At 41.2% G+C, this 288358-nt stretch overlaps 5 protein-coding genes and 1 long non-coding RNA gene across 6 annotated transcripts in view; 3 read left to right on the plus strand and 3 right to left on the minus strand.

Moving 5' to 3' along the window:
* The first annotated feature begins 1047 nt into the window (after positions 1-1047).
* On the plus strand, positions 1048-136746 carry ANO4 (anoctamin 4). The gene is made up of 28 exons (XM_064450042.1): positions 1048-1411; positions 3642-3728; positions 15246-15356; positions 23238-23374; positions 30434-30592; positions 57586-57686; positions 57941-58042; positions 60981-61025; positions 66872-67003; positions 78981-79087; positions 81061-81116; positions 81652-81773; positions 90556-90690; positions 91429-91525; positions 92070-92130; positions 98775-98857; positions 104765-104905; positions 107568-107732; positions 111351-111387; positions 113962-114073; positions 115123-115180; positions 117865-117962; positions 121603-121745; positions 122773-122925; positions 124576-124723; positions 127171-127290; positions 129892-129997; positions 132777-136746. Exons 1-28 carry the CDS (start codon positions 1048-1050, stop codon positions 132966-132968), a joined length of 3372 nt encoding a protein of 1123 aa, XP_064306112.1. The 3' UTR covers positions 132969-136746.
* A 1084-nt stretch (positions 136747-137830) lies between these two features.
* On the plus strand, positions 137831-140669 carry LOC135313400 (uncharacterized). The gene is made up of 2 exons (XR_010373040.1): positions 137831-138029; positions 138891-140669. It is a non-coding gene; the product is annotated as an uncharacterized LOC135313400 (long non-coding RNA).
* SLC5A8 (solute carrier family 5 member 8) lies at positions 140193-166487 on the minus strand. Its single transcript, XM_064451922.1, has 15 exons — positions 166061-166487; positions 163891-163956; positions 159923-159974; positions 158290-158357; positions 157345-157499; positions 156163-156303; positions 151683-151812; positions 150039-150127; positions 148072-148184; positions 146664-146731; positions 146261-146347; positions 144992-145185; positions 143694-143797; positions 141888-141973; positions 140193-140399 (listed from the first exon to the last, which is right to left on the minus strand). Exons 1-15 carry the CDS (start codon positions 166391-166393, stop codon positions 140268-140270), a joined length of 1818 nt encoding a protein of 605 aa, XP_064307992.1. The 5' UTR covers positions 166394-166487; the 3' UTR covers positions 140193-140267.
* A 13697-nt stretch (positions 166488-180184) lies between these two features.
* UTP20 (UTP20 small subunit processome component) lies at positions 180185-246190 on the plus strand. The gene is made up of 62 exons (XM_064451942.1): positions 180185-180315; positions 180942-181022; positions 181843-181909; positions 182106-182238; positions 182731-182919; positions 184411-184492; positions 185590-185727; positions 187572-187727; positions 189260-189406; positions 189935-190069; positions 191515-191592; positions 192266-192444; positions 194457-194612; positions 195132-195220; positions 197688-197793; positions 199028-199178; positions 199604-199666; positions 199996-200154; positions 201161-201237; positions 202119-202198; positions 202881-203124; positions 204113-204313; positions 206117-206207; positions 207815-207900; positions 208452-208577; positions 209155-209321; positions 209849-210057; positions 213069-213212; positions 215638-215717; positions 216644-216870; positions 217849-217993; positions 218378-218465; positions 219814-219957; positions 220594-220644; positions 220736-220888; positions 221435-221590; positions 221988-222128; positions 223078-223215; positions 224493-224632; positions 225152-225231; positions 226075-226364; positions 226844-226983; positions 227462-227618; positions 228428-228526; positions 229119-229286; positions 230015-230181; positions 231128-231269; positions 231561-231677; positions 232502-232672; positions 233451-233579; positions 234084-234194; positions 234977-235056; positions 235735-235804; positions 236853-237035; positions 237977-238108; positions 239593-239725; positions 240897-241096; positions 241461-241532; positions 242262-242534; positions 243247-243373; positions 245345-245490; positions 245777-246190. Exons 1-62 carry the CDS (start codon positions 180271-180273, stop codon positions 245930-245932), a joined length of 8385 nt encoding a protein of 2794 aa, XP_064308012.1. The 5' UTR covers positions 180185-180270; the 3' UTR covers positions 245933-246190.
* Positions 246191-246633: 443 nt separating this feature from the next.
* On the minus strand, positions 246634-252779 carry ARL1 (ADP ribosylation factor like GTPase 1). Its single transcript, XM_064451955.1, has 6 exons — positions 252617-252779; positions 250704-250841; positions 249240-249321; positions 248116-248227; positions 247188-247366; positions 246634-246993 (listed from the first exon to the last, which is right to left on the minus strand). Exons 1-6 carry the CDS (start codon positions 252618-252620, stop codon positions 246963-246965), a joined length of 546 nt encoding a protein of 181 aa, XP_064308025.1. The 5' UTR covers positions 252621-252779; the 3' UTR covers positions 246634-246962.
* A 2585-nt stretch (positions 252780-255364) lies between these two features.
* NUP205 (nucleoporin 205) overlaps positions 255365-288358 on the minus strand; it is a 56316-nt gene continuing 23322 nt past the window's right edge. Inside the window, exons 16-43 of the mRNA XM_064451967.1 lie at positions 287960-288059; positions 286166-286303; positions 285722-285911; positions 284523-284643; positions 283954-284035; positions 283363-283527; positions 280005-280129; positions 278951-279065; positions 277773-277922; positions 276697-276771; positions 275807-275964; positions 271160-271240; positions 270127-270318; positions 268185-268455; positions 267668-267766; positions 266330-266478; positions 265410-265601; positions 265055-265176; positions 263802-263940; positions 263529-263655; positions 262597-262673; positions 260941-261069; positions 260259-260385; positions 259344-259510; positions 258801-258924; positions 257775-257903; positions 256978-257051; positions 255365-255727 (exon numbers count right to left, since the gene is read on the minus strand). Coding sequence (XP_064308037.1) covers positions 255575-255727; positions 256978-257051; positions 257775-257903; positions 258801-258924; positions 259344-259510; positions 260259-260385; positions 260941-261069; positions 262597-262673; positions 263529-263655; positions 263802-263940; positions 265055-265176; positions 265410-265601; positions 266330-266478; positions 267668-267766; positions 268185-268455; positions 270127-270318; positions 271160-271240; positions 275807-275964; positions 276697-276771; positions 277773-277922; positions 278951-279065; positions 280005-280129; positions 283363-283527; positions 283954-284035; positions 284523-284643; positions 285722-285911; positions 286166-286303; positions 287960-288059 — 3771 coding nt within the window. The 3' untranslated portion in view covers positions 255365-255574. The remainder of the gene's footprint in view (positions 255728-256977; positions 257052-257774; positions 257904-258800; positions 258925-259343; positions 259511-260258; positions 260386-260940; positions 261070-262596; positions 262674-263528; positions 263656-263801; positions 263941-265054; positions 265177-265409; positions 265602-266329; positions 266479-267667; positions 267767-268184; positions 268456-270126; positions 270319-271159; positions 271241-275806; positions 275965-276696; positions 276772-277772; positions 277923-278950; positions 279066-280004; positions 280130-283362; positions 283528-283953; positions 284036-284522; positions 284644-285721; positions 285912-286165; positions 286304-287959; positions 288060-288358) is intronic.

The following is a 288358-nucleotide window of genomic DNA, read 5'->3' on the forward strand; positions in this document are numbered from 1 at the left end:
GATTATTTTTGAAGCTACAGCTGTTAATTAGCCTAATACACTAGTTGACCAATATCAGTACCTTATCTAAAGCATTATAAACATAAATAGTTTCGTATTTTAGACAAAAAAATGTTCTGATGTATATTGATTACTCAGGTAGCAGATCTTACACCACCATTTCCAAGCTATCCTCCTGCTATTGCATACGGTAAATTCTTCAGGTTTGTGCTCAGTCTAATTTTAAATATTTCATACAATATGGGTTCTTCCTTCTGTTGGAGTGCTCTTATTGCAATCAAGTAGGTCTCACTGTTGGAGTAGTATACATTATATTCAGTCTGAAATTTTCTTTGTCCAGTTAACAAATGCTCCAAATATGAAGGCAGTCTAGCATAATAGATTGTACAGAAAGTTATTTTGAGGACTTAAAATGGCATCTCTAATTCTTATCAATCAGAGAGGCCAGAACCATGGAAAGAAAAGATCCTTGATAAATGACAGAGGTATAAATGCCTGTATTTTTTCCCCCTAACAGCATACCACCTCTGTTTTCTGCACACCACTTTGTTTCCTCTGGCCACTTTTCTTCTTTCCAGAATGACACCTTTTATTATTTATCATTACTTCTTTTTTAGTTTATAGCTGTTTCCTTTGACTGAAGTTCATAGGTACCTATGTGCTAAGAGGAACTACAGATACTGTTCAGTGTTACCGCACTCCTTTTCAGCTTGCTTCCCTGCCAGTTTTATTTGTAGCTGACAAGGAGCCTGAGGCTGACTTCTACTGTTACTCTGGGTGTTAGAGTAGCTAGGGAGCAGTAAGCTGTCTGTAATGTGCCTTATTAAAAAATAAATAAATAAAATTTTGTCTTGTGCCAACTGGCAAAGAAGTACTGCTCAGCCACAAGCAGAGAAACTTCTGAGCTTTGATTTTAAGCAGATCAGAAGATATCAAGTAACTGAAAACAAAACACAGAGGAAAATGGAGAAATGAGAGGAAGAAAATGGCTATTAATGGTGAAGACTCCCGATACCGGAGTATCTCTTCCTGGACAAGGGAAGCGCTATGGATGACATCTATCTGGACTTCTGTAACGCCTTTGACACGGTCCCCCACAGCATCCTTCTCTCTAAACTGGGAAGGTATGGATTTGGTGGGTGGACTGTTCGGTGGATAAGGAATTGGTTGGATGGTTGCATCCAGAGGGTAGTGGTCAATGGCTCGATGTCCAGATGGAGACCGGTGACAAGTAGTGTCCTTCAAGGGTCCATGCTGGGACCAGTAGTATTGAATATCTTCATCAATGACATAGTGGGATTGAGCATACCCTCAGCAAGTATGCAGATGACCAAGCTGGGTGGTGCAGTTGACATGCCAGAAGGATGGGATGTCATCCAAAGAGACCTAGACAAGCTGGAGAGGTGGGCCTGTGAGAACCTCATGAGGTTCAGCAAGGCCAAGTGCAAGGTCCTGCACCTGGGTCAGGGCAACCCCAGATATCAATAAAAGCTGGGGGATGAAGAGATTGAGAGCACCCCTGCAGAGAAGGATTTGGGGGTACTGGTGGACGAGAAGTTGGACAAGAGCCTACAATGTGCGCCTGCAGCCCAGAATGCCAACTGTATCTTAGGCTGCATCAAAAGCAGAATGGCCAGCAGGTCAAGAGAGGTGATTCTGCTCCTCTACTCTGCTCTGGTGAGACCCCACCTGGAGTACTGTGTCCAGCTCTGGAGCCCTCAGCACAAGGACATGGAACTGTTGGAAGAGGTCCAGAGGAGGGCCACAAAAATGATCAGAGGGCTGGAAAACCTTTCCTAGGAGGACAGGCTGAGTGCTGTAGCTGTTCAGCCTGGAGAAGAGAAGGCTGCAGGGAGACCTTATTGCAGCCTTATAGTACTTAAAGGGGGACTATAGAAAAGATGGGGGCAACCTCTTCAGCAAGGCCTGTTGTGACAGGACAAGGGGTAATGGTTTGAAACAAAAGGAAGGTAGATTTAGACTGTGTACAAGGAAAAAATAATTTAAAGTGAGGGTGGTGAAACACGGGAACATGTTGCCCAGAGAGGTGGTAGATGCCCCAACCCTGGAAACATTCAAGGTCAGGTTGGACGGGGCTCTGAGCAACCTGATCTAGTTGAAGATGTCCCTGCTCAATGCAGGGGGGTTGGACTAGCTGACCCCTAAAGGTCTCTTCCAACACAAACCATTCTATGATTGGCAGGCACACCTGTATGAGAGAAGTTCCTCTTAAAAAGGAGAAAAGCAAAGACATTAAAAACAATCAGATAAGTTTAGAAGCAATGATATTTAGACAAATGTGCATTCCTTCCCAAATCAGGGAGGGACACTATTTTTAGTTTTGAGAAACCTCTAGTTACCATCTCCCAGTTATGTGAACAGTTGTGGTATATTGTGGCTAAGAGGGTACAAGGCAACTGAAGTACGTGGTTCAAAGCACTTGGGGCAAACCTTTGGCTGCTGTAAATTGTTATAACTCTCCTGAAGATGGTTTGTGATCGATGACTCTGTGTTGTGCATAGGAGGCTTATTTTGAAATGGATGGTAATCAGCCTTTAGGTTGTCTGTAAGAGCAGCAGAACTAAGTGCTGAACAAGCCTTAACAAGGAGGTTAAACTGTCGTCCCAGTCTGTTCCCTCAATGTCAGGGTTAGGCAAGTCTGGGGACAAAAAAAATGCTTTCCTCACTTCTGATGGCATTACACCTTTGCTGTAGAGTAAGTAGGACTTTAGTTTCTGGGTTTCTGCCTGCTCTTTCCATTGATACACTTTATTCCAGGTCAGGACAATGTTACCTTACTTCTTCCTGTTGGTGACAAATTCCTTTATTCTCAGAGTCTGCAGAACTTATCAAACCTAGTTTCTCTAGCAGTCATTAAATTTGCTGGCTGTGGAAAAATTGCCTTATTTAATAAGTCTAAGCAGCAGTAAAGTGAATTCTTTCATTGTATGAAACTCTGGAATCTTCCTAGGTCTTTTCCACTTGCAATACTTGCTAACAATTGTTACTCATTCTGTAATAAAAGGGATTCAGAGGATCCCCAGCAAGATTTTCTTTCTCTATGACTCCTGTAAAGGCCTCTGGTTAAATTTTAATGTGGTTTGAGTTTTATATAGAAGTGTATATATAATAATGTAGAAATTCATTTATATCACTTTTACAAATAAGATCCGCAGGCAATCTGCATATCCAACAGGAAGGGTTGTCTCTGAAATAATTTATTTCCAGAATTTAGTAAATATGTAAAAAGTCTTCACTCCAGGAAACATAAAAATATTCCAGAAGTTTTTTCTTTCAAGAGTTTACTGTTTAAAAATGTCTCCTTCAAAGACAAAGAATGGTACATTTTGGAATGGAGATTCCTTACTACCTGAAATGATATAGGCATATCCATGATGTCTGGAAGAACTTTATGTTCAATGGCAAGGAAGTGCACCTACTAAAAAGGACTGGTTTCTGGCATTATGGTGGAAGTCTAGTGGGATTGGAATTCAGTGAGAATCTTTTTTTGGCAGTCTCTTGCCTTTTATGACAAATAGTATCTGATAGATATGCTAAAAATGTTAAAGGAAGATGTGTTTGCCTTAGGTATGCTTTTCTTTACTTTTGGATTCTCTTTTTTATTGCTCATCAAACTGTAGCATTTTTATTGATGCTTGTAGTTATTCGGCATGAAAATAAGAAAGAAGAGCTAATGGTGTTGGCCAACAGAACAACTGACTTAGGAGGTGAGGAAAAATGCATGGTTCTTGAAACTGTGGCAATCAAAACTAAAGGGAAAAAGGAAACGTATGTTTAATGAGCTTAGTCACAACTTAATGAACTTTGAATCATCAAGGAAGCTAGAACTGAGTCCTTCAAAAGTGATAATTTGCTGTGCGAAAGATCCTTTTCTCATCACAGAATGTGCACGTGCTTGTCAGCATTCACATTTGGTTGTGAATGGTCTTTAGGAGATCCGTGTTAGTTAGATGTGATTTGTTGGTTAAGTCACATTCTCTTTTTCTCTGCTGACTGGCAGGGCGTGTGGCATACATCTCTCTCAGATTAAAAGAATAAACTTCTGCACATAATCCTGCCAGAAAGCTCGGTCATGCAAATGTTTCTTGGCAGCAAACACATGCGTGGTGTGGGAATGGCTGATGTAAACTCACCTGAAAATTTGAATTCACACTGACAGTAATGCTGTTATCTTACTTGTTATTAAGGGAGGAGTCTTTTTCAATATGCCTTCTGCTGGACATAGAACTTCCATGTGGAATGAAGCATGGAGAAAGCGAGCAGATTTCAAAAAAGTGTAATATTTCCTTCATTATGCTAATTTTCATGTTACAAAAATATGTTTACAAGAAATGTCCCTGTGCAGAGGAGACACTAATGTCAAAGATACCAGCCTGCATACTTTATCTACAGCCTGTGTTCAATCCAATGCAAGTTTGATACACCAAACAAAATTTCTTCCTTGTCTGTATCTCAAGCGTGAGCTGAAAATACCTCCCTACTGAACAGACACAGTACATTCTCCTGACTGTTGGTGCTCTAGCGCCTCTGCAAAGCTCCTAAGATCACTTTACCTCAGTTACAATGAGGACCTTTTGTCACTGGGCTGAGTGACAGGTCGTCAGATGGTGATTATGCAGTACTTTGAACTTGAGAGCTGAACTAGCTAGCAGATGATGTAGAGCCTGAAATCCTCTATCATTTGCTTAGTCATTCAGCCCATTTCATTCATCGCTTTACTTTTCTAGGGCAAAAGACACTTCTTTGAAAATTTCTGTTCCTAAGCTATAGTCTCCTAAAATATTCATTCTAGCAGTTTGGAGAACAGTGTTGCAAACAGCATGTTTGTTTGTTTTTTTTTTTAAAAAAAGCTAGATGATAAAGCACTGTTTTTCAATGCTAACTATCTTGTTTAATTTTAAAATATTTAGGCAGAAGTTGCATCCCTCTGTATCAATTTGTGCTGCATGTGACATGCACAAGTACTGATCCTACCTGGGACCTGTGCACACCCTTAGTAAGGGGCTTCAAAATAATATTAATCTTAACTGGTGGCTTTGAGGGTGTTCTACTTCTCTGGGGAGTATGTATTTTTAAACTCATGTGTTTTCAAAGACTTCTTTTTTTCCTTCCTGCTTTGATCAGTCTCCTGTTTGCTGTTATAAAATGATCTTTCATTCACTCTTGCAATCAATTATGTATGGTTACTTTAAAATCAGTACAGTTCACCCTCAGATTTTGACTCCCATAGCTGCTGTTGTTAGTTTACAACATGTAGTCACCTCATGAAGGCTGCAAAGTGCTGCTTTCTGTGGATGTTCTCGATTGTTCCACCCTCAGAGAGTTTCCTTGGAAGGGGAAACCTGTCCAAAACAGAACAGGCAGCCGGATGTGGTTTGGCACCAAACATGGAGTATTGCTGATCCCAAGGCAAGGTTATAATGTTCTGAGACCAGTGTACCATAATTGTATTAAAGCAATTAAGAAAATTCTTGACCACTCTAGCTTTTGCTAAAGAAAATAGACAATATAAATAAAATTTTGCAATGTTTCTGAGAAAGGAATGACTCATTTTATTTAAAAAATATCCTTCAGAAGCAATGAGAAGGGCTTTGAATAATCAGTTATTATGTTCCCATAATGCTTGACTGAAAAATGTGACTTTTTCTTAGCTCTGTAGTTCTTGCTTAAAGACACTTAGTATTATGTAAGCTTCTATTTCAATGTAAAATATGTTTCATATGTTCTAAGGAAAGATTCTTGCAGGTAGACTGTCAAAAGATGGAACAAACTAGCTTCTACTTTGGCAGAGATGCTTTTAAGATCAGAAAAGGGATTTGACTGTAACAGGGCTGCATGGCATTACTCATTTCCACAAAAGGTTTGTTCCAGTCCAAAAGATAGCAAGACCTCTTTCCTAACACCAAGCCTGCTGGTTCATTCTGAAATCTCAAAATTAAGGCAGACCTTTCTTTATAATTAAAAAAAAAAATAAAAAAGGGGGGTGGAAGTTGCTCCTTCGGTGACACACGTACGTGCATCTAGGCATCAGAACCCACTAGCAATTCCAACCAATGCAATGTACTGTGGTGCCAAAAAAGCCCCCCAGAATTTCATAAAACTCAGTATCACAGCTTACAGCAGGCCGAAGGGCAGCAGCAAAGCAAAGGTGACATCAGTTTTGATCTCTTCCTTGTTCCAGAAGAGAACATCCTTTGGGTCATGCAGACCACTCCCCTCCCCTGTGCCATGAGTGGCTGGATGTCTCAGGAAAGCAGAGGTATTTTCTGTATGCTGGATAATGCCACAGAGGCACAATATTTGCTAGTCACATCCTTAGTGTATGCAGTTCTATACCATGCTGTGCTTCAGAGGTCCAATGGAGTACTAAACTAACGCATTTTTGAGGTCTTCATTACTGGCAGCATTTAGAGTATTTAAAATAGAAAAAGGTAGGTAACACTGTAGTTTAATACTTTATTTAGACCTTGTTTTAGGAACATGCCTAGCACAGGAAAGGAATTCAGCACCTGACAGCATAAAGCAATAACCTGCACTTTGATGACACCAGAAGGCTTTTAAAGGTCATCAAAACTGCACATCCTTTCGAGGCCCTTTGTGCTGTCAGAATGCCCCAAAATTATGACCCTTGCTATTCAGATGCTCTCCTATTGCTTGCAAAGGAGACTCTGCTTAATGACATTTGCTGAAAATAATGTACAGGAAGGCATATTTCATGGGTCAACATGATAGCTCTTGTCTGAGATTAAAGAAAGAGAGGCTTTGTGGTAACAGTGAATTTCTGGGCTTCATGGCCCTAGCCTGGATGTCAGGGCTTACAATGACACTGTAACTGAGCAGCAGACCTAACAAAGGCTGGAAACAAGGCAAGTAAAAGGCAGGAGGGAGGAATACGACAGCTACCTGTTAGCTCACAAGTGACAGTGAGTATAAAAGGAACAGATTTGTAGAGGAAAAAGGCGTTGGTAGCCGTGAATCATTATCATCTAGATGAAACCTTCCACTCCAGAAGTCTCTAAATCTCTGCAAGCTGGAAGGGACAGACGGAATGGACAGGATGTGCTTGCCCTGTTCATATTCCCTTTGCCTAAACATCTGCTGTCAGAAATAGGGTCCTGCACTGGGTAGACCTCTGTTTTGCTGTCCTGTCTTTAGGATAAGCATTTTCACATTCCTATGCTATGTTCATTCCTCAGTGGCCTCAGGACAGCTGAAGTTCCCAAAATGGTTTAGCTGCTGGTACTTTCTGCAGGAATGAATTACCAGGATGTGTTTAGACTGTGAAGGCAGCAATAGGCTATGGTATAATGTGAGTCTGTAGAATTGGTTGTTACATTAAAATCCCCCTGGAAGGGACATCTGGTATCTTGTAAAAGCTTTTCTTGATGTCCCATGTTATAATGAAGTAAATCTTTGGTGCCCTGAAGTTATTTGCTAGGTCATGCCTCTTACCGTCATGCAGCTAGTTTTTCTGCTTGTCTCATCAGTAAACTGCTGACTTGAGAAATGGGCAAGCTTTTTGCAATAAACAGTTTATTCAGCAAATGTTTTTTTCCTCTCCTCTTTATGAATTGCCTGGTAACAAATCCTGATATTGTTAAAGGTAGATGGTAACTAAGGGTTGTATCAATCACAAGTAGTTAGATTTTTCAAACATGGACAAATGTTTGAACATATGCAATAGCGGTCTTCGATAGCTGTGTTTTTATATGTGCACTCACAGTATAAGAGGAAAGAGGTAGAACTAAAAGGCAATAATTCCTCCTGTCATCTTTATATAAATAAAAGTAATAGGAAATGGGCTGAATTGTTCAGTCCATTTAGATCTCAGACTTCTTTCTAGATTCTCATTTGCAACATACAACTGTGCAGAAATGTCTCTGCTTAGCTACACACTGTGGCTTTGTGCCATTTTCAGACTGTCTACTGTGAATTCCTATCCCAGGCATTGTGGCACTTGAAAAGGATAGCTTTGGTCCCAGTAGGAGAGCACACACTTTGGTGCCCTGTCTCTTTGTATTATCAGTGAAAAGAAGTGCTTCTAGGGGGCAATGCCAAAGGCTCATTGTGCAACACTGTTCCTCTACTGATTGTGTAAGGATCTGCACAGGGGCCATGTAAAGCCAGGTAATTGGAAATATTAGGCAAACGAATATGTGACATACTATGCTTGGGGCTTCTGTGTGGACATTTGGGTCCTTTCAACTCTCAGAATATTGAGGCATTTTCTGAGTGTAGATGGAAAATAAAGAAGGAGTCTGTGTGTTTTTGCACAGCAGTCCAATGATTTGGGTACTTGTCCAGGTGGGAGACGTGGATTATCAGCTCTCCTCAGCTGTTGTCCTGCTTGAACTTGCTGCTTAAGAGATGCCTCCCTCTTGACGATAAGAGCACAGTGTTGGTGGGTTTGACTGTCCCCATGCCTGCAATTCATACTGGGCAGTGACTGAAATGCAGGAAATTAGAAATGCAAGAACTGAGGGCTAGCAGGACCCTGTCCCCATACTCTAGTGTTCAGGCTATTTTGGCAGTAGAGGAGACTTTCAAGGTATGGCTTTGTACCAAGGGCTATCCATCCATGTTGCCTGTGGAAAAGGCATACACAGCATGACAGTGGGATAGAACAAGTGCTGAACATAGGACCCGCCACTTCTCTGTAGTTAATTGGTTGAGTGGACTTCTCTGTGTCTGATGCCAGCCAGGGTTTAATGGAGGGGGGAATGAACACCATGTGTCTTCCAAATATCTTAGTCTGTGATAAGTTAGTAATATTAGGTGTTTAGAAATCTCCCTTTAGCTACTGCTGCTTCTGGAAGATAAGAAGAGATTTTGTATTAACATAATTAAACATATGTCATGTCTTACAGTGTATTGCAATACAAAGGGAAACTATTTTTAAATGGCCTTTCAAAAATAAATCCAGTATTGTTATTCCCATACCCTTGACATGACTATGCACAAAACCATCTATGGCATAGGTTCTTCATGCTAATCAGAATGATTTGGGTTTTGAATTTCTGGTTTGGTTTTTTTCCCCCTAACATTCATTGGACTTTCTTATGGAAAATGAAGTAGCCCTATGTATGTATTCCAATGACTTTCAAAACTACTAATAAGATATTTTTGTGCTTTTACACTCAGATTTTGGTTCTTGGACACTAACATGCAGACACATTATTTTGTCCATAATCAGTGAGACAACCATTAAAATAAATGGTGTTTTCTTTGTAGTGGAAAATTTGATTAGCTATGCTGAATAGTGACAGAGTATACACTTTTTTTTTTTAAGGTAACTGGTAAACCACTTCAGACTATCAAGAGTTATATCCAAGTCCTTATGTATTTATAGACATATATGGTAAACTACCAGGTCAGATGTTTTTCAAATGTCTGTAAATATTTTCACAGGACACCCAATCTTTTCAGTCTTGGAAGCACATCATATATTAATGCTGATATGAGGGAATGCTTTAGCTTAAATCAGAAGTCTCTAAAGGCCTCTCTTTCAATGTGTATTGTTACTTATTATTTATAATTTTTCCAAAACTGTGGAAGTGTTTTGTAGATAGATGGGGGCAAATCCTGTGACCTACACAGGTAAAAGTACCTTAACATAGGGAAAATTGGAGCCTTTAAGATACTCTCAATTTGTCACTGCAAGTATATATGTGCTGATACTGCCACGCCATACAGAAGCTACTGCAGGTGTGATAGACAGCTGGTCTTAACCATCATATGTTGCACTATTTTAAATATACAGATATGTCAACAAGTTCTTAGAAACAGAGAATTAAACACATGACTTTTTCTGTCCATATCCCCACTGCCATCTTCAAAAGGAACCTGAGACTGGAAACAAGCATCAATATGAAAGACAAAGGGAACTCGTCACCCCCCATGTCCCACCCTGCCTTGTAGAAATCTGAAATTGTGTTAAAGGTGTAAGGCAGAGGAAGCTTAGTGCTACTGGTAAGGAGCAAGGACAGAAAGAAAGCGTCTGGGTAATGATCTTGTTCCGGAAAGGAGTCAAGTGTTAGGCTGGTGGGCCAAGGAGTTGCAGGTTGAAAACGAAGCCTTTTCCTTCTGTGTGGGTAAGGGGCAGCTCAAGGTAGGACACAGGATATGTTCTGCATCATGTGTTGAGAAGATACTTGTGAAGAAGTCATGCAACCTTTGCACTGACTTAAGTGAGGCTTTTGATGGGAAACCATGCAGGTCTGAGGGAACTGTCCTCTTGTATGAGTGTATCTGCAGCCACCTTGCTGGTGTGCGGTGGTTCAGCTGGGAGCGAGGCCTCAAGAGTAGAGTTCATATGGGGAGCAAGGACCGCAGGAGAAAGGTAAGCATGACTCAGCAGTGTTACTGACCTGTGCACGGGTGGCTTGCAGATCATCAGTGTTAACCTGACCTCCCAAAAGACCTGCTGACATTTCCAGATATTCTTGTTCTTAAATCCCTGTGAGGACGGGAAAAATAGGTCTTGAAAAAATGCTGGTATTGCAACTTCGCATCTCTGTTCAAGAGTGAGAAGCCAGTAGAAAATGTACCTGCAGGGGTGATCCTTCACCCCATGTTGACCTGGGGTTGCCTTTAGTGAAAAGGGCACCATGCCCAGCAGCTTTCTGCTTGCTGTAAAGAAGAGGCTCTGGTGAGAAGGAGCAACTTATCTGTAGAAACTACAGGCAGTACTTAATGTAGCAAAACAAAACTGCTCATATCAGAATTATATTTGCTCTTGCTAAATATTGCCTTGTTAGAGATAGATGGCACTGTGATAGGAGCACCTACTCACATGGCATGCTAGTTATTTGCTACTTGTATTTAATGTCCATGCTGAAGCACAACCATCGTGAAAGTACATATTTGCTGCCAAAATTATTTAAAAAAAAAAAATACTAAATCGGTTTACTATACTGATAGAAGGTGCTGGCTACCTGCCTTTTCAGAAAGATCCTTTGAAGCTGTAAATTTTTCTCTGCAGAAGCTTCTAGAGCTGTAGACGAAACATTTGTTTTCACTTGTTGAGTTAACTGGAAACAAGGGAGGGCAAAGAAGAGGGAGGGCAAAGGAGAGTGACTGTGATTTCAGAAAGCAACTATGTCAAGTATTTCTATTCCAACCAACGAGCAGAATGTAAGTGCTAAAACTCTTGAGAAAGCCCTGGCTACCTCAGTGAATTACAAAGATCAGCTCTGTTCTGATATGTCCATTCAAAAATATGGAGTAAATATGAACACTTTACTGTGCCTTGAGAAATAGCAGCAATTGTTCCATCAGCTTAATTTTATATTCTTTATTTTTGTGCCAAATACTGAAACAATACACATTTTTCTGTGCACCCAAGTGCTCACGCTCTGTTTTAGACCACAACGTGAGGGTATCCAGCTACAAATACAATTCGCACATCACAGTGCATGTGTAAAAATGTGCAGGCTTTCAAAATCTAGCTCCAGGTGTTTACACTGCAAGAAAATAGGCTTTTGCTTGTAAAGTCTAAAGAGCTGATTGTGATTATTGGCTAGATACTAAATACACGTAACGAGTTCTCATCCAGCAAAGAACCTGAGTATGTTCTTAATTTTAAGCAGACTCAAAATCTCTCTCACTGCAGTGAGAATGACCTTGTTCAACATTAGTGCCTTATTAACTACCTTGCTACATAATTTGCTTATCTGAGACATGTGATCATTTTAATATTTAGAAGTATGTTAAAATTCTGGTTTAGATCAAGCCATCTCATTCAGCTTCTAAAAATGAAATGCCTTTTTGAAATCTCATTTGTGTTTCTAACATAATTAGTAAAGACCCTTCAAAACAAATAAAGGAAAAAGTATGCTGTTTTATGCACTACTTCACGCATTAATGAGTGAATCAGAGTGAATATCACAAGCTAGTTTAAAATATGAACTCAGTAGAACTAAAACGTCTCAGTAAGTTGAGAAAAATCTCAGACTGATCTTTTAATAAAATCAGATAACATTTGATAAATCTAATATTTACTTCACTTTTATTTGTGTTTATTTCTCATGTTTGTATGGAAAGAGGGTCTTTCCCTCCCAGCCTCCCAGGCAATATCGCTTAGAGTTTACTTAGTGGGACGTGTCACTGATAAAGCATAAATCAGCAGATGCTAAAGCAAGAAGGAAATGATAAAGCCAGGCTAGTGTTCCCTCAATAGCAACAGTGACACCAGATACCATCTTGGTTTGTTGTATTGGAGAACTGTGGTAAGATAAAGAAAATAAATCTCTTTTGAACATTGGATAGAGCTGCTGGACTGAAACCTCTGTCTGCCAACAAATCATCAAACATTAATTTGTCCAGTCCATGACCCAACACACAGGGGTTGTTTCAGCTAAAAAATGCAGTGCTCCCTCCTGCAGCGTGGGTGCTGAGGGAGAGGGAGGAGGGTAGAAGTAAATGTGCCCTGATTCAAGTCTCTCTATTTGATACCATGAAGATCATGGGAGAAGAAACTGTTCCTGCAACAACTTATTTAGAAGCTATGATGTTGGCAGATACATTTCTTTTTCACCTTGTGTTGTTGAAGGCAAGTTTGTGATTAACCGTGCATTAAATCACAGATGACTGGTAGAAGATTATGCCTACAATTTTGAGTGAAATCAAAGGACGATGTTGTTGGTGCAGTGAGGCCAGATATTAAGGTTACTGTGAATCAGAGAAGCATACGACACTGTCGTTTGTAGATTGCTGGAAGCTCCCTGTACTGCAAATGAGTCAAATGCAGGAGAGGAGATTTGAATGCAGCAAAACTTGTCTTGGCTTCGTAGGCTGTGTTAGGCTGAACAACAGTCAGGTCTAGGCTGGACATTTTCTGACCACTTTCTAGACAGTATTTTTCATTAATTAAAAACTAGCTTTGAAATTGAATATATATCAACACATGAAGCTCCAGCAGCTTCATTTTATTAAGACACCTGTGATTAGATAGTCCATCTGATATCAGCACCTCAGGACAGTCATTGCTGGCTGGCTGTCACTTCCTCTCTCCCTGGCCCAATTAGTTCAGATCTGTTGGAGATGCTGGAGGGATCCTGCTATCTTTGAGTGTCCTGAGGAGCAGTGATTTGGGTTTAACAAGGATGGAGGGCTTTGGGGAGGAGGGGGTATTTTATATTTGTTGGTATTGTCATTATTTTGCTCTAACAAGGGCTGAAATGGAGAAGAAAGGCTGGTGGATTTGAGAATGAAAATAAGTAATTGTATATGTTAGAAGTGGTAGTTGAGTATTTAACACGAAACTGAATTATATCACTTGCAAACCTGCTTTGCTGTCCTGGACAGCTGAATTGTTGTCCATTGCTTACTTCTCTACCTCCATCCTACTGTTGATATGTCTTTTCCAGCAGCTGCAGTGTTTTTCCTTTGTCTCCAGAATTCTCTTCTGGGGCAAATCCTAGCCTCCCACCTCTGAGGCCATCTGCGGATTTCCCTAGGCTGCTATTATATGAATAATCAGCTGTCTCACTTAAGAAATTCTCTTTGTTCTACATCATTAAATGCTGACTCCTGCTGCTGCTATGACATATCACTTTACAGGAATCTTCAAGGAGAGTTGTCTCTGATGTTAACAGTGGATCTTTGCTGTGGAACAAAAGAATACGCTGGGAAAAGCATGAGATGGTTTGAGTGTATAATATTTTAACATTGGGAAATAAAAAAGGCTGAAGCTGGTGTATGTATACCCATTTTGAGGTCTGTATTTCCAAAAAGTGAAGGAGGGTCTTTAAAATAGGATTGAGTGATTTGTGCCCAGGAATATAATGCATAGCTTTCATCAAGGTGGCGGTGAGATATTCAGTTGGCGAGGGGAGGGGGAAGATGCAGTGGACTAGGAAGGAACTCAAAACAAGACCAGCTTGTTATAGGCAGGCTGCAGAAGGAAAATGCTTCCGTCAAAAGCATGAATAATGGCCACTAGTGAAGGCATGGTAATGGACTAAATGACCTGAAGGTTTCTTCTTCTACTATGGCCTTTTTGTTGTGAAGTCCTTTCCTAGATATCTCTCTGACCACTGCAGCTCTCTGCTGACTGTGTATTAATTACACAGTCTCTGTGTTAGAAGAGCATCACTTCTAACAGATGCCCTTGTGAAAGGTCAGGTTTACCGCTACTCTTTAAAACCGGCCATATGCCTGGTAGCTCCCTCCTTGTGCCTGGCTGCATCAGAGCACCCTGTAGCCAGTAGCTTGAGCCTGTTTGCCCAGTACCGTTCCCTGTCAACTCTTGACATGCAGCTACCTTTGCATGGAAAGGGTGTGTTTTCAAAACTTCCTCCTTTCTTTGCTCATGTTGAAAGAACACTAAAATGGGCAAACCTTGTTCCTATTTACATGTGCAAATAGAATCATAGAATGGTTTAAGTTGGAAGGGACCTTTAGAGGTCATCTAGTCCAACCCCCCTGCATTGAGCAGGGTCATCTTCAACTAGATCAGGTTGCTCAGAGCCCCGTCCAACCTGACCTTGAATGTTTCCAGGGATGAGGCATCTACCACCTCTCTGGGCAACCTGTTCCAGCGTTTCACTACCCTCATAGTAAAAAATATGTTTGCAACTACCTTTAAAGCAGGTTTGCTGTGACCTTCTAGCTTATGTTTTTGTTCTGCTGGGCTTTTAAACAGCAACCATTGCATACCAGTGTGACCCCCTTCGAAACAGACTGCAGTACCAGAGTACTTCCTAGACCATGGCATGCCATCAGCTTGGCATGTGAGAATGTGTGGTGTCCTGTGGCTAAAATATGCTAACTGTGCTCTTTTTGTCCTAATGGTTGTTTTCTGTCTTGAGACTTAATTAATCCTTTGTGTGTTAGTGTGTTTTATTTTAGCCTGATTGGTCCTGTAGTGCTGTGTCATTTGTAACAATGCGTCTCGTCTGTTTCCACATTTTGGAGTTAGTTTGTAGATGGTATGGTGAGGGGATGCTCGTGGCATGGCAGCACGTATTCACTTGAATGAGGGACTCATCAGTGGTGACTCTGCATCATTCCTGATAGCAGAGAATGTTGTGGTTTCATTCTCTTCAGATTTAAATCAGTCTATGTTCTATCTAAAGCTGTTTGGTTTGAAATAAAATTGGTTCTTCTGGGGGAAAAAAATTAAATAGCTTTATTCCATGTGTATATTCCCTCACCTGAAAGCCCCTTGGCTGGATTTTCTACTGTACTGTCACAAACCCCATCAATTTCTTGAATTTCTTCAGAAGGAAGAGAGGATTTGCAGGTTAACCGGCTGGAAACGCAAATATGGATAAAACCAGACATACAGAAGACAGATGTGGACTTTTCAGAAATTCTTAATGCAATACAAGAAAGTAAGTTATCCCTTGGATGCAAAATTGTGTTTATGGTAGAAGAATCAAATTGAGATGCATTGAAATTATAACTGAAGGAACATACAAAGTGATGAACTGAATGATAAGTGAGTATGTATTACTAAAATCTCTGAGAAAGTTCAATGGGTTATTGAAGGCCAGTAAGAAATCTTTTACTATGAGAGAAGTCACAGTAAGATTTGAATTATTACGTGTCTAAGGATTCTAACAGTATATATTTCCTATGTAGAAATCATCAGAAATATTAAGATTCTTGTTGCTTTAATCCATTCTTTACATGCTTGAATGGCTGTGTGAACTAATAATGTCATGCTAATGCTGCAGTCTGGGATTCAAGACTGGATTTGAAGTTCCAACTGTTCCAAAGTGTTGGGGTACATTCACATTTTTGCAGCTGGTAATTTTTGGGGGCAGAAGTGATGAGCTTGTCACAACTGAAGGTTTGTGTATCTTAGGCACTGCATGAAACCATCTCTTTTCACATGTAATGTGCTGTGGACTAAGAATCAACTGGTCCACGCATCTTAAATGTAACTGTGGAATGATCTCAAGGCTTGTGCTAGAAGAAACACTACCCTTGTTAACAACAGCAGAGACACCCGTCCTACCCAAAACTGATGCAACTCTGGAATCCAAAAGAATTTGGAATTTCAGTGGGAATTTTCCATAATAGATTGAAAACTCTTATGCAGACTAAGAATCTAAATGCATGGCATTGCTTCCTGGTTTCCCTCTTTTCCGGTTTTATTTTAAACTGAGTGCTTTGTGTAGCAATTTTCTAAAGTGAGAAACAGCAACTTAAATTCTTGAATTATAAAAAATGTCTAAGAATGTGTAAAACCCTGTACTCTTCCTGAGTTTTGCAATATGAAAAAGGAACCATACATTGGTAGCATCAGGTCATTTGGTCGTGGTATTACTTTGGTGGTAGAAAGAAAACCGTCAGGTTAGTATGATGACAGCGGTAATAATTTGAAATTGAGTCACCTCGTTATGTAATCTATAAGTTTAGGGTGAACCCTATGTTTTGTAACTTAAAAAGCTTTTTACATCAGGAAATCTTAATATGAGATTTTTGGTTTCTCCCCTCTTCTCCACACCCACACAGCCCAGATATAGGCCTGGGGTAGCTGGGATGTAGACTGGAGAGGCTGAAAAGGCACTGTAGTCTTTCAGAGGCTGAATAGGCGAGGTAGATAAACAAAGACAAGCAAATTCAAGTTGGGAAGAGACCACATTTGAATACACGAAGCAGTTATCATCTTCTCAATTTCAAGCATATGGCTGAGGAGAATAAAAATGGATGATTTGTTTAAAACTATTAGACGTCAAAATTAGATTTATTAGCAGTGTTTGTCCACAGCAGCTTCTGTGTTTAATGTGTCTAAGACTCTACAATGACCTATAGTGCTTACGTGCAGAATTTAGCTCTGATGCAGTAGAAATTACTTTTAAGTCTTTTATAACAGTAGTATAGTCACATAAAAGTAAATAATGAGATAGTAAATCTTTATCTTCAGTTGCAGCCTGAGAGATTAAAAAAAAAAGGTAGTTTTAGAGCAAAATGTTTATTTTAAGTAACTAAAAAAATAATCTCTGCTGTTGAATGGTTACTCTTGGAAGTCTACCAAACAGAAAGATATACCAGTTAGCTGAAGTTGCACAAGGCACCTCCTGAATAAGGAAATGCTCAGGAAACTCATGTTAGCAAGAAAAAAAATATGTGATCTTTAAAAGCATCATTATGCTATACCTTTTCAAATTCCTATTAAATTCTAACAACAACTGAGAATAAAAGTAACAATGACTATTCAAGAGCAACCACCCTAGAAAGAATATTTAGGCATGTTTATCCTAATTATTTGATATTCACAACAGACTGCAGGTGACAAGGACTCAAAACAAGTCTTTGCAGAAAATTTCTTGGGTTTTCATACTTGAATTTTTCTGCTTTATGAGTCTCTGCAAAACAGGTGTTTTCTACTCAGGATTTTTATTAAGGGGTATTCTCCAGTATTGGTGCTTTTAAACCAAATAATTTTTTTCCACCCCCATTAACATGTGAAAATACTCTATAATTATTATAGACATTGCCAGTAAGAATTTTTAAGGAAATTCATTCCTTAGTGTTACTAACAGGCCTAAAAGCTTCCAAAGAGCAGTTTCTGGAATATTGATCTTCAGCTTGCATTATCTAAAGCTAGAGTATACTTGACGGCTTGGTGTGACAAGTGGTAATAAAATGACAATTAAGTAGCAGAAACATGATCTCTGAGCATGTGTCATGGTTTAACCCCAGGCGGCAACCAAGCCCCACACAGCCACTTGCTCACTCCCCCCCTGTGGGATGGGGAATAGAATCAGAAGAGTAAAAATGAGAAAACTCATGGGTTGAGACAAAGACAGTTTATAGGTAAAGCAAAAGCTGTACGCAATCAAGCAAAGCAAAATAAGGAATTCATTCACTACTTCCCATGGGCAGGCAGGTGTTCAGCCACCTCCAGGAAAGCAGGGCTCCATCATGTGTAATGGTTACTTGGGAAGACAAACGCCATCACTCCAAATGTTGCTCCCCTTCCTTCTTCTTCCATACACTTTATGTACTGAGTACAATGTCATATGGTATGGAATATCCCTTTGGTCAGTTGGGGTCAGCTGTGCCAGCTGCGTCCCTTCCCAGATTCTTGTGCACCTCCAGCCCACTCCCTGGTGGCATGGCCAGAGAGGCAGCGTGTAAGCACTGCTCAGCAGTAATGAAAAAAACCCTGTATTATCAACACTGTTTCCAGCACAAATCCAAAGCACAGCCCCATACTACATACTGTCAAGAAAATAAACTCTACCTCAGCCAAAACCAACACAGCATGCTTCCATGTTGCCACACAAAAACAGTCAGGTCCTATTTTTTAATGAAAATTCTTATTTTTAGGCACCTCAGTTTTTGAGGATCCATCTTCAGAAGGTTAAAGGAGTTATATTATCTTTGAGCCCTATCTAAATCAGCCTCTTGGTCCAAAGTGGCTTGTGGACCCACTGAGATTGTGCACAGATTCTTGCTCAGAATTTCCCAGCATTCAGTTTTGGGGATATTTGGGATAAAAATATTTGTATATCCATAATTTTTTAGCTTCTCAAGGGATTCTGAATTATCAAATCATTTGGGGTTTTCTTCCACAAAATGGAACATGAGGGGGAGAAAAGAGCTTGCATATTTAAGCTGATCTAAAACCAGAGGGGGTGTTCTTAGTATCTCCTGTAGCAACGTAGCAAAGTACTTGCTGCTCTGCATTGCTGTTAAATTTCACTGCTAAAAAGATATGACTATACACCAGCACCAGTCTGTCTCCCAAATAGCATATATATGATAAAACTATAATATAACATCCTGTTAAGGTAATTTGTGGATATGTGCATGTCATGATCCGAAGGTGAGAGAAAAGATGGAGCCGTTGTTATGCCTTTAGCAACATTTGGCAGGATAGGTGTTCATGTCCATTGGAGTGGAATGGTTGAGCTAGCTACAGGCAGCAGGAGAGTTGGCTTGTAAGTACCATCACCATTATTAAAGCAAAGCAAACGGGATTTGCTTTTAAAATTATTTATTTAGTTCTGTGGAATAGTTTTTTTTTTTTCTTAAGTATCCAATGAGACTTGGGCTAGAAGAATGTTCCTAGCAAATGTTAAGGCCCCATGTTTAATTTCAGTGACTGAAATACTAAGAGTGTATTTTCAAAAACATGCACAGCAAGGCAACTGCAGTGTAAAGAGCTCCATTTTCTCACCAGCAGCACACCTTTACTGCAACTGGAGGAAGGAAACAGACAACTGTAGTGCTGATGAGGTAGTTCATCACACCTCTTCACTGCTTATCCTATTTGCTGAAGCTACCAACTAGCATGCCAATTACCTGCATACTTCTGATATAAGCAATTTTTTACTACAGGTAATCTGGGCAGGTCCTGGTAGCTAATTTCACTAACCAGCTGAGATTCACTGCTTCCACAGCTTGTAGACACTGCTGAGATGGGCTGGATTTCAGTGACCTTGAAATAAGATTTTTTGCTTCTCACAAGTCCTCAGAATAATCCAGTAATTCTTTGCTTGAAACCCCCAAATACGTTCATTCTCTTACACACCAAGTTGTGGATCTCAAAACACCCACTTAAAACCATCTATTTTGCAACCCAAAGCATTACTGGCACTTCAGGAAGCAGCAATTCTAGTCTCTCAAAGGCCTCATCTTTTATGTGAAGGCAGTCTTAATGGCAGGAAAATGCAAGTTCAAATTCCCTTGAGCATAGCATACAGGCAAAGCTTTTGTTTTTACATCTTTCATTGCCTCTGTCTGGAAGAGATATAGATCTTGCATAATCTTCAGAAAGCTCCACTATTTAATTATTTTTATATTTTCCACAGTTGTTTTCAGACTATATTGAGGTGTTGGTCACATACAGGTTCATGCGTCACTCTCATGAAGGCACTGTGTTGGGTTTCAGTTCAGTGAAGTTCAAAGTCATTCAAAATGTTTTCTGTTTCAGTAGTTCTTTCTGTTGAGTATTCAGATGAATTCTTCTCATATGAACATGTATGCAAAAGCTGGTCATGATCTACATCGAGATTACTACCTGATGAGATGGAATGTTTACAGTCTTGCCCTTTGAAACAGTAACAACAGTGAAGGACAGGTGGTGCGACTGTGCTGTCTTGTGCAGTTCCCCTGTCTTTTATAGGCATCTCTAGTATGATTTCTGTAGACTGAAAAGAATCAAGGTGGCAAATAGTTTTTTAACATTGCTGCTTCATGTGGTACAAATTGGAGTCAGTTTTTTGCCTTCTGAGCCTCCTGGAACCTCTGTAGTTTGTCCTAGTTCAAATTGGATGCAGACACAGTGACATGGAGGAGCTGCAGGCTCTCCACATAAACAAAACACCAGGATGCTGTTCACACTCCACTCCTGTCAGTAAGCTCAACTATAACTGAGAACAGGATGGTGTGAAGCCAAGGCCAGTTTTAAAGTGGAAAACTCAATCCTGGACATTTGTCTCTAATGATATCCTGGCACTTTTCGCAAAAGAAGGGTAAGTAAAATAAATGGACTGATAGTAAAACAGCCTTAAAACAGCAAGAGAAACTTAGTATCTGCAAAAAAGAGGATTTCTATCTCTGATATATTCACAGACTATGATGATACGCACACTATAAAAGAAGGTGAAATGGGTGAAGCTATTACTCCCAGTATCTCTGTAAAAGCTGCTTGAGATCCTACAGAACAGAGGATGCTATCTAAAACTGATCAATTATGGTATGAAGTAAGGATTAAATATTGTGTGATTCTAATATTAGGATACAAAGAATAATAGATAGATTAGTCAGTATGCAACTCCAAAACTGCTAAACTTGGAGTAGTTTGTTACCCTAAAAACTGTAAGTCTGGCACAGAATTTCTTATCATTATACTGTCTGGATGGAAAAAATGCTGTTAAAAGTATTAAAAACTCTGAATTTCTATTAAAAATTATGTTGCTTAGCTTAGTTCATTAGCTTAGTATCTAGAGTGGATTCATTTGGATGTGAAGACTTTTCTGTTGTTTCTGAAATTTTTAGTGGCTTTATAAGCAAAAATATTGCAATTGAAAATTTAATGCATTTTATTAACCCTGTCCTTATTTTATGCATGAAAATGAAGGAGTCATCCTTGAATATTTTGATAGGGTTTTCTTTTTTACCTATGTACACCTGGGTAGATACTTCAAAAGGTATGTACAAAAAGGGAGTAATCTCTTCTCCATGTTCGTGACTGGTTGTTGGGAAAAGAATAATATATTTAAGTGCAACATAGGTGCATATTCAGGACAAATATTAAGAAGAAAACCTTCTTCAGCTTGTGATAGTGAAAAATAGGCCACCTGCAGAGATTGTGGAGCATCGGAGATTTTTTTAAAAAGGTTTCTTAAACTGGGCCATAGCCCCTGAAGAAGGGAAAGGTGAAAAGGAGGTCACAAAACGTTCGTGATGCCTGGGAACAAATAATGGACTTTACTTTCTGGCAGCTATTTGGTCTGTCCACAGTGGGGAAATGGATTTTTTACACCTACGCCAGGAGTTAGAAATGGAACTAAGTTGCCACCAGCAAGTAGAGATTTTTGGCTGTTCCCTGTTAATATAAATTCTTGTCAACAGGAATTATAACTGGCTGTCATGAAGTCAGGGGAGTTGCAGCGAAGCAAAAAGATCAGGAGGTTATTGCACAACAGAAAAATTATTCCAAAAGTCAGTCAAGTTTGAAAAAGCAGTGTGAAAAATAGTGGGTTAGACAGATTCCTGTCAAGAATGATAGATGTTTGATCCTGCTCTAGTCAGGGGAGGAGGCTCAGTAGCTGACCTCTGGGGGTCCCTTCTAACAGTTACGACTCTACTGTCATAATTCTGGATTTTGCCTTTGAAACATGAGATTGGAGAGTTGAAGTCTATCCCCAGTTGAAGTTTCATCCTTAGAAAAGGCATTTCCTTCCCCCCACCACACATCTCTTCATCACACTTCCACACCACACCTGCAGCATATGGAGCGCAAAGATGGACCTTGCTGGCCGCAGCCTGCCCAGTTCACATCTCCCATCCAACAGCCATTCAGTGACCCTTATGTGGGACTATAGACTTGGCACAGCTTCCCATTGCCTCCTTCCTCAGCAGAGCAGGGAATGCCACCTAAAGCTAACGCTGCTCTGATATTGAGTACAGTGCCAGCCTTTAACTCACTCCTCCTAGGGTTGTAGAGTTTTTTTCTAACTAGAATACGATTATCACGTGACATGGTATTGTGTGAAAGGTGGAGGAAATTCAACCCATTTACTCAAGCAGGTGTCTCCTGTCAGGGCACTGGTGGGGCCCGGGGTTGCCCGTGGCAGGGAGGCCGGGCAGGGCCTGGCAGCCTGGGCCTGTCCCACCATCCCAGCAGGGCGGGGAGGGTGGGGGAACAGGCCCAGGCTGCCAGGCCCTGTCAGGGGTGGGGGGCGGGCCAAGGCCAGTCTGGGATGTCAGCCCACGGGTTGACATCAGGATCAGGCCTGGTGAGGAGAACCAGGGTCAGACACAGCCCCAGGATGGCTGGGCAATGCTTCCCCCTGGTGCTGTCTGGGGGCCTCTCCCCACAGACACTGGAGGGATGGGGCTGCCCTTGACTGTACTGTCTCTGCCTTGGCCCTGAGCCCCACTGCCAGATCCCCAGGGGCGGATGTGCTCCAGGCCCTTAAATCTCTTCACTTTTTGTCAGGGTTAGGTTTACTACAGCATCCTGTAGATGTCTGCTATTGCTCTATGCATGACTAAGGGCTGTGCAGTAGGTAGATCTGAAAGTGCCAGCTTTATATGCATCAAAACATGCCAAACTGTGCAAAGACAAACTTCTGCCCACGTTCATTTATTCAATGCCTTTCAAGTGACAGTACTTGTTTGAAGTCTTCTGCCTTTGGCTGCCCCACAGGTTTGTACTTCTAACTTGATACTTTATGTACTAGGTTAAAAAACTGCTTCTTTATGATAAGAAATTTTCAGAGACTGTAGTAATCCAGAAAGCAAGTGTTTAAGCCACTTACCTCAAGAGAAGCCAAAGAAATAGCTAATGTATGATTTATTGTGACAGAAGATCACTTCTTAGTCATCAGAGAGGTATTGTGGTATCCTAATCTTTATGTGGCTCACCAGTGAAGAAAGCACTCCTCCAATCTGCAGGAGATTTTGAATTTAAGATAGTAGATACTTAAACCAGAACTAAAAAGTGGGATTGTTGTTAATGTGTTATACTCGGTATCTTCATTTGGCTCAAAGGTGATTTGAATGTATACTTTTATTTTTGTTTTTAGTAGCTAAGGATGTCAACATTTTTTTTGATGAGTTAGAAGGTGTGAACAGCCCTTCCAAAGACGATGACTCCCTGCTTCACCATGGTAATTTGACCAGTACTTCTGATGATGCCAGCAGGTTGGAAGTTGTAGGAGAGGTAAGAACACACAGAATTATTAATATACTAACTATTCATGCCCATTATAAAGAAGGAGTAAATGTAATTTGAATTCAAATCTCATTCTGTGCAAGACAACAGGTATCTGACATTTGTCATGGGGACTGTTTTCCCATTCCAAGATTATAGTGCTGAAATATAAAATATATCAAGTTAAAATGAGATTTTATTGATTTCATGCACCTCCATTTAAAAGTCTATACGGGTCTTTGTTGTCTGCTTCTGGAAATAATGGAGAAGTTTTCCCTATATTAATCCTTTGGAGGGAGGGAGGGATGGAGGGAGAGAGAGAGGAGAATTTATCCTAAATCTCTCTGAGAACTATTGGGTATCAGGTATGTGACACATCCCCTTCCAGCAAAGAATAAGTGACCTGAAGGTGCAAAATGGTGATTCAGAGAACATGCCAGGGAGAAATCATTCAGCACATAGTACATTTTAAATTATGTCTTAAGGCAGCAAAGCATCATGGACCCAAGTGTGAAAATTTGGGCCTAAATTGCTTTTTGTGCAGAAATGAACATGATACTCTCTAACTTTGCCTCCAACTGCCCTACAACCCATGGATGTTAGGGCTATGTCCTCAGCGAGTGAGGAGACCAGGGACATGTTTCCTTTCCCCCATCTCAGGAGTGTGTCTGCATCCACACTACTTGCTGGAGTGGTCTGATGTTACCTGCAAGCTGCGCCTGAGGATTTTTGGCAGAGGTCTGACTGGCACAGAGCAGAACTGGCAAGGAGCATACTAACAACTTTAAAACCATTGAAAACCACAGGATATCGCTGAAGCCTCTGCCCTGACCCTCTTTTGTTTACTAGTTTAGATAAAATTTAGAAGATATAATTAGAGACTATGTCTTTTTCAGGAGCTAGGGGGTTTTGTGGTGCAAATTCTTTTGTGAAACACTGCTGAGGAGAGATTTGGAGATTCTCCTTGTGCTAGAAATTCAGCCCATAGAGAGCTGCACTCCTGGAATGTTTAGACAGATAATTAAAGCAACAAAATTCAGGGCACCCAGAGATATGTTTGACCTTGCTCACAATTTCACCTTCCCCTTTAGTCATTGCTCTTCCCCAACTACCCATACAACTTGCAAAGGGCCCTCTTTGCCTGCTTGCACTGTAATAAGTTAACCTGACATGATATTCATGTGTTGCATTTTGGGTTCATGTACCATATAGTCACTAACAAAAGGACATGGGTGAAAGGCACATGATCTTTGCATGTTAAAGAGGAAAAGTGAACAGAAAATGGTCAGAAGGACAGAGGATGAGATAGAGCAACATATGCTGCTATTATGGCAAAACTTTTTTTTCCTCTTCAATGTATTCTTTGTTGTTTTTTAAAGGGAAGGGGAAAATGTTTGAGGTATAGTTTCCTAACTGAACAGATTATCTTTTTCTTTTTTTCACATAACCGTAACTGAGGAAAATAGCAATGTAGGTCATGTATATGTATAAAAGGAAAAAACCCAGAAAATTGAAAGTCTAATGGGAGCTGAGGGATGCTGTAGCCTAAAAAAAATCAAGGTACTTGGTCCCTGCTTAATTTCAGAAGGAAAAGATACATTGTTTAGATGTTGTATGGTTTTATGGATAAATATGGGAGCTCAACGATACAGTGAACTATAATCTGAAGCTTCAAGCTTCAGTTTAGTAGCTAAGAGAGCCTGTTGGTCCTGCTTAATGCCAGAAATTTTCCTAACATCCAATCTAAACCTCCCCTGGTGCAGCTTGAAGCCATTTCCTCTCATTCTATTGCTAGTGACCTGGGAGAAGAGACCAACACTCACCTCGCTACAACCTCCTTTCAGGTAGTTGTAGAGAGCGATAAGGTCTCCTATCAGCCTTCTCTTCTCCAGACTAAAGAACCCCAGTTCCCTCAACTTCTCTTCTTAAGACTTGCTCTCTAGACCCTTCATCAGCTTCACTGCCCTTCTTTGGACATGCTCCAGCAACTCGTTGTCCTTCTTGTACTGATGGGCCCAAAAATGAACACAATATTCAAGGGGCGGCCCAACCTTAATGATTCCATGTTTCTATGATCAGGACAGGGGATCTGGCCCCAATGGAAGTCTCTCTGAATGTATTGATGTTTGTTTGCAGTCAAATAATTTAATATGGTTTCTGTCTGAATTCATTAAAACAAATTTACAATCAAAAAAGTTTACAAGAACATAGCAAAGGTTTCTTATCACTTTTGTGGAGCTGACAAGTTAAAATATTGTTTCCTTCAACTGTTAGTTGTTCGTGCTCAACCAAAAGATCCAATGAAGACTTTATGGACGGAGCTTTATCAACAGTTCCTTAACAGATGCAGAGCCAGATTGGGATTCAGCTTGTCCTTTGGCTGGAGATGTTTTGGTTTGGTTTTTTTTCTTTTATTTATGTTTCATTCAAACATAGCTACAGTCTAAGCAAATTAAAAATGACATTTCCCTTTGTGTGCATTGATCAAAATACTTTTTACATATGCCAATATAACAAATAGGTATATACTTTACAGTTTAAATCCAGGGACATATTATCACTAAAATATTGTATTACTTCCACTGAAGTTTCATTCTCTGAGGACTGCAGAAACATCAGAAAGAAGGTAAAAATTAAAGGACTATGGTTTAGAAGCTGTACTATAGTTAGGCATCCATTCTGCCTTTCTTTCTGTGGAGTAATAAATTAGTCTTCTTTATCCAAACAAGGGAGAGTGATGGAGAAGGGACAAAACTTGGTGGCTTCTTAAATGAGCTTATATAGCCCATTCTTGACATTCCAACTAATGTAGGTAGTTTTGAAATTAAAATTGTAGGATTCATTCCTACAGTCCTCACTTTAAGCATCAAACTCTGTGGATATTTGGGGGCAGTGTAATTAACATTGCACTGAATAAAGTTTGTTCTAACAATTTCTTTTATAAATTGGAACTTGCACTGAAGATTATGGCAGAAAGAAAGGTATTCACATTGGAAAATAAGAATTCCGATGTTCTTTATGGTACTTATGGTAGCTTGTACAATTTCAGCTCAGTTTTCTTGTGTGTATTTACCAGAATACAAGCTAACTATGCAGCTTTTTTCCATCAAATACCGGTCTTCTTCAGTGATCAGGATGGATGTGGAAAAAGATTATCTAAGCTTTCAGAGAAAACTACCAATCTGTTACTTCCTAACTTCTGAGCACTTGATTTTGCATCCTAGATAATTTCATTATTAGAAAAGCTCCATGTCATTATATATATATTATGGTGTCAAGAAGAATATATCAACCAGTGAAGATATATGGAGAAATAAAGTTGCAGCTTCCACAAAATTATAATCTAAATGGGCAAAAGTATATTAAGTTAAAAGAACACACAGACAAAATATATTCATTCTTTGATTAGAACTGTGCTTTAAAAACTGGATGGTGCTGGGTTCCTCCTTTTCTGCATAAGTTATCACTTAGTGGTGCAGGTATTAACCCCCTCCACCAGCTCTGAAGTCGCATGAAGGGGACTCTTATTTCAAGTAGTCACAAACAACAGGAAAAGGCGATCTCTTTAGAATTCAAAGATCCTATCTTCATTGAGCATCCATACTGATAATAACCAGGTACAAAAATAACTAGGAATCAAGAAAGAATCTAATCTGTCATTAAATTAGTGAATATTGTAGTCCCTTCTGATCTATTTTTTTAAAGACCTGCAGGTAAAGTTTCAAATTTCCTTGATTTCCCTAACTGCACTTTCATTTAAATGTTCTATTTAAAGTCCCTATAGCTGTTAGGGTTACGAATCCTCTGATTTTGGATAGTGAAACATTTGGGGTAAGCCCTTGAGTCTAAAGCTCTCCTGGCAGGTATGTGTGTATGAGTCATATGTTTATGAACATTGATGGCTCCCAATTGTGGGTCTAAGAATATCAAAACTAGTGCATTCCTTGGGAAACAATTGCTGATTATAGAACTTGAGGTATGCATATTACAAATTAAGCTGCAAAGATAGCCAGAAATGCTAAACTTCTTGCTACAGTGAAGTCTTTCCTGTTCTTCCACTTTCTTCCGTCATCCTTTTTCAGCAGAAGGAATGGAGATTTGACATACATGACTAGACCACTTTCCCACCAAAAAGTCAGTCAGACCTGGTTCTAGATATTTTTTTGTAATCAGTTTAGGAAAATGGAATTTTGAAGTCATAACACAGGGGAAGGAGGTGCAGTGTCTGGAGACAGGTCAGCAAAGCTCAAGGGAGAAGAAAAGTCTGTCTAGAGACTGTCTAAACCTGGAATACTGTGGACAATACAAAAGCCCTTCATCTGCTATTTCCTGACACTGCTGGGCCAGCCTATCTCCATATGAAGTTAGATCCTCAGAGTTCTTGTAAGTCCAGGCTTAGTCTATAAAGCTGCCTTATAGGCTATAATACAGTTGGACATGATGATCTGGTGGGTCTTTTCCAACCTTATGATTCTATAACAGAGGGCAACAGAAGGGGTTACTTCTCAGAGGCCATAGCAGTCTAGTAGGGTTTATCAGTCTGGATTTGACATACTGTGTTCCTAAAATGAACAGGACCTCCAAGTACAGATAAAGAGAGTTCAAGCTGCCTTTCTGAGCAAAAAATGACAATACTGTTGTTGGGAGTGTCCAAGAGAAAGCAGTTGTCTCAGGAAGTCATATTTATAGGGGAAGAAGCCCTACAAGTCAAATAATTCAGCTAAATCTCATAGACACTCTTTAAAGTAAGGTTCTACATGCACTGGTGAGTCAGTGTAGGGCAAACCAATTTTCTTCAGAGAAAGATGAAGCATAGGAAGCATAAAGGGCAAATCTGTTTTTCCAGCAGAGTCACTACTGCACACAGAGAAAGGTACATGACTTGTGGTGCACTCTGGATGGGTCTGTGCTAACATTTTAGTTCAGATCAGGAGCACGCATTTGAAGTGAGTCTCTCAATTGCCCCTACCCATGCTTTGCATTCCAGAGCAGTGTTGGATTTCAAACCTGGATTCTTTCTGGATGCAAATAAGTTGTGAGATGTACTCCACTGAGTCTCCTGGACCAGACTAGAGTGGGCCCAAAATAAGCCCTCAAGCCTACATAGCATGAACAGCAGGTCCTTAGCACAGGTTGTTTTGCTCTACAGATTCTTTTCTATTCACTGCTTTGCTTGCTAAAATATATGTGGTGACTCTGGGACCCTCAGGACAGGAAGGATGGCTCAGCAGAAGGCTTAGAAATCAGAACAGGACCACCAAGCTGGCCCATAGCCTCTAAAACTCCTACTACACCCTTCCTTTATTTAAATAACCTTAAATACCCTTTTGGGGTTTTTTATATCTTCTCAACATAAATATTTTATGGAAAAAAATAAACTGTGCTTCCTGAGCTGTTTTGATATTTAATGCTCTGTGAAAAATACTTCTGATATCCTGATAATATAATTTGTCAGCATGATATGCAGTATAGATATAAATGGTTTTTTACTGTTATTTCCTTAGGGCTTAAATCTTTTTCCTCGCCTTCTTTTTCAGCTCAAAGAACTGTTCCACTATATCAAGTCTGCATTAAGCTGTGTCAGGAGTCAGGCACTGTAATAAAAGAATCTTAGAAAAATTCCCCGTTCTGCCTTCCGTAAACTGGATATGCCAAGGGGATGGGACATTTGGGATGCTTTCACTGGGGTGTGCATTTAATCAAAATGCCTGCTGAGAATCAGGAAGATAGCTTACCCTAAACTCTTTGAATGGGAATATTCTTTTTTTTTTTCTTCTGTAAGAATCATTTATCGTATTACTGTGTTCGCTTTTTGCAATTTATATTAAGATGCAGTTCTCCTGTGGAGAAAGTATTTGGAAAATTCCTGACTGTTCCCAGATGTGAAAGGCAAAATTTTTTTTTTTTTCCAGAGATTTGATCATGTATTATAGGGCATAGCTATTTCTGGCAAGGAATCATTGAGCAAATTCTGGAAAAACCAGAGAGGAATTAGCCTAACCCTCCCTTCAGCTTGGAGCTGGACTGATCTGGAGGTCCCTGAAGGGCCCTGCTCATTATACTGCCCTGACGGGGTGCTGTTTGTTCTCATATATCATTCACAGTGTACATTTCTTGTGCGAAACGCTCCAGCCCACAAACTGCCACACAATTTCAACTTGTTTGAAAGCAAAAGAAGCTTAACCCCTGGGCAGGACTTGCATTATGTGGAAGTAGCGTTATACTGTGAGGAGGATCTGTAGAGAGTTTCATCTCATGAATTTCTGAAAAAAGACTAGTATTTTAGTCTTTTAGATCTCAGGAGAGGGACCTGCCTGACCTCTTATTAACAGTGAAATCAAGTTGGTTGTTTCTGTCAGAGCAAACATTTGAACAGGCCTGTTCTTTGCAGGAAATAGCCAAGAACAGTATTGTGCTTACATAGTGCTAGACCAAAGACCAGGAATTATTTTCAAATAAATCCAGTGGGCTTCTTCAACTGTTCCTTAAGCCAATGATACTCTGTAGTTAGTGTGATGGGATATGATGAGGTAGGTACAGGACCTTCATATCCTTTCTGTGTCCTGTGAGGCAGAGGTACTATAGTCATCACAAAGCAATGAGAATCTCAGTGCCAGGACTTAGTGTTTCTCACCAGAGTAAATGTTCATACCATTGTTTATTCTTCTCACATGTACAAAAACATTCTACCAGGCTAAGTTCTGAATTTTAAATTTATGCTTCAGTAACACTATTCTCTGCTTTATTTTATATGTAAGAAGTTATTCTTAATTTTCTAGAGGATGGTGGGGGAGTAGGGTTGGCTTGCGTTCTCTGTTCTGTCCTATCCCGTGCCTATATGACCAAACATCTGCCTAAGAAGACTTCCTGGTTTCTAGATGCGGAAGTCTGTACTACTTTCAGATGACCTCAGAGGCACTATATGTGAAGCACCTAAACACTTGAACAGCTTGTTCTGATTCCTTATCTTTCCTGTTGAGTATTACTGAAAACTGCTGATGCGAACATCTGTGCAGCAATTACCAAAGCAAATGAATGTTACTGAAATGCTTAACTTTCTCTTTACAGGAAGTACCTGATAAGAACAAAGCCAATGGACTATATTTTAGAGATGGGAAATGTCGGATTGATTACATCCTGGTATATAGAAAATCTAATCCACAGACAGAAAAGAGGGAAGTATTTGAGAGAAATATCAGAGCAGAAGGTCTTCAAATGGAAAAAGAGGTAAGGCAGCTTTCTTGAAAAAAAATTCCAACAGTTAAATCTGTGTAGAATCTGAGGGCATGAGTTTTGTTTACTCCGAAACCCCTTCATTCTGTTGTAGCAGTGGAAAAATGCTTTTAAGCATGCATAAATATAGGCTATTTATTGCCAGAGCAGTTGGAAAGCATAGCCTAAAGGAAAATCAGATGCTTGAATTGAAGGCCAAAACAGACCATTACAGTCATCTTTTTCAACCTTATGCACAAGTAGGCCACAGAATTTCACCCACCGTGCTGTGCAATAGAGAAAACAAGTGCTGGGTTTGGATGGCCTAAATACTACTGAGTGCAATACACATTTCTGCATCTACTTTTCCTTTTGGCTGTCTGCTCCACTTGTTGCTGAGGCTTTTGGTAGTCTTTCCAGAGGCCTAACTAGATGCCTGCCTTCCATTTCCTATCAGTTTAGGCACAGGGACCTGAGCAGTATTTTGGTAGTTTGAAAACAGCCTGAAGTATTTCCTTCTGTCTTAATCCTAAACATGGAAATAATTGGACAGTACATATGAATCATTTATCTCAATGTTATTTCCACCACAATGTCCTAAAACAGTAAGTCTTTTCTGGACAAGAGTGTAAAAATGAATATAAAGTTTCTAAAAATTTATAGATGTGATAGATAGCATAAGCAAGGCTTAAAGAGACAATATCTCTTTTGCCCAGGCTATGTTCTTTCTTAAACTTTTGGAATTGTGCTTAAACAGGGCTTAAGTCTCACTTCCATGCAGAATAGATATTGCTGAATATTTAGCTTTTCTTGTGCTTGATCAGCTCACACACATGGTAATATGCATTGCTGCGCTGCCACTGATGGAAATGGAGTTTTCAGGTTACGGGTTTTGGTCAATTGTGTAGGTGTTGTGCATTATCTCCCTTTCTTTTGCTGAATTCCTGGTACACGTGTAAATATTCCACCTGTGTACTTGAAAGGCACAATTCTCTGGAGAACACAGAGGAGGAAAAAATAGAAGCTGTTCGTCTCCAGAATAATGAAAAATGTTTCCTTTCTTTGATTGTTTCTGCATGAACACAGTAACTGGTGGATATAAGTTTATAAGAGTATAACACTGGTTACGTTAATCAGTTACTGTAAACTATTCCTTCAAATAACCTAAAAGTTAGCATCTTTAGTGCTGCAGTAGTTGATAGATATTTTCAGTGGCAGCCATTGTTCATTTATTACATGTTTCTTGTAAACATACCACTGTCTGAACACGATAGGGTTGCTGCAGCTGTTCAGCTTCACATCCTAGAATTCTGCCCTGCTTCCACCAAGAGAGACACTGAAGAAGTCCCTACACGGGCAGTGTAGAAAATGAATGTGCAATGAATCCTCCCTATTGATACATCTGCCCAATGGTTTTGAACCAATATTTTCCTACTTTGTGATTTTTGCAGATTTATTACTATGCTACAGTCAGCACTGAAAGCTATGAAATCACTTTATATTTTAGGTATTTTAAAGCTTATTGCAACATTCTGCACAGAAAACATTTTCAAGTTAATGATTTAGGTGCCAACTATAGAGTTTTCTTGTGGCTTTCAAGCTGTTTACTTGGACTTTGCTGCCTGGGCTTCATGAGTGTTTCTGCCCATTTGAGTATTCATTTCAGTTTCTATTATGCTACTGACATGCAGTTTTATTTCATATTAATCTCATTTGGCCTTGGTGTGACTTCTTCCCAGCACCAGTAATTGTACATTTTCTAAACTCAGAATGATCAAAATGAGGTTGTGTTACATGACTCAGGCCAATGTTTTTAAAATCTAGGGTAGCGATCTTTTTTAACATATGACTCTGACCTAAAATTAAACCCTAGCATGTATATTTTATGATCACATCAGTTTCCATGTTGAGTTAAGTCCTTCAGGAAATAAGTACACTCTTGGTACAGTCCTTCCCTCTCCCTGCAGAGTAACAGCTGTGCTGCATAACACTTAGGTTTACACTAAGCAGTGTAATCACTTAATGCCTACATTATTTCTCATTATTTTTACTTTTCCTTTTGGTGAGGCTACACATCATTCTGAGTGTAATTTCTGGAAGATTTTAATAGCAGGCCTGTTTTCTAAGTGTTCGTACATAATATATTGCTTCCACTGGGAAAAGTTTGCTCCCAGATAAAACGAGAGAATTGCCTGTTGCTTTGGCCACAGAACTTATACAAAGGCAACAGCTGGACTGAAAGAAACTTTTTACCTTCCATGTATTTTTTGTGGTTGTTGGTTCATTCTCCTTTGACTACTGGCTGTTCATATATTGACATTGGATTTTGTTCTGTCTTTTTAATGTTAAATCAGTGACAGAAAGAAAAACACACAGGGCTGTTCACACTGCAATTTCAAAACTATATTCCTCAGTAACACTGCAGAGAGAGAAAAATGCACTGCAGTGGCTTGCTGACAAGTGCAGCACAGCAAAATGCCCAGGAAATGGTGGGTGCAGGGAGAAAAGTGTTCACTTAACAGCATGAAATGAAAAAGTGAATCTGAAATGAATTAATAAATGTTGAGATAACTTCAGGCACAATGTCAAGACCATGTAGCTGAGAAAGGTCTGAATAGGTAAATGTTTTTGAGTCTAGAAAAAGTTTATAACATTTTGCAGATATCCTCCAACGAATTCACATTCACATTCTTCAGTTATACCACAACACTATGCCATGCAAGTTCTGCCAGGTTTGGTGCTCTGTATATCCAGTAGTAAACAATGAGCGGATCCCAGACCAAGGAACAGATCGTTAAATTAGTGAAGGTATGGAAAACAGCTCTGAGAGTGAATGCTAACCGAGTGGATCAGCATAAATAATTTTCTGACCCTTGTCCCTGCTTTTCAGTGTATATTGGGTCTGGATAGGATGACATTGTTGTCCCAGTTCAGCAAAGCTCACATCCAACACATATGATCATGTGCATAGAAGCTGTTAATTGAAAATATAGGTCACTCCAGGAAAAGAGGCTGTATTTATCCTATATTGATTTATCCTTTTTTACAGTGTCTCACAAGTGAGATAAATATGATATCCTGACTCTGGGATTCTTGATGACCTTACTATTTTCATTTTTTAATACTCTTTGAAACAGACATATATTGGGTAAAATGGAGAGGGCGTTCTCCAAATGGAGCAAGTTCTCATCAGAGGTGAGGTGCCAATAGCTTTGCTCATTAGTAGGTACTGATAACCTTCTGTAAATATTACACAAGACTCATACCTTCCAGAGGTGACTGGCAAACGGTTAACAGGAGATGGCGTACTACTGTCCTCATTCCGAGGGTATGTTTGATATTTATCCAAAACCAAAATAAACATGAGACTAAGATCAGCCCATTGACAATCAGAAAAAAATAACTTGTGATCACTTTTATGTAAAGAGAAAGCATAGATAGCATCTGTCATTCCAAATATAGTGTTCATCCTTCTGGGACAAGAAAAACCCAGCATATTTTTTGAAAACCTATCTTTTCAAGAGAGAATGAAGCATCAGAACTACATTGGGACCATGGTATTTTTCGCTAGAATAAAGACCTCTTGGCCAAAATCCAGCTAAGTTCCTTTATCCCAAATCATTCCTGCAGCTTCAACTAATGTATTTTAATCCCTAACCTAAATGGTCAGGTAGAACTTAGTTGCTGTAAACAGCGATTACAGTGTGCTGGTACGTGGATACCATATTACAGACATCTTTCAATAAGGTACTTTAAATTATAGAATGCTAATACTATATACTACATAGTATGCTAATAGAGAATGCACAGAGGTAGCCAGCATAACTTGTTCACTTGCAACCTATTTAAGCTGGACTGTAATGCAATGCAAATCCAGGATAGATGTAAGGTAGGCCAAAGAAGTCTATGCTGGATGAACAAACACAGACCACCCTTGGATTTGTAATTTGTAAGAGAGAAGAAGGTCAACTTAGATTTAAGTAAATACTGTGTATCCAAAATGAGTCTAATGTTGGGTAGGATCTGGTCATGTAGCCCTAGGAATTCATTTAGTTTGAACCTGGCATGTTTTGGGTTGTTTGTTTTTTTTTTTTCTTCTCATGACTGCACTAAACTAATTTATACAGAGTAGTTCTACTACTAAATGTACTTAATAAATTTTACTTAATGATTGTGTCCAAAGTTTTTAGTTTATAATTTGTAAGTGGATTTTATACAGTTTATTTGAAAAAGCATTTGGGATGCCAGTAGAAATAGATAGATAGAAATGTAGTAAAGGGGAACTAACCACATAAGTAGTGAAAGTAGTATTCAGGCCCCTTATTTTTTATATTTTGCATATTTGTATATACTAATGTTTCAGTATAAAAGCAATGAACTGTTTTAAAGCAATAGGATTCCTTACTGCCTTAAAAAGGAGGTCTCCTCACAGCTACAGGATGGAATATGTTTCAGGAACTAGTTTCAGATATTTTACAAAAAGCAGTCAATCCATTTGGGCTTCTGCCCACACATTGATCTTTACATCTCCCAAATGAAGGATGTTAGTGTAGTGTACTGGTCCAGTTTTCAGGAACAATCCAAATTGTGTGTGTTTTGTGTTACATGCCCACTTTAAAATTTAAACATTGCCACCGTAAGTGTCAAGCTGTCACCGGGGTATCTTTAATTGCATTCACTCCCTGCCTCAAGCAGCAGCTGACATTTCTGGGGCAACATCTGGCAGATGATACGCAGCTGGTTTATACAATAGGCAGCAGAAATATACAATAGATGTTCTCTGGTGAAAACGCAACAAGAGGACAGTATAAGATTCATTTTTGTTGTATGAACAAATATCTACTAGCAGGTATAAATTACTCTGAAAGTTATGTTAATCTGAGTCTGAAAGTTATGTTTTGAGATCTTTTTCAGAGGTTGATGCAATATAGTTACAGGATGATATTATTTCATGACTTTTCAAGTTTGCAAGCAGATGTAGCTAGGTTCATGGTGAGGCGGCATGAAGCAGTTTCTCTTAATGTGGCTGTAATTTTGCACTAATGGGGCAGGACTTTAGAGGCTAGAAACATGTATTCAGTAAGAGACTTATATTTAGCAGCAACTTTGAGCCTGGTTTAAAATGATGAATGTTGAGAGAAATTACAGATGACAGAAGGAGCACACAATACAGTATCTCTGTGACTCTTGGCTCATCCCTGAGTGTAAAACCAAAATAGACTTTTGACTATGTCAAAGTGAGGTAGAAGTTAGAAATAAAGAATGACTATGAAAGAAAACAAGAGCTTCAAAGACTGAAACTTTAAATATAGTTGTGCTCAGAAAGTGATGATGTGAAAAAGAGACGTTATAATCAACAGCTATTCCTCCTGAGCGTAGTCAAATATTATCATCTATCTTTCTGGCAAAAATGACATCTACTACTTTTTGTTGTTGTTGTTGTTAGTACTGCAGAGCCAAAACAGTTATGTGACTGATCTGCTTTTTTCTGGTTTGTGCGTCATTGCTGCAATTGTTCATGAAAGTCCTGTTACATAAACGTTATTGCTGATTGTGATTCATGGGCAGAAAAGAATTAAGCTGACTTCCAGGCCCTAAGTGGCGTTTGCAGATCTGAGTGAGGAAAGGTGTTTTATAAACTTAGCTTATGTAATTTGTTTCTCTGAGAAGCAGTGCACAGTAAAATCTCCGTGCCTTTGGAATGACTCTAAGTTTCTTTTTGTTATAACTTCAGTTTATTCAGTTATTGAAAGAACAGTAACTTGTTTGTAACTTAGTGCTGCTATAGATGTTAATTTAATCAACCAGGTGTGCAGTTTATAACGGAGCACTCAGCCTATGGCCCAATAACTATGTGCAGCTTGCCAGGAGAGTTTCAGTGGTGGTCAGGAGCTGGCTGCAGGTCAGCTGGGGAATGTTTTCCTGGCTGCTGTTTTCTTTTGGTGCTCGTATCACTTCTCTGTGATGTTGACCTTTATCTGCACATACCAAACCCTCCTATCCACTAGAGAAAAAGGTGGCTAGGGAAAGCTTCCACCACCAAAACTGCATCTGCTGTCCTCCAAGGTTTTTTTTACAGAGAGGAATATATCTGTGTGTATGCACTGTGTGGCAATATATGTCCTGCTGCTAGGAAGCACCAGGACAACGGTGCATGTGATGATCATCTGTACTGTGCAGGCATTGTAGGTCCGGCCATGTGGGGGACGTCACGTATGGCTGAAAGGCTTCCCTTTAGGACAAACTATATAGCTGCCCACCTAGAAAAATTAGGGGTTGCTGACATAATGAGTTTCTTAATTCCAACACAGTTCACATCATCTTTTTCTGTTCTATAATAATGTGTGACTCCTTTAATTGCAGTGGGGCAGATTATTGGCTGTCACCTTATCATTTAAGTCAACAGCTCAATGGCAGTTTATGCTAGCTGAGGGATCTGTCTTTTACATGTTAATGCATTTTAAATTACATCATTCTGTATTTGTAACAATTTACACATCCTGTCTTTCCTTGCCGATTTAATTTTAAACCACACTCAAGGACAGTTTCAAGAAGAAAGGAAATCAAATTCTTTCCTGTTCTTTCTTTTTTAATAGTGATGGAGGACCCTCCAGTTACTGTCATCACATACTTAACCCATGTACATATACACGTATACACTCATGTATACACACAGCAGAAACAAGGATAGTCAATATCTTTCTCAAGGTAATGAAAAATACTATGTAGATGTTCCTTCCTTTGACATAAGGGAGAGAACTTTGCTTCCATGCTAGAGCTGCAATAAGTAAAATAGTAAGACATGAGTAACAGTGGCAAGCATCTCCCCTTGTCTGAGTAACTAGTGTTTGGACAAAACTAGGCCTTCTTGGTCATTGGAGAAGATCCCATGCAGTTCAATATTAATCTACTGCTGTAACTAATATAAAGCATTCAGTAGTTTCCATGTACTCTAGTAAGTTGTTTCAGTCTCTCACTTTTCTGATCCTATTATTCAATATGTAAATATCTACAGCTAATGAACTTACAGTACAAATTATGCGGCCTGCAGGAGCTGTGGTTTCACGAACAGCATAATATCCCATTATTAGCAGATGCAGTTTGTTATTTACTGTTTAAGCACTGTGTCTGATTGTATCCACAAATCGCAGATGGAGACATCAAAGTGACATAAACTATGCCTGCAAAAAGAGAACCAGACTCAAATGCAACCCCACCACATGCATTATAAGTGAAAGTGCTTCCAGCTATTTAATTTAAAACATTGAGCTGTTCATTTCATCCAAATTCAGCCCGAACAAGTTAAAAACAGACTGGTCTTCCAAGATTTATTGTTAGTTTATTATCTAATGCAAATAGCAAGTGGAGTCTCTTTTTGGCAGTGTTTTAGAGAAACATGTATAGGTATGAACGGAAAAATATCCTTTTCCAGAATGTGCTCTGTACCAAAAAGCATCATCACTAAACAGAAGAGGAGTTTCTAGCTACCTGAGCTTTGGAGGGAAAATGTTTTAGCTTTCAGATACTATGTCCACTGTACAGCACAGTGGCAATTCAGAAGAGAAATTTGAGAAATTTGAGAAGGTACATGGAAGTCTGGATGGATAGAGTCTGAACTTGAATTTCAGTGTGCATTTCTTAGAAGTAACCTTCTTGATTGTCTGAGGGAGCCAAGAAGTTAATATGTTTCTGAGTTAACAAATTCCAGCCTTTAACAGGACTTTGTAAAGCTAGTAGACTAAGAAACTGTTGCTGAAAAAATTATCTACATTTGAAAAAGGTATGGCTTTTTCATGGAGTATGGAGGTGATATAGAAAATACATAGACAATTAAAAAAGGATAAAAGGGGCCCTGAGATACTTCTTTTCCTTCAGGAACATTGAGTAGGAATTTTTTGTCAAAGAGTTTCCTGTCATCAGTCTTCACAAGTCAGAATGTCAAAAACCTTTTGAAGGACACCAGGTTCATGGAAAAAAACAGACAGATGAAAGATTAAAAAAAACAGTGAAGATTACATACAAGATGTCCTTTATATGTCAAAAGTCACCTTTCCCTTTACAATAATTGGTATTAAACTGCAGTTATTTTTGAGGTGTTGTTTGCCTGCCAGTGGCATCAGGAAGAAGCGTAACTCACAATGCTACAATCACTTAATGCACAGTGAGAGTTTTCATTGCCCAAAGGTGACGTGACTGGGTTGCCGCAGCACTCCCATATACTACTGGCTTAATAAGCATAAATCTAGAGCTATCTGTAGTGAACAGAAAGACAGAGTATATGGAAACACCAGCAGTACATTTTACATTCTCATTTCATGTTCATGATTTTGATGTTGAACTTGTTTTGAAAAGATGGCATTGTGTTTACAGCATTGCGATCTGAACAAATAGTATTGATTTCAAGTGGCCGCAGTACCTTCTTGGTCTAGGAGACATTTGCATCTTCCCTTGCAGCATGAAGTGGTATGGGGCTGCCATCCCTGGAAGTAGTCCCGGGAGAGAAGCGTGAATCTGGAAGGGACAATTCTGTTTTTCACCCGCTTTTGGCACTGGAGGTCCTCTCATCAGCCGATTACTTTCTTTGTTATACCAGGTTAATTTGGTCATGGAGTGAATGGAGCACTGGTGCTGTTTGCCTTGCATTAACTGTATTTTAACTGTGGTAAGAGCCTCACAAAATAGAGCTAGTCAAATCAGCTCAGTGCTCGGACTTCATTGAAAAAGATGTTTCAGTTTATGGCTCTCTGGGCCCAAATGAAATCCAGCATTATACACTGCATATTTAGGTATTTGTTTCTTGCTGCTTCAGAGTGATAATGAAGTGATGTTGTATATGAAGTTTAATAAAGCCTGACCTAAGGAAAAAATGTTCCTGAGATAGCCACATTGACTGAAACCTCTGAAAACCAATTAGTCATGTCCCCCTCTTTAAAGTTGTATCTGTTTTAAAAAACTCTCTTCTGTGCATAAATATCTTTCATATTCATATATGAAAGCTTATAAACAATCTCTAAAGGTGCCTTGTAGGCAAAGCAGTGTAAAGACCCATTTCTTTCCTCTTGGAGGTTTTCATGGTACAGTACTTACAACTTTTCTTAGATACAGCTTGTTGTTTTTCTTAATAGACTCAAATAGATCTTTCCATTTATAAGAAATAAGATTGACTCCCCTTTCTGACGTCTCCACTGTCAAGCACTAACACAAGAATTTTGTGCTTACTTTTTTTAACAACCATCTCCTAAACCTTTTTAAAATTCCAAACCTTCCATAAAGAAGAAAACCTTGACAGTGAGAATGTAGATAGGAGAACAACAAAATGGAGACATGTAAATCGGGGAACCATGACTCTATACTTCGTCTTGCAATATGCAAAATTCATATTTTTAATGACTGGTAGATTTGGAGACATTTGCTCTTTGTTTCCACTGTGGTTTTTTGACCTTCCCCTTTCAGGTTAGTTTATAAATGTCATGTTTTGAAAAACTGCCATTGTAGGCTAGTAATAATGGTAGAATATTGAGGGATTTTCACATTCACATACTTCTATACATAAGAACTAGAAGTATATAGTTTTCTTATATCTTTCTGTGTCTCTGTAATATCATATCTAACATTGAATATACATGATTTCCGTATATATAAAATTTAAGGGTTTGAATTTAGGTATAGACAGGTTTTAAAATGAAATTGTTTGGAAAATTATCTCCCATAATAAGCTGTTACAACTCATCCATCTAATTTTAGTGTATTTTTTCCACATTTTAGTTTATTTGGCTTAGATTCAGAAGCAGAAATTGTTTTTTGAAAGAAGTGTATCAACAAGTTTATTTGCTTGACTGGTAGTTGCTAAATTCCAATGAATATATTTTTCTACACTTTAAACATTCTTCTCTTTTCTTCTTTTTTTGCTGAGGAAAATTGCATGAAGATTTTTTAATCAATCTACTAAAACCTCTTTTATTCAGGTCATTCCCTTTAAAATGTCCATTTAAATGAGATACTGATAACATTCTCGAGATTCCACTAGTTGTACAAATCTGATATTCTCAACTACCAAATGTCAATAAAAATGAAGTTCTGTAATGTAATTTTTCATTTCTTTAAAATAGAAGCTATAAAGTTATCCACATCTAGAAGACATGTTTACATGTGTCACTTCTTCTGACTTGTTTGTAATGCAAGCATATAAAATAATTTTTGATATAGGCTTCACTTTGATGGTCTGAAGAGGATTTATCACCTCTGGAGTGTACAAATTAGGTCTGAAAGCCACTTCACCAGGTAACACCAAGCATGCTCCAGTTCAGGATCCTGCATATTACTAGGGAGTGAAAAGCAAAAGAAAGCTTTTCTTTTTTTCCTTTGTTGCAATTCATTTTGTTAAAAAGGAATGTATAAATTTTCTGTGGAGACCAGAAGAATCACATGGAAGATACTAGATTTGCTCATAATACTGAGCACTTGTCAACTGGCTCAAAGCCAAAAGGTGCTCTTTGTAAAGGCTTTTCTTAGAATTGTTTTCTTCACCAGGTCCATTTCTTTAGAATTTTTCCCCTTCCAGTGTATGCAGTGAAATCACCATCTCTTAAGTTTTTTAACAAATCAGAAAGTACTCTTGCCTAGTCCAGACGACTGGCTTTTACCCTGCCCTTTTATAGAATCATAGGATAATTTGGGTTGAAAAAGACCTCAAGAGGTCTGTAGTTCAACCTCTTGCTCAAAACAGGGTCAGCTATAAAATCAAGACTATGCTGTTCAGGACTTTCATGTGCCTTTTTCCAGGTGGATGCACCTATTCATTTTTTATGTCTGTTTCTGGGGTTTTTTTGGTCTTTCAATTCCATAAAGGAGGCCAGCTACTTTTTACATTTATCTTAAATGAAAGGCAGATGTTACACTCAGTTTTAATATGGGTTAGCCAAACCTCCAGTAATTCCAACAACTCAGAGTTCTACTGCACTGCTCTTTATATATTCTTTTCCACTCAGAAACTTGTCTTTCCATACCTAGACTTCTGTGCCTTTCATTGCCTTGTAAGTTAGTAATCTGAACTGTGACCTCATTTTCTGGAGAACCTGGAGAAGCTCAGGCATTCTTACTGTCATAGGAGTACCTATGGGAAGGTCATCTTCCTGAAGTAAAACTGTCACCAATGCTAGGTCAGGATGGCCATGGCTTTTTTCTTCTATGTCTGTAGTTCAGTGCAGGCTACAGCCTGGCCCTTCATCTTCAGAGTTCTTGAGTTTGTACTGTGAGCGCTATTGCTATTGGAAACCGTGGCTTTCTGAAACAGTATTGGATTAAACAATGTCCTGAAAGAGCAGTTGAGTGGATGGGAGCTGTAGTATGTAGAACATTCAGGGTCAACAGTCTTGTGCAGATTTATGGATTTTTATCAGTAGCTTCATAAATTCACAGGAAAGAAGAATACAAGTAATAAAATAAAGAAAGTACTGGCCAAAATCAAGAGGCCTTCTAAAGTGCGAAGGATGCTAGTGGGAGGCTTTGGTATTTGCAGGTCTGTACTTCCTTGTGTATTTTCTGTGGGCAGAATGAATAATGTGGGATGGGGGAAGTGGATGACAGCCAAGGCCTTGTCAAAAGTTCTGAATCACTTGCTTTCACTGTGGTGTCCCAGACAGCTAAGCAGTGAACTAGAACCACCTGTGAAGGTGCAGTTGTAGGAAGTAATGCGTCTGCACCGGTGCAGAAGTTGGGGTGGGTGGTGAGCACAGTTACAGGAGTCCAGGAAAAATAAGGGCTGTACCGCAGAGTCCCAAGAGGGAGAAGAACCATCTTATTGACCGTAGCTGTTTGCAATGCAGATACCTGGCTGGGGAGGAGCAAGCCTTTCTGGGCAGCAGTTCATCTCATTCTGCGGAAAACAGAACAAATGAATTGTACCCTGAAGGTGCTTGACCCTCTCCATTGCAGACATCTAAACATAGTTGCCCTGAATCACACCTGTGACATCTGCTCCTTGGTACTAAACCTTCAGGCAGCTTCTCAGGATCAGTGGGCTTAAAGCCATGATAGTGCCCGTGTTTTGATACAAATATAGCAGCCTGCCAGTGTCCAGCAGGGGAAACTAGGTCAGATATATGGCACACACCATATCTATAAACTACTAAAGATATGCTTTGTTGTTTGTCGTGTGCCCAAGTGATACTTATGGACTCACGGGAGTAGATCTGTAGATGGCAGGATCAGCCCCAATACTGGCAGAGTGTAAAGCAAACAGCTAACAGAATTATATGGCAATTGTAAAGTTTAATTCAAAAAACCCCAAGCTATGGAATAGATTAAGGCTTCTGCAGATTTTCCATTCTTTGACATCTTCTGTTCTTTGCTGTGAATTGATGAGTGCTTGCTATGTCAATTTACATTTTCATCTTGGCCTGAAGGTGAGCACACTGGAATTTTGGGAAAGGGGGAGAAAGATGGTGGGCAGAAAGCATTCAGAGGAAGCTAGTATCAAGATGTGGAGGCATATCCACGTTAAATCATGGCAGATAAGTAAGAAAAGAATCCTTCTCACTGTATAACTCCTCCTATAAAAACCTGAGTGTAAAATGTCTTTACAAATTCAACACAAGCCTCATCTTTTGTATGTATGGAGGATGACTTAACAGAAGGCAGGGGAAGAGAAAGGCAAGGAAATAATAGTCATTAATATAGATTAGACTCAGCAAACAGGGAAACATTTTGAAAATGTGAAAACATTTCATTTAAACAGAGTCCAAATTAAATGCCTAATATTAAATGCCATGCTATTTGATAAGATCTTAGCTTTACAAAAGAGAAAACAGAAAGGAAAAAAAAAGAGAAAATGTGTGATTATATAATCTAGTAATACACCAAAACATGCTATTTTGTGTGGACAATATTTAAACTTAAATACATTTGAAATGTTTCATGTGTTTACCTACAAATTTTAGAAATCTTGTTCAATTTGATTAATTTTTGTGTAATTTATTCAGTTTGATGTAGAAACAAAATGCATTTCTCTCTTAAACAACAGAGCTGATCACTGAAATGTTCATATAGGACTAACTATATCTCACTAACAAAAGTTTTTATTTGCGGATTCTTTTTAAATTTTATTTCATAGACTACATGTAAGGCATCAAGCATATTTTCCATCAGATACTGCGTAACATAAAACAAAACCTCATTTCCTAAACTTGTTACTAGATTCCTGATGCAGAAATGCTGGATGTGGCCTTTGCAGTCAGATTCACTGCACAGGTGTTTTACTTCCTGTGACTACAGAAAAGTAAAATTAGATTAATAGCCTAGGACATGGTGCCAGGCTCACGATTTGGTTCAGATCTCATCAGAACATACATGGAAGTGAATTAACTACTTGCACTCATATTTCTTATCCAACGTTCAGATATTTTCACAGTCAGATCCTAAAAATTTGCAGTGGGAACATTAATATGGTTCAGGTTTTCTTGAATTTGTATTTTCTAGGAAGTGCATATGCGTCTCCCTAAATGCCTGACAAACATTCTCCCTCATTCTATCAGTAAAGCCCCGGAGCACTGTCAACAAGCTATTACCAATATCCAAAAGCACTCATCTGTTTCATCCTGTTATTCTTGAGTATATACCCTCTTGTAAATTGAATTGTTCTGAGTTAAGAGTATGTCTTTAACAAAGGAAAGACATGTTTCTAATGCCCTTAACCATTTAATTTTGACCTTGAAGTCTATAGAACCTGAAGATCTCAGAAATTCATTTTAAGTAAAATAATGATATATTCCACACTAAGTGCTGCATATGAATACTGTTCAAAATATCCTAAAATTATCTCTGAAGGAAATTGGATGGGTTTGGAGAAATTTACTGTTTAAATACCATTTTTGCCTGAATCACCTTCAATTCTTATCAAATATCTCTTTATTTCTTAATTGATTTTAGTATGGTGAAAGCAAAACAAGGAGGGTGGGGCAGGTGGATGATGGTTTTAGTTTTCCCAAAGTCAGGAACCATATATTCATTGCTGCCTTCTTGCCAGAGATCATCACAGTATCATCCACATGGAGAGCATGATATAGGGCTTCTCTTTTTATTCCAGATTAGACACTGTCAGACCCTCATATCACCCTTACAGCCCCATATCCCAGCTCCTGGAAGTCCTAGGCTGGTGCTAGACTGGATCTGTGGACCCACTTTAGTTTCACCTGTTGTCTTTGAGATGGTGCTATGCCTTGGTCTTTTCAGATTCACCTGTGGTTCACATAAACAACAAAAAGGTTTAATGTGCAAACAAGTCTTATTTTAGGAAAAGATTAAGTACCAGAACTAAAGAACAAAACATGGCAAACACTTTTATCTTATACTTAATGCTTAAAGCTCTCCCTGCTCGAGCCACTGTCTCAGCCACACTGGAGGGACTAAGGAAGTTTTGTCTGTCTTGCTTCTCCTGCTCCAAGTCTCCCAAGACTGACTTGATCTGTGGAGCATTTTGAGATTGCTTCTTAACCCTGGCTTTTCCGCAGGGTCAAACGCCCCATCTTATTTCAAACATCTTCGCATCTCTCTTCTAGATCCTATCCCCTAGTAGGAATGCCAGAGATTTATGCCAAATATGCCAATAATGTCTCAGTACCCAGTCCTGCTTTTTAGTGTTCTGACCCCACTTTGGAAGTTTCTTTAAATTTCCCTTGCCAATGTAATCCCTAATTATTAAAGCAGTCCTAACACTGTTGGCCTTCTAGGCTTCTTATAGAAGCCAGATGCAAGGGGTAGTTGTGTTGAGCATAGGACTACTCTTCCAGATGTGTTGTTTAAAAAGAAGTGACACCATTATTTGCTCTCTGAATTGCCCCATTTTCTTTTTCTAATATTTGCTATGCTTATTTTTCATAGTGCGTTGTCTCTCAAGATGAAATGCTCTGTTTCCTTGATCTTGTATTATGACATCCTTCAGGGCAGAGTGAAGGTGAGCTGTGCCAAATAAGCAAGGTTTGATTTTATAATGTTTTACAACTACTTGATTAGCTTGCAAGTCCTAATAGAGGAGACTGGGAGGGTGTGGGGCCTCAAGAGGCTAAAGTACCTCCCACAGCTCCAAGGGCAGGCCAACTACATGCTGCCAACTGTTTATCCAGTTTTTTTCCTAAATGCCAGTAGCCTCCCTTGCCAGATCACTCTAATGTTTCAGTATTGTTCAGCTTGATTTTTTAACATATCTGACCTAAATCTCCTTTGCTACAATTTAATTCTGTTATTCCTTGCCTGATTCAGCAGCAACATGGAGAGCAGTTCATTCCCTTCTTATCCACAACTGCTTGTTACTTATTTTTAAGATGTTACTGTGTTATCTGCTTAGCATTTTCTTCTGCAATTTAAATCACCCTGGCTCTTTCATTTTCGTCTAGGTCAAATTTCCTAAAACCCTTGATCAATCTCATTGTCCTGCTCTGATCTTTCTTTAATTAATCCATATCTTTCTTACTTGGGCTGGACTTTACTCCCTGCTGAATAGCCATGCAAAATGAACGACCAGGGAAATTTGAGCCCTACACGCTCTTAATTTGATATTCTTTTCCCCTTCATATACTTTACCTTACTCTTGCTTCTGTTGCTATCTTCACTTCTTGATCCTAACAGTGACATTTTGTGTGTTCATCTTTTCTACGTTTTGTACCTTTCAGGCTCCTCACTATCTCTGCCTTCTGTGCTACAATAGCATGTTTGTCAGACCTAGAGAGTCATATGAGGGAAGCCATTTCCTTACGCACAAAGCATGATTCCCCCCTGCCCCCTCTTTTTCTTTGCTCTTCATTATATATAAAAAAATTTCATATGCTGATGTAAATTCATCACTTTAGGCTCTTCGTGACATTTCTAATATTAGACCTTCTATTTTCTTTCCAGTGTTACTGTCACTGCACTTTCCACCAACCACGTACAGTGGTGGTGATTGCTCAGTTGTTATCCAGAGCTCTTTCCTTATTAGTATTTTGATACTTTCCTGTTAACCTTTCATGTTCTAAAGGAGACATGGCATCTGTGCTGGATGGGCCCTTTAAGTAAATGCTGTCAGAAACAAAATCGTTGTCAAAACTTTCAATTTGCTCCCATTTTGTGCTTAAATGCCATCTGGGCAAATCACAAATTTCCACATTCTTCTTCCCATGGTAGTTTGTGGAATTTTGTATGCATTTATTTTATATAAGGTTCCTCTCTCTCAAACGTTAAGAGGACTTCCTTTTACTTCCTCAAATTGAAATTGTTAAAAATACAGATATGTGTAATTTGTTGTACTCCAGAGGTTGTCATTGGCAGAGGTCTGATGTTGGAAATACCTCCATCATAGGTCATACATAGTCAGAGAATGATGTGTAGGACTAGTTGCCTTCTGTGGTCGTGTGAGGGAACCTGGTGAGAGAAAAGTGACGTTGACTGATGTGGAGGAGACAAGCAAGCATGAGAAAGATGGGATTCTGGAAGAGGAAACAAATATATCAGTGGGAGATGTCTGCCAGTTGTGCGTTTGTTTGTGTAAGACAAAGGTGGAGAAGGACATTACACCTGAGGGTGCCTGTGTGTACAGCAGAACGAACTACAGTGACTCTATAAAGTTGCATCAAGTGGTGCAAAGCACGTTTTTACACTACATTTCTTGGACATGCTAGGTGTTATATTTTAAATATTTTGCAGGAACTACAGCCTGCAGTGTATGAACAATTATAATTCCCTAAGTGGTGGCTTGCTGAGAAAGCGTTCTACAGTTTGGATAATTTTTTCCTATTGTCTAGTGATGTAACACTAATAGAATATGTTTAGAATATGTTTTCCAATATTCATTGAGCCCAAACTGCTTTGTTTTTAATCAAATTCCTTTCAAGAAAATGATTGAATTATAAGTTATAGAGTCCTTGATGCATGAGCCATATTGATTTTTTTTTTCAGAAATCATCTAATGGAATTATAATTTTCCTGTCAGGAAATCTTTGTAATAGAAGAAAACGTCTATAATACTGCATCTACAAAGTGTATAGAAAAATTGGTATTGTTAAGTGCAGTGAGATTTTATCTTATTTTTCTTTTTGTGTTGCATTTTTACACTCCCCGTATAAGAGAAAGAAACAGACTGCTCTAATTATGCCAGCTATACTAGTTCCAGAGGTATGATAGGTGAGAATTTCAATTTTACTCCAGTTTTACAGTGAATAAAAGTATCTGAATAGTACTACAGAGCTAAAAAACACTCTGGTGACTTCTGTTCCATCTTTAGACTGTGAATTCTCTGCTGCAGCTCTTAGAGACACAGCCCCTCTATGGAAAGTGGGCAAAATAAGAAATTCTAGAAACGTTTACACCTAGTGTAATTTCTGTCAATAGATAACAAAGATGTTTGCACTTTCCTAAGCTGAAGAAATCTGCCTTTTGCTAACTTGGGGACTTCTTTAAAAGAATGAATATTTCTACATCTTTAGAGAAAGATAATATTGTCTGTTAAGAAAAGATCTTCATTGCAGTTGATTTCCATGGTGCAAGCAAATTTGGCAAGGGGGATTCTTGTTTCACAGCATCATACAGACCTCAAATGTCAATATTATCCAGCAAACAATTTTAGGATTAGTTCCATCACTTTGCAACATACACAATCAGATCAAAACTAACATTACCTTATTTGATAGTGATGTTGGCCTTGAAAGAAAAGAAGACTTGCTTGTTTTCTGTAACTCCTCTAATTTAAACTTCATGTAAGCTCTGAACTAGGAGAGCAAATCATCTTTGTCCTCTGACACATTTGTCCTATCCATTAAAATATTGAGCTCCATCTGGTGCTGCTTTGCTCTTCTGTGTCATACAGGAGGTGTTTTCATCCAACACCTTATGTCACTAGGCACACTGGGAACGGCAGTAATTGATCAATAGTGGAGCTTGTGTTTAGGTGTCTGCCTTGTCAGTGTGTTTGCCATGAATGGAAGTTGCTTTATAACAACAAATTAGAATAGTCCAAAGCAAAATCATAGTTTACCCTTGTCATACATGGACCTTGTTTCATTTAAAGCACATCTAGCACATGAAGGGATTTGTACAGAGATGCACAAAGGATCCAGCATTCTCCCTTCTTAGTTTAGAGATACTATTATGTAGTTCAATTTTATCTTGTCTCCAGTTAAATACTAATTATGCCACCTTTGCTTAAGAAACTTTTATTTTTCTTCTATTTCTGATATACATTTTTTAGCATCAGATGATCTAGTTATATACATAAGTCAAACTACTCTGAGCTTAGCTGAATAGAGACAGATGAAAAATCATGTAGACCATCAACTATCAGGAATTTCCTTTCTGCTCTAGACCATAACTTTTCTTTTCATGATCAGCCTGAAACTGTGACTTCATGAAGCCAGTACATTAAGATGGTTTTGCCTTTCTTTTGTTGTTATGGATATTTAAATTTTTTTGTGTGTGAAGTCTTACACAGTCTGACCATGGTTTGGGATTTGGAAAAAAGGTAAATCTACCTAATTATATTAATATGAATTGTGAGCTGAACAGTGGTAATCAAGCTTATTCTTGCCATCATACTTTGCTTTCGAAAGCACTTTCAAGTAGCAATGGTGTCATACCTGGAGAGATGGCTGCTCTACCATATGCTTTGGCAGATTTCCAAAACTTCCCTTTTAAAATTTTGTTTACATTTTTAAAATGCATCAGATCACTTGAGAATCTTTAGTAAGACTACACAGTGTAGGTGCCCAGAAATTCACTATGACCATCTTATTAAAGCAATATAACAACTCTTTGTGTAATGGAGAAGAGGAAAGGGAAAATGGCTCACTCACATCTGCCTACAAATAAGCCAGACAGAAGAGTTTTGCAGCAATGAGTTGAACAATGTGAAATGAATCATCAGAAGACAGCTCCTCAAACACTTTCCAGTTCTAATAATCCTAGCAGTAAGATAAATAAAGCACAGAAAACTCAGATGTGAGCCAAGGGAACAGGCATTTGAGTCGCCCAGACTCTCAGACTACATGGGGAACTATGGCTGGTAGAGCTGTGATTTACTTTCTTCACATGCATCTTTCCCCTTCGTCTAACTGGGTCTTGTGTTTTCTTTGGTGCCTTTCCTTTCCTGGAAAATGGGGACTTGCATTAAGTTTGAGAAGGTGCTGTGACAGTGGTCTTCTGTGACTTTCCTGCAAAGCAGAGCAAAATATGTGTCCTGCACAACCAGGTATGGTGCAGAGACCCCCCAGGTGTTGCCGAGTGAATTAGCTTGGGAATTGCAGGTATTATAGTCACATCAGCATGGGATAGCACCCAACATAATCAGCCATGCTAGCATGCACATGCACTAACCCTGCAGGTCCCTATGTAGCCAGGGCCAACACCTCTGCCTGTAATTCTTCACGTTGTGGATGTGTAGCTGACTTAAAGAACTCAGGGGTTCATTGTGCCATGTGGACTGAACTAAAGCCTCTCCCTGATAGTATCATTTGGAGTAGGCTCTTCTTCAGCTATGGTCATGTTGAGTTCACTAGCATCTCTCTTTAGAAAGAATTTTGCACTACACTGTCAAACATAGAGGTATACAGAGCTACAGGACAGTTCACTGCATCCTAGAAAGCGTTGACACTGAAAAGACTTTGAAGTCTAGGTTGATAGTCGTATTTCTTGTCTTCCTTGATTGTATGAGCTGAGAAACAAGACTCTGAAGAAGGAGTTGGACAGTCAAATAGCTTCATCTTGCTGGAGCATAGGCAGGTGCTCAGAACCTGGGCTGCTGCAAACATTTCTGTGTCCACATAGGAGGTTTGTGGTGGCCTTTCTGTCCAGAGATGCTGTGGTGCCCAGAGAGGTTGTGAGGTCTCCATCCATAGAGATATTCAAGATGCCACAAACCACTCTAGTTGTCCCTGCTTTTAGCAGGGGTTTGGACTAGATGACCTCTGGATGTCCCTTCCAACCTCTATTATTCTATGATGCTATGATAAGCAGCTTGTTCAGTTCCTCTAGATTATTTGTATGCAAAAGCTATAATGCCTGCCTGCATGTTTTGTGTGTTTGATTGATTATTAAGTTTTTGAAATTAACTGTTGGACAAAAAATAAATTGCCTTTTTCTTTGCCAGAGCAATGTTTCTCTAGCAAGCCTCTAAGAGCAAACATGAATATTTAATAGACAATTCATTAAATGTGAGTATTTTCTACTTCAAAAATTATTAATGAGACATAAATCTGTACTGGAAAAATATTGGTTTCATATTTTACACTTGGGATAAATCACAAAGGAAGTTGCCTTATAAAATGTAGTTCAATTGTATGATATATTTTTAAAGGTCTGTGATGCCAAAAGTAAAATATTGTACATAAAAGACCTTTTTTGGCCCATAGTACAGTCAAAAATGTTTGATGATCTCAAATATCATTGTATAAAACATTAACATTTTTAATCTAAAATTGCCTAATATCTGATGCCTCATGTAGAGAGACTTAATGTCAAATAATGTGTTCATAAGTAAAAATACATTTTCTGCTCAGAGGTTTTAGCTGTCTGCATTTTTAAATCTGGAAGTAATTAATTTCACATGTTTATACTATCTTCCAGTCCAGAGGAATTAAAAGATGAATCCTATCTGTTTGTCAGATGAAATTAATTTGATTAGCTATTTTAATTGTCACAGAAATCTAAACCAGGTGGGTCAAACCTGTATTCATTCAGTATTTACTAATGCGATTATCAAGAAACATTTTATCAATGCTTCACATTCCCATCAACCTCTTCCATTAAGATGGTCATGCTGCAGCCATTTCTAATGCTTTTCTCTAGGAAGTCGAGTCCAAGTCAGAGGATATTTTTTCCATGGTAGATTTAGTAAATCTAAGTTACCTTACTGTGAGATCCATCCTGTCCATCACAAGTGAATTCAGATGACTTAAGTTACAATTAAAGGCATCCTTTCTCATGTTGTTTCTATCTCAGAGGAATTTGTATCTCTCTATTGCAGACTGTAAGCTCATCATTGCACAGTAAACTTGAGCAATGAGGTAGTTTTTGCATTTTACTTACACTCAAATAACCTACCTTGTTCTTTAAGTTGCTCTCCCACTCTCACATTTTTGAGTACATGAAAGGACATTTGCAAACATTTCCCCTTGTTACTAACTCTGTTCTATTCCAGCATTGAGATCCCGTCAGCTGCTGCCAGAAATTAAGCACTGTAACAATGACACCTGCTCTGAGCTGGATTAGATGACACATTGCCTGAATGCTGGCAATAGCCAGACACCTGCCAGCATTACTAACTCCACTGGAGCTGAACCTTTGGAAGTGTTTTGCAAAGAAAGATAAAGTCTTACCCCATCATCAAATTTTGTCGTGAGATTTAATATAAAAATAATTTTCAATTGTAATCATGTGGCTCTGTCTTCTTTTATCAAGTTATTCTATATTTTAAATGACAGCATCCTCACGTCAAAACTGTTTGATTAGCAGCTTCCTATTTATTAGTTAGGGCTTTCTTTTTTTACTCTTATTTTCATCCTTACTGCTTTCGTTCTACAGTTTAAGTCAAAAGCTTCTTAAAATCCTAATTGAAATCTGAGCAGTATCTTCTCCTTTTTCACTAAACCTGTACTTTGATCTAAGGTACACATGTGGAAGATATTGGCTCTATTATTTACTAGATTTCTCTGACCCATGAACATGGAGGTTAATGCTTGTGAGTATGTAATATTTTCCCTGACACTGGACATATATTGACAGTATCTAAGTAATTACCCAGTGGTAGCGTATGCACTTCTGAAAAGTATTGGCAGTATATTACTGCTGCTTTTCCAGTTCTGTGGAAGTACCCTTGTGAATTTACATTTACTTCTGTTTCACAGAGGAAGAATGGTTTAATCAACTAAAATTTGCTGGAGTTTGTTTTTCCACTTAATTCACTCCACATGGAAAATCAATCTCTGAGGTTAATGTAACAGAGTAATTCTCAAAAACAGTGAAACCTGTAGCAGTTACTATTTACTACTCTGCACTCAGATGTCGCATGGAGCTTGATTATAGCAGGAATTGTAACTAGAGGAAGGATGTTGATTTTCTCTCCTTTTCTGGCTTTTCCTGCATTATGGCCTTCTCAAAAATAAGCTATGCTTGCCAGAAGTTAAAGCACTGTTCCCATTCTAGCTTTTTAACTTGCCTTGCAGTGTCTTGCTAAAGGAAGCAACTTTAATTCTGGTTCCTGGATCTGTTTCAAAATCTTATTTATGTCCTTTTATGAGGAAAGCTTTAAAAGATGAGGAGAGTCCCAGTCTTGAGTATTTTTCTCTTAAATGATGAAAGGAAAAACACTTTAATGGTAAATTCTGATTTCTTTTCCTTATTGATATACGCATACGTAAATGAGAGCATTGGGTTTTTGCAGTTGCCTGCCTAGTAGCCTCAAGGCAATTAAACAATTACACTATTCAGTTGGAGGCTCTGTAATTTTATCCTTCTTCAAGGTTATATGCTGTGAATCTATTTTTTCAACTTTCTTAACTTTTAGGCTCAATAAATGCTTGTATTGAGGTGAGCCCTACAGTTGTTTTTATCTTAAAATTACTTGACAATATTATTGATAAAGAACGAAAAAAAGTCTTTGTTGGAGGAGAATGTTCAAGAGGGTATTCAACAAAAGACAGTAATCTCCAGCCTTGATCCTGGAAGACAGCCTGCAAATAGAGCAAAAAGTAGGCTTTTCAAGAGACGTTCAATGTCAGCATAACTTTGCTTCCATTCAGACTGACAATGATAACTTCAGAAGGAGCAGAGTCAGGTCAGTAATGAATATATGTATTTAAATCCTGCCATCAAAAGGAGTTAGAATGCCTGCAGGAGTACATGTGAGATTAGTAGCCAGGACTTAAACAGCAGTTAACACCACTCTGTGTGCTTTCAGAAGAAGAAAAAGAACCTGCCCTTTACAAATTCTCCTTGGCCTAACTGATGACTGTAACTCACCAAAGCAGGTGCTTATGCTTTTGGAGTTATGTAAATGGCCCCTGCTTTACCCTCTTTCCTTATATAGTGATACTGGAGAAGAAGATGGTGCTTAGTTTTTAAGCATGTTTGTGGTTGACTTGTTTTCTTTGGAAATACCATGTCTGTATAAACTTAATGGTAAAAGAAAAAGGTGGTCTTGACAGAAGGGAAGGTCTATAATATGTGGGCCTATGGTACTGCCTGTGTTCTAGGATCGGCAGCAATGATATGGTACCAAAGTGATTTCTCAGTGAAGCCAGAAAGTTTGTTAATTAATGAATATCTCTGATACAGAGATAAGAGCTATAGATACTTGTGTTCATCAAATACTGATCTAATATTTTCAGGAATTACAGAATATGATTTCCAGCTGGAAAAGGGGGTTGGGGATGGAAAGAAGGAGGAGAGAAGAATTACAGCTTGTGAAAAATAGTAGATTAATGGCATTGAAGACTGAAACTCATTGTATGATTAGCTATCTGTAATCCAGACTCTGGTGATCTGACTTCTGCCATACCAACCTGTTTTGAAGATCAGAGTTCAGTTAAACTAAATACACCTTGCTAGTGCTTCTCAATCAGAATAATTTTGAAAAGGTTCTTGTAAGAAACAAGTTATTTTATAAAGAATTATGTCTTTGCACTGAACATTTTGAATTTTCATTAATTTTCATGTCTAGAAACTTGTAGTTTTAAATCAACATTTCTCTGGAGGAGAGTCAGTTCTTCCATAGGAAATATTCTTTTCTCCAACCAGTTCCAGAAAGTGGGTTGCCCAGAGGCTGTGAAATGTCTGCCTGTGGAGGTATTCAGGACTTAATGGGACAAGCCCCGAAACAACCTGATCTAAGTTGGCCCTCCTTTAGTTAGAGAGTTAGCCGAGATGACCCTGGAGGTCCCTTCCAACCTAAGTCAGTCTGCAATTCTCTGATTCTGATAAGTCTTTTGTCACACTGGGTTTGCCCTACTCTGAAGACCAAAAAGAATGTTATTACTGACCAGAAGAAAATCTGTTTTGCTACAGGTATTCCTCCTGAAGACATCAGTTTGAAACAACCAATGTATTTGAACATTGGTGGCCTGGCAATTATCGTATGGTGATAACTCTATAGGCTTCGGTGCTGCAGGTCGATTCCAGACACTTATTCCATTTTTGTGTTTGCAAAGTCTTTTATCCAATTTTCTGTCTCCTTGATTCCTCTGTTTTTCTTTCTTCATCATCTAGACATCACTTTCTCGCAGATTGCTTATGGCAGTAGCCATCTTATTTAAATTTCCAAGGGGAGTAATGTTACATTGATTTTTTGTTTGCATGTTCCCATAATGTGAAATTGAGTTTACTTTTCCAAACCATTTAATGAGCCAAGCTTCAGAAGTCAATTACAAAAGAAGAATGTTCCTCTCCTCTCAATGAAACATTTAGAAGCTGAAGGATTCTGTGTCTAAATACTAATCTAGCAAAGAGAGTTTAGCAGATTCCATTCACTAAAGTATTTTTGTAACTAAGATCGTGCTCTTGATATTTTTTTTCAGGTATTTTGATTAGCTATTTTCTCCTCAGATTAAGAGTGTGTGACATTTCATTCTATTACTCCTCCATCTGGATTTATTCTTCTCTTTCCAATCTTGTTTTTCTCAGGCTTTCTCAGTGTTTTCCTTTATGAACACTTAACATGAGCAAACCCAAGAGAAATGGATTTCCATATTAATAATTTAGCATTATTACCTCCTTCTTCTGAAAATAACTGAACCTCCCAAATGTATTTTGGTTAGATCTTCTGTTGACAAAGCTGGTAAAATAACATTAGAAGATAGAGTAAAATATATTCTTTAAAAATCTGTATTTATATTTGTGATAACTATTCAGAAGTTTTTTATGTTTCTGTGTGAAAACGTGTAACACATGAGAAGTCAAATTCAGATTAAGACAGTGGTCACTTGTGAAACAGCACGTCCACAAGTCATGTTACTGTGGCTGCCATATCTAGCATGGATTAAACTACAATGTGCTGGGAAATACCTATAAGCATCCTGTTTAACAGCCATCACTAAATTTACAGGCTGTTTTTAATACATTTCCTCAATTTCACAAATTTTATTGGTATGTCAGGACCATAATTTCCTTTTGTATATTGGGCTTGTTAGATGGTTCTTTTGAGTTTTGTTTTTAATCCAAGAGGTTTATGTCAAAATTGCCAGTCCACTGCTGACTTAACCTCATCTTTAAAAGAGTATTTTGCAGAAAATTTTTAGAGTAGCAGTACTTAATCTTGGCTTTGTGGTATCTAATTGCTGAAGTTTCATGGGAAAATAAAAGATGATTTGTGAAATATACCGATAAAGAAAAACATCATTAGAGGCCTCATTTAGAATCCATAAAAGTCAATGGAAAGAGTACAACTGAATCAACTGAATTAATTGTCTCTGAAGCAAGTCTCTTGGGGACATTTTGTTGCTGTTAGTATAATTTCATATTGAAATATTTTTCAAAAAGTCATCAACAAAAGAACAGCAAGATTTTTCTCCAAAGTTTTTAATACCAGAAAGTCATGCGTTGCATTATGTGATAAATCCGTTTTTTCATGCAGCCCAATAGTACTTTGGGTACTAATATTTCTCTGCGTCCATTTCTGAGGATTCTGACATTCTATTTGTTTAAAAAAATGTTAACTCTGTAGTGACTGTGTTGGGGCTTTTTTTTTTTTTTGCCTTTTTTTTTTTTCCTGTGCTAAAGGAAATTATATATATGTATCTTAGCTGTTGGAGCTTTCATTCCTACCACTTTACAAACTAGAAATAATGTCCTAGCTACTCTAAGGACATGAACATGCTATAGCAGTTTCAATAGTTTCAGCATCAGGATAGCAGAGGGAAGAATCAAATAGGCATCAAAAGTACAAATGTCAGCCTCCCACCTATATAGTCACTTTAGCTTCCAGGTAAACAATACTAGATTTAAGAGCTCCCAGTAAGTTGTATTAAACAAGAATTAATGTGAGAAACACTGAATATAGTGGAATGTCTAAAAAATTAGGAAATCATCCCTAAAGCCAACTAACAATTTTCTTGCCTGGTTTTCTGGGTCTCAATTTCCTTTTCTTGTACCCTGTACACCTTTACCCATTTTCTGGGTTGTCTCTGTTAATGTGATCCATTTAGTTTTCTAAAGCTGTATTGTATGCAATTTTATGAGAATTTAATTAATCTCCATTAGAATTTGAACAATTCATTTTCCAATATTAACATGTGGCTGTCTGCATTCTTACGTCGACTTCAGCTGACTCTGCTATAGCTTTCCTGTAAAGTATTATTTCTACTTCTGAGTACAAACAGAGCTAAAATTCTCCCCTTCTCCTCTTTACTGCATATTCTTTGTTCTTTGCCAGACAGCCTTCTCTTAGGTAATAGACATTCTGGTGCAAATACCCTATGTAAAGCTCTCTCCGTGCTACATACAACCCATAAAAAAGAAGATGGGAGCACTGCAAAGGGATCTTGCTAGCACAGTCATGGCCCTTGACCTTCCTGAATGTCAAATCTTGAGACCGCACTGTCATACAAACTTTTCTTGATTGCCAGATATGTCTCCACACACCTGCACTTCGGTGTGAGCGGTGAAAACCAGGTCAATTGGCAGAATCAGATCCTGTCTTGCCATTTTGCTTTTAGCTGAAGTTCAGGACCAAGCTTCCAGACCCAGATTTACCCACCAGCCTTATTCCCACCCCACACGTGGGTAAATAACAACAGCCTCCCTTCCACATCCTCCTTTCCATGTGAAGGAAACACATTTGCAAGCCAGAAGGGAGTCACTCACAGCATGGCTTTCAGAAAACCAGAAGGAAAGTAAGTTGACAAAATACTGATAGAACTACACGTGCTTGAGGAAGAATCAGGAAGAGGGAGGAGTGGCACAAGACCAGAAAAATAGATGTTGACCACTGACCACAGTTTCCTCCTTTTTTACTTGAAAAAGTAAGCCCTGGTGGCTGTTCTGTTTTTCTTTTGCAGTCATCTCTAACAAACAGCGACATCATCTTTGTGAAGTTGCATGCCCCTTGGGAGGTCCTGGGCAAATATGCTGAACTAATGAATGTAAGAATGCCTTTCAGGTAGGTGTAGTTGTATTTTGTCTCAACCTCCAAAGTCACACTATACTGTAAAGCTAATGTAATAATAACACCACAATGCACTGGGAAAAGCTCTTCTATAAAATACCACACATCTTTAGAAAATATAAATGGAGTACCTTAGATACCATATCCATTGCCGTTTTTGTTAATGCCTGCAATTTCAGTACAATGCTGGTTTGAAATTAAGGTGAGCTGTAGCAGTGCAGCTGTTTTCATGGGTATTCTATCCTTAGGCCCTTTAACCCCTTCAATGCTGGAGCCCCCTGCATACTTGTGCGCTGCTGTTTTTTAAATGGACATTTCATTGAAATCAATGGGAGGTCAAGAAGATCCAGGTACGTAAGGCAGCACAGAAAGTGCATGTCTGTTGGACGTATCTGGTATGTTCAGCACCTGTAAATTGCTTACATAGTGTGTAATTATGGAAATACAGATTATAAATAAGTATCCCACCTAATACAAGAAAAATTCAGACTATAAAATGTTTTTTTTCTGTGGAGAAAATATATTAAATGCTACTGATAACCAAATTAATTCCACATTGCCATTCATATTATTTTTATTATCTATTATTATTATTATCTATTATCTATTATTATTTTTATTATCTATTTAATATTATTTGCATGTCGGGCTATAAAATTTTCTATGTAAAATATTGATTTTACTCCACTGGTTATCAGAACTGTTAAAATAGTGTAAAGATTTCCACTGGAAACAACCAAAGCCAATGAACTGAGAGGTCTTGATTCTTCTTTCAGTTAGCAGGGTTTATAGATGCATAACTCCATTGATTTTAATGGAATTATTCCTGAGCAAGAAAAGGATCAGACCCAGAATATGCGACTAGTGAGTTGGTGTCCTTTGTAGGATTTCTATTCCTGTTTTCTTCTTACTTAAGGATGAAAAATGCCTCTGAATTGAGACAAGCTGTAGCAGTACAGAACTTGGTAGGAAAAAGGGATATGAATTAAGGACAAAATTGCAGGTTTATTCTGTATGTATATTGGTTTTCATTTTCATGACAAATCTTCAACTGTTGTTTCTTGTGCTTTTAGTGATAGAGAGAAAAATATAAAAGCTATCACAAGTCATTGCAAGATATGAATATTCTTTTAACAAAGTGTTCTAGCCATGGAAAAAAATGGGCTGGGCCAAAAGCATACCTCCTTTGACTTATGTGGCATTCCTTGAGATGAACCTGCCCCACTAGGGGAGGATAAGGTCTCATGATTAAGAAATACACCAGGAACTCAGATTTTAGTCACCGTAAGCAGCTTGTTCTTTCCTGATCTGAAGTCCCTTTTTCCCCTGAAATCTATCTTTCGGCAGACAGCAAAGTAGGTGCCATATGGATCATACAGAAAGCGTCAAAAATACTAAAGTTTTCTTGACTTGCTTCAGGACTATGGCTTCATTCTTTCCACATCCACACAGAGAGAATTATTACAGTATTGTTAAGAGGAAATCATGGTGATTTACTAATGTCTGCTGGGCAGGCTTTTAAAATTTATTTTAAAAGCAACAGTACTGTTTACCATTTAAAAACAAGGGAACCAACATTTTACAAAATGTCCACTAACCTAGACTGCCTGTTTCCAGGTGCCCTTGTCTGATGCCTTGTTTTAAGGGCTGCTGATTGCTTGCACCTCCCAATATTTTAGGTTGGAATTGTCCAAGCTCCACACATCAGCGAATAAAACCCTTGCTGTTTCAAAGCAGGGGTGCCGAAACAGTGGATACCTCTGAATATTTGAAGCAAAACCAAGAATTGGATGGCATCTTCAGAAACACTTATCTTTGACCCTTCTCTGCTCCTGCTGAGTAGAGCAAGATAACACTATCTTGTGGATGAGTTGGCCAAAGGAGGCTGGCCAACATGAAACTGTTTTGAAAATTTCACTTCACCAGCACAATATAGACACTGATAACAAAAATAATGTCAAAATATTACATGTTATTTAAATTCTAAGTTCTGAAAATTAACCTGGAATTCTAACCAGGTTTTTTTCTATAGTTTATAAAGCATTAGTGCTGTCTTATTTTAGAAAGGTCCCGATCATGCTTGCTTTTGGAACTTGCCTTGGGGCAAGTTCCTTCTAACCACATTTCTATGGTACATTTAATATACACAAATATTCAGAATGAAAAGTATGATATGAGCCCTTCATTTTCCAGAAGTGGTACGGTTCAGCGTTACACCATGGAACCTCTCAGAATATACAGAAACCACCTTGAGTTAATGATGACCTCCAGCGAATGACAAAGTCAGCCTCTGGAGGAGGAAACTGGAGTTCAGGCAGGCACCCAAATCTTCCAGTAAGGAGTATAAGCCCCAACCGTAGACCTGAAAGCCCTCAGATTTTCTTAACTCTCGTGAAGATGTGATCTTTCTGCTGAAGATGATTGGTTAGATCCTGGAAGCTGTGGTGTTATAGACATGTACGAGGAGAACAAGAGCTGCCAGCAGCAGGTGGGGCAGGAGGTAGACTCCCGTTCTGGATCTACACAGGATGGTTAGGGGACCACTCCACTTGCCCACCCCAGGCGATGTGAGCCCTACAGGGCTGGTCAAGAAGAAAGCCAAAAGTGTGGTCAGCAAGTGCCTGCTCATGCACCCTTGTCTGTTCACTGGTTCTCCACATGCACTCCCACACAGCTTATTGCACTGACAACAGAAATCAGCCGTGCCTGTATAAGGGGCAGAGGGAGTGGTTGCATATTTGGTGGGGGTTGCTGAGCACATGCGCAGTTGCTTGCCTAGCCTAGCCTGTTTCAAGGGCTGTTACCCCAACAGCAAGCACTGGTCCCGGTTGGTATTGCATGTGTTATGGCATATTGCAGCATCAGGCCCCACTGTCCTGGCTTTTCTAAGTGATTCCCCTGGTGTTTCACCAAATGCAGTTTTAATAATTAACTAGTGGATGTGACATAATTTATCCATATTTGGCCTATAAAATTCCTATGCAGGCCTATAAAATTCCTACAACGGTTTGTGGACTTCTCTGAAATAGAAACATCTTTGGGTCCCTGTCTTTCATGCATGACAAATAGCAGAAAAAGAGAAGACAATGGGAAAACCATGACCTTGCAATTCAAATGCCACCAGAGTCTGTGTGGCTTCCTGTGACAGTTCTGTTAATCTCTCTTTTAGTCTCTTCCTCCACCTCTTACAGGCTTCTGTCTTCAATCTCCTTTCCTTCCTTGCTAGTTCATACTGTAACTGACGATGGGTTTTCTTCTCGACTGGCTTCATTTTTGCTGTTCTTCCAGGAGAAAAATCTATTACCTGCACCGCCGATACAAGTTCATGAATAGGTGAGTACAGTTTTTATGCCAGTCCAGTTTATATTCATTTGGACCCAATAACAAAAATAATGGTTAAGGTCAAGCTGGAAGGAAAAATTTATTAGCTGTGTAGGTAGGAAGCATGGAAGGAATCGTTACAGACTAGGACATCTGCAAAAACACATACAGAAGTTATGTTTTTAAGGCATCTGCCATGTGAAAGAGGCAATTAATTTTATCAGTGTTGCCTTTTTTAGGAATAAGGAAATATTTTTCAACTGATGGAGTCTTTTAAAGAATAAGTGTGTTACTGCAAACACTGTATCTCTTTCTTTTCACGTAGCTCATTAGGGAGTGTTTTGGGGTTAAAATACCACAGTTATGGCTTTTTTGTGTTTGTTTCCATGCACCTTACTTACTTGTAGTAGTGATGGTATTATTGATTTATTGCTTCCTCTGTAGGGATGCTTAGTACTTTGTTGGTAGATAGGAAAGCAATGAACCAAGTTCATCTCTGGTGTAACATTATTGAGCTTGAGAGATGAGTATTTTTCAAGAAACTCTGAAGTGCTTTCACTCAATTATTAAATATCTTGAAGGTTATGCTCCATGCCTGTTTTATGCCTGACTTAATGCAATGAAAATGTTCCAATGCTGCAGTTTGCATTTTCTTTTTGATACATTGCACAATCAAATGCAAATGTCTCCAAAAAGCCTAAAAAATACACAGGCTTGGCAAAGACCAGATCGTGTGTTAGCGTTTAATGCCACAGTGCTGTTGATGGAGTTTTCAAAAGGGTCTAGCATTTGATTCACTGTCTCACTCTGAGGTCAGTGGAAAAACTCCCATGAACCTCTGAGAGAGAAGAATTAGCTTGGAAATACCTGCATTTTGGAGTAAAGAGCTGTATCACTCTGCAGCTAAGGTCAGTAGATGAACATTCATGGGAAATATATCACATATTATCACTGTGCTGTATGAGCATAGTAAAAAGTAGTTTGTATATTCAATTGCATCACACTGTGCTGGTGACTTGAAAGTACCAGCACCGATCTCACATTATCATATTTGCTTCTTTATATTAGTAAGGGCTCTTACTAATGGGCTCTCTGTGGAGTTCAGACATTTTACCGAGTTGACACAGGCTAATAGATAGACACAGTTCTAAAGCTTGTTGATGCTTCCTACTTTCCATCCTCACCTTACAATAAATACTATAGTGCCTGTTTACTTTGTAATTTGTCTTGATTTTAATTAAGACATGGCTGCTTTGAATAAAGCAATAGATTAAGAGGAAGGAGTAGGTTAAGATTCTAGCATTTATATGTGGTGTATGAAATTTTGCTTTACATTAATATCCTTAAAAGTCAGGATGCGATTTGAAGTCAGTATGGGAAGAGTTATGATCCTTTTCTGGTATTTCAGTTCCTGAGTAATGATGACACTTGACTAAACTCAATTTTTATGTTCGGGTCTATAAATAGCTACTTGGGGTGGAAAAGCTATAACTGAATAGTCCCAGTGGAAAAAATAAAACATTTACACCTTTATTTTCATTTATGTGAAACTCAGATATACAGCTTCAATAAAAGCATCTATTTCCTCTACTCCTAGTTCAGTGAAGATTACAAATAACTGAAGCTTTGGTCCATTTTTCTGAGCTAAGTCAAACATTATATTGACATTCAGGCAAAATTTATTTTGAAGAGGACTTTTGTTACAAGGTAAAGCCCAGAGCAAGTCACTTGCAACTTGTCAAACTGACTTGAATTTTCTCTCTGAAAAATTGTCATGATCCCAAAATTTCAAATAACAAAACTCCTCTCATATATTCTAGAGGAATGGAGGGGTATCAGGCACCTTTACAGCACCTAGAACTCTACCTGTATTGTGGTTAAAAACTAAACTAAGACAATATCTAGCACTACAATATGTGTTAAGGTCTATCAAAGCTGAGCCAGAAATAAAACCCCGTCTTGATTCAAAACATTTTTTTTCTTAACTTCCTCCTCCCATTGAAAATAATTATTCTACCCCACTTCCTAGTGAGAAACCAGTTTCTTTGAAATTATATGAGAAATCCTTTGTGTGTGTTAAGCACAATCCTAGTCCCCTTTTCTTCAGAAGGACAATACTGCATAAAGACTAGACCTGGAGAGCACAGCAGGATTGAAGTGGAAGAGATTCTGTCTTTGAGACACTGTGTGAATTAAGAAAGTTAATTTTTGCCATGTGAGGGTAAAAAGTGTTTTTAAAGAAGGAATTTAGGAAGGATAGTATCATCAGATCTTCCACTCTCCTCTTTCATTGTGGCTAACTCTACAGTGCCTCATCACTGCATGCACTCTATTGTTCTTGTGTAGGTTGCTCTGCTTTCCAAACACTGTTTCCCTATTCAGCTGGTATATAAGCTTCTCCGTAAGGGAAATCGAGGCATGGGTTAGCCTTGAAGAAGCAGTAAAACATGGTAGATTTTTAACACTGTGTGTCTGTGTTTGTTAGCACCAACACCACTCTTTCAGCTTTTTTTTTTTTTTTGAGAGAGGGATGCTCCTGTAGCGTATAAAGCCTACAGTGCTGGCTGATGGCACTGTTGGAGTGTCCTGGAGGCAATTTAAGAGTTTGGTCAATTTTCTTTTCCAAGGAGATAACTAGGGTTTTTTCCCTAGGGATGGCTTTGTTGTATTGTATGTTCTGGGCCTTGCAGAAAGGCTTTGCAACCTTTTCAGACCTGTTTGCCAGCAGGGAAGGAGCAGGCTCACTGAGCATGCCAAGTAATCTGAGCCTTGGGAATGGCAAACCGGTCATATTCTGAGTACATTCAGTAAGAAGCCAGCATAAATAATGCATTGCTCTTAAGTGGGGAAAGCACTCTCTGTGTGCTGTGTGTGCATGCATGGTGTGATAAACCTGCAGCACACATATCTCAAATGTGCACATTGACTTGCAGGATGAGTGGAAAACGGATTGCAGATTAGGAAGATTGTTAATAGCTTAGAGAATAATGATTTTCGTCAACAAATAAGCATGGAATGGGGTATTTAGAAAACCTGCCTGATTCCTCTTCCCTTTTCCATACCCAGAATCACTAAGGCTGCTGAATATACAGTAATGCAGAGCTTGTGGCCTTTACAGGGGGAAAAGTGGAGGCCGAGAGAGAGGGAATCGCCCTGGAGATAACTTACTTTTCCCTTGTCATTCCTATCAGTGTCTGCACAGACTAGCTCAAGGCTGTCAGGCCGGATGCTGCAACTGGAGAGTTACAGTTGGTCAGGCCCTTTACAATGCTGGGATCTAACATCTCACCTGCACTCAGACACAGACATTTGCAAACTACCTCTTCCTGCAATCTGAACTGCTGGGCCAGTGCAAACACTGCCCATAAAGAGATTATGCTTAATTTAGTAGAAGTCTTATGTTGTGTTCACATACACATTCCAGTTCTTCCAAACAGTCCTGATGGTAAATTTGCCCCCCACCATGCTATTCCCAGAATGGGAATACACAAATGGTACCAAAACAAGTCAAGCTAATTTGTATGCAATTTTTAAATGTGCCCATGTTTAAAGATTCTCATTAGCTTTCTTATCCAGAATAAAAACACCTGATGGGAGAATGTTGAATATTCCAGGAAATATTATATGTATTGTAAATGAAACTATGTAATAATTTCATGTCACTTTCCCACACACTCAGCTGCTTGGGTATAGATTGCCTTCACAGAATCACAGAATGCTAGGGTTTGGAAAGGACCTCGGAGATCATCTTGTCCAACCTCCCTGCTTGAGCAGGGACACCTAGAGCAGGGGGCACAGGAACACATCCAGGTGGGTTTTGAATGACTCCAGGGAAGGAGACTCCACAACCTCACTGGGCAGCCCATTCCACTGCTCTGCCACCCTCACAGGAAAGAAGTTTTTTCTCATATTGAGGTGGAACTTCCTGTGTTCCAGCTTGTGCCCACTGCCCCTTGTCCTGTCATTGGGCACCACTAAGAATACTCTGGCCCAACCTCTTGACACCCACCCTTTAGAAATCTATAAGTATTGATGAGATCCCCTATCATTATTCTCTTCTCTAGGCTGAACAAACCCAAGTCTCTCAGCCTTTCCTCATAAGGGAGATGCTCCAGTCCCCTGATCATCTTGGTAGCTCTGCACTGGACTTGATCAAGCAGTTCCCTGTCCTTCTTAAACTGGGGGCCCAAAACTGGACATAGTACTCCAAATGTGGTCTCAGAAGGGCTGAGCAGAGGGGGAGGATAACCTCTCTCCATCTGCTGGCCACACTCCTTTTTATGCACCCCACCATACCGTTGGCCTTCTTGGCCACAAGGGCACAGTGCTGGCTCAGGGCCAGCTTGCTGTCTACCAGCACTCCCAGGTCCCTCTCAACAGAGCCACTTCCCAGTAGTTCAGCCCCCGGCCTGTACTGGTGCATGGGGTTGTTCCTCCCCAGGTGCAGGACCTTGTACTTGCTCTTGTTGAATTTCATGAGGTTCTCCTCAGCCCAGCTCTCCAGCCTGTCCAGGTCTCGCTGAATGGCAGCACAGCCTTCTGGTGTATCAGCCACTCCTCCCATCCGGGTATCATCAGTGAACTTGCTGAAGTTACACTCTGTCCCTGCATCCAGGTCACTGATGGACATGTTGAACAGGGCTGAACCCAGCACAGACCCCTGGGGAACACCACTAGTTACCAGCCTCCAATCAGACTCTGCCCTGTTGATTGCAACCCTCTGAGTTCTGTTTTTCAGTCAGTTCTCAATCCACCTCACTGTCCAATCATCTAACCCACCCTCAAAGTGACTGCACAGAGCTCACAGCATTTGCTGGACATAGAGTTATTGCACTGACTTCTGTCAAAAGAAAAGAAACAAATACATTTCCAGTCCTTGAACTTCATCCAGAACTGGACCTAAATTTCAGAGGATGTTGATTCATGCCCTTTTAGCTCCAGTTTTGAAAGATTCATCCACTGACTGAAGTATGTGCACAGTCCATAATTTACAGTATATGATTTTTGCAGGAAGGGATCACTGATTAGGACTTGAAGGTGTTAGGAACTTCTGAGAGAGTAGGGCTGTTGGCCAGACATATCTCATCTTTCTTATGTATTTTTCATAATAACATTTTAGTTTGGATTTGATTTTGGTTTATATTATCTTCTCCAATCAGCTCTGATTCTTCCCTTTGCCTTCATTTTGGTGCGCATCTTTGCATAAGTGCACTTGCAGTAAAATCTGCTCTTTCTCCAGCTTGATCTTAGTTTTCTTTCACCTTCTAAATATAAGAATCTGTGTATCAGTCACCTATTAATTTATACACTGAGTATTCTAGTTTCATGGAGGTTGTAGTATTGCAAGACACTACAACTGAACCAAATGAGCAAAGTAGCCTATTTCTTATTGCATCAATTTTGAGCTAAGAATCTGTACCAAGAGCAGTAAAGGGATGCAACGTGCTGGGGTTTAGTTGCCAGAGGTCTCTGTCACAGTCTCTGATGTTCTAATGTTTATATGTCCAAAGTCTAATATGTCAATTAAGCCTGGAATTTAAACTAACTCAACAGCTGAGAAATAGAGGTTTATAGAGTATTCAAGATCTTACTGGTCTGATAAGATTTATAGCAGCATGTACCATCAGCATTGTTTTTCTGTTGAGACAAAATAAGATGCTCTCTGCTGAAAGCTGGTTATTAATAATCAAGTTCAGCATGTGTAATTTGGTCTGCCTCAAAAAAGTCAAAAGACATTGCATCTTTTCTAGTTGTAAATATTAAGTGGCCTAGTTTGCCAACACGTGTTCTTCGTAAGTGCTCTGTAATGTAATGAAAAAACCACTATCTCAAATGCTCACACTTTTCATGTGCTGCAGGATCGAGAAACAAATAAGCAGGTTTCGAGGATGGTTACCTAAAAAGCCAATGAAACTGGACAAGGAGACACTGCCAGATCTGGAGGAGAATGACTGCTATACTGCTCCATTCAGCCAACAAAGGATCCATCAGTGAGTATTTTATTAGATCTTAATTACAAGATGAAAACTTTTCCTTCTGGATTCACCCGGGAAAAAATTGATTTCTTAGTTCATGTCTTAAAGACTAGTGCCTTCAAATTAGTTCTTTGCCACAAAAAAAGGGAGAGATAGAGAGTCCTGAGAGAGCATAACGACTGTCTACATTTCTAATAATTAAAGGTCCAGCTCAAAGCTAAAGGAAATCAATTGAGAAATTCCTTTTAATTCGCTGGAATTTCAATTACACCCCTAACAGAGTCAAATGGCTAATTCTATCTCAGGTCAGAATTGTAGTTGTTCTTTGTTACTTAAAGATGTGATTAAAACTCCTTTTCAGCTGTTCTGTGTTTAGCATAATCAAAGTTAAGTCCTTTTAACATTGATGATCGAAATAAATTGATACTGTGTTTCATTCCTAGTTACAACTCTAGAACAAATAGAACTCTAAAGAAAGCAAAGAATGTAATTTTGTTTGTATTTCTCTGTCTTTAATGGAAGCAAAATTGCTTGCAAAATGCCAGTGGTAAGACCTATCAGTGACGCTTGTCCAAGCATACAAATGGCACCAGTGTTGCACCAATGTCACTAGAGAAATCATTGGACTACTAAAGCCTTTATTCACTTGCAAAATGCAAAACCCCATGTGACATTCTGATCCCATGTTGAACTTCACAGTTGTCAAATTTTGGAGGAAGAGGATGTCTTATGGGTAGTTACAGTGTTTGAGGTATGGGAAACAATCATTAACTAATTGAGAACAAAATCACAAAGAATAGGCAGCACTGACCAGGGTACTAACAGAAGACACTGAATGAATTATAGGCAGTGTAAAAATCTGAAATACATGACCTTATTCAGGGAGAAGCCAAAACTAAGTTGATGTAATGCTCTTAAATGCCTCACTTTGAATGGACAATTTTCTAGGGACTGGATTTATTAGCTGCAATAGGAATGAATAAAACGGATCTCCTCTGCCATAACACCCTCTGCTATTATGGGTAGCAGAATGAAGCCTCCATAATCCTAGGGAAAATGGCTACCAACCTGCTTAGACACACACAAATCTACAGGGCTGTATGGGATCCACCCAAGGGAGCTGGTGGAAATATTCAGCAAGCCACTCTCCATCATTTGTCAGCAGTCCTGTCTAACCGGGAAGGTCCCAGTTGACTAGAGGTTAGCAAATGTGACACCCATCAACAAGAAGGGCCAGAAGGGGGATCCGGGGAACTCTACAGGTCTGTCAGCCTGACCTTGGTGCTGGGGAGGGTTATGGAGCAGATCACCTTGATGCCATCACGCGGCACGTACAGGATAACCAGGTGGTCAGGCCCAGTCAGCATGGGTGTATGAAAGGCAGGTCCTGATTGACTAACCCAATCTCCTCCTATGACAAGGTGACCCACTTAGCAAATGAGGGAAAGGCTGTGCATGTTGTCTACCTAGACTTTAGTAACACCTTTGACACCATTTCCCGCAGCATTCTCCTGCAGAAACAGGCAGCTCATGGCTTGGACAGGTATACTCTTTGCTGGGTAAGAAACTGGCTGGATGTCCAGGCCCAAAGAGCTGCGGTGAATGGAGTTAAAACCAGTTTGCGGCTCATCACAAGTGGTGTTCCCCAGGGCTTACTGTTGGGGCCAGTTCTGTTTAATATCTTTACCAATGATCTGAATGAGGGGATTGAGAGCACCCTCAGTAAGACTGCAGACAACACCTAGTTGGGAGGGTACGTTGATCTGCTTGAGGGTAGAAAGGCTCTTCAGAGGGATCTGAACAGGCTGGATCAATGCGCTGAGGCCAATTGTATGAGATGCAACAAGGCTAAGTATCAGGTCCTGCACCTGGGTCACAACAAGCCCATGCAACACTATAGGCTTGTGGAAGAGTGGCTGGAAAGCTGCCTCGCAAAAAGGACCTGGGAGCATGTTGGTCAGCAGGACTAGGGAAGTGGTTATCCCTTTATGCTCAGCACTGGTGAGGCTGCACTTTGATCACTGTGTTCAGTTTTTGGCCCCTCACTTCAAGAAAGCCATTGAGGTGCTGGAGCGTGTCCAAAGAAGAGCAACAAAGCTGGTAAAGTGTCTAGAGAGCAAGTCTTATGAGGAGCAGCTGAGGGAACTGGGATTATTTAGTCTGGAGCACAGAGGTCTGACAGGAGACCTTATCACTCTCCAACTACCTGAAAGGAGGTTGTAGTGAGGTGAGGGTTGGTCTCTTCTCCCAAGTGGTGAGTGATAGGATGAGAGGAAAGAACCTCAAACTGTGTGAGGGAAGGTTTAGATTGGATATTAGGAAAAGTTTCTTCACTGAAAAGGTTGTCAGGCATTGGCACAGGCTGCCCAGGGAAGCAGGTGAGTCAGCACCCCTGGAGGTATTTAGAAGATGAGTAGACGTGGCGCTTGGGGACATGGTTTTGGGACAGTGGACTTGGTAGTACTAGGTTTACGGTTGGACACGATGATCTGAAGGGTCTTTTCCAACCTAAATAATTCTATGATTCTGTGATTCAGCAGAAAAACAAAACCAGGTACATAGCTCCAGGGAAGTTTCAGTAGAAGTCGTCTCCTATCACCGACCACCAGCCAGAGTTATCTCCACTAAATATCTGTGCCCTAATTAGACTTCAGGTTCAGACTACAGAGTCTTATGATACTTGAGCAAAAAGATGGGTCAGTTATTGTGCCCTGCAAGAAGAAGTAGTAGTACAAATTATTTTGAGAACAGACCAGTGATAATAAAAAATTAATAAATTGGTGGATGTCTAGGTTGATATTTATTAATAGTCATATTAACTAAACTTCCCTTAAAATTACAGCATGTAAGAAAGGGTTGTTTGGGTTTTTTTGTCTGGAGGAGACTTGGCATACAAACCAGCATATTTTTTTCATTCTTCTGCCTTGCTCATGTTTGTATTGGTAAACTGGCAGCAGGGTGGTATTAAATACTGTGTTAGTTTCATTAACAATCCTGCTGTTGTTTGGCACTTCTTTTATATCATTTCAGACTTTGAAGCTCTGATACCCAGCAGGCCTGACATTTTCTGTTTTGCTTTCCGTGTAGTCTTCCATTCCTTTTGTGTGGGGACTGATAAAATGCTTGCTGAGCTGGCCTCCTTCTCCCAAAAGGTGCCGGCTCTGACAGGATTCTTGTGTTCCTGTCATGCTCCAGCCTGTTGGCTGTGTCTGTCTTATTCTGCTTCACTAAAATTTTGAAATACAATGACTTGTTCAATATTCATCTAAGTGAGTTGCATGTAAACATTTCAGTTGTTCCAAGAATTTCAGGGTATGTTGGTAAGCAGAGCATTTCAGGAACATCTTTAGTACGTGCTTTTAATCTTTGACTGTGGAGTGTGGGTGTCAAATAATTGGAAAAGTAGACTTAAAAAGAATAATTTTATTAGTATCAGTTAACAGTCAAGGAGTGTACTCTGTTGGAGTTCACTTACCTTGTACAAATTGCTGCTTACTTTGTGCAAATTGATGGTTCTTCCAAAATATACATAAACATTCTGTTGAAAGAGCTGTATATAATGAGCCAGTAGTGAAGATGCTTTCCTATCCCCAAACATGGGGAAAGTATGAGTAGAAGTGGATTTTTTAATTTATGTTTACCCCAGCACATATTAACTGACGTAGAAATTACTGTGACTGGCACCTTCATTTGCCTGAGTCATTTGTGCCAGATGAGGGTTTGATCACTAAGGAAATTATTTCTCTTTCACCTCTACCCACTGCTAAGTGTAGTAACCTTCACAAGGGCAGCACTGATAATTGTCACCCACTCAGATCAGTAACAGAGACACTACAAAGTTGAGAAAATCCTGCCTCCATATTAGATGAAAGTTTCAGTTTCAGTTGTCAGTGTTGCATTACATAAGCTTTTGCTTGGTTTTTAACAAATAAAAAGTTACTAACTAAATGTAAAAAAAATTTTAAACCTTTTTAGGTTTAAAAGCTTCAAGGCTTTTATTTAAATTTCTAACCCAGAGCCCTACAATACTGTTTTAGGAATGTGTAGATAAATAGATACTGAAATTCTTGAGCTGCAGAAATAAAGAATTGCCACCTACAATAATTTAGCTTGCAGTTTGTCAGTGGTAAGAAAAGTCCATACATTCTCATATTTGGTGTAGTTAAGGTTTTGCTAGAGTGCTTTTACTGTTGCCGTTACAATGCAATTATAATGGAGTCTACATAATTGTCATGGACAGTTACTTGTGGAGTTCACATTGTCTTCAACAAGTACATTATCCTGTAGGCTAGAATAACAGTGACTGTCTCTTGCCTACTCTTGGGCTTTTAGATGTGACCCTGCATCCCTTTCCACCACACACTTGTGCCAAAACTGATTCAGACAGAACATGCACTGGGCAGGGGGGTGGGGGGGCGCCAGGGGGTCCCAGTAACGCATTAATGCTCTGCTGGCTAACCTTGGTGTTGTTCAAGACTTTTCATCCATCATAGGGCCATTTTTTGAAGAAGGAAAATGTTAGTAACATGTTGAACTCTTGAAGTCCCCAGAGAATGGGGAATAAATGGAAGGCTTTCAGACCCTCTGCACTGTGTTCAGGTGGCAGCTGAAAAATGTCACTAGCGTCTGCTTTTCCTTTATATCAGACCTTATGAACAGATTCTGAGTTTCAAGTTTATAGTAAAAGAGATAACATTTTCTTGCAAATCTGGAATCCTGAATGAGAAGAAGAGATGAGTGGAAAGTACATTAATCTGTCCTTTCAGAAACAGCCCCAGGAGCTTAAAGCATATAATCAATCTTTTAATTACACTGATGATGATTTTTCTGGATATCGTACAAGTATTTCTGGAGAGCAAGATAGGTACTTTTGCCAGTTGAACATATCTTGGATTTCTGTGTTGTCATAAATCAATGTTTATCCAAGACATGCTGAACAATCGCTTAATGGCCATGTAGTATATAATTCACAGATACAACCATCTTGGAAGCGTAACTCTCCTTATTCTGATTTTTCAGATAAGATCTCCATGTCTTCACTGTAGGTTTTACCACATACCATAGCTGGAGGTTGCAGAATTCTTCCCTCTCTCCTGGTTTTATGCGCCTTTAATTTTCTAAAATATTATTCCTTAAATATTTATATGAGCTTGTCCATGTTTGATGTTCATCCAGAAGTTGTGATATTGCAGTTTAGGTCTGGAATTCCTTATTTCTTCCTTTCTTCATAACCCCAGACATTTTTCACCTCAGCGAAGAACAGGCAATTTATCTTTTTTGAGCCATAGTTTGCACATCTAGGTCTCCAGTCTGATACAGAGGATGTTTGAAACATGACATGAGTATGCTCTTCATCTGTGATAGCTCCTTTTAGAAACATGGAATGACAGATGACTGACAGTACTTACAATGCTGAGTCTGGGAAGGAAAATAGTTAAGACCAAAACCAGCAAATCCTGATCAGGCCTTTTTTTCAATAGGAATTATATTTTTGAAGGGAAATAATAGCTTTCAGAAGAAACAAAATTTGTGTTAAGAGACACAGCTAGCCATCTGCCCACCTTCCAAAACAGGCAAAGAAGAAAACTGCAAGAATCACATTTGTAAGCCTATAACTTTTGCAGTGTGACTTAACGTTTTCTTTTAATGGAATTATGACGTACATTATAGGGTGTATCACAAAATTGTCAGTACAAGAGAAGACCTAAATTTGTCTTATTTCCTAAGTATAAGGAAATATCTTTTTGGAGGAAACAAGCTTTGCCTGGCTGAGGCAAGCATTTTTTTTGGAATTGAGTGAATACAAAATTATAATTGTCAGGATAGACTTTTGAGTAGTATCTCTCTTCTGCAGCCACAGCATGGGAAGGGCTTTGTTTATGTCAAAGCATTTCTTCTGAAAATTATCAGCTACAAGAATGCATGCTGCACAATATGTGAAAAACGTTTTCCATCGGACACGATGATAATTAGTTATTTTTCTACTACATGTTAGTTATTTTATGTAGTGAGCTGCTAGTCAACTGGGAATAGTAACAGTAGCAATTAGCTGCAATTTCTTAGATAGCTGTATACTAGCTAGGAAAATGCTTTTAATCGCTATTTAGAGATTTCAAACCTTATATCAGGAGCTATTTTCTCCGGTATTTTTTTCTGTCCAAACATGCTAAACTCTCTGGTTAAATATTAATCTAATATATAATTTAAAAAAAAAAAAAAACAAAACTTAAAAATAAACATTTATTCCTTCAGTGAAAATCAGATAAAAATTTACACAGTTAGGAGGACTAGGACAATATCTGGATCAATTAAACAAAACTGGCCCTTTATACCAAAGGTTAATGGAGTTATTATCATTTGTATTATGTCCCCTTGTGGTAAATTCTGTATCTTTGTCAGATTTCCAAGATATGTATCTCTCAGGGTGGAGTTACATTTTAAGCTTTCTCTGATGCTCAGATCAGCCCTAAAAAATTCCATCTCCACGAAGATGATCTGTGCCTATGTCACCCTGAGCTGCCTCACCCCAAGATCAGGGAGCTGCTACCACTGGAGACAACGCACAGGGCTGAATGGGCACATTTACTTGTTTTGAACCAGAAGAGTCATTCTTGTGTTTATGTTCATCTACAGTATAATAACTATACATTTGCAAATGGCTCTTTATAAGCAGGGAATCACAGTTCTGTAAGATTCCTGCTCTTAAACAAATCTTTGTGCAACGAAACTTGGAAATGCCCTGTAATGGGTTTTTTAAATCCTCTCTGATTCTGGAAGTTTTAATTGCCTGGCAAACTGAATGAAACAGGGCATCCCTGAAAAATATATAAAGCTCATTCCATCTCAGCTTAATATTCCTGAGTGAACAAATTTAAATTAAAAAGTGATTTGGGTGGCAGGGTGATTTGCGGGGAAGGGCAGAGGAAGGTGGATGAGAGATTCAGCACTTTCATGACTCTCTATTTTACTTTAGCAGTTTTGAGGCTGTGATGTGCCAAATCTGAAACAGACAAAGCCACTAATACATTCTTAATCCCAGTGTGATCCTGTTTTAGGCACACAATGTGAAAAATTCCTGATAACCATTGATAAATATTTTCTTTTAGATAATCAAAAAAGTCAGCTGCAGCCTTAAAAGTCAGGCAAAATGAAGATAAATAGAAAGTGAGAATATACCCATTTTCAAACAAATAAACTACAGGGATGTATAGTAGTAATCTCACCGGAATATTGCAGGCTCATCTTGTTGCTGCTACTACAGCTGATGATCTGCTTTCTCTGATGTTAAATGAGGTTAAAACCTGCTATTGCCTCAGTCAACAACAGCTAGCTACTGCCAGTGGTTTACCTGGGAGTGCAGAGGGTTGGGCATTTTTCCTGCGCTAAAGAATACACACCTCATATAGTGATTACTGCTACAGACAACATCTGTGCTTTTAGTCTGAACTGCTGCCAGCAATAGACATTTGCTTGAAACATACCGTTTCGTATGGTGAGTGTCAGACATAGAATATTTCAGTGTCTGGGGATCCTGTGGAGCAAAGATGCACATTGATACGTGCATGTATACATCCTGACTTTGTAGCTTTGTAACCAGACCATGGGTGTTCAGCTTTCAGCTTGTGTATCTTATCAGTACAGCACAAAATAGCCTTTTCCTGCCTTTTGTTTCTCCAAAATAAATTGAAAAGTAAAACCATTTTTATTTCAAATGGGTGTTAGACAAAGATTTAAGAGCTAAATTTACCCCTAAAGGGTTTGTACAACCCACAAAGTTACCAAAGAGAATGTTTGAACAGGAATTCATTGGCGGTTTGTTCATGGTTGAATTTGCATTCATTTAAGGGCCTTCTTTAGATGACAGTTTTACTGTGCTTTGTTATCCATGGAAAGATACTTTGAATCTCCAGTTCAGAGTCTAATTAAGAAAGCTACAAATATAATTTCAAAGCAATTAACCTTCACGGACTCTTCATATTGCTTACAGTATGAATGTAAGAGCAATATTTCCACAATGACATTTTTAAAAGGGACTTTAAATAAGGATCAACTCTGGAACCTTTCCTGCCAGAAGCTCTCTCATTATCTTCACTGGGTTTTTCCTTCTGAGTAAGGACAGCTCACACAAATAAGACTTACAGGACCAGGCTAATGGTTATAACTGTTGTGGAACAAATTACTGGCTTTATTATCTACCTATACGTTAACTTCACAGGTAATAAAAATAATAGTGTATTAATCCTTAGTTATTTTTTATCTTACAAATGAGGTGATAAAGCAATCAAAACATTCAACTGAACTGTCTCCTAAATAAAGCCTGAACCCTTACTGAGCCTGAAAACAAGCTGTATTGCTCTTAAGAATATTCAAGCCCTTGTGCATATTGAAATTCTAGCAAGGGCAGCAGAAACAGAACAGCTGAGGAAACTGTTCCATCTGAAAGCAACAAGGGTTAAAAAGCTCTCTAGAAAGCCTATGCTTTGTGCAGCTTATAGCTCAGTAATGTTTGATGAATCCTAGTTTGGAAAAGTCTTCAGCTCTGGCCCCTGCAAATGGAAATTTGAAGGGTGAGATTCTCCACACACTGAGAAAGTCTTTCTCCTCTGAATTCTTCATTGGATGCTGTAGACCATGAAGTAGCCTTGATGGCTATTCTGTGAATATGGATTTACCACCCACATTCAGAAAGAAGACAACCTGGAGCACAAAATTTTTGGAGGAAGAAATGCCCATGAAGAGTGGGAGAGAAGGTAGAGAGGGAGACGACCTTCACTGAACTGTATGATTCCCACCTGACAAGAGCAACTCCTGTGATTCTGGAGGTAAATTGAAACCTCCCTGGCATTGCCCTAATTTATGTGAACCTCTAACTGGGATGTTGTAACACATAGTTACAACTACTTGAGATATTGTCAACTTTTCAATGCCTCACACGTGTGTCTGCCTATTTTTGTTTCCCATGCCAGAGCTCTCAACCTCCTTCGTTATGGTGAGTGTTACTGCTCTTTCTGGGGCTACTTTACAGACAGTTTCACAGAAATGATCTGAGTATTTGAGTTAAACAAAAGAAAAAAAATCCTGTGATTTTTATATTTAAAAATAGGTGAGGATTATTTTTAGCCTTTACCACATGTGATTCCATCCCAAAACATTGACATTGTTAGGGATAGTCCAAGACATCCAGAGGACTCTTTTTGGCACTCCTTTTTCACCTTTGGTGAACTCTAGCATCTCTTCTGCATCCAAAACACTGAAGGACATGTTCTTGGCCTACATGGTGAGTTTTCTCTCTCCTCTGCCCCTCCTGCCCTCAGATGCCTTTTATTGGCACAAGGATGGGCAGGGCAGAACCCCTGCAGCTCTCATATTCACATGTGTTTTAGGACTGCTTCAGCTAGTTCTGGAATAGGCAGAGTTCTTCATGGCAGTTGTTGTACTGAGGTGTTGACATCTTCACAGACACAAAATGTTCGATTTTTTTCCCCTTTTTTTCATTCATGACTCATGAAAATAGAAGTGACTAAATTCAGAAAAACTATTAACATACTTGTCCAAAAAAGTTGTTGAAATAACTACCTGCAGTTGTAATATGACATAGTCATGATAACAGATGAGCAAAATAACCTTATATCAAAAGGAGAGTAGATTAACATTATTGGTGTTACTTGGATCAATGTTGCTGGTTTCCAATATGAGATGATTCAGTTCCGAATTGAATCCTGCAAGAAGTCCTAGCTAAGTCAGAATGAAAATTACTGTGTTGTTCTGATTTCCTAAGTTGTCTTCACATTTCTTTTTCAATGTGGTCTGGGAGGTGAGATCTTGGAGAGGAAGGTCAGACATTAAAAGAAAATTAAACATAGTGGGAAAAACCACTAACTGTTCATTTCTGGTTTACTACTGTCTTTTAATCTGTTTCTGCTGCTACTAAAATGGCCCAATACAGAGCTCCAGCTTCAGCAGGCAATAATGCTGAACTATCTGCTTCAGAGTTCGAATTGGTTTTTTAACTAATTTCCTAAAGTATTAATGTTATCTGATTTCCCATTTGTCAAAGTCCTTCTAATAATTATTATTTTACATACTGATTACTTTCAACTAAATTTGGTACAGGTGTAACTGTCTCGAGGATAAGTACAGCCTTATTTACTTTGTGAGTATCGGCAGCTTGAAATGGAATAGAGGCCCAAAATTGTGCCTGTACAGAAAAGGCAGCAGCCAGTGCACACCAATTGTATATGCTGTTCAGTAGCAGCCCATTGGTAAATCATCATGCACATAGTGGTCAGCCAATATACAAAAATCAAATTACTTTCAATAGGTACTGTAGGGCATGTGTAGGGGTGTGGGAATAGTAGGGGTGTGGGAGGAAGCCAGAAGTACAGTACTGAGTAGATTGTGGACATCGAAATGACCTGTGAGTATCTGGGGTGGAGTAGGAAAGGAGGCATGAGATGGTAACCTCTAGAAAACCAGGTTTCATTAATTATGGTGCTCTTGGAGCAACTTGTCTTTAATAATTTTACTCTGGGGGTTTTTTATAATCTGCCTTTGAAGCTGAACATAAGGAGCTTATAGATTGTCTTGTAGGGAAAATTTGGCAGAGAATTTTGATAATAAAGAGATAGCATACGGAGTCCCCGAAGTCCAGACTCCTTGGACTCCTTGCCTGGTTTTCCAAACGACTGTGGAGGTGCAAAGCCATGTATGATTTTCCGTGGGCAAAGATTCATTCTGAAAAAATGGGTTTTCATTTGGGTAAAGTTACCTGAGGGGAAAACTGAGCAGTACACCCCGTGTTGTGCAGAAGAGAAGGTGACATAAATCCATGCTGAGTTCCCTATCAAGATGGTCTCTGTTACAGTCAGATTTGTCTAGTGTGTAGTCCTACAGGCTGGTCTCTTTATGACATCTCAATGATTTTACCATTTTATTTATCAGTTTATTCAATTCCCTAGCTCTCCACCAACACAGAGGAGGAAAACAATCTTACCTCCTAGACAAAGTATCTTAAAATATATTAGCCCTTCTGTTCACTCAATTACTAAGGACCGTATTTTAAAAAATATTTAATTTCCTCAATATATGCACAGGTCTACGTAATCAGAGACTCCATCCACTTATCTGCTTAATCAAGTGTCTAAATGACTTTCACAGTCTATCCCGAAGCCCTACATACCTCAAGCAACTGTAAGAATTCTTTAGCAGTATTTAACTGACAAGTTGAAATGATATTTCTAAACACTTATGTTTGCAATTTTTCAGTGATTATGATGATATGCGAAAATATCTTGTTTTCCTTGAGTATGTATATTGGAATTAAGAAATCTATATAAAATATATTATGCTAGCCAATATAATCAATACAGTATGTTTTGTGGCTTTTTTTTTTAATTTCTTGGACTCATCACAATTTTGTCTAAACCATTGAACTTGCATTCATACATGACTCCATAAGTACCTTCTGAAAGCTAATTTTCTACTCTATTTTAGCTTCTAGGACCAAACATAGAAGTATATAATATTTTCCATTTCTAACATAGTATTTGATTTTCAGTAAGAGTGGTTTACCAAGTAGATGTTTCCATCTGACTCTTAATGATAAAGCATAATAAAGAAGCCTGAAATAGAAATCAAATGGGTATTTCTACAGCTGCACTTAAAAATCTTACTCTTTTGCAAATTTTTGTGCAAGTGTTTTGTAGTTTTCAGTGAATTATCTAAAAGTGATGCTTGTCATAATGAATGCTTAAATATCTCTGATCTTTCTCCAGACTTCACCATGTAATTCTTTGTTAGGGAATGAATACTGTTACTGACATCATCTCATCCGGTGAATCATCTCACTTAATCTGGCACCCTTTAATCTTCCTCACACTTGCTCACATACTGTAGATTTTGAGTATGGTATAGAGAGTAATGGAACTCAGTATGCGTTTTAAACATGCTACTATGTATTCCTGAGATGCCCTTTGTTTGTATTTTTATATAGCTTCATCATACACAACAAAGATACTTTCTTCAATAATGCTACAAGAAGTAGAATTGTACACCATATCTTACAAAGAGTGAAATATGAAGAAGGGAAAAACAAAATTGGTAAGTGCTGACCAACATGCTTTTAAACATAGGTGCTAAGTCCACCAAAAAAAGCGGAGAAGTCTGCCTGGGCTCGTAACAGACTCTTCTGCTTCCTTTTTAACACTTTTGAGCTGTTTACATCTTACTCACTGCTGTTGTAGGGGCTTTGCCTGGAAGACCTGACAATTTCCCTGTAATATCAGGCTGCTTTCACAGGCATATATGTCACCACATGGGATTATCACCTCTGCAAGGAAAGAAACTGACTTAAGCAAGAAATAGGTACAGATTAAGGACCCTGGAAAAGCAAATAGACTCATGCAGAAAAGCTTCTACTCCTTCATAAAAATGTATTTGGAAGTATGGCAAGATTTGTGCTGCTGTACATCTAGCCTGCAGAGCTTCTCCCTGGATACCTGTCCACCCCCAAGGGAGGTGGAAGGTTCTGTATCTCTGTAGCTGCTGTAGGTCAAAAAGGAGTTCACCAGTGACATTCTCAGTGCAAAGGATGCCATGCATAACTATGGCATCACTTTAAAGTAGTGGGTGGAATGGATCTGTGGAGCGGAACATATCCAGATCCAGGAGAGCAGGTGGTGAGAGAGGAAGTCTGGAGTACAAAATAGTGTCCCTCTTCTGTCCTGTGACACAGAGCATGTGCTGCTTGTGTACCACATAGAGACTGGGGCATCATAAATGGAAAGGCAGCCTATGTCATAGGCATATGTCTGCAGCCTATGTCATTTCCCTGCTGTTTAAACCCCGTCCTTCCTCTAGAGGTATAGAAGCATCCAAGAACTTCACTTCTTTCTTCCTCAGCTCCTGGGATGAGGGCAGCAATAGCTCTGAGCAATGACAGTAAGCAGAGGGGAGAGAAGAAAGGGAAGAATTCATGTGGTGCATGCAGCCATTGCATCTAGCACACATACTTGCAGTCCCTGCCTGCCTCAAGATCCGAAGCTCCCTCACATACCTACTTGTGTTGTACCTACCATGAACACAACCTTGTGTTGATCACTAGGCAGAGCAAAGCCTGGCTCAGCTGTACAGGTTTTGCTTTTCTGACAGAGACTTTGGAAGAAAGCATATTCTGCCAAGCAAATAATAACGCAATCACTAAAAGCCTATTTATGTTGAACTAATACTTCTCATTGCTGTGTTCTTGCTGCTATCATTCTCCTGTGAATTAGGAAAAGAATCAAGATTCTTTGTCTCTTGGTCAATGGGGTTCAAATGCTTTCAGGTTGTTAGTGCCAGTGTTAAGTTTTGCATTGCCTGATAGTTGTTCAGTCCTATTTGGTGACTTTCCAAGTGAAAAATGCCCACATCTCAGCAATCATTCATTATTTTTCTCGAGGTTCTCATTTAAGAGGGACACGGCCTGACTGAGTGGGGTATATGATTACGTTTTTTTGTGCCAAATAGCAATCATTTTGGTTCAGGTTCAAGTATATTTTCTGGTCTTGTACTACTGCAGCCTGTCTTGTTCCTGTCCTACCTGTTCATCCAGCAGCTTTGATAAGACATAAACTGAACATATTTTAAACATTGTTATCATATGGAAATTAAAAGTTTCAGTTGCTTTACTGGTCTGCAGTTCAAAAATGTAAAGATCTTCCCTGAAGTTTTCAGCTCCCAAGAAATACAGCCTTTCATCTAGATAGCTTCCTTAGACCATAATGGGGCCAAACTTCAGTCCTGGTGTGAGGTCCCTGATTTCACTGAAGTTATGCTAAAGATGGATTTGGCAAATGAATCTTTAAACCTCCAGCATAATAAATGATAGATTATGATTAATATTTGAACAAGTCTTTGCTTGTATTATCCCTTAGTTCATCAAAATCAATAAAAGATTAATTTTTCTACATGTATCTTACTGTCAATGGGCTTCAAACTTCATTTAGCCAGCTTATTATGAAAATATGTTTTGCTTTTTACTTAGCAGTTTTTCTGGTCCTATTGGTAAATAATTGGATACTTTTGATTCTTAGGTCTGAATCGATTGCTCAGTAATGGCTCCTATGAAGCTGCATTTCCTCTTCATGAGGTATTTTTCTCATTTTTTTTTCTTTTTGAACAGACATTTCCCACAAAATGAATTCTTAATTATGTAATCATTTATTCTCAATCTTATTAACATTATTATTCTCTTCTGCAGTCTGCATCTGCCTCTGATCTCCCTTCCATTTAGTAATTCTTTTTTCTTGGGAAAAAAAAAAAGGGATTTTTCTGGCAAAAAGAGATGAGTCAGGAGAGTTGTTCTGGATCTGTTCTGTAAAAAGTATTTGGGTTTGATAAATTGGTATGTTTTCAGAGGGGAAAAATATTATGCTGTGGTTTTCTCTATGAGATTCTCCAGTTTATAGCCTTTGACTTGAACACCATTTATCATAAATTTCTTAGGAAAAATAATCTCAAATATTACTGAGGCAAGAGGAAATTGGCCTTTTAATATCATATTTAGCTTTTTGTGCACAAGTATGGAGTTTGCATAAATTCTCATCCATACTGCTAGTGAGAGAGATTTCTTAGATATTCTTTTTTCCTGCTGCTGTTCATCAATGTCCAGATTTGTATTTTAGGGAAGTTACAGAAGTAAGAATTCGATAAGAACCCATGGGGCAGAAAACCACAGACATCTGCTCTATGAGTGCTGGGCTTCCTGGGGAGTGTGGTATAAATACCAACCGCTGGACCTCGTGAGGTAAGATCTTCCTGCTTTTAGTGCGTCACATTATAGGTGCTTTGAGCATAGGTTATCTCTTTTCTGACAAAACCATGAAAAGCCCAGTTAATTCCTGTGGTTTTTAAAAAACTGATCCTGAGGACATGGCAATCCATTTCATTCATGGTGCCACTACATTCAAAGAAATATCTGTAGAGGAGCTTGTAGGAGGAACTGAAAGTGAAAGTTGTTTCCCTCTAGAGTGTCCTGACACCGTAACTTCTAATGAAGGTTTTGCAGAACATTTAAGAGAGAAAAAAAAAAGGAAGAGAGAAATCTGTGGAGGCTGGATAGACTTGGTTGCATGTTTATCCACTGGAGGAGTTCTTCTTCCTCCTCAGAGCACGGCTTTGGTGAAAAACAGGCTTTTATTGACTAGATCATCGTCTTTTTTCCCAAAAAGCAACCACAGAAGAAGCCCTGAGTGAAGTTTAATAATTCTTACAAATTGCACGGGCAGAGCTCACAGTCACTGAGTGTGCTACTGTGTTTAGCAGCACTAGCAGTAGATGGGTGGAAGTCTCTCCTGTACCACCTCCCTGAAACTCAGCCCAGCCACATCGCCACAGTCTGGATTTGTATTCATCTGGGAAGTAGCCTGCAAAGAAGGAACACTGAGAAAGCTGAGATGTGACTCCAAATTCTTAGAGCCCTTTTAAATAATATTTCAAATAGGCTTGCGTGTGCTAATAGAGGATTACATATTTTTTATGCATATATAGAAAGCCAGATCCTTTACTGATCGTGTTGGCAGAACTATTATTAGGCATTAATGGGCTTTTTCTACTTGAAGAGAGGAATATGAAGCTACAAGAGCCTATTAATAAAGTCTTTAGAAGCATTGGATTCACTGAAGGTATTGATGCATTGACCATTGAGAAGGGTCATACAGAGCATGCAATTGGTCCAGCATATTAATTTCCCCTTTTATAAGTCCTGTAACTGATAGAAACCTTCACTTTTATTGATTCTCAAAACTGTTTCCAGTTAGAAAGATTTGGAGAGGGTGGCCCTAGAGACAGCTGGGGTTATTGATTTAGGCCATATAAAACCTATCCATTTCATAAAACAGGAGGTGTTCAATTTCCATGGAGAAAAAAAGTTCAGCAAGAAATACAATAGAAAAAATTTACTGAGTCATGCAATTTTTAAAAATGCTTTCTAAAACAAATTGATGTATTTGTATCTCATAATTTAATCCTGAAAGTTTATTATTTCTTTTTTTATATATTGGCCTGGACAGAAATACGGAATTTTTCTCAAATTACGCTATGGAAACTGCTGATTTACTGAGGAGCCAACAGTTATACTTAACTTTTTAAATTTTAATTTCCCAGTATCCAATAAGATATTAATGTCACAGTATAAACAACTTATCTCTGTAATGTTTTTTAATCATTTGTCCATGATGGTCAAGGCTACTTCTCTTCATCAACATTTCTTGTTTGTGGAAGTTCTGTTGAGCCTATATCTGGGTTTTGGTTTAATTTGGTTTATGAATAGGGACAATCAGGCATCTAGAAGGCTTTTAAGTATGCAAATAAATGGTAACTGAATGAGCAATGTTAGACACATGATTGTTCTGGACCTTGGTGGCTGCCTTCTTCAGTAGCTTGAGTTTGATGTTTAAGATTTTGTAAGATGCCTTAGCTTTCCATCAGAAAGTGACATCTACAGATGTTTCCACCACTATTTTACAAAAGAAAAAACCCAATCAACATAGCAGACCCCCTAGCTGAGGTCATGGGTGTTCTGTGGTGGTTCAGTTTAGGTGCTTACCCAGAGAGGAGTGGAGCAGGGGGAGCTGTGAGGCTCCCTGAGCTTTCACAGCAGCGTGAGTCTCTGTAGCCATCAAGTGCAGCAGGGTTCAAAGATGCAGCCCCAGCCCAGCCTGCCCTTTCCTGCCTGGAGCGTACCCATGGCTGGAATGAATACACTGAAGGAGGGGAGGGGTGACAAGGAAGGGGAGGGAGTGCCTTTTTCTTCTCACTTTACAGGCGCTAGATTTCCTTAACTCCTGTCAAATCTTTCCTATCTACTGCCACCCTCAGCAGCTCACGTGTCTAGTGAGCTAGAGATTTTTCCTTGAAGAGCTGACAACACCAGCAAGACCTGTTATTCATTTCTCTTGGAAGTATCTCAGTGTGCATACTTTAAACAGAAGCTTTTTTAGTGCCAGTTCTGCAGCAGAAGCAACTTTTTTATGTTTCCCATGCCAACAGCTATACCCAGGGGTGTACTTGAAGGGAGTAGTGTTGCCATCTGTACAAAAGGAGTGGATGGATGTAAATTCTTCCACAAACATCTGACCAGAACTTGCTGCTGCTAGCTGACATTCCCCTTTACTATATGATTTAGAAAGGCTAACGGGTAAATTAGATGTAGATAATATAATTACCTCATCAATAGATATGATACTTCCACCTTAAAGTCAAGTTGCCACAATGGTAAATGAAATTGTTCATACTTTGGTGCTGTTTTGTTTTTTCCTTAGCTGTTAAAAATGAGACCTCACATCTCCAGTGCTGTCAGTTTGGTGTCTCACAGATTTCATTTCATCAGCTGGCTGTTATGGAGATACTAGTCATTAGAAATAAATGAGAAAAAGTCATTTGAGGGGAATTGCATGATTCTGCTTTCACTCCGCTTTGAAACACATGGCAGTATGAAGGCACAGATTTGGCACAACTACAAAGGCACTTTTATTAATCAACAGATGTGGTACCATGATTTTAATTACATTTCTGTTGGAATTTAGGATCCATAGTTACTTTACAAGAATAATTTAAGATCCCTAGAATTGACAGCTATTGGAAAGAGGCAGGACTTAACTGTATTTATATGCTCTGGGGTCATGTAAATCAATGGAAACAGTTGCAATGGTGGCTTTGGATCACTTCTTTCACACTTCTGTGCATAGCTGCTTTCCTCTAGGTTGTGCACAAATTGCTCCTGTTGCTGTTTGCACATGTTATTTACAGGACAAAAAGGGAGGGAGAAAACTAAATATATAAAGTGTTCGTAAAATTGCCTAAATGAACCTGAAAGCAAAAGTATTGCCTGAGTAATTTGCTGTTACTCCATGTTTACATTAAATTACTTTATTGCAAGCTGACAACTCCCTTTCAATCTCCTGTCAAGCCTTCCTCCCCACCCCATCGCTCCTGACATGAGAGCTTCATGTGTCCAAAAGACATGTTGGAAACCTCTAGCTCCCTCACAACTTGTTTCTGTGATATAAAAAAGTTCTATATAGGATTTCATTCCGACCTGCAAAAGGCTTAATGAAGATAGATAGGTTCTTGGCTTGAGTTCAAACCTGTCTGTATTCTAGCTCCTTGACTTCCTTCTAGCCATCCTGAGAGCAAACGATTATATAATGAAGGTCATCAAACACCAAGGAATCCAGTATCACATTTAATGTTTCGAAAATCAGACTCTGTAGCTTAATACGTTTGAAAAATGTGCCTATTCATGAATCCTGAGATTGAAATCTTGGCCCAGTTAAGTCAGTGATAGTTCTACCATTGGATTGGAGTGAGGGGAGAGACAATTCACTGTTAAGGTAGGTGATATTGGAGGGCTAGTATACTCGCTAGTATACAGCTGAGAAACAGAAATTACTTTCTTATTAATATTCTAATGGTACATCATATATCACACACAGAATCACATAGAATCATATAGGTTGGAAAAGACTTTAAGGTCATGGAGTCCAACCATAAATCTAACACTGCCAGTTCACCACTAACCCATGTCCCTAAGTACCACATACAAATGTCTCTTAAATACCTCCTGGGATGGTGAATCTACCACTTCCCTGGGCAGCCTTTGCCAATGCCTGACAACCTTTTCAGTGAAGAAACTTTTCCTAATATCCAATCTAAACCTTCCCTCACACAGTTTGAGGTTCTTTCCTCTCATCCTATCACTCACCACTTGGGAGAAGAGACCAACCCTCACCTCACTACAACCTCCTTTCAGGTAGTTGGAGAGTGATAAGGTCTCCTGTCAGACCTCTGTGCTCCAGACTAAATAATCCCAGTTCCCTCAGCTGCTCCTCATAAGACTTGCTCTCTAGACACTTTACCAGCTTTGTTGCTCTTCTTTGGACACGCTCCAGCACCTCAATGGCTTTCTTGAAGTGAGGGGCCAAAAACTGAACACAGTGATCAAAGTGCAGCCTCACCAGTGCTGAGCATAAAGGGATAACCACTTCCCTAGTCCTGCTGACCAACATGCTCCCAGGTCCTTTTTGCGAGGCAGCTTTCCAGCCACTCTTCCACAAGCCTATAGTGTTGCATGGGCTTGTTGTGACCCAGGTGCAGGACCTGATACTTAGCCTTGTTGCATCTCATACAATTGGCCTCAGCGCATTGATCCAGCCTGTTCAGATCCCTCTGAAGAGCCTTTCTACCCTCAAGCAGATCAACGTACCCTCCCAACTAGGTGTTGTCTGCAGTCTTACTGAGGGTGCTCTCAATCCCCTCATTCAGATCATTGGTAAAGATATTAAACAGAACTGGCCCCAACAGTAAGCCCTGGGGAACACCACTTGTGATGAGCCGCAAACTGGTTTTAACTCCATTCACCGCAGCTCTTTGGGCCTGGACATCCAGCCAGTTTCTTACCCAGCAAAGAGTATACCTGTCCAAGCCATGAGCTGCCTGTTTCTGCAGGAGAATGCTGCGGGAAATGGTGTCAAAGGTGTTACTAAAGTCTAGGTAGACAACATGCACAGCCTTTCCCTCATTTGCTAAGTGGGTCACCTTGTCATAGGAGGAGATTGGGTTAGTCAATCAGGACCTGCCTTTCATACACCCATGCTGACTGGGCCTGACCACCTGGTTATCCTGTACGTGCCGCGTGATGGCATCAAGGTGATCTGCTCCATAACCCTCCCCAGCACCAAGGTCAGGCTGACAGACCTGTAGAGTTCCCCGGATCCCCCTTCTGGCCCTTCTTGTTGATGGGTGTCACATTTGCTAACCTCTAGTCAACTGGGACCTTCCCGGTTAGACAGGACTGCTGACAAATGATGGAGAGTGGCTTGCTGAGCACTTCTGCCAGTTCCTTCAGTACTCTCAGGTGGATGTCATCCTGCCCATAGATCTGTGTGTGTCTAAGTTGTCTATCAGGTTGCTAACCATTTAGCCTAAGTTTATGGGTGCTCAATTATGTTCCCCATCCCTGTCTTCCAGCCCAAGGGCTGGGTACCCACAGAATGACTGGTCATACTATTAGAGACTGAGGTAAAGAAGGTATTAAGTACCTCAGCCTTTTCCTTATCCTTTATCATTATGTTTTCTCTCACATCTAATAAAGGCTGGAGACTCTCCTTAGCCCTCTTTTTGCTGCTAATATATTTATAGAAGTTTTTTTTTTTATTTTACGGCAGTAGACAGATTAAGTTCTAGCTGGGCTTTAGCCCTTCCAATATTCTCCCTGCATAACCTTGCTACACCTTTGTAGTCCTCCTGACTTGCCTGCCTCTTCTTCCAAAAGTCAGAAACTCTCCTTTTTTTTCTGAGTTCCAGCCAAAGCGCTCTGTTTAGCCAGGCTGGTCTTCCTCCCCACCAGCTTGTCTTTCAGCACATGGGGACAGCCTGCTCATGTGCCTTTAAGACTTCCTCCTTTAAGAATATCCAGCCTTTCTGGAATCCTTTGCCATTCAGGACTGTCTCCTAGGGGACTCTGTCAATCAGTCTCCTAAACAGGCCAAAGTCTGTCCTCCAGAAGTCCAACGTGGCAGTTCTTCTGAACCCTCTCCTTACTTCTTTGAGAACCAAAAACTCTATCATTTCATGATTGCTATGCCCAAGATGGCCTCCAACCATCACATCACCCACAAGTCCTTCTCTGTTCATGAACAACAGGTCCAGCAGGGCGCCTTCCCTAGTTGCCTCACTAATCAGCTGTGTCAGGAAGTTATCTTCCACACACTCCAGAAACCTCCCAGATTGTTTCCTATATATGAAGATAGGAGAGATGGATTATTCTGTTAGGTGCTGGGGGGGGGGGGGGGGGGGGGGTGTCATGTCTCTGCTTTTTAGTTTAGCTGTGGAGGAAATCTTCGGTGGGAGAACCATCAAAGACACAAATCATTTTTTTCTATTTTTATTAACAATCTGAAAAATTGGTTGGTAATAAGTTAGCAAAGTTAACAAAGATGCAAATGTTATCAAGGCTGGAAAATTTCAGAGAGGCCTTCAATGAGCAGAGTGATAACAGGTGGAATTTACGTATAAGTAACACACAGTGATGCACCCTAGAAAAAAAATCCCTGGAATTCTTCATGTACATTGCTTAGTTCTGGCTAAAGTGCAGGTAAGAGAACTGCCATCACTGTGGAGAGCTATATGAAACTTCTGTTCTATATAGTGACAGAGAAGAAAGAACAAGTTTCTTCTACATATTTGGTGCAACTTGAAGGGAAAGAGCAGCAAAAGTATCTCTAAACCATTTTAATCTCCTAAGGGTCACGATGGTCCAGGCTAACCAATTATGGATTGGAATAAATGTGGAACTGCTCTGAATGTGGCACCTAGGAAGATCTCTAAGGACCTTGTAACTGCCATAGTTTTTCTACAGCACTCAACCTAGTGGTATTTGAGCAGAGACTTACAGAAAAAATAAGCTAACTACAGGGCCAGAAGAAATCAAATATTAACTTGATCCTGATGCAAATTACAATAGTACAGCCTGTGGAATACCAGCTGTGAAGTAAAGGGCAATAGTGGAAGATGGAGGCTGTTTGTCCATATTTAAACCTGTATGTGTCAAAGTAAAGTCAACATCCTGCACTTATTTTTAAAACCAGGCTCACAAATGGCCTCAGATGCCTTTTCTTTACATTGCAGAGATTTGGGTTGCTCCTCATCAAGTCCGTTCTTCTTTATGCACACAATAAACCTTGCTTGGGTCGTCATCTAGGATGAAGCTGTTTGATCTCTAGATCAAAAAAGTGCACCATTAGATGGAAAGACTCAACAGGATAGGAAATGAAGTTTGTGTGAATGTTTGTCACTGGGGGGTGGAACGAGGAAGCATTCATCCTTGAATTAGGGAATGAAATAAAAATAATAAATCTTGATGAATGTTAGGTTTACTTCACTACTTTGAACTATGTACATGGAGAAAAATTGGTCTTAGATATTTCATGGAAGTAAGCTCAAAATGTGAGCTTGCTTTTTTAGTGGAGCAGGCACAGCTTGACATTCTAGGTGTCAGTAAAATAATTAGGCCAAGCAGTTCACTAACACTCTTAAGTCAGGGCTCAGAAAGTAGTTTCCAGTGTGTCTTTTTACAGCCAGACCTGCTGCCCTTGTCAGAACTGAGCTTGTTACCATTAGTTTACCAGCTCTTTAGCCTGTGAATTTGAGTCTCCGTTGAGTGACAGAAGAATAAAAACACATGACAATATTTGGCTTCTCACACATGCTGGTAAACTCAAATAATAATAATAATCAGTGTAGGTCAGTATGATTCAGAAGAGCATGAGCTCAAGCCAGACAGATATTGCTTTTGCTGGAAATTTTTTATATTCATTTGAAAACTGATGATTTTGTCCATTCCAGATGAAGTGTTTCTTTCTCTTCTCTGCTTTCTCCAGCCCTGGACCCCATCATGGGTCTTCTCCTCCTCACTGAGACAGTTTGACCAAAGATGTTTTCTGGTAGCATAAAGGAGCCAGCAGTGCTGGCTCACTGCATTCTTTGTCTCTGGACAGATCTGAAGTTTCATCATTAGCATGGTTTCCATCAGCAGCTATTCTCAAATTCATTTGATATGCAAGTTAAGTTGCCTGCAAAGTCTCTGAAGTGCAAGAATATCATCCTGCCTCATTCTTTAAAACTAACCTTGCAAATAATCTCCTAAAATCTTCATTGTAATCATAACTGCATATTGATTTGTAAAGCATCCTAATCTGATCCTCAGCCTACCGTGCACAAGACCATCAAACACAGGACAATGCATGCAGCCTGCTCCTATGCTGATGAGTTCAACAGGCTTTTTGTCTGCTTGATGTATTCTTTCACACATAAATAAAGGTTTGGTTGTGTTTGGGAGGAGGGAAAATGCTGATGAATATGGAGCAAATAGGAGCTTCCTGGCCACTTTGCTGTTAGTCTTGAAGCAATATAGCTAACAAATTAGGATTAATTCAGACTACTTTCCTCAAATCAGTGCAAGACAATACGTAAAGACCTTACTTGTGCTTTACTTTCCACCTCTGGTAGAATCGTGAGATTAGTTTTCCAGGAAGTGAGCTAAGAGAAGAAATAAGCAAATGAAAATAAACTGGCTAGAGGAATAACCTCTGGTTAATTAATTTCTTAGAAATAATTTGGACCCAAATCATTGTTGCTGTTATACCAGTTTTAGGGATGAAACTGATTTTAGTGCAATTATTTGGGAAGAACAGTTACACAGCTAAAAGGCAAAGAAAGCCATCCATTTTCCAAACACAAAGAATTAGCTTTTTAAAATGAACTCAGCATTTCCTTTCTAAGGTCTCCACTCATCTCACTGTAAACTGTGGTTAGTGATTTTTTAAATTCATTTTTTAAGTTCATTTATGAGGCAGGTCCCTGTGTGGATTTAGAAGCCTAGTTGCAGGCTTTTTCTTCAGGAAATTCTGACTTTGCTCTCTGATCTACTCTTCAGATATGATAGAAATATTTATTTTCTTTCAACAAGCAAGATGAAGCAGATTTATTTTAATTAGCAGGTAACTTCACTGTGTTGTGTTTTAAAACAGACGGTACTTTGGTGAGAAAATCGGACTGTACTTTGCCTGGTTAGGCTGGTACACAGGGATGCTCTTCCCAGCTGCCTTCATTGGATTGTTTGTCTTTTTGTATGGAGTCACCACTTTGAACCACTGCCAAGTCAGGTAATGTGGGTACTTTTATAAGGGAAATTACAGCTGTGGGTTATTATGAATAATTTAAGAGATCTTCATATGAATTGTTAATTATTTCATTTTGAACTGCTGAATGAATACTCAGGAAAAAACTGTTCTTGGTTCTCATAAGGTACCCAGTATCAGGCTTCCCTTGGTTTGTACTCCTGAATTGGGATGGAATGCAATGTTTCCTGCCCAGCTCCAGTTGTTGATGGTGCTGGCAACTCAGCATGAAGTAGGGAACAGTAGGGCTGCTTCATTACCATTGTAACAGGCCAGCAGAAAAGTGGCCTCTTCAAGGCCTTTCCCAAAGATCCACCACAGGAAGGCATTCTTCAGATGAAGAACCCCCTGGACCTTCTGCTGAGTGCTGCACCTCTACGTTCTTGCACACTTAAGCCACAAGAATAGGTCAAACTCAACTTTATTTGCAATTGTCCTCACACTTCTCATACCAAAGGTCACTTCTGACTCAAGAAGCTGGAAATGGTAAATAGATACTGCTAGGCTGGCCGTGAAGAACAGTCCTCTGCAGTTATGACTGTGAACTCTGAAGTCTTAGTCAACAAATATTAATTATACACATGCAGTTACGAACATCTTGGCTTCAGTTACAGAACCAGTATTGTTCAGTAAGTGACTGAATATTAGTGAAATTTATCAATCCATTTTAAGACTGATTGTTTTGCATCAAACTATTAATTTTTATCATTTCTATTTTTCCAGTAAAGAAGTCTGCCAAGCTACAGATATCATAATGTGTCCTATATGTGATAAATACTGTCCCTTCATGAGGTTGTCAGACAGCTGCGTTTATGCCAAGGTACATTTTAAACTATGCAAATAGAAATGCTTTAATGGTAAAAGCATTAATTTTGCCTTTTGTATTTGTCTTTAGTGAGCTTAGGTAAATAAAATCTTGAAAGGACAGATTAAGTTCAACAATATGAATATTCATTGTCTTTTACCAGGACTTAGTCTGGGTTGTGAAACACTTGGATACAATTTGCACTTACAGATTCACCAGTCCCTGAGGTTGTGTCCTAGGTGCATTTGCTGTGGTGCCCTTGGCATCAACCTTTATTTTATGATCCATCCTGGCTCAATAAAATGGTACCTAGCTCAATAAAATGAAGGCTTTGGGTCTGAAGTGATGCTCACACCTGGTGTCGGCAGAGTTCAGTCCCAGGCCAAGCCAGCAAATAGTCCTGTGAATTGACAGGTGCATTTCATACATCAAGGGAAGGATCCTGAGGATTGTCAGGCCAGCTGCATTCATGATCATGCATACATTAATTTCATTAGGTGAAAATAGAAAATAAAGCCTTATTATCATAAACTGATCACGCTATTCATATATCCCTCAGGTAACCCACCTTTTTGACAATGGAGCAACTGTCTTTTTTGCTGTTTTCATGGCGGTGTGGGGTAAGTTTTGTTTTGCTGTTAAGGAATTGCACAATCTTTTTCTTAAAGATTGCAATGCAACGTAGGCCTTTGTAATTTCCAGCACACTTTTTTCCAGACACTGAGAAAAACAACATAGGTTTGATTCTTTTCTGTTTCTGCAAAAGGAAGATGGAAGTGATTGAAATCAGGTTTTTATGTGATAATAATTTTAATTAAATAAAAACATGAATGCAGTATGTAGTGTATATGTAGATAGTAATTTTCTGGTGGTTTTTGTAATTGTTTTTCAATCTGTTGGCACTGAGGCCTTTTCTCTGTTATTGTTCAGGGCTTCTCTTAGCTTTGGGCAGCTCAGTTTAGTGTCTGTACTAAAATGAATTAATGTATTGTTTTTCCCACCTTGCAGAAAGGCAGTAAAGCTTAAATACATGTAAGCTGGTTGTAATTAAAGCAAAACTCTGATGAAATAAATGGAAGATTTATTTGAATGACAAATTGTTCCAAGAGTGGTCTAACTGTTGCCATGGAGGCTGAATTTTGCCTGTAGGACAGTTCTATTTCTGGCTGAACTGTTTTTCCTACTGTGGTCTTGGAGGCAGAATTGAAGGCAAGAGGAAACAATAATTTCTGGCAGCATAAAAAGTCTTTCAAACACGCCCTGAGCATGCCCAGGCTATTTGCTGCTACCATGCCACTCTGAGAGAAGGTAAACACCTTTAGAAAATGGCTCAATGAGGTGCCTTAAATATGGCATCCATCTCACAGCTCTGGGTGCTTGAGCTACCCTGATTTAGCCATTGTTGTCCTGTTCCTACTCACACATCTCCAACTGCTTTGGAACTGTGTCCAAGTAACTCTTACAATCTCCGTTTTAAACTGCAAATCTCTTTACTGAGCCACAAGAGATATCCAGGAGGCAACATCAGAGCCATCAGGACAACAGAGATTAGCCTACCAGTCTGTCTCAGTTCCTTCCTCCAAAACTATGTTTTTGTCTCAGTTAACTAATTAAATTAGGTCATACAAATCAAGCCTATTTATGCTATTTCATGTAATATTGACAGTATTAAAACACCACAAATTACATTAGGGAAAAAATCCACAGATCGTACAGATTTTTTGTTTCTCCTTGGTAATTCAGCTTTCATTTAGAGCTACACCAGAGCTGAGAATCACCAAAAATTTCTAAGCCTTAAAGATTTTTTTTAGATATTTACTCAGCTTTTATAACCTCTTTCTTTATGTGCTTACTGAAGCTGAGAATTTCCAAGACAGTTTAGAGGCAGAGGCTTCCATCTCAGATAGGAAAATTGATGGGTTAACATTGTTGAACATTTATGTCACTGTTCCTAACTGCTGGTGAGCATGTCTTTGGAGGGCAGCTTTTTGCACCAGTGCTTTTGTTCCTCCTTAACAGTAATACTGCTTTCAGGAAACAGCTGTTCTCACAGCATTGCACCTGTACCTTAGCACTGCCCAGAACCAGGGCTGTAGGAAAAGCAGCTTTAGGTAAGGGGAGTCCCTCACTCAGGTAACCATGCCTGGTTCTTCCTCATGGTTGCTGCCTGAGAGAAGGGTGAGCAGGCCGAGCATGCCTGCCTACAAAATGTTGTAGATCTTCTGTCTTTCTTGTCCCTAGTTGACAGGAGCTGCACCTCACTTTGGTTAGTGTCTCCGTCCTTCCCCTTCTTCAGCATTGCTGCCAGACTCCCAGACCCAATTCCCTCTGGGGATATGTCCCACCAGACTGCCAGGACTAGGAAATGCACTGCCCACCCATGCATCTCCAGCACCTAAGCCCACAGACTGATAAGAAAAAATACAATAAATGCTTCCCTTTGGATGATTTGGCTAGTGCAGAAGAGACTGTAGGAAAGCGGCTGGGGTGAGAGCTTTCCCCACAACTTTTGTCTGCTTACTGTACACGTGAGCTTGCTGCCAAGAGGGATGTAAGGGCAGCAACCTGAAAGAGGTTGTGAGTGTAGGGTAATGGTTTGGGGAATGAGCTCATCCTATGGCTCCACCCAAACCACAGTTTCTTAAATAAGAATTTGCTGAGACCACAGTGAAATTGTGGAGATATTTTCCATGCATTTAGGGTTAAACAACATTAGAACAAGGAAAGACACACTTCCCAGGGATTTTCTGGTACTGTATGAGCTGGCTTTCCACCTGTCTTAAACGGATTTTCAGCTGCGGGCATTACCATCATCTCAGTAAATCGTAAGGGAAAAGAAGAAACAATGATAGCAGTTTGATTGCAGAAATGTTTTTTCTGTCAGCATGAAACAACTGGCAAGTGCATGGCAGATGGGCTGTGTAAAGTTCAGCCTTCTACATGATCCAGTTTGACAGACACTAGCATATAAAATAATGATGGCAGTGCTTTTAAAAAAAGAGAATGAAAGCAAAAAAAAAAAAAAAGGCAGCTAGAATTGTGTTACGTCTTTAGCCTGAGCTTAGCCACTGTCTTATTATCTAAAGTACCTTCTCCACTGTCTTTAGATCCATTAGTGAACTCCCATCTTGAGGGAGAAGCCTCAGCCATTTGCTTTTCAGAACTGCGTGTGGTCACTTTGGGCCTGACCTGAAGAGGTCATCTGTATTGTGGTTTCCTACCAAAATTTTTTATTCTAAAGACATCTTTAATTGATGAACAAAGTGGGTTGCTCACTTTTTAAACAGAAATAAAATGCTTCTCCAAACTGCTGTGGCCAGTCTGGGAAGAGGAATTACCATGACAAGTATCAGTATGGGCTGCTTGACTGATGCAGCAGCAATGCACCTGGCTGTAGGACTCTGAAGCACAGGAACCCATCTTTTATAATGGTTCATTGTGGGATAAGTGGGTCCCATCAAAGTATGGTTGGAATTGTCAAGAGCACCAGAGGAGATATTGGAATAGAAACACAGTTTTCCTCAAAAAATATATTGACCCATCATCTCACTGTATTTCTGCCCTGTTTAAGCAAAGTTCTATATAAGAAGTGAAAGTAATTGATATAATAGGAGAAAAGATTGATACTTACTAAAGCATACCCAAAAGATTTAAGACAACTTTAATTTTAAACTGATGTAGCAAAGGACAAAAGATAGTCTCCCTTCAGAATCCTGAAGGAATTCACTGGTAGTTTGTACAAGCTTTTCTGTATTGGAGCATCTGTTGAAAGGAAAAATGCTGTGGTTTATAGGAAAGAGTAAGTCCCTATAAACAAAATACTTTTTGTTATTGGTGAACAGATTGTTGTTGATGATCACTGAGATGTCATCATCTCAGAAGTTGGAAAAGAATTTTTCCTTTTGAGAATCTCTAGTCTTGATGATATTTTCCAGATGTTTAAAACTTTCAAAAAGAGGGAAGCAATAGCATTTTTTGTGTTTCTGTACTAGGGGAAACACCTACACTTTGCCCTTTATATAGGCCTTGAGATATGTTGAACATGATGAAAAGGCAGATCCCATTTCTAGGAAAAACTCTTTTTTTACTGCCTTAATTGGATTCCTACCAAAGACAGAAAATGAGAGAGAGATGTTCATTCCGAAAAAAATGTTGACATTTAAAGTGCAGAAAAACGTTATTCTCAGAAAAAAAAAAAAAAAAGAAAAAAAAAAAAAAACACACCAGGTAAATTTGACAATTAGTTGACTCCCAGCAGGTTGCTGTGAAGCCAGATGGAATTGTAGCTCTTGCTTTCCCAGGTGAAGTGCTGGGAAAAGCTAGTGCAAAGATGTCACTGCCTAGATGTTTCCTGAAGCTCAGTAGCAAAGTTCTGTAACTGTCCAACAGGAGAATCTAGCTATTTATAATTTCTAATGCTTTGCTAGAGACAAGGTAGGCTAATGGTAGTTCCTCTGTCTCTGCATATCTTTGGGAGACTAAGGCACAAGAAAAGTCCTTTTTGAAATTTCTTCTTGTCTACCTAGAAGCATGTTTCCTTTGATAAAGGAAGTAACTTCACAACATTGCCAAAAGACAAAGTTGAGAGGGGAAAAAAGGCCTGGCATGAAGAATTTAACACTTCTTTCAAGCAATAAGAAATGCCAATATAAAACACTTCTAAATATATCAGGTACTCTAATAAAAGATATTACTTTCCTACAAAGCTTGCCGCTAGCATAGAACATTCACATTGATCTGCTGTCTGAGGAGACAGAATTCAAGGAGGTTCTTCAGCAATATTCCTGGCATATAGAATATATTCCAGAAGTCAGGATGGATGTGTGTCATGGTTTTAGCTGGGACAGAGTTAATTTTCTTCACTGCAGCTGGTGTTAAATGGTGTTCTGAAATACAATAGGGAGAGGATTTCTGAGTGAAGGTCAGGATTAAGCTATTTGCTGTTAGAGGCCATTTGCATTACTAGATAAGATCACAAGTTGTTTCAAAAGCATCTGAGGAAATTATGTTAAGACAGCTGTTTGTACAAGTAGGTGTTGAGGACCGAGCTGCAAGGTTGCGCTCTGAATCAGGGCAAGTATAGAAAAAGCTAGGAAAAGACCTGAGAGTTAAGGCCAATGAGAAATTCAAAATTCCAGGCAGGATTTTTGGAGAATTCTCAGCACCTGCTTTAAATATACCAATTGGAAAATGGGAGAATGATAAACACAACTGTGCCCTGTTGAGTTGTCAAAGTCAGAAAAGAATGCTGAAGTGTGATATAGGGTATCAGTGATTACTTGACTAGAAAGAAAGCAGAGAAATTTCAAAACACAATACTTTTTAGAAGACCTCAGTAGTACAGTGAATCAATCAAAGATGGTTATTTATAGCACATTTTAAAATATCTAGCAAGGGAAAAGTGCATACTGACCTGGATAGAGGGAGAAAAGTGTAGCACAGTAAAAGCTAAAACAGCACTGTGCAGATCATCCTATTTGCTACTTAATGATTTGAAAATAGATTTCTAGAGAAGCTTCAGGAACTGCACATACTTACTGTGACAGGTGCTAAATATACTAAATATAATATGTATAGATTCCTCACTCCAGGTGTGTGAAAAACAAGAAAGAAAAGACATACGGTTCAGCACAGACATATCTGAAAGGTTCATGCCTGTGGACTCATATGCCCACTCGAGTCCTGCTTCCAGCTGCTTTTTGGAATGGAAACAGAGTGTTAGTAATCAATCAGGCTTGTTTCTCTCAGGTCTCCAAAAAGTGCAGGGCTACTTGTTTAGCCTGTACAAAATAATTCAATATGAGCTGATAGGAGAGAAGCAGCTCCACCAAAAGAGAAGTCAAGGAAAGAACAATGTGGTGGTTCAGCAGCAGCAGAGCCTCGTTAGCACTTACTAGTTTTGTTGATCCCAACCAATCATATGCAATTATTACAAAAAGCCATAGAAACATTAGGCTCAGGAGATTGAGTTTACTTTCTTAGTTAGGTAAAATCAAAGCAGCTGGTTACCTGGTTTGACATAACTCCAGTTTTCAGAAAAAGGATGACATGATATAAGAAAATGCCTCCAAACCAAATAGCTGCCTCCTGAAACATGGTTTAGACATCTTCTTACCTTATTTGCTCGCAGTGTTTGTTTTCTAAGTATATCTTAGCTGCATTGGCTAATACATTAAAATGTAATCATTCTTACTGACTAAAAATTCACTTTCACCGAACTGATGCCAGTGCTTAGGATCATGTCACATCATTATCAATATGGTGCAGTAGGGCAGATAGTCCGTTAAGGAGATACTTTTAGGACTGGATGTGGAACATATTGCCAGGCTATTGTGACACTGTTGCAACTGATACTCTGCTAGCTCATGAACAAAGAGTTTTATGTTCTCTGTGGTTATCAGCCTGATGCTTTTCAGTGAGCAATAAAGGGAAAAGCCAAACCTCACAGTGGGAGAGGAAGCCTTTCTATGGATTTGTGTTGACTTCAGGCAGCTTCTATATTCTTTTAACAGAACAAATTAAAAAAAAACTGTAACCATAAACAGGCTCAGTATTAATCTCCAGAATATGAAAATATTATTCTATGACTGAGTGCTTCCTTGATTATTCTTTCCATCACAAAATGGAAGCATAGTCAGGTATAGGAATTTTAAACTATCTTGAACTCCATCAATAAGGGCTGTACAGCACAGAATGTTTAGCTGTCAGATATTAATGCCACACCACATATACGCAGTCATGTAGTGTAAAAGAAATGGTCTGGATTAGAAAGGTGCAAGACAAAAGTTCCCATTTCTTCAGTAGTACTCTACAGATTTGCACATGCACTGGAATGTGTTTCCTCTTGGTTCTGGTTTCTGTGCATTGTAAATGGTCTTCAAAGAGGGAAAGTTACTGCTTTATCTACAATATCCCCAAGAAACCTTTAGCTTCATCAGAAATCTGCTATATCTAGTAATGATGACTCACAGGAACAATTTTATTCTTTGAGAGTCCTCCCTTGGTTGGTTAGAATTAAACATTCTCATTTAGCACTAAACGAATTCTCTAAAGCCTCAATCATACTTGAAGCAAGCAAAGTAATCCTTAGAAAGCAATGCTTTTTGAAAGCAGTTTTTATCATCAGCATGATTTGCTGTTCAGAGGAACCTATTTATGCAAAGAAATTAAAATAATATAACATCTTCATTCAACAGTTCTGTGATAGTAGTTAACATTTTATTGACTTAAAAACAATTTTGTATTTTATTTCTTTTTGCTCCAGCAACTGTTTTCCTGGAGTTTTGGAAAAGAAGGCGAGCAGTAATTGCTTATGACTGGGACCTGATAGACTGGGAAGAAGAAGAGGTTTGTATGAAAAATTGTACTCCTTAATCTTTAATACAAAAAGATTTGGTTAAAATTGTAAGCATGTTTGTCTTTCAGATTTATTTTCAATTCATTCTTCAACCTTCATAAACTAGGAGAGAAGCATTTTTCTCCTCAGATGTTTCCTCTGGCCTGTGAAGAAATTTTCCCCAGACCAAACTGTCCTCTCTTTCTACACATTTGTAAATCTAAATTAATTTCAACATATCAGGGGCTGTTCTTGTGGGAGATTTCAGGAAAATAAAATGCACTTTAGGGGAAGCTAACAAACATTGCTTTTGAATCCAAGGGAATTCTTGACAGCCAGGGTACTATGAATTTTGGCAAATGAGCTCTTGTCTATTCTTTTAGATAACCACTAAGAATATTGGTGGAGAGAAAGCGTTGTGAGGCTTGTACCAGCTTCTGAACATTCAGGTGCTGGTTACCTAAGTATACAGTGCTGCGGAGAGACTGAGGGAGGTGAACCAACTCAAAAGATTTAATTCATCCTCTCTTGGTAGAGGAAATCCCCCTGGGGAGGAAACTAAACAGCAAAAAATAGCCTTAACCTTTTTTGGTGGCAGTTACCAGAAAGAAACAGCATGCTCTTGGGACTGAGACCGGAGGTCTAAGTGGAGTTAGAAGGTTGTATTATGCAGGAGAAAAGCAAGGTTCAGTGGATGAGGCAGAAAAAGTGCTCCTCCAATGGGATTTGGCTATACAGGTGTCCATACAGTCCGCTCTCCTTCCTCTCCAGGGACTCTCCTGAAGCACTTGGAGGGACTGTAAGAGGCCGCTGTAGTGGTCTCAGTGTAGTTGTACTTATATATTGCTGCCTCTGTGAAATAATTTATTTTTCATTAATCTTGCCAGCAGGGAAAAAGAGTCTTCTGAGTTATGGGGTTTTTGTCTCTATGAGGCAATGTAGTTCAATAAGGCCATGAAACAGTAGGATCTTTAAAAAAATCATTAATGACTATGAAAATAATCCAAGAACATAAAAGGAAATAACTTACACAACTGGAAATTGGTTTCTTTATAGCAACAGGAGCATCATTATTTGTGCACATATGCTCTCAGTTGTTGGTGATACTTCAGGACCATTGTCATATATTTAGAAAATGCTTGAATACTGATTTAACTCCCCGGAGATTAGCAGCCTGCTCTTGCCAATGCTGACAAGTCACAGAGAGACCACACTGAGAGAGTCCTGCCTGAGGTCCAAATATTGGTCAGGATCAGTGATCAAGTCCCCTCATGACAGTTGTAAAAAAGCCACTGCTGCTGCTGACAGCTAAGGCAAAAGACAGATGTACCAAATCACAATTTCCAAGCCTGGACTATAGCTCAGTATCTCCAGAATGAGAATGGCTATTCTCATTCATTTCTCATTTTCTCATTAAACTAACAAAATATACAAGTAAGTACAGTATGAGGCCCTTTTTATGTTTTTCCCAGGAAGCCTGGCCTTATAGATGTTTATAGTTTGGAATGTTGTATCTCTGCACCTTTCACCATTTAACCTACCTGGATTTGGGATTATGCTGATTTATAAAGCCATCTACCTGAATCTTCTGCAATCAGTTCGTTTACAAATATTGAATTTCCTGGTAAGGTTGTCCTTACTCAGTGATTTCTGGCTGGTGTAGTAATGCTTGGAGGAATCTTTTGCTCAGGTGTAAGCACACCAGTTCCAAGGCCATTCAGGACCACTCCCTATTCTGTTTCCCTCTCCTCTTTATTCACATGCCCAAACTGCTTACAATTTTGCAGCTACTGCTGAAAGTGTGTGTCCTCTTGCAGAGCGTGGAGGAAAGCATTCCCATGGAAGAGTCACTCTCCTCTTTTTAAGCTTTTTTTGGAAGATCATTACCATGCCTATGCAGCTAAGCCTTTAGCTGGAATAAACACTGAAAAGACAGAAGAAAGTAGAGTTACTAGATTTTTTTCCCTTCCAGTCAGAAAGCCCGAAAGAGCTTCTGGTAGTTGAAACTATCCTCATAGAAATCTGATGTGTTTATTTTATGATGCCTGTCAAATAAGGTTATTTTTTATAAGAGATGCTTATGTTCTACTGGCAGATTATTTCAGTTTGGCCCGCAGGATGACATATGCATGTTGGCAATTTTCACAGGATACCTGCTCCCTGTTGATGGGCAGCTGGTCTTTTATTCTCACACTAGGCTTTTTCCAATGAGCTCTGTCAACAAGAACCCAGTCAGGTGCCCTTGGGCAGTGGTGAGTGGACCTGCTCCAGAGCTATTCATTGAGCCTTCTTACAGTTCTGCAGGGAGTTTTATATGTCTCTGCAGTCTTTTCAGAAGGAGTCTCCCAGATGGTACCTCTCTCTCTCAAATTAGAGGTTAAAGATGCCAATAGGAACTCAGCTGGCTGCTGCTCAAAGATTTATGTGATCAGTCATCAGAGCATCGGTATCTCATTGGCATTTGAGGCATCAGTTCCTCCTTTGTTCAGTGTTCAGTGGGATCTCAAGAGTAGGAGCTGATTGCCTCCCAGAGGTGTCTTCTCTGAAGATGTTACAGCTGCCAGTGCCCATACCTACTGCACAACTCAAGCATGTCCTTGCTTTAAGGTCAGCTCTGCAGACCACTGCCTCTTCTTCTTGAGCATTGAATGCTGCATTTTTCCATTGGCACTTGGGTCTTTGCAGGACTTTGCCTCTGAGACACAGTTTGGAAGCAGGTGTTCCAGGTGACAAAGTGTTGAGATCACTTCCATGTTCTGTGATTCAAAGTCCACCTCTTCACTTTGCCATTGCCTTCAGCTGCAAGCAGGATGACATGCAAACCACAGGCTTTACAAGGAGGCTTACTTCTGGGGATGCTATCATTTCCCCAGTGATCAAGATTCAGATTTCAACCTTTTCTACATCTGGGCTATAGAGGACAACATACACTTGGACTAGGAAGGATAGACCTGCAAGAATTCACCTGTTGAAGCACTCAGAAATCTAGTGAACAAAAAGGATATATTTCACAAAGAGATTTAAAGTAGCTCTTCTACTGCACAAAGATCTGTCTTAAGGTAATGTGCATTAATCCATATTTCATACTCCAGAAACCAGTATGGTTTCTCCTGTGAGTAAAGCATTGGAGAGATCCATGTTTGAGGAGCAGGAAGGAAGGAGAATGCTCTGCTTTATGTAGACTGAGAAAGAGACATCCTGTGGAGCTTCATCATGAAGTTGTATATGTCAGTGAGATGTCAGTGAGAATTTTGTCTCCATAAGGTGAAAAGTTTTCTCCTAAAAGTGCTGCTTTCTAATAAAATCACTGCTTATTAAATTTCCTCCCTACATTCCATTCAGTTATCACTGGACAAAATCAGCCAATTTATTTTATTATCTATTTCAAAGAAATCAGCTGAAGAGTTTTAATGACCATTTTAAGTCACAAGCTTTTGTTAATGAAGATTGTTATTTTTATTAACATTATCTGCTATGTCTAGCTTTTGCTTTCTTTAATTTTCATTGTCAAATTGAAAAGTAAGGTTTTGCTACAGAGGGAAATTTATTAACTTCTACCAACAATAGATTGAAAAAAACCCCATTTATAAGGCTCCCTAACACTGCGTTATCACTTTTCTGTTCTAAATGAAGAGACAAAGAAATGAAACAATAAAGATGAAGGGAAGGAGAATTAAATTTGTTCAGATATGCAACCTTGTGAATTCCTTACCACTTTAGATTTTCACCCAAGGAAGGCATGAGGCAGCCCCTGCAGTGTCCAGGTCCTCCAGCCTGGGGACATGGGCTGAATGTGTTCTGGCTCTTTGAACCTTGCATATCTGGATTTTCTTTTCTTGTAAATGAGGTGCAAGGTGGGAGACATGGAAAGTCACTGGGTCTTGGCTGGGTATGCAACAAGAAACCAACTGTGCAGGGTTCCTGGCACTCCCAGCTAAAATATGGCTTCTGTTGCTATTTGCAGCGTACCTTTTTCTTCAGTGTCACTTTCTTTATATCATTGACCTCAGCCAGATACGGTACTGTTTACTTCCTGCCCCAAGCTGTGCTCAGCACTGCTGATTGTCATTAAACAGGTATGAAGATTCATGCCAGAGTTTCAGCTTTCTGTGGAGATGTATCTGCAAAAATGGCATTTGCATTATCTGAATTGACTGGAGATCATAGGAGATACCTAGATTCATGGACAGGCAGATATGATGTATTCCCTATAGTGCAGATTGTAAAAGATCATTAAACCTTGGCTTAGAGAGAGCTGCAGAGAAGAAGGGATTTCTTGTGTATGACTGAGTAAGTAAGTCAGCTGGCAGAGTCCTTGCACAATCTACAGGGTGCAATTCTCAAGCGCCCTGCTTCAGTGCTATCACACTCTGTCCTATTGCATGTCCCCAGGCACACAGGAATACTAGTTGCACTGTTTCTCTTGCTAGATTGTGGTCTGCTCAGCAGCCTTCAGCCCCGTTATGGCAGGAACAGCTTGAGTAAGGTAGAATAAGAGCAAGGTGTTGCCCTGCCTCCACAAAAACATGCTTAGCTTTTGTGTATAGCTAAGGTAGAGCTGGTTCCCTCAAGCACGTAATTAGTTACACAAGCATTGCAGCTGAGCGTACATGCCTCTCAACTTTTTTAATACCACATTACCAGCTTACTGCTTGAATTTGGAAGTTAACTGTATTGAGAAAGTGCATTCAAAATTTGAGACAATGAGATGTGTCTTTTTTTTTTTTCCCAGGGGAATTTTATATCAAGGATGTAGGATTTTAGGATATCTTATTTTTAGTCACATTCTAAAGACTTGTATGAGCAGTTAACATTCACCTATTTCGATGCAGTCATTTAAGGGCCAGTCATTTACAACTTTCAGTCAGTCAAAGTTCAGTTAAATGCAGTTGAAGGGTTAGAAGTAACTGAAATTGGTAAGGTGGGTTCTTGGCTGTTACAAGAAATGCAGAGGCCATGTGGAAATGCTGCAAAGACAGTCCCAGTCCATAGCTGCCTTTGTGCTCCTTTGTAGGTAGCTGTAGCACGGGCCAGTTCTCCAGTATGCATCAAAGCATTGTAAAACTTGATCTAATGTGTATGGACTGCCCAGCAGCTGTGAGAGTCCATCTTTGCAGCCTGGTGCTTCCTCTCATCTCTGACAGCATCCCCAATGTCAGACTTGGGTGAGGTGGCACAGGACACGCAGCTGTTGGTGAACCTCCCGGATGGCAGGGCAGTGGTTTTCTGCTGCAGCTGAAATCCACGAGGTCTTACCTGACCTAAGGGTGACCCCTATCTTCTGACAAGGCTGTAAACAGATGAAACCAAGCCTCTCCCCAAGAAATCCCCAGGTTTCATATCAGAAGAGAGTTTTTATGGCACCGAAGGACTTGGCATTTCTGCTGCTGAAAGCTGTTCCTGCTAATAATATTGTCCAAGTTAGGAAGGAATCGAGCAATATTAGATGTCATGGCTCTTTCTTCAAAGGCTGAGAAATTTCTGCTGATAATGGGAAGGTAACCAATTACATAGCAACTGTAAGTGGGTTTGGAAAAAGGAGGGGTTTTTTTTTTTCTTTCTTTTTACTTTGTTGTAGAATTCTAGTATCAATAGGATAATACCAGGCTGGAAAACTCTATGGTATCACCTTAAAATGATTTGGCTTACAGTCATATCGTTTGAAAGAGTATTGTTTAGATGAGTAGCTAATTGGGCAGTTTACTAAATACTTCCAAAATGGTTTTATGGGTACAGTGATTTATTCTAGTTCTTAAAAAGGAGACCTGATTTCTCAGCTCATCTTTTATAGTAGCTGTGCCAGCTGCTGAATTCCAAGTTGTAGTTCCCAGTAACAGTGATCTGATAAATGATCTGAAGTTTCCTACAGAATTTTTCCTAGCTGTGCTGTATGTGAACATTGTCTGTCTGTTCTTCAGGAGGAAATACGTCCACAGTTTGAAGCCAAGTACTCCAAGAAAGAACGAATGAACCCCATATCCGGGAAGCCAGAGCCCTATCAAGCATTTGCAGATAAATGCAGCAGACTCATTGTTTCTGCATCTGGAATATTTTTTATGGTTTGAAAACTTTTATTTATTTACCAATTGAAAAAATACAAGATAACATAATCACTGCTGAGAAAGTATGAAGATATTGGATATAACTGCTTGAAAGTAAAATGAGTTCTAGCATGTTTACTGCAGACTGAAAATCTGTGCACAGCAAATAGCCTGACTTTCTGTAAAGTCCTACACTAGTTTACTCTTCACCAAGTCTCACAAACAGTTAAGTCCTTCCTTCAAGGCTATACACATAAGGCTATATGTAGTGACACATCCCAGAATAGCGGTGCTACCACATCAAGGCACCAGCTTCAGCTGACTGAATTAGCTCATTGATTTCCTTGCCTCCCCTGTGTGGACAGCGCAGAGTTATGGGGAGAGATGTCATGGACGAGGCAGTTGTTCTTTGTAGACTCTACAGAGAACCTAACCAAGGTGCCTGGAGCACTTAATTATGTTAATATGCCCTAGTTTTTCAGCACTGAGGAGGTAAGGAAAGAGGGTTCACACTCCTAGTGCAACTGAAATGGAGAAACTGATGTTCCTTGACTAAAGTGAGGCATCTCACCCCCTTCCAAAGTGAAAAACTAAATGCAGCAGCAAAATCTCTCCTAACAGAGAGCTGCATGCGTTTCTGCTGAAATGTCCCCATCCTCTAACCTCACTGAATCTATTATTCACTGTTACTCACATGACAACAGCAGTAGTAGGGCTGATCTTGAAAACACAGCTGGCATCAGCTCAGACCCTTGTGAAATGTATTAGGGCTTTTCCCAGAGGCTACAAAAATTTATATTTGTATACCTTCAGGAGCTGTGGAGAGCCAGGTGGGTGAGCTAGCCCAGCAACTTTGTGTTTGAATGAGATGGGAGGGAATAGGGCAGAGGGTTTGTAAGAAACTGATGGCTTCAAAATTGTCCAAAGCAATATTGGACAAGAAAGGCAAGAGCATTATCGAGATGAATCGTGCTCTGGTATGTCAGGTGGATGGACAGAGACACAGAGAAACACTGAACATGAGAAGGCAGTGTACTGTCTGATTTAGTCCTTGAAGACACTTATATCTGCTCAGGACTGCAGTCTCTGCTCAGAATTGATCATACACCTGAAATATTTTGTGCTTTCCCTACATTTTTTTTTCTTGAAGGGGGGACAGTTTTCTCTCCCTACCCTTTCCAAAAGCAGTCATTAATCTTCTTAGCCTAGTGATAGATCTTGCTCAAAGTGTCAGAGAGAGTAACCTTGCTCTGAATTGCATGCACCACAAATTGTCCCCATAACAGTCCTTGAAACAAGATGAGGATTATTTTCACTGAAGATATTTTTATTGCTGGCATAGTGTGAGCTTCCGATGACATAGAAAAACTATGAATTTTCCCCCATTTTGGTAAAAATATTCCTTAAAAATTATAGCTTTAAGCACAGGAAATATATGCATATCAAAAATTGGAGTTAGAGCAGTTCTCAAAATTTCACAGCATTGACTCTCACAATGCAGTTACTAATACTGCCTGAACCAGGTCTGTGATTCCCTGTTAACAAAGGAAAGTGGTCCTTCTTCCCCTCAACACTATGCAGGGAATCCAGAGGCAATCCTCTAGCTCAGTAGCTTCATAATATTTCTATGTGCTGCACTGTGGTAGCAGAGAATCTAATAAACTAGCCCTTCACATTCACACACCTAACTTTTTCATCTGTACCAGGATTATGTCAGTCAGTTCAGTAACTAATAAAATATGAAAACAGCATGATTAGCATTCAGTGCTTTCAAAGTCATTTTGCCCATTCAGTTAGTTTAGATATGCTTCAATTTTGATAGGGTTAGGTTGTCTTTACATAACCTTGGAATACACCTATCTTTTGCAAATAATCATCTGTCTTCTACTGAAGAAACTCTCTCTCCTTATCTAATAAGGTTCTGTGTCAGAGCTTCTATGAGTTGCACATGCTAATTCCCAACTCTTTGTCCTTTAGGTGGCTTGCTAAACTGTGACAAATTGGCTACGATGGAAAACAGTTGTCATTTAGTGCTCAACTGCTGCATATGGAACACCAAGTGATTTAGAATCCTGGCTTAGCTACATGGCTTTCATGTTATAACCATCACATTTGCTGAAAGTCTCATCAGAGAAGAAATTACAGGGGCAATTGAATTTGTTACCTTCCCTAGATAGAATCTTTCCAGAACCGTAGGAAGAAACAGCTTGCTAGGGTAGCTCGCCAGGATTGTTGTTAAGGCAGTACTTACAAATTGATACATTTTTTCCTGTAAGTGTGAAGTCCATCAACGCACAAAATTCATCCCAAATATGACACCATCAAACTGGGATATCAGCCTGAGACTAGTCTTTGCACATGGCGGAACATACATGTAAGGAAAATTTCTAATTCCCAGAGCTGGCAACACAGTTTCTCACATACATTCTAAGGAAGAGATACATTTCAAGAAAATGTTTAAAACTAAAAATTATTTTAATATGATTTCAAAGATATTTTGCATTTTGGAAAATAGGGCTTCACAATAAGAAGACTATTCATGTTGAAACCTATCCCTGGAATCAAAATGAATGTATTTTTCAAGTCTTCATTGTTTTCGTTTTCAGAGTTTCAGGGAGAAGTTAACTCCTGTTCTATTGAAAATTTTCAGGTTCTTCTCTCTGATTTTTTCTTCCCTTAGATCTGTGTGGTGATTGCTGCTGTTTTTGGCATTGTTATTTACCGTGTTGTGACTGTCAGCACTTTTGCTGCCTTTAAGTGGGCTTTAATCAGGAATAACTCTCAGGTTGCAACTACAGGGACTGCAGTGTGCATCAACTTTTGCATCATCATGCTACTGAATGTGGTGAGTAAAACTAACATATCTAGAGTTATACCCAAGCCATCGGATCAGTAGATATCTGAGTCTGCAGACCACTGAATACTTTTGGTTCCTTTTTCAGCAGGAATGGAGTGCCATGCTAAGCCAGACATGGCATTATTGTTTATGGACATCTTTCACTATTTATGTAAAGTGCAATTCCAAACCCAAAATATTATGTAAATGAGTTTGAATGTTCTAAAAAATATTTTAGGGAGACACGTCCATACCCCTGTTTTATCCTCTGCCTCTTTTTTAACTTTCATATGTTTGCAGGATTCAGCCATTTCATTAATATTCTTCTTTTTAATTAGTGTTTTGATGTTATTTTTTAAATACAGTGGCCAAGCTTAATTCTTATTTATACTAGTTTCAGTAATTCCAGCTTCATTTTTCACAGTACTTTACCATTGAGGATATGCATATACAGACACAATGTCCAAATGAAGGAGAACTCCTTTGGGCTGAAGACTTCAAGATGCTTGAGCAAACATGACTTGTTGCATGAACTACCAATGGCCTTTGCCAGAGTACACCAGAGACACGGTCTGAGTGCATTGTAGGGGGACTGGCCGAGGTCAGGTTATTGTTATGAACTGGTTTGGAACCAGACTTGGGACAAAGACAAAAATGGAATTCCTATGTGGTAATAGCCCCAGTAAGACAGTATAACATAGATTAGATGGGGAATGAGTTTCATCCCTCCATTGAGATGCAGGTACTTCTGCATATTGCTGTGATAGTAACGTGTCTTCTATTAGTTGCTCTTGGCAAGAGGTGTATGGCCTTGTATTGTCAGGTTTTTGTCAACTGACATTATAAGAATGCATTTTAAGGGGGAGGAGGTGTAACAGAGGGATCAGCCTACAAACCATCCAGGTACTGGAGCCAGGGGGGAGTATCTCTACCCACTCAGCAGCGAGCATCTTCTGCAAAAAGCATGTTACGCTTTGCTGCAGAAGATATGCTGGTTTACTTCCTAGGGGAAGTAGAAGATACTATTTCAGGCCTGCATGTTCCAAGTGCTGGCTTGGAGACTTCTTTCTTCCCTGTGCAATACCCAAACATTTCCATCATGTAAAAATTAATTTTAACAGGCCCTGGTTTATATAGCAGGAAATTCCAAGAGGCTTTGCTGTAGGACTTCACCTCTCCCTTTGGCATAGGCAAGACTGGATTGGTGACTAGGACAGTGTGTCAAGAACTGTTGACTTTCCTACGTTTTCCCTAGAGTAGGGCTATAGGCTGAGAAAGGGCAGAAAGAAGAGGTGGAAGCCATTATTCTCTCTGAAATTGTACTGAAGGCTTTCTTCTCCATGTTATCTTTTATTAACTTTTTGTTGTCTGCAGCTTTTGGAGGTTTTCTTTAATCCACCTAGAGCACACAATAGCATAGAAGAAATAAAAGAAAACTATATATATCTAAGTCAGTAAAACATCCATTTCCAAGCTCTCGGTATAAGTCATTATATATGCAGTGAAGCAGCACAAAGAAATACTGCACAAACAAAATTATTTGGTTTTCAAATAGTTTTACAGCTTAAAGAAATTTTTAAAATAATGGAAGATGGCTTGAAGGTGCCTTTTGAGAAACTTTGTTTTGCTTCCTAAAATACATCAAATAAATAGAGCACTGCAAAGATGGATTTCTTAAGCCTTATACTCATTACCATGCAATAAACACCCCAGCCATAGATCTGGATATAGTGCATGGAAACAAAAGATCCCCAAAATATGAAACTGCATGAGCTTTTCAGAAGAAGGACTTAAGAACATAATCTCTCACTTCCCATGATGGATTAATGTGGTTTACTGAAGGACAGTAGTGGGATTTCTTTTGGAAAAAAAAAAATTCCCCAGGAACAATTCAGGTAATTGAATCCTCTACAAACTGTGACTCAAGAAAAGTAGCAGGAGAGCAAGCAAAGATACAGTAATAAAACCAGAATGGACCAAGATGTATCTAACAGTAGGGAATTTACTGCTAGGAATCCTGGAATACTGTCGGTGATTCTGATATGAGTTGACAACCTCTCTAAGCATCAGGGGGAAGGTCTAGACCACAAGTAACTTCTAGAATGGATGCTCTGAGAGCTAGGTGCATACACTGACACATCCATCATGACAAAACAAAATGACTTGCAAGTATAATGTCTCCCAGATAAGCCTGCAGCCTGACCTGGGAACATTCATTAGCTTTACCTAGGTTAATAAAACCTGTTAATTCCAGTGATATTGCCCATAGAAAATATGATCACAGGACAGAATATGATCCTAAACAAGGCCCCTTGGGACTAGTAGTGATAAACTGCAGTAGCAGATAATTCGATCCAAACATTGTTAACAGAATCTCTAACACAGCCTTACTGTTCCAGGAGGAATAGCAACAAAATACAGTTTTGATACCCTCTTCTGCAGGGCAATGTACATTTATAAAATAGCATGCTCCCCGCTGGGATCAAGATATAAACCACCCAGACATTTAGCAGTTTCACAGTTGCCCTTAGGAGTCGCTTTTAAACCTAGAAGAAACCACCTTTTTCATTACTTGAAACAAAACTGTGTACTCCAAAGGCAGCAAAAAGCTATTCTATGCAAGAAATGGTTGTTAACGTGGATGAGATAATTCAGGATGACTTCCGTTCTTGAGCAGGCAGTTTGATCTGTAAATTGTACACAACTCAATTTAAGCAAGAGTTTATAAGGATAACTGCAAATGAAAAGAAACATTGCTGATATGCACTTTAGGAATAAGTCAGTACTTGAGCCTGAAATATGAGGAGCTCTGTATCCCTGTAGGCATCAGTGAGAGTGAAGGACATACAGCGTTTTGTGGGAACAGGCTCCAAACTCATTTAAAACATGCAAATCAGGGTATTAATTTACACTAATACTGATGTTGGTGGCAATGTACTTTACAGGTTCAAAATCCCTTTGCAAATACTAATTATGAAAACCCTCCAAGTCAGTTTTTGTAAGCTTTATGAAGTTATCAGTCTCCCAGAGAGTTTGAGAGCATCTGCTAAGCGCCGAAAGTACCACTTAAGATTTAGAACAATGTCACTGACTCAGAGTAAGAAATGTGTCTGGTGGGGGGGATTACTAAAGACTTTCTCTGAAGCAAACCTGTTTCCCCAGTGTGTTTCCTTTCAGCACCAAAAAAATCCCAAACAAAATCAAAAAGCCCAAAATATCCAACATATCAGAGCATGCTCTTACTAGGGTGATTTTTTTGTGACATAAATGTACCATAAGTAACTAAAACAAAAATCCCAGTTGTGCTATTTTTCTGCTTTTTCTTTTTGGAAAAGCTATCTGGCCCTTTTTCACTGCGTATGTGGCTGCGACAGTGACAGCATTTTTTTCTCTGCATATTGTGGATTAAAAGAGCTGAGTATAAGCTTTAAAAATATTACTGTCCCTTGTTTGATTATATCTCTGTTGTATTATTACTGTATAGTTTTATTACTGCCATTATCAGAACATCACAGAGACCATCTAGATGTCAGATTTAATATGGAAGAGCAGTTACTCTACTTAGGAAGCAGTTCTATATTTTTGAGCTGGTCACATATCTAAGAGGCTGTTTCTTCTCTGTTACAGCTGTATGAAAAGGTTGCTCTTTTCCTGACAAATTTAGGTAAGCAATGTTATATACAAAGTTGAATGATATTGTACTAATTTTTTTGGTCCCTATACTCTGATAGCATTCAAACAGTCTGTAAAAATACGAAAAATCCTGATTAAATTGCAATCTATAGTAATTAATGTTTTTCTTAGGTTTATAATAAAGGAGTATATAAACTAAGCTATAGCACTATTCAATCAGTGGTGACAATGATCACCCATCTGCCATGTTTGGTTCTTGCTCCAACCCCTAACCTTGTAAGAACTTTAAAAATTGTTACTTTGCAGGAAAAAACATAAGTTTTCAGAGAGGCTGAGCGCTCTCAACCCCCAGGTTTTGTGAAGACCTGGAAAAGGGGGAATCGCTTCTGGAAGACAAATTTATAGCTTGAAACTAAGGTGCTTATTGACTATCAAACATATGCCTTTAAGAGGGGCAATAATTTGGAAGGAAAATAACTAGGAGACTCGTCAAGTCTACCAACACCTAAACTCTAATGGTGTTCTAAGTCTCTGTAATCTTTTCAGCTCACCCATAAAGGTGATCTTTGTTAGAGTAAAGACAACATGTTTTCTAAGGACAGCTTGTACTGCCACTGGGATAGCAATAGGCTATCACTCATATGTCCGTGGCTCAGGCAGAGGCTCTGGGGATCCTGATCATGCTGGAAGATTGCAGTAGCTAGTGGCAATTGGCAAGGGCTCCTTAGCCTTTGAGAGTCTTGCTGAAGGCCTATTAAGTGAAGCATATTATGGCATCTGTAAAAATGGTTTGAGGATATTATTTTGAGCTTCTGCATACCTTCGTACAGTAAGGTATTTTGGATGAGGAGGACAGATTTTGGTGTTTGCTCAGAGGAAACACACGGTTGATTTTAGGTAGTGTCAGGGCTTTTCTACATCTGGGAAGTCATAGGTGATGTATTCAAAGCACATCTGTGTAAAATAGCATTTTATTCTGTTGTTTCTTATTAGACTGAGAGTCCTCATTTTTATGCTGTAAATTTAAAATATTTTTGCCATCCTGTATCCATGGAAAAGATACCTACTAGTTATAGTTGAGAAATATGACTTTCAAGTATGTGATTTGCACAGGCTATGCCCTTTTATTCCCTGTGACACCCTGAGGACAGTAAGATATGGTCTAGAGACCTTGAAGCTTGATTACTTTCTGCCAGGTTATCACCAAGGTAGGTCTGCATCTTGTAGCTTGGGTAGAAAACACCTGTATTAAAGCTCAGTGGGTCAAACTGTTCTGACGGTGTTCAGACTGTTTTGTGGTTTTTACTCTGATGGCCTAAGTAGCTGATTTGGTTTGAATGATCTTTATCAGTGTAATAAGCTCAGAGTAGGATTGGCAGCAAACTACATTCAGGTTGTCCTTCTTCAGCCTTTACATGACCTTTTTCAGAGCGCACGTCCATGCTCCTCCAGAGCATTGCCATTGTCTCTGACAGGCATATAAGCAAAGCTTCAGCTGCAGCAGCCTTGTTAAAGTCAAACTTGTCCTTCCCACAGATTGTCATCAAAAATCCACTATATTTTATTTCCTTCTGCTTAGCTAAATATGTATGTACTGGCACACATGCAAACTTGGGTTTCTTGACAGGCATTTCCAAATCATTAACACAGTTGTTGATTTATGGTCTGTTTTATGGTTTTATTGATGCACCTATTTGAAATTTCCTCATAGGTAGGGCAGGTCTAATTAAAGAGAATCTATTTTATTGTTGTTGTTTCTGTATTTTCAGTACTTTATGGGAGGGTCCTTTGGAAGTAGTATGTCGTGATACCATTATGATACTCAGAATCACCATTGGTACCTCCCTTTCTCCTCTGATTACTCCTGTTCACAGCAATGGTTGACTAATAACAAGTTCCTGCCAACTGGAATTAGGGCACTAGTGTGTTGGCATAGAAGTTGTTTTGTTAACTTCTGTCTTGATATCTCATTAGATGGAGATTAAGGGCCTACCTGAAGGGAGGAATATGCCTTCCCCTTTCCCATTTTCCTTACCCCATCCATTGCAAAACATTTTTTCTCAGACTTTTGTAATGAGCTCCATGGGACAAGGAAAAGGAGTAATGCAGTGGCACTCCACCGATACCTCTGTAGAGCCCTTAGGTGCCAACACTGTTGTCAAATCCATGAAACAGAATTACAAGGAAGATTTGCTTCAGTTCAGTGTGACATCTCTAGCAAAAAGGCACTTACATACCTTGTAGTGGGGTGCTTTCTGGCAATGTCATTATGGTAGGTTCCAGAAAAGGAAACAAGAGAAAAGCCTGAGCCTGTAAAGCACGCAGGAATCCAGGACAGATGTTTAATATATACATTATCTCAACTACTTTCTTAGAGTCTCCTGGGAATATACATGTCCAAATATCAGAAGAGATTTCTAAGTCTTTACAAGCTCACTTGCTGTGTGCTGCTTTTGGATACAATTTCTTCTGTCATCTCATATTTTGAAATCAGCGGGCTAATTTACAAATACATTGCCAGCTGTGATACATGTGTGCAGCCTTTGTGCCAAGGGAAATTGTTAATCTGATTTAACCTCTGAAGCTCTGCTCTCTTTCTTCACAGAGCAGCCTCGTACTGAATCCGAGTGGGAGAACAGCTTCACCCTGAAAATGTTTCTTTTTCAGTTTGTCAATTTGAACAGCTCTACCTTTTATATAGCATTCTTCCTTGGAAGGTAGGATTGATGTCTGCACCCTCATATGTGTAAAATGAAGTAGACAGAAGAAATAAAATTGTCTGTAATGAAACAAAATGGGACCATATTATCACACAGCTCAAAATGCAAATTCCATACTAGCAGAGCAGGACAGATTGCACGCTTTTTTACCCTGTCAAAAGCCCAGAAACAGACATAGTTTTCTGTTTCTAGCAACACATTGGCTCAATGCTAAGTTTTAACAGTTTCACTACTGGGAACTGATGCGTCCCACAATACTATACATGCAGGTCACTTCACTCTGTCTTTATGTGTGTAATTTGTACAGCTAGTAAATAACTTAACACTGTGTCTTTTTCTTGAATAGAATAGAATAGAATAGAATAGAATAGAATAGAATAGTTCTGTTGGAAGGAACCTACAACTATCATCTACTCCAACTGCCTGAATACTTTGCTGCTTCTGTTGTATGATTTGGACTATTAAGAGTGAATTATGAACTCTCAGTTGGGATTTATCCACAGAAAATGAAATATATATATATATCAGTATGTCTCTTTCTGCAAGTCCTCTAAAAGCAAAAGAAGAGCCTTTGAGTAGAGAAGGCTTGAGTAGAAGAATCCATCAGTATGGTTTATTTGCATGTGGGAAGTTGTGGGAATCATTTTGGGAGAAAACATGGAGGAATAGTAAGAAAATTCTGTTTTCCTAATGAAAACTAGTATTTTCACTGATTTCACAGACAGGCAGATATCACAGCCCACATTATGGTGTACGGAAATGGACTGGCAGTTGAAAGCTATTTTCCAAACCGACATGAACAGTTTCATTCAGATTTTCTCTCTCGTCTGCATATGCTGAATATCCAACAGCAGGGTGTTTGGTATTGAAATAAAACTGGAAGTAAAAATATACTTAGCCCTTCATAGAAATTATGCCAGCAATCCTCCAAAACTTTTTGCAGCATAACAACTTTTGTAATTATATCAGTCACACTAAGACAACATTAGATTAAAACAACAGTGTGAGTTTACACAACATATTTGATGTATATTCCTGTGTTAAAGATTTACAGGACACCCTGGTGCCTACTTAAGGCTGATAAACCGGTGGAGACTGGAGGAGGTGAGTGTTTGCTAACTACACACTAATTCAGCTGCTGCCCACAGATGCACTGAATGCAAGCAGAGGCAGACATATAACTCTGTCTAGGTATTTTTGAGCGTATTACTGAGTTTTCAGTTGCTGTCTAACTCCACACTACTGACACTATTATCTGCTACAAAAACATCTATATATTGATACATATGCCCTTTTCAATGCTAGCAGTTTTAGTGTTTGCATGACATTTGGATAGTGGTATCAAATGGTTTAAACATTACTCACATTTTTACATTGGAAATATTTCATCCTTGAAATGAATCAAAGTCAGATATGAATCTGACAACTTTTTGCTTCTAAAAAAATCTTTTCTTCTCAGCTTTTCTAGCCTGGCTGACCAGGGAGCTAAAATAATAAAATGATTACTTAAAAATCCAGACATATAAAATGTACTTGAAAATTGACCAAAACGCCTGAACACATTTCCCAAAAGAGCTACTCGCACAATGTTCCATGTCTATAAAAACAAACAGATATTTAGATCAATGAGAGGTTGGCTTTGCAAGTCACTCAAGGACCAACCCCATTGTTTTGACAAATACATTCAGGACTCAGAAACCATTTGACAGTTATTTGAGATGAACAGCAGCAATTTCTGGATCAGCCGTGTAGCTTCCAGTGCTGCTATTTGCACACCAGAATCCCATGGTTTCTTTCCTGCTTCACACCTGAATAACTGAAACACCTTTGCAAATACATGACAAATGGCAAGCGGAAAATGCATGTCTTACACTGCCAACATGAATTTACAAACCCTTCCAGATATCTAAATATTTTCGTTAATAGAGGTCATCCAAACACCAACAAAAAAAAAAAGGAATGATTTGAAAAGGCCATCCTAATTTTGAAGTAATGAATGCTGTACATTCAAGGAAAGAAGAATTGATAAATGGGCAGACAGAAATTCACTGAACATCCCTCTAAAGCCTGAGAGGGACCAAGCTTCCTGCTGCCAAGAGAGGACAGTTCTGCTCTGCCTTTGACTTCCCCCAGAAGTTTGCTCCTTCCTCTTCCTCTGCACTGGCTCTGGCTTGTCCAACCCTTTAAGGAGCCTATTCAGTTCCCTGTATCAACAGGAAATGCTTCCTTTTTCTGGGTGAATTAGTTTTTTGATGAGTTACTGTGCTGAATCGTCTCACAGAGGCATCAGAGAACAGGGAAAGAACCTCACTTGCAGGAGCAGGGATGGGAGGAACAAAGAACCAGGTTTGGGAGGGAAGTGCAGCAGCGAGGTGTTACAGGTTGGGTCAGTTGCTGGTGGAAGCTACTATTAGTAGTCCCTACTATTTTGCTTTTCTCATAGGAAAAAGTCTAATTATAAAAGAAATGTCTAACAAAAAATTCTCAACTTTATTGACTGTGTTAGGTCTTATTAGAAACATAATGTAGACTATAATGCCCAGATACCCTTCCAATAGCCCTCTCTTCATCTCTTGGATGAAGCCAAGTGTAAGACATTTAATAACATGATATATTCTGGTCCAGTGTCTGTGGGCATATTCAGACCACAATGTACAAAGTGCATTAGTGATGTTATGGTTGCAACATCACTTCTACTTCATTAATACTGCACCTACCTCTCTGAGGTTATATTGGCTTGTGTGGCTGATTCCTAAAAACAGAAGGATGATGATTTAATAATATATTAGAAAAGTTGTTTAAAAAAAAAAATTATCCGCCACCCAGTTAATCTAAAGAGAAATTGAACGAGGTCAAGAAAAACCTCAGCAGGGACCCTGGTTCTGAGCACTGTATGATGCAGTATGTATAAGAAATTCATATCACATTTGGTTATAGATCATAACTAACATAAAATGTTTTCTCTGTAAAAGCTAAAGAGAAATAGTTCCAGTTCTATGACAGTGATCTGTTTGACTTATCCATAATACCCAGGATCTAAGTATAGCTCAGACCTCCACTGTTTGGATCTGCAAAGTCAATTGTGCAAAATGCTGTTTGAAAGCAAGAAGTTTTTGGCCCTTTTCTGTTTCTTCCAATTCTATGTGAAAAAATGTGGAATTACTTAAATTTGTACTAGCTGAGCATCTCTCCCAAAAGCAGCACCACTTCTTCAAGGCCTGGAGCCACTGCTAAAGCAAACAAGCACTCAGCAAAACACTGAGAACTGTTATTCGACAGTTAAGAGGTTTTTAGTTCTTCTAGAAGATAATAGCTTTGCACAGTCCACTCAGTCATACACATTAAGTAGTACTCAATAGACAGTATGAGGTCTATCCTTTAGGCATATAATGTATGTCTGTGCAGCCAGGAGGAATTTTCTTTTCATTCTTTGACTCGAGGCACAGTCACCCTCCCCAGAAATTCTTGAAATCAGTGAAGAAACTTGTTAGTCTTTGCCTCTGCCCCACCCACAGTTGCACAAAATATTAGCATCACTAACGTGAGAACTGCTTTAGCTTCAGTTTATTCTGACCACTGCAGAGAATTAGATTATATGCTTAAAAAGCTCATGGTATGATACATTCTCATATGCTCCCATTTGTTGATATTTTCAAAAAAGTTAAAAAGAATGGTATTTAATTTCCTTTAGTAAATTATCTAATATCCATTTACGGTCTTTAAGAATTACCTAAAAACTCAGCATTGTTTCTGTTTAATCTTTTTTTTCTTTTGTATTTATTTTGCAGTGCCACCCTAGTGGATGCCTTATTGATCTCTGTATGCAAATGGGTATTATAATGGTGCTAAAGCAGACTTGGAATAACTTCATGGAACTAGGCTACCCGTAAGTAAATATAATGCCTATGGTTCCATAGGTCACAGAATAATATTATGTTTTCCTTATGACCAGTTACATAAAAGCAAGATGCAGTAGTCATTACAATAGATGTAAAAATTCTTACTATAGGTTTTCAGATGTATAGAGATAGATGGTGTTTGGGTTTTTTTCACATTGAACATAGTTTGCAAAAGTGAAAGTGTAATATAAATATTAACAAATAAATAATATGTGGGAAGTACTTGATTCCATTACATTGTATTCCCTGTTTTAAAACTCCTTAAAAACAACTGTAGGACTGCTATATTCCTTACACAGGAAATAGTATTTATATAATTTTTTAGCTATGCCAGTAAGTTCTAAATTGGATTTCTCCTTGCTGGGTGATAAAAGATGCCTGAAAAGGCAGGTATGAGCTGGAAGAAATGCACTGCTGGCATGCACACTCTCAGAGACAGACAAATGTACTGACTGGTATATAGGCAAGTTCTCTAGTGATCTTCAAGATATTATGGAGCTGTCCCCTAGCTAAAAAGGTTGATGGTTATTCATTTCCTATTGGTTCATTTCTTATTGATTAGTATTTAATGAGCATGTTTAATATGATTAATATAGACAGTTAATGCTAGAGACACTGTGGCAGGTCATCAAGGGAAATTAGCAAGTGTGAAAATATAAGAGAGAGAGCTGACATTGTCAGAAAGTTTGCCCTTGCAAAGTTCAGAGGAATATGCTTCTCTGCAGGATCCACAGCAGCTAGTGCAGAGTTTGTCCCCTGAACTGCAGAAACATGTTGCCGAAGCAATTTCAGACAGCCTCAGTGCTGATCACATCTAGCAGTAATGAGAATGGCGTAAATGATATAAATGCACAGGGTAATTGGCAATCAAGGTACTCAAAGCTCGCTATCTCTCCCTCTTCCCTGGTTTGCGCCTAGCGCTAGCTGCCAGGATTTTGCAGCTGTTAGAGCCGGAGGAATTAGCCAGGGTGGGGAGGAGGGAAAAGCAGCAGCAGTATTGATCCTTCTCTTTCCACTCCCTGCCTCTTTTGTCAGTTTCCATTAGACCTTTCTGCTACCTAATAATAGGGATTTCAAAACCTAATAAAGAGCATGGAAGGGGATTAAAGGTGGCAGAAAGATGTACGAGGAGATTGTTTAAAAACAAGTGATTTAACAGGAATAAACTTCTTCAGGTGAAGTCAGGCTATTCATTTTAGTGTCACAATGAAAATCACAACACAAAACACACAGTCACAACAATGTGAGATGCATCACCTTATTCTGATGAGAGATGTATTTGCTTTCCAGACCTTTCAGTCCACCTTCTAGCCCTGAAGTGCTGCAGGCAAGTGCATTTCCTTTTTGTGTGAAAAAAAAATATAATTTCTGCTAAGAGCATGATCGGAGCCAACACCATGTGGATGGCCAGAGGATTTGGAGGCAATCCTACAGTCTGTAGTAGAACATCACTGCACCTCCGCCCGTGTGCCAGCTACTGTCTGCCGAGACCCAGGCTGAGCCAGCACTGAGCAGCGCCAAAGCTGATAGCAGAGAATATTTCCCCATAAGACAGCCTTAGGAGAGGAGCACCAGCAGCCTGTTTTAGAGAGTGGTTTTTGCACCATTTCAGGGTGGCAGCCCAACTCTGGTGCAGGCATGTGCTCCCACAGGGACCGCAAAGACACGCGGGGCAAGTCAGAAATGCCACTGGGTGTTCCTTGGTGACGGGAATCCCAGGACCTGCTGTCACGTTTCTCACTGATACATGTGGCATTGGCCTCTCTTCTGAAATTTCTGCCTGAGAGTTAAAAATTAGGTTTCAAAGATAGCAAAGAGCAGCCCTAGGGTGTGTGCTAGAGCATTGATTGTTCAGTGGTTACATTTTTAGTACAAATACTGGCATGTCAGAATGATGCTTCTCCTTCACAGAAACTCCACCTTGAAATGTCTGAAAGTGCATATCAGTTCTCCTCTCCTGCATAGATACGTTTGCAATAACTAAGTATGAATTGTTGCTTCATTTGGATGTGGAAAACTGCAATTTCAAGTTGATGTTTTTCTTGGAAGAACATACATCTATATCAAAACCACATTATGCCGCGTTGCTCAAACATAAATCAGAAAGTGACATCTCTCTGAATTTTACTAGGAGTCTTAGATATGGGTTAGTTATGGGTTTCCCCTCTCACAAAGAAGGAATTTAACCAGGATCTGTCTCAGCATATTGGTCTCCCACCTACCTCACCCCTCCTGCCTTTGCACGAATTCAGTTCTCAGCCCTCTCACTTTCTCACGGGCAGGACATGAGAGGCAAAGTCCCAAAGGGTGCTGTGGACTGCAAAGATGTGCCCTTACCTGTCCCACAGTTCATCAGTCACAACCATGGCCATTCACAGGAAAGGCCTTTTAGGCTTTTTACATACTAGTGACTGGCTGCAAGCTGCTAAAACCAAATATTTTAATAATTTCTCGTACTTCCAAATTTTGCCTTGAGGTCCATGTGGGTACTTCCCAATTTTTAAATTGCATTTCTAAGCTCTAGATGTTAATGCCCTGCACTCAGTTGCACTTACACTTTTTTAAGGAAGGCAGGACAAGCTATAACCTCTCTGGTCAATGGCCTGAACAGAAAAACAATCTCTAACCCTTAAGAAAACATGCAATTGGCCAAACCCTTAGCCAAATCCAATGGCCATTTGCCTATCATTAACAGACCAGACCAGGCCAATGTGAAGGCAAGAAGTAAAGCACAGTCATGGAAAGGATTGAATTATTTGGGTGAGCCATCCCCTTCTATCTTGCTGAGAAGAAGGGGTCAACCACAACTTCGGAGAAAATCTTTGTCAACCTTTTTTTTTGCTCTCTATACTAACTGTAACTAATGTCCTTTGCTGGCAAACCTGTGCAACTCCCCGATCTGGAGAGGCAAAGGTGTTTATTTCAGATGTGATCACTCATTTCTCCTCTGGGTCGGTGCCTGCCATGGTGCCCCTACACAACCATTTCTTCAGGAACAATATTTTCCCCTGAAGTCCAGTACAGCTCCCCCATTTCTTGAGATGAAGACAGCTCTCATGTCAGCCATTCATCTCTCAGTCACCACCTGTTGTTGGTAGTCCCCACACTTCTTTCTGCCTTTTGTTCCTCTGAATGTTTGGCTGCGGACACCATTCAAGGTTGCTTTTTCCCTTCCAGAATTGCCCCAGGGACTGTCACCCTGCACACTGTAGAGCCCTGTAGAGATGCCAGCACACCCACAGGAAAGGACTATGCAGCATTAGCACTCTATTTACTGATTTCTCAATTACAGCTCAACTATCTCCACACAGCATTGCATTCTGCCCTATAAACAGACCCTGAAGTGATTTGTCATTCTGTGTAGAGAAAAAGAAGGTAAATAAATAATGAAAATATGTCAAAATCCCTCCACCACTTTAACAATATCTAGGCTTGGATTACAGCCCATCAGCCATATCTGTTCTCATGCTGTGTCATCAACCACATGTATTACTAATGCTCTATTTTCCTGTGCACTGGGAAATTAATTTTGCAAGGTATGTTGTGCAGACTTAGCCTCTTCCAAGTTTGTGTTAAATAGCCACTAATATTATTTACCTTGTTTCTTTAATTTATTTGAAAATTTAGGCTAATTCAAAATTGGTGGACCAGGAGAAAACTGCGACAAGAGTATGGCACGCAGAGAAAAACAAGCTTCCCACAGTGGGAAAAGGACTACAATCTGCAACCTATGAATGCTTATGGACTCTTTGATGAATACCTAGAAATGAGTATGGCACTGACCTTTGTTCTCTCTCTTTCACTAGATTATCATTTTGTTGCTTTTTTGTTGATGTGGGCTGGTGTACTCTTTTAATTATTGCTGTATGAAGCTAAAGAGGCTGCAAAATGGTTTTCATTCCCACAGGTCAGGTGAGGAACGGGCGTGAGTTTGTAAGAACCAAACCAAACCAATGTAGCTAACCACACTGCTGCTGGTTTGCTAACCTCGCATCCATAAAACACTTCTCATTCTGGCTTTGTGTGGGGAAGGCTGTTTTCCAAACCAGAGCCCACCTCTTTGCCTGCATATATTTCTGAAGAACTTTGCTGTTATTTATTAAAGGAAGTTCCCTTGGGCTTTTATTTGTAAACTGTGTGGTACAGACCTGCATGCTTGCTTATGTTTAAATCCACCATTATTTACTACCTCACTTTTACAAAGTAGCTTGCTGCCAGAAATCATTGCTCTATCCAGAGGAGAGGAGAGGATAACTGCTCAAAGAAATGTTAAAGAACAAGAACTTTTGCCCTGTGTGACTGAACTGCTTATGTTATAATTGGGTTTTTTTTCTCCCTCACATAATTCTTTTCAAATTAATGGGAAATTTGGCAGCCTGAAAACCTGCCTCTAGAAACTTACACAAAATTTGAAACTGCTGCCCATCTGCACTACAAAAAGGAATGTATTATGCCCTAATCTTTGCAGATATTGAGAGATCCTAGTTGATGCTGGAGTAAAAATGTCCCTTTATATAAGCACAATTCATCCACCTCCAAATTTTGCTCCAAATTACAAAATCTAGATGTTGCTGTCCATCCCGGGGACAGACATGCATTTGTTCATGTCATCCTTGCACTGAACTTTTGGCAAGGAATTGCTGTATAAGTGTCACTAGACTATTGTATGGTACAGGTATGGCACAAGAAATGTTTGTATATTTATACATAGTATTCATATGCATATATTATTTTGGTATCTTAGACCCTGGGGTTAGATCTTAGCAATTATACCGTGATCTTTCCTTTTTTTCCTAGTTCTTCAGTTTGGGTTCACAACCATTTTTGTGGCAGCTTTTCCACTGGCACCGCTTCTGGCCTTACTTAACAATATTATTGAAATTCGGCTTGATGCATACAAATTTGTTACCCAGTGGAGAAGACCTTTAGCTTCAAGAGCCAAAGATATAGGTGAGCTCTTTGTATGTGTTTCTGTGTGTGTGTTATTCTTAAGGCAAAGTGTTGACCACTTCAAGTAAGAGCAGATTAAGGTATTTTCAGTCATCTTCCCCATTAACAACACACGATTTGATCCAAAAAACTTCATATATCTGATCCCAATCTACTTATGCAATTAATAGTCTATATGGGAAAATGTCTTTTAATGATTTTCTGGGTAACTTAACAGCCAAGGTATTTTAATGAAGTGATCAGGGTTCTCTGCAGTTTTTTCCTCCTGCTTCTCTGTTAGAATATAATAACCAGACAGAGCAGCTGAAACATGAAAGTCAAGTTAAAGTGGCCACTATCCTGTAAGGGACTTGTGTGTTTTATATTTACCTGGCCAAAATCAAGCTCCCCTGTGACTCAGGGGCTATGCCCACTGGGTCCCTGCCGGGTCAGACAGGGTGTATCTAGATCCCAAGAGACAACTTGCTCTCAGCGAGGCACACCTACATTGCTAAACACAGGGTTCACATAACTTTGAGGTCACCCAGCCACACACTACTGCAAGGGCTCTCCGAACATATTTTGACTTTAAATCTCTTCTGTCTTTGCAGTGTGCAAAAGCAGAACACCTTTAGGAAGGATTCTGTAAAACAAAGTCATCTGCCCAACGCTGAATCCCTGGTGTATTTGGAGGGGTAAATAGGACACCTTGCTGCCCACCTGCATTGCAAAAACCAGTAGCCAGCACCATGAAATGTCAGAAGCTCAGGCTTTGTGCTCTCAGAATGGTCTACCATGTGCCTAAAGTCTGTGTCTGAGTAAAGCTTTGTATGTGGACAGCATGGATCTATGAGTTTAGGTACAAGCCTGGACATCAGCCAGTACACAGCATACACTGCAGGCATAATTCCTGAAAAAACAACTATATAACATAATAAAGGCACAGAAAAATTGATTATTTTTTTTCAGGCCGATTCAGGTGTGATTTCTCAAAATAAGTTGCATTCACTCACTAGTCAGCAAAGTTTTTAGGGGCAGCTTGATGCCTTATTAACATCAACGGTATGTCTAACCTTCCTTTGGTGTGGTTCTCAGTGATGGTCCTCATGACCAGAGTTGCTGTGTGCTGGTACCACAAGATCTGTCAGACAGTTGAGAATGAGCCAAAAAGCCCAGGTGATGCCTAGGGGCTGTGTGCCATTGTATAGCATTAACATGCTGTGAAGACTTTGATGCAAATAGGTATGTGCTGACCAACTGTGCACGAGTTAGTTACACACAAGGCCCCAGTGACAGGCAGATCATGGATTGCATGTATTAATGGCTGCCCTGGCAGACCCTCCTCACCCTAAGCAGAGAGACTTGCAGCGTTTCTGAAAACTGCCTGCAGGGTTATGTGGCTTGGTGGAGCCAAGGCCTCTGTGAGCAATTCTGCAGCTTCGTTGAGATTATTTGCAGGATAAACAAAATTCCCACCCAGTGGAAACAGAAATCTTGTCCACTGAGGACCTGCTGTTCAATAAGAAAAGTTATTTTTACTCAGTGACTTTCAGATAGAAACTCAGATAAAAAGACCTTGAGTGGTGGGGACAACTGCTTCGGAGGATGCAGTATCTCAGGCACTTTTGTTCTTGTTTTTCCTGGAGCTCACATACTCTTCTTGTTGAACAGGAATCTGGTACGGGATCCTGGAAGGCATTGGAATTCTTTCTGTTATCACAAACGCATTTGTTATAGCTGTGACATCAGATTTCATCCCTCGCCTTGTTTATGCTTACAAATATGGACCTTGTGCTGGCCAAGGAGAAGCTGGACAAAAGTAAGGTTTTCTCTGGGAAAAAGAGATGCACGTGAAAATCACTTACTACTTGAATAGATACAGCAGTACTGTCTATGTACGTTCTGATTCCACTAACCCAAATTTATTTTTTGTGCTTAGGTAACAGATATCAGCCACAGATATTGATGCTTTGTATATTCATAGAAGGGGTTGCTGAGTGACTATAATTTATGATGTTAATTTAAGGAAAACGTGGCAGAGCTGTTACAGAGATTTGGTGTGTGTAACAGTATGCTGCACAAGCTGCACTTCACAGCTGGTGTACATGGATATAACCCTCTTCATTCTGAAGCAATGCTGATATTTATCAGTTACAGATTTAATGATCATTTTAAACTTATTCACTAGGTTTTTTTCCCTGATGTAGTATTCAGCATGTATTGCTCAAAAAAAGCAGTGTCTAACAAGAGGAAGCAATTCCCAACTAATAAATCAAGATGTACTTACAGAGCAAAGTAATTTGTTTTTCTTCTAAAACTATAGTCCTTAGATTAAATCTTTCAGGAGACATTTGTGAACTGAATCCCTACTGTCTAAGTGGATTTTCTTTCAGTGTTGCTAAACACTGAGATTATATTAACGTGTGCACACTACCAGGAAGTATGAGTATAGCCACTACATGGCAACTTGTAAAATTTAGGCTGCTGGATGCAGGGAAGGTCACTGAATCCAGCTGAACACCAACAGACACAGTTTGCAAATGATCTCCTAGCAGCTCTGTTAGCAAGGACCCTACTGTTCAAAAAGGCCCAAGCGAAACAGTAGACGGTGACAGAGAGCTCACATTCTGCTATCAGATTGATTTTTATTCCCTGCTACAGAAAGCAGGTTCTTCTGTGGCTGCTTTTTTGCCATCTTTTGGTTATCAATACTGTTTAATCATACCGATGGAAGAAGGGCAGCTGGTGTGGCAGCTCCTGATCAGCAGTGTTAACTTGCTGTCCTGCAAGGAGTTCGGCATTTTATTGGTGCCAGGAGAAATGTTGCTTTTATTTTCATGAAGAGTTAAAGTCCCTTCATGGGTACAGTGTTTGGTCTGGTGCCAGTCATTCCTGCGCATGTGCCTCTGCTTGTGCCATTATGAAGGTCCACAGGACATCGAGGCACTGACAGCAACTTTCCTTGCTACTGATTTTCTCAGGACCACCGTGCATGAAAAAACACCTTTAGAAATATTATTCTTATGAAGACTCAAATATGACTCACTGGCTTTGAAACTAGTTCTGCACAGGTGAAGTAGCTTGGCCCACAGAGGAAGCTCTTATCTTCTCTTCACCAACCTCTTGTACAGTGTGTTCACACTTCTGCTGCTTTTCTGAGTGAATTTCTAGATGAAACCATCAGATAGTAATAATTTGAAGGAGCCAACTTGGATAAACACTATTTTTGTCAGCATTCTGGATATTGTTATTATTAAGTACTGTTGCAAAAACAGGAAGCTGTTCAAAAATCCACAGGAATATTGAATTTTGTCAGATTAAGGAGTCAAGAATATCTGCTATTGGGTAACTTAAATGAGAGAGGTGCTTTTTCCTTTCAAAAAACATCTGTCGGTATTAGAGCCATATGACACCCAGTATTACTAGAAAAATATTGTAATTAAATTAAGTTCCTAATCCAATCAGTATGGAGATTTTGAGACAAAGCCAGATGGTGTTTAAATGTAATTTCTCAAAGACTGTAAAACCCATAGTTTTTTTTTTAAAAAAAAAAAAAACACAAACCAAAAACCCACCAACCAACCAAACGAACCCTTACTGAGCATTATAGCCTACACCAAGCTGATCAGTGTGGCTAGTTTTAACCTGTGCTTGGGCAGTACAGAGTGCACAGCACAATACACTTGCCACATCTCTCCTCAGCTTTGTTAACACCAAACTTGAGCCTTCCTGTGACTCCTGCAGCCCTTTGTCTGCCAATGTACATTCTCATACTCAGTCTTCTCTAAACTCTGCCTGACCCTCCCAGTGCTCAGCCACCCTGGGTTCTTTTGGTACTGAGTTCCTCTGATTAACTGGACATTTTGTAAAAAGCTGTTTTAAGTGTATAGCCTTTCCATCTCATTTAATGTCCCTTTGCACTAGTACCACAAGGGTAACACTGGGAATATTCTCCTTATCTTCCTAGTGCTGCTCATTATTTTCTTTAGCTCTATTGTGTCACCTTTTAGGTGACTTTTCTTTTCAAAAGCAACCAGCCCCAGTCTTCACCATTTCTTCTCCCATAGAAATCTACCATTGCTTCACTTTTATTGTCCATCTGACCTACCTGAGCATTTCTTTTACATTGCCACAACATCCCTTTCAAATATTAATAAGGATCATGGTTATACTGTGGATTTCATGAAACCCAGAGAACGTCCTCTGGGGTACAACAGTTAATGGAAAACCTTGCTGTGTCCTGACTACAGGATTTTTTCCCCCTAGGTGTATGGTTGGCTACGTTAATGCCAGTTTATCAGTATTTCTGGTGTCTGACTTTGAAAACCGTTCAGAGCCAACATCAAATGGAAGTGAATTCTCTGGTTCACCATTAAAATATTGCAGGTAAGTATCCAATCAAAATAGCTTTAAGACATTGCAATGGAGAAGCATTATGATAAATTTGGGGGTGGAACTCTTATGAGGAGTGGCTGAGGGAACTGGGGTTGTTTAGTTTGGAGAAGAGGAGGCTGATGGGAGACCCTATCACTCTCTACAAATACCTGAAAGGAGGTTGTAGCGAGGCGGGGGTCGGTCTCTTCTCCCTAGTAACAAGCGATAGGATGAGAGGAAATGGCCTCAAGCTGCACCAGGGGAAGGTTAGGTTGGATATTAGGAAAAACTTCTTCATCGAAAGGGTTGTCAGGCATCGGAACAGGCTGCCCAGGGAGGTGGTGGAGTCTCCATCCTTGGAGGTATTTAAAAGAAGGGTAGATGTGGTGCTTGAGGATATGGTTTAGTGGTGGACTTGGCAGTGATAGGTTAGTGGTTGGACTCGATGATCTTAAGGGTCTTTTCCAACCTTAATGATTCTATGATTCTATGATTCTATAATTCTTGAGTGCCTAAAGAACAAAACATACTCTGTGGTACAGCAAAAGTCATTGATACTTTGTGATGTTGTGGCATTTTTATTAATAAGAAGGAGGTTGAGTGGTATAGTGTAATGAAGTGGGGAGTGGCATTAATGCTTTTGTTTAACTAACTGATATTTAAGACTGTTGCAACTTATTTGGTAGAAAGAATATCCCAATGTTGAAGCCATATATAACATTTTCTATGGTGCAGAACCACTCTGAGAATACTCCATCCACATTGTTTGCCATAGCACCATTTAATAACGTTTTGTAATTCTGATCATTCTCTTCCCACTCTAATTCCTTTCTTCCCTAACTTCAAGCAAGAGGCTGCTGCTACTTAAAGCCAATGGTTGAAATCCCATCAACAAAAAAGTTGTCCCCTCAATATCCCATAAAGAGAACATTAAAATTAGTGCCATATATCTTCAGAAGATAAATCTGTTCTTTTGGGGGACACTGAATTGTCTACCTACCCTTGAAAGAATGTCTTACTTTCTTTAGCTGAGTTTATCAGCTACTTAACCTGAATTCTGCTAAAAAATCCGTCATTTTAATTGTACTTCAGGCCAGATATTGATAGTGAGATAAGGAAACATTATGTGTAGGCATTTTTCCAGGAAGGCAGGCTGTCTTAACAAAAAACAGTGGCCATATTCAGTTAACTTCTGCTCGTCTGGAGCCCAGATGGTGCCGTGCTATTCTGGTTGTTTATAAAAGATTTCCCCATTTCTTCACGTGTAGTGCTTGCTTCCTAGAAAGTACAAAAAGGAGGCTTACTCTACTGACTTGGGACTTGGTCCAGGGACTTCTGTTTTCAGTATGTTTAGGATATTATAAAATTATGAAGTCAGAATGCTGCTTGCAGAAGGGAAGATCATCTCAGTTTTAGGAACTTGCACCAGAGATACTACAATTTAAGAGAGGCCTTTTGCTGACTAAGATGTCAAGACACAGTTTATTTCATTTTGTGTAGCACACTCTGCAATCTAAGAAGATGAACCTTCAGGGAGAAATAAAGATTATTGTAGAGATGAAATAACTGTTAATTTTCTTTCCTCATCTGAGTTTTCTTCAGTTTCTTAAAACTAACTTAGAGATCAAGCTTAAGTATATTACTTAGTATGGTATTTTCAATATATTTTATAATGGGTTTTCTGACCCATCTAGGAAACAGATTAAGGGGAAAACAATTTTTACACTACTTTTAAATTAAGTTCCTGCAATAGTATTTTGGAATTAACATACTGTTAGTAGAAATGGACTCCAGAATGTCTGAATTAAACAGATTAATGATTTGTTAATGTAATGTTTGAGTCTTCCTGGATCCAGCTTTCCCACCAGATATCTCTATTTACATTATTGAGACCCGAAGTCTTTAAAGAAACATTCTGTGAGACGAGATCCTAGATCCCTTTCTTACACAGCCCTTGCCCTGTTGGTATACCAAGAAGTGCAGTTCTGGCTCCACTAAAGTCAAGATGATTCACGCTTTATACCAGGTTTGGCCAGCTAATTAACAAAGGGACAGATGAAGCCCACGAGGCAGTTTTATATGGATTTTGCAATGGCTGTCAGGCTGACAAAATTGGGGACATTTGTAGTTTTAAAATGAACTTGTAGTGGGAAGAAAGTGGCCCTCAAAACAGCAGAGCATCCCACCCTGCTCCATCTTCTGAGGAGATGCCTGCAAAGCACACGTTGCACTGCCAAGGGAGGTGCTGTAGGGTCAAACTGCTGGTGCTGAGCACCCAGTATCCTCTGTATTTGCTTCAGCAGTTTTGCTTCAATCAGACACTGGCCTGGTCCTTTGCGCTGAACTTCCATTAGCAGCTGAAGCACAAAGTGCACTCCTGGAGTGCATCTTACCATTAGGATTCATCTGAAAGTAAACCCATTTGGGTGAACCAAAGCATGGCAAGTGGAGGTGATCAGGACACTTGCTTCAGAAGCATGCACCTGATCTGAAATAAAACACTAGTGTAAGCCCAGCCTAAGAAAATGCAATGATCAAGAGGTTTTGGTTTTGCCTTCCTCCCAGGCAGCAGGGCAGGAACTTGCTAACTACCGTACTCTGCTTGTCTTCCAGGTACAGGGACTACCGAGACCCTCCTCACTCCCCAGTGCCGTATGGTTACACACTGCAGTTCTGGCATGTCTTAGCAGCACGGTTGGCTTTCATTATTGTATTTGAGGTCAGTGACCATTCAGGTAGCAAAACAAAAACAACAAAATGAAACAAATTTCCCTTTGAAGCTTTTTCATTGGGCTGATCTATGATGGCTGCTGTTGAGATTTTTGTATTAGTTTCTGCTATTTGTATCGTGCTTTGTATTCTCAGATCTGTTTTCTGAATAGTCACAGGTATTTAGGTTCCAACAAAAAGAGGAATGCAGCACTTTGAAAGCTATAACAGTGGCTTGCAAAGAGGGGAAATAAATGAAACTTTTCTTTCCTTTCTGAGGTCTGGCATTTGTAACCTGTCTAGGCTGGGAAGCCGTATGCTGACTAGTGTGTGAGGAAGGGGTGAAGGACCATAAGGAGAAAAGAAGAAATGTGAACAACTGAAAAATGAAGATTAAGTTACAGTATTTACACATCTAGCTTTTGTCACTGTTTTTTTAATACCATTCATTTCCCCAGAATGATTAGCATCACAAAGATGATGATGATGAAAAGGATTCAATACCTTTGCCAATGTTCATAATATTAGTACTTACTGTCAGTATTTCAGAAATCTTTAAGACAAAGCAGAGAAGAAAATACCAACTTAACACGACTGGTATTCCCATGATGATTTTGAAAAAGAGAGACAGGACAGTAGACAAATAGGATGAGATAATTTACAAAACAAAATGCACTTCTTAAGGCCTGAATTTCAGGTGCCTGAATATCCCTGCCAAAAACCAGGGGCTCAACATCTCTCCTGCATAAGCAGTTTCAAATGCCTTTTACACTGTGAAGAAGCCAAACAGGAAACAAATGACTTTTAAAAACTCTTTACTCAAACCTCTGCTCTGAAATTGTAGCAACAGGGCATCCAACACAGATATGGAAGCTGTAATCACCATAAATTATTGGCATAATGTTCATGAGCACATACTGCATTTCTGACTCACATACTGTGTGAATCAATTCTGGACTGAGCTTTCGAAGCACCTCTTTAGATCACAGAACAAAAGCGTTTGAATTAGAGGAAAGGTGAAGGGGAAACATTTTCTAGATTGTTTCTTGTGTAGGGACGTCTTGGCGGCTCAATAGAAGCCTGAGGTCTGGAGCGAATTCCCCCCGACTCTCATTTTCAGCCCTTCCCTGATGAAGAGGGAATATGGCACTGCAGGCTGGGGGTCTGTCCTTCCTCTACACTTCGCTAACTTGTTAGAGGTTGGTTGTAAGGAGATTGGCTCTTCCATCTCTACCACACTCAGGGAAATGTTAAGGGAAAGAAAGGAAGATTTGATAGAGGCCTGCTGGGCTTGATCTCTTCTTTGTTTCTTGAGCTGTCAGTGCTGAGAGCCAGGGTATCTGTCTCCAAAGAGGACTACAAGGCTGACCTTGGTAGATCAGCCTAAGCAGTTTTAAGACTGAAGAGAGCCTGGCTTCTTGATACACACTTGGCATAAAGGCAGCACAGCATAAGGGCAAAGGTAACTGAGTCAAGAAAAATCAGCTCTGCTCAAGTCCCAGTGCCCAGCCAAATTTGCAACCTGCTGTGGAATAGCTTTTTTGTGTCTGCCCAATACTTGCATGAGAGATTTGACTTTGCTTTGCCCCAGCCAAAGCCATAGGCTGGCTCATAGCTGTCTCCCTCAACAGGGGCCACTCTGTCTATTGGTGCTCTAAACTGTTTCCCTAACTATATCTATGAAATCAAAAAGGTCATTGCAGCAGAAACCGTGACTGTCTTTGTGGAAAACAGTAATGGGTGTATTGTGATTGCTACAGCAATTACAGTAAAAGATTGCACTAAGAGATAAGTGACTCAAGGTAGGTTTTTTCGTAAATTAAGTAACTACCTAAACTCAGGCACCTTTATGGTACTGTGGGTGTGGTTATTTTGGCTATCTTGACCTCTCTCAAAAACAAAACAAAAGTATGTCCTAGCACTGCAAAAGGAATTATTTGTCCAGGCTAAACTGACAGAAGAAGCTTTTTCTTTTTTTAGGTTTGGCAAAAAAACAGCAATGAAAGTATTGCATGTTTATTGCTCATGAGGGAAGAATACATGGGAAAACACGTCACTTTTCAGGGGCTTTCAAAGGAAGGGTTCTGCTTGGAGAAGAAGAAATAGCTTCATTTCTCCAATCTAGAATGAGTGTCCTTTCTGAGATGGAGGATTTTTCCTTTTCTCTGCTCCTTCTCTCAAGTGGAGTGAGGAATTCTTCAAGCAGCATCTTTGATCAAACAAAAAAGGACACTCAAGCAAGCCTTTCCCATCACACTCAAGCTTTGCTGAGGCATTCCTAAAGCAGGAGGGACAAAGGATCAGTTACCTTGTGAACACTGTGATGTTTAGTAAATGGGTGTATGGCTTTGGATGAGAGACACAGTAAAAGAAAAAAATGTCTTGTTTTGCATAGATAATTCATTGGTTCCATCGCTTCTGGCAACAGGAAAGTATTATATCATTTGATCCTCCTCTTCCTGCAGAGCAATCCACTAATACCAGGCCCTACCTAAACAACCGTGTAGCAACTCAGGACCTCAAGGGTTTGAACACACAGGTGGTACAATAGTTCTGAGGCCTTGTTTGAACCCAGCTGCTCATAACCTTTGCTGTGATCCATAGGCCGCTGACTTTGGCTGGCGCTTTTGTGGGGAAAAATTTCTCAGTTTGGTTTCTTCAAATTTTGTAATGGATTTAGTTCTAACACAGCATCTTTTTGTGAACTGGCAGGAGAGGGTTTTCAAAAGATATGGAAAGTACTTCTTTTCTTCCTAAGATTTTGTTTTCAACCCTTTTTGTTTTCACAGCACCTTGTCTTTTGCATAAAGCACCTGATTTCCTACTTAATCCCAGATCTCCCAAAAGATCTGAGAGATCGGATGAGGAGAGAAAAGTACCTGATTCAGGAAATGATGTATGAAGCTGAACTGGAACGTCTGCAGAAAGAGCGGAAGGAAAGGAAGAAGAACGGAAAGTCTTATCACAATGAGTGGCCGTGATGGGGTGAGGAGGAAACTGCTTAAAAGAAGATAGGAATTCTGTTTATAAAAATTTCCTGGTTTTCTACAATGGAGAGTGCACCGAAAGAAATAGCACATCAATGTTGTGCGCACATAGCACATGCGTGCCCATGTTTAATAGGGTGCATATTGTCATAAGCCTTTTGAAATTAGAGGTCTTGCAATGCTTAGTCTTCTCCAGAGCTAACGTCAGCATGAGCAGATCAGACCAATGCTTAAATCTCTGCACTCTTTCCAGGAAGCCCCAGGCCCTGACTTAAATTCAAGGCCCTGAACTTCAAAACAGTTATATATCTTACAGTGCATTACAGAACTCAGAGATCTTATGGCTGGTTCTCATGGCCAAGTTGCTACTTCGTAACTAGTGACTGCGCGTTGGCAACATGGCAGTGCTTGTCCACGTGTGTGGCCACGACCTGCAGCATATGCATGGCAATGTTGCCCTCTTCCACAGTGGACTAAGCTGTGTTAGCTTGTATTTACCACGAGTTAAGGTCACATATGTGGACCATTTCCATTACTCCAACAATACTGAAGTATTTTTAGGAGGAGGTGCTTGATCATGAGTCTAATCAACTGGTCTAACAATGCTGAAAAATTTAGGTGTGCAGAAGCACTGATGGATAAACAAGCATCTAAATGTGGCCAGAGGTACCTAACTGTAGGGTCATTTATTTGGAAATGATGCTGTGAAAAGTTGTTAATATGTTTTAAAGATTTGAACAGTGCCTTTTCAGCTATAGGACTGTCTGGTCTCTGAAGGAAACAAATCAGGCTAGGTCATCTTGCCCAGAATGGCCCGTGTACTTGTATTGCAAGATCACATTGAGGCCTTGTCAGGAATTAGGGTATATGATACACATAACAGAAGACAGACTGTGTCTTAAAGACCTCTCTGAATAACTAAAACAAAAAACCAACAGATGAAGAAGGTCAGCAGAGCAAAAGAACACAGGCATCCAGAATCTCTACACTTGTAACATTTTCTTTGTTCATCCTTCCATATTCTATGAAGGAGAGGAGGGGAAAAATAAAGCAACACACTATAGTATGAAATAGCTTGAAATCCTTCAGGCAGAGCAATTCTACATAGGCTGCAGAATTAGATTTGGGTGAAATGGGCTACTGTCTATGTCCTGTTATAAATCCTTTAGCATTAAGAAATTAAAAATTTCCCAGATTGTTAACCCAAAATAATGGAGTTGTAGGTCTGAAGACTGCAGAATTGTTGGATGGAGCAACATGAATCAAAATGCTGTGTTATGAAAGCTCTATCACCTCTTGTCTCAAAGTGATAACCCTGCAATTCTTGCAGAACATGCAGTGGCATAATCAGCCACAACACAAAGAAGGAACTTCAAAAGCCAAGATGGTAAGAAGCCAAGTGGAAGCAAGCCTATGTCCTGTGAGGATACAGCCAGGTACAGACACTGGAGCTGATCCTTTTGCCTACCCTCTTCCAAATAACTGGAGGTCCATGAAAATCATAGTTTTCTCAGAGACCTTAAGGAATTGTGACCTTGTTAGTTTGAAGATATTTAAGAGGGAGGAAAATTCAGCAAGTTGTTTCTACAAGTCCTCCTGGAAATCATTCAATAGAAGGACTAGAATTTGCCCTTCTGGACAGATCACACAATGAAAGACCCTATGGATGGATGCCTCAAGCTCCACAGGACATCAGGCCCACTTGCGCCAAGAACCCATATTGCCAAATTAGATCTATTAACTTCTTTCCACTGCAGCAGAGAACTGTGCTATTTCCATGCAGAGGGAAGGTTTTAATGAAAGATAATATGGCTTGAGGAAGGAGAGGGGTGGAAGAAAATGTATGCACCTTCATCTCTGTAGTGACTGCCTGCCTACACTTTGCTTCCTTGCAGCAAGGAACCTCCTCCAGTAGTGACCCATCAACCTGCATGAAGAGGATAAATAGCACAGCAGCTCCCGTTTATCAGGTGCTCCTGGCCCAAGCCTGAAGGTCCCATGAGGCAACATAAGCACTGAAGGAATTTCAGGATTAATCTGCAGTCTGTTGACTCAGTGCCAAACTAAGTGGGGAACATGACTAGCAGTTGTGGGGTGTATTCCTGCCTAATGAGGAAGTGAACTTGATCATCTTTGCTTCAGCTTACAGCAGTTGTGGACACATCCCATGTGGGCAGTGGAGAAATGGGGGTATTTCTGTCTCTGTAAATAGGGGGTGGGGATTAGGCGAAGTCATCCTCCGATACACCCATGCCAGATGGGTTAGTATTTACCATCCACCACGTACAGGTGTGTACTGCACTGGCAGGCTGGGGGCTCTCGGGCAAAATCACATTCAGACCAAATTCACACGAGCAATTGGATTAGTTTGCATACCCTCTGTTTAATATCTAAAACAACAGATGACAAGAGCTTAGTAACTGTTGGCTAAGTAGTAAAGTGAGACATGAGTCATGCATAAAATCAGTGTCACCTGTGAGTGTGAACCTTTGCAAATTCCTGCAGTAAGATATAGCTTTGTCAATGTAGATCTCAATAACTTCTGAGAACTGAACTGAAACCTGGTAGAACATAAACTGACTTCCACTGCAGAGGAACCACCGCAATATAATGTGCCAGAACAAATCAAGTGCAGCAGAAATACAATAGATAATAATTGCTTTTGAGACTAGTTTTCAACATAGCTACATTATGATGAATTTTCATGACAACGCATTGCTACAAGTTGTGTCCTGTTCTGCTCTGAATGAGAACACGAGCTGGCCGCTTACCAAGCTTGTGCTGCGTGTGATGCTGAAAGGGGCTCTGACCTCCCTGGCAGATCCTGAGTACATTTCTGTCGCTTAACATTAACCAGTCAGCCCACTGAGGTTTCTGTGCTGCTGGTCTGCTGAACAGATTTCCCTCGAGTCCTTCAGATCCTTCAGATCTATATAGCGGAACACTCGGGAAAGATGACCCCTTTTTATTTCGTTTATTAATTAGGAAAATAAATAATACAAATAATGGGCTGATAATAAAAAGTGGAATTTTGATGGTCTCTAGATAGCAAATTTATGCCATTCCCTTCTTCCTGATCTCATGATGGGTTTTGTTTAAACCTCCAGGTGACCGTCCTATATGTTGTTTACTTATTCCAGCTCCACAAGAGCACTACCTTCAAGGGAATGCGAAAAAAAAAAAAAGCAACCTCAATGCATGCCACTGACATTTTACAAAGCAAGCAGGACAGCACACATCAAAGGATATACTGTGAAATCATCTTGCAATCAGCGTAGGATTGATCTCCATAGACCACTCTTGACAGCAAGCATGTACTTCATGAGCAGTTACACGCCAGTTTTTAAAACCAAGGAAAAAAAATATTGTATATTGGGACTGTTTTTCAGCCTGTTTGCTACGTTTTTTGCATTCTGTCCCATGTTGGTTTTACGGAACTTAGAATAAAAAATACAAATTAACAACCTGGATACTTTGAAAGAGAAAATCCTAGGCACAGAACATCATCTGCATTCAAGCCACCAAATACTACAACAGGATCCGTGTTTACAAATCAGTTCTTTTTTATTTTAAATCTTTCTGAGGGGAGTTATGTTATTTACCATATATATAATATATATATAAAGTATATATAGAGATTGTTTATTTGTAAATAGAAAAATCCTATGGAGAAGAATGTCAAGTTTTCACACTTTAAAAAAAAATCATCAACATAAAGCCATGTTTAATGCTTGTATAATGTGTTGCAATAAACTTTAAAATAAATTATGCATATGAAATATTTGCTGTTTGGTGTTCATGAGCTATTTTCTGTTTCCCTTATTTGTTCAGCAAGCACGCAGACTGGTCAGGTGGAAGCAAATTTGAAAACAGACCAAAAAGGGCCCAAAATCTGTCACTACTTTCTCTCTCTGGATCTTTTGTGTATTCACATAGTCAAATATTCCTCCTGTTGTGGTTTTAAGGTTTTTTCTTAATGTTCCTACTTGTTTTGTCTCTTGGCCTGCCAGACGCTGCATGTAATTTGGACAGTGTGAAGTGCTCCCACTCCCATGCAATTAATCGCCTTTGAGCATCCCGCATTTCTTTGTCGGGTGAGCTTTTAGCCAGGAGAGATGAAGGACGTGGGCGCACGAGTGTGATGCAGACACCAAGAATTATGTTGCTGCTTTTACACAGACAAGGCCCTGGCTGAGAGTCCAACTAGGAGAGGACAGTATATGATCCCAGAGAAAACATTATTCAAAATTAAGTAATTGTTTTAATTAGTGATGCTGATTTAAAAAAAAAATAGAAGCATATAGAAAAAAGTAAAGCAGAAGGAGTCACTTTGTAGCTCTGCAGCAGTCATGGGAGGTTAGTTAGCAAGAAATGGGGTAGTCGCAGGGGTTATCTGCAAAGCTTAAGGACGATTGTCTCTAAACCACTAACAGCAAGATATTCTCCCCAGTGAGAGCTCACCTTGATGTTGTGACTGCGGACCAATAGATATCACCTGGCCCAAACTTTCCCTTCATACCAAAATTAGACTTAAATGACTGCTCAGTGCTCAAACAGTGACATCAAGCAATAAGTGAAGCTCAGTTGGTCATTTACATGTGAATTCTAAGCACTGAGAAAACAACTCTGTGGTGTTATATTTTTTAGCTATGATAACTGGGAAGATTAGTCTTCACTCCAGGAACAAAACAAGTAGAAACCACAGAACATCAGGCAATTTAAGGCAGTATCAATTACAGCACAAACAGCGATCTCAGCAGAGTGATGCAACGAAGGCTGGGCTGATGACGTTTAACACAGCGATGATCGGTCACCCTCCCGAGAAGCACATTCAGATGAGAGTTCAGCATGTTTGTTGGGAGGGCTGTAGCCATATCAGCAGGCTCACAGGTCAAGGGCTTCCTACAGGCTTCTGTCCTCTCAGTCCACAGCTTACTCTGTGCCATAAAGCACAGGTACTCAGAGGCACACTGGTCCTCTTCATTTCAGCACCCTGCAGCAGCATGGAGATACCAGTACTTACCCTTTTCCAGATCTGTGGGCTGGAAGCACCTGGTAAGTACAAATTATTATATTCCAAGGCTCAAGAACTATTCTGTAGCACAAAATGCAGTATCTATTTCTGTGTCACGAAGACAAGGCACAAGGTTGAATGGGCTGCACTTATCTTCTGAGACTTGAGAAGCCTAGCCAGCTCATTCAGCCAGCGGACTAGTTGTCTCAGAATGAGTAGGACAGTCCCAGAACAAAGACCCCTGTCCGGAATCCCAGATGACTGTATTCAGGATGTTATTGTTTGTCTCAGATATATGGACAGAAGATATAACTCATGGGATCTATCCCGCTCGCTCACAGCCCTTCCATGCAGTGGCTCTAGGCACTTTGCTGGTCACAGAGCTGCAGCGGAGGAATGGGAGACAAGGGGCTGGCCCTAAACGCTGCATTGGGTCACGCAAACCACTGCTTCAGGGGGCAAAGGGGACACCTGCCACCATCACGTAGTTTTGCACTGGTCAGCCGATGGAGACATGCCCCTGGTGGCAACCTGTACAGCGCCCGTCTGGCCTGCGCTCCTCTGGCAGAGGTCTGCTCCTTGGAACCCACTTTTGCCTCTTAATGTTTTCTGATCCTGCCAGTTCGTCTTATGCAGTAGATCATCAAGCGCCCTCTGTCACAGGGGCATGGAATAAATTCATTTAGGTGCTAAAGGGCCCCAGTCAAGGTAGATAAACTAGCACTGTGTTGTATTCCAAGTTACAGCAGCTAAGCACCTGGCACAAATGCAGCATAACTTTTAGAAAGCATTTAAGACACGCAATTTTTCATCTGATTCCATCTGACTTCATCTGATTCTCAAGCATGACTGCTTTATAAGCTTCACAGCTCAACTGCCCTGCAATTGCTTTTATTTTCCAGCTTGATTCTGCTGCTATAGAAGAGTTTTAAATACCCGTGCATATCCAGAGCAAAAAGACTGCAGTACAAAAACAACACAGTGGTTCAGAGTCTGTTCCCTGCTGCTCCATAAAAGCACACAGGAGAAGGACGCAATGGGGGTTTTCACCCTCCCAAACCACAAGTTCAGTGCCTGGTCTGGAGTGGATGTGCTGTTTTCAGCTTCTCTTGGCAGCCCAGCCAGAGGACGGGCCGTCTCATGCCCTGCAGCCCTGGAGAAGCCTTCACTAAATGACAGCCTCTGCAATCCCTTCCCCATCCTGGGGGACTGAGCAGTGGGTCTACCTGCCGGCCAAAACATGTGGCGTGCTCGTGTCTGACATGGTCCGACCTCGAACGTGAATCCCCGCAGTGACAACAGGGACTGCATGAACGCAAATGGCTACATGAGGTTTCAGCTCACAGCTCCGCAGATAGCACAGTGGCAACTGCAGAGGCAGCCCTCCCTCTTGTCCCAGACAGCAGCGAGGGCCCTCCTCTTGCATTATCATCTCTGCTGCACTACACCCAGCCCAGTCCGAGAGCAGCCCTGGGCCAGCACGCTGGGAATGAAGTAGAAGACTACTGTGGCTCTGCTATATGGCATTGAATAAAAAGCCCAAATAGCTCATTTCTTTCACGAGGACCAGCTCTGTAAGGGTGAGACAAGGCAGAAAAGGGAGACGGGGTGTGAAGGGAAGGATATTACTGACTCTTGCCTCTGCCTGTCACCAAAGGCACTCTCGTAGCTTCCAGCAGCGAGCACAGAGGAAACGCGGGTAAGCAGGGAACAAGTAGCTTAATAAAAACAAACATATGACAAAACCAGCAAAATAAATACGCTCTTAGGATCAGTTCTACAAAGGAACCAGATGGCACTAAATACACCTCCTGCACTAAAAAAAGACCCGCTGTTTCTTGCAATCTGATAAGGTCCCACAGCCCTAATCTTGTCATACTTTCAATGCCTTAAAAGAGAAAAGAAAAAAATAAACCAGAAAAGCAACCATGTCTGGGGGGAAAAGTGCTCTTACCAAACAAAAAATTTACTCTGAGCGTGAACTGAGATTGAAAGCTGATATTTTCCAGGAGGATCAAGAATATCAGGCAACTATTTCACACAGAAACATTGCCTTAAGCCCTGTCACGAAGATCCAGATCGAGAGAGAGTGAGCAAGTGCAAGAAAGACCTGATTCCTTTCTTGACTAACGTCGAGGTCATGCCAAGGGTGACAGTGCAACAAAGCTAAGCAGACGCCTGCCCATGACCCCAGCAGGGCTGGTAACTGACCCGACACAGAAACGTCAACAGTGCTTTACATGAACAAAACTGTCCTTGAGGGCTGACATGGCCCCACATCATATATGAAGGCCATTGACTTTGTTTTCATTGCTTGCAACATCCATTTCAATGTGGCTGAAAGCAGGGTTGTCAGTTCCTTCATCTGCCACGGTGAACGGCTTATGGCTCAACACTTCAACTTTCTCTGGCTAGAAAACAAAAGACAAAAGCCATGCTGTGAAGTGGAAGAAACAGTCTTCCTCTCTTTGACCTGCATGCAAGTGGAGTCAGCCCTGACATACAGGATGCCTTGCAGGAAAACACGTCTTGGTTGCTGACAGAGCATGTTCATTGCTGGTATTTTTCTAGGGGCAGGGGAAGTTTCTTATTGCATAAGGTACTAATTGTGTAAAATGCTCTTGTCACATAAAATCTTCTTGTCCTGCAAAGTGTCTATAAAGTATTTTGGGGTGTGCAAAGTTCTAATTGCTGTTTTCATGTCTAGTGATCTGTCACCACCAGGTCCCTGAGCTATCGACTCCCAACCCTGGGTCCTTGCCCCATCTTTGACACGAAGAGCAGATTAACACGCATCATTGCTTTGATGTTCTGTCTCTGTTAAGCATAATGAGATGTTGAGCTCTTCACGTGCAGGAAGTTGCTCAGTCCCCCCTAATTTTTTTTTCCTCAACAACTTTCTACATTATTTGTGATGCCAACCACATGTTATCCAGCTCCCAACTGTATAACCAGGCAGACGCTTGTTTCTGAATCTGGGCAGAAAATAATATGGCTGTGGACATTAGCTTCCAGGTGCATGGTTTGGTTTTTTTTTTTCCAAAAGACTTCAGGGATTAAATTCCTACATAATGAAAACAGATATTGGCCCATTACGGACAGTGAATGACAATAGCTGGCTAGCTGGTCTCCAGTCCTGACATGGTCAAATAGCATTACAACGGTATCGTAAAAAGCTCTTTCTCTCCCTGCTGTTCATATCCAGAGGCTGAAATCCATGAGATCATACTAAAAGCAGTTGTCTTCATTGGGGAGAAGCATTTTGCAATTTCAAAGATATGATCACTCGAAAAACACTGAACAAAGCTGAGCTTGAATGTTCAGCATCCTGATGATACTGATTGAAAAAAGATCTATAGTTTTATTTGAAAAGAAGAAAAAAACCCACAAATTTCCCCTACATTCTCCCTGCTGATGGATGTTATTAGCCAATAATATCTCCCCTTTTCTTATACCTTAGGGAGAGAGCTAGGAAACAGATACACTGAATAGAAATGTTTTATCTCAAACAGTAGCCAAGGTTGCAAAAAAATCCAGACATTAGAGAACACATGTTTACAAACAAAGGAAGCTTTGCTGAATCTAAAGCATATATTGGGCAGGCTTCCAAGAGACTAGTGAGGGCGTATTTTCACAGAAACCAGGAGAACAACTGTCCCTTGTCTCAGCTGCTGCTCTGTTGTTCACTGAAGTCAAGCTATGGCCAAGCATAGCTTCCCTTCCTATGCCAGCTGCTTTACTGCCGCCTGCCTTGTGCTCTGCTACTGCCTTAAAGCAGATAATCATGAGGCAACATCAGGTGCTACTCAACCTGATGGGAAAAAATAAGCCAGGGACTGTTTGCCTTTGTCCCCAGGGGGAAAGATTGATTTAAATCAGAGATGCATAATTACACTTACTCTCTCAGATTTAGTCCAGGAGAAGTTGGACAGGAAATCTTCCTTGGTCAGAAGGAATTTACGATCTGTCTTCTGCTTTAGTCCTCCTGCAAAATAGGCAGGTTTCAATCAGCCGGTTTCCATGTGCCAAGTATGCGTCAGAGCTCAGCTATGGGTGCCAGGCCAGGTGAGCAGGACAGAGTCATGCAGCAAAAGCCATCGAGCAATCACAGGCCTTAAGGATCATTTCTTTACAATAATGCACATGCTGCACCTCTCAAAATATAAAGTGATCCTTAAGCTTTACTTGAAGTGCCTTAGCTATTTCCCAGAGTTTCCTAGATTCTCCTCAGATTTCTTATTGCATAAAAACCACTGAGACAATAACTAGAAAAGGATGACCACTGTACAATATTCTCTGGGATCACTCTGCCAGTCCAGGAGCTGTGGTACCAAGTGCTGCCCTGGAGCCTGAGCCCCAGTGCTCAGCTCCCTGCCAGCAGGACTCCTGTCTCCAGAGTCACCAGCAATTTTTATAGTGAGTTATTTAAGGGCAGCCCCAAGGTGGAGGGATGAGGATTAATGGGATGTTTGGGTATTTTTAAGGCATGGAATATTAACTAGTCTTGTGTGGGAACATGTGTGGGAAAGAAAGGAGATGCAGGTGCTGGGAATTAGCTCTGATATCCACCTGAGGCTTAAATGGCATCTTGCCCTGCAAAAAGTAGGGTGACATTGTGGTTGGGTCAGTTCTTTAGGGGTTTCTTTTTCTTGGGCTGACCATCTCATCTAGTTTTACTGAGTTGCTTAACTTTCAGGCTTTGTTTTGTGGCCTGTGGATGACCTGATCCCAACCTGGTAAGAGGCAAAATTTGTCTTCAAGCATCACTATAGCAACAGGAAGACCTTATGATGGGAAGAAAAGGGGGAGCAAATCCGCTAGAAACTGACAAGGAGAAGAAAATGGTAGAAGTGTAACTAGTGCTTATTAGCTGCAGGGCACAGGGAAGCTAACAGAAGTGAGTTTGTCTGCTGGATTTGGAGTTTCACAGTCCTGAAGTAGGTCAGACTAATAGGTCTGAAATCTAACAGCCTCAAAGATGAGGGCTGTCATATAGAGAAAGCTGGACATATAGAGAAAGCTATGAGAGCAGCTGCTTTTGTGCTGTTTCTGCCATGCGTGAGGTGGGTGACAGGTACACTTTGTATCTCCCCTAGACGCAAAAGTAGTGAGGTCCTGGGCTGGAACTGAAGTCTCTGCTCTTATCTGTGGGGTGCTGCTTTTTGCCCATTGCACAAATAGTACAGGGAAACTGAGAAAGATGCTAATGTAGCCATGTGCAGGGTCTGCGGCTCTTGGGTACGTGGTTGGGGAATGTGGTGAACAGCAGGCACTGTACACATGCAGACAATAACCCTTGAGTGCTCTGAACTCACTCAAAGTAAAACTGCTTTTGTCCTCTAGAAACATGGGTGTATCTCCTTGCGTGGAGCTGTTGCCATGTTCACGGACAATCCTGAAACCTCCAGCCCCTGCTGGCATCTAACAAAACAGAAAGACAGATGACATATTTTTTGCCCTTCAGGTTAAAAAACTGCTGAAACTTCTTTCTCCTTAGAAATTTGAAGTAACCTTTGCTGCAAGCAGAGATGAGGAGTGAGATGCAGGAGGGCTGAGGGGAGGAGGTGAGAGTTAGGACGGTAACCTTTATACAGCATTTGCAATAGGGTCACTGACACTTCCTGTGGCAATGACAGCTCTCTGTTTGGTCATCTTAGTTTGAAAGAGATCTAAAACACATTAAATCACAGCTCCAGTACTAGTACCTGTTAGGAGGCTGATAATTATTCCCACAACCACAGTTATAAGTGTCCCAAGTGTGCTGAAGTAAAGATAAGACAAGGAATACCAGTTGTCTGCCAGGGCAGGCCTGAAAGAGAGCAGAAAAAAAGTGTTAATCTCTGCTTTCATATTCCAAGTGGCTTGAAAACGTTGTCTGTTTCCACACAGAGTATAAATACAGAGTTACTTCTGAACCAAGTGACCTGGTACTCTTGAACTACCTCTGCACAATAAAATGTGCACTGAAAATCTGTTAAAATTGGCAGGACAGGTTCCTTCACAGGGGAGGAGACTGGTCAGTACAGTGAGGCAATGCACAGGACAGAGCAGGTAAAACAGGACTGTCCTGTCTCTGCTAAGAATCTAGTGCAGAGATGAGCACTTCTCCTATCCAGATGAAGGGATAACTTCTTTAGAAGAAGGGACATTATTTAAAGGAGGGGACAAAAAAAAAAAAACAAAAAAAAAAAAAAGAAGGAAATCAACCATGTGCAGCTCTAAACAGCCAGGAAAAACAGGGCAACTGTCACACCTCCGGTTACACCTTATTTTGTTCTCCCTGACAATGTGCTCTCTTGGAACAGTTCCTTCCTCGCTGGAGGCCTCGTGTGAGATGTGTAGTATGTGAAACTGTGTGTTGGGCACCGTGAGTGTACAAGGCTCTCTGCTGCTGATTGTACAATGCTCTGAGGTGTAAGGATTGGGAATCCCTAGAAATGTGTTTGTTCAGCTTCTGTTCCTGCCGTTCCCTATATTGCCTTTCCTAACTGTTAAACTTAATTGTGATTGCCCAATGTAAGATGGATGGTGGTTGCAGAGGGGAGAAAACCCCTTATATTTTGCCCATTACATGGTTTATGCCCTCTTCTGAATTTCCTGAAGAGAAATATTTCTGCACAGGCAAGCTGTTCTAGGTGGAGCTGTTAAACTGGCAAATTGCCTAGTACTTTAATTCATGTGACAGGCTGCAAAAGTTATTCCAATAAGTATAAATGTTATGCCTTCTTTAACACTCTGGTTCTGGGTAAGGCCTTTAGACTCAACTATTGAAATGGAGCTTTTCAGATCAACAGGAAGATTCACTTTGACTTCTGTTCTGGGACAACTCAATCAAACTTCACTCTGACAGGGGAAAAAAAAAAACAGAGAAAACTGCTTCATCTTAAACAGCCTGGTAAGTAAGCCAGGTATGGATGGTTATAGTAACCCAGGTCCTAGACAGATGCTTGTGTTGCTTTGAAACAAATACATGCTTTGTTGATTGCATGATGAACTTGTATACCTGTCTGCCATTGGTGTAAAGATGACTGTTGTTAATGGATTTTCTGTTGATGTCAAATTTCCTGAGGTTATATTACAGCCTTCAGTTGAGAGATATAGTGGCTTGGTCCTCTCTGGGAGTGGAGGATAAATCTGAGATCCGATTCCAACCCAAAGTGAAACAACAAAGCCACTGATGAGGCCCACAAATGCACCCTGCAAAACAGAAAACAAAACTTGGAATTACATGAAAAGCAAAAGGATATTTGAAAAAAAAACGAATAACAACAACAACAACAAAACCAACCAAAAAAACCAAACAAACACCACCAAACCAAACCCAACACCTAGATGAGCAAGAAATAGTGAAGGTAATCCTAACTGTAGGCTCCATAGCAAAAATGAAATATACAGTTAGGGAGAGCTGGGGAGTTTACTTAATTCCCCTTTTGAGAAACACAGTGTTTATTCATAGCTCCCGAGCACACCTCTTTTTATTCTGCCACTAGGCCTTTATAATCAAAGGACAGCTTTGGGCTGCATGGTATATGGGAAAATACTGCTTTATTTGAGGCCCTTCTTGAACAAATACAGAAGCAATTTTTCCTTTTCTCATGTGATATGTTTTTGCAAAAGTCTCTTCTGCTTCAGGGTAGGGTGGGGTGGCTAACAGCTAGTGATTTTTTTTGTACATACATAAAATTTTCAACTGCAAAGAGGTAAAGGCTAGTGATTAGTGAACTTTACTAAACAGCAATCCTGTCAGACTAACCCACAGACCATATTCCCAAAGTCTGTCAAATCCATTTTTTTGATGGAATAGCTTTTTCCTCTGGAAATTATAATTTCACAATACTGAAGCGCTCTGAGAACACCCCAATTCACTCTGTAAGTGCTTGGGCCCTGTTTTCCCACCCTGAGCCCCTTTTGCTCAGACAGGCCAGCATCTTCTGAGTCTACTGGTTGTTTAGCTACATCTCAAGACATGTTGTTCTCTGCTTCTAAAACTGTTTTTCCATAAATCTTTGCAAAGTTTATTTTTATTCAGGTTTTTTTCCCCTCTCTGGTCATGTAAGTCTCTTCATGGGATGGAAATTTAAGTTCCTATATAGCACCGTTCATTTCCTTGGGATAAGGATGAAAGGGAGCAAGGGGAAATGTCCTCGTGGAAAGTATCAAAGACACCTCCCTTGCTGCACAACACAAAATTACAGGGGTGGGGGGGAGGGAGGGGATATGCCCAAAATTATTGATGAATTTTGGATGAGAAGCGCTTTAAATTTGTACTTACAATTCCATTTGCAAAGGAGCAGAGGATTCCCAAGGAAAACAGTCCTAAAAGGGGGCCACCGACCATGCCAAAAATGCTGAGTGCTGCCTGAGGAAGGAAGAGAGTCTGCTATAAGGTGCTATGCAAGAAAGTTAAAGCCTCCAACATGGTGAGAAGGGAAGATGTTGAGAAGGAAATTAGGAGTTTAACTGGTGTGAACTCAGCTGGCAGGACTTGGTATATAGTCATATAAATATATCTATATATGTGAGTGCTTAGAACAGAGGCTGAGCCATGGGCTGGTTGAGGTCAGTACCCAACAAAGAATAAAAACTAATCTCATAATGGTATCCAGCAATTATTTTCTTGCATAATTCTTTCTGGGTCATTCAACAAGGGCATGAAAAAGCACTCTGGCACCTACCTGCAACAAGGCTCCCAAGAGAGATGCCAGTGCAGCCATAGCGATGCAGACTCCACCATAAAACAGGCCTGTGTGGAAAAGGCAGAATGATGAGTAAACCTGCCAGAGTCTGAAAATCACTAATGGAAATGTTTCCATCTGTCCCAGCATGGCTCCTGACATCTCCAAAACACACCTGCTGGCATCTGGGTTTTTGCTAAGAGAGCCTGAATTGGCCAAAAGATCACGTTATCTATTTATATTGAAAGGAGATCATGCAAACTTGAGAAAATCCTCTTCCTGTACATTATTAAAGACTAGTTAATAAATGGCAGTCATATGGATTAGCCATAGTGGCAATACCACATGTATCATTGGTATTTCTCAGCTAATCTTCTGTGTCAAAGTCTTTATTTTAAGGGAATAATTTTTGCTTCTCAGTCCAAAGTCTTTGGTGCAAGAAAGTAAATGCTGGCAGATTACTGGGAACTGGCGCCATGATAAAGAACATCCCAGGTCATCACGATGTAGTGTCTCTTCCCAGGACCCATAACACCGGCTTATTTGCTTTTTCCACTTCCACCCCTGTTGAGTTTTACTGAACCAGCAATAGCTTAATCCCACTGTTTAATGTGATATGTCAGGCAACTCATGATAAGACCAACAACAATTTTGGCATAAACATTGTTTGCAATAATGTTTAAGAAACTGCTCTCAGGTGAAAATAGTTAAGACTTGTCATCTGCCACCAGTCTGCTGTGCTCACTACTATGGGCTATGGCACCACGTTGGAACTGTGGTTTTTCCACGCTTACTACAAACACTGTTTTGGGTTACCCCTGCAGCTGGTCACAGACAGTGCCACCAGCACAGGTGGGAATTGCACTTCAGAGATTTAAACCATCTGCTCAGCCTAGTTCTCACCCTCTTCTTTGAGCTACAATATAGAGAGATGCTAAACAGACTGAGGGTCTCAAGTGTATATCAGAGAAGACGTGAAGTTTCTCATTCTCTGGCATGTTATTGGGACACAATGCTGTTGCTTGTGTATCCCGTAGTTCAAAAGGTTTCTTCAAAATTGTTTCCTATGCTTCTCATTTTTGACAGATGAAAGAAAAATAACAGCTGTTTCCATCTGAGACTTTTGGCTTTGTAGTATTGCAGATCAATATTGAATACAGATGCAGTGCATCTTTCCTGCTTAAAGATCAAACAGATGGCATCTTTTTTTCCTTATGCTCCCTTGAAATAGCTTTTCCCCCAATCTGTGTAAAATCTACTGAGCTGATCTTGTCTCCCCCTATTATTGCTCCAAGGTAGTCCTGTTGGTGTGAATGCAGTTACTCCTGACTTACACTGCCATAAGCGAAATCTGAATCAAGCCCTCACTTTGTAAAGCAAAAGCGGAAAAGAGATTTTCCAGACATACTCATCCCCATGGAAATCCATGACAACTTCTTTTCAGAGAGGGATTTGAAGTACGGCCTAATGAGGTCTTCAACAGTCACGGCAGCCAGAGCATTGATGCTGGAGGACACTGTACTACAGAAGGCAAGATTTACACAATTTTTTTATCTTGGAAGCTGAAATCATAGATAACAGACGGGTTACTGGCAGAGAGAAAATGCCACTGCCTAGAACAGTGTCAGAAAACTAAGATATCTGCTGTATTGGTTGAAATAACTTATTATTCCAGGTGATGCAGTTAACAGCTTACAAAAATTGTTTAAAGTAATTGCTCTTAGTGAAGATACGGCAAATATTTATGGAAAGATGGGCCTGGAGTAGTCAGTTAAAACACCTATTGCATGTGGCTCAGCTGTTAACACTACTGGTAGCCATGATAGCTTCACAAATTAGCCACAGAGTATATATCTGGGTAGGTAAAATTCCTACACGCATGTCACTAGTTACTTTGAATGCACTCTCAGAGGAGGATTCAAATAATCTGCTCTGCGCTGGTGCGGCCTCACCTCGAGTGCTGTGTGCAGTTTTGGGCACCACAGTACATTAAGGATATAAAGCTACTAGAGAGTGTCCAGAGGAGGGCCATGAAGTTGGCAAAGGGTTTAGAGGAGAAACTGTACGAGGAGTGGCTAAAGTCACTTGATTTGTTCAGCCTAGAGGAGAGGAGACTAAAGGGAGACCTCATTGCGGCCTGCAGCTTCCTCACAAGGGAAGGAGGAGGCGCAGGTGCTGATCTCTTATCTCTGGCAACCAATGATAGGACCCAAGGAAATGGCAGGAAGATGGGCCAGGGGAAGTTTAGGTTGGATATTAGGAAAAGGTTCTTCACCCAGAGGGTGGTGGAGCACTGGAACAGGCTTCCCGGGGAGGCAGTCATGGCGCCAAGCCTGACAATATTCAAGAATCACTTGGACAACACCCTCAGAGATATGGTATAAATTTGGGGTTGTCCTGTGCGGGGACAGGAGTTGGACTCGATGATCCTTGTGGGTCCCTTCCAACTCAGGACATTCTATGATCCTATGATAATCTAATTTTACTCATCTAAAAATTAGGTATCTAGTCCGAACTGAACTACTCCAGGCTCTCTATGGAGTCAAAGAAACCAGCACTCCTGTGGCACAAAGCCAGTCAGGTGATCTTGTGTCTATGTGTACCTTGCTCTCACAAGCCACCAGCTTTTCCTCAGCATGTGAAAAATAAATAACCTGGCTGTTCCCTCTATTTATGTAGCTACAAGTACTCAGAACAAAAAAAAATTATTGTAATGTCACATTCTTAAGTTTCCTCATTTTTATCTGCTTACTATCGTTCAGAGCCTTCCTCGAGAGAGGCTATGTTTCCTAAAAGATGGTCCTTGGGAGAGCTGAACAAAACACTCCCCACCATGGGATAGAAGGGGATTGATTTGTCTCCTTCAGTAAAAATATACAGTGATAGTTGTTTTCACAGGGTTCATTCAAGAGAATTGGAAGTCCAGAAACTCTTTTGTAAACAAGACTCTAAAGATCAGGGATGAGGAAAGGGAGATGGCTTTAAAGTTATGCAGGTTTGAAACTGGAAAATTAAAGATAAGCAGTAGGAAATCCCCCCAAATTGTAGCTATTTATAACACTTAAAAACTGCTATAGCAGAGTGGCTTTAACAGCACAGAGAGGAGGATTTGTTAGTGCTGTACATCACATGTGGCTAGCTGGTGCCTCACACTGTTAGCAGGGAACTCCAAACAGCTTTGACTCTTAGGACGTCAGATTGCCCCTGCTGGAAACTATGGATTTTTAAGCTGCATCATCAAAAAGCATGTAGTGCTTTTTTAATGAACAAAAAATAGCTAGACAAAGAAATGAAAAGCAGAAGTTTTAGTGTAAATGCACTTTAGTTCTAACGAAAAAAAAAAAGAAGACACTAGGTTCCAAATTATTAAATTACCTTAATGTTCCACTGTAGGCACTAGCCACAAAAAGTCCTGGCACTCCTGGAAAATCGTGGAGAATATCCAGCACTAGGTATGGCATTAGCTGAAAAATTCAGAGAGTCAGAAATATTACTATCTTGCCCTACTTTTTCTTTTTTTCACTGTATTATTTTTGTTACAGCCTTCTCACTGGCATCCTGCCCAGCTCTTCTAATTTTGAATGTCCCATCTTGCACTATTTATTGGTTTTCTACAGAGAAAACCAATTCTAAAACATCCACTCAAGGTACAGCGAAGTCCATTTAGACCACCCAGCTGAGATGAGCCTATAGCCATGCTGTCAGGCTTGCTTTCCAGTGACAATGGTATAGGAAACCAGCACTGGGCAGCAGATAGTCTGTATTGTACATCACTCTTTTGGGCTTCGGTGCCACAGTGGATACTTATGTCTGCTGTTGACTCCACAAAAAGGTTTTTAGATACAGTCCAATAACGTCAGGGTACCTGAGGAAAACTTCCATATGGAAAATGTGTGCTATTTGTTGGCCTTTAGGAGACCTGAGTGCTGGAAAGAGATACAGATGTCAAAATTTTCTTCCTGGGAACCAGGTTTCCACAGACAAGTTAGTCCTTTCAGTATTTTGCTTCCAGTTTCCACCTGGCAGGAATGACTTAACTACCTTTGGGTTTCCACCTTGGCTTTCCATATCTCATCTTATTCTACCCTAAAAGACCAGGTGGTCCTGCCTCAGGTACTTTGTTGTCTGTGGTCTCCTCCTGGCTTTCCAGCTATTGTCCGTAAGGAGTTATCCAGAGCCTACAATTACCTCAGGCATAAACATAAAAAAAACCAAAAAGACGACTTGTATGATTTCCTTGGGCCCTGACTCCGGTAAGACTACGGGCTCCCAGACCTCTTGTTCGCCAGGTAAATATCCTGCTCCGGGCCTATTTAGGAAGAAGCTTGACTGTGGGTTACAAGGTGGTTTCTCCGCAGCATGATATGATGCTGTTTTATTGCCAGCTCTCCTCCAAAGGAGGGAAGGATTCACCATCGCTAGTGAAGAATTGTCTGCTGGTAGCCTTCCAGGCATATGCTTCAGGCACGATTATGTTTCGAGTCTGAAAAGGCTTTTGCCCACCTTGGCACAGAGCGGTTTAGGTCAAGCAGCTCACGAGGGCCTGCAGTCACTCACACAGGCCACGCTTGTTTCAGCTATCCCCAGCAGCAGCCTCCTGCCCTCACTTTGAAGCAGTTTCATGCAATGCTGGCACTCCCAGGCCCGTTTGCGGTGAAAAACCCAAACACCTGCAGAGGAGGTCAGACTGAGTGCCCTCCACATCGCTGCTCTCCTTGCTGTCCTCCTTACCTGGTGCTGAGAGACCTGCAGCTCTGAGACAGCTCGGGGACACTGGGACTGAACAGTGCCGAGGACAGGTCTGCAGCTTTTCCCACGGTATTCCTTCCTGCCATGGTCTCAGCTTAATCCCTCAGTGTTACACTCAGCTGATACGGGCATGTCATTATTCCCAACCCCCTGGCTCTCGAACCCCCATCCCACATCTAGTTATTGTGGCTGCAGAGGAAGGCAATCTAGTTATTATGGCTGCATTGAGGCCACTTTCTCACCACCTTCCCCTGAAATGTGGGGCCCTACCTGGTCAAGCGCCGACACCTGCTTTGCCGTCCAAGGGTCGCAGTCCTTGTAGATGGAGTAGAGGGCCAGGCCACATAGCGTCGCACAGGCCAGTATCGCCCAGAGGCCCACCAGGTTGATGTAGAGGGACCTGCACCAACAAGCACGGAAACACCGTGTTAGAGCTCTACGTCCTGCAAGACCCAACTGGGGCCAAGCGAGCAAGCACCCATGCCAGCCCTGAGGAGACCTCCTGGCCAGTGGCTGCCCACCAGAAAGGGAGTCACGATACAGGTCCCAGCATTTCACCCGGTTTGAGATCTTGTTTATAAACATATGAATTACACTTCTGGTTTTGGTGGTATGGTCTGAGTGCCTGTCCCCTGACAAGGTCTGCTTGGGACATGATGGGAGCGATATGGAAATCCCCATGTTTCATCATGTGTGTGAGTTTTACATTGCAGGCAGCTGGCAAGATGATGCTCTTCCCCCCTTGCCACACCCCATGGTAAAGACAAACCCCGGACAGATTTGTAAGGTGGGGTGCCCCAGATCAAAGTGTTGAGCACCTTTTAGTCAGCACCAGCACCCCTTTGCCTATGGAGCTGCAGTGCTGTGCTTACACAATGCTGGATTTGCCCTTGTAAAGCAACAAATCCCTCATTTCCTCCTGGGACAGTCTTCATGGGAGGCAGCAACAAGGCACTGGGACCTAGTCTGGAGGCACCTACAGCTGTCAGTTCCAGAGAGTAGAGGGTTGCCACCGACCCCAAGCTTTCTCCCTTAGTAACTAAACAACTTGGAGCCCGTTATGGTCCAGTAACCCCATCGCCTCCCCATGTCCTGATGGGAGCTTCAGCTAACACTGAGAGCAGAAATGCGTTTTCATCAGGTGTTAATGCTACTTTTGCCACGCACAACAGGCAGCCTCTATTGGCAGTGAAAAACAAATTGTTCTCCTTGCTGAGGGAGGGTTTTTCCCTTCCATCTAAGTATGTGACCTTCTCAAATGTTTCTCAGCTCTTGATGACTCCTGGGTCACAAAGTTTGTCTCACCTAGGGTGGTCAGTTCAAGCAAATGCACCCACCAGGAGCTTGGCCTTGCAAAACAGCGTTCCTTTCCAGCAGTTGCCTCCCTGTTATCTGTGTACCATCTGCCGATAGTGATTTAACTGCCCAACAGATCACATACCATGGATCTGTGCCAACTGCTAAGACCTCCACTGGGAGGACCATTGGTTTCTGTGCAAATATATCCATGCCTGCAATGCTTCAGGAGGCCTTTTAGTGCTTTCAGGTCCCAAGAAGGTAACTGAAAGCAGCTGGACTGCTCTAGAGGACCATCAGGATGAATGAAGAAGTAAACCTAACTTTATAGGCCTTGTTAGGTATTGAAATGGACATTTTCAGAAAGGCGTAATGTATATTAATTAGTTGAACTATCAGTTTTATGCCACAGCAAAAATTATTGTCAAGTGCAATGTAAACTCTTAAAAAAGACATATACAAATAAAAGCTGAGTTACATATAGTAGGGGAAACTGCATAGTAGGGGAAACTCAAATACAAATGCTTTGTATTTGCAATTGGGGTGGGCTAAACACAGAACTAGCAGCACTTTAAAATTCTCTCTAGACTAATTTAGTAAAATATGAAGTAGTCCTCTTCTTACAGATGCTTACATACTGGTTGGATGTCCTGTATTCATTTAGCTGAAGCTGTTCCTGCATCACAATAATCTACCTTGACATAAGATTATTTAGCACAAAATTTAGCCAATGAGTTATATCAATCCAAATCTTTTGAACAGTATCGGCCTATAGTCTGTAGTAAAGGTTAGAAAGTCAAGAGAAACATACGGAAGCAAAAGGAATTGTTTGTCTGAATCCAAAAATTCTTCTTTTTAAAATGCATCAGTGTTTGACAGTGAAAAGAAAGCTGTTTTTTTTCTTCTGATTTACATCCCAGCTCATGGTACACCCTATGACTAAGCATTGGAGTATAATAATTGTAGCTCTATTGGAGGGAGGTGTTCCATTAATTCTGGGTGAGTAACATGGGGTGGAGTTTGGAGGAAGTAGGCACAGTAACTGCACAACGCTTATTTTCGGTTGTTTGTTTCAGGCTGGCTCTAAGATTTTAGCACCGAAATATGCCAGATTATGACCTTGAAAGGAAAATAGAGAAAAATGTGTTAGTAGCCCATATTGTTTGAAAATGTAGCTGTCCTGCTCTGAGTGACTGTTATCATCCAGATATGAGCATTAAATTCAATTTGCCTAGTTACTGTTTGAGGATGACAGTATGTGCTCCTACCTACTGGTGTGTTTCTTAAATGGTTGAAATCCTTTCCCAAAGCCTGAGAAAATTCCTGCCCTTGTGCCACTGTTAAAGGCCTTCCCAAAAGCTGCAAGTTGGGAACTGTGAAAGAATTATTTTCTCAGCTCTGATTTATTATTATGCTGTCTCTTATAAAGCCTCACAGCAAATGCCACAGGGGTACAAAACATGATTACTTTGACCTGATGGTATTTTACACTTCTATGTACAGGTTAAATAGCAATAAGAGGTTCAGGCCACCAATGTAACTTGCCAGATGTGTCTAATTACATTTGCAAATTAACTAGATAGTCATCACAGAATGGCAGTGTTTATAGTTGTGACAAGCTGCAACCATTATACAAAATTATTTCTCCATGCAGGGGAAATTCCCTGCCACAAGCAAGGCACAAGCAAGATGCCATGGAGTCCAACGACTCACGGCAACTGGAGAGGACAGCACTGATTAAGGCTGTGCCACCACTAATATGGTATGAGCTCTAAATCCCATCCAAACCCCTCAGGAACCAGATAGCCTCCAGCCCTGGTCAAAGCTGCTGCAACAGCTCAGAAAATCTGCCCAGCAGCTGCCACGGTACAGGTTTCCCTTGGTAACTCTGCTTCTGGGATGCCCTGGAGGTGTCCCTCCTTACAGAGAGTGAAGGGAGGGTGCAAGAAAAGAGCACAGCCCTAGGTGGAGCAGGTGCTCAGGAAGAACAGTCTCACAGGCACACAATTCTGGCACAATGTATGTGGCTGCTTTCCCATATGCAATCATGCCAAGCAGCATTACAGGTGTGGGATGCACCTCCTCCCTTTACAGTGCCAAGAACCTGGAACCCCATCACGTGCCAGAGATTATGGAGAAGCCACATGGTGTGTTGGAGGTGTGGCTCATGATGAGCATCAGCTTATTCCTGTCTGCAGCGCAAATGACTGAAAAGTAGATTTTTCATTACTGCCATAAACAAAATATTTCAGTTCTAAACTGTGCATGATTTTGTGGGTATTCTTCTGACTTTATGAAGTGAAAGCCTTCATAATACTCCTTCTCCGTGTGTCAATGTATTACAGAATTTATAGACACTAATAATATGCATTTTTATGTTTCTCCTGTAAATACACTTTATGACCTCACTAATAATTCTTAAATCCTGAGTCATGAATTACTGGAATGATTCTAATGATAAATTAAGATAATAGAGTTAGTGAATCTATTCTAGAGTAAAGGCTGATCAGAGATGTTTAAACTCAAAGAAAACAGAATTCACTGCCAGTTTCCATAGTGAATTTCTGAAGAAAAAATCTATTATTATTATTATTATGAAAACAAAATATATGATTCCTCAGAAATTTTAGCAAGATTTATGAGGAGAGGTTGAGGGAACTGGGGTTGTTTAGTCTGGAGAAGAGGAGGCTGAGGGGAGACTTTATCTCTCTCTACCACTACCTGAAAGGAGGTTGCAGTGAGGTGGGTGTTGGTCTCTTCTCCCAGGTTACTAGTGATAGGACAGAGGAAACGGCTTCAAGGTGCGTCAGGGGAGGTTTAGATTGGATATTAGGAAAAATTTCTTCACTGAAAGAGTGGTCAGGCATTGGAACAGGCTGCCCAAAGAGGTGGTAGATTCGCCATCCCTGGAGGTATTTAAAAGACCTGTACATGCGGCACTTCAGGGCATGGTTTAGGAGGCATGGTGGTGTTGGGTTGATGGTTGGACTTGATGATCCTACCTTTTCCAACCTCAGTGATTCTATGATTCTGTGATTTTTCTCATGCATATACTCATTGGCATGGAAAACTTTTAGTCTTGTCTTATGCAAAATTCCCACACAATGATTTAGGTTTAGTAAAGTAGCAATTCAAGACGCTGTCTTGATATGGCTTCAGCATAAGTACTATATTATTTGGTCTTTAGGCTGCATATAAACTTAATGCATCTATGTGTATACAAAAATACTGGCACACTGAAACATTCTGGGACAAAGTTCAGTGTTACAGCAATTACATGTAATTCAAATACCAGTATTTATTGTGCTGATTTGTTTTCCACCTGGCCCACAAAACAGAAAGAAAAATGGGGTTTATATAGACAAAAACCCATTTCTTTAGAAAAAAAAATCTCCCTTATAAAGAACAGTCACTGCCAAATTCAGGCATTAAGAGTTACTTTAGGCAGACTTACATTTTTGCATGGAACCTGCTTTTGCATGCAATGTATCTCTGTACTTGAGACTGGTTGACCCCATATATGCCAGTCCATGTGAAGGTCCCACCTATAACAATCGTCCAGAAGGTATGCCTTTGCAGAGGGTTGGGATTAAAGCTACAACAAGAGGGAAAAGAGAAAACAAATTCAGGATATGAAAATCTTTTCATTATGAGAAGATATTAACGGCTAGGAGAAAACTTTCCTCATACTTGTTCTAATACAAACTGTCTTAATTTGGCCAGATTTTGAACATTCAGATACATGAAATCTGAACTCAAGGAAAGCAAATTTAAAACTCAGAGCTGAAATCCTGATCTAGTTAAGCACTCCCATATGTCCAAAGATTAAGTTTAACTAATTTATTTACCTATAAACTACAGTCTTATATAAAACTGTATGATGCCTGTGACTGTTGTGATGAAATGGTGCTCCAGTAAAAAGTCCAGTATGTCTGCTTATCTAGAGGAACATCAGTCTGACACCAATATAAAGGTATGTTTGCCTTTATACAGAACAGCCGGATGAGTATTGCAAACTGATAAACAGAAGGAAAAAGGTAATACTTGTCATGCTAAACTTCCACTAATACCACTTGGCAAAGTTTCTCATCAAAAGCACAATAACTTTTTTTTTAACTTGAAGTGGTATTTGATTCAACATTGTCAGAATGAATGCAAAATGGTATTTTCAGGCTATGATTAGTTTCAATAATGGAGGGTAAAATACTATTAAAACTACTTTTAATTTTTCTTTCAGGGAAAAGGAAAACTTCTCCCTTTTTCAGGCTAGACAATACCTATTATTTTACCAGGTCTTTTGATTCAGCAGCTGAAATGCCAAATCAGCTGTTTGCAAATTATGAGCATAAATACTAGTGTTCTTTCCTATTCACCATTTACTTTCAGTGGAATCCAAAATGTATCCTTAAAGCAGCTCCTTGACAAAGTAAAAAGGTTTTGCTCTTTACAGGATTTTGCATAGTGTAAAACCTAAAAAAACCTCGCTCAAACTACGTAAGCTTGTTTAAAAATATATAAAAATTGGGTCACAACTCCTCCCCTCCTCCTCCTTCAGTAGCAATTTAATTTCACAGTTAGTCACACGGGCTCTATTTGTAGGAATAAAGAGGCACGTCATCTGCAAGTACAAACTCACTCCCAGAAGTTTAATCTTCCTCCATAGTAAGAATCATTTACAATGCGTCCAATTCCCTCCTGAACCACCACAGCTCGTATAATCACAGACGAAAATCCAGCGACCATGATTCCAACCTGGAAAACATCTGTCCACACCACTGCCTTCAGACCACCCTGTATGAGGAACAGCATATATCAGGTACAACATGGCAGCAGCACTCTTGCTTTGCGCTCATATTCAACTAAGCAAAATGTTACTATCTGTATTATGCATACATGTTTCATCTTCTTTAATAGAAATAATTCTGTACTGGATTGTTTAGGAATTGCAACCTGGAACCTATTCAGGACATCCCGGCCCTTTTTTGAAGTGTACTAGATTTTACTTGGGCCATACACATAGCTTAATCCAGTATTTCCTTCATCGCATAACCTGATCCAGAAGTTTGTATCAAAACATAAATTGGCAGACAGTGCTCGTCTTACACATATACAGTACCACTCACTCCAGAAGGCATACCATTCATGTAAATAAAAACAAACATTACTTAATCCAACATATACAAATTAATTTGTCACTGAGGTTCCGCTTAATAATTTCTAGACGCTTGGTCAATTAACACTAATCTAAAGACCAATTTGTTCACATGCTTGACAAATTACAAAGCTAAACCCTACTAGATAAGAATAAAAATCACAGAAGGATTTTTAGGAAGGGAAATCTATGTTTTTGCTGTTCTTTCAGCAACAATAGAAATTTGAATGTATCAAACCAGAAAAGGTTTGAGTCACACCATGGCTATCTTTGCATCCAGAGAAGCCCCTGGGTGAAACGGCTACAGCTACACTGTGAAATGTACTCTCATGGGGTAACCCGCCTTTTAGGCTACTTTCCAATAAACTCCATATATTATGTGAATGGTGAAGGAACAGAGATTTTTCCTCAGCTGGAGGACCCACATACCAGCGTGCAGTAGAAAGTGCAGACCACGCCAGTCGCCACCACTGCACCCCACAAGTCGAAGCCAGTGACTGAAAAAGAGGGAAATGGTACCAGTGTGAATGAGGCACTGGGGACAAAAAAAGGAGGGGTGATATTTCACTCCCAACCTGGTTGTTGAAAAAAACTAGAAATAAGTTAAATGGAAAGGTAGGAGGCAATAAAAAATGGCAATGAAAAGATTTGTGTGTCTAAACCAGGAAATTCGCCCTAACCAAATTCTAAAAACAACACAGCTGCTACAGACATTGGGAACTGCTAAAAAGTTAGAGATATTTCAGGATCTAAGAAGCTATTTGCCTTTAACATGAATGCTGCCAAACAACATATCCAATGTGTTTGTAGGCCCCAACTCAGGAAGGTTTTAAAATACATGTCTGTTCTTTGAAGTGCCTGGGTAGTCCCACAGAGTCCTTAGGCAGGGATTTACGCAGGTAAACAGCATGGGGATGTGCCATGGAGACAAGGTGGTTCAAGCATGGTCTGGAAGAACTGTGCCAGACTAAAAGCCTTTCTTTTATTCTTCTTCCTTTTAGGGAAACATGATAGTACGTCTACTCTAGACAACGCTGGGCTGTGGTTGGCGTACAAGCTGTAGCTGCCTCACCTTGGCACGCTCACGTGCTGCCAGGCAGGACACTGGGGGCTCCCTGACAGATAGCTCAGGCTAATTAGAAACACTGCAACAAAACTAATGAAAATCATTGCTTCTAGTCGGGACCCAGCTAGGTCATAGCTTGGTTTAGTGTGTGTTTGCAGGACAAATATAAACATCAAGACATAAAACCTGTGGGACTTGCACACCGGAAGAGGCCAATGCAGACAGTGCTGGGTTTTTTTCTTCCTTTTTGTTCAATGAACAAGCCAAAAAAAACCCAGCAAACAGAACTGTGATTTTCATTCTAGCCAAAATGATTAATTCTTATATGCACTTTGTGATTGCCTTTTCTTGCCAAGTACACAAATGAATTGTGTCAGATTAAAAGTTTCATTTGGCTTCACATGAGAGTTTTTTTCCCCGTTAAAAATACATGTGGCTCATTTTCAAAGCAAAGAGTCATTTTGAAGAAGAAAATTGAAATATTTCATTTTGTAAGTACCCCAACAAACACCTTAAGTTGAAGATCTCTGCTGTTGATTTGGTTTTCCAAGCAAAAGCATAGGCCGAGTTAAACAGTTCCAGGATGCCCAAAACCATATTTACAGAACTTACGCCTCACTCTCCTTTTGAAGAAGAGCACTTAACCAGCGGAATTAAATGTGTGCTTAGTCTCTGCATTGCCTTCAAAATTTACTTAAGTCTTCTTAACTTTTTTGAATGCAGCCATGAACTAAGGATATTGCATGAGAAGTAGAGTAAATGAGAGCAGATTTTCCTCTCGAGGCTCTTCTGTGAATCCTTACAGGGACAAGCGACAAGGATTACAAATGGGAGGCCTTCTATCAGAGTTGCCATCAGGATCAACAGAAATCTTAGAAGACCTCACAGTCAAGCCTTCACCTGTATTTTTAGGTATGCATTGCCAAAAAAAATCATACCAGTACTATATGTATTAAAAATTCTAACAGTAGAACAGTTGCAGTATACTCATCTTACCTTGATTTAGTGCTAAAGCTGGAGCATAAATGACAATACCAGTGTATAAAGTCTAGAAGGGGAAAAAAGATACAAGATCAAAATAAATGTAAATTCCTGGAAAGGTTTCTTTCCAAGCATTTATGCAGTCTATATATCCTAAATTCATAACTGTTGAGAAATAATTCCAATTGTTAGAAGATGAATGTCTGAGACTAACCAGCACTGCAGTCTTACGGCCTAGTGTTCTTAAAGCAAATACCAGGGACTCTTGACTGAATAGCAAATCACTCTTCAGCTTCCCCTGGCTTTTATAATGAAGTTATTTTATTGCTTCAAAACTGCAGTCATATGGCAGAAACAAGAGCAAGGAAGTTGATGAGGTTTACACAGTTCGCCAAGGAATCTATTAAAATTTATTTTCTCAATCTTGGGATCAATATGCCTCTCAGTATGCAACGATAATGAAGGTAAGTAACAACAAAAAAGTACAGCATTAGTTAGTCATTATGGATAGCATTCTAAGCAATTACACTTCTGTAAGATGAAGCCATGCATGATTATCAGCACATTTGTATTTTCAACCAATACAGTAGATATAGACAAAGCAAGGGGCTACTCCATCTACTTCTGAGGGCACAAAGAGATTCATACACTGATATCCTCTATAATTTCTTTGTTTATATATTTAAATCCTATTTGCTTCTTTATCACTGTTATTACTGCCTTGTACTACTAGGAGAAGTTCAGCTGTGACATGTTTCAGGGGAATACAGCTTGCAATGAGCAGATAACTTCTATGCAGGTCAGTGGTCTTGATCCAAAGGGACTAAATCACAATCAAGTCCCGAGCTGACTTGCGTCAGCTTTCCATGACTGACCTCTTCTGACTCCCTGATTTACAGGGGTGGGACTTCAGCATGGAAAAGCAGCAGAACCAGATGCCATCCAGCATTCAGCAAGCCTTTGCCCTTCCTGCGAGTGTGAAGTCCGCCCTAGGCACAGGTGGAGCAGGATGGCTAACCTCTGGATTACTCGCTGTGGCTTTTGAGCAGGTCAAATCCAGACCCTGCGGTGGAGCTCTGCCACATGGCCAGTGGCAATGCTGGGGAGACAGCCAAGAGGTAACTGGAGTGGTAATCCAGCTGTGGAAGGAAATTAGTATGGAGGGGCTGCTGCACCCAGCATGACCAAATTGCCCTGGCCCTTTGCTGTGCACCCGCTACAAGCACATGCCAGAAAGGATGGTGGGGCCACTGGGGAAATAGTGATTCCTACCTGTGTACTACTCCACACATGCATGTGCGCATGTTTGTTTCTCTCTGTGACGTAAGTCCTCTCTAGGTTTTCATGTATAGGTGATATGCAAAGAAAGCTGCTGGTCCTGACCAGGCCCTGGTGAATGCCGCCTCAGCACCAGGTGCATCACTTCACAGCCAACAACTACTGACATTTGTCAAGCCCTGACAATGCTTGAGTTGCTGACCATGCAGTGGTTGTCAGTGTGGGCTGCTGAATCATAGGATGGTTTGGGTGGGAAGGGACCTTTTAAAGATCATCTAGTCTAACCCCCCTGCCATGGGCAGGGACATCCTCCACTAGATCAGGTTGCTCAAAGCCTCATCCAACTTGACTTTTAACACTTCCAGGGATGGTGCTTCCACAACTTCTCTGGCCACCTGTTCCAGTGTCTCACCACCCTCATCATAAAAAAAATTCTTTCTTGTATCCAACCTAAATCTGCCCTCTTTCCCTTTAAAATCATTGCCCCTTGTGCTGTCACTACAGGCCTTGTAAAATGTCTCTCTCCATCTTTCTTACAAGCCCCCTTTAATTATTGGAAGGCCACAATAAGATCTCTGTACAGCCTTCTTTTCTCCAGGCTGAACAACCCCAACTCTCTCAGCTTTTCTTCATGGGAGAGGTGTTCCAGCTCTCTGATAATTTTCGTGGCCCTCCTCTGGATCCACTCTAGCAGGTGACAGGTCCATGACCTTCTTGTACAGGGCACCCCAGAGCTGGATGCAGTACTTCAGGTGTGGTCTCATCAGAGTGGAGTAGAAAGGGAAAATTGCCTCCCTTGACCTGCTGGCCACACTTCTTTTTATGCAGCCCAGGATACGATTGCCTTTTTAGGATGCAAGTGCGCATTGCTAGCTCATATCCAATTTTTCATCCATGAGTACCCCCAACTCCTTCTCTGCAGGGCTGCTCTCAATCAGTTCATCCCCAGTATGTACTGATATTGGGGATTGCCCTGATCCAGGTGCAGGAACTTGCACTCGGCCTTGTTAAACTGCATGAGGTTCACGTGGGCCCATTTCTCAAGCCTGTCAATGTCCCTCTGGACGGCTGCACCACTGCACCACTCAGCTTGGTGTCATCCGCAAACTTGCTGAGGGTGCACTCAGTCCCACTATCTGTGTCATTAATGAAGGTATTAAACAGTACTGGTCCCAGTACAGACCCTTGAGGGACACCACTCTCTACTGGCTTCCATTGGGACAGTGAGTCACTGACAGCAACTCTTTGTATGCAGCCATTCAGCCAATGCCTTATTCCTCTAATAGTACATCGATTATATCCATATCTTTCCAATCCTGCACATTCAGGGAGTCAGCATGAGAAAGTGGCTTTCTCATATGGAACAAACAAGTGCCAGCAGCTTTGAATCATCAGAAACTGAAATTTGTCACAAGTATGATCATATTTTTGTGTAAATTAAAACAGGACTGACGATACAAGCTTTCTACTTCTTCAGTGGTTTTTCAGGTTGTATTACTACATATTCTTTTATTTTTCTTATTTTAAACACATGCCAATATTCACTGAACAGTTAAAATTACACCATTAAAATCTTCAGAGGTGTTCCTTTCTGCACTATTCTTGTCATTATTCAGGTTAAGTTTTTAGCACTTGGCACAGAAAGACGCCTATAGATCCTTAGTTAATTTCCTTGGGCACATATTTAAGTTGTATAGCAGTATTTTTCTGATCTTTGCAAGCAAAGATTACGCTTGGCTTGTTCCAACTTAGGCAATTATGATGTCTTCATATATGCTGGTGAAACAGTATCCTATCGGCTTGTGTATCTATAAATGCCAGCTAAGAAGCTCTTTTCAAATAAGTAATTACCACTGCAATGATCACCACCTTATAGGTACAAGTGTGATTGTCCTGTAACTCATGGTGTGTCTTAAAAATACTAGAAGGGCAAAAAGCAAGCATGTAACTTGAAAAGCTTTCTGATTGTATATTCATTCTTGCTTTGAACTCCCCAAGAAGTCCACTTCAAAATTGTGAGAAGAACACATTTTTGTTTCTGGTGCATTTGGCACATGCTCGCTATGCATTTAAAAGCTTTGGTCTCATACTGACTCACTGAGTGGGCCGGATACAGCAAACTGCACCAACAATAACTGCAGGGACTGCTTTAGTTTAACATTCCCCAAGGCAGTAATGTGCCACTTCTCAGTTTACAGGCACCCAGGGTTTCTTCCGTGGTGGCGGTACAAACCCTTGTGCAGCAAATGACAGCTCCTGACAGCTTGTTTTGTCACCTTTCACAGACCCTTGAGAATTAGTCAGACTCCCAGAATCCATGGACCAGCGGATGGAAACTGCCGCTGAAGATAATTGGGGCATGTTTACATTTTGAACCCCTCGTGGGTTTCTCGAGCAGGCAGGCGAACCACTGCTCTACATGCTGCTACCCTGCAGTTAGGGTTGCTCGTCTCTTGGCATGGCGCTGATGCCAAGTGACTGCTCTGGGTGCTCAACGATGCATGCAGAGACCCAAGGGGCAGGTAGCCCAGCATCTGCTCCCCCACCTCATTGCTTTGGAGCAGAAGGAGCTTTGTTTCTCCCACTCCCAGCCACCCATGCACTGTGGCAACCTCATCAACCATTCGGAGAAAACATCCAGTGACACTAAGCTGAAGAATCCTGGTGGCTACAAAGACCACAGAACAGCTTTGAGGTTTACTTGCCGTTTGTATAATGAAGAGGAACGTTCCACAGAGGCGCAGGTATTTATTAAATCGAAGCTCTAAATACTGCAAAAGAGGAGAAAAAACCCAAATGTTTATATTGAAACTTGGCACTAGATAGGACTAGAGTGAAGCAATGAGCAATACAAAAAGGGCATAGTGTTTTTTTTACATTTTTATGAATGGCCGAAACTCCTAGAATTGCATTGACTGGTATCTCTTTCAACTTGATTTAATATTTCTTTACAGACCTCACCACTGGATAATGACACATGAGCAAGTGAAGTAGACATAAACTAGTCAGTATATGACAGAGTGTGCAGAATGGAACCTGGTGCTACTCAGCCGCCTCAAGGCATTCTCAATAGAGCTGTGCACTGTGGCTGGCAAAGACCAGCATGTATTATCACAGAATCATTGAATATCCTGAGTTGGAAGGGACCCACAAGGATCAAGTCTTACTCTTGACTCTACAACCTAAAAGTTCAGAGTGACGTACCAGCAAACAACAGAACCCCCTTGCGTTGTGAAATCAGAGAGAAAAAGAAAACATTATGGCTATTCCTAACCCTTAGTCGATTTGGTAACTGGCATTACATGTGTCCATCTGTACTGTTGTGAGAGAGAGCAGGTTTTCAATGGTCAGCGGCCTCCTCCCATGGTTGTCTTACCTTCTGCACTGCCCACAGGAGCTTGCCATATTCTACCAGTAAATGCAAATCTAGACTTTTGCAAAACAGGAACCCTCACTTTTCTATCTAGCCTGGGACAGCACAACCTCTGAATGGGTTTGTCACGCTGTAGGGCAGATTTTTTCCCACCATCTGTCCTAACAACCCTCTAGTGTGTGTGGTTGCACAAAAGAGATCTCATCGGCCTGCCAGTCTGTTCAATTGACAAACACTGAACTATCTCAAAGTGCTCACAAGTGAACCGAGCATTTAAAATGTAATCTGTGAGCATGTCCACACAAGGAAGCAGTGCTGAACCCCTGAAAAGACACAAAAAAAGTTGTTTAATCTCTGAACTCTGTCCACAATTAGAATATCCTTTATAGGTGCATTTAGATCTTTTATAGGATCTTTTATAGGTGCATTTATACTCCACGATTCACAGTAAGTTTCCAGTCAGAACAATAAATGTTCATTTAAAAGGGCCCTATTGTCATAAGTGACAGTCCAAAGATTAGTAGTTTAAAACACACTGGAAATGACCAGACATTTCTGTTGGTGAATTCTTATCTAAATCTTTCAACAGAAACCTTGTTTTCAGCCTCCAGGGGTGGAACGCCCCTGTTCAGTGTAATAAAATGCAAAAGACCAAGGTAGCTAGCCAAGGACTTTCACCTTTTCCCAATATCATCTATGAAAAGGGCAATTTGCCTCCAAATCTGCAGTTAGAACTATCTCCATGCAGGAAGATAAACAGGTTGCACAGACCTTCTAAATCCTGATCACATGCTTCCTCACCCCAAAACAGTCAGACCCGACATGTGATGTGTCCCACCACCCCAGATGTCTCTGCGCTGCTGGCTATAGCTTTAACCTACATGCTGAGCTGAAGACCAGCTCAGCCATATTTTGGTGGAAGTAAGAAAACTCCTGCAGACACAGAGAGTTGCTGACCTCTCTGTATAAGCATGATGGAGAAGACATTCAGTGGTGTGAACAGCCTCAGGTGGAGAGGGCGTCCCTCCAAAACCTCTAGGAACAGCACAAACATACGCTCTGCCAGAGGGGGACTTTTGCGACAGCACCTGAGCTTAGAAACCTAACTGGAGGGAGCATGATTTGAGAACTTTGGTTTCTATGTTAGATGCTCTTGCACGCTGCTTTTGGTATATTAATTACACATCAGTAACCACATGTTACCAACCAAGGTGCAGGAGGATTAATCCACCTGCTGTACTGACTGTTTGGAGTGAGGAAACAGATCTGGCATGGAGCACAGCTCCTGAGCCAAGACAGCAGGGCTGAGCGTCTCCTCTCTGCGGAGGCAGTGTGGGAAAACTTGAGGACAGAGCGGGTTGCAACCTGCCCTTGGGAGTGTGGCGATATGGTGGGCAGCACAGATTGCAGAGGGATTTGGGGGAACAGAATGAGGGGAAACAAGTGGAAAGAAGGCACGAGAAGCCCCCCAGCTCCCTGAAGGCTGTGGAAAGGCACCTTACCTCATATGTGCTGGTAACGCCCAGCTTGTAGAAGACAGGCAGGAAGATCTCGGCACTGCACAGCACCACCAGACCGTATGTGATGGCAAAGATGCAGAAGATGGCACCGTATCGGTAGATCTCAGCAGGGGTGCCCAGCACAGTGACAGCTGACATGAAGCTGGCGGTGAGGGAGAGCGCGACGGGGAGGGCGCTCATGCTGCGTCCCCCCATGAGGAAGTCCTTGGATGTCTTCTGTCCCCCTCCTGCAAAGGCGTAGTAGACCCCGATGACGGCCGAGACCAGCAGCATGGCTGCAAAGACCACATAGTCCCAGACGGTGAAGCGCCCCATGGTACCTTGGGGCCAAGGATTTGCCCCAAAATCAGAGGGGCAGCTGGTGCAGGCAGAAGAGGATGGGGATGGGTGCCCGGGGGGATGGCGCGGTGCGGTGTGGTGCGGGGTGGTGTGCAGTGGTGTGGTGCGGTGCGCCCCGCCGGGGCAGGTGCGGAGCGGTGCGGGGCGGTGCGGTGCGCCCCGCCGGGGCAGGTGCGGAGCGGTGCGGGGCGGTGCGCCCCGCCGGGGCAGGTGCGGAGCGGTGCGGTGCGGTGCGCCCCGCCGGGGCAGGTGCGGAGCGGTGCGGGGCGGTGCGGTGCGCCCCGCCGGGGCAGGTGCGGAGCGGTGCGGGGCGGTGTGGAGCGATGCGCCCCGCGCAGGTCTCCGCCCGTGTCCGTGGGACGGGCGCGGGTGGTTGCGCCGGGGGCAGCGGTGAGAGTGCGGGAGCCGGGAGGGCGGGCAGCCCTTATACGGCGGCGGTGCCCGCTCCTCCCCGCGGCGGTGAGCGCCCCCGCGGAGCGGGAAGGGGCGGCGATCCCGGCGGCGCGGCCCCGGCCGGGCCATCCCGGGCTATTGCGGCCCGCCCCGGGCCTCCGGGCCCTGCGAGGCTGGCGGGATGACCCTGCTGCAGAGCCCCGCCTGAACGGGGTTACACCACCACCAAGGGTCGTGGCCCAGGGGTTTGGAAGGAAGCCAATTCACCCGACAGTTCCCTAGGACAGTATTTCCTACCCTTCTTAGTTAGCACATGCTACCATCGCCCCAAATAATGAAGGTGAAAATACGTTTTGATATATACATTCCTACGTGTTGAGTAATCTGGAAGATACCTCACTGAACCAGATATCATAGCCATTTGCCCAGGTGAGTTACCGAACAGCTGCAGTTACATGACAGGGAAGCCCCGCTACCTGCGCTGTGCTCACGGAAGTTTTGCTAACACTCCTCAACTAACCGCAGGTTCAGGAGTCAAAGTGCACAGCAGTATCACGGATGGAGGTTCACGTCTTACCCACATGGGAATGCATCAAAAATACCTATGGGATTTCAAGGCCATGGATGTCAAGCACTGGAGATGTGCCTGTTTCTACAGCTAGCACATCCGTGACTAACCCAGCAAATACTACAGCTGGCCACTTTGCCGTATGTTCGCAACCCTTATGTGGGATTAAGATGTAAGGAGCCGAAGCTGACTAAGGTGCACCCAACAGCAGCACAGCTGCACACAGCACACCTTGCAGCGGGGCTCAGTAGGTTTGCATGGAGGCTTTCCAGCTTGAACTGTGCATTGGCAAAGTGCTACACTGGATGGTGATTTCCCAGCACATCAGCACTGGTTTGAGGATAAAAATTCCTTCGTGGCAGGTAAATAAGTCTCCTTCGTGCCCAGCCTTTCCTGGCTCTTATCCACAGATGGATTTGCTGGAAGCCGTCTTTGCTGTAGGTGCTCTGTGTTCAGCACAAGACACTCTGACCTGCCTGCATCTGACCAATTTGAGACACGGTTTTCAGCAGCCTTCTGTATCTTAGACAGAAATGATTGACCAGACACCTGACAGCCAAACTCAGCTCATGGAGCACTTCTGTCTCTGTGGGAGCTCTGGATTTGGCAGGCCATTTGAAGGTATTTCTAGGTGGGAAGGAGGAGGTGTAAGTGGAAGTCTGGTCTGGCAGGATTACTAAGTTGAGCTGTGAAATCATGCCTGTGTTGGTCTGGCCTCTAGATGCCCATCAGGAGTACAAATGTCCCTGAAAATACAGAAGCTGGCCACTGTGGTACAAGTGGCATGTCCTCATCTTACCACACCAGGTTAGGGCGTCAGTCTCTCTGGCCTAATTACTCTTTAATTACTTATACAATGAGTAACAGTTTCCATATGTCCTTCTGAGGAAGAGCAAAGAAACTTATTCTGTACCCCTACCAATTAGGCTATGGAGCTATCGATTACCTGAGGTGGTTGCCCTAATTTGCTATTGGCTTTTGACCACATGAAAGATGAGAAACCCTCCCAAAAAATCTTCAGCCAAAACCAGCACCTTTCCATGCAGTGCAATGAACTGGTGTTGTCCAGCAAAAAAATACATGCTGTCAAAAAACATGACCCACTTTGTCATGAGAAGGGCATAAGCAGCCTCCTGCCCAGACCCACAGCTCGTGCTGCTCAGAACTCCATGCCTGGTGTCACTTGTTTGTACCCTTTCAGGTATTATGTTGCTCAAACCATTCAAACAATAACATGCATTTAAAGTATTAACTACACAGGAATAATACGGTTTTGGTTCTGCTTCTTTATCATTTTTGACATAATGTAAACACAGCAAGTGATAACATGTATTGGAAAACAAATCATGCTTCTTAACTGAAACACAAACAGCTATGAGGAAATGCACGTCACTCTGGTTTCAGGTGGCATCTGATTCTTTTTACAGCAGTGTTAAGCAAATCGCCTTTCAAATGTCATCATAACCGATATGGCAAGAAAGTCTGGATCCTCCCATTCAGGTGTTTCCGTCCTAGGAACCAGCAGTGAATCTGTATGATGCCCATGTCCTAAATCACAGTAAGGGGACCTGGAGAACAAGGCAAAATGGATTTTTCACACACAAAATCAAATTAGCTCCATGAACCTGTTGGAATTGTGCTGCGTAACAGAGACAGAACTGCAGGTGTTTGCTTTTTCTCATTACTACAATAGGTATTTAAATGTCTTCCAAACCCAGGGAGCATATTTAATTGTTTTCTTGTTGCACCTTGTCCCATCTCCATCGGGTCTTACATGGTCCCTCATCTCACTGCCTATGTGGCTCTATCCTTGTGAGATCCACTGGCATCAGTGGGATTTGGTGTTTAATAGCAGGAAGTGTAAGATTCACATCTCTCCAGCGCTCTCAAGTTAAAAAGGCCATGAATCTGCCTAAATAAATCCCTGACTGCCCTATGGGATCCAAATAGTTCCTTTCTCATGCTGGTATTGGGCTCATTCCCATCACTGGACACCTCTGTGAGGTGTAACTGGAAGTGTCTGTATCGCTTGGAAGGACAGTCCCTCCCTGCTCCTTTCCGTGTGGATGGGCCACAGCACTGGGAGTTCGGTGTGATGGGTTTCCCTCTACAGATAAGAGACAAACCAAATATCAAGCCCTGCACTTGGAGACATGCTGCCCACCTCTCCTAATTAAGATGTGGAAATATGCTTTGAGGGGTTCTCCTGCTTGTAGGCAAATGCAGGCATGGGCAAAAGCAACTGGAAGTGAGGAGGAAGAGCACTGGAGGCCCAGTGAACACTGCTTGGCAGTGCTGCAAGACCCTTTGCAATCTCCCCTGGCAGCCTGGGAGCTCTTGGACTTTTGGTGGTTCCTTGCTTGAGCGTGCAGTTTCAGACTGTGTGGGGCTCAGCTGTACCTACACCAGATGAGCTGAGTTTGCACATGAAGAGTAGTTCATGCTCAGTGGTACTTCTGTGTAGTGCTGGGACCAGGTTCGGAAGTCTGAGCTCTGTTTTCTTCTGCTTACATAGGGAAAGGTTTGGAAACCTTGCCAGAGAATAGCTGGCCATTGGTAAAAACAAACAAAACAAATGCAAAACAAAATGTGCAAAACCTAATTTTTGGCCTTTTTTGTACTGTTTGGCCCTTTCTGGGAACAGTGTTATGATTTGTCATTTTGAAAAACTTTATCTTTGTTTAGATGATTTACTTAGGAAATTAGGGGCGTGGGATCTGTGTGTATACATATATGTATGCATGTGGAAGGTGTTTGCCCTCTGTCCACTAACCATTGAACATCGTGACCAAATTTACAGAGGGGTAGAGGCCTCGGAGATTTTAAGGCACTACTAGTTTCACAAAAGTAGATGGGCAAAAAAGAGGGGTCCTGTAAATGTTCTTGTTGAAGGGAAGACTGTAGCAGGAGCTGAACCTCTATTAGATAACAGTGAAACCATACGAGAGAAAGACCTTAAAAAAGCTGCAGGTGTGTTTTCTACCCCTTCTTAAATACACAAGCCAACCAACCCAAAGGCACAGCTGTCGGGATCCAGGTTCCATTTACTCCTCTGTTAATGGAGCTACCTGTAAAATTTCCTTTTGCTCATTGTTATTATTAGGAATATTATATCAAACTTAATAATTGAATCCTAATTAGGCAGTTTGATTTTGCTCACAATGCAATGCTTCAAGTGCATTTCTTTTACTTTTGGAAGATTTTGATTCCAGCAAAATTAATAAAACCGCAACCGCTTCCTGCACAGCATCACATATCACTTTGAAAATCCTGCTCAGATTTTGTTGTAATGGAAGCTCATTGTTGATGGTGTTCTATATTTCTGTAGATCAATTAGTGTTTGGCTCCATCCTAATCTCTCCTGTTTGCTGTGGTTGCCCACACACTGCTGTTCTGAATTGCTGGGCTTGGTATAGCTAGTTACCTGACTACCATCGCTATTGACTTTGCTCCCTCTGGTTTAATGCTACCTTAAACAAATCTTCCACAGTATTTTTTAATGATGTTCTTAGCTGTCCATTCAATTTATTTTTTATGTGTGTGTGTGAGTGTGTCAGTTCTTCTTCTGCTAATAGTGTTTGGACATGACAGAATAATCCTGCAAGGGTATTCAGAAGAGCAGCAGCATCACCAATATTCCTTGTAAAATTTGGATGAGTTCTTTAGAAATAGTCACATGGCACCTGTATTCTGAGCACTGGGATCTTCTTCTACAGAGATGCCCTGCAATTGCCATCTCTTTATTTCCAAGAATATCACTAGAGTACATCTCCAAGCATACTTTTAGAAACTTCTTTCCAGCTCATTGGATTTTTAGTGCCCAAAGCACAGAATGGTAAGTTTAGAAGCCCCTTTTGCACAGACTGCGTGCTGTTTGTGGGCAATAGCAAGAATGTGATGCAATCTGCAAGTGTCTTATGCCTTAAAACACCACCATAAACATAACAAGTTAAATATTTCAAGAAGCATCATTCCCTAATTCTATGCCTGTAGCATTTCCAATCCTCATCCTACCCAAATCCTAAATTTGCATGGGCATAGGTTTGCAAAAGGTCTTTGCTTAAGACGCTAATCATGGGAAAACTTTCAGGGTAACAACTTGTTTGCTTGAAGTGCTTGTCCTCTCATGCTTAGTTCATTTGGGACACAAAGAGACATGGAGTTACTTCCAGAGAAAGACATCACTGGGAGGAAAAGAGCCAGAGAGATGCATAAAAACCATGGGAATCTATCACGTTTCTATTGACGTTTTGAATGAAACCTCCTTGGCTGTTTGTTTTTTCTATTTTTGCATTCCACAGAAATTTGAACGAATGCAATTTGCGAGCAAAATGATTTAAATGTGAGTACTTAATGGGCTTGATAAGGAAACTTGTGTAACCCCCTAATACCAACACACCTTTTAAAATCAATAGTCACCGCCTCAGGATTGAAGGAAGTACTTAAGTTAGCCTTGAATGCTGAACATTTAAATCTGAATTATTTGGAACCTACAATTTATTTTCTGGAGAATTCTGCTCCATTTAAAAGGACAGATTTCAAAATGTATTTAAGGACTGTCCGCACAGGGAGATGTGGCATGCATAATTATTTGCTCAAGAGAATAATTAATATGGGAATAAAATTGTGATGCAGATTTCACTTCTTTAACTGAAAAGGATAAATAAGTTACATGCTTGAACTTTAATCTCATGGCTTTGGGATCTTTTGTTTATTTAAGGTGTTCAATTTTGCATCAACAGAATTACAATTCAACTAGTTTGCTTGCTCACAGTTAATGTATGAGGAAGGGTTGTCAAATGTTCACCAGAATGATCAACGAAAAAATGATTTTTTTCTGAGTAAATCTTTTCTGAATTTCCTTATTTTATCTTTGTTGTTTTCTCTTTCCCCACTACCTGCTATCCAAACTATCCCTGTCCACATGTTCTAGTTGGTGTTATTCTGAGATGCGTTTGCTTTAGGTGCACAGTGTTGGTTATGCAGCTTGGCTCCCTATGTTTCCTCCTCTCTAACTGAAGGAGAGAGACAGGCTCTTTAGAAAGAAACTTTGCTGCCTTTATATGCTCCCTGGAGGAGCCCGTCTTTTTCCATTATCTACAGAGGAAGCCTCTGGAAAAGAGCCTGCTAACTCTGGCACTGAAAAATAATCTGAAAAATGTTCCCTGCCACTGCCCCAGCGCCCTAAGTAGCTCTTTTTTATTATTATTTTGGTTTATTCTTCCATTCATATTCCAGAGTGTCTATCACCAGTTCTGACATCTCCCGTGTTATCTGCCTCCCATCCTTTTTTGTAATTCGTACTGCTAAATCTCTTGTGCTCCCTGACTCCTTTCATCCCCCTCACTCCTTATATTAAGAATTTTTCTCTTTCTCCTCCCTCCCACATTCCTTCTGCCTGAACCCCTTCTTTTCTGGACCCCCAGTCCAAGAAGCGTTTCCCCCCAAATTGCTGTTTGCTATTCAGTTTGTTCTTCCATTTTTCGAGTGTCTCTATGAGCTGACTGCCTTGCCTCTCTTTTAAACCCTTTTCTGATCCTTTCAGGTCCCTCTTCTGCTCTCTGTCAAGGCTGCCCACGCTGGAGATCACACAGACGCATGCATTGCTTGGAAACGTTTGAAGGCAGTTATGCATACTTGCACCAGCTCTATATGTTTAACTGGTTTGCTTGTCAGACGTCCTCAAAGCTACACTCATCACCAAAAGGAGATAAGAGATTTTTCCCTCAGGTCCAACTGTCTGCAGCTGCTGGCTTTGGTTTGGTTTCTTCTGTTTTATTCTATAACATGAGACTCATTGCACCTATTTCTGATGATACCTGTACATTTCAAATAGCAAATCCCTGGTTTTTTGGAGAGTAGAAACACTTCCAGTATCCTTGGTCCCTCCCAATATGCTGCTGGGACACATCATAGTTTTTGTAGCCTCTTGGACTGCAGTCTTACGGCTGTTGCAGGATGCTGGGCAGTGGTGGGTCGTCGGTGGTGGGTGGGGGACAGTGAGCACGCGTTATGTGGATTTTCATGACCACACTCCCTGGGAGGGGGACTTTACCAATCCAGGTACGCTGCGACTCTTGCAGTGAATGTCTATATTATCATAGTGTATTGGCATCTAGTGTTAGCATGCACTCAGATACGTTACTGAGGGGGTTTTGATGAAAATGTGGATTGTGGGCTAAGGCAAAGGGGAAGAAATGATAACTTTAATAAGCATTTTTGAAGATGCAAAAAAGAATGGTGCAGATCCAGCATTATAAAGGCCCCACACGTTCTGCAGCGTCAGGTTAATATCTATAATGGAAATGCCATGTGATAGTGTCAGCAATTTGCAAACTCAGTAGATGCTGTGATGCCCAAGGAAGCACAGAGGTAGAAATGGCAGTCAAGGAGCAGCACTTTGGCCACAGCTGGTTTTAAGGGAATCCATCCCTTGCCACAGCAGATGCTAATGCACAGTAGCATTAGCTGATCACCATTTTAAGGGGGTTTATTTCATCTCAGTTCAAAACAGGCACTGGTGGAGCACCTGTTAACTCATCTATGTGTCACCCTGTAAGTACGCATCTCCTTCCACTGGCTACGAATGCCAGGTCAAATATAGTCCTCTGTGCCACAGGTGGCTACAGCCAGAGAGGTGAACTGCACCCCTGTGGTAAGTGCCTGTCCAGTACAAGCAACGAGGACTTCACCTGCTTCAGTGTCTTTTTTTTTTTTTTTAACATACTTGGAGGTTGATGCTCTTTTTTTTCTTTGTTTCTGAAGTCTCAGTCTCCATCTGGATATCTTTTGCACAGGGATCTGTTATTTCAGTACGTTGGTTGTATCTGTTTTAATGGCTCCTATTTGATATGATCATAATTCAAACCCACAAGTCAGTATTAGAAGCAGCACCAGGGTCCAAAATCTTATTTAAGTTTTGTGGAAAGAAAGGACAGCCCTGGTTTTTTCCATGTCATTATCTCTACAGTCAGAGCATTGATAAAATTTTGCATCTCTTCCTCCAGAGAGAATTGTTTTCCAAGCAAAGTACAGTTGTATCTCCTTGTAAGGTTTTTATCAGAGAGAGGGACTCATTGACTAGCAGAAACTTGGGATGCTAGGAGTTAAGAATACACACCTAAGGCGTCCCTAAAATTCCTACTACAGTATGAATAGGGACATTGTCTGCAAGCAGAGTTGACTCTGGTGGCAAATCCTTCTTCAGGCAACACAGTTTTGGAAACGAACCAAAGAATCTAGTCATGGGGTTTTTTCTGGTTTATCTAGACCAATGCTGGAACACTCTCCTGACCATCTATGATTAACAGCCAGTACCACCAGCTGATGACACAGTGGAAGTAGCAAGAAGGGCTGCTTTGTCTCTCAATATTGCGTAAGTTCTTCCACTTTTCTAAGCTACCCACAGATACTTCATCAAGCAGTACACACCAAAATTAGACTGCTTCATAACAGTCTCAGCTTAAGGGTATGTATCCATTTAAATGTTTTTTCCCTAAAGGGCTCTGCTGTGCTGAGATTATTAGACATTTTCTTGAGAGTTTCAGCTTTTATACACTATGCCTCTTGGATCTGTGAGACCAGGAATGGTTAAGTGAGGTACTGTCTCTGTTGGAACCTGAGAACAAAGTTAGAGCTGCATGAATATTAGGACAGCTCAAGCTCCAAATAAGAAAAAAAAATTTGCAAATTCATTAGCCAAAACCTAAATTTTGGATCTATCTTGTATGAACCAGATGGATGCAGAGACATGAAGAATTGTGTCAATTGCTTTGTATGTTACCTTCCATTCAATGGCAGGAACATCCGTTCCTTTCAGTAACAGAATGCTGAGCCTGGCCTTATTTGCCCCCGAATGCCATGCACAACTGACTTTGCAAGTTTGAAGGCAGAAATTATTTGAGAAAGGAAATATCCTTGACCCCATCTTTCTATGATTTTGTCTTTTATACTCATGATGAGCTTCTCAACATCACTATGAGAAATTGCAGCTTTGGGTTATTGATTTAGTTTTCCTCAGCGTCCTTTTACAGAGAAAGGGACCGATAAAGACAGAGCAGAAGAGGACAAAAAAGAGAAGGAAAACTGTATATAGGAGATGGCAATGATTTTGAGGGAAGCATTCCCTTGTGTGCACCTTTTTCTAAGAGATTTTTACCATTTTCCATCTTCCCTTTTTTGGAAGGTTTAACTTTACCTTAAAACTTAGAGTTGTGATCCCTCAGCCCCAGTTTGTCATCTTACACTGTCATTTCAAGCTTCCAAACAGACAAGAAGGATCTGGGTGAGTGGAAGGAGAGATTTGGGAGCCTAGCTTCAGATTCGCTGCTAAAGGCTTTATGCTTTGCTCCTGGACATGCCAAACAGCCAGGTTTTGGGACAGTTGTCAGAAATCTGAGTTAGACTGTAATCAGACATTTAGTAGTCCCAGACGGCTGACACCCAGCCTGAAATCCAGATGGTCTCTGCCAAATCCAGATGCCCCTCATTCTAGTGCTGAAGATGAAATACAGGAGAGAATTTGCATCCCTTTTTGGGGACAAGACTCCATCCTCCCCATTCATTTTCCTTTCCATGCCCCCTGCTTCCTCTGTGGGTCCTCATCCTCCTCCTGCTGCCTCTGTTGCTGTTGCTTTGGACAAGGCCAAAGCCAGTTCTCCTGCTTCCAGTGGCAGAGACATGGGATGAAGAACAGCAGCAGTGTCACCACTGCAATCCCTTCTTGTCTCAGGACCATCTGTGTAAACGCTGCCTGTGCAGAATTCAGACCCTTTTTCTTTCGCTGGAAAGATTAAACTCTACAACTTTCTCCCATGCCACAAGAGAAACAAGGTGTGGCTTCCTACTGAGCAGGAACCTTGGAATACTACCAGTTGGCAGGAACAAAAATTGTGCCAGGGATTCCCTTAATGAATAATTGGTGTGGATGATCCCTGTGCTCTGGCACTACTCAGTTTGCTTCTAGAGATGGAGCTAGTACAGCCCACCTGCTCCAGCTCTGCAGCAGGACCCTGTCTTGCAATAGAGGAGCCACTTGACCTAGATGTCTTGAGGGGCTGAATCAGGTTGTCAGTGTCCCTTTCCATGAGAGAAGTCCCAAGGTTCAGGATATTTCAGGCATGAATGCTCCCCCCTTCCCCCCAAATAGCTGCAGAAATCTGGGATCTATATTCCAGCTCCTTGCCCAGAACTCTCTGGTCTGCAAACATAATGACAGGTGAAATTCTCCCCAGGACTCAGCTAGCATTGACCTGGAGTTGCATTATTTGCAGAATCTCTGTGCTTCAGGCATATTAGAAAAAATGTGGTCAAACAGTTCCACCAGTTTGCAGAACAGGATTCCAGTATCTTGCCCACTTTGTTTTTGAAAATGCCAGTTCTCTTGACTACATCCTATATAATCTTGTGGGGCTTTCTCCTGCAAGGCAAGGCAAAATGCCAGCTAGAAGCTGAGGAGGAAACTGGCAATGAAAATGTGTCATTGTGTTTCAATGGTCTCTCCTTACTTTCCAGGTAAATTAAAAAACAAAATTTAAAAATCTGTTTGCTTTGGTTGAAAGAGTACACAAAAGATATCATGCACTTGTATAATCTGCCTTCAAATCCATGCCAGCTTCCCCCTCAATGAGGATTTCTGAGAGCTCCTGTGATGCAGCAGGGTTCTAGCCATGTGCACCCAGACTGTGCACCCCGAGTTGTTCTGTGAGGTGACTCGAGACAGGCAAAGAGAAGAGCTTCTGTGTTCACAACCAAGGCAGGTAACCTTCATCGCGTCAAGACTCCAGTTACTTATTTAATGTCTTTAATATTGATTGAGGAACTCATGTTTAGGCACCCAGACTTGGAAGTTGTTTGGCTAAATTCACGGGTGTTTCTGTTAATCTATTTGGCTGTTATATTTAACTTTGAAAAAGCGAGATCTTCTCACAACGAGATTCCCTATGTGAACTCTTTTCCTGGCACCATGCCCACATGAATATAATAGAAAAATGGAAATCTGACCTTACACCTGTGCATTTCTGCAACCTACAATATCCTAAGGTTAAAAACAGGCTGTCTGGAACTCTGGCTGCTCATTGCCTTGTACCAGATAGCATGTCCTTTAGGTTAGAAACTCCATGTTGTACAGGCTTGAGAGTATGTGTTGTCCAGGCTTGAGAGTATGTGTTGTCCTTGATACACATAAAAATATGATGGAAATAGGTCAACTCTGTAATAATTTGAATACTGCATATTTATGTAGTTATTGAGCCATGCCAGGGGGGCATTCATAGGGTCAGTTGCAGATATGCACATACAATGGGGCCGTCTAGACCCTCAGAGACTACCAATTCTAAGGCACAAATCACTTTATTCTAAGACTGATGTGTCATGTACAAGAATGTACCTAGATTTGCAGTGAATATAAGAGGAGCCTAAAGTGACCACTCAGAGGCAGACATGTGCATTGTAACACTGCAGGCTATGTGAGATGAGTTCTGCCCTGTGAGACTATCCTGGGTTAAACACTGAGATATTTTACCTAAATTACTATTATTAAGCTAAATTGACAGTACTCTTTAAAAAAAAAAAACAACTAACCAAACAACAAAACCCCAAAGAAACAACTGGAAAGTACGACACTGTCTCAAGGTAAGACACATTTCCAGAGGACAAACCTGCTTTGCCTCTACAAAGAGGGGGTCTGGCTCTTGCTGGCTCCAGCAAATGAATTCTGGACAGCAGAACCCAGGAATGGAGAAGATATAAGAATGTTAGACCTGCCCCAGAAGTGCTGATGGATTGCCATCAGGGACTGGTAGTTGTAGCCCACAGCAAGTGCTTGAAGAAGTCAGATCTGCATAGGTGACTATGACAGCCATGCACGTGCTGTTTTACAATGGGTTCCTCTACGTGACTCTACAGGTATTACTACCAATAGCCATCACTCTTCAGAAGACCATCTGCTTGCCAGATTTCTGAAGGATACTTGCTGACAGCTGGACCCACCAGATAATCACAGGGTGTTGGAGCTGAGGCCTGCCCAGAGGTGGGAGAGCCACATCTCTTCCTGGAAAAGTAAAGGAATAAGGCCTGAGGCTGGATGCATTATAGTCAGAAAGGAGTACATGTAGAAATGGTATTGTTAACATAGCTGTAACACATACAGAAGTGGGGAAGGGACCTTCTGGGTCACTGAACCTTCCCAGCTGAAGTGCCAGACCTACTGTCATGGCCATACTGGTATCATTGATACCTGAGTTACTACCCTAAGGCTCACTCAGATATATCTCCAAATGCTATATTCAGTGCTGGCTGAAATGCAGTCTGTCAGTTCTTACGGGCAGAAGCTCTCATGAACATCAGCAGCTGCAGGGCTAGCCTGTCTCACTCTTCTGAGAAGTTGCCAGTTTACAAACATAAAGTAGCATTTGTAACCTTTTAAAAACTTCCTCTAATGTCTTCTATTTTTGCTGGTAACTCATCTTCTGCAATAGGCAGAGCACACCTGAGCTCTTCTCCCTGAAGTTCCACAACTCTACAAGATGCTCTTCATAATGGAAAAAAAGATCTTGTAGACTGTTTTTCACAAATTCACAATATGTAGGAGACATATAGTGAATTTACTAACCACATCCAGAGAGGTATTTGTGCTCTTAAACAGTTGCATACTGGTGCCTAAAGTCTTTTGTGGATCTAGACCTCCCCACATGCTTTTAGCAGCACTTTCTAATGGAGATACTTCAGCCTGAAAACACTTAAGCCAACCTTTTTGAACTCAAGTGCCTAACTTAGGCATTCACTTCCCACTTAATCCGTATATCAGAAGTCCTTCCAATTCCAGCAGCAGAACAGCAAGCTTGAAAGCGAACAGCTGTTTCTGCAGTTCTCTGACTTCGCAGGAGCTGGAGTGAGGACGATCCCCTGCCTGTCCAGATGGCTATCGTGTTAATGGCTTATTGCCTGCCTGTGGGCAGCTTTTCTGGATGCACCTGGCAGTGTTTAACCTGTTGGGTCTGTTCAAAGTAGTGGGTCCCTACGTGCTCCCAACAGTGAACTTCAGCTGTGCTCAAATCCAAACTTGTGTCTTGCTGTCTGAATAACCTGCAAGCCTGGTTCCTGAGAATGGCCTTGAGCTGCCCGTAGCAGGCAGGACAGGCAGGCTAGGCTGGGACGAAACCCCTGAGCCTTGGAAGCTGCAGCCCAAAATGGTCGCGTGGTTCTGGGCTGCTCATGCCGCACCTGCCTCAGCTAAAGCTTCAACCAGCTTCTGTTCACCTCCCGTCCCCCCAGCGCACCTTCTCTACCTCCTGCAATGGCAGCCACAGGCAGAAGCGGCCCTGGTACTGCTGTGAGCGCCGTGGCGAGCGACCGTCAGCCCGCAAACGTTTGCTCTTGCGCAGGGCTTTAGTGTGCGCGTACTTTGTCTCGGATAAGCTTTGGGTTTTTTTTCCTGAGGTCTGAGCAAAAGCCTGTGCTAAAATCGGGGCTGTAGCAGCTGCGCAGCGGCCGTTTGAGGCTGAGGACTGCGCTCTCCCACACAACCTTTTCTCCCGGGCACCGACTGCTCTTCCTCGGGCGCGGCTGGGGCCTCCCTCCGCTGCCGCGGCGCCCCAGGGGGGCTGCTCTGCCCAGAGCCCTCACGGAAAGGCCGCTCACCGCCACGGTGAGACAGGGACAGCTGTCACTCCCACCCTCCACACAGCCCGGCTCTGGGTCCCGCTCCGCACGGACCGCCCGGCCCCCTCAGCCACCGCCCGCCCCTTCCGCCGGCGGGCCCTCCTCCTCCTCCTCCTCCTCCTCCTCCCGGCAGCCCGCGGCCGGCATGGCGGCGCCCGGTCTGTAGGGCCGCACGTGTGGCTGTCGGTGTGAGGCCGGCCGTGGGGCCCAGGCCGCCCTCCCCCCCGCCACCATGAAGAGCAAACCCTCAGCCCACAAATCGGGGAACACACACCGGGTGAGCGGCGGGTCTCCGCGGCCGGTGGCCGGGTCTTCGGGCGTTCGCCGTCGGTGGTGGTTTAATGTTAGCGCCCGTGGTGCCGGGGCTGCGGGAGGGGGCGGGAGGGCGGGCGATGTGGTGAGGCCACGGGGGGCCCAGGCGCCCGCGCCGGAGCGCGGCTTCTCCCCCTTTCCCCGGCACTGAGCGACACCTGCGTGGGTCGAGTCACCCCCCCGTGTCCCGCGGCGGGCGCTCCGCAGCCTTGGTGTAGAAAACTGCCTTAATTCAATAAAAAAAAAACAACACCCAAACCCAGCACATCTCCATTGGGGGTATTAACTTAGACGTTGTTTCGGGAAAGGCAAGAGCCAGGCAGTATGCTGCAATCCGGGTAGATGCTCCTGCATCCCTTTCACCATGTTGTGGAGACGTGTGGGGTGCGAGCCTCGGTCCTGCTCGTGGGCATTTTAAGCCTTTTTTTGCCTTAAAATTCTGGAAGGACTGTTTACTGGTCGACAGGTACTATCCGGCAGCCTGCCGTTATAAGTGTGGGTTTTGTTTGCAATGCGTGAACTGCTGAGAGGGACTTAGAAGGGCCGCACTCGGAATAGAGCAAGAAACATATATGTCCTTTTGTTTTACAGTTTCTTACCTTTTCGGAGCGCTTAAGCAATGTTAATATTGATATTATTCATCGGATTGACAGAACTGGAAGCTACGCTGAGGTGAGAACAATTGCAGTCATTTTTGGAAATCGCATCACAAGTAGATACGCTCCATGAAAGATTCACTTAAGAAATTTATTCAGGAGGAAATGGGAAAAAAGCTCCTGGAAAAGTTGCCTTTCCTGGAGCCTCATTTTGTGCTTTGTTCCTCTTTAGTTTTTGACCTGCTTCACAGTATTGCCATAGGGACTCTTTGACAGCGTCACACCAATGGCTTCCATGTGGCTGGTGGGCCTGTGTGTGTTGCTGAGCATGGAAGATGCTGCTGTGGCACTCAGCATGCCTGTGTCTGGCCCTGCAAAGACTTATGGGCGCTGAGTAGTTGCAATACTCACAGCATGTGTACAAAGCATGTGCGTGTGTCTTTATAGATCATAAGGAAGGGTCATCTATATGTGTCCTGTAGATCATCATTGTGAATATAGTGCTTTGCAGGTTATTACCTCCTGGACTTCTGGATTGTTCTTCTGAACTTCCCACTCAATGGCTGTGAGGATGCCAAAAGAAATCCCAAAGTGTTTGTGCTGGGTGGGCTATGGCTCAGCATCTTATATTATCAGGGCTAGTCAACAGAGGTCTAAAAAGCAATTATGTAAACAAGTCCTGTCACCAGAAAATATTTTCAAATGTGTTTTGTATATAGAAAGAAAAGTCTTGTTTTCAGGGAAATTCTGTAGCACCTTTTGAAATGAAGTAATCAAGATTTCTTGACATATTCTCACATTATTTAAGGCACTTGATAATTGTCTTCATTTGAACATCTCATCTTTGCAGGCTACATTCATTAGGGTTGATAGATATTTTATTTTTGGTTTGACAGGAGGTGGAAACCTATTTTTCTGAAGGACTACGAAAATGGAGGGAACTGAACCTCACTCAGCATTTTGGTATGTCATTTTTATTCGTGTTTCCTGCTTTCCTTAAACTGTTAAAATACATTTCATCTGCATCCAGAGCCCAATGGGAGATTTTGTATTGACTGGTTTTTGGATTGGGTTCTGGAGAGCTATTATTCTTTAACATCCTACATGTTTACCGGGAACTGGACTGGCTTTCAGAGTTTGTCTTTTATATTTTGAACAGTGCAATTCTACAATGAAGTGGCCACCAAGTGCCAGTCCTTCAACCAGCTGGTCTATTACCAGAGTGCCATTGTGCAGAGCTTGAAAACACATTTGCAAGTTGAAGGCAGTCTTGCTTATCAACCCCTATTAGAGTAAGTATATGGTGACAAAATGTAGTCAGAAGCCTTGATGGTATTACAAGTAAGCAGGAGTCCTGTTTTGAGTCGTCTTTTTCTTTATTGTTTCTGAGGAAGATATAGCAATTAGATGCCCAAAGTCATTGTAATTCCCTGATAGAACTTTATGGTTCTAAGTCTTAAAAAAACCCCACACCTATGACAAGGCAAGCAAATTAGCCTGAGAGCTCACTGAGTGTCAGACAGAATATTAATGTGCTTTGTTTGATATTAATAATTTATGTCGTCTTGTTTACTGTTATCTGCTTGATTTTTTTTCAGCTCTTAAGATTCTTGCCATCCACAGCTGCCTAATAAGTTATATTTAAATAAAAGTTAAATAAAAGGTGATGCTGCCTTCCTTTCCAAAGGACTGTGCCAGATAATGCAATGTTTGACTAGGTTTTTATTGTGGTTTTGTTTTTTTTTTTGAAATGCACTAACATTGGTGTGTTTTCTGAAACACAGTCTTGTGGTGCAGCTGGCTCGAGATCTTCAGACTGATTTCTATCCTCACTTTCATGACTTTTTCCTGGCCATCACCAAGTTACTGGATACACAGGACACAGAGCTGCTGGAATGGGCTTTTACCTCTCTTTCCTATCTCTACAAATACTTGTGGAGATTGATGGTGAAGGACATACACAACATATACAGGTAAAAGCTGTTTTTAATGTCTGTCTTGTTCAGCAGTTGTCAGATGCTACAGAAATGTAAATGCCACACAAATACATGGCTTAGTGCTTCACTATACTTGTTAGCATGCTTTCCCTGCTTTCTGAGAGACTCTGAGCCTTGTTATCATATGCAGCTCCTTTGAGATCCTACTGACTTTCATGGGCCACTGTATTGGAGGAGGGATGTGGGGGCTGCAGATTTGGGCTTTCGGTCCCCTTTTCTCCTGTGGGGATAGGAGAGGAAGCATCCACCTCAGCTGGCTAAACAAAGCTCAGAAAGGCACGGGGTTGTCAGAGTCGTCTGTGAAAATCTCTGTCCAAGTCTAAATTCAACAGAGGTCTCAAGTATCTGTCAAGTACCCCAGCCATAGTTTTATAATTTCTGTCTTTCCCAATAGCAGACACCTAGAGTAATGACAGTGAATGGATTCCTTTCAGTCTTTAATTGTCCCTTACCCAGCATTTTCCCCTTTATGTTTTTCCCCTTCTTCCTGTCGTCTTAGTGAGAAAGCAGATGAGGTATGCACAGTTTTGTATGCTTTCAAACTGCTTGCCACGGGATGTTGTGGAATGTTGGCATAGGTTCAAAGGTAAATTGGCTGAGTTGGAAGGAGTTACCAAATGCATAGGAGCCACCTCTGTCTTGGGGAGGCCCTGAACTGCAGGTGGTTGAAGGCTGATTCTGCGTGTGTGCTTGCCCTGTTTTTAAACCTTCCCCAAGCATCTGCTGCTGGCTGCTGCTGTAGACTGAATACTGGGCTGGATGGACCTGTGGCCTGACCCAGTAAGGCTGCTTGTTCAATCTTATATTGCTGAGGTAGCAGGTCTCTTCGTTTTGTCATAGCCGGTGGGTCCAAGTTGCTTCCTCCTAATCTCAGTTTGGAACAGATGGAGCAAAAGAGGGGTTACTGATTTCTTCCCCAACCCAGCAAACGCTGTTGGGCATATTGAAAAAACATCTGCTTGGCTATGAATCTGAGGCACTGCTTGCTCTGCACCGAACATGTGCCAAGCCACCTGCAACTGTTACTGATACTTAGCAGAAAACTGCAAATATTTATCACCCCTGTGAACTGTATCTTTAGAAACTTTTAAGTGCACAGGAGAGCCTGTTGACTCAACTGAAATATAAATCTGGCTTATCAAATCAACTCTGGTTTCACTTAATGCTGCTGAGTATATATGTTAAAAATCTTAATGCTACAGTCAAATCTGTGTGGATCCAGAGATTTTAGAGGTATTTCTAAATGTGGCTTGATTTGCCTGATATTGTCATTTGACCTTCTTTCCAAAACTCTGTTCTTTATCCAGGGGGAATGGGAAGGAATAGAGTTGAAGGTATTTCCCCTCTCTAGGAGGACAGATTCTTAGTGTTTGTAAGAAGTGTAAATTGAAAACATAACTTTTAAAATGAATTGGTGGCAATTCTTGGATTGCCTTTGAGATGGTGGATTATTTTTTGTCTTTGTAGCCTGTACAGCACCCTGCTGGCTCACCACAAACTTCACATCAGAAGCTTTGCTGCTGAAAGCTTTGTCTTTCTAATGAGAAAGGTAAGTGAGGTGTTGGTACTTTGATGCTATCTCCATTCTGTGGTGGCTCTTGGATTCAATGTGTAATATTAGGTTTTCTCCAAAGAAGGCTGAACAAGGCCTGAAGTGGCATTCAGCGTGTCCTGAGTTGTCATTTTTAGTGAGTGTTTTACTAAGAATGCCATGCGCTTCGCATCAGCAGTGGCAAATAGAGGCCTCAGTGCTCTCTGTTTTAAGAGCAGTTAAAACAAATGTCTGTGGTTGGTTTATCTAAAATGACTAGAAACAGTAAGGTAATCTTGCAAAAGGCGGCTTTAATATGTAAATGCACGTTTGCTCACTGGCTTCTTCACTAATGCTTTCAAGCCTTTGTAGAACTGACATTCTTGTGACAACCCTTTTGCAGTCCTGAAAATCAGAGTATATAATGTTTCCAGGCAGATCAATCAAGATCAGCCTTTCACGGACTGAGGAAAGGGAGTGGTTTGTTGGTTGTCGGGGGTTTTTTTGGCCATTTATTTAGTAAAAATATACAAAAGCCACGATTCCTGAGACTGGCTAGCAAATCTGGGTATCCTCGTTTTTGTCCTAAGTTGAGAGACCTTAAAAAAGCACATTTATTTGATTGGTATTTTCAGATATGGCTGAGCTTCAAGTCAAATCCTCAGAAATGGAAGGTTTTAAAATCTTGGGTCAGAAATCCTTGCAGTATTCCCAAGTGTGGTTATAGTTTTGGATGACTGGATTCTGTGTTCAGCAGATACAGATCTCTTTCCACACCAGTGCAGTGACCTTGTGTGTCATTTGGGACCAGTCTAATGGTGCATTTAGACACATGTTTCACTCTAAAACCATGATAATCAAAACTGCATATTTCAGCTGCAGTGACCTCAGTAGATCTGTGTACATCTTGGGGGGAGTGGGGCTGTAGTGACTGAATAGCTGATCATTTTTGTCCTTTCAGTTTCCTTGTGTGGTTGCAGAAGTAATGAGTTTCAACGGTTGGGAAAGGCAGGACTAGGAAAGTAAAATGGTGCTGTGAAGCCATTTAATTGCTTCTATCCATCTGGCAGCTCTGAATGGAAGATAACGGTTTTTTCTCTCCTTATGTTTTGTAGGTTTCTGACAAAAACTCAATCTTCAATTTGATGCTCAGTGACCTGGGGGAGCACCCTGAGAAGGTGGAAGGTGTAGGACAACTACTTTTTGAGATGTGCAAGGGTGTTCGAAACATGTTTCACTCTTGTGCAGAGACGGTAAAGACAAGAAAAGACTGCTGGTTTAAATGTTGCTGTAACAGAGCCTTAGGCAGTGTTCAGTGAAACAACTGAGTGTTGTCTTGTTCACCTTGGTGGATCCTTGGCAATAAGCTTGCTGTTCACTACTTAATAGGATATGAAAGCTGCCTTCTAAGAATATTCTTTGAGATAGGAAGGTTGTTTTTAGGAATTCCTATACAGTATTCCTGTATATTCATGGAGGACAGGAGAGGTGCCTGAGGACTGTAGGAAAGCAAATGTCACTCCAATCTTCAAAAAGGTCATGAAGGAGGACCTGAGAAACTCTAAGGCAGTCAGCCTCACCTCCATCCCCAGAAAGGTGACGGAGCAGTTCATTGTGGAGGTCATCTCCAGGCATGTAGAGGAAAAGAAGGTTATCAGAAGTAGTCAACATGGATTCACCAAGGGAAGATCATGCTTGACCAACCTGATGGCCTATGGTGGCATGACTGGCTGGATAGATGAAGGGAGAGCAATGGATGTTGTTTATTTTGACTTCAGTAAGGCATTCAACACTATCTCCCATAACATCTTTGTAAACAAGCTTAGGAAGCGTGGGTTAGGTGAGAGGACAGTGAGGTAGATTGAGAACTGACTGAACAGCAGAGCTCAGAGGGCTGTGATCAACAGGGCAGAGTCTGATTGGAGGCTGGTAACTAGCAGTGTTTCCCAGGGGTCTGTACTGGGTCCAGTCCTGTTCAATATGTTGATCAATGACCTGGACAAAGGGATAGAGTGTACCCTCAGCAAGTTCACTGATGATACCCGGATGGGGGGAGTGGCTGATACACCAGAAGGCTGTGCTGCCGTTCAGCGAGATCTGGACAGGCTGGAGAGCTGGGCTGAGGAGAACCTCATGAAATTCAACAAGAGCAAGTACAAGGTCCTGCACCTGGGGAGGAACAACCCCATGCACCACTACAGGCTGGGGCTGAACTGCTGGGAAGTGGCTCTGTTGAGAAGGACCTGGGAGTGCTGGTAGACAGCAAGCTGGCCCTGAGCCAGCAATGTGCCCTTGTGGCCAAGAAGGCCAGCGGTATGGTGGGGTGCATAAAAAGGAGTGTGGCCAGCAGCTCAAGGGAAGGTTATCCTCCCCCTCTACTCAGCCCTTCTGAGACCACATCTGGAGTACTGTCTTCAGTTCTGGGCCCCCAGTTTAAGAAGGACAGGGAACTGCTTGATCAAGTCCAGCAGAGAGCTACCACAATGATCAGGGGACTGGAGCATCTCGCTTATGAGGAAAGGCTGAGAGACTTGGGTTTGTTCACCCTGGAGTAGAGAAGACTGAGGGGGGATTACATCAGTACTTACAAATATCTAAAGGGTGGGTGTCAAGAGGATGGGGCCAGACTCTTTAATGGTGCCCAACAACAGGACAAGGGGCAAAGGGCACCAGTTGGAACACAGGAAGTTCCACCTAAACATGAGAAAGAACTTCTTTACTGTGAGGGTTACAGAGCAGCGGAACAGGCTGCCCAGTGAGGTTGTGGAGTCTCCTTCCCTGGAGACATTCAAAACCTGCCTGGACGCGTTCCTGTGCCCCCTGTTCTAGGTGTCCCTGCTCAAGCAGGTGGGTTGGACAAGATGATCTCCAGAGGTCCCTTCCAACCCCTACCATTCTGTTTTCCTGTGATATTAAAATAGTACTGCTTGCTATATTTCAGATTTTAAGTGATAGCCTTTTTTTTTTTTCCCTGTAGACATTCTAGAAAGAGTCGAGATCACTGGAATATTTCAGCAGTAGATTGCACTAACTAATTTTAGGACTGCTAGATTTTTTTTTGAAGTATAAGGACATGATGTGCTCTTTTCCTGTGCAGGCTATGAAGTTAATTCTGGTAAAGTTGGGGCCTGTTACTGAAGAAGAAATTGAACTACCGTGGGTAACTGTAGGAGAAGCCTTTGAGCAGATGATGAGATCAGCTGCAGTGCATATCCATAAGGAGCATTTTGACATTGTCTTCAAGTGCCTGGAGGTACACTGATTTTTTTTTTTATTATTATTATTATTGCTTATGGGAGACTGAAAAAGAATGTGCACTTACCAAGAAAAGTACTTGTGTATTATTGGACAAGGATTGGGGTTTTTTTTCTGCTTTGGAAACTCTAAATACAGTGTCATGTGCATGAGAAAAATTGCACTCTTGTAAGTTTAGTGACCCTGGTGGTTGTGCTGTAAGAAGGGAATGCTGTGTGTGTGATACACAGAGCTCGGTCCCCCATCTGAGCAAGGCACTTTTGTAGGATCTGCCTTGGCAGAGGCAGACATCACAGGCCCCTTGCTGGGGTGGGAATGCTACAGCTCGCTTTACATTGCTGAACTAGGTACGTTAGTGGTTCCAAGACTGCTTTGTGACAATAAAGGGGAAGCTTTTTCCCCGTGTTCCTGGTTGGGGAGTTACGCTCCAAGGTTTGAGGGATGAGTGCTGAGGGCTGTGCTGTGCTAGGTTGGGCTGATGTAGAATGATGAGCAAGGGCCTGGCAAGTGCTTCTTACTTACCTGATCAACATTTAGATGTTTTTTTACTAGTGGTTGGGATTTGCTAAGGGGGTTTGAAACTTCTTGCAACTGACAACTGTGTCAGTTGTGCTCCTCAGAGGGGTGAAATGGGAAACTGGAGGAAGTGGTACACATGAACTTCAGGGTAGTCCTTCCAGCATGGGTATGTAATCCTGTTTATTCCTTCTTGGAACTCCCTCTCTGTGACTATCCATAGTTTCACAGAAAAATCCCATCCTGCTCCTCCTACCTCACCCAGTATGATAGCAGTTCATGTCTGACTATCGTTAGCTACAGAATATTTTGCCATTGAATGTTTTGTATCCCTGGAATCTGAGTCCCTGGCATCTGCTGTTGTGATGAAATCTTGGAAACTGGTGACATAATTGCCTTTATTTCTAATGAGGCTTGGTTTTTTACCCTCGGAACCAGTGGGTGAGTGGTGTTTGTTCAGAAGGAAATATTCACATAGTCTATGATAGCTCTCTAAATGGGGTTCAATTTATAGGATCAAGGATGGGAGTTTATATTCTCTGGACAGAAGGGACATTAATGGTACTGATCCAGAGCAGCTCCATTATCTGTGTAATGTAGATGATATGAGTAACATCTCAGCATACAGACTAGCATAATGATGCATAAAGTGTAAAAGTACTTAAGTTACGATAATTCCAGTGGAAGCTGGGTGCTTCTATACCATTGTGGCTCTGAGGCCAAGTATTTCTTTCTCTTCCTTTCCTATTTTGTATGTGATGGGTTGGCTTTTCAGAAGACCCTTGTCTTGGGAGGTATTTGCTCTGTCCAAGGAATCCAGGATGTGTGTTTTTACATAATGGGAATCAAATAGTGTTTCTGCAAGGTTTAGTTTGTTGAACGTGAATGCGACAGTCAACAGTAGGTTGGGCAGATGAGACGACGATTCTTTAGAATGCCTTTCAAATGGCAGTAAGTGAAACAGGGTCTGATCATTTCTCAGAAACGTTTTGCTTTCCTTTATTATTTAAACAGGAGTCACTCTTAGACTTGCAGAGGAGAATAACTAAGGCCAACTGCTGTATGGCTTCAGAGCAGATGGAAAGGATTCTGCAAGCTTATCTGATCCTAGTGAAACATGCAAATGGATCCAAAATCTCACTGCCTGAACGCGTCTGTCAGGTAGGTCAGCCCATCGCTTTGGCTGATGTACCAGAGAAGTATCAACTGAATATGGAGGAGGTGTGGTCAGCTGAAGCACTCATACACATTTTCGGATGTATCAGTAGGCTTAAGATTTGAACGAACAGAGGCAATTATTGTGAGTATCACTACTTCCCTGATCCCAGGAAAATTTAATTTTATACTGTAATGCTGGTGTATTCTTCTTTTAAATGAGCAAGGGTAAAAGTGGGCGGCTGCTGCTGCTGCTAGAGACCATGCTGAACTGTAGTTCCTGCCATGTGGGAGGAAACCTAGACCCCCCCATATCAATGGTAGAGCAGTCCTACCAGATTCACATACATTTGACCCCATTGTGTTCAAATGCAAGTATAGTTCCTTCAAACTTTGACAGGACTATTAGGATTCATTTCTGTGGGCTGAAACTTAAAGCATCATGCCTTCCTGCTCCAGGGACTGTCCAGGTCATTCAGACCAGACTATAGCTATCTTCTTAGACGAATATCAGGTCTTGTGCTTTCATTTCAGATTTTAATAAAAATGTTACAAACACCAGACCTCTCATCATCTTGCTGCAAGACCCTGCTGAACACTATTTCTGCATTCCTGCTGGCCGAGAATGTTTTCTTGCCTGATTCTTTGACCAAGGAAGCTATTGAGAAGGTAACAAAGACTGCTACTTACCGCACAAATCCCAGAGTTCAAGTTCCTTGCAGCAGGCTTATTTTACAACTTCAGACTGGGAAATAGGCTATAAGATTCCCTTTAGCCTTTTTGTACAGATAAGGGAGAAGCTGCCCAATGCCTTAAGTAATATCTGCTGTGGTCTTGGGAGTCCTTGACAGTCTTACACAGACTGTCTGAGTAGCAATGCCTCTGTGGCAGACATCTTTGCAATGAAAAACAGGCTCTGATTCAAACATGTACAGCCTCCGTAGAGAAAGGAGGGAGAACAGAGAAGGAATGTGTTCTGTTTTAGATTATAAAGCAGGTTAGTGAGTTGGACTTAGTGAAAAAAGTACGTTTTTCACTAAGCTGCCAAACATTTAGTGAGCATGGGTTAGCTTTGTGAACAAGGTTCAGGCAAGCACAGTTTGATTAAGAAAGTAGAGAGGTAGGCATATTTCAGTACTACCATTGCTCCTGAAGCATTGACAGGATTAGCTGCATACATTCCTATCAAGTGCAGTGTTGCAAAGATGGATAGGAGATGCTACTATGGAGTCTGATTCTTCAGTTTTCCTGTTCCAGTACATGATAATTTTGCAATTTACGGTGTAGATCAAAGTTGTACTGTGTATTTAAAAATATGTTTAGAAAAAAATGTGTTGCGATTTGCAATGGGAAAACAAGGCTATTGCAATTGTTTAAAAACAGATAAATTTCACGTGCTCTTCAGTGTTGGCTTGTGTTAAAGTAAGATTGGTTCTGCCTGTGGCATGAGTCCAGTTTTGATCAGGAGACATGATCCTTCAAACATTTGAGGGTGTTTGTGTAGGCTTCTGTTAAACTGGAGGAGGCTTAAAGCTATCCTTGTCTGCTGAAGGGTCTGGGAAAGGGAGGTCTGGGTGTGTGTTTCTGTGCTGCACATCTCAGCGTTGAGAAGCACTGGTCCTGGGTACTTCAAAGGACTGTTCCTGGCTTGGGTCCTTCAAAAGCACAGAGGTCAGCTCTGCCCATGATGTGGTAAACTTTCTGCAACCAGCTACACAGGGAAAATGCTGAGGTGATATATATTTTGGGCCTAAGCTTTTTCCTAACAGTTGGTGTGTTTATGCTGCAATCCTAGAAGTTTCAGCTTACATTTTCAGCATTGCAGTAAAGAGATACCTAAGCTGTCTTTGCACTGATCCAGCTTGGATCCAGCAGGGTTTGTTAAAAAGGGTGGTGCTTTTCTGTACCTGACCTGTTACTGGTAACAGTATTGCTGTGTGTACCTGAACTGAGAAGCCCTGCTAGCCATGATCAGAGAGCCAGGCTGGGTGTCCTGGAGTTGAAAGCATGTTTGGTTCATAAACCAGAAAATATGTCCCACAGATAATGGACAGCTGACTATGAAATATCTCTTGTTATTGTGTTCATGTCAACCTTTCACTTGCATCTTGCAGGTATTTGCAAGTGGATTTGAACGGTGCTTTCTTTTGGACTTCTCTGAAGCGATGTTCACAATGAAGCAATTTGAGAGGGTAGGTGGAAGCTTTTGTGCATTTTGTTTAGTTTTGTTGCCAAAGGGAACAACTGGGAAATCCAGAATATATTTACCTGCCTTGTATGCTGAACCATTTTTGTGCATTGACATGATGTTTCTTTAAACTTCTGGCATGATTTGGTAAGAAAGAAAGAGCTTACTTATGCCGTCGTGTTGAAGCTTGGTAGTGGTGCTTAGGGTTGGAGAAGGTGACAGGTATCTGTACTCACAAAAAGGATTGTGTCTGTTAGGGATTAAAGGGGTGGGCTTGTTATGATAGGATGAAAAGAAGTTCTGGAGAAATTAAGTGGAAATGAAGAATGAGAGGTGTCTGGTAGGTCAGGCCTGGAACTGGTGATCTGGGAGGAATTGAATTAGTTGAACTGAGTGGGAGGTGAAAGAAAAGTCAGGAATCTGGAATGTCCTGATGAGACTAAATTTGGGGCAAACTGAGTTTTTATATCAAATCACTGTCCCTGCTGAGGTAAGAGGATGTCTGTGTGCTGGTGAGTTGGGGCACCAGGAGTGATAACTCTGGTGCTTTGCTGGCTTATTTATGAGTGTTTGAATTCCCCTGTGGCTGGTATCATGTAGGATTTTTTTGTGGATTTGATCATAGTTAGAGATTTAACAATCCTTGACTTCATTTTTTATCCCCCTCTCCCCTTCAGCATTTTCTTCCATGCTTTCTGGAGTACATTGAGCATTGCTTCTCTGGCACCGATGCCCTCGCAAAGGATGAGGCAATGGCGATTCTGGCTAAACTCATTCTGGTGAAAGCAGAGCCTCCTACCGTTGGTTCAATGGCATTTGAGAAGTATCCTCTTGTTTTCACCGAATCATCTGTGAGGTGAGACTTCTCAAGTTTAGCAAACACTAGATGCATCTCCATTGCAGCAGGCCTGAAGGCAGTGCAGAGCTACATAAAAGTTGCCCCCCAGGATTTGCCAGAGTTACGTAAATGGCAATATTGCTGGCAGATTTGCAAACCAAATGATATGGTAGGATCCCATTTTTCTTCTTGAGATTAGTTGTGGAGAGATACTGCTCCAGAAAGGTTATCACTGATACAAAAAGACTAGTGAGTGTTGTAGTAGGTGTGTGATGGGGAATTGTTACACCAATATGCGTGGGCCATCCTTGGGCAGTTAATCTTTGTAGTGAGTGCTGCAGTCCAGGTTCTCATCATTACTAACCTCCTGCCTGTGTCCCATCCTTCTTCCCTCTATGCATGTCTCTTGTCCAAGAGCTTTCTTGGCAGCAGTACTATAGTCTCACCATAGAGCACAGCTGGGTACCAAAGGACATGTAATTCATCCAGATACAGCTCTGTACTGGCACAGCTTGACTGCTTCTAGTTGCAAAGCTAGCTTGGTTGCAATGAAGTGGCTGCGTTCTCCCTGAAGCCTCTTTAGAAAGATTTGGTGTAACCACTGTCAAGCACGGAATGACCATTGGTAATCTGCTAATGACAATTGTTCTAATCACTCTAGCTCAGATAATTTAAAACTTTCATCTGCAGAGTGGTGACTTGTATTGCCTTTTATGGAAGGTTTTATCTTTCCTAAAAGCAGTCCACTGTCTGGGTTTTTCCCATCTTTAGTTTAAGAGGAGTTATTAGGCTTGAATCAAAATAATTAAATTTCTTTTTCTTCCCTTGTTTTGTCTGTTGATCTCTCTGGATTTTCGGTGGAATGGAGTACAGAGATGAGAGGACCTTGGTCCTACTTGGGACTTCTTTGTGCTCCTGCAATGTCAGTGTTAGAAATTAGGTCTGGGAGGCATCTCAAGAGTTGCATACCCCATCTCCTACCTAGGATGGAAGTAGCAAGTCCTGAACCAGTCCTGAACGATGTCTGACCAAACTGTTATTAAATACTCCAATTCTGGAGATTCCCAAGCTGCTACTGGCAATCTGCCAGTACTTTGCAGTCTTCATGGATACACAGGTGGTTTGTGGGATTTTGTGTTTTGTTTTGTGGGGTGTTTTTTTTTTTTTGCTTTTTTTCCCCCCTCCCCCAGTCCTCAGTGTATGAGCTAAACTTCCTTTACTGCAGTTTAAATCCATTCCTGCTTATCTTATCTGAAGGAAACATAAAGAGCACATAATTGCTTACTCTTTGCATCCAGCTTTTACAAATAACAGACTTTGATCATGAGAAACATCTGAAACCTTCTTTCTCTGGACCAACAATCCTAATTCCTTGAGGTTTATCTCATAAATTTTGTTTCTTAAACGTCTAATGATTCTCGATACTGTCTTTTTGTTAGGTTCTGTATTTCTTGAAGGGTGGAGCCCATGCAGCCTTCTAATTGTGGTCTTGCAAGCACTGGGTGGAATGGAGAGATTACTGTCCATGGGGTGTGAAGTATTCCTGTTCATATGTTCCAGTATGATGTCAGCCCTTTCTGCCTGCAGATAGGCTTGTGATTTGGGCCCAGCTTGTGATTACTTTTAAGTCCCTAAACTTTCATTACCTCTTTTCTGTCATCCATTAGCCTTCTATGTCAGCGTGATCATGGTTTATTAACAGTAATCACAGAGAGGACTCTCAGGTGCTCTTAGAGGCTATATGTCCTAGTTGTGAGGGTGTCCAAATAAGAACTAGTGTCTTTCCTTCTAGACATATTATTTGAACTTCAAATAAACACCTGACATTTCTTGTGGGCCATGTTTTGTGCTCCTCAGCATGCCTAGATGATATTGTATGCCATGGAGGACATCAGAAAGAAAATAATCCCTTAGGTTGTCCAAGTCTTTTTGCTAGAAATTGCAAACATAATTTTGAGTATCACGGGAAGAAAAGAAACAATGTCTGATATGGAGTGGTGGGTAACTAAAAAATTTTATTTAAATTTTAGCTCTAATACAAGACAACAAACAAGTAAAAGACAAGGAGGAAAGGCAAAAGTACCAGTGTTGGATCATGTGCTGTCTTTAATCCATTTACCAGAGAAGGAAGACGTCATTGATCTTTCACAGCCTTGGGTTGCCTTGGTTGTACTCCCGCATATTAGGTAAGGGATATTCTAAGGTACTGTTGTCATGTATTTCTGTAGTACTGTCTAGTTCACTGTTTGTCAGAGATAATTTTCCTGAGGGAAGGACAATAATTACTCACCCTAGTTTGGGGAAACTGGGGTTGGAAGGTGAAAAAATGCTGTGTGGAAATACTATAGTAAAGTGGGAAATAGAACACCAGTTTGTTGAATGCCTACTCACTAAATTTAGTAGTCCAGTACATAAAGATGCTCTTGACATGTTTCAGTTTCTGTGTTTCAAGCACTGTCCTCTCTAGACAATGTTTTTTTCAATAATTACAATGTTCTTGTATGGAAGGAGTAGTTGTAAAGAAGGTGCAATGAATGCTACAACTTAAACTGTGAATCAGAGATAGCAAAAATGTTTTGCTGCTGGTTTCAAACTTGGGGTGAGCTATCTGTAATTTAATACAGGCTAGATGTGAAAGAAAGCTTTCAGATGTGTGTAGGTGTCGGTGTAACAGAGGTAAAAGTCTTCCAATTTGTTTTGGACAGACCAATGGACAAAGAAAACATTGTCCCCTGTGTGACAAGTTTTATAGACTCCCTATTCACAGCCATTGACAAAGGAAACATCTACAAAGGTCAGTTATAGTTATTTCCTGTCTATTTGCTTTTTGTTGATATATAAAAGAAATATAAAAGAGTTTATCTGATGACACAAAGCATGAAAATTAATAGCAGTAGCATTGTGTCCAGATTTGTTGACCAGCTCAAGTGAAACTAGAAGACCAAAGCTTCAGGGGAAACACCCTCCAGGAAACAATTCTGCATTTGCTGTTGGTAATAATGGGGTGGCAGATGTTCTGCAAAGTGGAGGACAGATAACTGGGAAGGAAAAGAAGAAAGTGAGAAAAAAGGATGGAAATCAATCTAAACCAGATTCAGGCTGAAGCAGTTGACTGAAGGAGAGACTGTTGACTCACAAGCTGCAAATTGGACAATTCCAAACCTGTAGTGCAAAGTTTGGGACATTACCATCTCTGACCTAAGTGACAGCACCAATTCTAAAATGCTGCATCTTTCGTCCAGGCATGGGTGGTCACTGGTTGTCTTCCTTCTGGCCAGAAAAAACAATGTTTTAACTTAGTTTTCATTGGGCAGGGCAGTGGTTACTCAGGGATTACAAGTAGTTGACCTTGTGCCAAATGTAAGCAAATAATGGAATGCTGCAGGTTTAGTATTCTTCATTCCTTGGTTTGAAAGGGCTTGTCTAGAGTCTGGCTTTCTCCCTTTATAATCCCTTTATTAACGTTCCTAAATGTATCTGCCAGTTGGTTCTGTTGCTTTGTCTTCTCTATTCTTTGTCAAGCATGGTCACTTTTGATTTAGCCCTTTCTTCTGTCCTGTTTGCAGAGCTTGTGTGCTGTCATGGTTATTTTAGTGGCAATGTACTTATTCTAAAAAAGGGAATAGGCAAGCTTTTTCTTTTCTTGGGTCTTATTTTTGGTGGCAGTAGTAGAGGCTCTGCACCAGCTCTGTGTGTGTGCAAGAGGCACGTTGCTATTTCTTCCTTTGCCCATGAGAGAAAAGGAAACAAATGCAACCTGAGTCCTACACTCCTGCCTCCTATTTCCCCATGCTACATTCTTTGCTTGATTTTCCTCACCCTCCTCCCAAAAGAGGGTTGCTGGACACTTTCTTCATCCTTTGGTATTCTTTGCAGCTCCATCATCTCTACAATTCCTTCCTTCACCTTCTACTAGCACCCAAGTCTCCTCTCACTATCTGTGCAAGGCACATACCAGCCCTGTGATCCCTATTTGACCTGCCTGTCCTCTGTAGCTGGAGGCAAAGTGCAAGTCCTGGAAGACCGGGTGTTTTTCCACAGTTGCTGTGTAGTGCAGGGAAGCAGACTTGTGAACTGAGATAGGCCAACAGCAAGTTACCCCTGGCAGCTGTCCAGGTAACTGCCTGTATAGAAGGGCTTGCCCTATTGATCGTATAGGTGTGTCCACAGTGAGGTGGGAGCCATTATCTTTGTCCAGCACAGATACACTACTTCCAAATGATACACAGATTACAGTTTGGGAACCTCTGCCCTTACACTATAGATGCAGAAGGCTTCATTCTGCCATTACTTGCTATTTCTTCTCCTTTCTTTGAGGAGCTCCTTATGGAGGTTAATGGGGAGCAGGATTCAGCACACACCTGGGGAATTAAGCAACTTGGAATAGAGGGAGGTTTGCAAAGGAATAAATGGGAAATCAGTTCTCACTTCCCCTTCTTTTCCATGGCAGCTGGCAGCATTTAAGAAAATTATATTCTTTAAAAACTTTCTTCTGTTTGCCTGGTTTAAGAGCAGTATTTCTTCTGCTTGGGAAGAGGTGGACAGGGGAATTTATTTTATGTTTTTTTAAAACAACCTACTTGCTAACTTTGGAGTGGTGGGGGAAAAGAATTGCCCTTCCCCTTCCTTGGCTGAAAGGCCTTTGGCTCTCCTGTGTGTCTGGGAAACCCTCCATCACTGAAGGATGTTGAGAGGTTTCGGAAGGAGGCACAATTGCTGTGACAAAATTCAGCAAGCTCACCTTCCATCCATTCACTAACAGATGTTCAGTCTTTAACTACATGGGACAGCTTTGAAGGTCTCATACGGTAGCGCATTGCCAAAATGCCAGAGTTTATAGGCACCTGTGTGGTAGCATCAGTATATATTTTTGTTTCTATTTTACATATCAATTTGAGCAGCATTTCTTCATTTCTGAGTGCTGTTTGTAGCATCAAGCTATCTGAGACTCCTGCAACAGTGCTTAGCTCCAGATCTCTCTTTTCTGTGTACATGGGTGTGACAGAAACAGATGCAAACAGGGAGCTGCTCACAACTTTCAATGCTGGCTTGCTGGAGTACACGCTTACTTTGATAGCCAGAGGAGTGTTTCCTTCATGGGTTATGATAATGGTTAGAAAATACACATGCCAGTTCTGGGATCCATATGTTACCCTATTTCTGTGACTCCAGCATTTTCAGGATGGGTAAGCGCCATATAAACACAAGTCATTGAGAGCTGAGTAAATATACAGGCAGTTCTTGTTCTCTCTTTGCTCCAGGAAGCCTGTTTGTGGCCTGCCAAGCTGTAAGTACTCTTCTTAGTTTGGCAGAGTCTTCTGAAATACTCCATTTGTTACCTGTGGAGCGTGTCAGGAGCTTGGTGACGTAAGTAAACTCTGCCTGTTCTGTGATCGTTCATGATTCTCCTTGGTACGGCAAAGAGTTGACTTTGCTTTTATATAGGGGCTTTTTAAATGCCTCTTTGTGTTGCCTGTTCTGTAACACCGACATGTTGCTTCAGTATTGTGGTTATGTAAGGCAGCAATGTTGTAGGCACTGTTTGTTTGGAGAACCAGGTAGATGTAGTGCCTGTTCAGTAACATTTTCTCTGCAAACTGAAGCTTTCTTGGAGAGCTGCAGGGTAGTGTGTCAAATACGTTGGTTCTAGTTTTGCCTAGAAGCACTACTCTTAGTAACTGCGTTACATTATAATTATAAAAAAGACAGGAACAGCACCTTCTGAGTTGTGTCAAAAGCTTGAACTTCTGCAGTCTGTTGGCCGTGCTGGGATTCTGCCATGGCCTTACATACCCATGTGTGCATTCCCTGCAACGGGAGGAGGTTTTGTGCGCTCCATTTTATTTATTGTAACTCTCTTCTACTTAAAATTGGCATGCCTGAGTGGCTGGAGGGATTGAGGGAAACTGTTGAACTCTCTTTAGCAAATCCTGCTGAACTTGTCAGCTCCCATCACTGTTGGGCTGGAGCACCTCCAAATCTTCAGTAGTTTGAGCTTCAAAACATCCTGTTCAGTTAGGAAACCATGGTGCCCATGTCTGAGGCATGATGGAGACAAAATAGCTTGCCCAGATCAAGCAGGAAGCCTTGGCAGTGAGCTCCAGTCTAGTGCTTTTCTGCCAGCTTTGGGCTGGGGGTGTGAAACTCACTTGGGACAAGGGATGTTAGGTAGTAGAAGGAGGTTTTCCTGTGGGCAGGCAGGATTCCTGGTGTGTCACCTAAGTCCAGATTATTTCTTTTTCTGTTGAGGTTGATCAGTGACTGGACATGTGGGCAACAGCAGCAGTCCTTGTCTGACCTGTGCAGATGTATTTTCTGCAGCTGCCTGTGTGTGGGTCCAGCCTGCTAGCCCCAGCGTGGCAGGTCTGATTAGTACAAAGGAGGAATATCATGCATCTTGGACTGTATTAGGAAACTGGGCTTTGAGGCTGTAAGTCAGTGTGTTGGTGAAGTCTAATTTCACAGGCCTGCTGGTGCCAGCAGAGTCTGAAGTCATGTGGAGTTTTCTCTTAATGTTTTGATTGTCACTACTGCCTTATTTTCAAGTACCTGTATTGTTGCAGTGCTCTCTGTATGCTAATAAAATACTCCATTGTTTTAGCACTTTCCCTTCAGACCCCTCTGCCTTGCTGTTGGCTGATCTCTATTACACGAGGTTGGCATTGTGTGGCTGCCAGGAACCCCTTTCTCAAGTGAACCTAATGGACTTGTTTGAGAAGTTGCATCCCAATATTTCCACTGGTGTTTCCAAGGTAATCTGCTTTTTTTGAGCATGTGCAAGATAATTTGTTTTTTAACAACGTAATTTAAGTAAACTGAGTTAAATGACAAAGGCTGAAAGGAGAAACATGAGACTGTGTAAAACTACTAATTCCATAGTACCTGTTTAGGACTGTGTCCATTTCTGAGAGGCTGCCAGGGGCATCAGTTAATAGAGGTTAACTTTTAGCTCTGAGAGACTTGCCTCTTCCCTAGAGGTGAACCAGAGTAGGAGCCTAATGTATTCATTCTGAATTGCCTGCTAGATTACAGGAGCTCATTCATGTCTCAGCTCTAGTGAGAACCCAGTGAAATCAGCCTTCTGTGCAAAACACTCACCTCTGTAGGTGTGTATGCATCTGCATATGTAGCCTGCATTCTCCTGCATGCTTCTGACATATGTTTCCACTTTGGATAGGTCCGGCTATTGACTGTTCGAATTCTAAACCATTTTGAGAATCCCCCTTCTACACAGATTGAGGTAGGGCTAAAACTTTTCATTTAACATTTCAAAGCCATCTGTGTGTGATGCTGTGTGTGAACTGTTTTCCACTTTGCAGAAACAAAGCATGTGTCTGGCAGAGGCTGTCCTCTGCTTTTGTGCTTTCACATTCCAATTCTATCTCTCTATCCCCTGCCTCCTGATCTTTTCAAATGTGTGAATTTTGATCCCTAAGTGGTGGAAGCCAGAGCAAATCCCCTGACTTTGTTCTGTGATCCAAATAGCTGGGACTCTGTGTAGTTTTGTTGAAAGACCTTTTAATGAGAAAAGGATACTCTTAACAAAATGCATGTCATTTGCTTGTTCAGGGTGATGGCACAGGGGAGCTCCAACCAGTATTTGCCATATTGCTCCAAGCAGAACTTGTGCCAGCAACAGTGAATGATTACAGAGAGAAACTTCTCCATTTGAGGAAACTAAGATATGATGTAGTGCAGTCTGCAATACCAAGTGGATCTCTGCAGGAGGTAAGTAGTTATTGTCAAAATGCAGTTGTCACATTCCTTTATTTCAAGAGAACATTCCTACTCTGTCACATGGATTGCAGAGTTTTTAATAAGAGTTCATAAAAAAATTAATTACCTCCCAGATTAGGTTTTAGAAAACTTACTTGTTAGTAGGGATCACAGCTCCCATTGTCCTTGGGACTATTGTGTTCTCTTGAATATTTAGTAGAACAAGAGTGGTATCCAGATAAATGACCCACAACAAGATTTATCAGGTTTTGGTATCATGGAAAGGAAGGCAAATGATTCCAGGGAGAAGTGATTCATGCGCAAATTTAAAATCATGACCTTGCCATACCCTCAGCATGGCTGAACATCGGTAGGATGTTGGTAGGCCATAGGAGAGCCTAGCTTCTGGATCTTACTGCAGGGTAAAAACCTTGTATGCCTGTGACTGTTGAATCTCCACTGCTGCTGAGCTAAAGGGGACCACACTTTCTAGATGTTGGAAGGGTCACAATTTTACTAGACAGATGAATCATGGATTTGGTGGGAGGGATTTTCTTTATTATTTTTGTGGCTGTTGCTGTACCTGTATAATTATTTTTTTACCTTGTAAGCTCTTGTGAGGAAGGGTTGTAGGTCAGTCCTACTGCAATGGAGACTCTGCAGGGCAAACTTTCCTCTTTCTGAGGTCCCTAATGCTGCTACGGTAGCCCTGAAGTTCGAGAGGTAGGCAGGCAATCCAGATCATCTGCCATGCAAAACATAGTTCAGCACATTCATGGTATGTCAGTATGGTGACTAGATCTCAGTGCAGCTTACGGTAAAAGGGCTCTAGATTTCCCCATGCAGCTATGAGACAAGGAATGATGGTGTGTGTGACTTGCTTCATTACTTGTAGTACTTCTGAGAACTTGTTCGATCAAAGTTTCCTCTTTGAGAGCAAGAAAAGTTAGGGGAGGTTGGTTGGTCTTTAACTACTGTTTTTTACATCTCAACAAGGTGGTATTGTGTGTCATTCTAGGTGCCTCTTCGGTATTTACTGGGAATGCTTTATATTAACTTCAGCCCTCTCTGGGATCCTGTAATTGAACTCATAACGTGAGTATATCCAGTTGGATGCTGCAATCTGTAGTTGTCTCATAGAACATTCCTTCCAATGTTCTGTGAATAAAAGCCGAGGTAAAAATGCCCAATTTGGAAAGAACTGTGCATGAGAACCTTCATGTGAAATCTTCTGAAACGAATTTGATCTGTGAAGTAAATCGCAACCTGTGTAGACTTTTTAACTTAGTTTCTGATTTTTTTTCTTACTGCTGAAAGGAACTTGCAAAAAATATAGTCAAATAGCATCAGAGTTTTAAGTCAAAGGTAGCAGGATTTGATTAGTGTTTCACAAATGCTTAAAGGAGCAAGAAGTCCCTCTCAGTTTCCCCATCTCTGACTTTTCTGTCCTTACTGGAAAACCTCTCAATCCTACTAAAGAGTAGGGAAGACTTATTATGGTGACAGCTGAGCTAAGTACCGAAATCAGTGTCTGGTTACAGCATGACTTTATCTTCTTGGGTTTTTTCCCCCTCTGTTGTATGATTAAAAAGGATGGGATTTTCCCCTTCAAACCAGTGAATTAATAAAAAAAACCTAAACCAGCTCTTCAAAAGATATGTCTACACTAATTCTTCCTTTGGTTCTAAATGATGTTACTGTACAGAAGTCAGTAGAACGTTTGAGAACATTTTTACTCAATTTGAGTTCATTTGAAGTCAGGAGATACAACCAGATTATTTTAATAACAATTGACACTTGGAATCCATGGGTAGAGGCAAGGAAGTACTACAGCTGTATCATGCAGATGTCCTGTCTTTGGACACCCACATTAAAGCAGTGATCAAAGCCTCTGATTGGGTTAGTTGTTAACTTGCCTAGTGACGCATGGCTTTTTGTTTTTTCTTTTAATTTCATGCTGTTTTATGCTTTCTTAGTTCTCATGCAAAGGATATGGAGAATAAACAGTTCTGGAAGGTCTTGTATGAACATTTGGAGAGGGCTGCTACCTATGCTGGTAAGTCATGGCTCCTAAACATTGTTGTGACAGAAACCCAGCTAATTGTGAATGACATGACTGTTTTTATGTGCCCCAAATTTATGTGGGGTTGGGGAATTCAGAACCAGTGCTCTTGACTACCAGTGTCATGTCTAGGGCAGGAATGGAGAGGCTTGGGAGAAAACTCTGTCTCCTCCTGTCCTAAACACCAAGAAGTAGATTGAAAAGGCCCCTGCATTACAGGAGGGAGTTGCAGGTTGTGGGAAGCCATGCAGCAGTTTCATCCCTGCTTAAGGCTGGCTCTGCCCAGAACTGATCAGGAACAGCGCTGAAACCTGTATAATAGGGCCAACCATCTTTCTGCTCCTAACATTCATTGGAATTCCTGCAAACAGTGGCTTTCTCAAGCGTGCTTTTGAGGTTTACCTGTGGGTGTTCGGAATCTATGATTTCACAACAGAGCCATGAGCACACAGCCATTTGTGGGCTTCTGTGTTATTAAAGAGAACTGAGATTAATTGACATGGTCATGGCTGTAAGAATACTTTATAAGCAATACAGGTCTTCCAGGTCAGTGTTAAATACAGTTGTCTGAACAAGTACATGTCACCAAAAATATTATTTTCATAGTGGGGGATTGGTACCTTGCCAGTGGCAATTACGAATTAACCTGAAGAGATTTTCTTTATCTGTTCTATAGAATTGGAGCTGCAAAATGAACTCGATGAACAGGAGGAAGGCATTGCTGAAATAGAAAGCGAGAAAATGTCAGGAGGAGGGGTGGGGTCTGTCTTCCTGGAGCAGCTGAGGACTAGAACAGATTGCAGCGACCGGTTGGACCACACAAACTTCCGTTTTCTACTATGGAAAGCACTGGATAAGTTTCCAGACAGAGTGGAGCCTAGGTCAAGGGAACTTTCCCCACTTCTTTTGAGATTTATTAGGTAAGTAAGATTTATTTTTCAGCTGAGAGGACACATTGCTTTCAATGTGTTGCTGAGTTCTAAGTCTATGGGTATCCCATTATAGACTTTATTTCCTGAATGTATAGCTGATGAGATGTCTGTTTCCGGTTAAGATAACCTTTTGATTGAAGTGTGGGTTCTGTTAGAACATCACACAAGAAGGCAGCTGAAATGAAACTAGCAGTACCTTTCTGCTGCTCAGTCTCTCATTTATTGAATTGCGTCTGTCACAGCCTCATTACTCCATTAGGGAGTGATTTCAATGGAAATAAAATTCCTTTTTCTTTTTAAATGAAAACACATTTCATTTTGGAATCATAGAAGACCAAAATATTTTCCTCCAAGATGGGGAGAACACTGGTTTTGTTAGAGGCTGGTTCAGTTTCCTGCCTCTGGAGGGAGAGCAGTGGTGTGCTTGCATGCGTGCACATATCAGTAGTATGACGCACATGGGATAGATGTGATCTCACAGCAGGGGAAGGTTTCAGTTATTCCTTTTCTATGATTAGGAAACCTATGTTTTGCTTGCCTTCCTGGAAAAATTGAACCATAGTGTGATAGGTTAGTTTTCTTGCTTACTCTCACACTGTCATACTCACTGTTCATCTGCCTATTCAAGCAAACACAACCCCCATGCCCTCCACGTAACCTCTTTACAGACCTTTAGTAATTCAGTGATTCAGGTCTCTTTTTCTCCTCTCCACTAGGAACCTCCAGTCTCCTTTAGTGTATTTGGTCACTGCCTTATATCTCTGCAACTTGTAGGCGAAGAAGCATATACTTGCTGAAGTACGCTTCTTTGGGAATTTTTAGCCACGTAGTGTCCCAAGACATAGTGCCATTAATGATGAATATGGTGGATTGTGGAATTTTCAGTTGTCTTGCCCTGAAACCCTGAAAAAATGCTATGCTTCTTAATTCTTTCCTCCTTTTTTTTTTTTTTAAAAAAAAACAAAACAAAACACAGAAATGAGTACTACCCAGCAGATTCATTAGTGGCTCCATCTCAGGATCTTAGAAAGAAAACTAGTGGTACAGTGGCAGCAAAAGAAATACCCAGTGAAGAGGTGAATGATGTTGAAATGGAGGAGGAGGAAGAAGAAAAGGAAGAAGGGGAACCAATTACTATAGGACTACCAAAAAAGAAAACAAGAAGAGCTGCTGCTAAGTAAGTATTTTAGTTTTCCCTTGCTCGTGCTTTCATGGAAGGGCAGATTCAGCAGCTTGATAAAAGCTATGGTTTTAAATATATATTCCTTTTTCTTTTGTTTGCACTTTGTAATTTTTCAATTGATTACCAGCATTTTAGAGTCAGAAGCTCTGCCTGCACAGTGCTAAACATCCAAAGATGTTATCTACTTGCCTGCTGACAGTGTGTGGTTTGTGTTACTTTAACCAAAAATTATGTGGTATTCTGAAGCCATTGTGAAATTTTTGGAGGCCATCATACCTGCATTCCCCTGGCTTCTCTGTGTGTACCTGTTGATCTTATAAAACCATGGGCATTGCCGAACACTTTGAAAAATGAGGCTCTTCATTTAGTTATTTTAATATTTGGATTCTGCAATTGCCTACCTGTTACAAATCTTGGTCCTGGACTACTTTTTAGGGACAAAGATTTTTATTTGGTAATGTTTTAGACTGAAGCTACACGCTGTTGTAATGTCATTGTTTGCAGTGCTGAATACATGGAAAAAATTACTCTCTGTATTAATTCTCCACAATTTCTCTAAATAGAGTCTTTTATTCTGATGACCTCTGTCAAACATCTGTTACAAATACATCAAAGATTTGTATTTTGCCACTTCTTCTGCAAAGAGTGGCCCTTGTAATGACAGAGAACTTAAAAATATCACCTTATGTGTTGGAGTACAAGTATTTGATATGTAACCTGAATTGTCTTTTAACTCCAGGTGTTTCTTTTTGTTCCCAGATTCTGGCTCGTGTCTGTAAATTAGCAACAATTAAAATACAGTGACAGTCCAAGATTTCCCACACACACCTCCCAAACTCCATCTCAAAATGTCCATGTATTTAAATGGAAACATTGGTTCCTGGTAGTAGTAACACAGGCATAAAAGATCTATCGGAGGTGTGTTAATGGGTTTTGGAGTTACCTCCCCTTGTCTTTGCCCTGGACAGTTCATGCAGTCAGGCCTGTGTCGTGGTTAGGAGAGCTCTCGTGGGGCTGCACCCTGTGGCCCACAAGGTCTGGTTGAGGCAGTGGGAGGACCCATGCCTGCCCTAAGCCTGGTGTGGCGTTGCTGGAAGGCATCGTACTCATCCTTTGGCTGATCTCAGCCATGCAGGAGGGTGGCCCAGCTGTGTGTCTAGAGAGTTTAGTGTAAACTATCAGGGGGATCAGCTGGATGAGGACAGCTTCTGCCGACCCCACAGTGCATAGGGTAGAGGAGAATCTCACACCTTCCTTATCCTGGTCATCTCTCTCCCTTCCCACAAAGTGGAGCTGGGGCAGATGTGGGGTGATGCAGCCACTTCTAGAGGAACTGGCTCCCATCTTTGCTTGCAGCCCAGCATAAGTCCAGCACAGCCTGTGGCTAAATGCAGCCCTTCATGTTGATAGGAGAGAAATGAGCACCAGTTAAGGGCAAGTAAATAAAGAGGTAAATTCCCTTGTTTGGTGTTCCAGGCTGGGCTGGCAGAGAGAAGTAAGCCACATCTTGACTGTTTGTATTCCTTTCTCATCAAAAGCTGAGCCCATCTAGTGCTGCTGAGGAAATAGCCTCCGTGCAGTGAAGTGATATCTGGAAGGAGCTGCTTAGGAAGGGGAACAGGATACCTCTTGTTCTATCTCTGAAATGGAAGCCTGTAGACTTGGAATCCTCCTGTGTTGGGGTTTTTTTTTTTTTTCCTTTCTTATTAATTTCCATAAAACTTCCCCATTTGTTTATGATAATGCAGGATTGTCTCTCCTGGTCATTTAAAAAAAATATTTTATTTTGTTTTACAGGCAACTAATAGCCCATTTACAAGTTTTTTCTAAATTCTCGAATCCTCGTGCATTGTATCTGGAGCAGAAGTTGAACGCATTATATACCCAGGTGATGCTATTTGCTGGCTTTTAGAATTACTGCTAATAAATGAACCCATTCTTATTTGAATGCAGTGTCTGAGACTGCAGAAACCTGTAGTTTTCTGAACCCAGCCATGATAGCTGAAAAAGGAGCTGTCCTTGAGAGAGCTTCCTAGCAGGCTTCACTTGAAATGAGCCTCTTTAGCAAAGACCTGCTTGAGATACCTGGCTTAGTTTTCCAGGAGTGGCTCATGCAAACAGATCTGGCAGCAGACAAGCAGTAATCTTTGGCAAGGTGGAGAAGTGGCTGTAGAGGAAGTCTGTTCCACTTGCACAGCAGGTGGAACCCCCTCTTGGGGGTTCAAAGCTTGGGGAAGACCCAAGAAAATTTATCCTTGTCCTACAGAGTTGTGTCTACAAAGAGTATGGTCAGTGTGAACAACAGATCATTTTGCATCATAAAAGAAAACAGAATTTCTTCTTGAAGAATATTCAGTTTGATAAGATTTCTTCATGAGGGATTTCCCTGAAGGAATTATCAAAAATATGACTCTGAAGAGGGATCATAAGTGTTTATCCTACACTGCTTACAAGGGTGTTTTATTAATTTTACTGGGTTTAGTTGGTTCCTGATTTGTGGGTTTTTTTCAGATCACTGGGCTTTGGTCCAATTGTTCCCGATATGTGTTCTCTGAGGCTGTGGTTGTGGGCTGTGTTAAATGGTACAAACCTGTTAGTTCCCTAGGTTTCACCTGGCACCTGGTGTGGGAGTTGGAAGGTCCATTCATTAGTCCCCAAATTTCAGAATCTCTAATGAGCATCCACTCTGTTTCAGTCAACCTCAGAGTTTTGCTTAGGACAAGAGTTGGCCCATGTGTTGGCTTACAATAATATTATTAGGAAAATATTGAACAGGTGTGTATGGGTCAAAACAGCATGTGAATACAGCCTGACATAAGAAGAGAGGTTACTCCATCGCTTACTGTTTGCCATTTCTGTGTCTTAGCATACGTATTGTTATGGCTGGTGTGTCTGTCTGGCACAGGGATGTCATGGAAAAGTGACCTTTGATGATTCTAGCCTGTGCTGTTTGGTAGGAGACTGAAGAACGGATAAGGATGCTGCTTGGGGAGATTATTTGTATTTCATAGTGCCTAGATTATGAGGAGTCATCTTTGAGAGAGGGCAAATCTCAGTGCAACCTTGCGTATCAAGTCTTATGAGTATTTTGTGTTTGTCACAGGGAAGAGATACAGGTGTCTTGGGATGGTTTGGGTAGTCTGCTTTTTAATCCAGTCTTCCCAGATACACAGCTGGTAACTGGTTTTGGAAGTTGAAAATGCAAGCTGACAGTGGTCCAAAAGACAATTATGAAAAACCAAATAGTATAACTATCCTATGCAGATGGGGGAGGAAAGTATATATGAACTACCAGCAACCATGTCCGCTCTTTATGAGTGACAGTTGTATATTTGCATCTTGGCTTTATACTGGCAACACATACATTCTGTTTCCATTTTGATAAGTTAGTCCAAAACCTGCTAGAGCTTGGATCCTTTGGGTTGTTCCACTATTTTCAGTAAGCATTTCTGTCTTCTAGACAGGGACTCATTTTTTTTCTTTTGTCATTTGCAGTTACTGTCCCATCAAGACCAGAATGTACAGAGAATAGCTCTTGACTGTATAATGACATACAAGCATCCTCATCTACTGCCATACAGGTAAAAGCTTTTATATTATTTCAGCATTGGTGCATGAGCCTGCTGTCATATCAAAATACTGCTTGGGGTCAGTTGCCTCAAAGAGAGAGCCTTTCCTATATTTGTTGAAGACATATGTATAAACTTTAATTTTAGCCAGCTGCATATTTCCTATCTAAAACAGAAACAGGGTCTTGAGGTTGGTCAGTGTCTCTTTTTTGTTTACAGGAAAATGGCAACACTTTCATTCTGTCCCAGAATAGTGTGTGCTTAGTAGTTGCATCATTTTCAATGAGGCCTTTTGTACTGATGATTTTTAACCACTCAGAGAAAGTGACAGCATAAAACTGTAGTTTGTGGTCGAATAATCTCTTCAGAATGTGTCCAGGAGGTACCTTCCTACATAATTATCTTGGACTTGATGGCTTTTAAAATGTTTTTTTGCTAAAAGGGTGGGAACATAGTACTTTTATATTTTATATACAGCATAGATTAGATAAGTAGGTAGTTGGATATAGATGTGTGTCTGTTATAACCCCTACCTGCCCTCAAATAATGTTTATTGCTCTCAGGGAGAACTTGCAAAGGCTACTGGAGGACAAGAGTTTTAAAGAAGAAATAGTCCATTTCAGTATTTCTGAGGAGACCGCAGTAGTAAAAATGGAGCATCGACCAGACCTCATCCCTGTTCTTATGAGGTGTGTCATGAAATGCGAGTTTAAATGTTTTGTGTCAAAGTACCACGTGCAGAGATGTAAAGCTGCTGCTTCTCATTTTAAGCAGTTGAGATAAACCTATAGTGAATGGTGTAGTTTGACAACTTATATGGTTTCCTTATTAACACATTTATGTAATGTGTTATGTAAATGATGTTTTCTTTAAAAACTCCGTTTTGGTAAACACTGTTTCTTCTAAGGCTTACAGAGAACTGTGAGAGTGTTTCAGTTCACTGTTGCCACTTATTAAGATGCAGTGTGCAAGTTATGATGCAGGTTGCTGCTTGAGCAGTATCTTCCCTCAAGCTAGCCTGGAGGTGTTCTAGTTTTATACCTGCAGTCTCCAGCAAAGCTTCCATTGTAGTAGCAGAAGCAGATCTTTCACTGGGATGTTTTAGGGCAATGTGTAGTAATTCAGTGGGGACCCTGAAGGAGGGACTTCTGCTCAGGTTGCTCTCACTAGAGAGTATTTTTAAACAGAATTTCTTCCTGGAGAATAAGAGACTAGGAAACAGATGGTTTGCCAAAAGCTAATGCAACCTCTTTTTGGTTCTTGAAGAATTCTCTATGGCAGAATGAGAAACAAAACAGGGAGCAAAACACAGGGCAAGTCTTCAGCAGGCACTCGCATGTCGATCGTTCTGCGATTTCTTGCCGGCTCACTGCCAGAAGAGATACGGATGTTCTTGGATCTGCTCTTTGAAGCTGTGAAGCAATTCAGTAATGGTAGGTACAGGCAGTAGAAGCTGGGGGGTATGGCGCTTCCTGACCTGTAGAGATATGGGGGGATAAATATGCTTAGTACTGTTAGGTGCTTCAGTTTGTCTCTAATAGTGCCTTGGAAGGGTGAAAGTAAACTTTTGATAAGGACTGGGATTGCCCTGTGCTTTTCCTTACAAAGCATGATTGCTCTGTTTTACAGGGCCAAGGTCAGAAAAGCTGAATGACTTGCCACAACTGTGCAAGTAAGCTGTAGCAGGCCAGGAATGAGCAATCACTAGCATCGTAGGCTAGCCTGAGTATGATGGCAATAAACAGAGGTTGTAAAGTGCTCTGCTACTGTAGCAGTGGAAGACATCTGAGTTGAGTGTCATAGGAGATGGAGACCTAGAGTTGTCCTTATTTAGAAAGCTGAATGTGAGGAGCTGTAATTTAGGGTCAGATTATACTTTTTTTCATTAAAAAGTCTTTTTGGTAGTGGGTATCTTGATAGTGCTTGTCTAGGTAAGTTGCTGTCCCTTTGCCTATCACAGGGCCTTGCCAGACTGCAGTGCTTCGAAGTATGTCAGAGCTGGATTTAGCTAAAGTCCTGCCTCTTGGGCGTCAGCATAGCCTCTTCAATGGTCTCGAAGTTGTGTTGAAAAACATGGGACATTTGATCCATCAGTACTTGCCTGAAATTCTACAGATTCTGCTCTGCATGACGGCTGTGGTAAACTGCATCCTCCAGCAGAGAGAAAAGGTATGATATACAAACGTACATGTGAATTAACTTCCTTTCCCTCCTCCTCCCCTTAGTTTGCACATGTACACCTACCTTTGCTGATTCAGATAAAGCTAAGTTTAATGCCAGCATGGAGTAAAGTTTAGCAATTAGGTGTCAAATAGATGTCAAAATAGAGGCCAATTACATTTTTCTGAAAGTGCTGCAGGTTTCAGGCAGTGCAGGCAGAGTTAATACATTTAGAAAGCTGCTTTGCATTGTATTTTTGTTTGAGTTACTGAAAAGAGAGTTGGAGGTGATCTCTGTGCATTGCTACCTCCCTGCTCTGTGGACAGATGGGCATGAGGGAAAGGTAAATGATTTGTTGTAAGGCCCTAACAAGATCTTATGGCTGGAAGTTGAAATTGCCCTTAACAGTGTAGTTTCTTGGCTGCAAGGATAAAACATTTGGGCAGAGGAAGGAGAGGATTTAAAGTTCCTTGCCTGAGGACTTCAGAGCAAGACTTGTTTTGAGATGTTTTGTAGCAGTGCCTAGACCCTAGGGGAGCTCAGCATTGTGGATCATCACGGTGATTATCTACAGTGATTCTCTCCTGCTGTGGGACACAGCGAGAACATGGCTACCAGCCATGCTTTCAGCACATTAGAAGCACATTCAGCTCTGTATCAGGAGTAGTTATGCTAATCCAGTGTCACAATTTGGGTCTTAGCCAGGTATCTGCAGAGCACTACGAATGGTTTTTTCCCTGCTGTGCAATGGCTGTACATGCAGAAGGGGTCAGGTGAGGAAAACATTCTGTTAAAGATTGCCTGCGCCTAAAGACGGGGCATATTGGCATACTGCTGCTGTGTGTCCAGGAGAGCAGCGCAGAGATGCCTGAGCTCTAGCCCAGATAGCTGAGGGGGTCTGTTGCCAGGTCTTTGGAAGCTATGACACTGAGCCAGGCTTTTCTGCCTTTCTGAAACTAGTGCCTTTGCCAGGCTTCACAATCCAAATAGGAAAAGGAAAGCTCAAGTCTGGTCCAGTGAAGAGCACGATCATATATTAGGTGAGAAACAAGCAAACTGCACAGTCATCGTCATCACTGCGGTGTTGAAGCGAATTATGAGATGATAGCCAAAGTGGCGTGTTGGAAGGAATTATGTGATGATAGACTGAGCAAGTGGCGTTAGGTAATGAATGCTTTGTCACTATGTGGGCGTGTTCTTGCTAAGACCCATCTGTGAGTATTTGAGGCTAGAACTTGTCTTGAAAACAATCCATTAAACAAAGCAAGCCCTTGCATTTAGGCAGCATCCAAGGTCCCATAGCTTGCCTTCAGGCTGCGCGGAACCTCATGACTCTCTTCATTTATGAAGAGGATAAGCAAATTTTAGGATGGGCAGCATCCCACAGTCTGACTTGAGCAAGGGATTGCACGTGCCTACATGTTTTAAACTGAGGAAGGAAAAATGTTACTTCATTCATTGCTGGGATAGTCACATTTTGCTAGGGTTACTACAGTAATCCTGTCATCACTGTGTAATGTACAGAGTGAGTCTGTCATTTGTCTGAACTTATTTAGCACTTCATTAGCCCCTGAAATGTTAAAAGCTCAAGGAAGAGTGTGAGAAATCTATTTATCTTGTCTAATGATTAGAAGACATTCTTGGAGTTTGAGAGTAATTTATTGCAAACTGATACTGCCTGGAGTGTTAAACATCAACTTTGACTGTTTTAAGCCAAGTTATTCATTCACCATTTCCTACTGTTTGTGTTCAGTCATGAGTTTCTTTGTCCTCTCAAACTTGATCTCAGAGGATTGCTTTTATGGCAACTGAACAGTGGGAGACCCAAAATCATTTTGCTAAGCAATCGCAGCCTGGTTAGTGCTCTCTTTGGCCCTTCAAGCAGCATATTTGCTGCCTGGAAGCTGACTGCACACCATTACTACACATTCGGCACAGCTTCGGAGGTCATGGGCAACAGCATGCTTGGTTGCTTTTCCACCATCTCCTCTGCCTTTTTACCTGTGATTTTGGGTGCAAAGGGAGCATGGCAGTCTATTGGATGGTAGAGTCTCGTGTCTTCAGAAGTCCATACGTACATCAAATTAAAAAAATTGTGATGTCTTCCAGTGAGGCTTTGACACCAAAGCTGCTTTGCAAAATAAGAGTACAGATGTTTATTCTGTGTGGTGGATCGTGATATGTACTGGAGACCCTGAGGAACCCAAGACATAGCTCCAGTCTCAGACAGTGGCCTTTATTTGCTCTGATATGGCACTGTTGTTTCTGAGACTGGAGTTCAGTACCTGTGCACTGTGAAGCTACCTCATGTGTTTGTGCTGTCCGCATTGCACAGTAGGGAAATAATTTAGATTACTCAAGTCAAGACCCTTCTCCAGAAGAGTCAGAATGCAGCAGTGCATGAATAACTTCATGATTAGCTGCATGACTGACTTCCTTACTAAAATGTTTTCCCCAAGAAAGGCTATGGAACCTAAATGCTCAATGGGTACAGGAAGCATCCACCTGTAATCAAATGCTGTACTCCTACCTGCGCCATTGGAGGACGTGATTCACATTCTTGCCTTCTCTATTCTTCCCCCTTCTCCTTGTCTGTTGATTTCTTTTCTCCCCAGTAGATCTCAGTGTGCAAAGTACAACTTTGCTTTCGAGAGCTGATTTGGGTCCTTGCCTGTGTAAAACAGAATTATTTAAGTGTCAGGGCTGGAAATGTAACTGTGTTGTAGCTTTTTGCATTTTGTCCAAAAAGGGCAGATGCTACTTCAAACCTGTATGGATTTTCATGAGCTGAAGGACTAAGTGCAGGAACAGGCACCCTTTAGAAAAGTTTTGGTCAGCTGTGAGAGGTAGTTTGCTACTGTGAGCAAGTTGCAGGAGAAAACCGAAGAACATTGTGGTAGTTCCAGCAAAGGTTGTGTCTGTGGTCAGTGAATTGCTGTATTTAATTTCAGAGCAAGCTTGTAGTAGTTGTTCTGCAAAGGTGTTACTGGGGGGCTGTGGGCTTTGTTTTGTTTCTACAGGTCCAACCTAGGTTGATTAATCCACTGAAGAACTTGAGACGTCTTGGACTCAAGCTTGTGGTGGAGTTTTTCTCTGATTATGAGACCTACAGCTTTAGTGTGGAAGAGATTGATGCAGTTTTCCATGCAGTGGTATGGCCTCAGGTAAGTATTTCTTGTTCTTCCAAACAGCTTTTGTGTACCGTGTACTATGCAGAGAACTTCAGCTGTGCTGGAGTCCATTGTGTCAGCTATGTCTGTCACAAGATTGGATGCAGCCTTAGACGGATTCTGGCATTCTGATGTGTCTGTGCAAGGCCAGTTTCTTGGCTCGTGTCTGATTAGTCCTGGAATAATCAAGTCACAGGCTAAAGTACAAATTAATACACCTGAATAAAATGGGTGTTATTTCTTTGTTCTTTAACCACAGAAGCAGACTTCTTCCCTGGGTGCTTCAGGGAAGCAAAATAATACTAGTCGCTTCTAGGCACACTTTGCTACTGTTCTGTGTGACAGTTGTTGGGCCTGTGGTAGGGGTCTGCAAAAGCAAATGCTGCTGCAGGAAAGGAAGGACCCAGCAGGGTCTGTCAGTGGGCAGTGTGCTCTTGTGGCTGTCTGCTGGGAGACGCATGTGAGCACAGTGACAAAGCACAGGGTTGTGGCCTTCATCAGAGAAATTCAGATCACCTCTGAGTTGGGAAAATGCACTATTGTGAGAGGAGGAGAGAACACAGTATTTAATTTTAAATTGTGCTGGCTTTGTCAGAGCACCGGCCTCTGAAGTTATCATGGAATGCATGTACCAGCTGATGGGTTGCCTCTGATCTAAAGGCAGTCACGTCTACCCAAAGGGTAACTGAGCAAGATGGGCTGACTCCAACAGAGCTCTTCTGCTAAGACTTTTGAGGTAACCAAATGCCCAACTTCCTTGCAGCAGCAGAGTGTCAGAGAGCTCCAGGAGTAACTGCTGTGGTCTGTGAAACCCCAGATCTGCTTCTCTAGACATGTTTGTTTACTGCTGCCCTGTTTCTCTGCTCTACAGTATGTGATGTATAGTATGTATAAGTGGACAGACAGTAGATAAAATACTCTCAGGCAGTGCATATGGCTTTGTGTTTTACTGGGCTGAGCAACAAGGAGTTGTATGTTCATGGTTTGTCCATGGAATTTTTTTAAGGCCAGGGTGCTACGTGGCCAAAGCAGTGAACATTTATTGCAGTCCCAGCGCAGTTCAAGCATGTGGTTCAGGCTTTAGGGTCAGCAAAGCACTTGATGCTTTTGGGAGCATTACGTTTAGAAACACAGTACATCTGAACAAGATGTAAAATTGTTGTTAAACAGTTAGAATTCCTGTTGTCCTTATAGGTGTCAGGACAACAGAGATGGTTTTGGAGCTTGGATGGTAGTATGATCCAGAAGCTCCCTCTGGAGGGAGTCTCAACCAGTGAACTCCATGAAGATTTGGTTTTGGCAGAAGAATCAGTTGACTTGTGTACTTCTGATTTTTTTAAGGTTATGAAACTGAGGTGTATAAAAGCTTGTGGAGAGGGCAAATTGTTTTAAGCCTATTGTACTGGGAGCTGGAGATTGCTGCTCTTCATAACCGAGGAGTTTGCTGCAGAGGCTCAATATTGTTAGTCTGCACAGCAGCATTCCTGCAGGATTGGATCAATGGTTTACGCTTCATTGTACATCATTCAGAAAAGCTGTTTTATGCAGAGCAATAACGTTAACAGCCTGTGGGGGCAGGAGAAGTTTTCTAAGACCCTGGCTATGGCGGTCAGGCCTACCTTCTTTTTCTGTTATGGTCAGGTCTTGAGCTCAGACTGAGCTAGTCCAAATCCCATATGCACCATCCTGCCTATTGCCCCAGAATGCACTGGAGCCTCTTCTGCCTGTGTGTTCACCAACAGTGCCCTGCTGACAGCCCAGCTGTGGTCTGGGTGGAAACCCAGCTGCGTGACTTGTGCGCAGCCTGTTGGGTTGCAGAGTGGGAGAGGAGGGAGCCAGACCTGTGCACTGGGTGTCTTGCCTGTGTCCAGTCATGTGAAGGAGCAGTAGCTACTCTGTGGGGCTTAGACTGGGCAACTCTTTGGTGGAGTTGTTTTGGACACAGAACCCTGTTCCGAGATCCCATTCCCAGGGTGCGGTGTGGTGCGGTGCAGTGCTTGAGCCCCTCCCTGAGCAGAGAGGGTACTTTTTATAGCAGCAAGGCCACGGAAATAGAACAGATACTGGAATGGCAGGTGCTGCAGCCAGGGTGTAGGAAGTGTTGGAGAAGTGAGTCTTGGGTGTCATGTTTGAGATCTCATAGGTATGTCCACAGAGGCTGCTAGGTCTCTGCAGTAAATGTGAGGCTCCATGGGGAGCCAGCTTCAAGGGGAGGGCAAAAATAGTAGCTGGAATAGTGTATAAATAGGAGTGAGATGATGTAAGAGTGATTCCACAAATACTGAGGGTGCTGGAAAAAATGATGAAATTACTTTCTAAAAGAAGGTAAACTATAGATTATAGTGAGGTCTTTGTTAGACATGAGGTTTTTTAAGTGACTTTACTTATGTTGCATTGCTATCTGATTTTTCTCTTTTAGGTCTGCAGATTGGCTTCAGAGAGTCAGTATTCTCCAACTTTTCTGCTCAAACTCATTCACACCTGGAGTAAGAATCCCAGGTAAGTGTTCTTTTTGCAAAGCAGCATAAGGATTTCTTCTGAGTACACAAAATTCAAGGAAGAAAGAGCACACTAACAGGTTATGGATAATTGCGTCAAAACCCATATTTTCTTTTTCCATTAGACTTATTCTTTTGATAGCAGTCCAGATGCAGTTGTGAAGCTTTACAGTTTATGCAATTACTGTCTTTTTATTGGACTGCTTTTCCTGTATATGAACAACCAAGCAGACATGTAGCCCAGACCTAGCTGATGGGTGAGGAGGAGGGCTGACTTATTAGAATATGTCTGTGTCTTGACCAGTGGTCTTAGTCTTGGGAGGTGGGGAATCTGTTTTACAATACATCATTTCACTCATGTTTTTGATTCCCTATTTCTTTTTATTTTATGAAACAATGTGGGCAGGTTCCACACAGAATCTTTGACTGAAATTCTGACACTGGAAATTGTAAGAGAGCTTTTTTTTTTCATGCAGATACTGGGAGAAATTCTAACTCAGCTGTCTTGAGTGATTTTTTTTTTTTTTTAACCTCTTTCACACACTCACTACTTTACCTTTGCCAAAGTATCCAGTACCTGGTTTAAGACATGTCATTCGTAGGTGTGAACTTGTATGCAAACTTCTGTAAAGAATAGTATTGGATCATTAGGTTAGAAACAGGCTAAAAGGAGGCTTGGACAAACATCTGTGGAGAAAGGGTTAAGTTCAGATGATTCTATCTTGAAGCAAGGACCTGATAACCTCTCAACCTCCATTCATTCTGTTTTTCATGACACTGTTCTATGATTTTTTTTTTTTGCAACCCCCCCCCCCCCCCCGTTTGAAGTAGAAGATAGTAATTCTCTTTTTGTGTGACTTTTTGCACAGAATTATGAAGTTCTAAACTTAAATTTTCAGCCTACCTTTTTTGTAATCTTTCTCTCAGGTATTTCCCCTTGCTGGCCAAGCAGCAGCCAGATCACCCAGAGTGTGATATACTATCAAATGTGTTTGCTGTCCTGTCAGCCAAGAATCTGTCTGAGGCCACATCCAGTCTTGTGATGGACATAGCTGATAGCCTTCTCAACAGCCCAGATTTTGAACCCACGGAACAGGTTTCCAGTTTGAATGTGACTGACAGTGTTGTCGTGGTCACTGGAGACGTGACAGAAGGTATGCCCACATAAGAGTCGTGAGAGGCCCATTGGGTGCTTTGGATGGAGGTGTTAGATTATGTTGAGGTTGTCTTTGCACTGGCTTAGAATACTGGGGAAGGAGACCTCCCAGTCGAGGTGGAAAAGTCAACGTACAAATCTGTCTCGGCACGCTCAAGAGCTGTAAAGTTCTGATTGTCTCATGACTGGTGAGGTCCACATTTGAGTGTCAAGGTTCTGAGCATGGAGAAATTCCTTACAGAGATGGAAAATATTTGTGTTGTCTACCTGTTTTGTCTATGAAGCTTTAAAGAATAACTTCAAGAACTGCATTGCTGACTTAACTCTGAGCCTAATATCAAGTTTTATATAAAAGCCCACTCCCCATATGCACACGATCATGTATCACTGATATTCAGTCTCTGCTCTCTGACAGGAAAGACCTGCCATTGATTCTTTTCATATCTTTGAGTGGTAATAGACAGGAAGGGTGGTGTGCTGTGTTTGATGCTGTGGAGTCATCTTTCATCTGTATCACTCAGAGGTAGTGGAGAGGAGAGCACTTATTGCTGTGCCTGTGTTATGACAGCTTTGATTTGCACAAGAAGTCAGTGGTAGAATAAAGAAAACTGCATCTCCAGCCATTTTAGGAGACAGTTACTACCTTTGAGGAACCTCCTTGGAACCTTTTGAAAAGCCCACACTTACCAGGACTGCTATGGAAATCTGTGAGGAGAGCTTTTATTCTCTGTGTGTGCTATGTTTGGTGCCACTTCAGACGCATTAGACTTGGTCTCAGCAAGTGCTGGTGCATGTTCCCAGCAGCTGGCTGCCCTACACGTTCATAGCTCCCATTGATTTTTTTTTTTTTTTTTCCTCCTTCCACTGATGAAACCTCCTTTGTCTGTGTCTCTCCCTTCATTTGTGTAAGATTAGATCTCCCTTCTGTGGCTTGCAGCATAGAGTTGGATGTTGCTAACTGTTGTATCCCTTACAGAGACCCTCAGCCTAGGTTGCCGCTTGGTTCTGCCTCATGTTCCTGCCATACTTCAGTACTTCAGCAAAACAATGTTAAATGTGGAGAAGGTGAAAAAGAAGAAGTATAGAGCTCAAGTCAGCAAAGAGCTGAGCATACTTTCCAAGTAAGTGATTCTTTAGAGCTCAAAACAGTTAAAAAGTTGGAAGGAGGGAGGCTTTTCATAATAGGTTGCAAATTAAAAAACATATCTTATTGACCTTGCAAGTTGCTGGTGACTGGACGAAAAGTTTTCAGAAATTGATTCTAGCTGTTGCTGTTGCTGGTACTCAAAACCAATGCCTCTTGGGGGTAGGAAACTGCCTGCAGTCGTGTGGAACTGAATACTCGGGCTGATACCATGATTTTGGTGGGTGCACTCTATTAGCCTGGGTACAGATGGATGGGCTGACAAAGCACTGTGATACGGCACTGGTGCTGAGTTGTTCTTTGCTCTATACTGGTGATTGAATTGATATAAAGTAGTAAATTACCTTGTCTCGTTGTGCAGGATCAGCAAATTCATACAAGAAAGGAGTCAGAATTCAGTGCTTGTGAGCCTCCTCCTCCCGTTCCTTTATCAGAGTAACATGGAACAGGTAGGTAGAAATTACTTCCCATCCCCATTTAACATATATTTTTATTTTAATAAAGCAGATTTGTTTAAGATGCAGTTAAAAGTCTTAGTGATTACATGCTGTTTCTCCTGATTAGCATGAAATCAAGTCTTCATATCTTTGTAGTCTGCTCAGTATGCTGTGTTGACGTGTACAGGTCACTGGATGCTTTGCAGGGATGCCAGTGCCCAGGCTGACTCTGTTCCCCCTTTTCATGGGGAAGGTCTGCAGAAGTGTTTATGCAGTCTTTACTTCCTTTGCTGCTGTAGTCAGTCCACCAAATTCCTTGTAATGCTTGAAATAAATGCTTCTCTTCACTGTAGATTTTATGCACCCCAAATCCAAAGCCACAGCATCTGGACAGCAATATAAATACATATGGTTGGCTATGTAGTACATGCTGTGTAATGGGCAGTGCTGTGTTGGTCTGCAGGATGAAAGGCAAACATTATACAGTACTATTAACGTGCTCCCATATCTCTTGCTTCCATTCTGTTCTCCTTCCACTCTTAACAAATCCATCTGTGGGCACAGAACTGAAACTTCCCCTAAAAGACTGAATTCCTTAGGCATGCAAAGCAGTTGAAGGAAGCAGAGCTCTCCATGGCTTAGGCTTTAGTAAACTGTTAAATAAATCAAGCACTGAGAATATTGGTAGACTGTTTTGTCTGGGTTTCCCTCACCGCCAAACCTTGTTTTCAGAAATATAGTCCCATCTACAGTGAATTAATGTATTGATTATTCAGCTTGATTGCCTGAGTCCTTGGATCAAGGCTTGGGTCTTGTTTTTCTTAAAAGACATGCAGTAGCTCAATGAGAGATTTTAGGTTTGCAGAAAGAACTGCTAGGCAGCAACCTGTAGCTTCTGCTTTGCAAGTGGTCATTTAATTGTTCACAGAGGAATCTTGGTTTTTAAATCTCTGAATCATTAGTGGACCATGTATGACTTCCATTCAGGGAGATCTTACAAGTATACAGTGCTGTTAATGTTCATATCATAGGTTAAAGAAAGACTACTTTTTAAAGCTTTATTAATTCTCCTGACCCTTGAGTCATTTGAGGAAAGACACAAAAAAGAAGTCTTAATCGTGATAGCACTCTTCTCTAACGCTGTGCTTCTGTCTAATTGAAAGGTTTGGAAGTGCTTCTGAGAGACTTGATGATTGCATCGAGTGTGTCCTCCTAATTCTTTGTTCTCATTCAGGATCTGTGATCTGAACAAAATGCAGCAAAGTGGTTAAGTTCACTCTGTGTCTTGAAGTATTTCCCAAGGAAATTAAATAATCTCTTAAGGTTTCAGTATTTATTGACAGTTATCTGTCTCTTTCAGGGTACAGAGATTGACATTCTGGAGACAGTGCAGAACTTGCTGAGGCATTGCTCAAACCCTACAAACTTTCTCAAACCACTGGCAAAGCTTTTTTCTGTCATCCAGAACAAACTGTCTCGGCATAAGTTGTGCTTGGTATTTCAGGTATTGCATTTCTACATGTCTTTCTGTGCTTTTTTTTACTTGTTCTAAGAGATCAAGAACAAAATAAATAGCCATATTTATCTTTGTTGTACATGAGCTTGAAAACCTTTTTAATCTACATCATCTATTAAGGGAAGGTAACAGAATTGTATATGATAGAAATGAATGAGCTGCAGGAAGATCTGTAAAAGTTTTGGCTTACAGCCTGGTTGATGTGAGCATCATCAGGGTTCCTTTGTGTAAGGGAAGCCAAATAAAGCACACTTCATCCGTAACAAGTCTGGTATCTTTGTGAAATAAGAATGAATTTCAGAGTCCTGAAGATGTGTTTTATTTGTATTCTTCTCTCACAGGTTTATAGCAGTCAGACTATTTTGTACTTCTTTGAAATGACTTATGTAACTTTATTTTTTCAGCAGGAAAACCCAGGAACCACTGAGTGTAGATATTTAGAAACTTAGGAACTTAAACACACACATCTTCCAACTTACAGAAGAATGGCTCTTATTAAGCTTCTAAAAGGAGAAAGAGTGCTCTTGCTTGCTTTATTTTTTGTCTCAAGTTGTAAAGTCTTGAGTTCTCGAAATTTTTAACAACTATAACAGTTAAACTATTTTCTTTTATGTTTCTCTTTAGACTTTATCTGATTTGGACAGTGAATTGACGTATATTACTGATGTTGTTAAGGTATGCACAGTTTCTTTGCTCACTTGTTTCCCCAACATTGTATTGTCATGTTTCTGGCCATTTTCATGAATGACTTGTTGTTCTCTCTTAGCTGAACGCCTTTGATCAACGACACCTCGATGATATCGACTTTGATGTACGTCTGTCAGCATTCCAGTCAATCACAGCCCACATCAAGGAAATGCAAACAGTGGATATTGACTTCCTCATCCCCGTTTTGCACAACTGCTTCTATACCATCCAGGTTGGCTGAATGTTCCTTCTCTTGCTCTGTGCACCATGTGTCCATGATGAATCTAACTGCCAAATTATTTCCGTTGGTTGTTTTTTGACACTGCAAACCGTTCAGAGAGCATGTTTGAGTCTTCTTACAAACACCTGTTTTTAAGTTTTGTCCACTTGCCTTTTCGTCTGTGTGTCCAGAAGGGCCAATACAGTGCAGCAAGAAGGCTCACCCAAGCGCAGTGCACTTTTCTGTCAGTAAGCCCTGGAACTGTTCTGTCAATTTGTACTGTATAAAAGGCATATCACAGTCCCGAAAGGCTGCTTTTCTTTTTGTTGCAGCATGTTCTGGTTGTGTGGGCCTGCTGGTAAGTTTAAAAGGATTTTTCCTGATTGGAAGGGTGGGCGTTAATTCAGCACTAGAACTTTTGCAGGAAGGGTCTCAAGAGTTGCTGGGTCTCTACAGGCCTTGTTATGTTGTGTCCAGTGGTACTGTTCAGCCCGATCTTTTGGAGAGAAAAAGGAGTCGTATCTAGACTAACGTGGTTCAATTTCTTCATCCATTCAGCTAGGGGATATGGCTCTTAGTGACAACGCAAGCCTTTGCTTGACCAGTTTTATCCGCCGACTGGCAGAAATCGACCACACGGAAGATGACTACAAGGAGCTAATCCAGCACACTCTCCTGGAGTCTGTAAGAAGAGGGCTGAAAAGTAAGACTGAGGTAAGGCAGTGCTATCTGACTGCTCATCTCCAGTTGTCCTCAGGACACCAGGGTGTGTGAGACATTTTATGGATGAATTCTCAGATTCCCTTGCTGTGATAAGTGCAAGTACCCACTGTAAACTTCCCTTCATTTGAAATCTTATGAAAATCTGAAAAGTTACAGAACTCAGCTGTCTTGTGTTTCTTTGCCATTGTTCAGCTTTTCTTAGTTGTTGCTCATTCTTTGGAGGGGAAACTTGAACTAATGTACAGTCTGAAATATAGGTATATTTGCTGTTACCAAAGCGTAGGACTTGCTGGCCTGAAACACCTGTAACTGACAGCACTGCTGTTCTGAGGAATGAGTAGCAACCTCTCTGAGGGGGTACTTAACAGTCACTGCTTGCTGTTTGCAGAGCATCCAGCAGGACTACACGTCATTGCTTTCCTGCCTCATTCAAACATTCCCAGCAAATCCTGAATTCCGGGATTTGGTCCAGTTGACCAACTGCCATGATCCTGACATGGACTTCTTTGAGAACATGAAACACATGCAGGTAAAAGGTGACAGGCATTCCCTAGTGCCTCTCTTCCCCTGCCAAAGCAAAAGCATTTTACTGTGGGGTAATGTTTTCCAAAGCATCTATGTACTCTCTTTACAGAGAAATTGGGTTTTGGTTTGATTTTTGGTTTGTTTGGTTTTGGGTTTTTTTTCTTTTTAAAAAAGGTGGGGAGGGGGATATGGTCATCATCACATCCGTGAATGCAAATCATATTTCTGTCTAGACGTTTCTTGGTTCTGTGATTTAGCAGCACCGTGCTTTCCCTCTTCCTAATTTAGCTAAGAGAATTGCTTTCCTTTTTTAAGTGATTGTTCATGATCTTGAGCAGGCACCTCCACATTACAACCTGTGTGTGACCCAGCCCACAGTCAGCAACAGTGTCCCGAGGAGCCCTCTGACATAGGCAGGAAATGCATCTTTCTGGTTTTAATAGCCTGTTCTGTGCTACCCTCTGTCTGGAGGCTCTGCACCTCTTTTTCATTCACAGGCCTTTGTAATGGAAATGTTGCAAAGCCTGGTCTCCTGGTTTTACTTGCAGAATGAAAATACAGCATTTCTCCTGCTTTCAGAGGTGCAATCAGAGAGAGCCTTTGCTACACCTATAGTTATACATAGAGTCTAAATTTTTTTCCTTGTAATTTTATCAGGCCTTCTCATCTTGTATCAGTTGCCTCCCTTGTCCAATACTTGAAGATGGTACAGTCTTACGATTGTGAATTCACAGTGAAATATCCCATTGCGTTGGAATATTTATTGAGGCAAAAGGCTAGTGAAAGCCCACAGACTGAAGGAAAAGGGCATAGCGTGTCATTGGGAAATGACCGTAATATGTTTATGTCATTACTTAACTGAGGCATTTTCAGAACTGCTGAATGTATGTGCTCCCTCATGCTAGTTGTGGCTCAATGGCCACCTCATTCATTGTCTGTCATGTTTGGCTCAGATCCACAGGAGGGCACGAGCTCTGAGGAAACTGGCTAAGCAGCTCACTGAAGAAAAGCTTGTGCTGTCTTCCAAATCCCTGCAGAACTACATCATGCCTTATGCTACTACGGCCATTTTTAATGAAAAAATGCTTAAGGTAGGCTTTTAAATTGAATGCGTCCATTTTGAATATTTCACCTTGCTTGTATACCCTTCTCCTTAAAAGATTAACCACTTTAAAAGACTGATAGGTTTGTGGAGCAAGTGTTCCCCTTTCAGGCAAGAGCTTCTTTTGGTGGCAAAAAGAGGGTTTGGAACGTGCAGATGCAGTCTGGGCCCAGTTCTATATCTGCTAAACCTGTCCTGTTTTTCGAAGATGGATGTCTCTATTATTTGGGGTTTGCTGGTTTTGGTTTTTTTAATGTTGTGGGGGTTTTTTGTTTTGTTTTACTTGAGGTTATATTTGTTTGCAGTTTTTGTAATCAGGTTGTTATTTTTTCCCCTCTGCCTCCAAACCTCTCTCTTCCTGTTCAGTTATGAAGTTAGTCACTCTTTGGCAACAGAATGCGTGTGGCAGGGAACATAGGCTGTACCTAGTAATTGAGGTGGGAATAAATACTGTTTTCTCTGGAGTTACAGGGGAACTGCAGGGATCAGCTGAAAACCTCTGAAATCGCTGGTAGCTTTGTAATCGAAGTTTGAAGGGTGACATTTTGTTAGTCGCTTTCCATACGTTTTATTGAAAACATAGGCAGTGAAATTACTTGTAATGTCAGTGTGGATAGACGTTCTACTTGCGGCTTGGAAAAGCAAGGCTTCACGCTTCCATACAGTTCCCTGCACATGATCAGGAGAACAGCAGAGCTGCTTATGTCAGACCAAGCAAGTGTCTAATTTGGTTACTGTCAGAAATATTCTTCTGGAGCTGAAACAATTAGAGCTTAGGCACAGGACCCAGCACCTGCAGCCATAGAGACTGTGCCCACCAGTAGAGTGACTGCAGTCGCTCTTTGACCAATGGAAGGTGAAATGTGTTGATTGAAACCTTGGTGAAGAAACAAACACATTTTATTTCACATCAGAAATGGGGTAACGATGTTTATTTGCATGGCCCAGTAATGTGCCATGTGTCTGTTGTTAGATATCTTGGCTGATTTTAGTTCTTCGCACAAGCGAGCCCATAGATTTAGTTATGTGAGAAAAGTTAAATGTGTGCAGAAATATTTGGAGGAAGTGGGTCTGGAGATCGGCTTGGTGAGCAGTGATTTTATTTTCTACCTGGTGACTGGGAGGAGATCTAAAAGAGCTGAATACCAAGCATCCCCACTTGACAGACATGACTACTTATGCCTGTTGTTGCTTTGAGTAAAGTACGCTTTAGACACACGTTCAGCGTGAATGTTAACAGCAACTGAATTTATATCTTTTGGGCAGCATGAAAATATGGTAACAGCCTCAGTTGAAGTTGTTGGAGCTGTCTGCCGACATCTCTCGTGGTCAGCGTACTTGTACCATTTAAAGCATTTCATCCATGTTCTGCAAACAGGACAGATCAGCCCAAAGCTGGGAGTCAGGTAGGTACTGCGAGTGATGCTACTCTATGTTTCTCCTAAGGCAAAATGCAGTGTCTTTAGGAGCATCACGTGGATTTTAGCCTCTTCCGTGGGATGAGAGGTTGCCCACTTTGAGGTGGGCTTGTGCAAGTGAAAGTAGGTGTGGCCTTGCAGTTCGATGTGACTGAGCAATGAAGGATTAACAGGTCATTGTTTCCTCACGCTGTGTCTGAATGCATGCCAGCATTAGCAGCTTCTGCTCCGATCAGGCTGTCCCTGCTCCTGGGACCACCTCCATTGCTCCAGTATCACTGTCTGTGAGGTTTCACGGTGAGCTAGGTCACTGAATGCATCTAGCTGAAAAGCAACCGATTTTTATTTCCTGGGTTGTTATTTCAGGATAAACCTCCTTAAGCTGCACTGTCACTAAGTCTGAAATTTTTTTAAAAAGCTCTTTTAAGGTTTTTCTGTTGTGTTGGTCTATGCAGCTTCTCCTTTTTGGGTGGAGAGCTGATCTCTCTTTGTGTTTTCCTTCTGCAGCTTGTTAGAGACAGTGCTGGAAGCCTTTCACTTTGACCACAAAACACTTGAAAAGCAGCTTATGACCATTGAGACCCAAGGTGAGCTTTCTGGTCCTGATTGTAGAAACACTATGTCTAATTGCTCAAGGTGCAGCTAGTTGAAATTTTGTAGTTTACTCTTGAGGTCATCTACTCCCAGCTTTTTAAATTTTTAAAACATACATGTTGGAAAGCTGGTTTTGACTTACCTCCTCAGACTGTCCTCCTGTGTGTTGACACAGTGAGGAGAGGTGGGGGAACCATCTCCATGTTACCTCTCCATCCCAGGCTTCCATAAGTCAAAACAGCCCAGGCTGGGTTTATGCAAATCTAGGGGGTTCTCCAACGTGCACCCACCTATGTGGCTGCTACCACATCTGAGTGTTTTTGTTCTTGGTGGCAACTTCTTTCGTTGTTATCTGCAGCCTAACCAGGGTGCTCTATGTCCTGGCTTTGCTTCCCCCGCTCTTTCATGGTAAGCAATATCTTTAGCTTCTCTGCCATAGTAGTTACCTACGTTGTAGCCTTTGGGATATTCTGAGGAAGGAGGAGGATATATCGCAGCTACGCTTGTCAGTACCTCTTGCCTTATGAAATTCTCAAACATAAGTGAATAGCACTTCTCTAAGGTTCAAGCGCATTGACTTTTGCTAAGCTGTCTATGGAGTTCAGCGGAAGAGCAGCCTAGTCTTTGCGTTAAGCCTAGCCCTGAGGGGTGATTATTGGAAACTAGCATGCCAGAGCTTCTCTACCCAGTAAATCAACTCTGATAATTAGTGATTGTTTGCTGTTGCTGATGATAGGAGCTTTTGTCCAGATCAAAGCCATCACTAGAGTCCCTTTTAAGGGCTCAGTTTTTGTGGCCTCCTATATTTACCTGTGCTTTTGACAATTACTTGACAGAAGCTACTGCGATGGAACTTGAGCCAGTGGTGGAGGGTGAAGAAGCTATGGATCTGGAGCAGAGTGAAGGGGAAGAGGAGGTAGTTGAGGAAAAGAAAGGGGAGAATCTCCCTGAGGAGCCAGCAAAACCCGAGCAAGCAGCTGACACGTCTGAAGATGCTGAGCAAGTGACCAAACCTGTTTCTTTCTTACCCCGAAATAAAGAGGAGCTGGAGTGTCTGATCAAACACATTCAAGATACAGTTACAGTCAACATCTTGCCTAAATTGCACAGGTGTATTGTTGCAAAGGTGAGGAGTTGGCATTGGAAAGGTGTTTTGCAGGCCTGTTCTGCTACTGTAAAGGTTGGGGTGCTACTTCAGAGAGCCCAGTGGAAATGCAGCACACAAAAAAATATAGGTGCAATTGGAGAGAGATCACCTGAAAGCACAAAAGGGGCTTCATCGCCTTTATGTCATGGAGATTACTGGCAGACCCTCTGGTCAGTGTGGGTCTTCCCTGCTGAGAACTGGCTCGAACCGCACAAGTGAAATGATTCACTGTGTGTGGCCTGCTGAAAAGTGCTCAGCTATTTGCTAGGTCCCAACTTAGCTTCAGTTTTGGAAACACAGGTATTCATCTCACCGGTCCTTTAGCTGTCTGGGTTTTTCCTGTAGTCAGCAGAGGACAGCAACTTGCCTTGGTGGCCTTTTCCAGGGTTTGTTGAGAAAAAAGCAGGATTTGTTTATATATATTAAAAGTGCATTGTGTCTTGCTCTGTCTTAAAAAGGTTAAAAGAGATGAAGAACACAAGCTTGTGAAATCCAACGTTGTGAATGATGACGAGGTAGTTCGTATTCCATTAGCTTTTGCAATGGTCAGAATGATGCAGTGTCTTCCCCAAGAAGTGATGGAAGCCAACCTGCCAAGGTAAATCCTGTCAGAGCTTCTTAACTGCTGTTCATTGTGCTGGAAATGAGTACAGGCACCTTTCTCAAGCTGTGGTTATGTACAAGGTTAAATCCAAGAGGGGCATCCTAACAGTCCTTAAATACTTTTTTTGGAAACTCATTTTCCTAGTAACATTCCTCTCTGTCAGCATTTGACTTCTGTAAGCTAAGTTTGAAAGGAGCTTGGTAAATCCTTAAATAAGAGCAGAGCTGTGAAGCAGGGTACAGAGGCAGGGATGGCAGAGTTGTGGAGAGAATAGCGTACAGAAAAAAAGGACAACCTATAAAATGTCTTGAAGGACAGTAGGTGTGTGTATGACTAGAAAGCCTTTCTGTGAGGTTGGCTTTGATTTGAGCTCTGGTTGTAAAACAGCCCTGAAAAGCAGACTCTTTAGCTAGCAGTGCAATTAGTTTTGCGCTGTTTAGGGGTGAACTAAGCTGTCTATCTCCATTTCCAGTATCCTGCTGAAAGTCTGCACGTTTCTGAGGAACAGATTTCAGGAAATCCGGGAGATTGCCCGTAACACCCTCACTAAAATCATGGAAGTGTTGGGAGTACAATATCTTCTGTACATCTTAAAAGAGATGCAGTCCGCTCTCGTCCATGGGTACCAGGTAATGCTGAATATCTGCCTCTTCTGCTCTCTGTAGGTTTTTTTAACGTGTTAGGAGGAGAATCCAACGGGAAGTTGTTACTGAAATTGTTTTGCACCGGTAGAATACCTCAGTATAATGCAACTAAATACCATTGCTAGTGCCTACATCAGTCTTTGTTATGCCAAGTGTCAAATGAGCACCTGTACCCAAAGAACTTAGAGTCTAAGCAGGGAAGAAGAGAGGATGTCTGTCTTCCTAGTGAAGAGTCGAGGTTTGGAGGTGAAGGATGAATTTCTGGTTCAATAAAATTAGTGGGAATCTTTCCAGTAAGTTCATTAGGGCGAAGGATCATCTGAGGTGAGTTGCCGCAGAGAATGCACAGGCAGTACATGGTGATGCTAATTGAAGTCTTGCTTCCTAGATCAAGAGCCAAGGCTCTGACTGTTAATCCAGTCCAGTTCTTCTTTCCACAGTGGTTTGGGTTAAGAATAATTTTCTTTGTGAATTAACACAGTGGAATAGCATGAGCTTCTGGCTGCTTTAACAGTGAAAGCATTGATTAGTACAGCCTAAAATTACCAGTAAGAGCACTGGGGAAAGAGGAGATTCCAGCCCTCCTGCCAGTGTGTGGAGGGACAGGGTGCCTCTTCCCACTTGCTGGTATGTGGATTCTTGGCCTCCCACTGATTTCCCGCCCCCCCTATAATGAGAGCTCAAGTGCAGTGTGTGAGTTGTGATGTCTCTGCTATGGGAGTCTCCCCATCCAGTATTATTAAAGAGGTCTATGCAGGGGGTTGGAAACATGATCTGTTCTCTTTTTTCTGTAGCTCCATGTGCTGACTTTCACTGTGAACCTGTTACTCAAGGGCCTTACTACCAGGCTCAGTGCTGGTGATCTGGACCCCTGCTTAGATATCCTGATTGAGGTAAAAACTATTCAAGATTAAAGGAAAGAGCATCATGAAGTACCTGGGGCGGGCTCTAAGACGAGAAGGCTTTGTGTAGATTGTCTCAGACTTGATGCAAACAGGGCTGATTGTCTGTGAACTGCAAAGAAATGAGACTGTTTTCTACTGACGCATCAGGAGACCCCTTGTGGAGTAGCAAAGTATCTCTGGGGCTGTATCCTGAGCCCTGCATCCTGAGAGGAGGTGGATTTAAGATTAAGATACCTAACTATGCTTCTCTGTACTCTAAATGGCTGAGCAAGTCAATAGGCATCTAGTCAGTCCAGGGAGCCCAGGAGCTCAGCTGGCCATCCAGGTGGAGTATATTTGGATGTCTTGGTCTGACTGCAGTCCCACTCCTTGTATGACGACACCTTAGAGGGGCGTGAGAACAGCTTCTTCATCTGGTGTGCTCAAATTGGCGTGTTTTATGTTGGACAAAGGAAAGGTAGACATGATTTGTGGGAAACCTGGAGGATTGGGTTTTTATTTGTTGAGTGGGGAAAAATAGTGTTATTCTGCTGCTACTTTTCTGCTCCCCTCATTCATTTCTCTTGCCTGATTTCTAAAGATTTTCAACCAAGAGTTGTTTGGGAATGTAGCTGAAGAGAAGGAAGTGAAGGGAATTGTCTCCAAGGTCATGGAAGCACGCAAGAACAAGAGTTATGATTCCTATGAAATTCTTGGAAAGTTCATAGGGAAGGACCAGGTGACGAAACTTATTCTGCCACTGAAAGAGGTAAGAAAAGTCACCCAGAGTCTTCTTAACTCTGACACTCTCAGTTCTGCATGGTCTAAAAGAAACTCTAGAGCGTCCAGGTGGCTGCGATGAGATTTCCTATATAATCCCACTTTGGCTTCCCATTTTTCTCTTGGAAGGCAGCATGCACCCAGCTCATACAATGACACTTTGCTATTGATGTCCAGGGCAAGAAATGGTGTTCTGGGAAGCCTCATCCCGCTACAGAGGAAACATCCCACTATGAGTTCTCCATGCCCTCTCTCTCTGCCAACTCCTGTTAATGCCATTTACTATGAAGCTTTAAAGTCCTGCAAGGCCACTCTGTGGTTTGATATTTCGTGCATGAAGGAAATGTCACCAAAACGGTTCACGCTCTGTCCGTGTGCAATAACTGCCTTTTCAGAGATGTGTGGATTTGGGTTTTTTTTTTTTGAGTACAGTGCAAGCTCACGCAGAAATGGAGCCGTGGTTTGCTCATGAGCTCTGGAGTGTCCTGGTGGTGATAGGTGAACTGGCTTGGAGCCTGAGAAGAGGCTGGAGAGAAAGAGAGGTTATGCTGGAGTGGAGCTGAGGCAATGGGATGCTGTTCATGTAGAGAGCTAGGGACTTAAGGCAGCGGGTGATGAGGGAGGAATTGCTCTCACTTTTCCCATCTGTTCTGAATACAGATGGCAGATCATCGCTGTCATGTTGCCCTCCTGACTCTCATGGTTGTGCCTCTGCAGGTTCTGGAGAGCACCACAAGCTTGAAGATAGTCCGGAAGGTGCATGAGGCACTGCGTCACATCATGGCAGGGCTGATCTTCAATTCAAACATGAACGCAGAATCCCTCCTCCTCCTCAGTCATGGTCTTATCAGTGAAAACTTGCCTCTGCTCACTGAGAAGGCCAAGTGAGTTCCAAGATGTTATACAGATAGCCTGTTATCAGTCGGGATGTTTGCTTGCAGAAATGGCAGCTCTCAGATCTAACCGATCAAATGTATGAGGGTTTTCTTGCTTTCATTTGCCTTTTATTTTCAATGTAAGTGAATTGTTTGGGCAGTGAGAGGGCAAGGAGAGAAAGCTTGGAAATGGGCGTGAGCACTTGCTGAACTCATGGGACTCTACTTTTGCAAGTGCTCAGGGTCTTCAGTAAGGCTTTTTCACAATCTGGTAAGCTGGTATATGCATTGGGGTATTTGGGTGAAGGGATGAGGGGCAGTGTTTAGAAGCAAGCTACAGACTGCCATGTAAGAGGTGTTTGGGGTCCTGGACATTTTCATGGACTCAGGAACCAGAGAAACTGTGGCCTGTCACTTTATCACTTCAATGCTTGTGCAGAAGTCGGGTAGAACCATCAGGTTTCCTCTCCGTTTGGTGTTGTCACTGCTCAGGGCTGGATCTGAATGTCTTGCATTTCCTACGTTACGTAGGCTGGCTTGGTCCAGAGTCTGACAGCTGTTTGCAGGGCTCTCGTAGCAGTTTTTATAAACCATCAGAAATAGAAGTAAATACCAGTAAATGAAGTGTAGTGAGCAGTGGCAGGAGGTTTATTTGCTTGAAGGACCTGCCAAGGTTCGTCTGTCGAATGAGAAGAAAAAAATGGGGATGTTACGCAAATCAGCACGCATTTGTTGTCATCTTTGTAATAGTGATGTGGCTCTCAAGTCTGAGAGCCTTGTCTGTCATGCTGCTCTCGAGTTTGTTTTGTTTCATTGTGCTCTGGCTGTGATCTGGTTTTGCTTGCTGTGTGGGTAGCAGCTGAGCACAGGCCAGCTCTCTTCACTCCCAACAGCAAGCTTGTTGTGGAGAGGGTTGAAATCTGAATATCCTCCTTTGCTATACATTGCTTTTCAGAAAAAAAGTTGCCCCTCCTCCAGATCCTCGGCTGCAACCAGAGAGCTGCCTGCTGCTCCAGCCCACTCCCACAAGAGGAGGGCAGAAAGCACGTGTCAGCAGCAGGACTAACACATATATCTTGGTTGATTCAGGACTTCGGGTAAGGATCTCCTCAGATGCAAAGCTTTGCAATTAGAATTTTTGTTAAGAGTATCCAGAGGAAGGTATTCTGGATATATTGTGTTGACAATACAGCCACTAGCCTTAACTTTATTTTGCCTGTGGTAACTCAAATGGTGCCTCTTAAAGAGCTATAAAAAGTGCTCAGCCCATTGCAGATATTTGAAAGGGACATGGCATAAATTCTGCTAAACCTGAAACAATGTGGGACCTTGACGTATTTGAGTCCCAGCCTAACTTTGAGATGAATGTCCTGTGTTTTCTACACCAGCTGCTGCACATGAGCCTGAAGAGGTCCAAAGTAAATTCTTCTGAGGAGCATGTTCTGGAAATGTTAGATCCTTTTGTTCAGCTGCTTATAGACTGCCTGAAATCTATGGATGTCAAGGTACAGTTCTGAGCTGGAGTCTGTCTGTTCTGCTGTTCTACTAAGAAGGGTCCTGCTCACAAATAGCATCTTGCAGTTGATCTGCAAGAGGAGGGAAAGCCATCCAGTTTTCAAACCTGATTTCTCAGGTGTGCAGGGTAAGTTGTTCGAGGACATGATATCCCAAGAGGGAGGAGGGATTGTGGCTGATGGAAGACTGAATGCTCTGCCCCTTGTGCTGCAGGTTCAAGTATGGACAAGTTCTCCTGGAACATTTTCATACAAAGACTTTGCAGGGACTCTGAGGAGGTTCATGACGTCCTGTGGCTGCTGGAAGTGGTGTTGGGACAACTGGTTTCTTTTGATCCAACTTGTCTTTATTTCAAGCACCACAGACAGCCTCCTTTTTGGGCAGCTTTGGGTTTGAGTGAGCCTAGGAGGGAATCTGTTAAACCTTGGGTTTCCTGGGAATGGAAAGCACGCCTTATACGCTATCAGATAGTCGGAGCAGGGCTTTCAGGTGACGTGGGTTTTTGGCAGAGCAACTTCTATGCCTTGAAGACACGTCTGCTTCAGAAAGAGTTCCTGCCACCTGCTGAATCAGCACGGTGTTATTGTCTTTACCTAGTAAAATCAAAGTTACAGAATTAGGGAGTGGCAGATAGTGTTTTTAGAACTGAGAAACTCTTTGTGTTACATATGAATGGTTTGAAAGAGGTTGATTTTGTGAGCTAATTGACTTTTACCACAGTTACAGATAGCCTGACCATGTCTGTAATAGAGTAAGAAAATTGTCCTGTTGGTGTCATTGTACCCACATGCTGTCCTTTGGCTCTTTCTTACAGGTGATAACTGGTGCTCTGCAGTCCTTGGTATGGATTTTAAAGTTCCCTTTGCCTTCTGTCAGTACGAATCTGGAGCCACTGATAAAGCAGCTTTTCCTCTTGCTGAAAGAATTTGCCAAGACAGGAATAGCCAAAGGCCAGAATTTCCACCTGGTTGTGAGCTGTTTCAAAGTAAGTCAGACCCAGCTCTGCTCTTTTCTACTTTAGGATTAACTTTGTAGAGTGAGACTCTTCCAACTGCAGATCCCTCCTGCAGCTGTCCCTGGAGAGGTAGTCTGGAGATAGCAAGGGAAATGTGGCCTTGCTGATTCTTTTCCAAGCGCAAACTCAAAGGAAGTTACCCCCAAAAAATGCACAGCTTGGATCCGAAGAAGTGTTTTTATAGAAGCGTATTTGTCTTATTTCTTCCTTATAATGGTATCTTGTTACTACCCTGTCCTTTGAGAGGCATCATTTTTGTGCTTGAGTAGCTTGCTTTTAACAGGAATCATTGGAGTAAACCCTTGCAGCTGATGTGAGACAAGGGAAGAAGGCAATTAATAGTGGTAACAACTACTCTTCCAGTGTGCAGTGTTTTCCTGTAGATGTCTCCTAAATATGTTGCTGAATCAATTACAGCTTTATGATCACAAGGGAAAGTTAGAGTAATTCATGCTGAATGCCAGTGCCAGAAGAATTTTCCCCTTGTACTGGCTGTGTTCCTGCATCACGGTTCATGTCCATGAGCATCACCACTCATTTCAAGGACTAGTACTGCGTATTTGTGTTCGGTTTTTGTCTCAGAATTGCCAGCTGAAAGCAAAATGTGATGAGAACAGTGTTAGTCTCATGTTTCAGAGCAGCAGTTTGTCTTTGCAAACCTAAGTGGTGTAAACAGTCAGGCTTTGGTGTGGGCTTATGTTTTATGATACTGTGTGTGTACTGACAACGTGTAATTTGATTTTTGTAGTGTGTAACAATACTTGTGAAGAATGCAAAGAGTCAGATAACAAGCAAACAGCTCCAAGTGTTGCTTGGCTTTGCTGAAGAAGACATTTATGATTCATCACGCCAAGCTACTGCCTTTGGCCTTCTCAAGGTATTTCTGTGAAGTAGATGTATGGGTTCTGTGAGCCACTAGAACGGCAGTGATTCTGCTTCTTGGTGAAAGGCTGTACAGCCTCACATCAGGAACAGGCCACAGAATGCTGTTAAGGTTCTCTGTTATGGGGAGAGAGAGGGGAAAACAGCAAAGCTTTCCCGTTTGACTTTGTAGTTGCTGTTTAAAATTGTTTGGGAGGCTGTTTTATACACATGCAGATGAGGGTGTATTTGGGTCTGAGGATGTTTTTGCTAAAGAATCAACACCTCTAACCATTAGACCAGGTATTCTGTGCCCTGCAAAAGAAACAGATATAGATTTTTACGCCACTTTTTTCCACCTTTTTTTTTCCTTTTCAAAGTTGCTCTGGCTATGTTTGAAGATGTGAAAAAGTCAGTGTTAATGTATCACCTGAGACCAGCGTAGTCCCAGGTTATGGTACTGCACCTCAGAGTACGCAAGTGAAATGACATGACTCCAGCTGTGCTTTCACATTTTTAGGCTATTTTATCCAGGAAGCTGATTGTCCCTGAAATTGATGATGTGCTGCAGAAGGTTGCCCAGCTGGCCATCACAAGTCAGAGTGAGCCGGTGCGAGTCCAGTGCAGGCAGGTTGGTAGAACAGAGAAGTCTCTCATCTTTACTTTACTTACAGCAGTTTAACAGGCTGGAGGGCTTAGTGTGGCCATCCCAGCTCTCACAGACTTGTGCCTTGGCCCTGGTGAACCCCTAATCCCATTTCCCCTTCTCACTAATACTTGTCCTCTTGTTATCTGGCTGGTTTAGGTTCATGTGACTGATGCATAGCAGAATTGCAGACTGCTTGCATATAGTGAGACCGCTTGCCATGGCATACCTTCAGAGAGCTGCTCAGCAGCAGTGACTCGGTGCCTCCTTTGGAGGCTTTTAGGCCTATGTAGCTAAGAGATTTGCCCTTTTCTGAATCCCAGCAGAAGAGAATTTGCTACTAATCCATGATTCCTTCCTACTACTTCCTCTTTCTTTCCAAGCTAAAAGCAACCAAAAGGCAGAATTGGTTGCTTCTTTTCAAGTGTTGGGATACAGATGCAGCAGGAGCTGTGCATAACTAAATAGTGCATTTCTATAGTTACAGGATGAATTTTGAAGGATGCAGAATCTATCTTAACAAAAGCCCGCACAAATCACAGTAATACCCTAAAGACAGATCTGGCAGTTGTCAAACACCTGCAGTTCCTGTTCCAGGCACGAGAGCAGTTGTTGGCCCCTTGTGTAACAGGAACTTACATGTATAGGAGAAAGTGATGACTCTCATAAACTTGCTGCTCCCTCTCTGTGTTTTCTTCATTACCTTTTTACAAGTTTTCCTGAGTGTTTCTTCTAACTCCTCTCTGTGGTGTTGTTTTTCTTTCCAGATATACTTAAAATATATTCTGGACTACCCCCTTGGTGACAAGCTGAAACCCAATTTGGATTTCATGCTCGCACAACTGGAGTGAGTTTATATTCCCAGCATCTCTGTTGTTTGTGAGGGGGGGAGGGTGTGGCTGAAGTCTTGATTTTCTTACCGCTAAAGCACTTCCCTTTTACGGAGATGGTCTGTTTGGTAAAGCAAGCCCTTTTTCTCTTCCCCGTTTCACAGCTGGCTTTGTTGTTCTTTATCTCTTTGTAAGCAGAGGTTCTGTTGTTTGCTTAGTAGTTAACCAGCTCCACTGGTTGTGAACCAGGTGAACTGGAAAATCTAGAAAGGGTAAGGGAAGGTACATTTATATGACTGCTGTCCCATGGCAGTGGTCTCAACTGCAGTTGCAGGCACAGTTGATCTCAACTGCACCAATTCAGCAGGAGCAGTGTGCCTGAAACCTTCTGAGCATGACCCCTCCCTTGCTCAAGGTGACAGTGGTTTGCCATGTTCCCCAGCACCATAGCACAGTGCGGTTGTGCTGACTGAAGTTGGCTGGAGCCCTCTTTCACCTGTTTGTCTCTGTGCCTGTTCTCTGGGATTTGGAGCTGATGGGCCTGTTGCTTCTCTTCTCCCAAGTACCAGACCAGGTCTGGTAGCTGTTGTAGAAAGATCCCTGTCAGTGTGTTTCTGGCATTGGCCAGTCTTGTAAATTGTTGGTGACTTTCTAGAGTATTAACCCAGCTCTAACCATTAATCATTTCCTCCCAGGTATGAGTATGAAACTGGAAGGGAATCTGCACTGGAGATGATTGCCTACCTCCTCGATACGTTCCCACAGGTAACAAGCACCCCTTGGTGTTCCAAGCATCAAGCAGTTACTGTGGCTTGCAGTAACGGCGTTTTCAGAGCAGTTTACTTTGGGAGCGCTTGGTAGTTCCTATTATCTCTCATCATGAGCAGAACATTCACTTATCGCCAAAGAACCTGGCTTTGCTCCAAAAGAGAAATGAAGTGCTGGAAAGTCTGCTATATTTCTTTACCTAATGTCCTCAGTCTGCAAGTAAAAGAAAGCTCTTGTCAGCTGGAGTTTGGATAAACGTGATGGTGATTTATGCCAGGAAGAAACACAACCAGTTTAGGAAATGGGGTATGAATAGAAAGTCTGGAGTTTTCTTGTTGTGGTTTTTTTTCAACATTCGTGAGGGATGTTGTTGACTGGACTGGTATGTGATGTACCAGATTTGTTTTGTTGGCCTGACTGGAGAGGGAGGGCTTCTCAGTGGGGTAGGTCAAAATGAAAGCTGAAAAATAGCTATGCATCTGTGCAGGATAGAATGCGCAAAATGCTAAGCTGCCTTAATGCTCTGCAGCTGAAGCTTGACCAAGCATTCAGGAGACTGAGAGAAGTGCAATCAAGCAAGAATTTGGGAGGGAGGAAGAGAAGTTCTGCACAGTAAGCTGTGCTTCACCACCACCTGATAAGATTTACTATCTCAACTTGGTTCCCGGCAACTCTGTAAAGTAGCAAAGAGCTGCTGTGTCTGAGAGAAGGCGCTTTGGGCTGATTGCTGCAGTGCTGAGGAACTTCAGTATTTTTCAGTGAGAGCTGGGGATGAAAATGCCCTTTAAGGTTTGACACTCGCTTTGCTGTCCTAAGGACTTGTTAGCAAATCAGAGTCAGAGCAGGGCTGGGGCTGCTATACACTCCATGTGCTCCAAAAACTGGATGGATCATCCCGTCCTTTCAGTTCACCTGCCTTGACATGGACCCCACTCAGGGCTGACATTGTTCCTATATGCTGCGCAAGAAATACCTCGCTTTTTCCCTTTTAAATGCCAGAAGCTCCTTGGGGATGTGTGGTTGACTAATGGTTGTTTCTTTCTAGGATCTCCTCCACAAATACTGTGGGCTGTTTTTTCTCTCTCTTTGTATGATGATGATAAATGATGACTCTGCCAAATGCAAAAAGATGGCGGCTTTGACATGTAAATCTCTCCTCAGTAAGATAAACAATGAAAAACAAGATCTGATGTTTTCGCTGGTCACAGAGTGGTTTCACAGTAAAAAGGTACTCTTTGGTCTTTCATCTGACCAAGTCTGGACTCTGTTTGGGGGCTGAGTAAGATTAAGGCGAGTAAGAGATGGCTAATACCAGGTCTGGTGGATTGGTGGGTTCAGTTATGCTTGACTTAGTAGTTTTAGGAAAGCAGTATGGGCAAGACTCAACTTAGAATAAAAGCTCTTTAAAGCTGTGCTCAGCACCATAACTGTTGCTAGTAAGAAGAGGAAGAAATGATACAGCTTCATATAGCTGCACAAATGTAAGGAAGTGCTGTAGGTCAGCCTACAGACTTCCCAGCTGCATTGTGCTGCTTTCTGACAGTTCCTCTTTTGGGTCAGGTATTTCACCAAGTGTAGTCTTTGCTCAGGTTAAAGTCTGAGCAAATTCCTTAAAACTTCTGATGCCAGTAATTGGATTTTCTTGTTGTCTTTTAGCTTAGACTTGTTTCAGTCTGTTGCCGGCAGCTGGGGGGTGGCAAACCTAGTCTTGCAGGCCTCCCATTTTGACCTGGGTGCCTGGGTGTTTAGTTATTCTCAAACAGGATTCATGCTCTGTCCCTCTGCACTAGTAGAGTAAGTGTTCTTCACCACTTCATCCTTTTCATCTCTAATATGTTCAGTTCTGGTTTATAGCTGTGAGCCGTCTGTTACGTTGTGAAGAACCAAAGAGTGCAAAATAGGCCCTAGAGCTTTGCAGCTGGGAATGGGGCTGGGAAAGACCTTTTGGCCTTCAGTTTTAAGGTGTATTTCCAGGGATAACTTGTGCTGCCAGGCGCTTTTGTCCCTAGTTGGCAGCATCTCCTTTTTCAGTAGTACTTTGAAAAACAGCCTCTTGTAAGATGCTGTTGCTACAGGCAAGAGCAGGGGTTGCTACAAGCTCCTGCACATGGGAGCTGCAGGATTTGATTATCAAGAAGTAACGAGGGGTGTTATTCTTTCTGTTGGCAGAGCTCTCACAGGAGGTTGGCTGCCCAGGCATGCGGTTTATTTGTTGAAGTGGAGGGAGTAATGTTTGAGCGGCGGCTTGAAGCTGTCCTCACCTTGATTGAAAAAGAAATCAACCCAATTAACTTTGAAGACGTAAGTAATTTTTCCCATGCGTGAGGTGTGGGGAAGGAGAATTAAGAAAATGGAAAATGAGAAGTGTAGGAGAGATTTTAACTGTCGGACCTAATCTTTGGGACTGAGGAAAGACACGAAACACGCATTTCTTCTGAAGGGAACCTCACTGACCTAGAACCATATTTTTTTGTCGGTAAGCCCAAATTTGATGTCATGTGTCACAGCACAAGTGGCAAAGGAACTTTGCAAAGCCTCCTGGCCTGAGCCTCCATCCATATTGTGTAACCAGCAGGCATATTGCTCCTTACCCTGGCCTCTGTCAAGATCTCTGTGGGCTGAAGGATTTCTTGAGGCAGCCCTTGAGTCTCAGGCTTTTGGTTTTCACCTGTATGACTTGGTGGGTTGACTGCATATAGCAGTATGTATGTCGAGGTAGCTTTTCCTGCTTCTGGTCTTTTCCTCTGGTGGCAGGAGAGAAGGGACTTCTGTTTTTTGTTTAAAGTGGAGTTATAAAACCACCAACAGAAAGAATGGCAGGGTGCGCAGGTAGCACTGGGATGGGTTAGAATTGGTTTGGTTGGAAAACAGCCTGATGATCACACAGACAACATACATTTAACTGGGAAATGTGTCTGCTAGCCGCAGGGATTTGTCTTAAGTGTGGAAGATCAGGAGTACATTGCTTGTGACTGTCTGCTTTGTTCAGAGTTATCTACAGCTTTAGCTTTCAAAGGAGTTCCCCTCCTGTACTTCAGACCATGGTTTTGTTTTACGGAAAACCCTTTTAGTGCACATGGTTAGCTCAGACTAACAAGGCTGCCTCAGGTTCTGCTTGGCATGTGATAATCCCAAAGGGATCCCAGTCACTGCGCCTGGGGAGTGGCCACATATGTTACTAATGTGCGAGGGCAACAGGCTGAACAAGAAAGAAGAGCCTCAGGGTACGTAAATTGGCAAGAGATGAAAATAAAATACCTGCAGTGAAGAGAAATTCAGTGTAATCACCCCCTGTGCTGTGACATGCAGGTGAAGCACTGACTAGTTATATCAAGCCAGCTGGTGACTGCAGGCAGGGTGAGCACCTGAAGGTGATTTAGTAAAACAGAGCGCACAGTGTTGTCATAACAACGTGGGGCTTCCCAGGTGACACAGGTAAATCTGAGCTCAGCTTGGCTGGAATAATGAGAATCAAATGTGCACGAATACATATATAGTCATGAATGATATACATTGTGTGCATAGTTGCTTGCATTTAGAAGCCTAAGAGTTGCTACAGTAATGTCTGTATAAAAACCAAGAATGACTGTAGTAATAATCTCCCCTGCAGAGGACCGGTCTCCAGAGGAAATGCTTTAGTGGAGCTGCTTCTCATCTGTTTATTTTGGAAATTGGGGACAAGTCAGTCTTCTGTCTCTTTGCAGGGTTGATCTGAAATTTATAAAATAAGCAAGCACTGTCTTCAGGTTCTCATAAGCATCTTTCTTGACTTGCTGATTTTATAGATAACTGAAGAGGAGGAGGAGAAGGCTGCAGATAGGCTGCTATTCAGCTTTCTTGTGCTGGTAACAAAGCTAATCACAGAGTGCAACTTGATTCAGTTAACCAAGAAGAGTGAAGTTGTGAGCAATATCTGGGGTAAGTATCAAGAATTGTTACGGCTGTGTTACATGGCAGATTCTTTATGTGCCACCTTGCTTTTCATGCCCTAATATAAACAACTGAACTTTGTCATGCAAGGTTTGCCTGCTGCAGAATGCTAATACGTGGCAGTTACTGGGCAGTGGAAGAGAAGTTAGACGGAAAAGGGTACATGGTTGATGAAAACAACACGCCCTCTGAGTTGCTGGGAAGTATTTTCTATTATCCCAAGAGCAAATAGTTGCAGACTATTGCATGTTTGCCCACAATTACATACTCTTGGATTAAAACATTCAGTTCTCCTGGGTAAATGAGATTTTTCTTGATGAGATCATACATATCAGCCAGCAAGTGATGACACATGGTATTGGTGCTTAAATACTGTGTGTCTGCTGGGATGTTAAGGCCTGGAGGTTATTTGATCCAAGCGATTTCCCTATGAGTGAGATTGTACAATGTCAGGCTGGCTTATTGGCATTTTGTTGCCTTATTATTTTTAATTGCTTTATTTGCTGCTATCAGAAGGCCTGGGTCTGGATGGTTGATGTCTTTGAAGAGTTCAGGCTCCAGGTGCCTTTAGTGAGATATGAGATAACCTTTATAAATCCTGGACTGCTTGGTGATGTGCACCTTGGACAGAGGCGAGATAAGAGAGTGACTCCATCTCTTCTCTGAAGCATCCCCAGCCTCCATCGAGGGGTTCAATCTGCCTTCTGCAGCAGGGCCAGCTCACCTGAGTCACACAGCAGACAGTCCCCAGACATCATGGACAGATGAGCTGCGGCACTGAGCCCCTGAGGGGACCTTAGTTGCTGCAGAAACATGACTTGTCAGCCAGGATCAGAGCAAGTGTCGTCTTGTGCCATGCCCACTTTTCCTGCCCAGTTGCCATCGCTTTCCAGCAACTGCCCAGTCTTTGGGTGTTGGGAACATTCAAGAACACCTGCTCACCATGGGGATGTTTGGCTACCTGTAGCTTTTTGCTGCTCTCTGCTTTGGCTGGATGGGGTTGTTAGGAAGTCTTTTATATTCTGCGCAGATGAGCACAGTTCATTTCCTTCACTTTTTTTATTGTAGCATGTGCGGTGGTGATTCTTGGGGGGACCTGGTTCTTTTCCTGCTCTCACAGGACTAGCTCCTGTGCTGAAAGAGGTTTTCTTTCCTCCAGGTCACGTGCAGTCTCACCTGTGGTATCCTCACAGCTGGGTCTGGCTGACAGCTACCGAGATCTTTGGCCTTTTGTTTGCATCTTACAAGCCAGAAGATCTTGTTGACAAGTGGAGGGAAAGAAAGGCAGGGAAGAGGAAAAAGACATCAGCAGAGCTGTCTGCATCCAGAGTCTTCTTGACTGCTGAACTGGACAAAAAGGTAATGATGTCTGTACTACTTCTTGCCCCCCAGCCCATGTCCATTCTCCGGCTGGGACATAAAAATAGTGTTACAGCTTGGCATGCACATTTCTCTTTTAGTTGTTTCTCTGCTGCCTAATCCCGATTGCTTAAAGGATTTGAAGAGGTGTGTCTGCTGCTGGGAGAGGGGGCTTCTTTCGGGTCTTATTCTCAGCAGCCCAAAGATTCCCCTCTAAGCTGCAAGATGCAGGCAGAAGTTGTGCTGAGCCAATCCCTTGGCCTTCCCTGGGAACCGGCTTTGGTGACTGCAGAACACTGCTTTGAGTCTCTGCTACTGGCTCCCTTTCATGGAATAATTCCCTTCTCCTTTGTCCTCTCCCCAGATGAAGGAACTTGCGTTTGCATTCTGCCATCAGCTGCAGTCCAAGTTCCTGGACCTGTCTCTAGGAGAGCAGGTAAGAGCAGGTCTGGGGCTGCAGGAAGGCACAGAGCAGGCCCTGGCCCGTGAGATTGTGTTACATCCCAGTCAGGACAGCAGTGCTGCTGGTGGCTCAGGGCAAACACACAATGCAGGGCCAGCTGCTCTATGCTGAGGGCATCTGAGGGGCCCAGGAAAGTCCCCCTTGTGGTGTCAGCCCGCTGGAAGGGCTGCAGGGTGGCAGGGACAGAAAGGGGAGGCACCGTGGCAGGACTGGGGTCCCTCCTGTCCAGGCCTCCAGCAGGGAGGGTCTGGCTCTGCGGCCCAGACTGGAGCAGGTATCTAGATCTCTAGTGCTGGTTCCCTGCAGTTGCACTGGAGCCTTGGCTGATCGCTGGGAGCGTTTAGTCCAGCTTTATGCTGCTGCTTGAAGGTCTGGCTCCACTGTGAACCTGGTCAGAGATTTTCTTGTGGAGAACCAGGGGCTGCTAGAGATGCGAAGGACAAAAGGAGCAGCCCTGCCTCAGGGGGTGCTGGAGCCCAGAAGGCATGGTAGTTCATGGGGAGAAACTCTCCCAGACTGTAGGAGGATATTGAGGTGGGCCTTCCTGTTAGGAGAAACATGCAAGGGGTGAACCCGTTAGAGCCTCCTTGGTTGACCAGTTCCTCTTTTGGATCTAGCCTTGACTCTTACATACCCTGGGCACTGCTCATGCTGGCACTGCGGGAACCCACAGTGACTGACTACTCTATTTATACACTTCAGGTTATAAAGAACTTGCTTTTTGTGGCAAAAGTGGTTTACTTGCTAGCCCCTGCCTCCGAAGAAGGCAAAGAGGCTGAAGGAGAACTGGGCTGTGAAGTGGAAGAGCAGGAGGCCTCAGAAGATGAAGAAGAAAAAGATGTTTCTGTTCAAGTAGAGGGAGAAAGAGAAGATACAGAAGAAAAAGGCCAGACACCCACATTGCTATGGTTAATGAAGAAGCTCTCTCTCATGGCAAAGCGAGAAGCAGCATATTCTCCTAAGGTCCCTGTAAAGGTAAGAACAGGGTTAGACCAACTGGTTTTGATGTGGTAGACACTTGCATAGGAGGGTGTTGCTCTGGTTCTTTGCTTCCAGGGGACCAGCTGTAGAGAGTGCTGGGAGCTGATGCTGAAGTGAGGGTTAGTAGGTGCCAAAAAAAACACCAAGTATTTCAGTCTGGGATTCTCAGGAAAGGCTTGTGCCAGTCTACTGCTGCTTGCCGTTGCTTCCAGCCCTTGTGTGGGGTGGTGGTAAGGCCAAAGGCACCAAGCTGAAGGGGACAGAACACTGCCTTTGAAGGCCTGAGTGCAAGGTTTATGCAGGCAGGCGAATGGCAGTGTGAAGTTACTTGCTAGGAGAAGGGGAGGCTGCAGGATAGCGTCAGGAAAAGCACTGTGGTTCCCTGTGGTGCAGCGTGAGAGAGGTTGAGCTTTCATGTCTTCAGCTGCCTCAGTACAGGACAGTGAGAACAAGCCTGTTCAGAGCATTAACAGCTGCCAACCCAGTGAAGTCATAGCTTACATGTTTACAGATCCCATGGGGTTGTGTCTCATCTAAAGGCTGTGCTTGGCTGCAGTAAGACCTTGTAACAGCAGTGAGTTTCTGACTAGGGGGTCTGAAACAGCGTCGTGCACGTTGAACAGTGATGCAGAGGACTCTTGCAGCAGATCAGTAAGGCAGTTCCCTTCCAATCTTCCTCACTTCATGTCCACACACTCATTTTCAGAGAAGCTGCATCTTTAAGTTCCTGGGAGCAATCTCGGTGGATCTGGGGAAAGACAGGATCAAACCCTACCTTCCAACAATTCTGACACCTCTGTTCAGGGAGCTGAACAGCACCTATGCAGAGCAAGGTAAGTGATTTCCCTCACAAACATTATCAAAGAGGGAAGTGTGTCAGCTGTGCTGCAGCACAAACACCTCCTGTCATTCCTTTCCTCTGTTGAGGCACAGATGCCATAATTGGTGAATTTCACCTACCTGCAGTCTAACCAAAATACCAGGAAAGGAGGTGTTTGACAGCTGGAACAAAAATCTACATGTTGACAAAGAAAAAAGACTGAAGTTAAGCAGGCTCCTACATGCAAGTGGGTAAAGCTTGAATATGTGATGTAGTGGGAAAAGTGTAGTAATCAAGGGTGGACTTATGGTGGCAGGAGCCATGGAGTCCTTGCTGAGGAGAGGAGCAGAGCGCGGCTGTTAAGGGAGCCAGAACAAGGCTGTTGCCAAGTGCCATTCTTTTTGAATTGCCATGTTAGATCTGCTGTGAGGCTTTGGGGCGTGAAGATCCATGTCCTGAAAGTGTGTTTCAGTTTTAATGTAAAACAGGGTGTGTTTTATGGCAGCTTGTGTTACTGTAGAGCAAGGGACTGCACAAGTTGGAATCGCCAGTTTGGTGGCTGATCAATGCTTTCCCCAAGCTCCCCCTTCTGAAATAGAGAAAATGACCTTCAATGTGTGCATGTGTGCACAGTGATGGAAAGAAAGTAAACTTTGCAGGCAGGGGAAGAGAGCTGCCTGCCACAGGAATGCAGCACGCAGTGTGTGCAGGCAGGCGTGCACCTGTTAAACTGTGCACAGAACCCCCTTCCTCCTGGATGTGTCCAGGTCACTGTGTCCTACTTGATACTAACCAAGCAACAACACCTGTTTCTCCCTGGAGATCCATGTTTGTTTAAAAGATCTTAAGGAGTCATGGCTGGTGGGGGAAAGACAAATCAACTTTCCATTTAACACAAGAGACTCCTGGCTTAAGAACAAGACACTGGTGTTTAGATAGTTCTTGAAAATGTGTTAAGTCAAGCAAAATCCGATGTCAGGAAAAGGACAACAAACCAAAAAAGTTATATTACTCTAAATCTGTGGTTGTATATGCGCCATGAAAATTCAATGCACAGCACTGGGTCCCCATGTCTTAGGATACAAAAGAACTGGAAAAACTTGGAGAAGGGCAGTAACAGTGTTCTAGGTAAGGAACAGCCGCCGTAGCTACCTTTTCATTTGTGGTTTTGGTTTTTTTTTTTTTTAAGGTAAGCAAGAAACTTGGCAAAGGTGTGGTAGAGACTGACAGTATTGTGCGTGGATCAACTGTTTGCTTTCTCTGCCAGCACAAGAACCAGGGGCCGTTGCATGACTTTTTAGAATAACTGCAGAGGTGGTTTTTCATATGGCAGGAGGTGTAGACCCCAGGAACTTTTCACTGAGGGATACTGTGGAGGCAAGCAGCTTACAGAAGCTTCCCTGGAGGTTGTACAAGCACTTGAAAGAGAGATCCTGTTGGAAGACTGAGGGAAACATTTGCCCTGCTCTCAGTTTTCTCTTAGCATTTCTTTGTAGCCTTCTTTCCCCCCCAGTACCTTTTTTTTCCCGCAGTGATTGTAGTTAATTACAACATATTAACTAGTGATCCTAACCATTAAGCCAGCCTTTATTGTACACACTGGACAGAGATGCTGACTGACAAGGCTGGAATCCTCTATTTCCAGCAAACCCATTTCGAAAAGAGCCCTGGTGGCTGTTTACAGCAAGCCACTTTTAACAACCTCTGTGATGCCATTATTCCTCTGAAAAAAAAGTTTTACTTCTCAGAAGCATTATTGTTTGCCAGTGTGAAGTGCCACGTGCGGCCCGCTGGGAAAGCTGGTGAAGAGCCAGATTTCACAAGCACCTTTGCTCTTGTCTCTACAGTCTATTGGATAAGATGATGAATCCTTAAGATAAGATGAAAGCAGTCATCCTTTAGTAAAGAAAGATTAATCCTTACTGGGCTCTTGGCTTTCATTCTATATGCTGAAAAGATTACACAAGTTAATTTGTTTTGTTAGATCCAACACTGAAGAACCTTTCCCAAGAAATCATTGAACTGCTCAAGAAGTTAGTTGGACTGGAGGCTTTTTCGCTTGCCTTTTCTTCTGTGCAGAAACAGGCCAACCAGAAGAGAGCAATGAGGAAAAAGCAGAGGGCTTTGCAGGTAAGAACTGAGTGGGAATGTGAGTTAGAGGCAAGAACTTCATCCCAAATTGGGACAGCTTCATTGTTTCATTTCTGAAACTTCAGAAGAAACTGTTGAAGATCAGCCTCTTGGCTGACAGCGATGCTGTGGTAAAACTGGGCAGAGCAGCCAGAATACCCTCAGTTTTGAGGAGCCTATGTAAGCCCCTGCGTTGTCTTAACAGTCACCAGTTAGGAAGTACCTGATGTTTACAAGGGCAGTTGTTTGGTTAGTTACAACTAACGAATGTACTGTTTTTCACTAGGCTGTGGCAAACCCTGACATCGCTGCAAGGAGGAAGCTGAAGAGACATAAGAATAAAGCAGAAACCAGGAAGCGAAAAATAGAATTCCTGCGCCCCACCTACAAGGCCAAGAGACCTCGAAGTCATGCACTGAAAGACATAGCAGTGATGGAATGAAAAGGCTTTTCCTTCCTGGAAGTTTAATTTATAGAAAGTAATTTCAAGCTAAAGAACTAATTACTGTGTTTTTTTAAAAAAAAGTATTTACATATTTTAATTGTATTTATTTGTATTTTTTCATGTCCTCTTTTTCATCTAGGATCTTAAAGAAAAGCTTTTCAGTTTTTTTTCCAAAACTGTATATTTACCAGAGCATGTACAGCTGAATGGAAAGCCACTTTGATTTTTTTATATTAAATTTTACTTCATTTTTAACAGATGGGTTATGTGATGACTGCATTCAGGCCTGTGAACATCCTCGCTCCTGGAGGGAGAACACTGCCTCCTGCCTTTCATTTGTGTTTCAGTTTCTGCAGTAATACTGAATAATGTCACTGTCAAGCTGAGGGGGTGGAATAACAGCTCATGGAAGTGGAAGTTACATTCGGATTATGGCCCTGGCAGGCCAGGGCCATAAGGTGCCTACTGGAGACATTTATTTTCCTTTCAGAAAACCAGTACTGTGTTAGAGATACAGTATTCGTCTTTGTTGCTGTATTTTACTGTAACATCTTATCGACACTGAAGGGATTCTGGAATATAACATCAGCTTAAGGAAACCTCTTTCAATGTTCAGCTAGGTGGCTGTTAGAATGGGCAGCGGCTGCTGGGCTTGCTAGAGGCTGCTTGCTCACAGAAACAAGCAACACATCTATGAGTACAGCTGACAGTTCCAGATTTTATTAGTGTTTTAATTACACAACTATAGTAGCCACTCAAACCACCAAAGGGCGGGGGGGAGCCACAAGAAAACCCTTCCCTAGCCATACAAATTAACATAAGTACATCCTTTAAACAGAAAGAAAGAAATGAATATCATAATGTACACAGACATTCACTTGGTTCACAATTCGAGAGAGACATCCATATTACAGGAGTCAGACTCAACTCTGTCCTATTTACAAGTACCTGTGGCCTAAAAATACTTGACTGCAGAAAGAGGGATGTTGGATATAGCTGAAACATCTTTGCAAGGGCCAGCTTTGCATCACTGCCTGCTCTTCAAGGCCTCCACCAACCTAGGAAAAAGGTTAAGTCGGTTTACTAAAATGTCAGTTCAAGTACATTGAAATACTCTGAGGAGAAAGCTGCTCGCTCTTCTAACGTGGACAATTTGTCTTTTCTGTCCAACTTTCTACAGACCCAATCTTCAAGTAAAAAATAGTACAAGGTATTTTTCTAATGAAGCTAGCAAAATTAGACTGTTACTCACCATTCCATTGCTTCATCAAGCCCCGTGCCTTTAGTTGCAGAGGTTTTGAATATCTGCCACTTTCGGTCCTTTAAAGCCGGTAAGCCAAGTGCGTTTGCCATTTCTGTGGGAGTCATGGCCTGTTCCATGTCCTGCTTATTTGCAAACACCACCAAAATGGCTTTCTTCAGCTCTTCTTCCTAAAAAAAGGGGGAATTACTCAAGTTTTTACAGAGACTTTTACTGAATTAATGTAAGTTGGAAAAAAAAAAAACCACATAAAATGAGAAGAAACTTCAGCAGCTCTCATCATAATGATTTTAAGCTTGCCGATTTTTGTTCTTTATCATCTGTCACTGAAGAATTTTTCTATTTACTTTCAATTCTGGCATGATACCACATCAGAGCAATTTCCAAACAGGGCTGGTTATGCCTGTTACATTATGAAACAAGCTGCTAGTTGGATTTAACAAGGCATAGCAAAGAGCTTGCAGGAATCTGGGGGTAAAATAAAAAACAAACAAACCCCAAAGTTTTGCTCAGCTTGTCTTCTTACTCATATTACCCTGTTCTACATAGGTTCTTCAGCTTCAAAACATAGTAGGCTACTAATTAGCTTAGTGTTAATTCTTCAGGGCCTGATTTTGCCACTGCTGCCATACTGAGCAGCTGTCCTTGCAAACAGATAAATTTTCATATGACCAAAAGGCTACATGTAACTAACCTACTGCCCAGGCACCGCTGCACGAAACTGCAAAGCATCTGCAGCGTATTTAGTGCTTTTCAGTCAGAAGCGTTGCACGGCCCTGTTCCGAGGGCTGAAGTGTCACAAGTGAAGTTGAGCTTCACTTGATTCACTGAATCAAATTTCACATTTGCTCCCCCCAAAAAATATTTTAATTTCTCAATTTCTGTTCTATTAAGATGATTGTCATCCTTGTTTTCTTACCTCTAACATAGCAACAAGCTCTGATTTTGAAGTGCCAATTCTGTCTCGATCACAGCTGTCCACTACATAAATAACTGCATCTGTATTTGAATAGTAACACCGCCAATATGGCCTGCAGAAGAAAGATAAGTTCCAGTCATATCATTGGCACTTTTAACAGTGCTTTTTAGCCAGATAATGGAAACCAGATTACCCAGAGGAAGTAAAAACCGTCTCTGGGGTGAAAGGCCCCAGGAAGCAAGTAGAAGACCTCTTCCAAGAGGCTACAAAAGGCACAAACAGTACAAGTACTCTCAAGTGCAGAAAAAAAAACACACACAAGAAAAAACCCAAACCAAAAAGAAGGCAGCTTGAAAACAGGGGAAGGACAGAAGTGCTGGGGACAGGTTTACTTGGGCATCAGCCTGCAGGACACCAGGTCCGTAACTGAGGGAACAGGGAAACAGAGGAAGTTTAAATAACCAAGCTTCTGCCATAAGATAATCATTGTGGTCACCAAAGGAGGATAAACAGAGAAACCTTAAATGACAAATTCATGCAGGCAAGTCATTAACAAGGATCAAAACAAACCACCTTTTTCAAAATTACCTTACTGAAACTGAAAAGGGAAGGAACCTGCACCTTACTTATGAACTAACTGTGCTGCACCTTACTACCTAGCATTCAAAAAGGAATCATGAAAAGATCATACACGGGTACTGAAGAGATCACTGCAGTTATGCACATAATGACTCATTATGAAATTTGTAAAGCTCGCTAAAAAAATTGTCTATATCTAAATTCAACTTCCTAGCTTTGCATTCTTAAACCCAAAATCATATTTAAATGTTCTTCCATCACTCACTCCCTTTTCTCAGAATGCTACACCATTGCCTACTACACAAGCAGTCTTTTTTCAAAGCAAAAAATTGTGTACAAGTGTAAACATTCACTTGTTTCTTTCTAATCTGGCCTCCAAAACAGGCTTTACTAACTGAAGTCTGTCAGATGAAAGTGCTCTCCTGAGAATGGGCTGATTTTAATACTCGAGCAATTTTCAAAAGTCCCAGCTATGAGAATTCCAAGAATTTAGCACTTTTTAAGAGAAATTTAACTGTACCTTTTGATTTTAAGAGATCTATTACCTTATGCTTGTCTGGCCTCCCAAGTCCCAAACTTGAAATTTCAGATTCTTGTATGTCACTGTCTCAACGTTGAAGCCAATGGCTGAAACAAAGTCAAGCAACTTCACTGTTGATCATTTTTCTTTATTTTTCTGGAGAACATTACAGCACTTTTAGTTAAAATTTTCAGGCCTGACAATTCTCAGTACCTACATAACAAAGTTCATACCCTTTGCGAAGTTACACCAACAAACATTTATGGCTCAAAATAATGCAGTAATGTTTTTCTCTGAACAAAACACATTGCAAACATTTTGTAGGGAGTTGTAACAAATGCTATGGTGGTTAAAAATGAACAGAAGTGTGCCTGAAATCACCAAAACTGACAGAGCAAGAGTTAAAGGAATGGCCTGTTCTGATAACCAAGTATACAAACTGACAGCAATAAAACACTAAGGAATATGTCCTTCGTGCCAACACCAGACCTGCGCGCTCACAAGACCACAGCAGAAGACTCAGCGCTGTGGTATCGGAAGATGGCAATAAGGTTACAGCGTTATCACATGTGTCATTCCTTCTCCTGCCAGCCCAAAGAAGCACAACACAGGGAAGCAAACGATGGACACAGACTGCCTAAAATTCATGGGGGCTGAAATAAGCAAAGCCCTAAGGCAAAAGGATTATGGCGCAGCAAACTGCTGCCTTATAAAAGGTAGTAAAGACCTGACCAAAATCAGCTTGTTGTGGCCAGCTAGGAGGAACCCAAGAGACGTGACAGGGACTCAAAAGCCAAGCATCCCTTCTCCTTCACGTTACATGGAGCGATCCTCCCGAGGATCCTGAGCCAGGGCACTTTGGCACACACAGCCGGGTGTCTGGAACAGGTGGGTATGGCTGCACGAATGCTAAGGCAATTGGTGAAATCAGTCACGTTTTTTAAAATAAGCATCCTCTCCTTCCATGAGATCTCACACTGAGTTTTGTCACGCTTCCTACATAATGTAAAGTTAAACCATCTGATTTCTTCTCTGTCTTAAACAGAAGTGTTTACACAACAAACTGAAGACCCTTGTCAAAAAAAAAGTTAAATAGGTGTGATTTACTGACAGCAAGGTGAAATTTTTTCTGTACAATAATAATGACTTCTGGAATTTGTATTTGGAGACAAAAGACTTACATAGTCAACAGTTGCCACTTACTGAACATTTACCTATCAGGAAAAGCCTGCCAAATCATGGTAACAATCTTAAGGTCAACTACTTTTCGCATTCAGCAGTGGAGCATAAAACATTCCTTTATGTAGCACTTCTGTAGCATGTTGCAAGCCTGTTATGCAAAAAAGTTCTTAAATACAACAGTGCAAGGCTCCCACAATGTAAGGTGTTTTTGTTTATGAAGGAAACACACAGCAAGGTCAGGTCGCAAAGCTTATGTGTTAGAGCTACAGGCAAAGTGACTGTTTTCACTAAGGAAGCAATCACTTACTCGGAATGGTGGTAACAACTTCTCCGACTTGTAACCTGTAGAGAATGGTTGTTTTTCCTGCTCCGTCCAGCCCCAGGATGAGAATCCTCATCTCTCGAGTTCCAAACAAACTGGAAAAGATGGTGGAGAAAAAGCCCCCTAGAAAAAACAGAGCAGAAAGATGTTTCAATGTCAGCTAGCAATACGGAGGATAGGGAAAGGCAGACAGATCAACCTCGTTTCTTACTGAGCAACAATATATTTCTTCTCTCCAGTGAAAACAGACATGTTCAGGTTGTCACCCAGATACCTGTGAGCTGAACCACGTTATATTGTCCTGGTTTTACGCTGCTATGGTAGCTCAATCCAGCAAAATCACGTTGCATCAGCATCAAGCTTCCTCATTGTGGTTAGGATGTTTCTTCCTTTTCTCTCATTTGCCAAAATCTGAGCCAACTTCTTTTTTGTTTCTATGGGACTCTATCTTTTTCAGTGCAAGAGACTAAAGAAGGACATGCTGCGGCCTGAAAGAATTCCTTCTGATGTTTATGGTCTCCCACGGGACCATCACTTTTTTCTTAAAATGAAGTACAAATTAGTAGGTATGTGTTAAAACACAGTCCATTACAAACTAAGAACCTGCACTAAATTAAATACTTTAATGCTACAGAGAAGCCTAGGAGCTGATTTTAAATGCCTTCCCCCCCTTTTTTTCCAAAACTGGCTTGCCCCAACATCTCATTTATTCTTTAAATACTTGTAAGACTACTTGTGGCCAGACTAATATCTGATTTATGCCTCTTAGATGTTTTAAGTGTAGAAAGAATACTAATGTTCTAAGCCAGTAACAATGACATTTTTTCCAGTTATCTTCCATAACAAATATATCTAACGCTAAATAATAATTTTGTAAATCCACCTAAACCCTGTAAAAGGTAATGAAACACCAAAAAAAGCTAAAATCGCATTTGATAACTACATCAGAGAAGAGACAAAGTAGGGAAGATCTGCAGCCAAAATCTTATTGGAAGAGGTTAAATTGTAAAGATAAAAATTAAAGATAAAATTAAAGATAAAAATTATTCCCTGTGTTTGCCTTTCTAGGCGTCTGTGATGCCTTTCCAGGGAATGGAGGGAGCAAGGAGCTTTACTTCTTCCGAGCCCATCCCACCCCAGAAGCCAAGCACGCTGCAGACCCGGAAGCCAAAGAGCAGGTACAGGGCACCATCTGTTGCCAGTTTGCATAGCGCTGCTCAAGGTGCTGTTTCCTGTGAGGCAGGCAAATAACCATAACAGAACCGAGCTGTAAAAGGTATTTAAATAGAAGCATTTCAAGAAGGCGGCTACTATGGGATCCATGAAGGATGGTAACTCTTTCCTCTCAATCAGCAACTCTGCTTACTGCCAGACACCTCTCATTCCCTCTTCTTATATTCTAGTATGCTTTTCCCACTAAAACATTGCTCAGACACCACCTGCAACAGGACAGATTCACGTTAATCCCTACATTCAGGGCCTCTCGCTACTCCCTCTACTTTATTATTCCACAAAAACTCTTTTCATCATCAATTCCTTGTTACCAACCCGCTATGCACCTGAACTAGAATTTAGTTCAGGCAAGGCTCAGCCGTACCACAGCCTGACGACCTCTGCCCCAGACCAGGCTCTCGCGGTGCTGCCCGCACGGTCCCGCACAATCCCGCACGGCGGGAACCGCCGCCGTGAGCCGCTTCGGCCTCACCAGCGCCCGAAACCCCAACGCCGCCAGGGACCGGGGCCGGGGCCGGGGCCGGGCCTGCTCCGCGCCGCCAGCGCAGGCTGAGGGCAGGCGGGCAGCAACCGCTCCCGCCGCCGGGCGGAGACCGCGCCGGGAGCCGCCGGGGCCCCTCGCCCCGCCGCCGGGACCGGGACCGGGGCCGCCGCCCGCTCCTCACCCATGTCGAGCCGCTACGCCGCGCCGCGGGCTCCCCGCTCCGCTCCGGTCCGCCCTGCTCTGCCCCGCTCCCGTCCGGGTCGTTCCGGTGGCCCCGCCGCCGCCGAGGCGCCGCCGCTCGCAAGCTCCACGTCGGACGCCGCGGCGAGTAAACGAGGCGCTCCCTCCCCCGCCTCGCCGTTTCGACACGAAGCCGGGACAGCACCCGCCCGCCCTCGGTGAGGAAGGGAAGGGCTGATCGCAGGGCTTTCCTTACTCCCCACCCCCCACCGGGGATGCACCCGGAGGGAAAGGAGAAAGGGAGGAAAGATTTAAAAAATAAAAAAATGCGACCCGGAACGAAAGCGTGACGAATCTGCGACGGCGGAAGCGAGGGGCTGAGGGGAGGGGCGGTGCTGGGCTCCGCGCGTGCCTGGGGCGGGGCGGCACCCCCTGCTTCCCGCTGCCTCCGCGTGCGCCGGCCCCGGGGCGGGGCTTGTTGACGCCGAGCCGAGCCCCGCCCAGCGGTTTGTACACAGGCGCGTTGGGGAACGCGTGGAACTGAGGCGGCGGCGGAGGGGGGAGGGGGAGGAACTCTGAGGAACTCTGTACGTTATTCCCTGCTTGTCACCGAGGTGGCGGGGAAACAAGAACACCCCGGTTGAGAATCAGCAGGCAAAGTCCGACTGTGTGAGCAATTAATACCCAGCTGGAACAGCTCATAACCATCATCTGATAGCAAGGCTGTAGAATCATCCCTGAATAAAAAGATGATGTAGTTTATGTAATTAGCTTGTGTGGATGAATAAGTATAAAATCCTAAAAATCTGTGACATACTAAGTAACAAGCTCAGGAGAGACAGAATTTACGAGGCATACATGGAGAACTGGACTTTAAGACCAGACACTGTAATAAGAGAGAAATCCAAGAGATCGCCTACCAATAATCAGTAGTTAGACTTATTTAAAAAAAAATAGAGACAAGGAGCTAGGAATATCTCATATGAAAACAATCTAACAGAACCAACGTACCGCTAAGCATGTTGGCTTCCTCTTCATGCATTTTATTGTCGTTATACTCCTGTTCCAGTGAGAACAGCACAAAACTTTACTCACCCAAGCCCTAAGAACCAAACCCAAGGCAGTCACCTTCATGACTTTCCCCATGTGTTTTTCTGTCTTTCAACACACTTAGGCAAAGGGGAAACAGCTTGTACTTCTGTCAGCTGAAAAATGGCAGGGCAAGGGGGAGCAGAAACAAGCAGTTCACAGTGCAAAAATGATCACCTTTCACACGGAAGCCACACTGAGGAGTGATTACACTGGCTGTGAGTGCTGGGACTGCAAGTGCAAGGTCCTGCACCTGGGGAGGAACAACCCCATGCACCAGTACAGGCTGGGGCTGAGCTACTGGGAAGTGGCTCTGTTGAGAAGGACCTGGGAGTGCTGGTGGACAACAGGTTGACCATGAGCCAGCACTGTGCCCTTGTGGCCAAGAAGGCCAACGGTATCCTGGGGTGCATTAAAAGGAGTGTGGCCAGCAGCTCAAGGGAGGTTATCCTCCCCCTCTACTCTGCCCTGGTGAGACCACATCGGGAGTGCTGTGTCCAGTTTTGGGCCCCCCAGGTTAAGAAGGATACAGAACTGCTTGATCAAGTCCAGCAGAGAGCTACCACGATGATCAGGGGACTGAAGCATCTCCCTTATGAGGAAAGGCTGAGGACCTGGGTTTGTTTAGCCTGGAGAAGATGGAAGGGGGATTTCATAAATACCTATAAATATCTAAAGGGTGAGTGTCAGGACGAGGGCCAATGGGCACATGTTGGAACACAGGAAGTTCCACCTCAATATGAAAAAAACTTCTTTCCTGTGAGGGTGACAGAGCAGTGGAACAGGCTGCCCAGTGAGGTTGTGGAGTCTTCTTCCCTGGAGACATTCAAAACCCACCTGGACACGTTCCTGTGCCCCCTGCTCTAGGGGTACCTGCTCAAGCAGGGGGGTTGGACAAGATGATCTCCAGAGGTCCCTTCCAACCCCTACCATTCTGTTACTCTGTGACTCGAAACCCCTGTTTTCATGAAATCTGTGTGTGAAGCAAGAACAGCATAAACAGACACAGACGTTTTAGTTTCCTCTGAAAGCATCCATAAATGTAAAATCACAACTGCGGAACTTCTTTTGTTTCCTTTATGTCCTTGTCCAAGTTTCAGCTGGGATAAAGTTCATTTTCTTCCTGGTAGCTGGTCTAGTGCTGTGGTTTGGATTTAGGGTGAGAATAATGTTGATAGCAACAACAACACACTGATGTGTTAAAGTAATACTTATGCTAGGCAAGGACTTTTCAGCTTCCTGTGCCCTGCCAGCAGGGAGGCTGGAGGTGCACAAGAAGCCGTGAAGGGGCACAGCCAGGACAGCTGACCTCAACTGGCCAAAGGGATATTCCATACCATATACATCATGCTCAGGACACAGATCTAAGGGGAGTTGGCTGGGGAGGGGCTGGGCATCTGCCAGCAGGTGGTGAATTGTATCATGCATGACTTGCTTTGTATATTATTATTATTACTCCTACTATTTTACTTTAAGTCAACTATTAAGCTTTTCTTACCTCAACCCAGGAGTTTTCTCACTTCTACTCTTCGATTCTCCCCCCATGTCACTGGGTGGAGGAGGGCGAGTGAGTGGCTGTGTGGGGCTTAGTTGCTGGCTGGGGTTAAACCACAACAGTCCTCCATTAGAAACTTGCTTGAAATTTTACATTAATCATAACTCAGTTAAAAAGAATCCTTTATTTCTCCTGTCAAGTTGGGAGCGGTAGGAAAGAATACACAAAATTGATCCACAGGGATAAGAAAAAAAAAGTAACAAAATATTTTTGACATTATTTAGAAAATGTATGATCTAGAAAATCTGATGATCCAGAAGGCCTGCCCGCCCTAGTACATTGCTTCAAGGGACAAGCAACATGTATCACAGTCCTTTAGGTCCTTGATATCCTTAGGAGGCCACGGATGCGTCTAACAAGAGCTTGAATGAAGGTGTATCGTGACCGAACCTTAGAATATAACCCTTCAATATCCAGAAGTTTCTTCTGCAGAGATTCACCAAAGCTGTTTGTAGCTTCAATCTGAAGCTGAGGAACAGAGAATTGTTGCAGTCATCAATACAAAATCTTCTCTTTCTGGAATGTCAGCTTATCCATCATCAACTACCTTTCAACCCTTTCTCTATGATTTATTCGCTAAACCACTTTCAAAATTATGTTTTTTCTGACTCCCCTAGTAAGGACTACCTGCATTCTTCCCTTAAGTTTTTCTCTTTAACTTTTATAATGGATAGCCCTTCTACAGAGGTTTTTTGGGTGACTCAGACCATTTACAGATTATCCAAATATTACTACCTTACAACCTCTCCAAGTTTTGGGAATTAAGTTCCTGTTATAGGAATTAAACAGTCTTATATAATTCAGCTTCTTCAGTTATAGCCATACCAACACTTATTCCAAATAAAGTTTTTCTAGTCCTTTAAGGACTGTTTAGGAGTTAAGAGTCCATGTGCATAGACAATATTTTATCATTAACACATAAGTAAACAATCCCTGAAAAAAAAATTACATTCCAAGTATTTTAGCAAGATGTTACTCTATATCTTACTTTTGAACAAATGAAATAAAAGACAGATGCCTCATCACAAAAAAACAGAAGCGTTCTTATCATTCTAGATATATTATAAAGGTACTTGAGACTGCACAGGTTTTTGAGCACATTTTTTCTGCACAAACAGCAGTAGAAATGTCAGTAGGATTTACTAATAAATTTTTTTCTGCCACCTCTGCATCAAATTCACACGAACTATTAAATCACTGTGTAAGCAGAAATTACTTCTTTGCTAGCATTCACGTTTTCTTTCATCTCCTCAGTTCTGTTACCCTTTTTGATCAGATTTCTCTAGAGCCTAGCCACAGCTGACCTGTAGTAAACAGTCATAGGATCACAGAAAATTGGGAATCCTGCCCTCATATTGCGAGTCTTTCAAGGATAACCGATGTTTTCAGAAAGCTATTATTAAAAAATACATAGAATTTGACTGGTTTACAAGAGGAAAAAGAATGATTGATTTCTTTTTTTAAGTCTATCTCATTTTTCATTTACCTTTTTATATCAATCGAGACTTGAAAATATGTGTGCAGCAGCACAACTGCTATCTGCTTCGCAATACTTTCCACAAAAATTTTGCAACATTTAATTAATCCTAAATTAAGTTATATCCTCTTGATGTTACCACAGGTCGTTCAGAGGTGGGAGAACTACAGTCAGACTGCTCTCAATAGCTGTATGGTAACCAAGTGCATCCTGTACTTCTCAGTAGACTGTTACATCTCACCTGTTCTATATCATGCTGGCTCACTCGATTCAGTCCGCTACTGAAATCCAGGCTAGGCTCTGAACCAAAGGAATCTAGTGGAAGAAAACAAGATGTTAGAATTATGTCGGCTGTCCCATGCTATCTTCTCCACATCAAGTTACAGAATCAGTTTAAAACGCAGTGTTCCAAATGGGTCAGTAACCTTGTGCATTAGAAATGACACTTTTTTTTTTAACTTAAATTATTTAAAGAAAATATGTTAAGTAAGAGCCATAAATAATTTTGATCACACAACACGGCAATTTAAGCAAAAAGCTCCTCCCCAGATCACTTCTCCTTTTCTGACTCATTCCATTCCTAATTTTTGTTTTTTTAAACCAAAATGCAACAAACTTTAAATCTTCTGGTGAATTGATGGTGCCTACAATTCTAAAAATACTTTTTAAACCACCAATATTAATTTTAGTTCTTAATTTCACCTTAGATTGTTATATTGAAATATTTTCCTGTAAATTGTTTTGAATGACTGATCTATTGATATTATTTGAACATCACTCGGTTTGAACAACAGAATTAAAAAACATAGTTAATATTACTTTCCTTTGCAGGCGATGTGTAATAGACAAAACCCAAAAGCCTATGACTCAACAATATTTGTATTGCCAATTCTCCTGCGGAAAATCCAAAGGTATGCCAAATCCAAACAAAATCTCTTTGGTTAAATACAAATGGCACAACATTAATAGTAGCAAGTCAGTTTTGAAGTTAACCATCAGAAATTACTCAAAGGCACTCTGATGTTTCAGAAATTTTACCTTGCAGCCTTCCTTTTTTAAACGACATCCTGGAGGACAGCAGTGGGTCTTGGGAGTCAGTGGGTGTGCAGTGCAGTAGATAGTGTTCCAGATGACGCCAAAGAATGAAGAGACATGTTTCTATAATATCTGTAGACACATCAGAGTGAAGGAGTCCAGTTTTGTTGTCTTTAGGTTGTACATTTACTATCTGAGCATATTTACGCACTTTGAAGCAGCTGAAGATGTTAGCTCAACCATCTGTCACCCCCTCCAGCAGAAGCTTCTCACCCCCACTGCTACGGCCTGGTAACCGATCGCCAGCGCCCTCGTTACCTGCTTCAGTGCAGTGCTAGCTAGGTTACTTCCATGACTGCTACTCACCCTGCAGAGGCTTTAAACCAACACTGCACCAGAGCAGACTTGAGCACTCATGCGATTTGTAACAATAGCTCAGTGGCAGAGACAGTGAATTAAAGCTGAGGTGATGTTACTGCCATCCCCAGCTTTAAGTTACAACAGGTAAGCCTGCAAGAGCACCTCTTTCCCAAAGAAGGTTTCAGAGGAAAATTCTGATCTGCTGCAGGCAATTAGTTTGTGCGTGACTAGTTATTTTCCAGAGTTACTGGTGTTTATGAGATCAGGTTTATGCAAGGTTGACGATAAGACTGGAAACTCCAGTTACTCTGACAGGCACCTCAAAGTTCTTTTTCAAAATATTTCTTCCACCACACTTGTACCTGTGTGAATGTTTAGTGGGTCTGCATACTGAATTGAAGAGCTGGGCTGTAATAACCCCTCCATTATCATGTTGCAGGAAGTCCTAGCAGGGGCTCCATGATGGGAATTACTAACCTGAAAATATTTACATTCTGAAAATTGGAGAACAATACCCTCCCTCCTAACTTAATTTTCAGTATTTCAAATTTGCTTTTTGCAAAAAGTGTTGTTCGAAGTAGTCAGAAATCTAGGTAAAAAGAACCTGTTCCTATTTCTCTGCTTTGCTGGAGCACCACCTTGAGGGTCATTTCAATTTTAGAAGGATACAAGAACAGAGAGAAAGCAGCTTGGCTCGGTTGTTTATCAGCTTCACCAGGCGTCGCCTTGCCAAAACGTATTTTTGGGTAGTGGAGATTTTGTCAACCCCAGCTGGCATAACTGACTGACACAGCTGTGATAAGAAGAGGAAAACAAGACGATAGCAGCAAATCACAGAGCAACAAAAGAAATAAGCAAATAAAATTACTCGCCAGTATCTAGAACTTCCTTGTCTGCTACTATTTCTTCAAAACGGTGCTATTTTGAATTTGCATAACCTTGCTGACTAAAAAATGGAGAAATTATATTTATCCCCAAGCAACTGTAATGAAAATCACAACTTTTACAAAGTTAAGCCCAATATTTTCCCCAAAGTTTTAGGTCACTCATTCTACGGACCCCTTCATCAACAGCAGAAAGAAATATGCCAAGATCTGGAACTTTTTACTTAATATTTATTTTACTTTTTACTTAAGATGCTTTGGAGTCTCTGTTACAGCTATGTCTAAGTCACAAACAATACAGAGACTACTGAGTCAGAAGAACTATTACCTCTTTTATTTCATCTGGTGGGAGTTGCTCCACATTTTGCAATTTGTTAACACTCTGACGATGGCTATCATAGTAACTGAAGAAATCACTAGTGCTCTGTTTCAGCAGGTAGACGATAATGCCTAAGCCAGGCAAGTGCCAGTATGGGACCACTGGTGCTTGTGTATCTAGAAAAGATGATGAACAAGTTATAATAAATTAAAAAAAAATTAAAAAGAACAAGAAATCAGTAAGGTATGGTCTCTGTCAATAAAGTAGTGAAAGACATGAAAGCACTGGCAAATTTGTATTTTATACTTCTACGTTAGAAGTAATACAAGTGAAAGTCTAGGCAAAAAGTTCTGCGGCTGCAGGACTAGAAGGCAGTCAGCACAATACACTACTGGGTGTAACATGTGAAATGTAATAGACCAGAAGACTTACTATTTAAATATTTTAATGACTCAGCTGCATAACAGCACACTGTAAACTCTTGCCATGTGGCGGTAATGAAGAGTTCCAGTCAGCAACAAACAAGTCTTACATGTCATAAATGAGGTCCTAGTTTCACATAATGTAATCCAGCACAGGTGCTGGAAAAAAAAAAAAAAACAACAAAAAACCTCACCTTCCCCTGTCTTGTGCTATTTATTTACACAGGGTTTTTTTTTTTAACCGATATATGTGTTTCTGCAGCTGGACGGAAAGTGAATTAAAAAGGATTTTTTTCGTCATGTTTGGTTTAACTTGGATTAGTTTCCTGATTTGGCTTAGTGCAAGGCTGCGCAAGCACGTGGTCCAGAAGAATATGGGCAGCTACAGTACTGGCATAAAGTAACTTAAAGTGTATGTGAAACTACCACCTCTGGTTCGTTATTTTCTGCTAGCCCAAATTTCACACCATTCAGTCTCAAAATAGCAAGCCAAAAATCTCACCCTGACGAGGCCCATCTCGGTTGGTTGATTCTGACAGGCTAGGAGTAAACAGACAAACAGCGTGCTGAAAACTGGGGGCGCTTTGCAACATAAGTGACTCACAGTATTCCATCACGTTTGCACAGATCTGCCAAAAAAAAAAAAAAAAGACAGCATGTCAGTTACAGTGTCTGCAGGCTTTGGAGCATTAAATTTTAAATGGATAAATATCAACAAAAAACATATTTTGCTCCTTCTCTTCTCACCAGACTATGATGATTCTTTTTTTCTGATCAGTTACAGACTTGAAATAGAAGGGAGGCTGGGACCTGCAACCTTCCCTCTTTCCCAAACCTGCTTGTAAACATTTCTGGTCAATTTTAAGTCCCCCTTGGCTCTAATTTAGCATTAGCCATTGCCCTCTATACCCAGCCTTCATTTTGAAAATTTCTTATCAATTTAAGGCTTTGAAGTTCACAGAGGTTGTACCCAAAACAATAATGGCTGCTAATGGAAATCTAAGTAACCAAATTTTTCAACATTTACTTTAAATAGAAATAAAGTGTGGGATCCTACACCAAACTAAGAACAGCGTAGAGCGTTACCTCTGTCATATGAAAGTATGACAACCAAACAAATCTGCACAGCAGGTAAAAAGCCACAATTAGAGCCTGAAGGTTCTAGCAGCTTCCTGTGTCCTTACCTGTTGCATGGCCAACTCAATTTCATCCCGCTTGTTCACTCTGTCTCCCTCTGTGTTATCATCTTGCAGTTTAAACTGACGTAGTCTGTCTGAACCACCAAACCGACTCAGAAGTCCCAAGCACTGGCGCTGCCATAAGGAGTGAACGTTTTAATTAGTATCTCGACAAGTGAGGTGCACGATTCTCTTCACTTAAGGGGTTTAGAACACAACAACAAGACAGCAACGCAGAATAACATTTTTAGCACTTCGTAAATGAAATTTAAATTTTTAAAACACAATTTTTTTACCTCACCTTTAATCAATTTAAAGGTTAGTGGCTCCCTAAAATGGTTCCTTGAGAAATGAATGCAATTCAAAAGTGTACAAGTTTGTCTTATGTGCCTTCCAGACTATTATACTGACTAGCATCAATGACAGTTTAGGTTTACCCATTCCCGCTTAAAACACCTTTACCTATATTGGCAAACTAATGAAATTTGGATATGAAGATAAGCAGCTCCATAAAAGGAGAGCGCAAAACCCAATTCAACAGTTTCATAAAAAGAAGTAACAATCAATAAGTTCTTAGTTTACATGTGGCTGTTAAGATCACCGAAGTGTCTCAGACTGTAAGTCAGTTTTGTGTGGAACAGCCAAAAAAAAAAAAAGAAAAAGATTTTTTGATAATTACTTTTGGGGAAGGGTAAACCACTCAAGTCCTTTTATTACTTGATGAAAGTTAACAGGATAAACTAGAGAGAAAAGTTACAATAACAGATGACTGATTCCACAATTTTGCTCAGAACAGCTGTTTTCAAAATAACTAATTAAAACTCTGTGTAACAAAAAAAAATATATCTTTCTGCCTTCCTATGGGATTTCTTGCTGACATGATGCAGTAGAATATCAAGTACCCCATCATTACAGCAGTCATTTACAGCTTGCTACTTTGCTTTGGGCTGGTCAGCCTAATAGTTACTATCAAAGCATCCAGAGGACACATCCTTCTCTTGCAGCCAGAAGTATTTGATAGGGCAGCCCTTTCTACAGGTGGTTTTCAATGAAATATTTCTTTACGGAAGCCCTTGCTCACATGAACCACAAAGCTTCAAAAACACAGCTGGATGCTGAGCTGTAAAGAGGTCTGTAATGATAGCTTTTGAGCAAGGCTTTCATTCTGGTTTCCAAGTCAGGGTTACTTTTAAAGGGGCAGGAAAGAAATAAAACACTAGCATGTTTGATACTTCGAATGGTTGAGCTGGAAACATGCTTGTGGCAGAAGTGGTAACAGTATTTCTGCGTTACTTCACAGGCTTTCCTGTTGACCTCAAATTCTTCTCCTCCACATAAGGTGAATCCTAAACCAGCGGGGAAAACAAAGTGCCTGATGCAACTCTCATGGTGCCGAATGTTATCTTTTCTACCTGGTCGGGGAGGGGGGGAAAACCAACCCAAAACACCAAACCACCAAAAACACACACCACACAAAGCACTTCCACTCCTCAGAAAAAAACAAAACCAAAAAAACCCCACACCAAACCACAGCATAGTCTTCTTAATGGCAGAAAACATCCCTTTCATTAACTCCTACTGGTCAGAGTACAAAACCAGGAAGAAACTCATCTACATACAGAATTCTAAAAGGACAAATGTTAAAATATACAACTTTATTACCTGAAATCGGCCTATATGTCCTTGTAACTCCATTTGCGTCCCTTCATTAACATCAACATCCAGCTCACTTAGCACTCCTGATAAAAGATACAGCTATTAAATTGGTTGTTGGTTTTGTTTGTTTGTTTTTGTTTTCTTTCCCCCAAATAAGCATGAGAGCATGTAGTTTACTGTTCTGCTAAGTAATTAAAGGGGAGTAGTGGAGGAAGGGAGGTTAGGATGAAAATTGCAGCTGTTGTGCAAAGCTCAGTGTACTGTAAGCAAAGAAACATTTGGGCTCAACCTACAGTTCTGCACTCCTTTCTCTTGTAGTCAGACGTCTCTCCTGAACACAGAAAGCCATTAAATCAAAATAGAGGAGTTATTCTGCAATGGTAAGCAAGCCTTCTAACATGCAGAAGAAATCACTATATCCATCACAATAATTATTAGTCCTCTGTGAAGAGAAGTCACCCAAGAAAAATGTCAGTATGCTAATCCACGGTGCTTCTCCCTGGAAGCTTTCTTTTTTAAATAAATGAAAATGGAGAAGACATTAACAAAGAAATGAGTATGCAAACAATTTTCTGTCTTCATTTCCTCAGCCACAGAATTTACTGAATGAAAATTCTTTTTGAAGATGCCACATGCCCTTTGAACACTACTATTTGCAAATGATCTCAAAGACAAGAAGTACTTACTGTCAGGCAGCATAATGAAAAGAAAATGGGAAGACAAATGCATATTGATAAGGGCACTATGTCCACTGCAAATCCACCATACTTAGTTCAATAACAATTATCTAACGTTTATTTTTTCCCAGAGCTCTACATATCAAGAAAATTCTGTATTGTAGCAGATACTCCCCTGTATGTCTTACTATTTCTTTATAGAAAACAAAGCCTGAGTTTCATGCAGATGGGGCTAAGAGACTTCAAAACTGTGATTCCTACCAGGCAAAGCTGCCTTGCTGATTATTCCTGTCAGGGAGGCCAGCTCCTGGAGAGATCCAACACTAACATCTTGACACCTCAGGATTGCCTGGATAGTATCTGAATGGGAAATTAGAAACTGCAAAACCTGTACCACAAGAAGAAAAGGGAAAATATTAATGATTCAAAATTTAAAAGCCATTTAAAAAAAAAAGTTTACTTTCAGAGCAAACACACACATAATTTCTTTGAATGAGCAATAGCAGTGATCTTGTGTCATCTTTTGGAACTTACCTGTCCTGCTGCTTGCAGGTGTTGTGCCATGCTGGATGTGAGGATGACTTGGCACAGTTGAAGAGCTGGAAGAAGAATCTGGCGATAACGTTCCACTGGAGCAGGAATGAAGACCGGGGAATCTCTCATTCCATACATTCTTAAGAGGTTTAAAAACAAGAAAAAAAAAAATAAGATAAACAGTGCAAGAAAAGTGAAGCCCTCTAGCGAGCCAGAGCCTCAGCCTGCAGTCACCCTCAAGAACCTACAAACATTCATATTTCAGTAATAGGTCTGTACTTGAACAGAGTTTATATCGGAAAAGCAACAAATTTATGATATACAGCTGCTGCAATTTACCTAGAAAGCCACTGCCAGACATTTTCCCTAAGCAGAGAAAATTACTTCTTTGTACTATACTACATTAAGTCAGAGTACTTTGTTGTAGAACTATGACATCTGTTTTCTTATGTATAAAACTAAACATTCTCAAATGTTTTAGGAAGAGGTGTGTTTAATTCTAAAGCAACTGATAAATACAGTCCCCTGCAGATGTCCTGTGGGGTCATACAATCTTACACATCTCACTGGCACTTTTAAACAGAGTACTTGTCTAAGTCTTAAATTCTTCCCAAAATGTTTGAAATCCCAGTGTGTCACTAAGAACTGTAAATTTAAAGCAAGGACCAAGGTTTGGAATCAGCCAAGGTGATTTCCCCTAAATAGGCAATCTCATTCTCTGAGATCTTCTCTCGGACATCTCACAATTACTAACAACACAACAACACATCAATAAGTTTGTCAAGCAATATATAACTGAATTATTTTATTTTTTTTTAAATAAATAATAAAATATTTCTGAAATAACATTTATTTCACTGCTCTCTCATTAGTGCTTTACGGGGGAGGATAAACTGCACTTTTTTTCCCCAACTGCAAAGCCCCAAAATAAGTTTACAGTGTAATGTTTGAAAGACAGCCTACAGTCTAAATAATAATAATAATAAAATTCCTATCTACGGTATCAAACAAATAAGATTTTACATAGTCTAAGTAACTGGGCATGCAAGTACAACTTCACACCCACCTATCGTGAATTTTTCTCTCAATAAAAGGTAGTTTTAAACTGAACTGATACGTTAAAGAAACACACACACACACGAAAACAATATACCCACAAATACCTACTCAAGAGACTCGTGGCTATAAAAAGACATCCTATGCTTGCAAGACCATATTACAGTTTCAAAACCAGCCAGGGAACCAACACTTACCCTTGATGGTCTGTTTCGGGCCGCATGTCATACACTTGACACTGTGCCAGCCTCACAATCACTCCAGAACGCAACAGCTCTAAGGCCCCTTGCTGACTTTTAGCTACTCTAGTGAGGAATGCCTAGACAAGAGTAGAAAAGGGTAAGTATTAGAAATGTACAATGAGCCTTATTATAACTATTTTCTCTCCTGATTTGAACATAGTTTCAAATACTGTTATTTCAGTAAAAAATTCTCCGAGTGCAACCAATGTGAAGTACAAACAACTTTTACTTAAAAAAACAAAATCCACACAATAAAAACAAAACAAAAAACCCCCACTGTACCACAACATCATTTCTGAAGTACTATTACCATTTTGGACTCATAGGTGTACAGCGCTTTAAGTAAAGGGGGCTGAGGTGTGAGCAAGCTCTGAAGAGTCAGATCATCGTCTGCTAGGCTATCCACAAGCACCTTCAGGTAGCCACTATTGGAGAGATACAACAGCCACTGCTGCTGCTTGTCTACTGAAACAATACGATCAAGCAAGGCCAATGCCAGCATCTGTGATGGGGAAAGAAAAAGGTGTCGGGGGGAATTCAAAACAGAATTACATCTATGAGATTTCTAACAAATACCTAGAAATATGAAATGCTAGTTCCTTCTAATAGTGTCTTAAAAGCAGAATGCTTTTCTGCACTACAGTCACAATCCGAATGGAGGAAATGTTATAAAATTTCTTGACAGTTTAGTATAGTATGAGTCAATTACCTTTTCTCTATTATTCTTTAACAAAATATTACAGATATTAGTGAACAATAACTATGCCAAAATGTTTTAATGAAGTATTCCTACTAGCACTATTGCTATTTAAAACTAGTTTGCATTCTGACTAGATACCTGTCCACTGAAGTTAATATCAGAAAATATTTTTTCCTGAAGTCACCAAACCTTCCCAAAGTGGGAAAATAAACTGGTACATGTATGATTTAAATACAATAACGAATAAATGCCATAGCAGTTCATACCTACAATCCTTTCCAGCACTGCTTGCTACCCTTATTTTTAAGCAATAGGACACACAGCTTTTTTGAGAAAAAAATTAATATGTATGTATGCCTTTACTTTCAACGGCTTGAAGGATGAGTGGGAGGACAGAAACATTAAAGAGATTAAGTACCTATAAAAAAAATGTTCTAGTTCTACCTCATGAAATTTCCCTTTTCTGCACAATAGTAAAATGTTCTTTAAATCAAACTGAACAGCGACTGCAAAGGAACAGATTTATTTACCCGGCCTATCTCATGACCATCACAAGCATCACGACAGACCACCTCCATGAGAGCTGCCCCATAACTCTCAATAATTGCCATGTTTTCCCGTTGCAATTTACTAAACACATCTTCAGGAGCTGTCAGACGTTCCCACATTGTTTTTTTAGCTGTAAAAAGCAAGTAAAACAAAAATTGAAAAATGCAAAGAGGGGCAGCTTAGCATTAGCTTAGCTACAGTACAGCTGAGGCTACATCCTTCAGGGCATTCTCTACCCTGCAACAGAAACGACCCAAGCAATGGACAGGGTTTTTGACTGAAGTACAAAAGTTTTCCTGCTAATTCATTCTCTCCTGAATATCATACACAGGCCAGCCAGCACAAAAGATGTGTGTGCCTGTATACATACACCACTCTTGCAAATACATACTCTACGTTACATGTATTGAATCAGAATAATTTTAAGCAGACAATCAGGCCTAAGAACTTTCACTGGGACCAAAACATTTGGTTTTGCAGTGAAGTAAACAAGGTGAGTTAAGTGGGAAAGGGCTGAACCCAAAGCCAGCCATAAACTACACAGGGTTCATAACAAGTTCAAAGGTATTTTTACTACTGTAGCTCAAAATGCTGATCAAGTAATAGCAGTAAGATTCTGCATGTACAGGTACTAGCCCCAAGTTTGTTTTTCAGTCCTTGTCCAAACTCTAAGATGATATCATGATTAGAAACACTGACAAATCAAGTATTTAATCCATTATCGGAGAGAATGTTATATTTGCCATAGGCTGTCTTGGTTAAGCAGCAACTCTGGCTCACTTATTTTTTGTGGGGTAGGGGTGATGCTTTTTTGTTTGTTTGTTTTCCCCCTAGGGGTGTTCAGCTAAAGGAACAGAAATAATATTAAATAATCTTTGGGTTTGTTTGTTTTGTTGTTTTTTTTTAAACAGGATCACTGTGGTATGAGTGTACATCAGATATGGAGGCAATACATTTCTACAGCTGTAACTGTTCTCAAGCCAAAGCACTGGAGATTACTTGGACCTACAATTTTGTAGCTATGATGCATAGCTTTAAACGGACACAAATGAAATATCTTATTTAGTGCTGGAGGTCAGAAATTGTCCTCATCCAGAACAATACATTTTGAATGCACATGTAGCTATACAGGTCAGAATAGAGGAAGATTTGCATGATTTAGCATACGCAACTAATTTCAGAAACTCTTGGGGTAAGATGGTTTCTATCTACACAATCTATCTATTTCCAGAAGACAACTCAGCATGTAGAAACTGTACTGTTCAGAGTTAAATAACAATTTTTTTTTTTCTCTTTTCCATAATACAGTTGAACCATACCCGCTTCTAAAGTGTCTGGTTCATCTGGTCTCTGGGCAATCTGCAAATAATAAAGCAGCGATCCATAAAGGTGCGTTCTTACTCTCTGGAAGCCACCACCTGTTCACAAGAAACACTCATAATTAAAACCAAGTATATGTAAATTCTGTAACACCACCTTCCACTGGCACTTAATTTAACTCTCCTATGGCAATGCTAGCAGAAATAAAAACAACAGATTTCTTAAGTCAGAGTTCTACTGTTCACATAAAAGTGTATTTCTGAGTAAATTCAGCAAGCTTATGCTGCTCAGAAGAAGTAGGAATATTTACACATCTCTCTCCTGCTTGTTCAGATTAATAATTGTTTACTAATTTTTTTCTTGTTAGTAATATCACTTAGATCTATATTAATCATGTAAGAGCCACCTAATTGACTGTAATAAAAGTCCTCACTGCAGTAACAGGAAGCAGCTCAGTCCATCCTTCTACTCTTGGCGGTTGGAATTCCCACACATGCACCACAAAGGTCAACACACCTGTTTTCAAAATGAAATCCAGCAGCTTTTTTAAGATGATGTGGAGGGAGGAGTCCCCAATGGAAGCAAAACCCATGGATATGCTCTCAGAGCCAGGTGATGAGGTGAAAGAACCGTCCAGCATCAAGACATATTGGGACTGTCCCGCCACAGGGAGTGCAAGTGGCTGTTTCTGCTCAGTTTTCACAGACTGGCTTAGGTGGGCAGTCAGGGTGAACACAGCCCCTGCCACCACCGGCATCAACTCCTGAGCTGCATCATCATCTAGGATCTTAATACAGAAGAAAAAGGAAAAAAGAGAAAAAAGAAAAAGTGAAGTAGAAAAGTGTTTGATTTCATGAGCTACTGAAGCTATTAATTTAGCCTCCCACAGCTATTTCATTTACACATGCATAAGGACTTCATTAACCTGGTACTATTTAAAACAAATCAAAATCAGGAGTGTCAGAAACTTGTTCAGAAAGATGAGTTGAACACATTTTAATTGAGAAGACCATTAGACTTTTTTTTTATATTTACACAAATCACAGGAAGGATCATAATTAGATATGGATGTGGAAAAGGGAAGGAACATGCTGACATCTGAGTTGTTTTATTAGTAAAATTTCTAAACCTAAGCTAGGGAAAGAACAACTGACACCTCTTCGCTTTACAGCTATTTAAGAAAACTACTTCCATTAAAAACGTGAAGATACCATTTAGAAAACTCAAACAGGAGCGCATCAAAGAAGTGAGCAACAAAGGAGCATTAAGACAACATGGAGAAACACTAACAAGAAGTTGGCATTTACTAATTTAGTTCACTTTGTCATTGAAAAGGTAAGCCTGGTATCTTTTTCACTGACACTCAAGGAGCTTTCCTTTTAAGCAATACAGTTGTTCAGTATAAGAGATGAATTATTTTCAAAAGAAAATAATGATAACTGTTTTCTCAGATTAACAAAATCTTCACTAAAAATTAAGTATTACAGAAAATTAGCCTGAAATTTCTGCTCTGTAAAGATTTTAGGAAAGAAAGAAATTCCTTCGACTAGCAAAGGCTTCCCTTATTTCCCCTTTTTTTTTTGATTTTGTTCACATAAAAACCAAAACCAGCACTCCACTAAGAATAGTTTTTAGGTAACTCCTACAGAAAAAATATTGGAAACAACAACAAAGGTCCAAACTGTTACTTTTTCAAGCAAAAAGAAATAGAAATACATATGAAAATTCTCAAAACACAACTTGTCTAATCAGGAGAACTACATCAGCATAACTCTCACAATAAAGAACAGGACACAAAAAAGCCCCAGCAACCTAAACAATACAAGGATCCTTCACTAAATTTTGTCTTTGAGAATGGCTGGGTCAGTAGTAACTGCCTACTCTGTCTCAAAAATCACTACTGTAATTCAGCAGTAAACCACCCAGACTTTAAATATTTAAAGACAACCAAACTCTCTCATTTCCAAAAGCCCTTCTAGTTGTAAAATCTTTACTACTTCTACTCCGAAGCTTCATTCAACTCTTTCATTTTTCAAAAGAAGTCGCAGTAGCATTTGCAGTGAGCCACCTAAATGCAGTAAATCAGCAACTGCGGTACTGTTTGTCTTCATCCCTTCCACAAGTTTTCCCATGTTCCTCATCAAAATGGGATGTTTCCTTTTTTACACACCCCTTCCAGACTACCATCATACTGGATTGTATTGAAATGTCTTTGAAATTTGTCAATACATCGTTCACAGTTCAATAGTAGCTATGCAAGAACACAGTACATCCCCTCTGTCCACAGTACATTCAACTTCTGCAGAATAGCAATCCAAAAACCAAAAAGAATACTAAAAGCAGACAAAATTTTGGGGGATTACAATCAAGAATGCTACTTGAAGAGTAGTTTCTCTTTCATGTAAAAAGATATAGCGATAAAGGTCAAGGAGAGGGCTCATTTCCAGTATAGCATTACCTTGTCATGCACATCCTGCAACAGATCACGGATAATCAGTTGTCTGTCCTCAGCCTGTATGAGATCCTGGGGGCAAGCAGTGAGTATAATTTCCACTAGTTGTCTCCATGACTCTAAAGCATGCCTCTTAGCATGCAGGCATTGCAGCAGCTTGTTCCGCTCCACGACATACTGCAGGATAGTGTTGATCTCCTGAACACCCGCGACAAAGAAATTGAGTTATAATATGCTAAAAGAAGTTAATGGCAAAGACAGATTTCAAGATGACAATTTTATGTATAAGTAACAGTCGGGGAGGGTGGGGGCGGCAGAGGGGAAAGTGAAGTCTTCAGCTTATCAGAAACAAGCTGCTATTAATCATTTTAACAAGATAGGCCAATCCATTTCTGAACTGCTTTTCACAAGGCCTTTCCATCATTAATGTCTCAAGCTTATAGTTAAAAATGCTTTAACCAGGGAAATTCTTTTCTAACATACACTTTAAAATCGAACCAAAAACAACTACGAAAAAGTCTTTTTGTGCATTTTCTTCCCATTTTAGTCTGAGTCATTTCTCCTTTATCCTTCAACTTTCAAATCCATTTAGCCAATTTCAACTCAATTTAAAAGATGGCAGGAACCTCATAAAATAATTAAGCTCCAAGCTCACTGAAACTATAGCTGTGTAGAAGAAAGAAGAAATAAATTGGCATCCCCTGTGAGAGAAAGGCAAGATGAACTTGGCTGCTACACACTGTACTTATCAACAGCCAATCCTGACATCATTTCTGTATCGTGGGGTGGGAGCTTCAATTGTTATCAGTAACGGGGAGGGAAAAGGTTCAAGAAAAAAGAAAACAGACTCCAGGTCCGTTGTTTGGAGAACAGTACATTAAGTAGTAGTTTATATTACTGAGTTTTAATGTCTTCTTTTTTCTTCAGGAATTACTAACTCAAAGTTACATCTAAAATCCACAAGCTTTCATAGTAAAGCTTGTATACTTGACAGTATATGCAATCCACCAAGAGCAGAGTTTACTTTTTCTATACTTACCTCCATAAGTAAAGGTCTCTGGCCTATTGCTGCCATTCCTTGAAGGGCATTGACTTCTGCAACTAGAACTCTGTGGAGGTACTGAAATGAAGAAGTTAAAAAAAGAAACTTCAATGACAAGGAAGATGTATGTGTCCGTCCTAGAAGTATTTAGGAAATGGCTACCTAATCACAGGTACAACTGAAGGACTGAGAATCAAGTAAGTTTTACTCATTTTTTTAAGGTTTCTCCCTGTTGTGGTTCTGCCCCAGTAGGCAGCTATGGGGAGAGAATTGGAAGAGCAAAAGAAAAAAGACTTGTGGGTTGAGATAGGAACAAAAACTTCTTCTGCTGTATTGCCCCACACGATGATGTCATCAATGTATTGTAGGTGTTCGGGAGCTCCACCTTGTTCCAAAGCATTATGGATCAGTCCATGGCAAATGGTAAGGCTGTGTTTCCACCCCTGGGGTAGTCAATTCCAGGTATACTGGATGCCCTACAAGTAAAAACAAACTGTGGCCTGCACTCTGCTGCCAGAGGGATTGGGAAGAATGCATTAGCGATATCAGATGTGGCATACCACTTGTCTGTCTTTGACTCTAGTTCATATTGAAGTTCTACCATGTCTGGCACAGCAGCACTCAACGGTGGAGTGACTTCTTTCACACTACGATAGTCTACTGTTAGCCTCCACTCTCCATTAGACTTCCGCGCTCACCATATGGGACTGTTAAAGGATGAGTGGGTCTTACTGATCACTCCTTGGCTCTCCAGTCGATGAATGAGCTCGTGGACGGGAAACAGGGAGTCTTGGCTGGTGTGATATTGCCGCTGGTGCACTGTTGTGGTGGCGATCGGCACCTGTTGTTCTTTGACCTTCAGCAACCCCACAAAAGAAGGGTCCCTCGAGAGGCCAGGCAAGGTAGACAGCTGTTCAATTCTCTCCGTCTCCAAGGCAGCTACACCAAAAGCCCACTTGTACCCTTTTGGGTCCTTGAAATACCCTCTCCTGAGGTAGTCTATGCCAAGGATGCACAGAGCCTCTGGGCCAGTCACAATGGGGTGCTTTTGCCCCTCATTCCTGGTTAGACTCACTTTGGCCTCCAATACAGTTAGCTCTTGGGATCCCCCTGTCACTCCAGCAATACTGATGGGTTCTGCCCCTATATAGTTTGATTGTATGAGGGGGCACTGTGCACCGGTGTCCACTAAAGCTTTATACTCCTGTGGGTCAGACGTGCCAGGCCATCGGATCCACACAGTCCAGAAAACCCAGTTATCCCTTTCCTCCACCTGGCTGGAAGCAGGGCCCCTCTAGTCCTGATCATTGTATTTGTTACTCACTTGTAAATACGAATTACAAGTGTCTCTGTTAAGATCAGAAATAAAATCAGCACTTCTACTCTGCTGTCTGGGGAATTGCTTACTGGAAACTGGAACAGCAGCTTTCCTGGGAGAAGCCCCCTGAGTGACTGTTTTTCCTTGCAGCTCACGTACCCATGCCTCTAGGGTTGAGGTAAGTTTTCCATCCCACTTCTTCATGTCCTCTCCGTGGTCATGCAGGTAAAACCACAGGGTGCTCCACTGTGTGTATCGTCTCTCTTGAGCATAGGGACGCTTACTCCTAATGGCTGAGATACTGGTCCGTACCGGTGGGGAGTAGGATATATCTTCTTTGAGTTGCTGGAACTCCTGGGACAGTTTCTCCACAGCCGAGACGAGGGTGGAAGAGAGGTTTGCTTCATAATCCTGGAGTCTGTCAATCACGTCTGCCATTGTTGGTGCCTTATCATCTTTCCAGGACATTACTGCCAATGAGTTCCCATGTGTTGATGGTGCGCTCCGTACAAAATTGTGCCACATGGGTCGTGTGCACTCGGCTTCATCTGGATCTATGGATGATGGTTGATCGTCCAGGTCACCATAAATCACCTCAAGCACAGCTACTTCCCTCAGGTACTGGATACCTTTCTCCATGGTCACCCATTTTCCTAGGTGATATACAACATCTTCCTTGAAGGGATACCTTTCTCTCACACCAGACAGGAGTTGCCTCCAGAGGCTGAGGGCTTGTGTTCCTTTTCCAATTGCTTTGTCAATGCCCCCTGCCCTAGAAAGGGACCCCAGTTGTTTGGCTTCCTTCCCCTCTAGTGCCAGACTGCTGACCCCGTTATCCCAGCATTAAGGCATCCAGGTGACAATGTGCTCACCTGAACGACAGCCGAAATCTTTTCGCATATCTCGCAACTCACTCAAGGATAGGGATCGGGTGGTCTCCACGTCTTGTACGAGTTCTTCCTCTTCCTCCTCCTCTCCTCATGATGGCCCTGCTCTTCCATCATCTCTTTCTAAATGAGTTGACTTTCTCTTCCAAGACTTATTCTTGTGTATAGGGGCAACTGATACTGGCATGGGTTGATCCTCTGATTCAGCTTCAACGCTTGTCACTGGGGTTGGAGTAGCTGCAGTGTCTGTCGTGGGGGTTTGAGTGGCTGCAGTGCTTGTCGCTTTCATTTTTAGATCCAGAGGCCTTCTCTTCCCCTTGGGGGTACTGAATAGTGTTTAACAGGGCTCGATAGGCATGGGCCAGGCCCCAGCACGTTGCAGTAATTTGTATCTCTCTGGAATTGCCAGGGTGACAACATACTTCCTCCAAATATTTTACTAATTTTTTGGGATTCTGCACTTGTTCAGGGGTGAAGTCACACGTCATGGGGGGTGCCCACCGTCTCAGGCATTTGCCCATACTATCCCACATACCGTGCCACACATAGCTATCAAGCCTTGGGGCAGATCTCTGGATGATATTCTTAACTTGCTTATTAACCTCAGACAGAACTGAAACTGTCTGCCAAAGCAATACCAACAGATGTATCTTAACTACCCAAAGATGTGCAAGATACTGAAAAGTTGTTGTAATGAAGGAGGAGGAATTATATAAGATGGTAGCTAAGGTGCCATTCTGTATTTCCTCCATAAAAAACCTCTCAGAGGAGGAGGTGTAATTGCTAATTGTCTCCATGAGGTGGTACCCAAGTACAGCAACGGCTTCCATGCAAGACCCAAATAACCGATAACGCCCAAGGCCAGTGTTTTAATAACAAATCTCCTAGGCAAAACATCTCTAATCACTGTAGAGCACAGCAAACTACAAAAACCAACAGCAATTTTTAACATGTACTTCAAAATCAGCATGGTGTAGACTGGACAAACTAATATTGAAAACAGACGAATCAATGCTGTGACCAGCAACTGTTATTATCTCAAACCCTTTGTGTCCCACGTTGGGCACCAAAAAGGACCGTCATGGTTCAGCCCCAGTCGGCAACTAAACACCATGCAGCTGCTCACTCACTCCCCCCACCCCTGTGGGACGGGAGAGAGAATCGGAAGAGCAAAAGGAAAAAAAAAACTTGTGGGTTGAGATAAGAACAGTTTAATAATTAAAATTAAAAAAAAAAATATTGTGATAATACTAACAATAATGACAATATAATAAAAATGAAAAGGGAAAAAGGGAATAAAACAGAAACACGAACAATACAACCATTTACCACCCGCTGACCGATGCTGCCGGTCCCCGAGCCACAATTGCTGCCTCCCTCCTCTGGCCAGCTCCTCCCAGTCAACATACTGGGCATGATGTTATATGATATAGAATATCCCTTTGGCCACTTTGAATCTGCTCTTTTAGCTGTGCCCCCTCCCCTCCCAGATATTTGTGCACCCGGCAGAGCATGAGAAGCTAGAAAAGTCCTTGACTAGTACAAGCACTACCCAGCAACAACAAAAACATTGGTGTGTAATCAACATTATTTTCATACTAAGTCCAAAGCACAGCTGCAGTGAAGAAAATTAACTCTATCCCAGCTAAAACCATTACACTCCCATACTTCATTCTCTAACTGCAGTACTTTTAGCTGTCCAGCCTCTCTCCTGCACTTCTCATTTTTGCACTCATTCATTTCCTTCTGGTCCTAAGTTATTCTGACCTTTCATGAGCTTTTCTAACACACCACACTCCCTTTCCTCTTCAACCTCCACTATAGTCCTCTAGCACAGAAGGAAAGGTTTGTTTCCTCTCAAGTCTAAAACACATTTTACAATATAGAATAGCTGGTTCCTAACATGGAATAGTTGCATTCCTATCACCATCAAGATCCCTTTTACATTGCATTCCACTACTGCTCTGTCCCTTGTCTCTCAGATCACAGATTTTTCAGGACTATTTATCATACACTTGTCAAGTACTCATCACAATGGGACACCGTCTTAACTAAAGCCTCTAAGACCTACTGTGGTAGCATATGTAGTACTACATACATAGTTGTGTACTGGAAACCAGTGGAATACATAAGGTAGTCATATCTGCAATATCACTTGGGTATTCCAAGATGGAAAAAACATTAAGGTAGAAAATATTCCTGAAAGTGTCTTAAACTGATGCCTCTGTCTACTGCAAATGAGAAATTAGTGCATGCAATGCAGAAGAAAAACTAATCCAAATAGTTTGCGTAAATTGTGCACATATCTGAAACAGCTATATTTTTTTATGTGAAAGCAAGTTTCAAAGTATTCTTAACACACTGATCGTTTTTAGTAGTAGTAGTACTGTCAAGATATAAAATAGCACATGCAACCTGAGAACATAGACCACTGCGCACCTTGACGTTGCAGACCACTTGTCCACGTGCATTCTTGTGCTCACAATTAGCAATGACTTGCTCAATCTGAACCCGGTCAAAAAAATCCAGTTGCAAAGGCTCTGGAATGTCCTGACTGAAGTCAATTGAATCCAGGATACTTAAGATCTTCCTGCGTACTGGAAATGTAAATCAATTCAAACTGTAGTCAGAAATATCAAGGGGAAAACAACAACAACAACAAAAAAATTGATGATGGGAGCCTAACTTACCTTTGTAAATCCAAATCTTAATGTGTGAAGTTTCAAAAGAAAACATCACATCTTCAGAAAGTGCTATCAATCCATATAAGGGGTTAAAAACACTTTCTAGAGCCTTAAATTCTTAATTTGTGTTATACTCTATTGTCCTCCTGTTATGTATGCATGTAATCCTCCTATATTTACAGATAAAAGATTTTCATTTTTTCTCCTAAATAAAAGCAGGCTGGTTTCCAATGAGAACCATGCAGTCTTTTGTTGAGAAAGACTGTAAAGAATTTCAAGTTACTGACTGGGGTTTTATATTCTTTGCCATGAAAATATAAATATGTTCAGCCTTAGCAACAGTCTCACAGTTTTTATTGTTAGCAGTAAATTTATAGACTGCCACTCTCCCATTCTGCCCTTCCATAGATACATAGACTCTTCTAACTTGCTTTCCAGTCCAGTATTTTCCACTCACTCCACCATCTTCGTCACGGTTTTAAAATTCATTTTTTCCCCTGCACTAAATGAAATCGTTCCATGTACTGCTGCTGTTTACAAAGTCTATTATTTTCTTTTTCAAAGTGTCCTTTCTAGAGGTTGCCCTCCCTCCACTCAGGATCAGAAAAAATTTACTGAGAAATAATCAACAGCCATAATGCTTACCTTTGGAAGCAGTGTCAAAGTGGAGAAACCCACTGACTGATCGACTTTCATCTTCCATCCCTCCTTCACCATCAGCTAAATGAAACATGATAAAGAAATTTTAAAAAAACTTGATGTGAAAAATACCACCTACTTTATCAATACTGAAAGAAAAAGACAGAGAGCACACACTGACAAAGCTTTCACGTGAAAGTCTTCTAATATAAATAAGCCTTGACTGTTAATAAAATCAAAACAATATTTATCTCACAGAAGCTAACCAATTATCAAATAGAGATTAGACAGTACTAGAAACGTCAAAGAAACACGCCACCCTCCAGTATGAATAATGCAGTCCGATGAACACTGTAAAATGAGTAGGGTATCTGGACACCATTTCCCATACTCAAATCTCCACAAGGATAAAGAGACAGTGTTCAGATCTATAAATGTAAGGGAAAACACCATACTGCTGCAGCCCGTTATGTTACTGTCCAGTTATTCTGGCTTTATTGTCACCTGTTTCTATTTCTCTTGATTCACTTCTCTGTTCTGAAACCTTGCCTTTTATTTACCATTGCATTTTACATCACATTGGGATGAATTATCATTTTTGTGATGCTATAATGTCAAAAGCTACATTGACCTGAAGCTACTATCTTCTGTGAGAGAGGGTTGAAAACGTGTGACAGACAGAAGTTAAGACTGAGAAAACTTTAGCTAAAACTCTTTTCCAAGGAAGACCCTCCACCTTCTCTACACAGTAACAACTCTGGATAGCATCCCAAAATAAATTATAACTTTTTTTTATATATTCCACTCTCCTACTCCATAAACTACGTTTATTTTTCGTATCAGTGTATACACCGAGATGTTTCAAAAATGAAACACAGACAAAGCAGCAATGGACAAACAGATGCCCTGATTTTTTTCACTTTGGAGTCTACAACCACCACCTTTATTCCCATCTCTCCAGTGGCAATTCCAGACCCGGTATCACAAATGAACTGTGACAAGTTTAGAGAGAAAATAAATAAAAAGACTCTCATAGTTTCATTTATTCAAGCTAATTTAGCTTCACAGTAAATTCCTCTTACCCAAGTATGGTTTCACAGGCATGTCATCAAGCAGCAGATGCAGCAGTCTCTGTGTGTGGGAGCGCTGGCGGTTCAGCGATGTCACTCGCATTTCTATAGCTGCAGTCTTCATCAGCCAAGACATTTGGTTCAGTGTTGAAATCTCGTGTTCTGGGTGGGGATAAGGAAACAATTATAAAATTGAACATAAATAAAATTACTTACTCCAAGGAAAGCATTTTTCATTTGAGAAAGCTTTTAGCAGATGTCATTACTCATTGTCTGCTCACCATTTGTTTACAAGACAGAAGGACTGAGAGATCTGACAAAAGCCATTAAATGAACATGTGGTTATTGTGAAAACAAATGACACACATACATGCAATTAAGAGTATACACATACACAAAAAATCTGGATACAACCTGTACTAACAGTCACTGTGGAGAATGCAGCACTTCATAAGCAAATAGGGTCAGTTACAATTTCAATGAAAATAATCAGAAATTTACCCAAAATTATCAACTTTGGTTAAAGTTATAGTTAAGACTTAACGTGGGTCTCCAATCTTTGTGTTCTATAATCATCCAATTTAGACTGTTAAATTACTTAAGAATCATCTAAAGTGCTTTACCCATTCTGGATGCATGTATTTGAATCCTAAGTTTACAATCATTTAACAAAGGACTAGTGGTCAAGCATCTAGGAAAGCAAATAAATACACTTATTCATCTTAAGACACCTGAGAAATGTTGTTCTGAAACATTAAACACACATCTATTAACTTAAAAATTAATGCAATCACCAAATAAGTTTCTTATTTAAAGGACAGGAAGATACAGGTGGTTACGACCACCAGCCTTCTATTCCCTCAGTTTTTTGTAGCATTCTTTCTTTTTGAAAATATTTTTTTTTCCTGTAGCATAATCTAACAAAACTGCAATGATAGTTGAGATATAGATTCGGATTTGCTTCTGGAGACTTGGTGCATTTCAAAACTAACATTCTTTTACAAAAGTTCAGTGCTAATAATCTGAACTTCCTAAACAGGCAGAGTTCAATCTTTGCAGAATCCAAGTTAGTAGAGGCAGTAATTAACTCAGTTTAATAATGCTACCTATGCTTCTTCTATGATTCCTAAGGAGTCAGAAAGATGCACTGAATTTTAGCATGTACAATCTTATCTTAGCATAAAAGTTACCTTTGATAGAAAATGGCAAATACTGCAGCTGAGTGAATAAGAAATCCTGACTGGTCCTCAGATATCTCATAGTTGGACCTGATGTGTCAGAGCATGCACACAACTGATAGATCACCTGACAATCAAAAACAGTAGATACCCATTTATGGAATTTATTTTAAAAACAACCCAACCACCAAATCAAAAGATGCATAACACTGTTTTACTGCTTGAACAATATTACCTGTATGTACAGTAAGTTTTCCATCAGCTTATGCCAAAGCTGAACATATTATTTATAACAAACGCTGAATTATGACATTGAAGGACTACCAGCACATGGATTATTCCAATGGCTATTTGCCCAGAACAAGCCTTTGTGTTTGTTCAGCTCACTTAAAAATTAGTGTCTTTTTCAGTCGCCAGGTTCACCAAGACAGGAAATGGAATCTTCCCCCCCACCCCTCCTTCTACAGTATGGCCTCTTTCACTTTGAATAATGTTTAAAATCCTTTCTAGATTCCACAGATTTTCAACATGATACAGATGTGTAATCATATGATTCCACGATTTAAGGCCAAACATCAGCTACCTTGCACATACATCTAATTCAGCCGTCTTCCCCATCTCACCCCCTCAGACATACAAACATACGTTCTATCACTGCTACAGAATAGAGAGAATTCTATTGGCTTATTTGGGGTTAAATGTTATTTTACTCGCTGGCAAACTGCAGTTCCAAAATTTAAACAACAACAACAAAAAAAGCAGCACATGGTCACAACAGATTCAAAGGACCACAAAAAATAGAACATCAGTTTTATAAACATATCCCAATTCCAAGTTCTCACATGAGTGCGCATTCTTTACTTTCTGTGTTACTACAAGATAATACTTTTTCACACAGAAAAAGGTAGAATAGAAAGAGTTCAATGTATATAAAAATCTGACAGGTGCATTTTAAAAATGAAACTATTATTGAAATCATCAGTCATCTCTGTTCACCAATCAAGAAGCAGCTAATTTTGTTTAAAACCTACTTTCAATATATGTCAACAGAAAATATGCTGAATACCTGGTAACAGAGTTCTGCAAGATGAGGAGATTCCTGAACTGCTGTAGGCCCATTCCTTGTTTCAGTACCCTTCTCCAGTATGTTCAAAATAGCATGAAGGCAAGTCCGTGGGCAACCCAAGACACCTTAAAGTACAAAAATAATTCCTTAACGTTCTTGATCTTACTTCCCTCCATAGCTACACAGGCTAGTACACAGAATTACAGAAACTCAATTGTTCTGATACCTTATGCTGCACTATACTGCTCCACAGAGCTGCAACAAAAATGTCTGGCAAAGTTTTTTCTCTGTTAATTAAAATAAAAGAAGGAACTGTGTTTCAGCAGATATCTAATGAAAACATTTATAGTTAGCCTGTATGCTTTTGAAATGCTGGTAAAAGAGGATAAATTATGCATAACTTATTTATGAACTTTCTCTTCAGTTCTATTAAACAAAAACACAAACCAAAATTCACACACAAACAGGAACTGATTCTGAACCAAATGAAAAAGTCAATTCTTGATCTTAAACAACAACTGAACACTCATTTGACAATTTCAAAGAGCAGCTTTAAATTCCTGTCTTTATTTTACAACTACAGCTATTTTATGACTAATGCTCCTAAATGCACCTGACACAGCAACCAAGAGGAACGGGGAGGAGATTTTAATACTGAAGTCAAAATTCTGTCTTTTTGCATTCTTCCTTTAGCCAATTAATTCTTTAATCAAGCCAGAAAGATGGCCTGAAGCAGTAAGGACATCAATAACTGCAGTTCTTATAGGGTAAATCATCTTCTCTGTTTGGACATGTATAGTTTTATGCTTTAGTAGGAAATTATTACCTTGAGGCAAATAGCTTATGGTCATTATTTCTTCACATTATTAATGGGATAATTTAAAGAGATGTGCAAGGCTCTCTCATGGCTTTGAGACAAAGTCCCCTACCACTAGCCTAATGTATGATACCCTATAAAATTGCGTGCGTGCAGATCAGTTACCTGTATTGTGCAACAATGGAATTTCAAATTTTCCAAAACATGGTCTGCAACTGTAAGCTACTTTGCAGATGAAAAAAAATAAGTTGGCTTTTTTTTTTTCTTTTTTCTGATATATTAAGGTTCTGAATTTTATTTGAGGGGAGGAGGGGGAAGGCCTATCTGCCCTTCATTTAGAACTATGAAGGACTAAAACCGCTGAGCCACAGCCTCCAATACAAACCGAAAGATAATGAGAAGTATTCTTTTCTAAGTAACTAAAATCAAATGTTTGTTCAGACACATTCATAGAAAACATCCTTTAAAACAGTTGAGAAAATCCCATTGGAAGGGACTCCAGGATGTCTCAACTTCAAACTACTGTTCAGTTACGGTATCAGACCAGATTGTTCACGGCTTTATACAATTGGGTCTTGATAACTTCCAAGCATGAAGACTGCATGACCTCTCTGGCCAACCCACTCCACTGCTTCACTGTCTTCATGGTGAAAAAGTTTCTCCTATATCCAAGTTAGAGCCTCTCTTGTGTCAGTTTTGCCCACCATCTCTCATTTTGCTGCCACACACCTCTGAAGAGCCTGGCTTTATCCTCTCATTAACCCCTTTGTAGGTACTTGAAGACTACTATTACGTCCCCTCCAAAGCCGCCTTTTCTCCAGGCTGAAGTAGTCCCATTCCCTCAGCTTCACTTCAGAGGCTGAGTGCTCCAGCCCCCTGACCATCTCTGCTGAACTTGCTCAAGTTTATCAATGTCTCTCTTGTAGCTTGTATTCAGTACAAGCTGAGGAGGCAAGCCAGACACATACTAACACACTATTTTTCTCACTAATTCAAGAAACATTAGCAATGTCACTGATGTTGCTTTAAAGTTCATATTCACATATATAAATTCATACATATTAATATATGAATATATATTCCGAATATATAGATATATCACAGAATGGTAGGGTGTCAGGGACTAGAAACTTGTCTCAACATTGTTGGCAGACAAGTTTCACTACTAAAGCCTGATCACTACGGCAGCTGAACAGAACAGTTTAATCGCCAAGGTCAATGCGGCAGGAATGTGCGCCCCGTTATCTCGGAGTGCTCGTCCTCCACGCATACGCCCGGGCCCAAGGCCGACCGGCAACATATGCGGGGAGGGCTCAGACACTCTAGAACTTTCAAGCACCCTCTAGTAACAGTACTGGGCCCGCACCCCACCGCCGAGTGGGAGGCAGCGGTATGCAGAACAGTTACTGACCATGCAAGAGAGCAACCTTATAAAAGGGGAAAGCAGCAGAGATGATGGGAGGCGCATTCTGGAACATTCCCCCCTCTACCAGCTTCGAAGATGGATCGGATGCCTGGACCGGACAGACTGCTGCAGATCTGTGGTGATAGCTATTACAACAGTCCCACCCTCTCCCTCTCATTCCCTTTTTCACCTTTTTTTTTCCCCTCTTTCTTTGCTTTTCTCTCCTGTACCTATTTCTGGCCAAATAAAGTGACTTGGCACTTGACTCCGTTTTCAGTCTTAATTCTGTTTCTGAGAATGTAAAAGCAACCTAGTCACGATAACACATTGGAGTTAATCTGAAGTTAAGCCCAGCTGCCCCCAACCTCCCATGATTATCTGAGGTCGGTTGGAAAGCAAGGGGGTTTAACCTCTGCCAAACTGGTCAACCCAACAGTGGATTGTGACACAGGGGCTGGAAGGGACCTCTGGAAATCATCTTGTCCAACCCCCCTTCTTGAGCGGGCATATCTAGAGCAGGGGACACAGGACTGTGTCCAGATGGGTTTTGAATGTCTCCAGGGAAAGAGACCCCACAACCTCCCTGGAGAGCCTGTTCCACTGCTCTGTCACCCTCACAGCATGAATATACCGAGCAGTAGAATGAAAATCCACATATTCTAAAAGGATTTTTCTACAATGTTAAACAACAAAACTGTTTTTCTTCACTGTAATTGATTTTAAACAGCAGTTTGAGGAGGGACAGGATACAGTCAAGTAGTATAACTAGTTCAAAGTGACAATCTGCTTTGTAGATTCCCATGTTGTCATATGTAGGTACTTCCTGGACCATCAAATCAAATTCCTTTACTGCGGACACAACCACACTGCACAGAATAGTAAATAAATTAATGTTTCCTTTCTAAATTATCGTTTTCCCCCACAACCCTAATTTCAAGTCTGTTCCAAAATCCAACTTAAAGGATCAAATCCTGAAGCGTTTAAATGCTGCATAAAGGTATGAACATATCTTTTAAGGATTAGAAAAAGGCCTGTTTCCTTGCTCTTAATATTAAGAGGAACTGCTTCTCCCCATGAGTTTTCCAACAAATATTCTCAGAGTCGGTAACACAAATGATTAAATGCCAGATTCATACCTGGATCTTGCAGATTTGTAGTGCTGACAGGTTTCTTTAGTTCATAGCCCAAGAGATACAGAGCAAGGCTGGGAGGACTACACTCAAGAGAGGTGATAAGGAGATTCAGAATATGGATCCTTGTTTCATGATGGATTCGTGCCCGCTTCTTTTCAGGCTCCAGCTCTTGATTAAAAGAAAAAAAAAACAAAAACAAAAAAAAGATGAGGTTAATAATGAAGTGAAGAAATCCATTTAATGGAATAATCCTCAGAGCCTGCAAGTTAAAGACAAGAAAGCTACAGTATAACTTATATTAGTACAGAGGGATACAAGACCAAAATTTCATATTACTATTAATGCAGCTCTAAATAGTACATCCAGAGCATGTTAAATACTTGTCTTCTGAAAACAGCCTCAGTTTGTAGTTGGCTCATCATACTGTGAACATATCTTAACAAGACATCGGTGCTTTTCTTTCTGTTAAAGGCCCAATTCTACAGAAAACACAGGGGTTTCCTCACTGAAAAGTTCTTTCTTCACCTCTTTCATTAATTTCATTCTATGCAAAAGACAATAGTGTAAGCCATTTTTAAGAAGCCTTTTACATACCCTCATCTGGATTAATTAATTCTTCTGCATCTTCATTGTCCAAACATTCCACAAACCCAGCCATCAGCTTCTGGCTAATACTCTGTATTCAACAACGGAAAGATGGAAATGGAGAGTATTAAAACCAATACCTTTCATAATTCCCTCCATATAAGTTGACAGAAGTTCTAGACAAAAATTATATAAGCTAGTTAATAAGCAGGAGTTAAGAGTCATAGCTGTTCTAAGCATAGGTTAGCAATTAGCCACTGAACAGGAAAAAAACCCTACTGTTGTTACATATGCTACATTATCCTCACAGGTTGAAGACTATGAAGTAAAGAAAAAGTCTCAGTATCTCAAAGAATATTGCCGTTTTCCTCCTTGCAAACATTCATGATTTTTTTTTCAATTCATGGAGTAGTTGCTTTTCACAATGCCACAGTAAAAAGACTTTTTAGACATAGATATAAGACAAAATATAGTTTTAATGTATTTGATCTAGAAACCTATCCTTTAAAGTAACATTATAGAGCACTGGTATTTCCCTACCAGTTTGTCTTTCCAGATCCAAAGAAACTGGCACTTACCTGATCATGTGTGAAATCACCAACTAGCTTTATCTGGATGTTGGAATTACAAGAAATACAGCACAAAATCTTGGCGCTTTCAAAAGCCAGTTCAGGATTGCTGTTTCCATGATAAAGATACCTTCAAAAATACAAGATTATTGTAATGAAATTGTGGAAAATTTTATTATTTCAAGATGGTAATGCGCAGATGAAAAATTAAACAACATTTAGAATTAAAACCTTTACAAATCAAACTACATGAGAAAACGTTAAAGCTACAAATAAAATTTTACTCCACATGAAACAACACTCGTCCATCAAAAGGAAGTTAGTAGGCTGAGTAGGGATGATAATCTCTCCTGGAATTTTTACCATTCTTTTTATCCAAAAATCTACTTCAAACACTGCAGGCTAAGTTAAAACAACTGGTCACAGGCTCACAAAAAAGAAACATGGAGAAAACACCTTCAGATCACACAGAAATGAGTGTCACTGAAGACTAAAACTAGCTAAAATCAACTACTGCATGTACCCAAAATAAGCAAGATAAAAAAAAAAATAAAAGGATCTTAAAAGGTATGCTTTTTTAAACTACTTGTTGACTATTGTTATGTGAAAAAAAGTAATCTAAGTGAAAGACAAACATCTAAAGAAAGAGTTCAATTTTTCAGTCCATTCCATGTCAGAATATCACTGGTTTTTTATGCATCCAATTCTACTATTCATCAATGCTGGTTTGTCTGTAAAGTTGTTATAAAATCAAACAGCAACAGAAGGTGTCAGTGGGAAGTGGAAATCCTAGTTTCACATTTGAAACACAGTTTCAGATTACTAGCCTGATACTTTTAATAGAGTAATAGACAATACCGTGAAACATATAAGTGGCCAATAGCAACCAAATGAAGTTTTACTCTTACACTCTGTGACAACCAAAGTTTTGGGAAACTGAATATTATATGCAAGGGAATCACTGCACATAAGACAACCAGGAAGAAATCATGAGGGGAGTAAAAAAATCAGAAGGAGAAACTATAAATGCAGATCCCAATCTTGGCACTAGACAATTCACACCTGTGAAGGCATCTCCCCCATCAAAAAAAAATTTCAGAGATGCTCTGTGCAAAGAGAAACATTGGCTGGTAAAATTAATGAAAGGACCAGGATCCAAACATTCCTGTGCCTCCAAAGCTCCTCCCTTCTCAGTACTTTTCACGTACCTAGCAATATTCACCACATGGTCTGCCTTTTTAGTGCGAGGATTGATTCCTTGAAGCAGCTGCTCCAGTGGCGTGACAATAAGAGAAAGGTGGCTCTCCCGCAACAGATCCATAAAAAGATTCTCTTTCTGTAGGGTTAAGTTTAGAAGAGCAAGGCAATACTCTACAGCTTTCTCTAAATGCTTCTTCCCTGCAGTGCACAAACAACAAAGAACCAAAATAAAAACAAAGGAGCAGTTAAATAGGCTACATTCATAAACCTCATTCATTAAGCCTTGAACCAAGAAAGAACTTGTCAGCTGTTTACTACTAAGAAAATTACCCCCAAAACACATTTTTATATCCAAGAGAAACAACATCAAGTTGAAGATATGCAATGTCAGCTTTAAATCCTACTTAGTATGCATTTTAACTTCACATGAAAAATAAATTCTAGGCACATACCAGGAAATGGAGCATAAGTATCAAGCTGCTTAACCCCTTCTTCCAGCAAACTAAGGGACAGTTCCAGCATCGGGGACTCATTCAGTAGGTGATACATCAAATTGAATCCAGGTGGTTTATATGCTATTATTTCTTCTCCTAAAGAGAGGAGGGGGAAAAAATTAACATCTAATAGAAAAGACTTCCATTACTCAAGCTAGCCTGAGCTACAAAAGATAACAGTCCCTGTTGTTGTAAGCAACGTCTAAATAGATGAAACATGCTGCATACAAAGTTGTCAGAGGTTTTTTACACATAAGCCATTCAGGTAATTTTAAAAGTTTGGGAAGAGTAGTAATGGCAATTACCATTATTTTTCTATATCTAATAGCACAATTTCAACTTTAACCAGTTAGGCTTCCTCTAGATAGATCTGACCTTGGACTCAAATAAATGCTAGGACTTCATAGCATGTTGGAGATATATTAAATGGTGTTGCAAGACTGGAGAGTAACTGGAAAAGGTTTACATGCCCCTAAACCTGCATGAAAACCCTGGATGAGGGATGAGGGAAAACGCATTTCCAGAAATCAAAGCTGAGAAGGTCCACTGAACCCCTGAAGCTCATGATGTACAGACACTTGCATGTCTGTTGCAACAATGTATGCAAAAATGAACTACTAGCCTAAAACTCAAAGACCCTCAAAAAACCAATAAAAGTCAAGACTAATGTTTCTGGTTTATCTAGTCTCCTAGTAAACTATGGCGGATAAAAGCAGGAGAGCAGTGAGTATCTTTTTTAATATGCAAGTGAGAATGAGGGTGCAGTTTCTTTTGGCATCAGCTTGAACTCCCTTCTCCTTCCATTCATTCCGTGTCTGTGCTGCCCCCTAACATCTCAGTAGACATGTGATGCCACTGTGGAGCCACACACTGAATCAGTTCAAGAAAGGGATCTAGTAAAAAAAGATCATGTTTAACCCATTTCTCCAATATATCATGCAATCCACAAATAATCATACAAGCTGAAGGACTAGCTAGGGACAGGATGAGCTAACAGAAATTGCTCAAGCCAGCTAAGCTGCCATGAAATGTTTGTCAAAGCACAGGGCACAGAGGCCTCCCAGACGGAGGAGAGCTCACTGGAGAGGTTTGTCTTAAAGTTCTTGTTCACTTAAGAAGGGGTTCTTACAGCTCTCTACTGCTACAAGCAAGTCTACAGGCATCAGGCTGGCATTCAATGTTAAGAAACTTTGTATTAAAAAAAATCTGCAGCCCAAATAAGCCTTAGATTTCCCATAACGAGGCAACTGCCATCTACTTTGGCCTTCTAAAAGAATTTTGTCCAGAATTAAATTACCTCAGATAATAATTCTCCTGCTACTGACTGCTCTGAATAAATATCTATAATATTTGTGTCACAAGACATATCAAATACACTGACACCTTTAAATTAACCCTATGAATAGTGGTGATTTTGATATAGACCAAAGAAATCCAGAGGAACAAGCCCAAAAGCAAGGTATTTTTTAAATGTCAAATCCTGCTCTTTAATCTACTCAGCAATGCAAGAGAGACAGAAGTCATCCTCCTAGTAGAGCTAAGGAAGTAGGAAACAGGGTACATGAAGCCCTACTGAATCAGCAACATCGCTCCTGATAGTACACGGACATTTTTTGAACATCTTCCTATCTTAAAGCCTTGGTCTAGCTTTCTACCAGCTTGCTTGCAATATTAAACAAGATCACGAAACACAGGCAAGACAGCAAAGCAAGTTACAATTCTGTTTGTCAGTGAACAAATGAACAAGTTAACCTTGTAACTCCACATATTGGTCCACAAAGTCTTCAAGTTGAGGTTCATAGTCCCGCAGCAATTTGTAAAACACTTCCAGAACTACCTCAGCTACTTCCCACTGTAGATAACCATAAAATGAAGAAAAAGTCGTACACAGAATAAGATTTTTACTGCAGCAACAAGACCAGTATGACAAAGGATAAAACAGGCAGTGCAGTGATGGATCAGAAGTATGGTATGACTACCTAATTCTGAAATACTATCCAACAACACTTATAACTCATCATGTCAAATAATTTGAAAGGACAAGCTTTTTCTGAAGTAAAAAGGAACACTGAAATAGATTTATTGCCTATTTTAGGCTCTATTATACAATATACACATTAGTATATTGAAACTACAAGCAATAAAGAGTTT

Source organism: Phalacrocorax carbo, chromosome 1 (genome assembly GCF_963921805.1).
Source record: "Phalacrocorax carbo chromosome 1, bPhaCar2.1, whole genome shotgun sequence".
NCBI lineage: Eukaryota > Metazoa > Chordata > Aves > Suliformes > Phalacrocoracidae > Phalacrocorax > Phalacrocorax carbo.

Excerpts from the sequence above, each read along its gene's own strand:
- ANO4 (XM_064450042.1), top strand. The coding sequence starts at position 1,048 with ATGGATGACATCTATCTGGACTTCTGTAACGCCTTTGACACGGTCCCC. Across the intron at positions 15,357-23,237 it reads TCTTAATGCAATACAAGAAA|TAGCTAAGGATGTCAACATT; the intron begins GTAAGTTATCCC and ends TTTTGTTTTTAG. Across the intron at positions 79,088-81,060 it reads AGAAGGGAAAAACAAAATTG|GTCTGAATCGATTGCTCAGT; the intron begins GTAAGTGCTGAC and ends TTTGATTCTTAG.
- SLC5A8 (XM_064451922.1), bottom strand. The coding sequence starts at position 166,393 with ATGGGGCGCTTCACCGTCTGGGACTATGTGGTCTTTGCAGCCATGCTG. Across the intron at positions 143,798-144,991 it reads TTTACACCAATGGCAGACAG|GCCTGCCCTGGCAGACAACT; the intron begins GTATACAAGTTC and ends GCTCTCTTTCAG. Across the intron at positions 140,400-141,887 it reads CCTGGACTAAATCTGAGAGA|CCAGAGAAAGTTGAAGTGTT; the intron begins GTAAGTGTAATT and ends TTTGTTTTCTAG.
- UTP20 (XM_064451942.1), top strand. The coding sequence starts at position 180,271 with ATGAAGAGCAAACCCTCAGCCCACAAATCGGGGAACACACACCGG. Across the intron at positions 185,728-187,571 it reads TTCACTCTTGTGCAGAGACG|GCTATGAAGTTAATTCTGGT; the intron begins GTAAAGACAAGA and ends TTTCCTGTGCAG. Across the intron at positions 231,270-231,560 it reads TGGTTGATTCAGGACTTCGG|CTGCTGCACATGAGCCTGAA; the intron begins GTAAGGATCTCC and ends TTTCTACACCAG.
- ARL1 (XM_064451955.1), bottom strand. Across the intron at positions 249,322-250,703 it reads AGTTGTTACCACCATTCCGA|CCATTGGCTTCAACGTTGAG; the intron begins GTAAGTGATTGC and ends ACTTTGTTTCAG. Across the intron at positions 248,228-249,239 it reads GGAGGCCAGACAAGCATAAG|GCCATATTGGCGGTGTTACT; the intron begins GTAATAGATCTC and ends TTTCTTCTGCAG.